This window comes from Chroicocephalus ridibundus, chromosome 4 (assembly GCF_963924245.1).
Source record: "Chroicocephalus ridibundus chromosome 4, bChrRid1.1, whole genome shotgun sequence".
NCBI classification, from domain to species: domain Eukaryota; kingdom Metazoa; phylum Chordata; class Aves; order Charadriiformes; family Laridae; genus Chroicocephalus; species Chroicocephalus ridibundus.
This window is the reverse complement of record NC_086287.1, coordinates 38,230,862-38,452,936: the sequence shown is the minus strand read 5'-3', so window position 1 is coordinate 38,452,936 and position 222,075 is coordinate 38,230,862. Positions and strand designations below refer to the sequence as shown.

Here is a 222,075-nt window from a genome sequence, read left to right as displayed (position 1 = left end):
TGCCTCCAGCCCACCGACACCCTTCCGGAGAGGCCGGCAGCAGAAGGACATCACCCCGCCCGCACGTAACCTCGGCGGCGCCGCGGCTGCCGGGGGCTCCGCCGCCCCCGTGCCGTGCCGGGCGGCCGCGCTCCGCCGCCGCGGGGCAGCTGCGCAGCCCGAGGATTGGTCACTTGCCCCGTCAGTCCTTTCGTGTCGCCTCCCCCGCCGGCAGGGACCGGCGAGGCGGGCGCACGGTGAGGGGCTCCCGCGCCGGGCATAAGCCGAGCGGCGGCGGCTGGGGGCGGGCTCGGCCGTCACTCGGGGGAGGAGGCGGAGGCGGCCGGGAATAGCACCGGGCAGCTGCAGCCGTGCAGCCGCTCAGCATCCTGTGTCCTCCCCTGCACCTGAAACAGCGGTAGGAGCATCTGAAGCCCGGGCTCCGCTTCCCGCAAGGTAATAGCCTTTCCTTTGCTTGTCTGCCGCGCTGCCCATCTGCTCGGTTCCCTGCAGTGGCTTCTGTCGCAATCGAATGGATTAAAAAATAAAACCACTAACTCAAGACTGCGGAGAAGGGATCTGTTTAGTCCTCATTAGTATCTCGCCTGCTCGCTTGCTGTTTGTTTATAAATAGCTTCTGCGGGATCGCAAAAGCTGGGATGTCTTAGTTTCTCTTGCAGTCCTAAGAAAGTCCGTAGCTTTCCTCCCTCCCCCTTTCCTGTCGGCGCTATTAATGTAAATTGTTACTGGATTACTTCCCCCTGCCCCAAAATGACTCTTAAAACTGTATGCTCTTTTTCTTCTAGTCTAATATATGGGATAGGTATAGTGAAGTGGGGGATGCAGATTGTTATAATTCTGTAGCATTTGATGGATGCAAATATCTTCATGCACTCAGGAGGGCAGATGAGTGGAAGACACGTGATTAATATTTACAGCGTTCAGACAATCTGTTACTCTATATTTTAAAGCTTATGGGACTCACCATTGCAGCTGAGGCACTGAACTGTTACCCTGAGTTAGAATGCATTTATATAATGACATTTGCAAATATCTTTTACACATAGGAAAAAGATATATACTGACATTCTGGAGAAACTCTTCTTTTGCCGTCTTGCACAATGTCCTTTCTTCAGCTGCAGTATTAAATCACATTATGATTTAACTGACAGAGAGTTGGTCTGGGAACTGTATATACTTAGTCCTTCCAGCTGTCCCACTGTCTTGTCTTGTGATATTTGTTTTCGCAAGAGTGTAGCTGGAATCATAATGGGTCCTTACTTTCTTTGAGCTTCACAGAAAATTAATCGATATTTAAAAATTGCTGAGAAATTATAGACAAGTTTTGATTACGTTCCTAATTGTAGTTATTTATTTCCATCCATTCTTTGAATTGTTCATGATGGTTTAATGATCGTTTTACTTGCAGAAATGTCTTGTGCAAGTGTTATCATTAAACAATATGTACACATTTAAAGATATTTCTACAAGTATATCAGTAGTATCACTATGAAGTTCAGGTAAATCACTTACACATAATGTTCTGAAACTTTCACCTTTCAGGTAGCTTGGCCTGTGCTTGCAGGTGAATTGTCTTGTTTTGGTAAGTTTCAGCAGAAGCAGTTCAGCCACTTTGGATTAAATGGAGAGTGGAAGAGAGAGAGAAGAAATGCTTTTTGTATTACTTAAAAAAGAAACTGTCAACCCATAACATCATTAACTTAATTTGAAGGACTGTAGACAGAATGTCTAGGGATAGAGGGTTGCAGTTTGGTACGAAATCAAACCATCTTGTGAAGTATCTTTTTAACAATGGAAATTAGTTTTGACTTGAGTGCAACCTATCTCATTAAAAGTCAAGTGCCATGAACATGCATGTTCCCTTGTGGTTTTTTTATAGATGTATGTGTAAGGGATACAGTGACATGAACGTAGGTGACTTAATCATGTAGTAAGTAGTGAACGACAGATGAAAGTTTCCCTAATATTTTGCAACTTGTTAGGATAAGAGTGAAGTAGAGGAATGGGTAAAAATTTATTATCTCTGTAGGGGTTTTCTTACATAGACAGGTATTTCCAGAAAATTTGAAATTTTCCTTTCAATTTCTGTTTTCAGTTTTTTGTATCTGTAGAGTGTACAGATCCATCCATTGATCTTGTGCACTTAATTTAAAATAAACTGTTAATACTTTTCAAAGAAGAAAATAATGTGTTACTAGAAGATGATGACAAAGTGGAGAAAATCTCACTCTGAGAAAGCTTAGCGACTAGAAACCAGAGACCTTTTCCTTTTGTGGAAGCTACAAATACCAAATAGAAAATTCAGAAATGCATGCTTTTCAAAATAAATGCCAAGGTAATGAATGTCACCTTTATACTGACATTTGTCAGGACATAAAAATATGGTGAAGAGCCAGTTCTGTCTGGGATATAAAGAACTACTGGGGTCTTTTTTGGAGGGAGAGGGGAGTTATTTCTGTTTTGTTTATTTTTTTTTTAACTAGGAAAAGACTAATATCTCACTTTTTCCCTGGAAGAAAAAAACCCCATTTTTTCCACTTTAAGAACAACTCTTGATGATTTGTCTATGTAAAGAAGCATGTAATCTTGAGCCTTTACAATATAATTTAACAAGGTGATCCTTTCTGAAGCTTTGATCCTGCTTTAACTTGCACGCATAAAATTTTTGGAAGTGGAACCAACAGTCAAAAGCAGTCTTTGTAAATGTCCCCACATGATACTCTCCAGACAGCGGTCAAGAGTAGGGAAAAGGAAAGCAAGAACAATCATAGATGTCTTTGTTAAGGGTCTACAGCGGGATGGCTTTCTGCTCTTTACTATAGTATTTAAGAACTGAATGAGAAAAAATTTCCATGTGCCTCTGTGTTGCTGTTTTAAAAAATTAGTTTGCATCCCTTTCTCCACCCAGTCGTCCTGGCGAGAACTTTTGTCAGCTTTTAATTTTGCTTTAGCTATTTTGGCAAGAAATAATTCTTCTTCTAGCTTTGATCTCATATGACTTTTAAAATATATAATCTGGACGTATATTCCATTAGCTTTCAGGTATCATGAAGAGCACCAAAAAGGCAGGAAACTGTCCATCATGGAGTGGTCAAATAGATATAGCTCAATGGAATCTGAACCTTAACTGAGTATAAATTGTTTCTACCATTTCATCATGTTTTATGTGTTAATATGTTATTCCTTTATGCCCAACCTCTTTTTTTATTATTAATTATCGTTATCTCACTGCTATCATTGCTAGTTGTGAGCATCCATGTTTATTTGCACATACTTGGAGATGGTAGGAGAAAAGGCTGCATAAACATGTTAATGACCAAGCACAACAAGTCAGTTCTTGTGATTTTTGTTGATTTTTTTATCTGATTGTATGCTTCATGATCTATTTAGTTCAACCTTCCTCTGTGACAATGGAGCCTGTAGAGCCTAGAGCTGCCTGCAACGAGGAATCTGAGGGAGGTGGTTTTTTTCCTTTTTGCCATGATCATTTGAATACTTATGCAATTTCATAACATCTTTCCAGATTAATGTTTGTGATTTTGCTTCCCTATAAGTGTTGCCAGAGTAGAGATATAGTATGTATAGCAAGTCTCAGCACTTCTGCCCAAGAACAGGGAAAGAAAGTGCACCAAATGTGCTGCATGAGTTCTTATCCAAGTAACTGTCTCCTTGTCATGCAGATACTGCCAGTTCTTCTCTTTCCATGGAAGGTTGAACCTCTAATCACTAGTTTAGACATTTCAGCTGGATTGTAAACCCAGTTCTATGTGGTGATAATGGAGGGCTTAGTATCTCCACAAGACATACATATTTTCTTGAGTTGGGCCCTCAGAAAATTACATAAGACCTGTGAATTCTTAATATTTAATTGCTTCTGTCCTCCATTTATAGAGTAATTAAATCTTATAAATAATTTTAAATGGTATTACTGCAATCTTGAAGGAAAATCGGTATTTATTTTGTCAAGATTTAAGTTGACGTTTTTCTCAAAGCCATTCTTTTTATCCTGCTGTATTGTAAGCTTATTATACTGAAATACTGTGTCTGCATGTTTTAATTTTCTTGCTTTTTTTCCTATGATGGTTGTCTGGTTGCTAAAGTTAGAACCCCCTTGGGAGATCTATGTAACCTGTTTAATCTTTAAAAAAATTTGAGTTTTATACATATTTTTAAACATAATTATTGGTAGAATTGCATTTTCCTGTTGACAGACTTGTTGAATTTAACAAAAATTCCATGTACGGTCTTCCATGATAGGGCACAGACCAAGAAAATCACAATGACATATAAACAATTAACCCTTTTCAAGACTTTTTTTCATGTTAATTGATTTGCACTTAGGACAGATAAAACAGACTAAATGTTGTCTATATAAAACCCAATACTTAATATACTTATTTGTTTAACAGGCCTTTAGAAAACCTATAATCTCTCCTCTCAGATGGATAGCAATTGGGTTTATAATTTTTTGTTAATTGTAGTCATACGCCAAAACCATTTGGCTATGTATGAAATGCTGCTTGCAAAAAGTTCCACTGAAGAAAACAAATGCAACCATAGTTCTCTGCTTTAACACTTCCTTCTTTGAAGTGTTAATATGATTGTCAGAACTTATTACCTCCCATTTCATCCAATACAGCCAAGGTTTTAAAAACTTGACTGATAAATGTAGTTTTTGAAGCAACCCAAAATTCCTTAAGGCTAAAGTAATTCCAAGATCACTAAAGTTTGGGAAGGGGGAAAAGTTAAAAAGCTTTCTGAGCTTATTCTCAAAGTTTGCATAATTTTACAAAATATTTTAGAATATAAAAAGGTTTGTTAACTTGTCAAATACATTAATTCAGAAAATTGTTCTTGATTCCTAAGAACTTAATGTGGGACAGCATATTTGACCTTTCGTTGCAGAAAGATATATTCAAAGCTTGCCGGATTTTATGGAAGGGATTCTTCTAAAGGTATAAAATGTTGTTATGAGAGGTTTTTTTAATTGCTGTTCTTATTCTTTTAAATTCCATTTCTCTTTTGTCTTCATTATTGAAGCTTCCTTAGCACTTACACCTCCTTTTGCTGTTGGTCCAGACTTTTTGCAGATGGAATTACTTTCCTTGCTCATAAAATAGCTCAAAGATTTGCTATAACATAGCCTTTTAGTTTTCTTCTCCTTTGCTTTCCTGAAATTGTGTATTGGGTTTAAAGTTCAGAATGTATGGGTATGCCAGATGTGTCTCTGAAAGTGATGTTTGGTGAAAAACCTTTGATCTGAAAGGCTGTGTACTAAATGCTTCATTTAAATATCATCATGACACTAACAAGCACGGACATGCAATAATCAAATAAATAAAAATCTCATGTCTTGGTTTAGAGGAACTAAACATGCTAAACAATGCACAACAGAACAAGATGCAGCTCTTGCCTGAAGAGTTTGCTGTCCAGACAAGCAAAATTAAAGCTTTTGGACAAAGATTAACAGGAAGATGATTCTTTTATTTTAAAAAAATATTTATTTCATTCATGCTGTTTTTATCCTGTACTTGCTGCCAGAAGTGGGAACAAGTCACTGTGTATCCAGTTAAACTTATCCATTGATGAAGTATTAAATAAAATTATTTTTGTTTTATGGGGGATTATTTATCTAGGTTAAAACTGGGAAAAAAGTCATGTGTGCAGTTTATGACCCAAGACTAAAATGTACAAATATGATCTTGAAAGTTTGTATTATTTTGTTCAATATCAATGCAAATTTATTTGTTTTACTTTTCCTGAAAATATAGTATGTTTCTGTTGAAATAGATAAAGATTACGGTTTAGACATGTGAATAGAGGTCTGTACAAGCTGTTTTGGTCTAGCATGACTTTTTTTGTTGTTTATTACTTGAAAATCAGCTGACTATTAACTAGTACTGCTTTTCATTAAGACCTCTGTGTCCTCAGGGAAAAGATCTTTCTTCTTGCCTGTAATTAATTTTTACATCATTATATGAGTTCAGATGAATACTAGCCACATGCCCCTGTGCACATATTCAGGAATTGTTTTCAATTTTAAATTATAAGAGTTTATTGTAAGTATTCATCTTAGGTACAGAAAGTTGTAGGGAAGGGTTATTTTCTGGAATAAGGTATATATATTACATTAATGCAGAATTCATAAAACACAGAATACCATCTAATGCTGTTGTTGAGGAATAAACCCTGTCTTTATTTTAAGATAGATGAAGTAATTCTAACATTCATTTCAATTTCCAGATTTGTCAAAACAGTCTTTTCTTACCAGCAAGGAGAGTTTGGGGTATTATTTGGTTTTTATTTGGTTTTTTGCTTCTTTATAAGTGTCTTTTGAATCCCTTTGAATCATCAGAGTTTGTGCATGTATCCACTAAATATGGTAAGAGCATAAGTCAAGTTGCTGTGATAATAGTGTACCTGCTACCTTAGCCCTTCAGATTTTTGGATAGATAAACTCAATGGATTTTCATTTTCCTTATGCGGTAAGAAGTGGAGAAAACATCATCTGGAGTATGGTGAAGATGTCTTTGGTCTTTGTTGAAGAAGGCAGAAATTAACTGTTGTTGCTGGGTTGGACTGGCAGACGTAGGCCAGGAGGACAGCTTCATTCTCTGAAGTACTGTAATACCTGCTAGCTCCAAGAATTTCCTTTAGAAGAGAAGATCTGAGGGTCAGTATTGAAAACAAAGTCTTGGAACAAAGTCTGGCTGGTGTTTCATATATCATGCAAAATGGAGCTTCTTCCTGTTTCATTTGCCATGTGAAACAAACTTGTTTTTCTGATATTTAATTTAAAAAATCATCAAGACTGATTACTACCATCTATATTGAAGTTGTTCAGATATTTTTCATTATAAGACTCTCTTTTCAGTTATAACTTCATGACACTTCAGTTATTTCAGCTGCAATTCTCCATGCCAAATGTTGCCTCCTGAAATGTTTTTCCTTAGTAAAATCTGAATAAAAAAACTAAGGCAGTTGTTTTTGCAAGTAAAACTGGAGGAGTGGGGTGAGAGATGACAAATATAGTTTTGATCATATTATAATCTATTAAACCCGTTTAATGTCTTTAGAATCATAGAATGGTTTAGATTGGAAGGGACCTTAAAGATCATCTAGTCCAACCCCGCTGCGATGGGCAGGGACGCCTCCCCCTTGACCAGGTTGCTCAAAGCCCCATCCAGCCTGGCCTTGAACGCTTCCAGGGATGGGGCATCTACAGCTTCCCTGAGCAACCTGTTCCAGTGTCTCACCACTCGCACAGTGAAAAATTTCTTCCCTAATATCTAACCTAAATCTCCCCTCTTCCAGTTTGAAGCAATTACCCCTCATCCTGTCACTACATGCCCTTGAAAAAAGTCCCTCTCCAGCTTTCTTATAGGTGCCCTTCAGATGCTGGAAAGCTGCTAAAAGGTCTCCCCGGAGTCTTCTCTTCTCCAGGTTGGACAACCCCAACTCTCTCAGCCTGTCTTCATAGGAGAGGTGCTCCAGCCCTCTGATCATCTTTGTAGCTCTCCTCTGGACTTGCTCCAACAGGTCCATGTCCTTTTTATGTTGGGGGCTCCAGAGCTGGATGCTATACTGCAGGTGGTGTCTGAATCACCTCCCTCGACCTGCTGGCCACGCTTCTTTTGATGCAGCCCAGGATGTGGTTGGCTTTCTGGGCTGCAGGCACGCACTGCTGGCTCATGTTGAGATTCTTATCCACCAACATCCCCAAGTCCTTCTTGGCAGGGCTGCTCTCAATCCATTTTCTGCCCAGTCTGTATTTGTGCATGTCTTTAAATTCTGTAAGAGTTGCTGTTGCCATTGCTTAGAAAAAACACCCTTATTTATAAGACTATGAATTTTGGGAATGACATTTTTTTTCAAATCCTATATGCTGAAAGTATCTTTATCTGGAATGCAGTGTTTTTATTGGTACTTTCCTTGCAGTTTGCCTCTTCAGCAGTCAGAAAACTCAGTTCCAGTCAAAAAAAAAAAAATCTGGAAGCAAGATGATTGACTCATCTGTTCTTTTGGTTCTTTCCCTGCTAAGTGCCCAAGAGCAAGATGGAGAATGTAAAAACCTGACAGAAGTGCAGAGGGATTTTGTTTGTTTGTTTAAATGCTGTACTTCTTGAAATACTCTGTTTCAAACAGGCTGTTACTCTGTTAAGAGGGATTTCTTTGGGATATGTGTAGAGATCGCCTTTGCTCTTTCTCTCCTTTAATGTCTGCTGGCTTACTACTTATTACATTAAAGACTTTTCATAGTTATAATATCATTGCAGAATTTTTTATTAGCAACCTCTTAAACAGTCAAGTGCGAGAGTTTGTGATGGAAATCTTATTTGGTAACTTGTTGCAGATTAGTCACCTTTCCCAAACAGATTTTGGACACATACATCCTGTGGTGTGGTTGAACTCTGCCAGTATAGTTTCAGTAGTAATGAGAACATGTTGTGTGTCATCTTTTTTCTTTTTTTAACTTGCTGACGCAGTTGTGTCAGAAAAAGCAACATATTGGCTTTGCTAAATTGAAGTGGGCTACAGAAGGATGACAACTTTCATGTCAGTCTCTCTTGGGGGGAAGAAAGCTTGTTTCTTTCTGTAACTAAAATCGCAAAAGGTGTATTAGCACAGATAAAATAACAGAAAAAAAATCCCCTTGTCCAATTTTTTTTTGTGTATTTCCAAGTTACAGCAGGTTATATTCAGAAGTTACTGCAGATAGAAGAAATAAGCATATTACTTGCTATCAGAGTTTCCATTAGCATCTGCCTGTGTTCCCAGTGCACTTTCTTTTCAGTCTGCTTAGTCATAATACTATTTTCTTCTCCAAAAATCAACTCATACCCTAACTAAGCTCTTTAAAAGCAGAATTATTTGTCTTCCTTGAATCATTAGTAGCTCCATGCAGTTATTTCCTTCTTTGTACTTGAAGTTCAAAACTAGACCTGACAGGAAATTATTTTCCTTTTTGAAGTTATTTGTGAAAGAAATGAGACATTAGACTTCTTGCTCAATCTGCAGTATAATAATAAAACTCTTATCTGTATTTTTAAAAAATAGAAATTTTAAGTATTGCATGCTCCTTTCTTTCCCCTTTTTACTGTAAAAGACAGGAGAGTCATCCAGGATTTTTATTTATTCACTCTTTATTTATTTTCCATCTGTATAATTTTTTCATACTGGGTTTCTAGATATGGCCCATGCTTCTCTTTTTGTTCTTTTTCCGTATTCCTGTGCTCTCTTCTGTAATAACGCATTAACAAGTAAAATTTAGTTCAAGTCTTTGAATGTCAATATTTCTGTGAAATTGTAATGTTCTTTTTCCACTGTAACCATCAGCAGAGAACAGTGGTTTAAGAGAGATTTCTGTTCTGTGATCTTCATTCCAGCATCATTGTTAAAATGTACATCACCTTTTAGAATCATAGAATCATTTAGGTTGGAAAAGACCCTTGGGATCATTGAGTCCAACCATCCACTCCACTCTACAAAGTTCTCCCTTACGCCATATCCCTTAACACCACATCTAAACGAGTCTTAAACACATTCAGGGATGGTGACTCCACCACCTCCCTGGGCAGCCTATTCCAGTGTCTGACCACTCTTTCTGTGAAGAACTTTTTCCTAATGTCCAGCCTAAACCTACCCTGCTGCAGCTTGAAGCCATTCCCTCTTGTTCTATCACTAATTACCTGTGAGAAGAGACCAGCACCAACCTCTCTACAATGTCCTTTCAAGTAGTTGTAGAGAGTGATGAGGTCTCCCCTCAGCCTCCTCTTCCTCAAACTAAACAGTCCCAGCTCCTTCAATCGCTCCTCATAAGATTTATTCTCCAGGCCCTTCAACCAGCTTCGTTGCCCTCCTCTGCACTCGCTCCAGCACCTCAATATCTCTCTCGTATTGAGGTGCCCAGAACTGGACACAATACTCAAGGTGTGGCCTCACCAGTGCTGAGTACAGGGGGACAATCACCTCCCTCCTTCTGTTGGTCACACTATTTCTAATACAAGCCAGGATGCCATTGGCCCTCTTGGCCACCTGGGCACACTGCTGGATCATGTTCAGCTGCGTGTCAGTTAGAACCCCCAGGTTCTTTTCTGCCAGGCAGCTCTCCAGCCACACTTCCCCAAGCCTGTAGCGATGCATGGGGTTGTTGTGGCCCAAGTGCAGGACCCGGCGCTTCGCCTTGTTGAAGCTCATACCATTAGCGTTGGCCCATTGGTCCAATCTATCCAAGTCTCTCTGTAGAGCCTCCCTATCCTCCTGTAGATCAACACTCCCGCTTAGTTTCGTGTCATCTGCAAACTTGCTGATGATACACTCTATGGCCTTATCAAGGTCATCAATAAAGATGTTGAACACAAATGGTCCCAACACCGAGCCCTGAGGGACACCACTTGTGACTAGCCGCCAGCTGGATTTAACTCCATTGACCACCACTCTATGGGACCGTCCATCCAGCCAGTGCTTGATCATATGCTCATCCAGGCCATGAGCCGCCAGTTTTCCCATAAGAATTCTATGGGGGACAGTGTGAAATGCTTTTCGAAAGTCTAGGTAGACAATGTCCACAGCCTTTCCCTCATCCAATAATTGGGTCATCTTGTCATAGAAGGAGATCAGGTTCATCAGGCAGGATCTGCCTTTCATACAGCCATGCTGACTAGGCCTGATCCCCTGCTTGTCCATTATATGACTTGTAATGGCACTCAAGATGATCTGCTCCATGACTTTCCCTACTACCGAGGTCAGACTGACAAATATTTTAGATAAAATATAGATAAATTTTAGATAAAATGTAGATAATATAAAGCCTATAATTATCACACATTTCAAGATAATGGTTCTCCATAATCTTTTGTATATTTTCTTCTTTTGTTAATAAACAGCGATGAGTTGTTGGTTGTAGAATGTGAAGAGAGTCATAAAAATCATTGTATTAACAAAATTGGGAAAACTCCAATACATTTTCATGGTGTAGAGGTCATGGGCAAAGAGTTGGGCTCTTATTTGTGTGTTACTGTAGGGGATTTCAATGAGATACTTAGTTTAACTGTAGGACAGGTAAAATATTCTGTGAACTCTGAGATGGATTAAGTGACAAAATTTAATAGAAAATCTAAAAGTGCATGTTATCTGGAGATTATATTTCCTTTTCATATGTGTTTCATCTATTCTCATCCATGTTATGGTGTTTGTAATATAGAAAAGGTTCTTTTGTCAGATCATTACCCTATGTCCATTTCTTTGATTCCTGTTGTGTAGACCATTTCTGCTGCCACCAAGTGATTTACCAAAGCTGTGGCCTCAGACAAATCAAAAGATTCTGCCTACTATAATTTCCTACAGATCTGAAATGAAGTCTTATATTTGCATACCTTTTAATTGTAAGCAACAGGAAAGTTTCTTACAGAACATTAAAATCTGTCCTTCCTGCCTACAGTCAAGGCTGATCTAGCAGAAAGAAGTTCTTCATGCTGGTCCTGCCTAAACTAACACCTGTTGCTGCAGAAGTGGTACTCTCTTAAAGCTATATTGGCTCATTTCTGTGACTGTTGAAAGAAAGATGGAGGATTATTTGGCACAATATTTTGCTGGAAGTAGGGCCAAAGATTGATATGGTAACAGATATATTCTTTTGAGTTAGTTTTGGGTATCTGGAATTTTTTTTCAATTTGCAGAAAGACGGGCATGCTAGAGGAGCACTTACAGGAGCATCTTACATTGTTTAGATGGAATATTGGTTTGTCACTAGGCTTAGAAAACAGGGGTAGTGATTTGACTGCTCAAAGTTTTGTATTTGAGAAGTTTCAAGCAATATCACCATCTCCAGAAATCTTTGATTGACTTCTGGCATTTGAAGACTGAAAGAGTGTTTTCCTCACTTTGATGCCCATTTTAACATCTCCTTCCCTCTTCATTTTTCTGTCTTCTCCTTTGAGTTTCTGTTTTCTGTCATTCCGTCTTTCAAATACAAAAGCATATCAGAAAGGAGTCAGCATTAAAACATGGATTTTAAAGAGTATATATATATATTTTTATTTACTTATTTTAGTTTATAGCTGATAGTTGATTTTAAATAGGGATTGCGACACAAAATATCAAGAGAAACATTTTTACAACGAGCATGGTTCTGGAAACCTTTTTTTCCTTTTTTAGGATCATGTATCTACTGTAAAATGTAAGCTATTAACACAAGGACATATCAGAATTTTTATTGCAGGAATACTGCGGAGAGCTAAGCTGTTGTATAAGCAACCGATATTAAGAAATGCACTGAACAAGAAACAGCAGTTTCAAGGATATCATTGACATTATATACGTCTCATTCTAAGTCTTTGGAAATACAGGTTTCTAAAGATACCCTTATGATATTTATTACCCTTTAAGGTACCTTTTTAAATTTTTCTGCTTTTACAATAGAAATTTGTTTTAAATTCCCTGTTCCTTAGTTGAAAGCCTTATAAAGCTTCTCCCCCGCCCCGCCATGTGGCTTTTGCAAACGGTTTACTAACATGTTAGTGGAAATGAGTGGAACTAGTTGGAAGTAGAGCTACATGGTTCTAACAGGGAAAAATATCATTTATGTCTGGCATTTAACTTAGATAAATTGTATTGGAGGTCACTAGACTGAAATCATAGGAGCAAAAATCTGAATAAAGGGACTTTTTTGGTAATAGTACAACTGAAAATATTTATCAGGAATTGTGACATTTTGTAGTGAAGAAGGTCACTGTTTTAAAAATACTTTTGTCACTTTGGAAACTAAACTATTAGTGAAGTCAGTACTTTACATATAATTCTAGTTTTGCAGTCTAGGGTTTTTTAAAACAATTTTTGAGACCAAGTGGTATGATTAATATATGTATTTTATGCTTGTTTTCCAACCTGACTAGTAAATATAATATAAAATTTAAGTATAAATGGTGAGCATTAGTTCTAAACCCCAAAGTGACATCATTGCTTTTTTCTGTCTTCTCTGCATTAAAAAGGTAATATGCTTATTTACAGCTATTTCAAATGAGACAGTGGTCTATAAAGTACCAGAAACAAGTATAGGGCAGTTTGGCTTCTGAGAATGTATTTGTTTCTCATGAGGCATCCTCATATTATTCAGTCCATCCAAAAACTTTTAAAAACAATTTTAATTAACTTTACATGCCATGTGTAGACTATCTTTTTGTTAAGTTATGGTTTTAGATTTCAAGACATTTAGATTTCCTTATCTTCAGACCACAGAGATAGTGTATTCAGGGAGCTGGGTTTCAGATTACTTTCTTTCATGGACTTGGTCCTGCGTTGGATTAATTTGAACAGAATGACATAGTCAAAGATTGTAAAAGATCCAAGGCATTTTAACATGCTTTTCTGGTTATTTCCATTTTATTTATCTATTTGTTTGTATAGTTACTACATTTTGCATTTATGCTTAAAAAATTGCTTTTGGTGTACAAAGCTCTGCATTGTGGATTAACTTAATGACTTTCAACCTTATGTTCTGTGTTATTTCTTTATGTTTCATCTGAATTTGTTGGCAAGACTCTTAGTATGCTTTAATACTTCCCTTGTGCCATTGCATGAGATCTGAAATTTAATGAAGTAGTTCTCTGTCTGGCATAGAGTCTGTTTCATATTCCTTAATAACTCTTTGCTAGTGTAGTTCAGTAATTGTGAAGCTGAGAAGAGCAGTATTTTGAACTACCATTGCTAACAGTATGCAGTATTGTCCAAACTGTTACACAAATAATTAAAAAATAAATACCCTAATTTTGATTATTTTTTTTGTCACAAGTAAATATAACGTAGACTTAAGTTCAAAAGTTCTTTTTGTTATGAATTCTTTTATTTATGTCTAAGCTGCTGCAAGGAGCTGTAACATTTTGACTTCACAAAGACATCATCACTTCTTATCTCTCTAATGATAACATTTGTAGGTCAAATGATAATTTGAAAGAACCTCAGAGAAACATGGGAGTTTAAGCAAGAGAAGAAAATGATGGAGTTTGTCACTAAACAAATATTATTGCAGTTTCATTTCAATTTCTTCTAGCTTGTGATGTGGATCCTTCTGCCCACATTTTTACGACCTTTCCTCTACCATGCTTTTTCTGTTTTGATCTGTTAATTAGCTAGATAACACAGCACAGAAAGTTAGCCATAGCATACTCGGGAAGAGATTGCCACCTAATAACAGATATTGGGAGAGCTGGAAAAGTAAGGAGTTCCAATTGTTGCTTACTTAAAGATCAGGGAAAGGAAGAAGACCGTCTGTCATGGTAAGCAGCAAATAATGTGTCCTGATGGAAAGAAGTAACTGCAGGAATGGACACCTGGCTTTCTAAGAGCACGTTTTGACCAGCAAAATGTGTTGGCCCTAGACTTTGTCATAAGTCTGTGACATTTTTTGTTGTTGTTAAACTTAAAAAACAAAAAACAATCAAAAAACCCACAAAAAACCCACCAAAACCCAAAAACCAAACCAAACCAAAAAACCCCAAAACCACAACAATCCAGCAGCAGAGCTTGATTCAGAGCTCAGATTAGATTAGGGAAGCTGCATGCGTTTTGGGAGGGGCACAGCCTAGCAAATTTGTGGGGCAGAGGCAAGGGCTAGCTAGTTCTCTCCTTTACACATATATTCTTTTGTCCAAAAAAATAACGTATGCATGCTAACAAGAGGACTCTTCAGAATTGAGCGGTGTTGCACCTGATGATATCATAGATGTAATTTGAGGATATTAAATTTGATCATAATGTTTGGGTCTGTAGTTTCCATGATGCTATTTCCTTGTAGTCACTTAATCATATTTCAGTGGGAAAATGCCATGCCAGTTGAGGTGAAACAGAGAACACATAAAATAATTCAGACTAATTTAACACTAAGTTTTTTTCCTAGATAAGACTATGAAATACACATAATACAGACTGTCTCATTTCATGTATTAAAAAACAATTCCCTTTCTTTTTATCGCTCCTTTCCTTTTATTATTTTCTAAATCAAATGCATTGACAAATACTTTGATCTGATGCATTGTCTTCCTTAAGTCAATACCAAGCATAGATTGGGAGTCCTTGAGATATCCATCCTCACTTTAGCTAGGTTTTTCCCAGTTACCTGTTCTTTCTTCTTCCTAGTTTAACAGCTGTATGTTGCCAGTAGACCAAAATATGGACTGTGCCATGCATTTCCCTGCCTAGTAACTCCCTGGAAATTCTGGTTCTCAGTAAAGTTCTCCTCTAAGTAAAAACAGACTCAGCATGCATTAGCTGGGACTGCTGAGCATTCATTTATGGAAATGTCCACAAGTTAACTGGCTCATATTTGATGGAGCTCACCACAGTAGGTTACTTGAGGGGCAATTTGGTGCTACGGCTAAGGTGATGTACAGGCAAACTGCTACCATAAAGGGCTGGGTGAAGAGTGAGTAGGTTCAAGACTGCTCCTGTGATGAAAAAATGTTCTTTGATGGTTGTTATTTCTGTATGCAGAACCACTCTTGGTTGCATATGCCAGTGACACACCCTGTGGCTGCACAATCACTCAGTTCTACTCTAGGAAAGCAGCAGGCACGCACAGCTGGAGACAAGGAAGACTGGAAGTGAGGCTGTTCTTTTTGGCCGTGCTCAGCCTTGTCCATATTTCAAACTCCAAACTCAGACAATAAGTTAAAACAAGAATACAAGGAGAAACACTATGGCATAATTTTCTCAGAAACACTTATAGGTCTATGAAACGACAAGCCAGTCTTCAACAGAAGTACTGACTAAAGGTTTTGCACCTTTCCTACCCCTTCCTATACTTGCATGGGATTCTGATTTATGACACTTAACTGTTGACTGCTGGTGAACAGAATTAAAAAGCTGACCTGTCTGTCTCTGATGGAAGATTGTTCTTACCCTTAGTCTCTCTCCTTAGGATCTATCTTCTGTCTTCAAGGATTATGTGTGCACATTAAGAGTTCTGCTGGCATAAAGAGGGATACTGCTTGAAGTAAAGAGAAAGTTTGAAACTATTTAAATAATATTATAAACAGATGCAATGCTTTAACAAAATTTAGGTCAAAATCACCACAATAAATGATATTTTGGGTAAATGCTGCTTGCTTCTTACAGTTAGAATTTGCTAATTACTTATGATAAGTTATTAGCATCGTTTTATACCTGACTATCTGCATAATAGAAACCGATACAATACTTGTATGTTGAAAAATTATGTAAAACTGAAATGTGTGACATGGTAATATGACAGCTTCCTTTTAGTTATTGTTGCCTGAGGGTAAGTTTGACTGTTTTGAAATGATGGAAAGTTCTGCTGTATTTATGCACTGAAAGTTGAAAATGGAAATTTGTGCATTTTTCAACAATGATAAACCTTGGAGCAGGTGCTCTCCAGCTTTGTGTGCTGCTGGATTTGCTGCTGAGCTTTAGGTCTTTCCCTGATCTTTATGCATTTCCTACTGACTGCAGACTTCTCCACTGTAGTTGTGGTAGCAGAGTTCCTCCTGGATTAAAAGCCAATTTAGTGCTCAAAAGGAGTAAACTAACTTCTATCATGATGTGTCAAAAGAATGTAAATATAACCAATCTGTAGCAAGAAAATACAATGCGATGCAAAGAAAAAGAAATAACAACGCTCAATAAATCTGCCTGTAGTAGTACAATTACAGTATTGCATGTTGAATCAAAATAGATTTGTACAGTACCTATATGCTAACCAAGTAAACAGAAGCTTTTTTTTTCTTCTTGCAAGTTTTCTTGATGTCATGGCAGTTTCACAGATAAATACGAGAAGAAAATGTTCAGCCTTTTTTATTTTTTAAATGTTTTCTGGTGAATAAAGCAGCGACAGCTAATTACATTGTGATGGTGTTACATTGCTCGTTGTGCTGAACTGAGTAAAAAAGAAACACACATGCTTGAGTGGTTCTTTTGACTAAATGTTCAACAGCAAGTTAACTTTTAACAGAGAAAGGGCAATAGGTTCCAGGATTAAAAAGTAAATTCTGTTTGAAATGGGTGTTTTAGTGAACATCTTGTGACCTTATGGAACATTGACTGAGAACCCTGGAGACAGAGGAATGATGTATGAGAGAAGGATTATGACTCCAACTATGAGTGTTAGCAATGTCATCCTTTTTGGGTCGGATTTTTCAAGGTAAAAGATTTACATCAGAAAATATTGAGAGAAGATTGTGCTTCTGCAGGCTTGTTATTTGTCAGTAAATTTGCCATAATCAAGTTTGACAGGCTTCTCTCTATTTTTTCCAGGAGACAATACTGTTGCTGAAGATTAGTCAGATGCCTTCCGTCCATTCCCTGCCTCACATGCTGTCATGCAAGCTTTGAAACACTTAGGACATAATTTAAAAGAATGACTAATTTGGCAAGCATAATGGAAGGCACGCATACTGTCCTTCAATTGCACAAACCCATTATGGAGCTTTGTTACGTCAGCTTTTACCTTCCAGGGGGAAAAGTCAGAGGATTTACTTACAAGGGCTGTGTAACTCTGGATAGAAGCAGTAAACGTTTTTGTAGCTGCTATCAAGTAAGGGAGAGGTTAGAGATGGAGCTGAGAGAACAGCCATATGAAAACTTTGGAGGTATTACTTTCAAGCAAACTACCACAAAAGACATTCTGATTGAACTGTACAAACTAACTGCTGAAAAGGAAAAACTGTTATCCAGTCTTCTGAGATCACATCATATTCTGGGCCTTAACACAGGACATCAGGAGGGAAAGCGACAGGATGTTTCTGGAGTCCCGAAACTTAAAGGTGATGATTACTCCAGTTTTACACATCAGCAGGAGTTCTTTCTGGATTCCACAAAAAGAAACAATTTGAATCACAAAAAAATGAGGAAATACAAATGGAAAGAGAGCTTTGAGGAGTTCAGACACCGGAAAGGGGGAAAAAAAATATATGAACAACATCTTTCTTTACTAAGTGCACAAGACATGCAACTGGAAAATAAGAAGATGCTCCCCACAAGATTTCCTACCAGGAGTTTTCCCAGTTCCTTTTCTGCCTCCAGTTGGCTAACAGTGAGAGGTAAGGATGATTTACCCGTAGACAATAGTACACAACCAGAAAGGTGGATAGAAAAGCGGCATTCTCTTGAGACCAACCAAGCTGTGAAACTAGATGCTGACTTACCAAGTTCTAGCTCAAAAGACAACAATGACATGGTTGCAGTTGAACTAGTGGATAATGGAGAATGCATTCCTGAAGTTGTGAAGGTACAACGAAGTATCAGTTTGGCAAAGTCATCTCAGGACAAACTTGAGACGTTAAGTAAATCTGCAGTTGCTGAAAGCTTGAAAAGTGGCAAGTATACTGAGCCGGTATGCAAGGAGAAGCCAGGAATCACAGTCGTTGCAGAAGAACAGGATTCAGAAGCTTGTATTAAAACAGTTGCCAACTCCCCTGCAGAGTCTTTACCTGATATTCACAGGGCTAAAGAAACCATTTCTCCTGTTCCCACAACAGTACATAACGAGTTCATATCAAGAACTGATGTATACTCCGTAGATGAAGCTGCTGGAAACTCTAAAAACACCGTGCTGCAAGAAAAGGAGCAAGACTGCTCTGGTTTGCAGTACAAAGCAGAGAGAGTGCACATTAGCGATGAGTCATGCAACCTTGTGGGAGCAGTCAATAAAGCTCTTCTGAAAGTTAAACGGAGCGACAGTTTAGATGAAGCTGCAGAATGGAAGAGACTACAACAAATTACAAGAGTAGACAGAAACCTGCCAGGCTCAATATATGAGAAAAGAACCACGGTATCCCGGGGAAGCAGCAAGCATTTATTTTTGAACCTGCCTGTAAGTGAAAGTCCTGATATTTCTCAGGCAAGCAATAATTTTAAACTGGAAGAGAAAAGGCTGCATTCACCCTCGTTAGTAGCAGTGAGTAATGTTTTTAGTAACTCATATCCGCTATCTAATACACACAAACAAATGTCACCTATTCCTTCTCCGTTATCTTCGAGACTGCCTAGCCCGCAGCTGCATCATCGGATTCTCCCGTTACCAACACAGAACACTGAGGATGAATCTATGTTCAGTGACTATGGCAGCGGGAGACACGGTGCTATAAACCTCTCTTTCAGTGATTTGGAGCCACAGTTTTATCTGAAGTTTTCTGAACCTGGAGAATTGGGATTTGCTGCCAGACAACCAGGCCTACATCAGAATGCAACTGCAGGGCATTTTGAAAAGCGCGCTGTACAGGAAAAATTAACTACTCGGACACAGCAGAATTTCTGTCCAGGTCAGTCCTATTTCATACATTTTTACACTAACAGAATTGACCAACCATGAAAGTATTCTAGAGGTTTTTTAATACTAGCCTTGGCAATGAAAGTATTTCTCCCTACTTAAGGACTGAGTGAAAAGTTATTGAATTTTTTAACCAAAAGTTATAGATATATAAGATTTTCTTTCACATGCATTTTTTTATGTCAGCTTATATTCAGTCCAGTTGTTACTGAATGACCTCTTAACCAAAGTTAATTAAATATTTTTCTATATGAAATAAAAAAAAAGTTACATGCTTATTTTCCTGCTTTTCCTGTGCTGTGTTCTAGTCTGCCAAAATGTTATAATGATATTTATTATCCAAATATTCTTTTTAGTTTGTTTGGCTTAACTGATAGAATATTGTCTGGGCAAGCTAATTTACATTGCCTTAAGTATAGTACTGGTGCTTTGACCATTTAGCTACAAGAAGTTGATGTAAATTCTGTAACAACAAAAGGATTCTTTGTGAAAGCATTGCATGCAGGAGTCATGTTACAGTGTGCTTGAGTACAGCGTATGGGTTTATAAAGATACAATGCGAATATAAAAATGCATAAATATATGGCATACTGAATAACCATCTTTGTTAGGTAGATCATCAGCATCTATACCCTTCATTTTTTCTCTAAGAAACGGGAAGGCTGGAGGACCTAATTCTATAGTGGTCTAAGTGTGGCTTAGAGTGGTCCCTATGTGTTATAGGGACGTCTGACAGTGCAAAGTGACATGATTTCCCTTTAAAAGGGAAAGAGGTGCTAATTTGCAGCCTTATCACTATTAATTTATCACTATAATTTTCTATAGTCTCAAATGAAAATGGAAACTAGAAAAAAGTATGGAAAAAACATGTTTATATCTGTATTTTTTAGTACTTACCTAGACTTGAGCCTCTTGTGTGACACATATTCCCACTCTCACCCCTGCTTCCCTTTGAAGTGCATTTGGGTCTCTTGCCATACCTTTGGCTGATTCAGCTCACTGAAACGGCACAAAAATATTCTCTCTTTTTTTTTCTTTTTTTTTTTTTTTTATGTGGGGGGTCGGGGCAGGGGGTAGTCTGCCATTGTAGTTACCTAAACTGCCTCGCAGGGTGGCCCAATGAGTGACTACCAGAGCTGGTACAAGATGAGTTACAAGATTCTGCTGTTTAAACCAGGGAGAAAGACATGGGTGTAAGGAAAGGGGGTTTCCACAAGGGGAGGCGTGTAGGGATGTCAAGCCATTACCTCAGCCAAAGGGTGCTGAATACTGCCTATGAGGGCATTTATGTCTGCTGCTTCTAGAAGTTGCTTTAGTTCCACTCAAAACTAAAACAAATTTGTAGTGTTGTTTGATGAGGTGACAGAGCTGATGCAGACACTCATTAGTAGCAAAAAAGATGGGTGCTATTCTCTTATTCTTTCATTCCTTTCCTGGTTCCTGTTGTGCTGTATTATCCTACCTCTCATCCCTTCTTGTACTCATTGTACCTTTTGGTGAGCTGGTTTAGCTCACAAAACCAGTAGAAAATTTCACCCCTTTGTAAGACTAATGTGGCACAGCCAATCTTTTTCTCCCCAGTTTGCATTATTTTTTTTTTTAATTAGTTTATCATTTAGGATCATTGGATGTGGAACTGTACCTATTCTGATGAGTTCTCGTACTGGTTTTGCCTGGGACAGAGTTAATTTTCTTCATAGTAGCTTGTATGGTGCTATGTTTTGGATTTGTGGTGAAAATGGTGTTGATAACACACTAATGTTCTAGCTTGTGTTGAGCAGTGTTGGCACAGCATCAACTCCTTCTCTTTCTCACTCTGCCCCCCCGGTGAATAGACTGGGGAGTGCGCAATAGGCTGGGAGGGGACACAACTGGGCAGATGACCCAAACTAACTAAAGAGATATTCCCAGCCATATAACATCTTGGTCAGCAATATAAGCATGAAGAGAAGGCTTTAGGGGGTTACCCATCTTTTGCTCAGGAACTGTCAGGGCATTGGTCTACCCATGGGAGGCAGCGAGTGATTGCTTTTGCAGCACTTGTTTTGTTTTGTTTTCTTCCCTCTTCTCCCACTTATCCTCCACTTATTATATAATTTTTGTTTGTTTGTTTATTCATTTGTTCCTTTTATCTTGACCCCCACGCTTTCTCATTTTTATTTTTCCTTTCTTCTTCCCCCGTCCCACTTGAGGGGGAGAGAGGAGCGCAGTGAGTGAGCGACTGTGTGGTGCTTATCTGCCCACTGGCCTAAACCCACAACAGCTCTATAAGAAACAAAACAAAACATATCCACACAAATAGCATCTGTTGGCTGACAATCCTGGCTATTAAGCAGAAACATCTTTGTGGAGAGAACAAAGTGCAGACGAAACAAGACCCTAGTTCTTGTTTACAGTTATCTTGCAACATTACTACAGATAGAAAACATCACTGCAACTTTCTGAAAGATGTAATACTATTCTGGTTTTGGGGGTGGGTTTTTTTCATTTTCATTTTCATGTATGATTGCATGCCATCATTATTACTGTTGTGTTAGAAAATCTGTAACTTTAAGGAAAAGTTTCCTGCTTTGCTGGCATATGTAACACTGTAGGTATGTCTCTGGATCTGGGATAATATGACTTTCCATTTTGTTCTGAACCGGGGTGGAATCATTCTTCTTGATGGAACTCTGGGCATACCACTCTTCTGTAAACTGACATAAGTAATAACTAACTGACTATAGTGCAGTGGGGCAAATGATGTATCTCTAAATGTAGGCAATGTAAGCAATGCTAAGATTTACAGTTTTAAATTTGCAGTCCTGGTTTGAGCCTTATCAGATTCCTTCCATGTGTGAAGAGCAAAATTAAGACTATTGTTCAGATTCACCCTTAATGGGGTGCTATTGTGAAATTATTGCTTTCAAATCTAGTCTGTTATTAAATTGTGTAGGTATCTATAATGAATCTAATAATTATGGAGAATTTTGGTCGACTCTTTACCAGTCAGGTTGGTTGAAGGATTCATTTTATGTCAAAAATGCTGGTATTATGAATGGCTTTTCAGTTATATTACTGTCACAGATTGCACTACTTCATACTGCAAAACATTTGGAGCCTTTTATTACCTGTGTAACTTTGTATTTGGAAAATTTCATGAATGGGTTAAAATATTTTAATTTATTAGTTTAAATGATGAATTGGACTCACCATACAGCTCTACACATACTTTTCATTCTCTTTTCTGATTGTTTTAAATCATGATTCTTCACTCTGTTTCTGGATAATTGGAGGATATTCCTGTAGTCAAAACTGAAACATTTAGCTAAGGGAGAATGCCTTTATTTCTGTACTTGCACTTTTTCTGCAAGTTCAGTTTCTTTACAGCAAATATTTATGGCACAAATCTCATAGCTTTAGTACACAAAGGTCTATCAGTAATTCACAGTTTTCTGGATCTTCCTGTTGAAGTGCAACTGCTGGGCATGGGAACAGGCCACGGCTTTTATCTTAGCAAGTTAATAGTTAACTCGGAAGAATTTATAGTTCAACAATAATTATTTAGTAATTTTCTCTGTAAGTGGAACTGGGAATTAACATTCCTATATTTGCGTGTAATAGTTCCATTTGAATTATCAAAATTCTATAGAATTATTTAGAATAAAATATGGCTTTCAAGAAATAAGCTGTTCAGCTTCAAGCAGCAAAACCAAAAGTCAAACACTAAACTTCCTCATAAAAAGGCATTTATTAAATCCTCAGAAACATACCTCCTGCGTTTCTGTAGGAAGTTCTTTCTGCTCTAACATAAAATACATTACGCTTTTGTAGCCCTGAAGAAGCCAAGCTTGCTTTGGAAATATCCTCAATATATCTGAATGCCTGTCTCAGCAAAGGATTTTCTGAGACCTTTTAGTTCCTGACTGTGCTTCTCTCTCAAGTTGTTCACAGTGGTAGAAAAAACTAGGGAGGAAATTTTCAGAGCCGTTTTATTTAATTAGTATAGATTGACAGCAATATGCTGTTTTACTAAGCATTACCTGAAAGAGGAGGAAGATTAGTGATATTTTTAGCAGTTATTGAAGTGAATTTGATTCAGAGCAGGAAACTTAAAAATAAAAATCTCTGTTTATGACAAAGCCTCTATGACTTACGGCAAGTCAGCCAAGACATCCCATTATTCCAGGGCAGTGACCGGTGACTGTGCTTTGAGTCAGGATGAGACTAGGATGGGTCATTCACCACACTTTCGGTTTTATATATTAGTGATGCTGTGGAAAACGAAAAAAATAAAAACCTGGTGAGGGGGAATGGTGAAAGCCAGAAGGAGAATAAATGAGAAGAATGGTGTTACCCTACCTGCCAAGCCAATGAAGATTGCTCCTTTTTTGATATCTAGTAGTTGTGAAAGAAGAATATATCCAACAAACACACAAATCCAAAGTTAGTAGGACTGTACACAAACTGAAACTAATGTGGGATAGAACTGAAATGATTAAGGCTTCTGCCAGGTAAAATGGCTGACTGTATGGCCTGAAAGGGGCAGGTCTATTCTCTTATTATCTTCCCTTCTCCCAGCAAATATCTCTTCCCTCACTATCCCTCCCCTTCTTTGGAACAACTTTGTTATTTTTCTTGCTTTTTGGTAATTCGAGTCAGATCACTAAGCAAGTTGTAATCTGAGCCAGCAAGGAGAGAGTTGAGTAGCCTTTGCTGGTTCAGTGAGCTGAACGGTTCACTAGTGGTCTGATGAAAACCAAAGCTAGGGAGAGGGAGCTCATGAAAGTGTCTTGCCAGGAGGCAGAAAGGACAAGTGAGCAAGACCACCCCTGCTGGCAGCATGGAATCATTAGATCTTCAAAACCTCAGTCGTATCCCAAAACTGGAAGCCAGGAGACTGGCTGGGACTGGCTAAAACAGACGTTGGGAGTGGGAGACAAGAGGTGAATGAAGTTGGATGACGATGCAGAGAGACTGTGATCTTTTAAGTGGGTGGTATTAACAGTGAAGCAGGAAGAACAAGAGAGGGTGGACGATCAAGAAGGGTGAACACGGGTGGATGACTGCATAGGGAGTGGGGACTTGGCCAGGATGGAGAATAGGAATGGAGTATAAGAAAACAAGTGCAGCATGGCAGATCAGAGTTGAGAGAATTGATTTGGGGGAGGGGGGAAATGTGGAAAGGTGCAAAAGGATCTGTAACAATTAGACTGTACGTCGTGGTTGTAAACCTAACAGTTTTACAGTTTTGCTGATGATCCATGAAATCAGTGTGTAATACCATATGGAATTTTGGAGATGCAGGGAAGGGAAGGGAGGAAGAAAAAGAAACACGAGGTAAAGGGGTTTGGTTTTAAAGTCTGAGAAGTTATAATGCTTATTTTGATGAAGGGAAGGCATCTTAACTGCTGGAAGACGTTACTGAATACGATCCTTCATATTATTTCTCAAATCATTTTGTTTAATGGGCTAGTAAGATATATACCCAAGAGTTCCTCGTAGTGTATGCTGGACCTAATTGTAGCTGTGCCTATCCCTGCTGATTAGTAGGTGGAGAATGTTGTGTTTTCTTGTTACTGCCAATGCGAATTTCATGGCAGCAGTTCACTTTCCATTAGGAAGAATTGAAAATGAGCATTCTGGCAATTTTTTGTGGTTCTCAAAAATTATGCACTGCCATTTGAAAACATGCCAACTGCTAATGGCTATCTCTGGGAGATCCATTTTACAGTCTTAAAATATGATAAAGGTACTTCAACCCATAAAGAACTGTTTACTATAATATGGATAAATACTTGAATAAGTATTATTCTTAAATTGGTCTAAGATTGTGAATCCTCATGTTTTAGTCCTCAAAGGTTTTTAATGGAATGAAAAGCACAAAATTATATTTTTATTTCAGTACTTCACTTGCTGGTGGCTGGAGGAACAGTTTTTATAACTGTATTATCATCAATCACAAAAAATTAATTTATCACAGTGCCAGTGCTAGAAGACTTGTAATTGAAACATAGGATACGGGCAACATTTTAGCCTAGATATTTAAGGAAGGTAGCAAAAATAATGAATATGGAGTTACTATTTGAATTTTATTTTGTCTATTCCTAACTTACTAATTCTTTAAGCTGAAAAGAGACAAATAAAGTCAGTTAAGAGAAATCCAATAATAATACTTTATGATGTGTTCCTGAACCATGGTTTTGGAAAACGAAGTTTCATATAAACAAAACTCTGTTTGAAGGCTCTTAAAACAGGAGACAGATGATATTATATTGTTTTTGATGTTCCTTTTATAAGGAAGGGAAGGGTTTATAAATACCTTCTGTAATTGAAGTGGTTCAGAGAATTGCTAATTAGCATTTTAAAAGCACTATAGCGTTCTGTCCATAACAAGTATGCATTTCATGAGGTAAGTTTGCATATAGATCACATGGAAACATGATGCATAGTTTCTCACAGGTAATTCACATGAAAGTAGTATACATGAGTGTGTTGCGTCACTAAAAACAGCTTATTCAGAGTGCATGTTCTTTGAAGATGCTATAAAAGAGTTAAGAATTAAGAGCCTGGGGTAAGAACAGAATTACATTAAAAAAGCAAAAAGAAGTAATCACAGAATCTCAGAATCATTTAGGTTGGAAGGGACTTCTTTAGATCATCTTGTCGAACCCTCTGCTCAAGCAGGGGCACCTAGAGCAGGTTGCCCAGGCCTGTGTCCAGTAGGGTTTTGAATTTCTCCAAGGATGGTAACTGAACAACCTCTCTAGGCAACCCATGTCCGTGCTTGGGCACTCTGACAATAAAAGAGTGTTTTCTTACGTTCAGGTGAAATTACATACATTTTAATTTATGCCCATGACACTGTTAGCCTTTCTTTTTGCTGCACGGGGTCCCTTGCTGGCTCATGTTCAACTTGCTGGCCACCAGGACACCAAGGTCCTTTTCTGCAAAGGTACTTTCCAGCCGATTGGCCCCCAGTATGTACTGGTGCATGGGGTTATTCCTCCTCAGGTGCAGAAGTTTGCACTTCCCCTTGTTGAACTTCATGAGGTTCTTGTCAGCTCGTTTCTCCAGCCTGCAGAGGTCCCTCTGGATGGCAGCAAAGACCCTCTGGTGTGTCAGCTGCTCCTTCCAGTTTTTTCCGATCAGCAGACTTGCTAAGGGTGCACTCTGTCCCTTTGTCTGAGTCAATAATGAAGACATTGAACAGTATGGGCTCCAGTATTGAGTGCTGGGATACACCACTAGTTTGTTGCCTAGTTTCAACCACTAGTTTCAACAGGAATTAGTGCCACTGATTACAACCCTATGGGCCTGATTGTTCAGCCAGTTTTTAATCCATTTCAGTGTCCACTTACCTAATGCATACTTTGTCAGCTTGTCTACAATGATGGTATGGGAGACAACGTCAAAGGCTTTACTAAAGTAAAGGTAAACAACATACACTGTTCTCACCTTGTCCACCAAGCTAATCATCTCATTGTAGAAGGCAATGAGGTTGATCAGGCATGATTTCCCTTTTGTAAACGCATGCTGACTATTCCTGATCACCTTCATGTGTTTGAAGATGCTTCTCAGGAGCATTTTCTCCATCACCTTCCCAGGGACTGAGGTGACAATGACTGGCCTGTAGTTCCTTGGATCTTTGTTCTTGAAGATAAGGGTGATATTTGCTATCTTTCAGTCTTCAGGAACCTCTGCCAATTGCCATGACAATTGAAGGACAATAAAGAGTGGCCTCATAATGACAATAGCCAGCTCCCATGGCACTTGTGGGTGCAACCTGTTTGGCCCTGTGGATTTATGCACATCCAGTTTGTTCAAATGCTCCCTAACTTAATCCTCCTCCATTGAGGGTAAGTTTTCATTGTTGCAGAGTTTCCCTCTGATCTCAGGAGCCCGCAGTTTCTCAAGGCAGATTTTACTGGTAAAGACTGAGGTGAAGGCGGCATTGAGTACTTTGGTCTTCTTTATGTCATTTGTCACCAGTTCCCCTCCTCTGTTCATCAGTTATTTAACTGACAATTTTTCGTGGTTTTCCAAACTTGAGTAGTCTTATCACAGTTTTTCTAAACAAAGAGCATACTCATAAGCACACCAAGTTTATAAGATTAATTATGATAGTGATGTTCAAAAGTTTGGAATCCAAACTTGGGTCATATAAATCCTGTCAGTCTATTTTTAATATTTAAAGTTATTGCCTTCCTTTTCTGACTATGAAATGAATCTGTAGATTACAACTGGATGAATAATGAAATTGTCTGTTACATCTATTAGTGTCTTAATAGAACCAATATAATTCAGTACTATACACACTTGTGGGGTAGCAGTCATGAGTTCTATATTCCCTCAGTCTTTTTCCTGTGGATTATCATCTCAGCAAAATTCAGTTACCATTTCAGTGTTGTCAATACCATTAACTTCTGTTCCAAACTTGTTTCTTTTTGTCCAGTCTAAAACCTTCATGTGTCTCTAATATCTTATGGGAATTATGTTACCTAAAGACTCAGTATGGCTAAAATGGAGAGTTAGGTCTGCAGTAGGTTCAGGACTGCAGTATCTTTCCAGATATTTGCTTTCTGAATCCTAGTAACACAACTATTCTGACTGCGACTTAGGTCTGTAAAATAGATATCCTCTTTGATATGGATTTCTGTTGCTCCTTCTGTAGACAGTTGTAGGCTGTATCTAAATTTTCCAGTTAGGTCTGCATGTCCTTTCTAGATACGTAATCTTGCAAAGTTTGCTAATAATATGTTCAACTAAAAGCATAGTCAGTATATAGCTCTTTAATGGATCTTTGTTTTCCTGTTATATTCAATGCAGTTACTTATCATACAGTCTGTTATGATTTCCTTCAAGGACATCATCGTACATTCCATTCTCTATTGAGTCTTATGACACATGGTAACGGTAAATCATAATTAATACTTCTTCCCAGTGAACCCACTATTTATTTTTTTTTCATAGTAGTATAAGCAACATAAGGCAATGCTGCATTGAAACTGTAGTTTTATAGCAGTTTGAAATGAATGTGGACAGGACTGGAAGTTCAAAACAAAGTCTCTGAGTTAAAAAGACCCTCTGAAGACTGACCTTGATAGATGCTGTGAACAAATAGCTCCTGTTTTAGTTGAATGACTTCCCAGCATGACACACTTTAGCAACAGTTATATTTTCATCTCTCTCTAACATGTGACTCTTCAGTCAAAGGCAATCAGTGAGGGGAAACCAAGTGAATTAAATTGGAATGAAAAACCAGAGACAGCTTAATGTTTTATCCTGGTCATAGATTAACAATTTTCTGTTTCATGGGAGGGAGAAAAGGCCAAAAATATTCACACTGGTTTACAGTTTGTGCACTCAGTTTAAGAGACTTACTGTAATGAAATGGACTTCTCTTTTCATCAGTATAAAAAGAATTTCTCGAAGTAAAATACTGGCATAATGTGGAAGTTGTCATTTATTAAATCTGTATGGATTCTGTTGCCCATTTAAAACAAGACGATAGGAATGGTTCAGCTGACACTTTTCTTGATGGATCAGGATGATATATAAGCTGAGATCAAATTCAAATATTTACCTCTGTAAGTATAAATTAATAATGTATATAGCAATTTTAAAAAACTATCATAGCTATTCTTTGGTATTTTGTCTCTGAAAAAGTGACATTGCACCAAATCCAACTTGTAAAAGTGGTGAAAAATTTCTGCATGTTCCCTGCTAAAAATGTACTTTAAAATATATGCAATGAAAATGGAAAAAAGATGCGATTTATGTGTTTGTGATACACAATATATGATTTGTGGTACACGATTTAATGATTTTGGTTTGGATAATTTAAAACTACAAAGATTAAGAGTATAACTGATGAACGGTTTAGCTAATGTGACCATGTTTACTCTCATTTCTGTTGGAACATTAAGCTGGGAAAACTGTGTGTACTAAAAAAGACTGACTTTATGGAAAAAGGATTCTGGGTTTCTATTGTGGTTTCTGTATTTGTATTTCTACCTTATGAGTAGGAAACATTTCCTGACTCTTATCCCCTGTAAATTGGAACCTCTTACCTCACCAAAACCACTAAATATTTATGAATAGAAAACAATTCTTATTATGTGTACAAACTGAAGTAGATTGGTTCTTGTTCTTTAAGCCTCAGTGTTTCTGTTACAGAAACATCAGTAAAAATAACAAAAATATAGTACAGAGGAGTCTGGCCAATAACAAATTATTACTTTTTGCTTCTATGAATACATGAACTTACTAATTATTTTTGAGGGAGAAGTTACAGAAAGGCTAAAACTGGTTGTTCCCATTCCTTTTACCTGCTAACACTTGACGTTTTTCAGCAGGTAGAAGCAGCCCTCACCGCCCCAGGAGGCCCTGCCAGCCGGAGGGGCACACCCTCAGTTCCCAGCTTTAGCTGTTATTATCTGCAAAATACCAGGTGCTTCTGTGTGACCTAAGATGTTAATCACGCTTACCCCATATACATAATTTGTATATGGGATCTGGTTCGCATTATCAGTGTATTTATAACAAATAGCTTGATTTCCATGTCCAGAGAAACTGAACGCTGCAGCAACTAAGGCTGGACTTGTCTAAAAGCTGCAGATATTTTCTTGAGCATATTATGGTGAATTAGGAGTATTTGTCAGCAGGTCATTCCAAGTTCTTTGGGGCAATTACTAAAAAAATGGCTTCGCTTATTTTATGCAGCACTGAGGTCAGTGTTTTTGCAGACCCTTGACTAGCATTTTTTTAACGTATACTTGAGTCTGACAGTGTTGTTATAAAAGCGAAATCTAAAGCTTTGTTTAGCCCTTTGGAGAGGGTAAAAGGTTTGGTTTTTTCTTCCCTGTGTTAATTTTATTTAACTTAAGACATATATATAACCTGTAAAGGTGCTGGCATTGAGCCATTTAATCTCACAATAATTAAAATCTAGAGTTTCTTCTAGAGTATATATTCCTGTCAGTAATGTCAGTAATGCAGTTGTCAATATGTTGTAAACTTGAGCAAATGTTTACTAATTTCTGATTCTTCAAAATGAGATTTGTTTTGTCTTAAGAAATAGAAGTAGTTAAGTAAGAAAAATATATTGAAAACCTTATTAAAATAAAAACTATTCAGTTTTGGAGAGTATATATTTTTAAATAAATGTATATTAAAATAAAGTTATAGTTATGCATAACTTTTAAATAGCCATTACAGTTTAAACTTGAGCAAATATTTTATATGCTAATTATACTAATTCATGCCAGTCAGGTTTTTTTCTTCCTTTTGGAAGATGCCAGCTTGCCAGCTTTTATGGAAGTAAAACTAAAAAGAAAAAAAAAAAACAAAAAAACCCCAAACATAAAAAACACCCAAAACAAACAAAAAAAACCTACCCCAATTTTTTTTTGTTTTTTAAATCAGCCACATGGCAACCTTTTGAAAATTGTTTTCTAGGTGAATAATAAAACCCAGCTAATATACCAAGAAAAAAAGACCAGCTTTAACTGGTAATACATCTGCATAGGCAGACTAGTCTTGTCTAAGATCTAGGTATTTCTATATAATGCTTTTGTACCTTAATTTCCTCTCATATACTTCTTTTGTGGGATATGGATCTAATAATTTTTGTACTAGTTTGCTAAAACAGATTATTCTTTAAATCTGAAATATAGTGAAACAATAGTTTTAAACATTATGAGTAAGATAAATACCATCATATAAATTCACAGGAACGATTTGCACCTTAATTTTTTGGGATTAATTCGTATTCCACTTTTATACTTATTTATGCAAATTATACTTAATTATGCAAAAATGAAAGATGTTTGTCATCCAAAGGTGGAAAGAAAAATGTTAGCACATACTTCTTCAGTTTTTCACTCTTACTTTTTAGCTTTCAGTCTTCTATCTTGTCATCTAATTTATAATCTGAAAGGCAGTGTTCCATTTCAATATTTTTATTGTATTTTTCCAAGTCATGAAAAAAAAGATATTCCTAATTTTGTTGTTTAGTTTGACAGTGTTAATCCATCCTGAGGGGTTTTTCTCCAGTCTATGGATTAGAAAAAGAGCCAAGCCTAATTAGCCCAAAGAGCCATATTTTTCATCTCATCAGGCATTGAATGTTTGTCCTGTCCTTTTTATCAAGGTGGTTGGATAACTTTGCAACCTAGTCAAAAGATTTGTTTCCATTCTATTGAGATTTTGATGGCCATTAAGAACTTTGAGTTTAAAGACTTTGTTTAAAGGTTAGGAAAAAATGGGCTACAGTTTAAAACTTTCAGATTTCCAGGATGACATGAATTTAGCGAGAGGTAAGCTCTTTTGTTAAAGAGCTACCTTTGTGATAGTCAAGTCTAGTGAGATTACGTTCTTCTGTAACAGCTCCAAAATTAAATGGTTTTTATCCAGAAGAGGTAGCAGTCTTTTTTTTTTTTTTTTTTTTAAATTAAATTAAATAGGGTTTTTTTTCCTGTCTTCTGTGGTAGTTCTGGCCATACTCATTTACTTTCAAGTCCTACTTTTTTTCCCCTCTGCATAATCGTATTTCGGTTTGAGTAATACAGATGCTTTGTATGAGAGCAGTCATGTAGGTGTGTTTGCATTGCATGTCTGGTCCATGTTAGCAACCCACTGCTTTTCCAGTTTGGTCTATGAAACTTGCTGGATGGATACTCATGCAGTTCAAAAAGTAGCTTGAGCTTGAACAATTCTTGCATAGTTACAGTTGCTAAGATATGTCTGCACAGACTTCATACATCTGTCAAAATCTTCACAGCAGGGCTGGCATTACACAGCTTCTCTCACCCCAATAAGTTACAGTCACTCCACCCTTGTGGCACAGAGCAAGGACCTTAAGCTTTTTTCATGTGGGTTAGGTGTGACTATAGGCTCAAAGGGTATTTCAGGCTACAAACAAAGCTGTGACATAGCCTGGGCTTGAGGCATTAATAATGTGGATGGTCAATGAGACAGAACATAAAAGCAGGTTCAATTAACTTTGTAAAGTAAGTTGCAGCTCTGTCATCACAGGGTTGATTTCTCTTATGTGTAACTCTCATTGAAATTGATGTTAAATGTGCAAATTGGGCTGACAGCTGGGTGTTCCAGCGGAACAAATGAAAGGTTTCTTGGAATTCAGGTCTGCTTTAGCAGCTTTGGCTGCTAAAAACAACATCTAATGATACTAATATTTAAACAGTCATGGCTTTGAATAATCATGGAAATATTTCCACCCATCCTCGTGGTGATGTGTTCATGAACCAGCTGTATAGCATACTGCTCCATTTTCTTGCTCAGCAATGCACTAGCAGCCCAGAAATCCAATCGTATCCTGGGCTGCATCAGGAGAAGCGTGGCCAGCAGGTTGAGGGAGGTGATTCTCGCCTTCTACACCACTCTCATGAGACCCCACCTGGAGTACCACATCCAATTCTGGAGCCCCTACTACAAGAGAGATATGGACGTGCTGGAACGTCTCCAGAGAAGGGCCACGAGGATGATCAGAGGGCTGGAGCACCTCTCCTATAAGGACAGACTGAGGGAATTGGGGTTGTTCAGTCTGGAGAAAAGAAGGCTCTGAGGAGACCTTATAGTGGCCTACCAGTATCTTAAGGGGGCCTACAAGAAAGCTGGTGAGGGACTTTTTAGGATGTCGGGAAATGGTAGGACTAGAGGGAATGGATTAAAACTAGAGATGGGTCGATTCAGATTGGACGTTAGGAAGAAGTTCTTCACCATGAGGATGGTGAGACACTGGAACAGGTTGCCTAGAGAGGTGGTGGAAGCCCCATCCCTGGAAGTTTTTAAGGCCAGGCTGGATGGGGCTCTGAGCAACCTGATCTAGTGGGAGGTGTCCCAGCCCATGGCAGGGGGGTTGGAACTAGATGATCTTTAAGGTCCCTTCCTACCCTGACAATTCTGTGATTCTATGAATTATCCTTAGTACCCTCTCACAGCTCCTTCTTCACTTCTGCTTTATTCCTTTTATTTTTCTCCTTCACGTGACTTAAGCTTTCCTACCTGTACCTTTTGAAAGAAGAAAGCTCATACTTAGCTTGTTCACAAGAAATGATCTCTGCCACCCATTTCAATACCCTGGGCAATTACCTGTAAAATCACTTGACAAATGAAAGGAAGGAATTTTGAATTACTATTACCTCCTTGTTCCACAAGATCTTTGGAATAGATGCAAAATGGTGCAGAATGGAAAAAGCACTAGATGCCCCTAGGGTGTCTGAGGCACAGGCATAGAGCTGGCAAATCTGACCCGGAATGATCCACACCTTTGTGGACTGGGGTAAATTAATTTCAGCATCTAACATTCATTTAGGCAGCTAAATCCCAATAATTGTATTGTAAATAATGTGACAGCTTTTTATTGCAGCAATGTTGTTAACTTTCATCAAGCCAAATTCATCAAAATTGGATTTGTTCCTTCAGAAAGAAAATATTTAAAAAAAAATCATAATCCAAATTCTCTTCTAGAATCTCAGCACACATTTTGGTACTTTGTAGTCTGTCATTGTTCATTGTTCTAAAAATTGAACTCTATTTAATTCTGTGGGCTTTCTTCTGGGAACTACCTGTACTTCCGTATTACATTTCTAGTTAAGTATAATTCTGTCATTGTCTCTGTGTCAGTGTAGTAAGGCACTTCATTTGACTTTTAACCATAAAACTTAACAGACTATGTTGGGATTTTCTGGAAAATGATTTTATGGTCCTCGGTCCACTGAAATAGTATCCCCTTTTTTTTTTCATCCTAGTAGGAAATTTGATGAAGTGAAACTAATTGTAGTTCTTGGTGACACAAGTATGGAGCTCAGGAGGACAAACCTTAGAGGTCTTTGGCCAATGTGCAGGATTTACATAATAGGTTTACTGTTACAACAGAACTGTGAGAAACAGAAGTAAAAGGAAGTTTGGCCTCTCATTTGGTTCCTTTGGCATCTACATGTTGAAGATGAAAGGATTTTAAAATATAAAGTATGCCTTTTGTATGAATCAGAAATATGACCAATAGCATTTTGCTGTCACGTTCATACAGTGGTATGCTTTAGCATGGCTTATGTTATCGCTGTGCCTTGAAAGAGAAAACCACCCTTTTCAAGAGCAGTACTGAATGCATGCTTAACTTGAAGCAAGACTGAGAGCAAGTATGTGCTTATGACCGATTTAAATAGGAATGCTTTCCAAAACAAAATTATATGCTAGATGGCCAACAATTGCTAAGTTGTAATTTTATTTTTAAAGTAAATGTAATACTGGCAGACTTGAGGTTGCTGGATTGCAGGAATGACTGGTATTTATATCTGGTTCATTAGCATGCCAGTGAAAAATTTCATGTGACAAAAATCCATTTGGCTAATGAACCACCTTTTAATTAGACCTTGAATTTTCAAAAGAATACAGCTTGTTCTTTTCCTTAGTAATGTAATATAAGTGCATGGAACAGCTGCAAAAATAAATTGAATGACAGAAATATTTTCAAGTGAGTTAAGCAGACTGCTTGTTAGGTGCTTAGACGTCTAAGGCTTTGTTTTGCTTTGCCAGACCTGACTGAGGCCAATAAAAGGGCCAGGTTACATAATGAAGAGTTTTCTTCTGTTTCATAATAGAACCCTTTGGGTTCCAGAAAGCCTTGATAAAGCCAAGATACTTTTGGCTTCTTCTGGTGGTTTATACAGTTATCTTGATGTGCAAGTGTTATTGAACATGCATGTAGTATCTTGCAGATGTTATACAATCAGCCGTACACTAAGCCTGAAAACAAGCCTTTCCAAAAAAGCACTTAACAAAAAATGAAAAGCTGTCCCCAGACTTGACTGGTATTAATGTGTAGATGAGTCAGCGTTGAGATTGTGAACTGTTGCTTCTCATTTCGGCAGATACTTGTTAAAATATGAATATATGCAGACTGTATTAAAAAGACATTTAGGTTGTGACTACTGATACAAAGTTCTAGCTCTTTTTTGCATTGTTGCTGATCACTAGTTTTAAGATTGATATAATTAGCCAGTTCTTTATTGAATCTTACTGTAAAACAAAGGAAATGAGTGGTGTTGAGAGGTAGCTATTCTAGAGTAGCACGTTCCCTCATGACTTCTGAAACCTCTTCCATTGCACTGTTCTTTCATTCCCCTCTTTTTCACTATTCCAGCAGTTCCTCCACTCCTAGTCAGTCTTCATCACTAACTATAAAATTGATGTCGCTGTGCCTGAGGGTGCATATCCTGATATCCAACCTGACTTCTCTGAGGGGCGGGAATACTGCTCTAGCCAATGCATATCATATCATGCTGTTTGGAGAAAAGTGCCATGAAGAGCTGGAGAAAGCACTAACTGAGCAGTAAAAAGGCAGGTAAAAAATCAAGGAAATAAATTAGAACCTATGCACACAAAAAAAACGATTTCACTTCGTATGAGAAATGAAGCTGACCATTACCTTTCAGGAATGAGATCTTTGAGTCATGACAGATAGTTCCATGTAAATATTTATTGAAAAATCAATAACTTCCAAAAAAGCAAATTGAATGCTAGGAATTTTTAGAAAAGAAATAAAACCCAAAAACATTATGCTGCTTTACAAGATCTGGTGCTCACAAGCTTCAAATATCTTGCAGTTCTCGTTTGTCTTAAAAAGTTATATGTTAAAACGGTCATGTTCAGGGAAGGACAACAAAATGTTTTAAATCACACAAAAGATTTTCATGTGAGGAATAATGAAATTATCTCTTCAGCCTGGAAAAGAATATAACTAACAGGATGTATGATAGAGATTGTAAAACTGACTGGCTGGAGAGGTTGGATAGGGTTGGATTTTTCGCTCTCTCTGGAGTACACCTAGTGAAGTGCACCAAAGCATGTTTGTAGGAACCAGGTTCAGAAGAAACAAAAGGACACAGTCCTTCATGTGGTGTATAGCTGAGCTGTGGAACACTTTGCTGAAGGACACTGTGACCCCAACATTTACATCAGCGCAGGGGACACTAGGAGTAGAAGTCTGCTGAGAACAGCTTGCACAAAAACAGGTGTCTTAGTTGTACATGACAGGAGGACAAGAGAGTATATGGAGGAAGTATCACAGGTGCTTGCATCTTCTTACACACTTCTTAGGCATAGGGCTCTGTTAGATGTAGGATACTGAGCTAGTCAGACATTTGACTCTCATGTTCTTTTTCTTTTTTTTTCTTTTTTATTCTCTGATATTGTAAAAAAAAAAAAGTATTCCCAGTTATTAACACTGTTTACACTAATGTTATCCGCTGTCTTGTTGCAATGATCTAGTACTGTTTAGGAATGTTTTGCAGCATGTCCTTAATCTGAAAAGAATTCTGTTTCTCAGAAAGGCAATCAGTTCCCAGACATGTTGTTAGGGATAAAATAAATATTGCGGGACAAATTATTTTGGGGAAATATTTAATTCCATGTAGTTACTTCATTTCATAGGTTGACAACTGATCCCGGGGAGAAAGGAAAGGGAAAAGCTGGGTCAGTGTAGTTTACTCCGCTGAACATTTTACTCACTTTAAGTTGTTTTATATTGGACTATTCTAATATCAGTCAATATATAGAATTGAAAACTTTCCCTTGCTGAGAAGCAATGCTTATTTTTAAGGAACTATGTATACCTTTCTTATGATATAGATCAGAAGTAGTTTATAACTGTTTTCTAAATTTTTCTTCATACTAATGAACAGATGATCTCTCTTTTTAATGCCTGGCTAGCTGATCATGTTTCAGCTACAATGGACTTGAGACTTGAGTCTAGAAAAGGTCTGATTTTAAAATACAAGCATGTCTTCAGGTAAGAATTTCAGTCTTGTGTCAGGTCCAAGGTCAGGTAGAAATAAAGGGAGGAACCATTGGCTTTCCTACATTGTGTTGTGGTCTGGAATAACCTTATTTTACTTAATTTTGTTAATTTTTTTTTTCTGTTAATAAGCTATGATATGGGATATCATATTACACCCACGTACTTCCTGAGTTCTGTACAAATATTATCTAGCTTGCAGGAGACAAGTATGATTAATAGTATTTTCTGAATATATAATGCAGAACTCCTCCACTGCTCCAGTTATAACAAGAAATTGTGAAGAACGGCACTGCCAAGGCATACTTTGAGCTGGGATTTAAGCTCTTGAAAGGTTGTAATAGATCATGTTTACTTTGGGTGAATATATGCAATTACTGTATCTTGACACTCAGTCAACATTAACCTGATAGGTCACTCAGATGCACCAAAATGTTGAAGGTAGAATTAATATAGTAACTGTACAGCATCTTGTCTGAATGCAGAATCTTCAGTTGTCAACCATGTTTAACAGTTGAAGAGAAGCCACTCATGGATGCCACTATAAATTAATCTTGAGCTCACAGATGTTACTGATATAGAGTACATCTCACTGCATGTTTACAAAAAAAGGACAAAGTCGGGAAAAGCTTAAATGCAAAGGCAATAGTTTGAACCTTAATTTATTCAAAGAAAGCTAAAATATTTTAAGCAATCTGTTATCACTTCCACACCTCCATGTTTTCACAAGGGAAGATATCTAAATAGGTGGCAAAATCTATTTTCAGAAGTACTCTTCACCTCTAGCTTCTTGTGAAATCTATGAAAGCAGGGTATATTCAACAGCTATGAAAATGGGAAAAAATGTTCAGTGGTTGTGTGTAATGATTTAAGTCAGAAATGGTACCAAAGAAAAGGAATAAAGAAATCAATTATTTTTCTGGAAACTAATTGAGCAAGAAGACAGTCTATGGATTATTTTTTTGTTTCAACTGCTTCATTGTCCCATGTTTAATACAGCCAGCTCATGATTAGCTGACGCAAGTGGGGCTTTGTAATGCCTTAGATAAAATAAAAGCATGGATAATAATAAAATAATGTAAAATAGGCCATTCAGTACTACCATTTAAGTTTAGTGGAAAGAAGAATGCAAAGCAATGTCAGTGACACAGCTCAGATTCTCATACAGGTGATAACAGGAACTGAGAAAAACATTTCTTAGTACTCTGTGAATATGGCTGTACTGCTTTCTTGACATTTTGGATGGACGAATTGAAGCCCATTTGTGAACCACGGTGTGCCACAGTAAAGATAATCCACATGTTTAATTGAGACTTGACTTCGAGCATATACAAAACTTGTATCCTATCCAGAATCTTTTTCATTGGTGATGGGACTTGAACATATGTGAAAACTCAATTCAGAGGATTTGCAGGATTGGTGATCAAGTTCCCTTTGCTCGGTCATCCAATTTCCCTAAGACTGCAGAAGTCAGTATAGGGCTGTCTGTGCCAATAAGCTTATCTGATAGTGTTTCAAACATTACACTGTTAAGATTTAGTTGATAAAAGCATAGCATGGCTTTGGGGTTTCCACAGGCTCATGATGCACTAAAAAGCCATTCAGAGATACCTGCGTTAAAAACAAGTCAGCTGAATCTTTTGAAAGTTTGTGTGATGCAGACCAACTTAAGTTCCTCATGACTCAGTCAGTAGTGACACTGAGCGTACTGATGCCAGACTTACAAGAGCGTGAATCAAAGTAATCCCTTTCTATTAGCTACGGCCCTTGGGCTGAGATGTCACTACTGAGTATCTGACCGTTGCAGAGAGGTGTTCAATGCTTGCCTTCTGTTCCTGCCTTGGTTAAGCAGAAAAAGCAGGTATCAGCTGTCACAGAATATGTGAAATAGCATAGCTGTAGATCTTTGGGAGGTGAATTATCAAATAATTTTAGGTGTCAGACTGGCTTGTTTGCTTCTTTTGTAATTAGGTGTAAATATTAATGTGGCTGCTTTTGCAGAAGAGGATGGAGACTCCTTAATGACTCTGAACTGTGTGATCTTGCAGTTACAGTCTTGGACACAATTTTTCACATATTAATTTATTACATTTCAACTTATATTGAGTTATAAGTGGCACTCTTGTTGTCTTTCCACTTGCACGCATTCAGTACTCACATGGTTAAATGTGTTGATAGGCAAATTCTTAATATCAGGCTTACTTTTTATTACTTATATTCTAAGGAGCCTGCCATCCCAGATGGGTACAGCTGTTTAAGCTGTTTAATTATATACTTTGCCAAGGAAGTCTTTGAGTGGTACTGGTGGTAGTTACAGTACACGAAAATCTTCTTAATTGGAATCCTTTCACAGTCTGTTTCTTCTCCTAAATCTCCATCACCTTTCTCTCTCACTGTCTTTTGTCTCGTAGCTCTCCCTCTTCCTCTCATTTTAATCCTTGACCCTGGATGACTTTCAGCCAGCTCCTACATTTATGACTTCCCCTGCTTTGTCTCTCTGTTTGGAATCTTGACTGACTCAAACACTGTCACTGCCCCATTTGTTTCTGCCTTCTGTTCACTCACATCTCACACTCCTTGTACCTCAGATATTTTGAGAAGTTTCAATGCTTGTTTGGAGACAAATAATATAGGCCCTTCCCCATTAAAAACAGATTATTCTTCTCTGATTCTTTCTGTCAGTAGCTGAGCCTGACCTGCGTTACGTTGTTTGAAATATGTTACCTCTTTCTTTTTTAAAACTACCAATTCTTGTGTACTGTGTTATTTTGTTTGTTTAGCATTAAGCACACTGCTAAGTACAAGATTTTAGTTGATTCTATACGTTAAATTCTTCAACCTATAAGAGTCTGGCACAGCTGCATGTGCTAAATTACAAGATTAGGACATATAAAGATAGATCTTAAAAAAAAAAGGGAAAAACAAGAAAGAAAAACAACAATGCTTAAATCCTGCAAAATTTTTTCACCAACCTTTCTCTTTGATTTGGCAGTTTTTATGTCAATATTTATTTTGTTTTTAAATATTTAATACTGAACAGAAGCACTTCATTATTATAATTAATTCTATATCTTTCTTCATTGGACAATATATTATCACTTTCCAGGAAAACATCTAGCTAAAATGCACTACACTTAGTACCTTTTAATTTCTTCCAGATTATTGTGTAATTAATCATTGTTTATGGGAGTGTTCAAGTGCAACTCATAACAACTCCCGCTGATGGCCACGGCTTGAGCAGGAGCCGGGGGGGTAAAAAGGGGAGAGCACACCGCCACAATCCTGAGGACCATATCTGTAACTTAATAGATAGCATTCCTGCAGATGTGAATTTGGGATTGTCTGCAGTAGGGATAGGACAGGTTACACATTGGGATGAAGACATGTTAAGATGGTATTTTCTTACTTAATAACTATTAAGTATTGTTACAGACTGCAGTTGGAGCTGTTATGCTGTCTGTCACTTACGCTTTCAATTCTTACGAAACTTTAGTAATTTCTGATAAAATTATACATCTTGTGTGCTTATCTTAAACTGAGGTTTTTAAAATGTCAGCTGCAATTGTTTACCTACTTGTGAGAAACAGGTTGGAGAAAAATGTTTTACAAAAAAAAAGTTATATTAAAAAAAAATTTGAAGGAAGATAATTTTTCTGGAAGATAATTTTTGTCGGGAATGTATTTTTACCTTTCCGTCAAATATGGCTAAATATCAGGACTTCAAAAATAAAGATCATTTGCATATGTCATTGAGTCTTACTCTTAGCATTTTTTGCAAAATACTACATCTGCAGGGGCCATGCTCCATCCAGCCTGCACTGTTTCTTCCCACTGCGACAGCCCTAGGTGAAAGATTTACACTGTGTAAGAGTGCAGAAATATCCAACTGATGTGTAGTTCAGGTCATATGCCTGGATGACATAGGTCAGAATCAGGAGGAGATACTAATTTATGTCAGAAACTGGTATAGCTGTATACTATAGCTGTGCACTATAGTACAGCTGTGGAGGGCTTGTTAAACAGAATGCAGGGCTGCACTGAATATCTGTACTAATAGTACTATTTATTAGTACTTGTAATGCTATTAGCTATTAGATTAATAGTTTTGATGCCACTGTCTCAGTCATCCTTCCAGGTGGATTTAGAATATTAGTGTAATGTGACTTTTTGTCATGTTAGAGAAGAAAATTATCTTGCACATCTCTACGTAAGTAAGTGGATTCTCTAAGTTGATTCTGCCCGTTCACAGCATGTTGTCACTCTCACTCAAGATCATGTGTATATTAAAGCAGTCTGGCCAGCATTGCTAATAAGGTTATAGAGAACAAGAGACACCAGCTGTCAAATCCTCACTACATCTCTTGGGTTCTTCTAGAGTGGTGACAAAACAGGTTTTTTATCCCCTAAGGATAAAAAAGATTATTTTTTTTTTACCCCTAAGAATCAACAGTTAGTATGGCATGATCCTTTTGCCACAAAATGTGTATTTTGTCTGTGGTGGATGTTAAGCAATGTTGCTGCCCGTTGTCTTTGTTTCCTGGTTTTCTGTATCTTTTGGACTATCATGTGTCTTCCTCTTGGATAACAGGCAAAAGAATGTCACGTGCAGTGCGCTGTTATTCCATGAGGAGGAGGAGGAACAGCACAGGCCATGTGGTTAACACTCTTGCCATCCTCCTCCTATTATCAGAGTGCAGTTTTCCACTGATGAATCATATGTGCCATGGTCTAGATGTAAATAACACACTCAGTGTTAATTAGTTTTGTTGCTGTCAGTAGTGTCTCTCATTATCTATACAGGCTATTCTTTTAATTGTTGCCTCTGGTGCTTTTGCACATTTCTATTCATACTTCATTAATTCCAGTCTTAATACTTGTACTAAAAATTTTTATATAATAACATCTGTGCAATGTAGAAGTGACCTAAGTGACCTCTGCAAATAGATTCATCAATCTTAGAGCTTAATTTAGCAGTTTTCAACATTTTTAAGTGTACTGTAAAAGATGCAGATTATATAAAATTGATCTTATTACATATGTCACGCTTTTTCACTTAACTAAAGCCCAAACCAAATCTTGTCTGTGGTGACTTTGTCTTTCTGATAGTCAACAGAAGAGTGAGAGCCAGTGGTTAAGGGGAAATATTCTAAAAAGTACATGAGAAAAGTAATGTAAACACTTTAAGTCATTAAATAGCTTATTAAATTTACTTAACCTGTTGACATTGTGGTCAAGGAGTCTTGTAGCCTCTGTTCCTAGTTTGCTGCCTAAAAGATGTTACCTTTCAGCTGGGTAGCTGGTTTTTCTATATACTTCTTTATTCTCCTTATTGCACTAGCCACAGGTTTCTAATCTTTTCAAAGACTATTGCTTACGAGGTCAAATTTTGCTAAACAAAATAAGGCATAAAGAATTTAAACATAAGTCTCCTCCTCCACATTTTTTAGCTCACTGGCTAAGGCCACAGATTAGAAAAACAGTTGTAAAAAGACATAGTGAAACACTCCCCAATTAGTAGACAGCAATTATAGTATTAGGAATTCTTATGTTTTCGGTAGTTGCTTTGAGTGTCAACTATATGGTATGTACTATGATTGTACAGAAATTACTTAGGGTAAGGAAAGAAACAGTTGTAACCTGGTTTTGGAAAATTATCATTACCTATTTTAGAACCCCACAAAACATTTAGCATATGCGTAATACCAAAAGTGTATGTGATTTTTCAGATATTTCAAACCTTGTGTAGTATGTAATTTTTGTATGTCCACAAATTGCTAAATTGGGAAAGTTGTATAATTAATATATGCTGATTGGATATTTAACTAGATTACTTCGGGTATTATCCCCATCCGGAAGTTCCTGTGAGCACGGAAATTCTTTGTCATTAAAAATGAGCCTTTCGCTAAAAGTTCCTGGCATTGCAGCTCAGCACCTTGACCTGAGCGTTGATTTTGGGGTTTGGCTGTGGACACATGAAACTCCTTCGGGAATAGTGAGAGATTCAGAATTTGCACCAAAGTGCCAACTGGCTTCCTGTGTCGTGTCCTCTTGGGGTTCTTTGTATCTTTGGTTTTTTGCTTATAATGCCAATTGTGAACACTTGGAGAGCATCCCGCTTGAATCGGAAAGCATGATTTGGCTGGAAAGTGACAAGGCAGGTCCTGCTTGTTATTTGCTCAGTGTAACTAAACTTGTTAAATTTGAGTACGTGCTAAAGCAGTATGCTGAATGGGGTCGAACTGCTCAGTAGTTTGCAGGACTGTATCCTAATTCAGTAAATACACGCTGTACTTGTTACTAGAGTTCCTGTCCCTCGGGTTTCTTGAGCACTTGTTGGATGATTGCACAGCATTGAAAATTAAATACGGTTCTCTCATCTTTCTGCTCATGATCCTGTGCTTTTTTTTTTTTAACTAATCCAAATTGTACTAGTTCTTTTACACTGTTAGTGATGAGTATCCTCATTTTTGCTGTTAGGGTTTGCTCTATTAGAGGTTGGGTTTTTTTGGTCTAGGATAAATAGATTGAGGAGGAAAAAGGCATATAAAAAATATAAATTACTGTAAATGTAAACCCTTAATAAAAAAATATAAATCAAATTCAATGTCAACAGTCTAAATGGAAAGTTATTTTAATGTAAAAACATGACATTTATACAGGTAATTTATAGGATTTGATAGATTTTGCTAATCTTTCCTAGGTTTCTGACCATTTTGAATTATTTTTTGAAAAGCTTTGAGTTATATCACATGCTCTTGAATTGATACACTCCGTATTCAGTTTTTCACAAGAAAATAAATATTTTGGATTTCCTCCACGTTTCTCACTCAAATTTTCTGGGCCAGAGAGCTTTATCTTCACTGTTTTTTGCTGATGTTCTTTTTTCAATGTTAGAGGTTCAAGGCTATGTACAATTTATCTCCTCCTGTGGGAAGATACTCTGAGTTCACGCTTCACAATAACACACTAATCTTTATTTGCTAGCTAGAAAGGGAGGTCTTAATTTTACTTGGTAATAGATTTCTCTGATAATAATTGGATGGATTTGAAGCCACTTAAACATTTTTCTCCATTATTAGCAGTACTAAATTGTATTTACTCTTTGCTGGGAGAAATAGGACACAGCCAAAAGATAATAAATTGTTGATTGTTTTGGATATTGGTACTCCAGGAGCTTCTAGCTCTCTGAGCACTACAAGGACCCCAGTCTTCCACTGCCAGTTCAGGGTGTTGCTGCTCCTGGGCTTTTTTCCTACACTTACTGCTTTCAGGGATTTGATTTAAAAATTGTACTCAGTACTGTGCCATTCAGGCTTCTCTGTTAGAGCAGTATAGCAAGTAGCAAGCCTCACATTTGCTTTTTAAAATCCACAATTTGTCATCATGCAAAAAAAAATTCCCTAAGTGTACTGTGGAAACTATATCCACTGTAGATAGGCAGTCTACAGCAAGGATTTTGCTAAACTGCTTATAGTACAAATCACCTCATGCTCCAACACAGATTAAATCAAAATATAGGAAATAAGGGGAAAGATGACAAAAAAGTCGCATTGTGTCTTCATTCCCAAAGGCAGAATTTAGCATCTATTGCCAGTTTCTCTAGTCTTGCACTTAACTACAGATTTTATTAATGTTAAGAGGAATTATTAGTCTACTTGGTGCACACTGTTCACTTTTCTATGCAGAAAGCTACATACTACTTTACATTCTATCCAATATAATAGAAAGAACTGTATTGATACTAAGATTTCTCTTCAGTCTTCTCTCAAGTCTCTGGCAGAGCAAACAGGTTCCTTCTCTTTCCCTCCTTCCCATAAAGGAATTCTGAAAAATTAGAAGTGAAGGAAGAGGGCTCCATCTAGATTTTTTAAATTCCCTTTCGGCTTTTCTTATTTTTCTCCCTACTTACTCATATTTCTTCAACTTCAAAACAGAGTTTAACTCCAGACAAGCACATTTTATTGTCCTCTGTGTCAGCTACATACATGGGAATATTGCGTGCAGAATTATATGTTTATACAGAATTACTGTCTTTATGTACTGACAGATCTGAGATACCACAGATGGCATGTGCATGGAACTATGCGATATCATCTGCCTACAGAATCTGAAACTGTTGAGACTACTTCCAGTGCTATTTTTAAATTGAGACTTATTAAATTGGTATCTGTAGCAACAACAAAAAAAAAAAGAAAAAAGGAGACATTTTAAACAAGAAAAACCTGGAAGCATTTGCTGCTCGGTTATTGATTTAGAAAGAAAAAGGTCAGGTAAGAGGGATGAATCATAAAATTTGAGGTGCACATAACAAAAAATAGTCTTGGTAGGATCTGCATATTTTGGATTTCCATGTTTTTAAAAAATATGTTGGCTTTTCAGCTGAGGTTACCCTCACATTCCACCAATGCTTTCAGTAACATTGATCAAGCTTAATTTGGGCAAGGAAGTATACCAAAGATTGTTTAGCATGCTGTGACTTGCTGATGTAAGATCTTGCAACAGCTAAATCCCTACAGTAATATCACTGTCTTCAGTTAGTAATACCGCAAGTGCTCTAAATGTAGTTCTGATGTTCGGAGTGTTCAGCTCTGCTTTCAAAATGGAGCCTTTAAATAAGCAGCTTTGCCACTTAGACTTTTCAGTTTTGTGGTCCACTTGCTGAATAAATCTACTTGGTTATTTAGCTTTTTGTTTGTTTCTAAAATTTAAGACCCTCAGAACCTTAAAGGTCCACAAAATCTGGCATTCTGAGACTTGTTCTCAAATGCTGTGCGATGACTTAAGTTTTATTTTATTTACCTTGTTTTCACTCCTTTCAAGAAGCAAGCAGTGAACACAAATATCTAATTAACATAAGGTTTTCCTTATTCATGCTTCACATATAAAAGTGTATATAACATTTAATGAAATAGGGAATAGAATTGTAGTTTACATAGGAATCACCATACAAAAAGAGTAACCATTGTATTTTTATCATGTGTGATATAATAAAGCCATCTAGAAAGAATGGAGTGTAACTAAAAGATTAATATATAGAATGACCAATGATCAGGAAACCAAAGCTAAAAAAGACACAGTGTAAACGTTGGTCTCAGACTTAAGTGTGCTGTGGTTATGCAAACCATGTTCCCACAGGGAATGGATATTATGACTCATCCTAATTCCTTGGACTAACAAAAAAAAATGTTTAAGAAGCTGATTTTTTTTTCTCCCAAGTTCTTTTTTCAAGACAGCTGAGAAAGTACAAACAGACTTTCTATAGCAAGAGACTGCACAGAGAAAACATACTATGCCCCATAGAAACTATAGAACTGTGGATTCCACGATGGTAACTTAATAGAAATGTATTATGTGTTATCTAATACACCTGTTTACTAATTTAAGAGATTTTGTAAGTAAAAGACTTTGCATGATAACAATGTCTTATTTATACAAAAAAACCCCCCACAAAACCAACAACCAGGTGTAATAACCTTTTATTTATGTAGGTTCAGCACAGGACTAGAGGGTTAAGGAGATCCTGGATGTATTATCACAGTCTGATGATATGTCCGTGTCTGTATCCCTGAGGTTTCAGTTCCTCATTTGTCTTACCTGTAAATTTGACCAGATAAAAAAGTTGTTTACTTACACTCGCAAAGTCTGCGTGGTAAAAATTGCCAAGGAAGCATTCAGTACTCAAGTCTTCCTGCATTTGCTTTGCTCTGTCTTCCATTCCCTCGGGCCAGTAGATGGCAGCAAATCTGTATTTGGGCAGTCGTCTTTCTACGTGCAGTGTTCATAGGAGGCACTACCTAATTGGTATAAACTGTAAAACTCAGAAGACAGTTTTAGAAGCAATTGGACTCTCTTGGAAGACTTTTTTTTTCAGAAGAAAAAAAAAAGGTAATGGCAAATCAGTGAAGCTGGCTAAAGGATAAGCATATGTGTTTAAAACTTGCTAAGTTTAGCCTATGATTGAATGGATATATACATGTGTTTGCATATACATGCATAAAATATATATGACCTTTTTTTTTTGAATGCACACTCAGATATTTTAAAACATTCGTTATAAATTTATGTAGCAAATAAACCTAATTCAGCCATGGTCTCCTCTTGGTGGATTACAGTGGATAAGTGTAAGTAGCAGTAAAGTCCATCTGTTGGAGCTGACAGAATGGTGAACTTAAGGGAAAAATGTGATCAAGTATTTAAGAATTTGCTTAAAATAGAGTAGTTAGAGAGATGGTTAAAGTTCTTTCATATTCCACTGTCTCCTGAGGTGGGTGGGTCCCTTAGTGTAGAAACAGTTGTATGCTAACAGTGTATACAGGTGAGAACTGGTTCAGGGAAGAGTGGGGTTATTGGCTAGCAGGGTAAACACATAGATAACAGAACATTAAGCAACAATTGGAATAGAGGGTGGAGAATAGAGGCATGGTAACAGACTTGGGAGCAGTCTGCCAACAGCAAAAATACCACAAATTAATATGATGGTACATAAAATTAAATTTGGACAAAACCCAAATCTCTGCAGCTGAGGGAGGTACTTATTTTTCTAGTAGCCCAGAACGCATTTGGCAGGGCTGACCGTTCTTAGTTGTGCCACAGTTAATTATGGAAAATACCAGCTGCTGCAAGAAGGAATTCTGAATGTCGCCTCTTGCTGCAGCTCTGTATCACTTATGAATCAATGAAAATTATTAGAGTAACCACATTATCGGTAAAATTCACTGCCACATAGGAATTTTCTCCTTAGCAGTAGCTAACCTAGAATAGAGATCTTGAAACAGAGGGGACGTAGATAAAAATAATTGATTCACTGACTGCAGAATACAACTGTAGGCAAGCTTTGAAGTATTGGAGGTAATGCTGAGCAGGGTGGGCAACTAGTGAAGAGGTAATTACAAAACGAAAATGAATTCCCAAAATGCATTGCATTAAAAATGGTAGTATTTCCTGGTTTTTTACTATGCATATTTGCATTTTAATGCTGTTTTAATGCTATGTTGTTTTATGGAGGCATTTTTGGTTTTTATAGGTTATATGACAAGGTCCCAGGTTTTTTTGCAATGTAAAGTCAGTAGATACCCACAAAAACTGTAGCACTGGTATGTGACAGAAATCAGGAGAGAGGCCAAAAGTTGCCATGATAGTTTTGCTAGCACGATACAAATAATGTTCAATTACCTTAAAAATGGTGATTTTTACTTTTTCTTCTCCAATCACCTGGAACTTTCTTTATATTTCCCACATGTTATAATTATGTGAAGTAGAGAGGCCAGAGGTAACTGGGCTAATTGTATGGAGCAATAAAAGATGAGGTCAAAATTCAACTGCTACATTTTATTCAGCCTATTATACTACAAAGCATGATATTTGTATTTCTGAACTTAAAGTTTTCTAAATATCAGAATGACTTATATAACGGTGTAATGGGCAACAAGAAAAATAGTTTATCAAATGTATAAAAATCTACAGAAAAGCAATGATTCAGAAAGTCAGAAAGTTAAGTCTCTCTTTAGATACCTGATCTTAAAAATGGCACATCTGGACTTGAGTATGTCTTAAAATATGTTGCTTTGTGTTTGAATATCTTGATACAGTTTCATATTATTCACAGTGCATAATTTCAAAAAGTATAAGGTACATCTAATACTTTTTTTGCAGAAACGCTGCCTTTTTCTAGGGTCTCATTTTGAGATTCTGTGTGAATAAGAAAGCTGAGTTTATTCACGCAATAGTGACTGATTTGTACGATTGCTGGCCATTTTACCAAGTATTTTACTTTACTATGCTTATTGATAGAGCGTAGCACCTAAATTATTTAGAGCTATAAGCTTTCAGAAAGTTTGAATATCAGCCTATGTTTAAACAAACAGGCTTACTAGTTCCAATCCTAGAGCATCTTTTCTAATGTGGACTTTTAAAATCAGGGAAAATGAAAAAAAAAAAAATTACAAAATTTTAAGTGCCGTTGCTTGTATAATGCTAAGGTACCATATGTAGCAGCCAGGAATGGTGCTAGTAACTGAATTTTCCACTAGAATGTTCCAAGATGGATGTGTCTGTGTATATAAAAGAGGGTATATATCCTAGGGAATATAAAAAGAGGTGTATATATCCTATACCATGCAGACGTTATGCTTCAGAGAATACAGTGACTTCCTGGAATTTATTGGTTTTCTCATTGCTAAATTAGAGGCTGTCATGCAGAAAAAGACTTGTTACTGTTTTGGGGGACTAATGAAGCAGCAATGCTGTGAGCGGGAGGGTGAGTGCTGGGTGGTTGTTGTGCATGACACAGAGGTGGGTACTCCTGGCTCTCAGGTTTTGCTCTTATCTCCCACTAAATTCATGCCTGTTTGTTTGTAACTAAAACATTCCAAAACTAGGTTGATGCTATGTTCAAGGTTACTGGAGCAAGGTAAAGCGTTAAGTATTGCTTCGGATTGAAAGATGCTGCTTTTATGCGTTTGGTGTAACAGGGACTAATGTGGATTGGCACAGTCCCCACTAAGGCTGTGTTCAGCTAATATCAGAAAGCCTGTCTAATCAGTCTGTTGATCTTCCTGAGCTTAGTTTTATACTTCACAGCCATCTCTGAAATATGTGTGTATAACAAGCACATTCAGGAGGGCAAGTAAGAGTGCCTTGGCAGAGGAGGTGAAAACTCAAGCACCTTACATACTGTGTTTTTGTGTATGGGGGAAAGACAAGCAGCCAACTTTTTTTTGCTAAATCTGTCCCACAAAATTTAAGTACGAAACCATTTTTTTTCTGAGTGAAAACAAAGTCTGCCATTTATGCTATTCCATTTTGTTTTAAACAAACAGGAGAACTGTTAAATGCATGTGTTGATAGTGCGTACCAGAATTTCAAAAAGACACAGAACTTTCTATATGCGGGGATTATCTGCAGATGCATACAATTATTTTATTTCATTTCATTTCCTTTCATTTCATTTCACTTCGTCATTCCAGCAGAGTCTGCTTTAAAAGATGACTTCACTGAACGGCTGGCTAATTTGGATGTGGCAAACAGAGATGAAGATACCTGGGTTTTGGATTGCAGATTGGGGCACTCAAACCCATTTGTTCATTCAAGTGAGAAAGAGAAGATCAACAGAAATATGTTGCATTTGAGCCTGGAACTGAATGTGAGTAGGACTCTATTCATGCTATATTGGGCTTCAACAAGCATTTATTACATACAATTACATTTCTGGTACGCATTTATTTCTGGTGTGTCTAAAACCGTGTTCCAAAATATCTGACAAACTGCAAAGTTTTGGATGGGATACAGTTTTGCAGATGGTTTTTGACTCCATATGCGCAGCTAAGCCTGAGAGCAATACATACAGAACATTTTAAAAATTATATAAATAGATTAAGATACGTGATGTGTCATTTCTAAAATCATGATGGGTGTTTAGTTTAAATTAGTTGTTTTCCTGGAAGTGGATTGCAGGAACTAGCAACTAGGAGATGACAAGAGTAAGAATAGGTGCCATGCAGATTCAAGTCAGCAAGCAATGTATGTGCACGTTTGTGTGAGTGTGCGCACCCGTGCACATGTGCGTGTGTGTGTCTGTGCATGTGTGTGCACAGCCCAGGACTGCTGGCAGCCGTGCTGTAGCTTGTCAGAGTTCTGGAGCAGCTGAACTGGGACTGGAGTCAAACTAGCCATGAAATTTGAGAGGAAAAGTTTCTAAACTTCCTGGGATATAAGACACTGAAGCTTCAGATGGCAATGTGAGTTAATCACAATGTGAGACACATGCTCAACATGGCCCAGCCTAACCTAGATGGAAATACTCATATGCTCCCTGGATGAGCAGTAACAGGCCTTCAGATGGACACGTTTTGGCAGTGGTTTTCAAATTGGAGGGAGGAGGGAACAGAATGTAGTAGAAGAGGAAAGAAACATGGAAAGGATGGAATGGTTGAAAGAAAATGCTTTAAGAACTAGACTACATAGTACAGTTTGTCCAAACACTAACACAGATTTGTGTAACAGTGACATCTATTGGTAGAAACACCGGAATTGACTTAGAAGTAGATCTGAAATGCTTTTAATGATGTTTGCTCTCACCATGACTATTCTCTTGAGCTTGTTATAAAATTGATTTCTTGGCCTAACCTCCTTTTCCTAAAAAAATTCATTAGAATGTCGTTGTAGTACTGTGAAGGTACAGGTTTATCCCTGTAATAAAATGTTGAGATGAAAACAAGTAACGGGACTGAAAAGATCTGTGACATAGTCGTTATCACTACTACAAATAGATGCTACAACGGGAAGAATCCAGTGCATGAGGGTACTTTATCTGCATTTACAAAGTCCTTCTGTAAAGCAGGAGGAATTCTAAATTAAAAGCCATTTAAGAAAGATAATTTGAGTAAAGTAAGACCTCTAGGATTAGTAAGTAGTTTGTATGTCTTTTTCTTACTCTTTTTTAAGGAGTATTTTCTGTCTAAAAAGCTAATTAACTGGATTATGAAAAAGGGAATGATTTCAGTTTGTTGTAGCTGACAAGGAAGAATATTTTTTCCACTATTTCTAAGACATTCAGAACAAACCCCTCAATTTCTATAGAAAAGGGGTTCTCAGCTTGGGCTGATGGGCTCTTAGTGACCCACCAGGACACTTTATCCTGCAGCTCACTCCCTGTGACTCTCTTCTTTGAAAGTCTTTCAGAACAGAAATCTGGGCTGAATTACTTGCAGAGCCCTGGCATCTCAAAGACAATTTTTCTGCGTCAAGATGAGTCCATGTCGGGTTGTACGACAAGGGATTGGTGGAGGAGCTGCCAAAAGAACTGCGGTGACAAGGCTGCTGCTGCCATCAGAATCCACTTCGACTGCAGCACTGCTGTAAGCAGCCTCTAGGAAAGCTAATGGCCAAAAATAGGCTGCATGTGTTGCTCTGGTGACAGCAATCCATTCCCAGATATTGTCTTCCCCACACAATTTTCAGACTGGACAGCATGACAACTGTGGTCAAAAAAATGTGCCCATGTCTGAAGAGCAACTCTGAAATGAAAATCATGTTTCCAGGAAATAGTAACTGAAATGGACTAATTTATTTACTCACAGTCTCAGTACATTCGGTCATGTGATCTATGGCCCTTTCCTGCTGTTGCAAGAAAAAGTTTAGCCTGACTGATTAAAAAGTTAGGCACTACTGTTTTAAAATGCAGTTATATTCATAATAGTGACAAAGTGAAAAACAAAGCTTCTTATTGAATAGCTCAGCTTTCTATGGATTAGGAGCATCCTTACATAAATGTATAATATATTTGTATACGTGCATATATAGATATACTAGTGTTTGTTTATGTTATTGAAAAGATGTTTCTATTAGTTGGAAGGAGGCAGATAAAGTAGATGAGGGAGAGAGTGAATGAATTCTGCTCTGACAGGAATTTCAAATACACAGTCTGTAACAAAAGTCTGAAAAAAAATCCTGCATTAGATTTTAAATCTCGGAGCATGGTGCATTCTCATTGACAATACAGCATAGCGAAGATACAGAGATATGGAAGATAATGAAAAAAACCAGAAATGCAGCTCCTCCCATTCCTCATACAGCATTTCATCTCAGTTAAAAAAGCACATAAATGAGATGTGAAAATGCAGCTAAAATAACTATTAATATCTAGTTATTATTTAAGAAATTCTAGTAAGTTATTTGACACGACTGTGTGGATTTTATTTTACAAGGTTTTTTGTTTAATCTTTAAACTATCATATCATATTGTAGCTGCAGAGCAAAAGGCCTGTTGAAATGAAAAGGTGAAAGGAGAGCAACCTAAAAAAGGAAAGCACAAAGGAAAAAGATTAAAAATTCATCTCTATTCTTTGTTACACTAAGTGCCGGCCTTTGTGCCTTAACGCACAAAGATCTTACTCAGTTTACTTACACAGTTTACAGTGATCTTCTGTTCCCTGTCTTTGTTATTTGTATGTCTGCTCATTTTAATCAGATCAGCCGATACAGCTCTTCTACAAGTTCTGCCTCAGAACTACCATGGTTTTTCGTATGGTGGGTTTTACAGGCTAACAGTTGCATACATTTATTGATACAATATGCACGCCTTCAAATTAGTAAGCTGGCTATCTTAACGTGCTTTCTGGTTTTATAACCATATAACTATTATGGTCTTTTTTCAAATTTTCTAAAGTAGTCTGTATCTCAACGTCAAGCAGAATTTTGATGATGTTAAAAACCACATTGCGTCACTACAGCCCCCTCCACCAAATATGTCTGGTGTCCACGCAATCTGTTAACATCATGTAATGCTGCATTTTGATAAGAATTATCATTTCTATGTTTCTGTTGCTAGGTCTAAACTTAATTACTTACATTTAACGCGATTACATTGGCGATAGCCAGATCCTCAAACCTCAAGAAAATCGCTCACATAACTGTTTATAGTGAGGTAACAAGGCTGAGAATAATGATCAAAATCCAGGACTTAGAGGTTTCCTTCCATCTTCTCTGCCTTTTCTATTTTAAAGCATTTAAATAGTTAAAATACTAAGTATAAAAGAGATAAAGAGCAGCAGAGACAGACAGGAGAGCAGGAGAATGTTAAGATCATTATCAGTCAGCACAGTAAGGGTTTGGCTGGGGACAGGGCAGAGGGCAGGACTGTGTCAGCCGAGCTCCAGATCAGTTCAAACTGGCTGAGCCACAACCACAGCCCACTGCTTTATGTGGCTCTTCTGAAGCCCCACATAATTCGTGCTTATTTGATTCTATGATTATTTTCAAGAAATTTTTGTTTTAAGGCTCTTTATGTTGAAAAAAAAAGTAGAAAGATTGTTTTCTGTACAGTTTAGCCACTTGTCTGTTTTGTGGTATGTGTCTTCATGCCCTGTACATGTTTCTCTAGTTTGCAGTTACAGTGATCTGAAAAGGCAATCTGAATAGATATGGGGTAGGAAGCCTTGAGCCCTGCCATATGATAGTGATAGAAATTAGATTACTTTATTCTGGTTTATTGTGTGTTTTCTTCAAAGCTAGTTTTAAAACCTACTTTAGGGGAGCTCTTAAGACACCTTAAGAAGTAGAGTGACTTGTAGGTGTGACTTCTGTCTGTGATGAAATGTAGGTCAGAAAGGGTGTGGATTATTAAATGTGCTTTAAACTGTAAGGAATGTTTGTCCTTTTGTATAATTAGAGTGTTGAATGCCCTGAGAGTTGCTATGACAAGTTTTAGGGGCTTTTCTGAGGCACGAGAGAGTTGTCAGTTTTATTAAGTAGAGAGACTTGTAACATTATCATAACTGATTTTTTCTAGAGATTTTGAAGCTGTGTCTTCCTTCAGATGCAGTATTACAGGCTGTTCAGAGAGACTTTCCTTATGAGATAGATCCACCCAGCATTAAAACACTTCTGCCAACAAACTGCCTCTGTCTTATTTGCACATCACAATATGATGATCTCCTTCTGGTGTAAAAATATTAAGGGCACATATTGATGTATGTATTTTACCCGCAAACACTCTATTGGGTAAGTACCGATATGTATTTCATTATCAGTTATCCAGTCCCTCAACAGGGGACTGTCCACTGGGATGATCATCAGACTGTGAGAAACAAGTCCTTGCAAAAGTGTTATTCGAGGCTGGGGGTTTATGGTCTGCATAGTGAATTTGAGAGACTGGCTGGATTCCAGTTTTGATCATTTCTCCAGGGGTAGCTATAGAGATGAGTTCATTTGTTCACCCTAATGCTCGAAAAGCTTGAAAGTTTCTTCTCACTTCCTGGAGTTCATTATCAAGAGAAGACGTACATATAAAGCAGCATCGTTTTCTCCAGGCTTGTGAGATTACCTCTGGTTTTATAAGGTATATTTCTGCTTCTGGAGTTTTAATTATTCAGTGTTCAACTCTGGGGTTTCTCGCATCTCAATACACCACATAACTTTGGTCTGACACTCAAAGCACCACCCTTTTCGCTACTAATTTAATCATTGTCTTATAAATTTCGTTGGGATGCTGTTTAGACATAAAGTATGGTTTTCCTGCTTTTAAGTCCACTTTTAAACTAAACTTTTCATGTGTGCTATTAAAATCTTAAATAGTTAGGTAGTGGCTTTTTTCAGTAACCTGTCTGTATACTATATTCCTAGGACTGTTGCAGCTTGGTGACCCTAGATTATTACAGAGAAATTTTATTCTAGTGTGGGTTGTCATTAATATAATGAATAATAAAAATTTTGGCATAACCTGAAGAAGTATGTTTAGTTTAAAAGGTACCATTAAGTTGTTCATGTAGGTATATTTTTGTTAGTGACCAACAAACCTGTTCTTGAAAAATTCGATTTCATGTTTATCCATCATAAGTCAACCAAACCCCAAAGAAATAGGTACATAAATAAATAAGCAAGGTATAACCATAGAAATTATCAGGACAATTAACAATTAGTCCTGTGGTTGAACATGAAAATCAATTTAAATGTAGAAAACTACATTCAGTAGGGTCACTTTGACCAGGTTATTTTGTCATAAAATGAAATTTAGAATTGCTGTAGATTTGCCTTCAAGAAAACTTGTCTAAGGGGAAATCACCAGTGCCCAGGTAGCTGCCTTCCGCTTGTCTTATTAACTCTGGGATTATCAAAGTAGGTTGGCATAGGGAGTGATAAAGACTCTGTGTCTCTTTCCTTATGTAGAGCTTCCTTTTGTGATATTAATCTATATAAAGCCTAGAAAACCAGGGGAGCCATGACCTGTCAGTCGTTTCTGTCCCTGGCACCCTATGAGTAAGCATAGCGGAGAAGCGAGTTGGGAGCTTACTACAGGAGATGGCAGGCAGTAAGGCAGAAGACATTGTCCTGTGTTAAATCAGATAAAGGGAATGATTCCAGTGCCCTTTGTCTATAGATATGCGTGCAACCCTGTAATTGAAAAGGTGTCTATAAGCTTCATCTAAGCCCTTAGTATTGTAATTTGATTTTCAGCAAACTTTCTTCCTGCAGTACGTACCAATGACTCTTGCTGTTGACTTTATGATCTTTTATAGTATATTCAAAAGGTAAACACATGTTTTTTGTAGGATCTACATTTTCAAACATTAAACCAAAAGTTAAATGTGTTGGGATACTTTGTTGTTGCTTGCTGTCTGTAACATCCAACTTTTCAGTAAGTGTTTTTCAGTAATTTGACACAGCGGTGTGATCTGTAGGTTATTTCCCTGTGAAGGACAGTTTTCCCCATGTTGCTTGTTTAAGATTACTCATCACGGCTAAATGCCTGACACTAGAATGACCCTCTAACTCGGGTGCAAAAAAAAAAAGAACAGCATCTTTGAATTTCTAAGGTACGAATGTGGAAATTCGACTAAACAAACCTCTTAAAGGCCAGGGAATAAGAAGAATATAAATTCCTGCAGATTTTTAGTCTCTGTTGTTCCAAAAATAAGAAAAGGAATAAAAGTGAAGACTTTTGACTGGAACCTGACCTAAATGTTACTGACTTTCTGAATATCAAAGTTGCTTAAGAGTATTTTGTACTTTCTTTACACGTGTGGCATGCAAAAAGTATTTATTAACCCTGACAGCTTCTGTTGATATTGAGATATACAGTCTTGAAGATTTCCTTTGAGTGTTTTTGCCAGCATTAATTAAAACAAATCACACACATATAGCATTACCGTGGCAATATGTATAGATGAAAGTGATCAAAAAATACGTCAGCAGAGATTGTTCTGGCCTGAAATAATCCAGGCTTGGGTGCAGTGCAGATGGCCAGCCTGCCTGATTTCTAAACAGTTAATTCGGCATTCCTGAGCGCTGGCAGTTTACCCTGCCCACCCAAACAGCTCCCAGTCTCTGGGTGTGGCGAAAGCCTTTGATAAGTACCTGAGTACAGTTCACAGGAATAGCTGTGCAGAGTTAGGACAGTAGTAATATGAAACCAGTCTTGTTGGTTTTTCTTCATGGCCCTGGAGGCTGAAATCTGCATTCCAGATGAAACCTGCAGCAAATCGGAAGAGAGCCTCTTTTTTTCCTGCTTTCTTCAGCTTCAAGGGCGCTCGCCCGCGTTCGCTCTGGCCGGACGGGAACTGGGGACTCTGCACAGGCTCCGGGAGGTAGCACTGGAAGCTTCAGATTCCTTACTTCGGCTTTCCATTTGACGTGTTTTGGTGATTATGGATTTACAAAAGATCTTTATCAAAGTGGAAAGACTATGCAAAAGAATCCGTCAGGAGTTTTCTGCTGAAAAGGACTCACAGCTCGTGTACTGGGACAAGGAAGTAGTAAACTACAAATGCGCCCAGTTCTGTTCGGGAGGCTTGTTTATATAGCTGCTCGGCGCTTTTCAGCACGTAGGAAGTTGTGTGCAGCCAGTAGGATTGCAGGAGTCCCAGCAGTAACCATTGGTCGAATTTTATACCGAGATTAGTGCGCTGGCATATTTGCTGTGACAAAAAGCCCTTTGTGTAAAGGAACAAGTTACCGACGCTGCCGAGAACTTTTTTTACGGTGGGTCTTTTTGCTGCTCCTGAAGTAGAGTTTGGAGACCTGAGGGACACTTTGGCTACCGGCTGCAGCGCTGGACCCGGAAGGAGGGCAGAGTGACCTGGGGGAGGCTGGCTGCCCTCGCAGGGCAGGGGAGCGCTGCCTGTTGCAGTGCCTGGAGTGACTTCAGTCTGCTGTCTGAATGCATGTGGTAAATATTTCTTTAGCGGTTAGTAGCACTGCTGGAAGCAAACCTGTTCTGTACTTCACGCAACATGGAAGAAGAAAATGCAGTGCCTGATTGTAGTGAGCTTTCAGACCTGGAGAATACAGCAGAACGTGAACCTGATCTTTTGACTACCTTTTCTGTGAAAACACTTTTTGGATTTACAACTAAATTTGAATCTACAGCTTCCAAAGAAGAAACAGTGCTTAAAGCATTTCAACCTTTGCACACCAATATAAATACTCATGTGAACACCTGGCATGAGAGGAATGATAATGGTTGTAATGACGACTCAGAAAATCATCATGGCATGAATGGTACCAGTGGCCAAGCTGACCCAATGTCTGGCAGACAAACTGACCTGGAACTGGAATTAGCTGAACAAAATGAATTACTTCTTCACCATTTAAGGATTGTACAGACTTCTTTGTCTGAATCTGACAATGATGACAAGGATGCTATTCTCGTACAAGGTACTTTGGTTCATACAACAAGTGATACAGAATCAGACACAGAGAGTAAGGACCTAGACACCGATGAAAACAATACAGGCGAATCTGGGCTAAATAATGCTTCTTTGTCTGCCGAGGCTTTGGACGATAACAATCAAAATAAGGAAGAGTCAGAATCAGAAGGGCACAGCAACAGTGATGACACTGTGGATACAGATGACATTGAGTTACACCCACCACTTTCTAAGCGGCTCCCAAAAGAGCTGGATGATACTCTGGAGCATGACTCCAATGGAAAAGACAGAGTGTTAATGGATGAGCAGTTCGGTCGCTTGCTTGCTGCAGGGGAATGCCCTCAAGAACTTCCAGATGAAGAACAAAGACCTTTGGCTGATAATACATTGCTCCAAAAAACAGCACTGGCTGAAAAGACTTTCCAGCTGCCAGCTTTCTTTAGTGGACTACGTGTGAGGAAAAAGGGACTAACCACAGAGGATGGGGAAACTGTTACAGAAATTAAACCAAGGGAGAATGATTTAGCTCTGCTAAAATTACGACAGCCTGTTAAGAAATCCAGTATTACATCAGGTTTGACCACTAAAAAAAAATCAGCTGAACCTAAAGCAAGTCCTACTTTCCTGGAGCAACTCTCACACTTGTTAAACATAGACGTCTCCAAGAATGAAGACAGAACTGAGGACTCTGGTGAAGGATCTGGGGACACCGAGGACAGTGATGAAGCTCAAGAGAACAAAGGCTCTGGCAAAACAGAACCACGATTTTCCTCTGAGGAAATAAAATCAAGCCCTGCTGAATCTGCACTGGACGTCTTTAAAGCTTTATTCACACGGCCTCCCAAAAAAGAAACAACTGCAGATACTTCAGAGCTGGAAGCCATAAAACGCAAAATGAGAAATGAAAAAGAGTCCTTGAAAGCTGTATTTGAAAGGTCAAAATCAAAACCTGGGGATGGACCGTCAGACAAATCTGTAGGTTGAATTACTTTTTCTTCCTAAAATCTGGAAGTAGATGATTAAAAAATAATTTCTTGTTTAAAAATTACTTGTGGGGACTTAAGGTCAAAAGGTCAGAATTGTCCTCTTCTTTTGGCAGTCTCAAATTTTGGGTTGCCAACTGAAGAAATCTTGGGGTTAGTGTGTCAAAATTCTTGATCATCTGCAGTTGTAGCAGAATTCAGTGAGAACTGGTGATAGCCACAGCCTTTCAATTAGAAGTGAGAACTTAAAAATCAGAAACTGATTTTAAAAGATCACTACAAAACAGTAGCCCATATGTTAAGTATGGCTTTAAATCAATTTGGTGTTGCAAATATTTGCTGTAGTATTATTTAATAGTTTCTCAATCTCACTCTGTTTCATTCATTGAGTTTTTTATTTTTAAAATAATATTCATTTTACTTTTAGGAATAATTCAATGATAAGAGCTGATACAAGACATTATGGATGATTTTGAACTCAGTTTGTCCAAGACATAGAATTTAAAGTATTTTTTTTTCTTATTTACATGCATATATCTGGCTTTGCAAATATTGATAAGCATTTAACCTTATCTGAGTATGATGTAGTGATTCCAGGTAGGTGATGCAAGTTATGGATAAGAAACGTTGATATTCTTAGGCATATGGAGATTTAGTTACTATATTTTTAAGAAATGAAAAAAAGAATCTGTGTTAAGTTTTCATAGAACCATAATGATAAAAGAATTTGAGTGTGATTTGAACTCTTTAATGAGTAATCCTTGGGTTGGGGTTCCCCCAAACCAAAATTCTTACAGCTACATCTTTGGCAGATACAATCAGTTCAGAAGATTGTCCTCGTTGTCTGAATGATTAAATTTGCAGGATTGGACCCTAAACCTAAAGCTACTGAAGTTAATTTGCTGTGTTGGTTGTACTCTCTTTCAAATTTTTATTCTTACATACAAGTCAAAACTTTTTGAAAACCTTGACTGACACCTGGGTAGACCGATAATACCAGTTTGTAGTAAATTACCTATGGGGAGGAGAAAAGAGGTACTTGTTGGCCATGGCATGTACAGCAATTGCAGTCTGCATGTGCCCTTCCCATTCCTGGCTTGCCTCTTCCTGCTTACACCATTCCCTGGGCTGTGCTGGCGTAAGCGTTTGTGTGGCTCACAGCAAACCTATTTGGGAAGCTGTCATCACACACAGCGAGGGAGGAAGCACAGGAGTCAGCAGGAGTGGCTTTTAGAAATGTCTGCTTAATGTCTGGTCTAGTACAAATGTCCATTTTCTCAGGGCAAAGCCAGAGTAAAAGGGTCTTTCCTTTTCTTTTTCCTTGCTCATGCGGGCCGTTTACAGGGCCGCTTTTATCTAGGGCTTTGCTGTTGCTGCAGTTGTGTCTATGCAATTACCCGTAGTAGCATGTTGTAAATCAGATTACAGAAATGTTAGAGATGTAAAAAAAAACAAAACCAAAACATAAACCTCTACAAGAATGCTTGTTTAGTTGTTTGTTTTCCACCCATTTAAGGGGTTATTTTAGCACTCCAGTTGACAGTGCAGTCCCATTAACAGCTGCAGCAGTACTTTGATGTGACAGTATTACGTGGTATGTGGACTGAGCGAGCTGCTGGGGGTGGGGCAAGAATTTCATAAACTAGCTCTGCTTCCAGAAAATTATAGTATCAAATGATGTCTTAGGTGAATTCCACTAATGTTTACTTGTAAGAGGAGCACAGATAGGTCTTTCCACTCTGAAAAAAAAGATGCTGGAAAAAAACCTAGTATTCTTGACTATCTCTATGGTTCACCAAAGGATAGACAGATTTCCACGCTGTTGTGAACAGTTTCAACAAATCATTGTATGTCACATGCATTTTGTTATTTTCCTTCTCAAAATTATTTTTCTACACCGATTTCTTTGTATCCTTTCCAACCAACTGAGCACTGTTTCAATCAGTAGAGTGAAGCAGACAACCATTCTGAAGTACACGTGTAGAGCTAAGCATGGCGCTTGCTGTTTGGAATCAATTGATACTGAAGACTTTAATTTTTTCTTGTGTAATTTTAACAGCCTGACCTGAGTCCCTCAGAGCAAGATGACAAGACTCCAGGGAGACTCCAGACTGTCTGGCCACCGCCAAAAGCAAAGCACGAAGAAGTAAAAGTAGGATTAAAGTACACAGAAGCAGGTAAAACAAAGAGGTGAAGCATTTGCAGAAATTAGTTTCTGACATCTTTAGTCTTGTTTAATGCAGAGATGGTGATAAGTCACAGTATTTCTTATCTGGAAAAAGAGACCTTATGTTTTGGATGTGTTATTTACTGCTACTTGTTAAGCATCTGACTTTTAGATGTTAATGGCTGCACCCGTGATGAAATCTAAATGCTTGCCTGTACAAATTAATGAGGAAATAAATGGGTATTTTGATAAATTAGGTTATCCATTTCTAATGGGACTCTGTTCAAATGAGTGACAGAATAGTGAAGGAATAGAAACCTGCCTTCCTTTTCCATTGCCTTAGAATGCAGGGGGCAGTGACCTGCCGGACTCTAGTCTGGCTGCAGATTTTCTTCAGGTAGTGTCCAGAATAAAAGTAATGAGTACCATTATTGCAGCTTCTGTATAAACAGAGGAATACTCATATCCACTCAGATCGCTTTTATAGCTAGCCATTTATATTGTCCTATACAAATGCATGAGGGGGTGTGTCTGAAGTATGATACTAACTAGTTATCAGAGAAGCTTTCCACAGAAAAATATTTCTTAACTTTTTGTTATTTAGATAAATATTTACATAACATATTTACAAGGGAAAAAGTGATTATTGTAGCCACCACAACTCTGTTTCAAATTTGTATTCTTAAATATAAACCAGGAAGTCCTCATTACTCAGAAATTAGTTATAAGCTGTGGAATGGTCTGAAATATCAAAAGGAAAGGCAAAAGACCATCTGCTCTTCATGTACCTGGAGATTTTAGAAAATACCACCTATACAGGATTAAGCGGAATTAAAAAAGAAGCTTTTATACTAACTTGCTGTGAGAAATTGTACAGGGTAATGCTGTATGATTCTTTCCAATTCCAATGAATATCCATGTGGCCTTGTATATGAGAAAGAATAAATAGGAGTAGTGGGATTTACTGCTTTGTATTGTTTGGTGTATTACTTCTTTCTCCCCCTCTCCTCAGCCTTCTGTGCCTTAATCTTCCTTTTTGGTAAAGTGGGCATGATACTGGAAGTGTAAAAGTTGCTGGAAGATTCAGAAAACTTGGTTTTGACAGGAGCAACACGGTTCTAATATAGACAGAGTTGAATTTACAGTGCATCCGACTGGTCTGAGGTGTGGGAGTCTATCACTAGATGACCAGGACAGGTATTCAGCTGTTGACAAGGAGTGCTGCAGGCTCTTTCTGTTACTTGTAGATTCTTATTATAGGCTATATGCTTCCGTGTTTAATTCTGCCCAAATAAATATTTTTTTCTCCTAATGACTGTAATCATCTGTGGAAACAATATATGCTGAAATAAAGAAAGGAAAGGAAACTGAATTCACAAAAGCTCCAAATTCTACTACTTGTAGAGAAATTAGGTCATGTTTTCCTGAAATTTGAATAGGAAGGACAGACTGGCTTAGAGCCCATGTAAATTGTTACTCTTTTGTTACTGTGATATTTTGGGTGGCAGTGTCATCAACACGCTGATGGTTAGTTTGCTAAGTCAAATTTTTATACAGACCAGATTCTGCAGTTCATTAGTCACTCCAGTGTCTGGCAGAGAGAGGAATTTGAATGAAAACAAACTGCTGGTGATTCAGCTAGGACGAGACAGAAGCAGTGCTTTTAAAGCAAATAAGCAAAGACTGTCTTTGCAACGTATGTTAAAAGTGCAGAAGAGTTATAGGTGTACCTCAGTGGTTAGCAGGTTTGCGTTTCTTTCAGCTGTTCATAGATGCCCAGAAAGCAGTTATGGCAGCACGGACACTCCAAGCAGTTGTAAGTTGCATACGATGGATAAGTTACATCTGCTTTTCTGAGGACTAGGGTGACTGTTCTAAAGCACTGTGTGCAGGAATGGGTTTATGCCGCCTCCTGCAATTGAAGGAAGGTACTGTTCATGAGTAGTGCTGATATAATTATAAAACTGGAGTTTGTATTCAATGTTGGTCTTATTGCTAGGGGGCAGGGTTTATGTTTTTTTTAATGAATATGAAAGTGGCAATACAGCATTACTCCTAAACTCGGTATCTTCTCTCTGACAGTGGTGGGTACCTTCAAAGTGCATGTGTATGCTGGCATTTCCCCTCATGTCCCTTCCCCATCCAAAATTCCCTCCCAGCCACCAGTACCTTAGGAACTTCTTGTCCACAAAGTGGACTTCTTAAAAATATGGTATAAAGCAGGTTAATGATCACCACTAAACTGACTGGTCTCAACCATGCTCAACCTGAAACCCTGTTTCTTACCCCAGTGTCTTGTCCTGACAACTGAGATCACGTGAAGAATTCTTGATTTCAGAATAGAGTTCAAAAACTGTGTGTGGCAGGGATGTTTGTGATTCCAGTCTTCCTCCACTGATGTTCCTGAATAGATGATTATCTGTAACAAAAAGTGCTGAAGTGACTTGTTTTAACTTTCAGTTGATTTATGTTAGTGTGTTAATTTCTGTGATTAAGAGTTTCATCTACCAAAACAATAGGAATCTATATACAAACAATAATAATAGGATGAATTATTAGGTAAGTAATCATTTCGCACAGCTTTATTTTAGTTTTAAACAAAATACATCTGTCACAAGTGTGATCACATTCAAGGATAATTCTGTGGACATAAATCTTTGTACTTCTAACAGGGTACAAGAATATGTACTTATTTTATGAGGGAGCATAGATTTTTTTTGATTTGTCATGAGAAATTAGTATTTAAAGTAACACTGAAAATTTCGAAGTTGGGATACTGTAATCTTTCTCACAATTCTGCACTACGCAATTTTTTTACTTCCTTCATCACCATATGCTACGGCAGCTATGACAGGAAGACAGGGATATTGAGGGAGAGGATTCCTGGCCTTTTGATCTTTTCTCACCTCCTTGCCACATTTTTCCTCATTGTTCTTCCTGCCTAGTGGAAGCAAGAAATTCAGGCTTAATTTGGCCTACGCAGCAGACATCGCAGTGACTCATAGCAGCTTGGAGGAGCAGCTAACTCCCTCCTGAGGCTCGTAGTCTGGCTTGATGTGTGGGAAACCAACTGAAAAGCAAACGGACAAAACAAGGAACACGTGTGTGTGGCTGACTAGGCCTTTTAGGAATGTTAGAAGTGAAAGAAGTTAGTGAGCAAATACAACTCTGCAACAGGTTTTTTTCATGCCTTTGATAACATCTTGCATAATCATAGTATTGTCACCCCCAACACCTGGATCTTGAGTTGTAAATTTTGAATTAAAAGGATGGTGTTACAATATCTTGGAATATCTTAAGTTTTCTTAATCCTTTAATTCTTATGTTTCCATAGAGCAAGTGACTGTGTTGTCAACTGGCTCTCTGTAATTAGCACAAGCTGCTTACATGGTTCTCCAGAGAAACTGGAACTTCTTTGAAGTGTGTCAGTCTGAAATAGTTGAAGTTCAGAAAGTCTGTAGTACATTACACCATTTACATCCTGGAAGACTAGAAAAAGAGTATTTTAATTTATAGTTACATGTTTATGCCATGGAAATCTTTCCCATGTAATCGAAGACATTTCTGTGCGTATTTCTTTGGTTGTTAAGTTCTGTTCTTCTATTTTCATTAAAAGTTTCTATTTCTTTTTCCCCCATAATTCTCAGAGAGATTTCTCCCATTTTTTTAAGCATTACAGCTGATAGAATGGAAGGCGTGTCCGGTATTGTTTGTGGTGAAAATATCTTGCCAGGTAGAGGAGACAAATTCATGTATCTACCGAGCAAACTCATCTGTGATACTAGATCACATAGAATCCACATATAATGAATGTCTCAGCTGCTGCGTGTGACTAGATCAGTACTTGCAGCCTCTCATGTCCAAGAAGAGGAGTTTAGACATGAGTTCTGCTGCTTATAAAACTACTTATGTTTGAAGAACAGTCTCCACATTAAAATGGTATAGATATAGAAATCCCGCGATTCCTATTAAAAATCCATTTTTAGCCGTTAGGATCAAAATAGTTCTCTTACATAAAACAGAGATAATTTAGTCTTTTGCTTAAGCAAAACAGAAATTTAAAAAGTGGTAAGAGAGAAGTATTTGACATTCCTGCTGGAGAAAATGTTAAAAAGCCTCAATAAGTTGAAACATTAATCCATGCTTTTTTTCTTTACATGTTTTCATGTTAATTCAAATGGCTGTATTTAACATTAAAAAACCCTGCTCTCTCACAGCCTGCCTATTCATCATCCTTAAATCGGCAGTGAGGTAATGCTGTCTCTATGTGCCACAATTTCTATAAGAGTCAGTGATGCTGCAAGCACAATTTTCAGAGTGAAAAAGAAAATCAGGAGGTGACTGAGAAAGCTCTTATTGAACAAAAGTGTCTAAGTAAGTGGTGAATGAAATACAAAATAATGGTAGAGGTTTATTACCAAGTCTCAAATATATTAAAGCCTTGGTCCCCTAAGCTCTGGGTTCCCAGCAAGAAAAACAGTTTTTGGTCATGATGTAAATGCAGAGAATAACCAACTTATGTGAGAGAAAGAGAGGCATAATGGCCTGAACAAAGAGATGAGACATAATAACATGATTTCTTATCTTTCTTTAACATAAACTTCCTTTGTGGCCTTGAACAATTTGTGTTTGTCTCTAAAACAGACATAATGCTTGATGATGTTAGTGTTCTGAAGGAAGTTGTTGTAACAGTGGCTGCTAACAGTTGGTTTCATCTTAAAATTTAAAAAAAATGACATTTTTTTAGTAATTTCAGTTTATTTGAATTTGCAGTATTTGGGGTTTAGTTCTGGGATTATATTATAAATTTTATTGTAATGAATTAGATAAAGTTGTAGATAAATGCACTAGTTGAAGATAGTGTTTTTATGATTTAATAGTCACTGATCAATTTGATGTGACCTCAGAGTGTAGGTAGGCTGCATGAAAGTTTTGTAAATTATTTTGCTACATTCTGTTGTGTTTATTGTGCAGCATGACAGGCGCATTTGGCCATGTTATGTCAGTGTTTCGTATTCTGACAAATACACTGTCTTGTTATTGAGAAGCTGAATTTTTTATTACAAGACAGATTATTGTAGCCATATTATATTCCTCTAGAGTAACAATGATATTTTCTCCCCTTACTTATGGCAATTAAAGCTATAATTTTATGGATTTGGAAAGTATGGGGCATAGTGCTGCTTGGAAGTCTCTACAGTCTCAGACAAATTGGTTGTGCACGTGGTGATAAATGCTGCAGCCACTTTTCCAAATATCTTGCAGCCCTGTCTGTCTGCTAAGATTTACTTTGAAAATATTAGAAAAATAACCTCAAAAACAAGCAAGCAACAGAAACTTCCTTTGCTTTTCTCTCCCCACATCAGCTGATACTGTCATTTTTACTGTGCCTCTTAAGACAGGAGCAAAAAGATAGGCACCTGTTAATGCTGAAGATTTGTTGTTAAGATGCTTGTGTTCCATTTCCAGCCCTTTTGCTACCTTCTGGAGTGACTTCAGGAAAGTTGAGAGACCTTTCCAAGCTTTAGTTTTTCCGTCTGTAAAATTGTGACAAGAATCCTGACCTGTTTTTCAAGACAAATTAAATTCTTTTTCTGTTTATAGGCTATTAGCATTAGATAGAGATGCAGAATGGAAAAGAATACTGACTTCCTAAACTTAAGTCTGCAAAAAAACCCCACAGTATGGTAACTGCATAAGGTCATATGATAAAATGTTCATGCCTTCCTATACACCGAGGTTTATATTATTACAAGGTGAGGGGGAAGAGGACTTAAGCTCCACTTTTTCAATAAAAATTCCTGCTTTATTTCCATTATGCATACCGTCTATAGAAATGTAGTAATTTTAGGAGACCTATTGTTTTTGAGTCTGGATGCTTTTATTGCAGCAGATGCCTGACAAGAACATGTTTTACAGTATACAAAGCCATATCTGGATGCATACATCTGTGTAGCCACAGATACCGGCGTGCTTAAGAATTCACATACAGAACAGCTTTATTAGTCCACTCAAAGTAGAAACTTGAATTTTAAACTATATTTTGCCTAGCAAGAAGATTAATCTATTACCTGAATATAATGGAGGCAAGTTCTGTGAATTTTTTTTTTATTGTGATTTTTATTTTGAAATGTAGGCACCGCTATGGGTCCTACCAATGTGATGTTGCAAAGGCCCAAAACGGTCACAGGGTTTTATGAGATGATTCTTGTTATAGAATTGAAACGCAGTGAAAGAGCAATTGTGTACAGCACAAGAAGAATGACTTTGTATTTTATTTCCATGGTTCTGTTTCAAAATATATGAGGCCCTTTGTATAACAGAAACGCCTCTGAGTTTTATTGAATTCACTTTCCCGTTCTCCAGCCTCACAGTTCGCGTGATCTGAAGTTCTGGTTGGGCCAGCATTTGAACATGAGAGGTTTAGATACTAGTCTAGATGAAACCCTGAGTCTGAACACCGTGATGCTTTCTGAAAATTTGCACTTGGATTTAGAACTTCTTTTCAGTTAAATTCAATATCATCCTTGCCAAGTTTGTCCCCTCTGCTACGACACAGACACGTACTCTTACCTGTAAAAACCCCAACCCTATTTATTGTACGTATCTTAGTCTTGTGTCTATCCGTGTTTTAAGTTTGTCAACAGTTTTAAATTCAAGAATTGCTGAGAATATACTGCGGAAGTGGTGTGCCTGTCTGTGTGGATATGTAGTGTACCTAGACTCACCCACATTTGAATAAACATACACTTACACTGCATGTATAGTATACATGCAGTACAAGTGTATGCTTCCTATAGATAGTATACAGTGATTGCAAAGGTGTTGTAGATCTAGAATAAGTGTTCTGTATTTTAAATTTGTGCTGGATGAAGTAGATGGAGTCTGTAACTCATCAAAGAAATCCTGCAATAGATTTGTTCCTCGTGTTTACTGATAAGGTGTCGTTTGTTTATCATATTGCATTGGTGAATGTGATCCTGTAATAAATTGGTTTTGTAAATAAGAAATAGGACATTTATTGAGAAAGAAATCATGTTGCATGTCCCCAGCAGCAGTACCTCTAATGTTGCCTTGGTGGGAGGGTGAAAATGACAAGCGAAACTATTCATTTCTGCTGTCAGGTAAATGAACTGTAGCTGTAACCTCACCTGTGACAGGATAGGAACGATCAAGTAGATAAGTCACTCAGGAGACTGCTTGTGAATAGCGCTTTTTACTGCTTTGCAGCCAGAAAGAGTAAGAACTCTTTTCTTAATTTCCGTAACAGAGAATCAAGGGGTTGCTGGGTTTTCCTTCAGGAGGCTGCTTTTCTCTGGGTATTGTTCTGTTGGAATTCAATAAGTGTTGTGAAGTTAGTTCATTTTCTGTAGGAAGATAACTCTTAAATCTTCTGTATTATCTCAATATCCAGACAGTATTCAGATACTGTGCTATTGGCTTGTTTAGGACTGTTTATTCTCCACATGTCTCTCACCATCTGTCTCCCTTCTTCCCGTCTTCTATATTTTCATTGTACCAGAAACTTTAAGGTGCTGAAAATCATTGAAATTTGAGGCTTGGAGGGTTCTTCCTTCCCTTAAAAGTCTAAAAAACATTAAAAAATTAAGTTGAAGTGAAGGATGTCTGCTCGTTTCTGTCTGGGGAATTGCTGTCCTTGTATGTATTGAATTACGGTAAAGAGTTCAGCTTCAATGGGAAGTAAACAAAGGAGGACAGATAGGAGTAGATGGAAGGGGCAAGGGAAGAAGGATTAGAATAATGTGTCAAAGCTGCCGTCAGAATAGGCTTAGCCAATGCCTTATCCCTAAAAATAGGTAATTCTAAGAATTTCTTTAAGCACAATCAATTTTAATTTCCTAGTTCTAAAAGGGTGCTTAAATGCAGAACTTGTTCAAACTGGTGTTCAGAAAGTTCGAGGAAGTCTGTCAACTTTCTATAAACCTAAGCTTTGGGATTTCACTGGCCAATCACCTTGTAAAAAATGTGTAAGCCTCAATTTTTCTACTTGAAATGTTGCATTCATGTAGCATTTCAAATAAATGTATTTCTCCCAGTGTTACTTCTGTGTGAAAATTACGCTTTATAAACACCATGCCAAGACTGAACAAATAGCATGTTTTGAAAGTCGCTCATGACTACGTTTCTTGGAAGAAACGCCTGAACATTTGCTAATTTTTAGGACTGTAGCCTGAGAAAGCCTGGAAGGTTGCATCAATGCCCCTGTAAAAATAAATATATAAATAATAAAAAAGGTGCAGCTGTGGTGAGTAGATTCCCTTCTGACACCTGGTGGATAAAGGGGAAAGCTACATGGGGAAATAATGAAGGAGGAAACAAAGACTATAGTAAACAGGGAATATTGAAAATGATGGGACCAAGGGTTACCAAGGAGGGAAAAAAGGTTAAGGAACATTTACTGTTCTGAAAAATAATGTATCGGTTCAATTAAACATAAAGTAAATGATTTCCTTTATGCTACAGGGTGTGCTGCATCTCAAGAGAGGTAGATTGCACTCAAATTTTCCAAGTTTTGTTCTCTAATTACTTTTAAATGGTATTAACATTATTTTACATGTTGCCATATACTGAGTTTAATAGATAAGATTTTTTACAAAAATTAATGTTCTGACCAAAAGGTTATTGACTTCAAAGAAGGTAATTTATTTTCAAGCTTCTGCTTTCTACTTGAAGATTTGAGATCATGGCAGAGAAGGTTCCTAAATTGGTTATGTAAAGTTTGAGGAGTAACTAATTTATTTGAAATGTGAGTTATGGAAGTTTCTGTGCAAAAGGTTTTCATATAAGATTTTATTTAAAATTTTTCAAGTAGATAAGTTGTTTTATTATTAAAGAAGAAAAAGTATTTTTTGCACAGCACAGTTTTGAACACAAATAGAATAGTACTGAATAATATTTGGGTGTGTCTACTTGCTTTTTGCAACAGTTTTGGAGAATGAAAATTGCCATTCAAAACATTGTGACCCACAGTATCCAGTATTGCCAAAATTGTATGTTAAATGTTCAGGTCACTAGATTTACCAGTGAATGCTTGTACCTTTTCTTTTACAAATGGTGATGAACAGTGCAGCTTGCTCAGTATCATGACAAAGATTTACATGAGCGTGTATTGTGCATATTTATAAACATTATTGCTGCTCTGAATTCAGATAATTTCTCTGTGATTATACAACTGAACATATATTAAACATTTGCATAAATGACATAGGTTGTCCAAAACATCCAGGTTTTATTTCATGTTTGGTTTTCTATGCATTAAGGAAAAACATGCATGCTAGCATGTGTATTTTCTTTGTAAACCAGTGAAGAACGCCTTGTACTTCACTAACCATTAGTAATATCTTATATGCTTTATTTCTACTACCCAGTGGTATATGTCATACATTGGCCATTGTTATTGCACAGTCTATCATTTTTTTGAAAAGTCCGTGTTTTAGAAACAAAAAGCAAACAGACAAATTCTTGAAAAGAGTTCCCACCCCAAACTTGTGTCTTCTAATCAGATTGTATGGAATGAATCTGTCAGAAGAGGCTAAGCTTTCTGATCTGAATTGCTCTCCTTGCCTTAACAAGCAACGTGAAAAGACAATAATGCGTGAGCACCGTTGTTATTTCCAATTGAAAATGTTGAGGAATTAATAAGATAAATTATTTAATTATTATACAGTGTTCGATATGCAATTCTGTGTATATATTGAGCTGAGAACTTCATAGAGATATTTGCAAGTTTGTTTTCATAGTGTTACTACGTGTGGCCTGTGGTTCACTAAGGAATGTCCGTGGGATTTTTTACATGGTAGAAATTTATTTAAATACTTGCTATTTCATTTTGATTTGATTTGGTTTGAGGGACAGTGGTAATATCTAGGAACACTTAAGAAATTAAGCAATTAATAAACAGTTGATAATTTTTTGCAAGACAAAATAATACAAATGGGAGCTGAAAATGCTGACTGAGGTATATGTTTGTAGTAATGAGTAGAAAGCAGGGAGTCGGCTAGACTCCCTGCTAAGATATGTATTTAATGACTGTAAAAATATAAATTCCCTGTGTGAAGCTTAAATACAATCTTACTTATGCTTTTGTCTCTAGCTCACCTAAAGCTTTACAAGGAGGGACCACCAGGTGGGTGGAACAGTGTAATGTTGTCCGTCTGTGTCTAGTCTTTGGTCTCTTTTGTTACTGTAAAGGCAGTATTTACCTTTCCTTGATGGAATAAAAATGGTAAAGGCAGAGTCTGCAGTACCTACCACTGTTTAGGACTAAAAATTTAATAAAGACTACGGAAGTTCCGTAGTTATAGATGAGGAATTTTTTTCAGATTTGAGCTTACATCAATTTTAGTGGCCGCCATCCCACTAAAGTGAGTGGAACTTAGATTGATTTCTTTGACTTTCAGATCCATCCCACAATGCTGAGTGTGAAATTTTGCAAAGCTAGGATTTGAAGTCTGGTTGGAAGGACATCACAACTGAGAACTGATGTATTACTTTCTCTTCTTCTACTTCTTTTTTTTTTCCTCCTTTCTCTTGTCTGTGAGCAGACTCTAGGTAAATGTAGCCCATTTTAGAGATAATCTAATAACTGGCCTAATAGAGACAATTCCTAATAGCTGGCCTACTTATAATCTGGCCATGATTATTCTAAAAGTCTTTGAAGCAAAGACTGTAGGTGTAGTGAAAACTGAGCTGGAAAAGTTCTTTCCAAGTTGGTGGGCTATGGTCCTCCATTGTGAGGTGTATCTTATATAAACCTGAGATAACAGCTGAAGTTCAGCAAAAAGACAAGATGAAGTGAATTAATAAATGATGAAAAATATTGTACCAGCATACTTTTACTGATTTGAATAAATACTGCATATAAAAAATGGGAACTGAAGCTTTTTGTACAAGAACTAAATTTTCCCCGTTTACTAGTTTAGTACCAGTCAGTTTGGAAGGATTAAAGGGATGATAGCTTTTTACTTTTCCATAACCTTGATGTATTTGAACGCACACTGGTCATTATTCAAAACAAGAGCACATTTAACACTGACAAAGAAACACAATAAAATCCCATTGAAAAGTGTGAGGGCTAATTAGATACTGACTGATAATGGCATTAGCAATGAATCAGTAGGGATATCTTTTGAAGGAAAAGGAGATTTAATTATGCTTTAAGAAAGGGGATGAATGACACTAACCTGATTCATGGAAGTTTATTTCAGATATAGTCTGCTGTGTCTTTTCTTGCTCAGTTTTGTGTCCCACCAAGAGCAGGACACGCAGAGCCCTGGCCATTGTTGGATTTCAAATAAGCTTAAGGAACTTATTTTGTACAAACTCTCGTGACTTGGAAACTCCTTTTGAATAGCTCCTTTGAATTACTGAATTATTATCGAATGTGTGCTAACTAGCTGAAGCTGAGTTGGAATTCAGTTTATCTTAAAAAAGGATTTTCTGATGCTATTCCTCTTTTTTTCTACAATGACTTGTCACTGCTTGCTGAAGTAACTGACATAACTGAATAAGGCATGTTTCAAAGCATTTATATTTTTCTGTGTATGTGGAAATGAGAGAAGGCAACATCTTCTGAGGGTCCTTCTGTGGCAGCTGAGATAGCAGGGGATTTTTGTGGTATTTTAGATGAAGACTGACTAGTTTCATTCTGGTGTCGTGAAGGTGGTGAACATGTGTACTTTTTATAAATGTGCTGCTTTTTATGGTATTGAGTATATATAATCCATAATGCACATAAAGTACTCTGAAATTTTGATCTACCTTTTTCCTGAAATAAATACTTGAATAAAAGCTTCCTAAAGACATTCTCAAATGATGAAATGCCAACTCCCTAGTGATGAAAAAATCCTGTCTGAAGAACAAGAAATTCTTTCTAAGTCCTCCTTTTAGTGTAATGTATTGCTTCAGTATCTCTAGCCTGTCTTCTCCTTTATTTCTGTAAGTTAAGAAACTGTCATTATACTGTTTGTGGATGATAATTATTTGCTTATTCATTAAGCAGTTTCCTGTTCTCACGCTTTTCAAACAATTATGGTATAGCAATCTGCTGAGTTAAAACTTTCCAAGGATTAAGATTTGTTTTCTTTTTTTGATCCTTTTTTGTAGTCGAGTTAGGAATACTAGCTGTTGTCGGTGAATATTTAATGTGATTATTTTACAAGACTTATAAACAAACCTTATGACCAGGATAAACTCTTGATGTATTATATCACTGAAGAACAAGTTAGTCCTTAATTCTACCATGAACCACCTTTTAGATGATGATGCAAGTGGACATCATATTAGAAGAAATAAATCCAAAGCACTTTGAAGCCCTGTTCTGTTCCCTTTGAAGTTTCATAATGAGAGTCCACTCATGGTGGTAACAGCTGCATGAATACTTCTTAGGAAATAAAACAGTGTTCAGACATTTTTGCATTAATTAAAGCAACTTATATTGGAATTTGTTAGAATTTCCCTGCATATACCATCAATGATCTTAGGGTAGGAAAGTTACATTGTCTATATAAGCTGTCGTTAAGTGGACTTCTGAAGAGTCTGGTCTGACAGACTCGTCTCTCCCTGGCAATTCAGTTGCTGGCATTTCCCATTTCCCTCACTCGAGGTAGGTGCTACCTTACAGGACTCTGGTGGTGGTGCAGAGGTCCTAGAAACACTTATGTATTTAGAGTTTCAAGCCAGTCATGATTTACTGCCTGCTTGGAGACTGGACAACTGAGCAAGCTATTATATTTGTCCATCCCATGAAAATCTAATCTTTTTTTCCCGCCTTTCCAATGGAACAAATAAGTAAACAACATCTTAGAATTGTTTGTGGAACAGAAAAAGAAAATCCTACCACTCATCTGTACCCTAAAAAGCTGGGGTTCTGAGGTGAAGGAATTCTGTCCCACGCGACTTCTTGAAGACAGTAAACAATATTACTGATCATACAGATATGTAGTTCAGATTTTGAAGGTCTTCTGCATTTGTAACTAAATAGATCAGATGTGTAATTATTTGGGTATTCCGTGAGTGTTAAAGAAGACAGCACAAACCAAACTCTCCGTTCAGCATCCTTAACACCTCGATAGCGTAGTCAGCTTTCTCTGTAGAAACCACAGGCCCAAACAGGCCCACAGAAATTAAGGGTGTATTGCCTGGAGACCATGTTTATCCTAGAAGGTCAGGATAAATGCTAAAGCTCAACAGTTGGGTCAGATACTGATGGACTGTCATTCGTATTCAGATATCAAAAGACTAATAATACTAGAATGTGCTGCTATTTTAGATACTTGGGTTTTATGATTGCTAAGGGTAGATTTGAGCAGTCCTGTGTTACACATTTTATTTGCTAGATTAGCTTTCAGGGCCAAAATTTTAGAAAACACCTTGTTCTAAAAATTAGTCCAATATATTGAATACATCTTCCTTTGTTTCAGATTATTCTGTGTTAAAGTTTAAAACTCATAGTTATGAAATACAATGGTATTTATTTATTTATTTATTTAATATTTAAAAGTACGTGCTTTTTGTGTAACTTACATCAGAATAAACAATCTCTATTGCCTTACCTTTTTCTCCATATGTAAGTTTTGGTATTTGTCAACTTTTTAGGTTCCAGGTACTTTTGTTTTTAAATTGCTGTTCGTAAGAATGTGAATAAAACCTTCTGCTGTTGTACCTGTACACCCCTAATGTTCTTTAGTGTATCTATACACTCTTTGCTCCAGCAGATGTGATCTATAAATGGTTGTAGGCATTTGTCCACTTTTTCACACTAGGTGATACTCTGTTGTTTTCACACAGTCGATGTCTGTGATTCTACAATGAATTCCATTTCTGCCTTCTTAGAGCATTTTAAAATGAGCATTCTAAAATGCCCTTTGTTCACCTCTTGTCCATTTTAATTATTCAGGCATTTTTAATTGTTTTGTTTTGCTTCTTCAGCTTTTCCATTGTGCTTCCACAATAATTTTCTTATCTCTTTACATACTGTGTTTGACGCAACTACAGGACACAGAGTTGCTTTCTCTTTGTAGCGGGTATTTAATTAAAACACAATAATAATTTCCTTCTTGCAGTCCATTACTTTGTTGTAGATGTTAATTCCATGCTTTAACTGGAGCATTTCAAATGTTGTAGTACCTTATGATAAAGAAAATATTTTAAAAAAATCCTTGCTTTTAGATCCAAATTTCATTTCCTGATATACTGATATCTTTCTAGTCAACATTGTCTTTATATGATCCATATTGCCAGCATACTTGAAAATCATGAAGCAGACTTATACCAAATCTCGAAGTTAGCTAAGGAAGAATGTTATCAGACTTGCAGTGGTTCCATCTTTGCAGTGTTCAATGCTAAAATATTTAAAATCAGATAAAATACTATTTCTAATTAATTTTGCTGTGTAGGCAGCAAATTTCTGTGTAGGCAGAACCAAATATAGTATGACTGGAAGTAAAGTTATGGTGCTTTTTAATATTGACTATATCTGTGGGTGTCAGAACAGCATCGTGACATTAGTCTAGTTGATCACTCCAGAAATTGTGGGGCTTTTTTCCCAAGCACCTTCTAAAAACATAGAGTTGAACAGGGAAATTTCAAATGCATGTGTTACTATCAAATAAAATTTAACAAGCTAATCTTTAGGAAAAAGATAAGATAAAAAAGTGTATTAAAATAAAAATCTAGATTAAAACCTAATGAGATACCAAGTTCACATCCAGAATAAAAGAACAGTATATCTATATCCGTGAATTGATGAATTATAATTTGACTTCAGAAAAAAAAATGTTATTAATGCAGTACAAAACTGCCACCCAGTGGAAGTGGCTAATTTCACATTTTCTCAATCTCCTTCAGATTTTCAAGAAATCAGAAATCTATTCTCTTGTCACTGGAATGTGTAATATATTTACTCACTATGGAAATTATTCCAAATTTTCTTGTTTTCATCATAATTATATTTATCTATAGTAGAGAATATTGTTTCAAACAAGCAATACAAAAAAAAGGACTATTATGATTTTCCAATTTACAATTTTACACTGTACATTTAATGTACAGTGAATATTGGAATGCTTTTATGGAGCTAGTTTTAAAAAAGCTCCATATCTCTCCTGTACTGGGGAGCCCAGCACTGGACACAGCACTCCAGGTTTAGCCTCACCACTGCTGAGTAGAGGGGAAGGATCATGTCCCTTGACCTGCTGGCAAGACATCTCCTAACACAACCCAGGACGCAGTTAGCCTTTGCTGCAGGTGCACGTTGCTGGCTCATGTTCAGTTTGGTGTCTCACGGGTCCTTTTCTGCAAAGCTGCTTTCCAGACGATTGGCCCCCAGCATGTACTGGTGCCTGGTTCCTACCCAGGTGGTTCCCACCCAGCTGCAGGACTTTGCGCTTCCCCTTGTTGAACTTCATGAGGTTCCTGTCAGCCCATTTCTCCAGCCTGTTGGGGTCCCTCAGAGTGGCAGCAAGACCCTCCAGCTTGTCAGGCACTCCTCCCAGTTTTGTGTTGTCATCAAACTTGCTGAGAGTGTAAACAATCTGCACATATTCATAAATGAACTGGAAAAGTGAGACTTGAGAAGGGGAAGCTTGCAGCTGATAGGAAGTTAGTGAGAGTAGTGAAGATACAACCTGAATGCAAATTTAGCATTCTTTCATCAGAATGCAAATTCTTTTCATGCGGATTAAAAAAAAAAAAAAAGGTACTATACAATAAAATGGCAAAGGAAATCCAAAATGTAGAGCTATTAAGATGTGCACTTGAGGAAAAAATCCTAAATACGTATAGAGAATAATGAACTCTGATGTGATCATTACTATTTAAAAACAAGACCTTGATGTTAAAATAGATCTTGGGAAATGTCAGCTCAGTGCTCGGTAGTGATCGAAAAGAAACTAAAGTGGTAGGAAGTAGTAGGAAAGAAACAGAAGATAAAATCTAGATCATCATAATGCTGTTGTATAAATGTCCACATTTTGGATTTCGTGGGAAATTGTAGTTTTATCAACTCAGAGAAGGTACAGTAGAACTCGTAAAGGTTGAGGGAAGGATGGCAACTTTGATCAACAATATGGAACATGTTCTTTATGAGGAAAGCCTATGTAGACTAATATTCTTTCAACTGGAGAAGAATCAGTCAAGGGAGCATATGATGGAGATCTCTAAAATCACAAGAAACAGCAAATGGGGAAATGGTGAGCAGTTGTTCACTGTTTTTTCCAGCACAGGAACTAGAGACATCAAATGAATGAACCTAACAGGTGCAGATTCAAAATAAACAAAAGGGTCTTTACCTAAAGTGCAATTAATTCTTTGCTTGCAGGAGTTTTAAAATCAGCAATGCACATTCATGGATGAGGAATCCACTTGCAATCTATTAAATATGCAAACAGCTTCATTCGTTTAGAAAGTTCCTGAATTGCAGATCAGGTTGCTGGAAAAGTGTGCTGGAAAAGTACTACCACCTTTTTGCTGGTTTTTAATTTTTTACACCTCCTTTTTGGCTACTGAGACAGGATACTAGGCAAAACAGGCTTTTGGCTTCTCTCAACAGAGATATAATTTTGTTCACTATGAAACACAATGATTTCTATTTCACACTTGCACCGCTCTGCATTGTGGCACTTCTCAGTTTACCTCTTCAGGGGCCTGTAGAAATAAGAACAAAAATAGGCTTTGCATTGTGTCCCCAAACCTCTGTAAATTAGAAATATGTGACATGGATAATCCCAAAGAAAGAAGTTTTTGCTTAATTCACTGCACTTTGGAGTGTCTTCTGGAAATTGAATCAGTTTCAGGTAAGAGCTTCGTCTCCTTTTTCCAGCATCCTGCTGCTTTAATGGTCTACAGTGAGCTTATCTTCCCAAACTAGATATTTTATTTTACTTATGTAGCTATTTTTCCCCCTATTATGCTTAGTACAGCTTTTCTGTAAAATCTGATTGACTGGAGAGCCCCCAGGTACCTTCATAGAGTAATAACTATTCCCCTGAAAGTGATCTGGATAGAACTCAGAACTTGGAAAAGTGATTTGATCTAGACCACAGTCATCTCTCTGTCCTACTTCTATGTGAAGGGAGGATCTTTGTGGTTTAATGTTGGTGTAAGTTGCGCATCGGATGCACAATACACATGGCATGGAAAAACATGGGAGTAAATGGAAATTTAAGTTTCACAGTAAGGAGGGTTGGTTGTTGTTTTTTCTTACAATTAGTAACTGATTAATTTTTCCAACAACAACATAGAGAAGGAAAGTCTTGTACTGTCATGTCACTATATCTTTCATTTTCGATACCTCTATTCAGCTTCCTGTGTCCTTTGCCAACTTTCATGTTACTTAAAAAAAAAAAGTAGTGAAACATTTTTTGCTAAGCTGGTATTTTAAAATACATTGCTAACTACTAGCAGACGTAACAAATATTTGTATTTGTTTAAGACTTTATAATGTATATCTGCTTTATCTCACTATCTTAGAAAAAAACATCCAGTTTTATAAACGTTTGCTTTAGCTGCAGTGGATTATAATTATTGACTGAAGTTGCGTAAGTAAAGAGTATGCCCAAATGGGCAACAGATTCCATCATTTACTAAAGTTTTCTTGGGTTGGAGTCATCTCAAAACAAAGGGAAAAGTAGTGAATTAGAAGTAGTAAATGAAAATGTAGAGTTAGAGCTGGTTGGAGATGAATCTGTGCAGTGAGATTGTTTACTTGCGTGCCTGTTTGCCTTATGTAAAGGACTAACATTTTTAATTGTTTTCTCAGTAATGAAATCCTAATTTGCTTGTGGTCATTTTTCAGGATAGGAGCACTTGCCATCTGATTTGTATCGAATTTGTTTGTTTCAAAAGCCCTTCAGAGTAATATCTGTGTTAGAGGTAGCTAACTTATTTATGCCCTATAGCCACTGTCTTCCCAACAGGCTCTTTGGAGACCAGGCAAGTACAACAGGATGTTTGTATAATCAGCCTTCTGTTAACCAGCGTAATGAAAGACTTTAAAACCTCAGAAAATACAACCCCCCTGACATTACACAAACTAGGGGATGTGCTGTCATGGAATACAGTAAAGAGTCACATTGTGACACAAGATCAGCTTGGATCTATAAAGTAGGGTGTAAAGAAGAGGGAGCCAGGCTCTTTTCAGTGGTGCCCAGTGACAGTGCCCAGTGAGCACACATTGAAGCACAGAAAGGTCCAGCTAAACATCAGGAAACACTTCCTCACTGTGGGATGACTGAGCACTGGCACAGGTTGCCCAGAGGGTGAGGAGGATGGAGGTTTGTGGAAGCATTCAAAAGCTGGTCCTGGGCAACCAGTTCTAGGAGGGTGAGGGAGTAGGGGTGGGGTTGGACCAGATGACCTCCAGAGGTCCCTTCCAACCTCAGGCATTCTGTGGTTCTGTGGTTAGAAGCTATATTTCCATGTCAGTCTTGAAGGTCCTTGAGGTATTGCAGTACCAGTAAGTGGGAGACCATACAGTCCAGTTGCAACGTTATATCTTATCTGGCTCTGAGAACTATCCACATATGTTTATGTCTCTTAACTAATCAGGCTGGATGAGTTAAAATCATTATGCAAGAATAAGGCAGGCTACACGCAGAGCCCTATCATACTTCTTAAACTCTGGCATAGTTAATTTGTAACCTAGACAAATCACTCATTGATAATTTAGAGTTTACGGTATTTCTGGATTGTTTCTGTACCAGATGAATCTGTTTTGTGAGTTAAATGGAATTTAAGAACTCAGTAATTTATGAAGCCTGACCTATACTTTGTTCACAGTGCAGTTTTTTCCATTAACATGTCATTATTGTTTACTTTGCTGTTGTGATTTTACAGCACCATCCAAAGCAGCATGCGAACACCATTGCATAATTAAACTTTATTATTCTGTTGCCAGTATGTTTGGAAACTGATTTTTGGAATTACATGGGTGCAATTAACTTTTCTAGTCAAATTCTTTAGTGTTTTAAAGATTCAGATTGCCATGTCTATGTGCAGGATATTTTCTCGGCATGTTAACTATCTGTGTAGATTTATACCAAATTAAGGTGATTTCACCAAAAATATGAAAGGAATGGACATGAATCACTTTGTACTATACAAAACTATAATTGTGATGTGATTTCTTTTTCACTGTATCTTACACACAAAAATAGATGTTTGCTTTGAGTTGAACTTTGCCGGATATCAGCTTCTATCCAATAGATAGTTTCTTCTAGTTAAAAAAGAAATACAATGGTATAAAGAAACAAAAGCTTATGCTGTAGAATGTCAGTTTATTGCATAGTAGACAATCTATTAAATATGTTACAGTGAATCTATTTATGATACATTTTCTTTTATGCAGTATCAGTGGTTTAGGTAATGAATTAGGTCTATTAATTCTTATAATCTAGTGCTTTCTAAGTATATTTTTAAGGAATGAACAAACCATAAAATAATTGCTATTCTCTATCTTACCTCTGCTTTGGAACAAAGATTAAACAAAGCAATCTCTAGAATTTATTTTGGAGCTTTCAGCTAGGAGAAGTAATGAAAAACACATACCAACTTAAAATGATGGTGTCTCGCAAAATATCTGTCACAAAAATGACATATGCTTAATTTTAAAAATTTTTTTTAACTTTTTATGCTGTGTTAGGTTTCATCCATAGGGGTTCTTCCATCATTCTCTGACTGCACAAACATTTGTGCCAAGATAATAAAAAAAGCAACAGAGGGTTGGGAAATGGGTGGACATGGTCAAAAATCTGCTTTTGGTGCCAGTGCAGGTCTATGTCAGCATATGTGAACTATGACTCTCTTACCCAAATCCCAAAGAATGTCACACATTGTGCAGTCCCACACAGAAAGTAGATCTGTTGTTAAGACAGATCTGTATCCTTCTGTTAGCCAAACTAAGAACTGATTGTTAGCAGCATTTTCAAAGCCTGTTGTTTGCTTCAGTTATCATGTGATCTTAAAGAGCTAAACTTCAAGTCAGGATGTTCATAAGGTTCATGCCTTGCAAACTGAGTAAGCGCTTAACCAGCTGAGGTGCCAGAAGGGTCACAACTCTTTCTGGGGACCTGAGACAACTGTTTTGTTAAGTCCTGTTTAGGTGAATGGATAAGCTGAGCCTGTATCCGGAGGGAATATCAACCAGTCAAAGGAATTAACAACAGAAAATCTAAAAGTCCATAAACCTATCCGGTTGTGATTCCAGCAGAGCAGTCAGGCAATTTTCCCATGCTGGAAAGCTCTAAGTAGAGGCCCATTAGAGAGGAAGGAATAGTTTAGATAGATATTATTACTAGTTGGAATCACCCAAGCTTTTACTTTGTGTCTTGAAAAATATAAATCCCTTTTCCTTTTGATTTTGTATATCAAAACAACTGCTTGCATATAGCTTCACCTGTGTTTGAAAAAAAATAGCTTTGCATTAATTACAAGCTTCCGTATCGTACAGATTTCAGGGTGATGACCAGGTTATCTTTTGTCTTTCCTCCATGTGCTCTCAAGAGAAAAAAGATAAAAAGAAGAAAAAGAAAAAAGCACCTAACCAGTGGAATATTGTCCTGTTCTGGTGCTTTGGTCCATGCTTTGATGTTCTAATGCCGTATTATTGGTTCTATTATTCTAGGGACCATACAAACCCCATAGAGTTAAAGAACATTGACAGTAAAATTTCAAGTCTTTGGACTATTTTCAGTCCTTGTTTAAATTAGGTTTTAATTCCTTTTCTAGTCAAGGAAGCAGAAGCCAAGCCAGGGAACTGGAAATACACTTTCGGATGAATTTTGATTTGGAAGCAGATAGAAGTGGGGCTTCGATGGTCTAAGAATGAACTCCAGTTGCTTGTTTAGGAGGGCTGTAGCTTCTGGGGCAATGTCTTACAGAAGACAGGCTTCTCTTAAGTCATTACGCAGCTGTAATGGAAGGTCTTGTCTTTCTTTGTCTGGCCAAATGCAGCCATGGTATGGATTGAGGGAAACTGTAGCATGAGACCCAGGTTCTAGAGATTCATTTGGTAACTCTACACCTTAACATTACAGCCATCACTAAACCTGTGTAAACAATGCCCAGCCTCCTGATTTTTTCATTGCTGATTTAAATTTCTCTGGCTTTAAGTTTCATGCTTTAAATTTTATTATACTTTGGATTTTGTTATATTCTCTCTAAATGGAAGAGCTATTTAGTACCCTGTGAAGGTACTTAATCTCTGTAATTAATCTTCATCTGATAGAATATAGACAAGGAATTCTTTGTACCTCTTGCTGTTGGGTACTTTTCCAGGTCTTTATTTGTATTTGTGATTGCTCTGTTATCCAATTTGCCTGTGTATAGTGATTGTATGTTTACAGTTCAGTTTAAATCATTGTATTTAATGCATGGTTTTTTAGAATTCAGGGGTGTGCGTGTGCATGCATGTGTATGTCATAATATCAGCTCTACATTTATCTGCAAAGTTAAGCAAAACTAGCTTCCTCCTGTTATTTCAGTCTGACGCATCTTCCCCCCATTTTCGCCTCTCGGCATGGAAGACCTCTTCGCTTTATCCTCTCCTCTCAGAAACACCATGGAAAGTGTGGTCATGTGGTCTTAAAAAATAATGCTAATTACTGTGTTCGGGTTTTCTTTTCCATCACCATTCTAAACAGTCTTTTATTTGGGAGCCGACATCTGCATTCTGGGCCCAGTGGTGTTGTGTGAAATATACTGTGCTGAAGATGGCACGTTGTTTTCTGACTCTAATGGAATGTACATTTTTATTTTTACAGAGTACCAAGCTGCCATTTTGCATTTAAAGAGGGAACACAAAGAAGAAATTGAAACATTAAAGGTATACTTTTGTAATGATTTTTCTTCTTTCTCTGGCTTGAGTGCATTTTACAGATTTAAGTAGTGCAAACATAGACTTTCCCTCAAATGTTAAGAATTTAGTTGTTTCTTTCTAAAAGATGTTTTAAGTTGACTGCCAACTCAGTTAAAATTAATCTAGTTAAAATCCATACTCTCTCTAAATTTCATGCACTCGTATATGATGCCAAAAAACAGTTTTACATGTTTCACCTTCGTAGTTTTGCTTCTTGCTTAACTCTTAAGTTCTTTGCTCTAACTCAGCAATTTTACGTTTGTTTATTATATTAAGGCACTGGCATTTAACTACTCCTTCTCAGTGGAACATGCTTCTGTAGAAGCAGTTTTCTGTAATTTTAGACTGAAAAATAAGCATAGTAATTCCATTTGTGAGACTCTCTGAAATTTTATATTGAACAGTCTTTATTGCTTTCTGGTTTTGTAAGTGTAAACTTGACCAACAGTCTAATTGTCAAAATCAAAAATAATAAAATTTAATATTAGAATTCACTTCCCCTTGGCATGAGAGACTCTTCTAAGCAAAGTGAAATATTACAGGAAGTTTTTTATCATAAAATCAGTAGCTTAAAGGGCAGTATAACTTAAAGTGAATTTGTTAAGCAGCCCTAGTTTAAAGAAAAATTAACAGCATCTCCTTTTCTTGCCAATTGTGATATACTTTTAAGCATAGCTGCACTGTGTTCTAATATAGAATCGTAGAATCATAGAATCTTCATGGTTGGAAAGGACTTTGAGATCATCGAGTCCAACCATATACACACAAAAAAACCCCCTACAATCTCGGCCACTAGAGCATGCCCTGAAGTGCCAAATCTACACATTTCTTAAATACCTCTAGGGATGGTGACTCAACCACCTCCCTGGGCAGGCTGTTCCAGTTCCTGACCACTCTTTCAGTAAAGTGATTCTTCCTAATATCTAATCTAAACCTCCCCTGCCTCAACTTCAGACCATTTCCTCTGGTCCTGTCATTATTCACTTGGGAGAAGAGGCCAACACCCACCTCTCTCCAGCCTCCTTTCAGGTAGTTGTAGAGGGCAATGAGGTCTCCCCTCAGCCTCCTCTTCTCCAAGCTAAACTTGCCCAGCTCCCTCAGCCTCTCCTCATATGACCTGGTCTCCAGACCCCTCACCAGCCTGGTAGCTCTCCTCTGGACACGTTCCAGCACTTCAACGTCCCTCTTGTACAGAGGGGCCCAGAACTGAACACAGGACTCGCGGTGAGGCCTCACCAGTGCCAAGTACAGAGGCACGATCACTTCCCTGCTCCTGCTGGCCATGCTATTCCTGATACAGGCCAGGATGCTGTTGGCCTTCTTGGCCACCTGGGCACACTGCTGGCTCATGTTAAGCTGGCCGTCTACCAGCACCCCCAGGTCCTTTTCTGCCGGGCAGCTTTCCAGCCACTCTTCTCCAAGCCTGTAGCGTTGCTTGGGGTTGTTGTGACCAAAATGCAGGACCTGGCACTTGGCCTTATTAAACCTCATACAATTGACCTTGGCCCATTGATCCAGCCTGTCCATGTTCCTCTGTAGAGCCTTCCTACCCTCAAGCAGATCAACACTCCCACCTAGTTTGGTGTCATCTGCAAACTTACTGAGGGTGCACTCAATCCCCTCATCCAGATCATTGATAAAGATATTAAACAAAACTGGCCCCAAAACTGAGCCCTGAGGGACACCACTGGTGACAGGCCACCAAGAGGATTTCACCCCATTAATCACAACTCTCTGGGCACGACCATCCAGCCAGTTTTTAACCCAGTGAAGAGTACACTTGTCTATGCCATGATTCGCCAGCTTCTCCAGGAGAATGCTGTGGGGGACGCTGTCAAAGGCCTTACCAAAATCCAGATAGACAACGTCCACAGCCTTCCCTGCACCCAGAAGGCGGGTCACATGGTCATAGAAAGAGATCAGGTTGGTTAAGCAGGACCTCCCTTTCCTAAACCCATGCAGGCTGGCCCTGATCCCTCGGCTGCCCTGCACTTGGCCGTGAGAGCTCATTCAAGATGATCCTCTCCATGACCTTTCCTGCTACCGAGGTCAAGCTGACAGGCCTGTAGTTCCCCGGATCCTCCTTCCGACCCTTCTTGTAGATGGGCGTCACATTAGCCACCCTCCAGTCATCTGGTACCTGCCCTGTTGACCAGGATTGTTGACAAATGATGGAGAGAGGCTTGGTGAGTTCTACCGCCAGCTCCCTGAGTACATAGGTCCATATGCTAAATCCCTAGTATACAAGTCATCAAGTACTAAACATTCCGTATTTTCTTTGTCGTCATTAAAGCAAATAGAATGGAAAAACCCAAATTTACTAACACAGGAAGTCTGATAATACAGTATAGTGATACATCAACCACGTCATTAGGCAGATCACATATAGCAATCATGAGACTAGAAAAAGTACAGTATTTGTATTACACAGAGTATTTATATCTTTGTGTCTGCCCAAAGGCCAGGACAGAACGGTCGTAAAACCTATGAAGTTGAGAAAGCTCAGTGAGGTCTTTGAGTGGACAGGGGTGGAATGATGGTAGCAGCTTGAAGAGTGGACAGGACAGGACAGGCAAAGAGTCTCTGGTGTGTGCAGCATCTCTTAAAATTCAGCACAGAGAAATGCAAGCTAGCACACATATAATACAGAGTGTGAGGCTAATGCCTGCTTCCTGTATGGTGCTTTTTGTTTTGATTTCGGTTTTTTTGCAAGTCTGAGTGTCTTCATTGTCTCTTCCTTGTTGCTTCTACTACCACTGCTCCATGCCCCTTCAACAGTGTGCTGCTTGATTTTTGGACCTCAGCCCAGCGTGGTGTAAGTCATCAGGTTCATAAAAGATGAATAGTGACTAAATTACTGAGAAATGTTTCCCTAGTATGCCATTTCCAGCAATTAGGGTTTTAAGGGTTTCCTGAAATGGAATCTGCATGCAGGTTATGGTATATAGTACTGATGAATAAATTATAGCATCACATGCTTCCGGGACTTCTGAATGCTGTGCCGTCTGAGTAGTGTTCCTGTTCTTTTTCTGTGTGTCCTTGACAATGAATTGCTTGTACTAGAGTGTGACCCATCACAGATGCATCCTTTTTGTTAGTACAGTTGTTTTGGAGCTGTTTATTTCTCTGGAATGTGTAGAATGCCATGTGAAAATTCCTATGTAGTGCCAGAATAATAGTCTAAGAAACATTTAGGCTGAAAATATTGAATTCCTATATTCTTAATATGTCCTGTGTCCAAAGAAGGTCAACACTGAGTTATTGATTTTGTGAAAAGGATGTCAAATCTTACTGCAGCATGTTATTTTTTATAGTGGATGAAATCTGGGGGTCAAATGCTGCTACATGGTCCTGCTGCTTTGGTAAATTATAAATTGTTAGTTCTGCTTCTAAATGAAAGGGTGTCCTTTCAAACATATTCTTACCCTTTTTTTATAGCCTGTCTGCTTTAAGAGGTTCTTTCTTCTGTGTCCCTGATGTTCAAACATTTTTAAAAACAAATTTTTTTCTCTGCATCTCTGTTGTTAGACTTTATTATTTTGTCTTTAATTTCAAAGGAGTTGTTTTTTTTGATGTTATGATTAATTTAAAAATTATTGCTTTTCCCTGAAATCGCTTCGTCTGAATATTTAAATATAACAGCAAAGGGACATGATTTTTGTTCATTCTTTATGTTACCAGCTTTTGCACTGCTGAAATGCAATGCATTAGAGAAGGCCAGGCATTGTCTGTATACTCTCTTTCTTGTGGCTTTTCATTACTTGGAGGAAGGGAAAAGATATATTTTAAGATTTAAAAAAAAGAATTGCTACATACTGCTGTACATATGGAACTTTACATTATAAAATTTCGTATGGGAATGTATAAGGAAGTAAAATTGTGTTGTCATTTAATGTAATAACTTGTTGCATTTTATTCTTTAAGGGTATAACAGAAAAATGTGGTGGTAGGTATCCCAACTATTGGAAGTGCTTGGGTTAAATGTGATTTTGTACTATGCGCTGAAGGAAAGGAAATTTCTCTGAACCAGCTCTTTTGCAAACTGATCCAAATCCCATGTCATATATTTATGAAGGTTGATCATCATATCTTCTCTGTAAAAGATTAGTAGTGAGACCCTTATTGTTTGTTATTCCTAAAATGCCTAGAAAAATCTTAAGGAGCCCTGGAAAGCAGATGTAGGGGATGGTTCTCAAAAAATTATTAAACTGTGCTTTGAAGGTAAAAGCAAGTAAAGTTACCCAGAATCTGTCCCTTGAAACCTACATATAGTGGCTTTTAAGTGAGAGATCTCTTTACTCATTAGCAATAGAAAGTGTCCTATACTTCTGTACTGTTTCTTTTGGCAGTTATTTTTCTCCTTGACTATGTGAATGAAATTCCTAATGGATTTTAATTCTTTAAGATTTGTTATTGCTATATTAATTTCCTATAAACTTCAAATGGAATACCCAGACTACAACCAGGGTTTTACCCATACTGTCAAACTGAAAGGGCTGGTGCTGATTCTGTAGAGGGTTGGTGCTGATTCTGTAGTTGCAGCGAATATAACAGTCTTGAAGGATGTAAAACAATCACTGGTTAGGGAGCATGAATGGCAGTATTGTGTTTACTTTATGTTGCCATCTTTGTGTTATCAGAGTAACTTAAAGTTTTGTTCCTTTTTCTGATGTCACTTGAAATCAATTCTAGTCATGTAGCTTGCATATTAGTTAACAAAATTTATTACACCAAGTCAATTATTGATGAATCCATACCATATCATATTGCATAACAATCAGAATAACTAAGAAAATCTCTTAGTGGGTTTATTAATGTACATAATTCAAATGAATCATACACTTGAAGGTAATCTTTAGAAAGGGTATGTATAGTAGACATAAATACTTAGTTTTTACCCATTTACTTTAGCTGCATTTACTAGGTGCTGTTTTCAAAGCATTTCTTGAATTTTTCAACTATTATTTACAAAAAATTGAATAAGATATTTTTAAGACAAACTATTTCTGTTCTTCACTGTTGAATTTTTAACTTTTCCTGTTCCTCCCACTAGATGTCATCTAAGTCTTTCAGAAGTTCCCAGAGCATGTCACAGCTTCTCTATATGTGTGCAAGTTTCATACTTCCTTCTAAACTGTGAGAGTGTGTGTGGTGGTAACATCCTGCCCATTATTTGTGGATCTAGGGCGGTCTGAGTTTTAGATCAGAAATTAAATTACACTTTATGGATCCAGAATCTAAGTTGCTCAATAGATATGTAGTAGCTGTCATCGTCTTAATAGTATTTTTCCCTACAATACCAAGTCTACAGTATCTAATAACCAACTAAGTAGATGACAATGACTTAGCATTAAATCAAAATATTGTAATAGACTACTGATGCACATTATATGATATACTCTATAAGACAATAATAGATATTTGGTAGAAATATAAACTATAGCTTGCTTGTAAATTATACAATAAATATTATATATAATAAAACAATAGTTCTAGGTCTCTCAAAGTATCTCATTGCAAATTTTAGAAATACCTGTAGTTACATCTAACACAGTTATGAACATATTCTTGAAACTTAAGAAATAATGAATGGTAATGCAGTTGATGTATAACTGCCGGTGACACTATGGAAGAACAGGCTGGCCTCATTTAGAGAAGAATGTATCATGGGGTGTTCATAGTGACCTTTGTGGTCTCCTTAGTAATGTTTGCATTTTTGTGAAAGTTTCAAGAGCTGAAATGTAGAAGTAGGTAAGAAAGTCGTTTCCTTTTCACAGAAGAACTGGCTTAACTTTGAAGACAATTTCGTATCATAAATTGAGATTAAAGATCAGTGCCTCGAAGTGCCACAGAAAAAGGTTGAAAAATGTGAAAGAAAAAGGAACGTGAAAGGGAAAGTCATAGCACCAGTCAAAATTGTCTTATAATTTCAAAAAGATGTATTTTTATTTTGTACCGGGACAACAAAGCCATAAAAGCGTTTTCTCAGTTACTGAAGTAATAAAGCCTTACTGTGTGACGACCTTTTTATTCTTTTACAAATCTGTTTTTACATCTCTCATGGCTCACAAGTTCTTCCCTGGCACTTTGTCTTTTCACTTTCCCATTGGTTTTCCCTCATCGTCAGTGTGCTTCCCTTTGTGAATGCTTCCATTGCTCTTGAATTATAACATGAGTATAACCAAAGGTGCTGCTTCTCCCTGCTACTTTTTGAAATTTGTAATTTGACTGTGGGAGGAAATGATCAATAGTGCTGAAAGCTGTTGTATGCCAGAATGCTTGTCAAAAAACCCTCTTTTATAGAAGTGGGTGATTTAATTTTTACTTTGACAATTTAAAATGTCTTTTACTTATATGTAAAAGTGAAATTTCATTTCAGCTTCAGAAAGAACATCAGAAATTAGATGCTTTACCACCAAATCAAAACATTTTAAAATATCTGAATTTGTCTAAATCTTATCTTTTGTATATAGTCTATTAAAACAAAGTGTAAAATTTCTGACTGGATGCTCTTAGGTAGGGATCTTTAACATTCCTTTCTGGAAAAAATAAATTTTAAAATTCCCCCTCGCCCCCAGTTTTCTGTGCACGTATATGAATTCTTGCGTAGGCTAGAGATTTCACAGTTTCTTAGAAATCACTGTTTTGAAATCTATGTCCAACGGACAAATAGTACAATGACGAATAGTGTTGAAAGCTTTGATACTTTTCAGTACTTAACAAAACAACATTTAAGCAGATTATGTGCTGACTTTCGATAATAAAATTTTGCTTCAGGATGCTGAGATTGTTGTTTTTAACCTTTACAAGATGAAATGCATCTGTAAAGCGGCTAGCTGCTTTTTGCGTTCTTTGATGGATTTTCATGTCCCAGCAAGCACAAATAGAAGAAAATCTGTATCATGTATGCTTCTGTATGGTGAAGTGGAGTTGCAGCTCAAAGGAGCAGCCAAGGTCAGCAAGGGTTTATTAGTCAGTCTTTCCTAATGAGCTGTTCAGGCTTTTCAGGGTTTCCATGTGGTGTTACTGATGAAGGTCTCCCAGCTTGTGGTTAATTATTGATACTACTCTCGCCTAACTTGAAATGTTTCAGTCTTTTGTGCTTAGCTGCAAATGTAGGGTTTCACCACTGTGTGTGTACTGTGTGTCTTTATGGATCTTCTTGGCTACTTTGTCCTAATGAAGGAATTCTTATTCCATGCGGAGCCTCTCTGCAGTGCAAGACAGTGAAAATAAATAGATTGAGAAAAGCATAAAAAATGTGGGAAAGAAGAGACTGAAATCCTATGAAATTGTATTAAAATATAAATTTCAGTACTCCTAAAGCTCCCAGACAGTGGGAGCAAGATTATCGTTAAAGCATGTGTTTCCTGAAATAGAAAAATCCCAGCAGGGGAAAAATCACCCCGTAACGAAAAATTTGCATGGACAGTGCTAGAGAAGGTGCAGTAGCAGACTAGGGATAGGTAACAAAGGACAAGAGCAATAAAACAATAACTTTCTACAGGGTGCCTACAAGCACACAAAGAGCGAGCTAGCAAGATGCACTTTAATCTCTTTGGAACCACTTGTTAACAATTGCATCTTCATTCAGAAAGGAAGCTTGGAACAATTCTTCATGGTTTATGAAGATATTGCCCAGCTCAGTGCTTATTAATGTTTTAAAAACTTGCACATTATAATGCCTGTATTCATGTCATACTGTATAATCAAATTCTTGATGAAGTTTTAAGTATCTCTGCTGTGCTCTCATACTTACATTAAGCAAAATTCTCCCCCTCCTTCTCCTCCACTGACTTCCTATTTTCCATATTTTTGATACAATAGGTGCTTTTCATCCTTATTTTCTTTTAATCATATGATTAAATTGTGATTGTTTTCTTATCAGATACCTTGATTATCTAGGAAGACTCTTTTCTTTCTTTGTGTTGGTTTCTTTTCACTGCTACTTGCAGTGTCTTATATTGCCGCTCTTGTTTTCATCAATACAGTTTCACTGTAAGAACTTGGGATTGTTTAGACTTCATGTCAGCTGCAGAATGCTGTTAATTCCACATGTTGATCCAAGGATTCTCCTGTTTATTTAAGAAGTTACAACAGACTATATTCCGTATATTGAATACAGTAAAAATCTCTTCAACTCTGTTTCAGCACATGGACACAGACATGGTATTATATAGTTAAAATGTATGTAGAGATTGACAAGATAATTTATAGCCATAAAACTTCAGCAAGACCGAGCTCCTACTCAAATTTAGATACATTACAAAACACTGCTTAATTAGGGCTACAATGAAACTCTTCTAAAAAGTTTCATTATAAAACCCTGCATTTATCATAGTTTGTGCAAGTTAATTTATCCCGTCACCTTGAGCAAATATGTTATGTACTCAGGCGAATAAAGTAGAACGCATACTGTGAACATGACGACATTTTATTTTGACAGACTTAGAAGACCTCTGTAAAATAGGAAATAATTCTCTACAAGAGAAATGAAGTGAAATGAGTATAAAAGCCACTAAAAATTAAGTAGTATCAATTTTATCTTACCATTTTGATTTTGAAAACATGTACCCCATGCCTCCTTTTCAAAATTACCTGCTTTTTGAAATTTACTACACCGGATATTTATTTGAATCTAATAACTGTAAGCCATTTCTCTGAATGAAATACATAATTTTCTGTATTTTAAAACTGTTGGCTCTAATATTCCTGTTTTTAGAACAGGGACAAATTTGTCAAGGATGGACATTTTGCTGATAGAGGTAAAATGCATCTGAAATTAGAAGTTGAACTTTTGAAACAAAACTATTTTTTCTCATATTCAGTAAAGACTTCAGATTTCAGCAGCTTCTGATTTTGCAAATCTACTGCTCGTTGTACTGCATTTTCTGGTGCTGACCAAATTTTTAATGTGCCATTTCCACAAAGCCACTAAAGATACCAAAGCCACCCAAGTTGTTACAAAATAACACAAACTAGGTGATCTTTCAAGTCCCTTCCAACATGAGCCATTCTATGATTCTATGATTAATGGGTGCCACAAGTTACTCTTGGATAGGCGGAGATCACTCTTCAAAGGATGCTTTGAAACTGAAAGCTAGGACCCTGTCTCCTGACTCCCTTTTTGATGAGGCAATGTGAAAGAAAAGCCACTGGAATTTGAAGCAGACTACAAGAGCTGGAAAGATGTATGGAGATGTGAGACGTGGAGCTTTAGGTAGAAAGTGGTGAGTAGAGTTACTAGGACAAGACTAGCAAGCTGGAGGGGGAAAGAAGTAGTCCAGAAGTTAAGACAGAAGACTGTAAGAGATAGATTGCAGAATCTTGCATCTGTCCATGAGAATACAGGCTCTACTTATAAGTGGACAATTTTCCCCACAATATGTATCATGGAATGAATGCAGTCTATTCAGTATTTGATTTTTTTTTGTTGGTCAGTGAGTAACACTCTCCCTTGTTTATTAATCAAAATGTGATCTGAGTATACATAGTTTCATTATGGATTTTCCAGTGTCACAAGTTTTAATTTGTCAGGAAATATAAACTCAATTTTTCAATTTGTATTCAGATGGGCATATATTATTATTATTATTAATAATAATAATAATAATATTTTATGGAGAGAAACCTAAGGTATAACATACTTGTTAGGATGCTTACATTTGCATATATGTTCACATCACAGTTCATTTTTAACTTAACCTTACAACTCTGGATCCCAGAATCTCAAGACAGTTGCTTAGAAAATAAGGTGTATCATTGGTTACCACTTGAGAAACAGACTACAATGACTTGTGACTCATCTTGCAGGAGCTCTGCAGTATAGAATCTCCTTTTCCAGGTCAGCATTATCGTGCCTTTACTATAATGCTGTTGTGTCTGTTCCTGAGGTTCCATGCTTTGTTAATTACATACCTTTCAACTTCAGCACACATAATGCATAAGTCTTAAAAGCTCACAGCTTTTTCATAATACAGTTTTTAATTATTGTCTGGAATACCTCCCATCATGTTCACTGAATGATCTGTCAAAGAGAAAGTTTCTGCATAGCTGCACTACATGGATACGTTGATGGAGAGGGAGAAAATTAAGGTTGATCTGACAGTGACACTTGTAGTTTTCCATTTTGAGTAATTGAACAAGGTTGGTTTTTTTAAAAATATTTTTGCATGCCACATTTTCTTCAAATTCCATAATGGGAACATCTAGAAGAATGTGATGATGCATAATAAGTGTGTAGTATACATTAGTTTAAAGTAGGTATGTCTTTTACACTATTACAGAGTCATTTCCATAATTGGTGTTATAATTCTGTTATCCAGGCAGAATCTCTGGAGTTCATAAGCTGTATCTTAGATAAGTGTACTGGTATCTTTATCTGCCAAGTGTAGCATAAACATCTCTACAATGTTAAAAAGAAGACTAGTTAAAAAAGTTCTTAAAAAAGTTCTTAAAAAAGAAGAACCCACAGTGTTGGGTTTTCTTCTAAATGTTGCCTGATTGATAAGTATTTAAAGACTGTCTTCTGCTTTTACCACTAAAGTTTATGATAATATCTGCAAAATTGGAAGCTTCCTGGTTAAAGATAGAAGTCATGAAAGATAACCTTGTGTGCGTAGTTTCTCCTCATATACTTTGCTTTGACAAGGATATCTGCAGTTTGAATTTTCTATTTAATCAGTGTAATTGAGGTAAGTATTGTATCTTTTCTATTTATATCTATTTCAGAAAATCTTTTCTATAATGAGGTTGTGAGGAAAGGAATAGATTTTTTTTGTCCTTCCTTAGAAAGTGTGTTACTTAATGAAAACTGTTGTTTTCTGAATGTGAAGCTGAATGTGAAATTAACCTCTGACTTCATTTCCTTTGCTATAGAGAAAGTATTTTTTGTAGTATAATATATTTTATGTTGAAGGTAGAACTGTTTCATCAAGCAATCCATTTGTTTTGATATGTTGAGGTCCTTTTCTATATCACGTGAGGAATGTGGGAATTGTAAGCATCAGGGATTTCTCTCTTAGGTGACTATGTTCCTTAAAGTAAAATCAAGCCTCTGTTGTTATTTCGCTATCTGGTGTCACAAAGGCCCCAGAAAATTAATTTCCCTCCATAGATAGGAAGTGAACGGCTTCCTACATCTCAGAATCTTTTAATTGTTTTCATTGCACATGTGAACTCTGTAATATTGGTGGAGAGGGTAGTCATCTCCTCAGTGTAGGTATGAGACAAAAAATTATGTTCATAAAGAAGGAAAATCTTCAATTCCTACGTGTAGACTTCCTTTATTTTATTCTCATAGTAAATTTATAGCACTATTTGGCTGAATATTTCCTATTGAAAAGTAGTATTCATTGTTGCCCATTATCCTTCTCTAGATATAAAACTTTATCTTTGCTTAGTGTTTTCCGTGTGCTGTGCTTACACTGCTTTTTGCTTCGACTTTTGCTTCAACCAAATCATTGGTTGCAACTTAGCAGAACGTGATATATATCATTACTTTCCTGTGTAGTTGCAAAGCTTTGTTATAATGGCTTAATCTTGGAGTCTGGTTGCCAAAGAAATTAGTTCTTTATACTGTGAAGCAATGTTGACAGTAAACTCTCCTTTCCCCTCCACCCCCTCCCCAAAAGAAAAGGAAGAAAAGAGAAGAAAAACAAGGTTGTATTACAATTCTGGCAACGTCAACCACACTAATAAAATCAAATTCAATGTTGTTTTACGACTTTGAATTTATGTGACTGCACAGGATCAAAGGATTTGTATCCCACTGGACTGCAAGGTCTATAGTTCATGGCAAAAAAACTCATCAAAAAGAACATTTTAGTAGTAAGGCTTTTCATTTTAATCAGCCGCAGTAATAAAAAAGCTGTTAGGTGTCCAAAAACATTCTCCCAAGATCAGAGACAACTTGCTCTCTACTACAATCAGTTTTCTTATTGGATCCATGCTGCCTCTGCAGTTTTTGTCACTGAAACTTCATCTTCAATGTGTTTTCAGCCATTTTTTGCATTGCTTTCACATTTTACATGCCAAATAGTTATACGTATCAGTAAAAGTAATGATTCATATGATTTCCCTGGCAAATGAGAAATAGTGTGACTTCTTTAAAGTAAATTGTCATCAAAACAAGTGATTGATTAAAATAGAATTTTAAGTACTGGTCTATATTTTTATATATTGTATTTTAAAATATTTGAATAGCAACATTTATTTTTTTTCTCCTTGGATATAGCCTTTTGAACACCACCACAAAGCATAGGTGTTATTGTTTTTGTATCTATAGAGACATAGTAACCTAGGCTGTCCCAAGACTAAGGTGGCAGCTGCATGTGAGAAATGGAATAGGGAAGTAATTACAATGTTTGTGACAGGAAAGGTTGTTGTTATCGTGTTTGGTTTCTGCATGTTAATTGTTCATGGTCCTAGTTCCACAAAAGTTTGAAATGAATTTTTAACATATGGTGTGGTTTCATTCTTTAATTAGCTTGGCCTCAGAGAAGTTGTATGCAATATATGATTTACATTTATTGATGTGTTGTTGCATGCTGAATTGCCTCGTTCCATTCTGCAAAATTTAAATCTTTAACAGAGTTTAACAATATGTAGAGATTTTACCAATGAAATTGTCCGTGAAAATCTCAGTTTTCCTTGAAATTTACGGGTAGGTCTCAATTTAGCTGGCTACCTCTTTCTTACAAACTGCGTAGGGGGATTTTTTTCCAGCATAAGATAGCTTACCTTAAGGAATAATCAACACGTCGTCACTTTCTGCAAGGATCGCTCCCTTTCTGCATGGTGTGACATGTATTGAATGTTACATGGCTTCTTGTAGCTGCTATACACTACTTACTTACAAAATTCTAGTAGGTGTGGTATTCCCTTCTCACTGCTACCTGACATACATGCAGGCTTATATTGGTTTTTGTCAGTTGAATATTTTCATAGTTTTATTCTTTTTAAAAACATCCATTCAAATGAACAGAAACTTTAGTATTAATCGGAATGTTATGTTACCTACCAAATATATAAAATCTACATAAAATGCTAAATGATCTGCTGTTAATATTTATTTATTAATAACCTGAAATAACCCCTTTAAGCACGTGTTGTTAACAGTTGGCTTTATTCAGTAATATTCAGTAAAATTTTTTAGAAGTGCTATCATTTATCTCAAGGGATGACATTGCTTAGCGAATGTGCCTGTGGCAAGAAGTTAGTGACAATAACTTTCTGCTTGATGTATCTATCAGATTCAAGAAGGATTTAGATTCCAGGGAGATTTCTCTGTGGGTACAGAGATGACACAGTGGAGTACAGCACTTAGCAGGTGCTAAAGTTGACATAATAGTTGACATAAATGTGGAGTATGCTGTGGAGTACGATGAACATTATTAGAGATATTTTTCCATATATTGGAATTCATAATATTTAAAGGATTTTGAGAGATTACCAAGAAACTTCAAGGACACATCAAGAGTTCTATCTGGGTGTTTGATTAGAAGTTACAGAGAGGGGGAGGAATTTACTCTTAATAAGAGGGTTCATCTGAGGATAGCTACATGTAAATAGGACAGCTGTAGAAAAGCAAGGACTAGAGATGAGCTGTTGTCATCTATGTATTGTATAACAAAATTCTCCAAGTGAGTTAATTTGTGTAATCTGAAATGGTTGGATGGTAGTTATTAGCAAGGAAAAGACTGAGGGAAGGATATGTGTATGTTCAGGAAACACAGCCTGGATGAATGTAATTTTACAGAAACATTTGCAGAGCAGACACAAGGCAATCAGGATGAGGAACGCAAACTTTAAGGCAACCTGGAAATCACTCTGTGAGGAGCATGGAAAAGACAACAGAGCATTAAGAAAGAATCGAAGGTCCACAAACAGCTGGAAGAGGAAATGCTGAAGCTTAGAAAATCATAGAACTGTGTGCAGTCTATAATGCAAGGGGTGGTTTCTGTCTTGTATGGAATAGTCCCTTGCAGTACATGGTCCTGGTCAGAAAACAGCTACCGAGTCCTTGCATCATAGAGCTGCTTTGCATGGCTGTTCATGCTCTTCCTATAGTGGTGAAATGGAGGTGTGTTTGTCACCTTTATACTTAGATGGTCGCTGAAAGCGTAGCACTAGTGTGAAAGAATAGAATGAGCTGATTCAGTTCCGGCTCCCACTGTATTCCTTTGTCAACAGACGTACTTAATAAGTTCCATTTGTGTGTTGTTTTATTTTAACTTATGGTACATATATTTATTTTTTTTAAAAAAAACCCAGCTATTTCTTAATGTCTTTATAGAGCTGCTAGACTCAATATATACAAATGCACTTGCCAAAAGCTTGCAAATCTTTTGACAGGCACTTCTTGTTAGAGATAATCACACAGGCTTTGCAACTGGAAGGATGGTAGTCTGGCTATTATTGATTCAGGATTCTGGAAAATAGCGAAGAGGAGGAAGAGAAGGCAGAAAGCATATATAAAGAATCAAATTGCTATAGAATGGGATTTAATTTAGGAGAAGAATAATTTTATATTAACATAATAAAAGTGAGGGATGACAACAAGCCTATAATGAATATAGTCATTTCAGTCACACATTTCCCATGTAGTATGCAGTTGAATATGCACAGAAGATGAAATAGAAAAGACAAAGAGAAAACCGGCACTGGGAATTGCTAGGAAATGAGTTCAGGGAGCAAAGCAAAGGGGTAATACAACTGACATACTATACAGAGAGACGAGAGCGAAGGGTAGCTGAAGATGTTAATGAATGTTTCTTAACTTTGTATGCAGAACTGAGTCTATAGAACAGTAGTATTCAAAGTGTGTTATAAATGCAAACTAATTCTGAAGTGCCATGAAGAACATGTTCCTGGCTACATCCAAAATAGTTTTGACTGAAACTGGAACAATGAATTGGAAGAATATTAGAAACATATAAACATACAAGAAAATGTAAGAATATGTTAATTTAAATACTCACTATAAAAAAGCTGTGCTTGATGTAGATGTTTTTGCAGTAGGGAGAGTACATATTATTATGTTAATACCTTCATTTTCTCATTGATTTTCTGTATTCTGAGACGTGCAGTTTGCTGGTTTTGAAGATTTTCTAACAAAGAATAAGAAAATACCAGAAATAAGATTAGACAGAGTACAAAACATAGTGCATTTCTCAAAAATAATTTTTCCTAAGGTCACCTTTAAATACCTACTTGTATTGAGCATATTGCTTTCTCATACATTTGTTCAGTTGTTCATTTACCTGTTTGTTTTTTTGAAGTTGATCTTGGTTAGATAGTGTTTCTTCCAGACATGACAAGGAAAAAGATGAAGTGAAGTGTATCATACCAATTATTTCAGTACAATGAAAAAGGTGAGAGAGGGAAGAAATAGCAAAACTTCTTTACCATCTCATTCCCTGTATACCAGTCTAGAAATACAAGGTTTGATTTTATTTTGTATCCATCTGGACTGGTGGCATAGGAAGGAGAAATTCATGAATGAATTAGAAATTCCGGGTTGATGGCATTACTTTGTTCTTTCTGCTAGATAGCTCACATGACTTGTGCACTTATACTGACAATCCTTTTTTTCATTAGTCAGACCTTCAGATAGTATAAGTACAAGTCTTATAAAGGCTGGAAATGTTAACTGCATCAAGCTTTCTGTTTTCTCTTACACGTTCTGTAACAACTTCCTTAAGCTTGCAGTAATGTTATAATCTAATATTTATTATAATCTAACATTTATTATAATCTATCATTTATTATAATCAGCATTTTATAATCTAACAGAGTTTTTAACAACTTCATTCGTTATATGAATATACATGGTTTATATATAGCAATCCAACTGTTAAGTATGGCTATAAAATATTAAGTAAGGAAGGAAATTCTTATGGAAGGTGCATTCTGAGACATTGTAAATGTGCAACTGATAGACTCAAATACTTAATTATTAAAATTCTTAATACAAGATATACAACTTGATCATCTATGTTTCCCTTTTATGAATAGAGATTTTTACTATGCTATTTTAAATAGTTAAACTATTAAAGATCTGCTTTGGGGTTTGGATGTTTGATGATATTTGGCATGTCAAAATGCAATTTAATTACAACGTTGAATAATTGTGCAATTTAGTTGTTGGAAGAATAATATCTTATTTTTTTTTAATGTGTACTCAAATGGCTACATGCTTGGTGTCTATTTATAGGTTTTACTTAAGTGTAGTAACCTGAGATTGAGGATCTCTTCATAATATATCCTTGTAGAAATAGGGTAGTTGTTCAAAGAATCACAAATCAGTCTTTACAAGTAGTTGCAGGTGTTCTTAAATCAGAAGTTGTATTTCCTAACATATCAAACTCAATATATATTTTCACAGTAAATATTTAAATTATCAAACTTAAAGTGAATTAGTGCTTAAAATGCTATGTGAATTTTAAGCCATCTATATTCCTATATATAAGTAATCATGCACATGGTATTTTTTAAAAAAATATCTGCATGTTACAGGTAACTGGGCATATTTTAATGATGTGCTATACCAATAATTTTGTACTCCAAAATTACTGGCTATAAGGCTGTATTTCTTTCTCAACTACCCAAATGCCAATAATTGTTAAATAACTAAATACTCAAAAATACATAGAAAAACAATGTTCTGTATACCCGCTATGGCCAAATATCCTCCCAACTACTTTTGCTATTTTCCTCTATAAAACTATGTATTTAATATTTTTAAATTCGAAAGAGAATTGGGCTCTGTATACATAGCCTATACAAATATTTAGAGCTCTGGGAATGTTTGAGAATGGTCAATCATTTAGCTTACTTTTTCACTAAGAGGTGTAAGAATAATGCTTACTGCATACCCTTGAAAATGGTGATTTACCAGATGTAACTGATTATATTTGTTAGAGAGGAATTTTGATTTTTATGTAATTTGGCACAAGTTTAATTTTTTTTCACTGAGAAATCCTTTTCTAAATCTCTGATTGTTGTTAAAATTTAAAACAAATGTATGTTTTTTCAAGGACAGAGATTTAACAAAAAAAGACTTTTTTTTCTTTGTCAACACAATACAAGAATAAAAAGTGTGAGCTCTTCCAAAAACTGAAGATGAAATTAGTTGGAATGAACAAAACCAAAATGTCAGAGGCTGTCTGTGAAAAATGTGGTTTTCCTCTCTTTTCTATGCACAGTACTTTGATGGACAAAATACTATTAAGAAAAAAAAGCTGTAAAGTCTATAAAAATATTTTTCATTGGCAACTCAATAATTCTTACCTTTTTTCTTTTTTCTTTTATTTCTCTCTCTCTCTCTTTTTTTTTTTTAAATCTCCCTCCCTTCCCCCTGGGCATTTCCACTTCTAGAAACCATATCCTTAGATACTTTGTGTCTTCTTTGTTCCTTTTTTTTTTTTAATTTGGCGTAAGTAACTAATTAGATGTAACAATCAGTGTATAAAGTCAGAGAATGGAATAAAATTGAGCTCACTTTCCCTCTACTATGTTGTTTTTCCAGGCTAATTAGAGTAAAAAGTAGTAAAAGTGTGTGTTTCTCAGTTAAAGAAGAGGTCTGTCTCTGATATACATAGAACAGCTTTGTTCATTAAAGACGTGCCATTTTTACACAGTCGCTTTTCAGAGTAGAATTGCACTGTAAACACTAGTGAAAAAATATTAACAGTGAAGCATTAACTTGCTCGTTTCAAAGCAAAAGTTCTGCATATTGCTTCCTCTAAACTGTGTTTTAAAGAACTTTGTTTTATGTCTTACTGTTACACTTCTCAGGATATTTTGAAGCGTTTATGGTGCAAATAAGTCTTGACTAATAAGACAGCAACTGATTTTTGGATGTGGATTGCTGTCGAGATTTATGGTTTTCTTATATTCATACATACAAATTGTTCTAAAACTTTTCATGTCAGAGCAATTCTATGTCATGATTAGAAAGTCTTAGTCCATATAAAATCACATTATAGAAAGCAGTAACACAGCAAATCTACTTGAGTTGGTTGCAATTAATTGACTATATAGACTATAATTGAGTATATTGACTGTATTAAAATGAGACTGTAATCCTTCTATCACCTATCAGAACACAGAGAAAAGCTCTCACGTTGGTATCGAGATTTGTCTGTGTCAATCCACATTATCATTTCAAAGACATTTAGACAACCTGTAGGTTACATTCTGAATGACAGGATTTAGTCTTTTTCTTTTGTGATTAATTACATGCTCTATCATCTGAGACTGTAATGGTTAATGGAAGTATGGTACACCGATTCAATTTTTGTGCTTTTTCTTCCTTTGAACATAAGTGTCATATGTTCCTGAGTCTCACGGGACCAATGCTGAACTTGTTGGCGTTATTTCAGAAAATACGTCTTGCCTTTTTTCTTTGTGCTGTGTCAAGTCACTTAGCAGGTGCCAAAAGGAAGTCACTGGAGTCACACAGCAGAGGGCTGGGTGTAAGGGGAAAAGATAGGAACATATCAGAAAGCCATTCCAAAACCTCCTATTATTTTCCAGGTTAGAGTGTATCAATATTTTAGATATTTGCATAATCATCTTTGTATCATGGCAATATCATGTATTTTAGTAAGAGGGTTGCTTTTAATTTATTTTTTTTTAGGGGTGGCTTTTATTTTACCCATTAACAGTAGTATAATTTTAGGAAGAGGGTAATCCAGGTCTTCTGTGCTTATATATGAATGTGTTTAAGGGAACTGAGAGTCAGCTGGGATCATTTGCTGTGGTGAGGTGATTGTACTCAAGGAAAATGGATCGTGCCCACTCCAATGGCAGATACCAGACAAACCCTGAGAAATTACAGTCAGTCATTTGTGAGTGTAGCTGTACTGGCAAGGCTTGAATAGCAAATACCCACGGACCTTATTTAGTCAGAATTGGAGGTGCAAAAACTCTGAAACCTGCATTCCAAGCAAACGCAGGTTTGGAAGGAAAGTAAGACTTATCAGGGAGAGGGATAGATGGAACTGCATATTTATTCAACCTCTTCAAAATGGATATTGGGTGGAAGCAGAGAGCCTATGGAAGAATGGAAAAAGAGGTGCATCAGCCAGGAAGCTTAGTTTTAGAGGTCAGAAAAGCATAGGATCAAAAGGACAGTTGACAACAGTCAAGCTGAATTACACTTTGCAAAGCAAATTTAAGGGTACAAGGGAAGTATGCTTCAGCAATAGAAAAACCAAGAAACTGAGGAAACAACGGAAGTGTTATCATCCAGTAAGGGTGAGGCGGAGACAAAGTGCTATGTAGGTTGAACCTAGAAAATCAATACGGAATGAGCTGCCCCAGATTTCAATAGCAGTGATCATGACCACAGGGGCAGCATTTTTCTTTAACTGAACGTACACAGCTTTTAGTAGCTGAACAGAGCACAAGGATTACTTTTTTTGCATATGACATTTCTATTTACATATTCTAATATGGAGCTGTTGACTCGTGATCAATTAGCGATATGCTGTCCTTTGCAGACCCTTTTCCCCTAGATTTGCCATACTACTGATCAGTCCCCTCAGTGGCTACGTGCAATGCAGGTCTCATTCTCGAATTGTAGCAGGTATTTTCAGACCGCTTCCTTGTCTGATAAAATTACAGTGTTCTTTGACATATTAGCATAGCATTGTTTGCATGTTTAATATTGACAATGAATGCAAGAAAGATTGTACCAAGGCAAGGCAATTTTTTTCAGTAGCATATTGCTGTGGGGATTAGCTTTAATATACTCAGGAGGTACTTTCAAATTTCTGATTGAAATCATATTTCGGCACATTAAGGCTTTTACAATACACTTCTTTATATACTTATATTTTCTTTTGAGCTGGAATAGGAAGAGGAAATAGTAATAATAAGGCTTTATTGAAATGTACCTGCCTCTAATCCGGTATTTGTAACAGTAATCTGGAGAAGATATATCTCTACTCTCACGGAAATTTAGGCAGCTGTAAGTATCAATTTTGTGTGTGTGTACAGGAGAGGGAGAAATATATAACAAAAACTAGATAATGTCACTGACTGACTGTCAACAGTCATTGACACAATGAGAGGCCAGAGATCCTCTGCATGCCAAAGCCTGAGGGCTTAATTTGATAAACTCTGAAAGAGGGGAGTAATGCTGCAAGAAAGTGAAATGGTCAGGGGAGTAGAAAAATGTGTTCCTTGCACTAGTTTCTTGGGTGTTGAATTTACATATACAATCACAATTTTTCATATATGGATGTTGTTGTCAAGCGGGCTACCAGGTTTCTAAACAAGTCAGCAGAGTGGCAAATCCTTTTTTCAAATGAAAAAATTGTTATCCTGTACATCTAAAGCATGCCAATTAACATCTCCGGAATTGTTCTTCATAATGTCTTGCTTTCATTTTATATAGAAATTTACGCAGACATTTTACTCTGATAATTTTCCAAATCATCTACTCTTCTTCAGGATTAACTCATGTTCATTCATGCTGCATAGGGTGGCTTTCTAAGCTTCAGTTTCCATCTTTCTTCCCATATCTTCTGTCTCTCCAGCCTTCTTCCCGCACCTTCCCTCCCTCAGGCATCTTGTTTCCTGCTGAAATTTTTTCCATTTCATTCTGCTTAAAATATCTGCGACCAAACTATTATATTCTGATGTTAGTGTTTGGTGATTGTTCGTCTTAACAGCAGTTCCCAGAGTGTCTAGGAGTGCATGGCATGCCGTGGAAACAGACTAGGTATATTGCCAACACAATAGTAATAATTGCTGACGTGATTCACTAACAAGATGCTGAATAATTTGAACTGTATCTATTCAAATCCCAGTAGATTTGAATTCAGCTAAAAATTGGTTCTTCCCAGCAGCCACAGGTATTGGTATGTAGCCATCATAGACATTTTAAAGGACTGTTGACAGACACCTGGAAATAAAACAGTAAGCTTTGGTAGACATATGCATACTATAGTAAAAAAACCTTTGGTTCCCATTTAGATGAAAACAGTGTTTTAACTGGAAAGGTTGTGCACAAGTGCTTTTAACACTGATTTCTATTCAATAAATAATGTCTCTGTTCACATTGTATTTTTAATATTTCAGGATTCTGGTGACAGCATATAGTATAAAAGTAAATTTTGATTGATTTATTTCCCACTTGAAATTGTGAGATGGAAATAGTTCTATTATATTCCATTTCGGTATGTTAGATTTGTTTATAATAAAGTATAAAAAGATTCCCTTGTTCCTATCTTTTGTTTTATGAATTGTAAGAAAGAAAAGATTTGCTTGGATATGTACTGTATCACCAATTGCTATATCAAAATTTAGGGACTTATCTTTATAATAAAAATACTATGAATTCGATGTATAATGCATCGTTAGAATGTAAAAATGTAAAAAAGTTTTAAGCCATAGATAAGTGAAAATTGTAATTGTTTTAAAAAATATTTTTAGTTATTAACTTAATTTCAGGAGTCAAAGGTGCCTAAGTTTAGTAGACACCGGTTTGCTTTAGTATTTAATACTATGTATTGATAAGGTATGTAACTAGTCCTTTGTGGTATAACAAAGAACATGTAATAGACTTTATACATACTTCTCATAGTACGTAACAGAAAGGGAATTTTTAAATCCTACCTGCGTGGAATGACTGGATGCTGTTTGATCTCCATTTGATTCATTATAAGATTTTAAAGCATTTCATCTCTTTGGGAGAAATATTTTCCAGTAAGCATACCTTTATTTAGGAATATGTATGTATTATTTATGTGTATACATATAGAGTTAGTACATATTAATATACATATTCTTGAAAATTTTGTTGAAAATACTATCGTAATTATGTAAACTGAAAAGGTTTCAATATTACTTAATGTTATTTTGATAAACAAGATTTGTTTTGACATGTAAGGTAATTAAAATAAAAACTGTAAGTGAAAAGGTATATAATACTACCACAGTTGCTTTCATGCCCAGTTAAATGTAATAAGTAGTTTTGTTAAATACTGTGCTTGTTTTACAGTGTGTTTTTAAGGTGACATCAGATTTACTGCTGGGAAAATCTTTAATGTTCAAAGTAAATTGTTCTATCAGGGAGTTTTTGATGTCCAATAGGGGCAAAATACTATGATAAACAAAATAGCTGAATTACCTAAGGCAAACTGACTTCATCACTTCATTTATTGATCGGTGTGCCGAGCTTAAAAAGAAAAGTGACTGCTTTGGAGCAATTCAAATGGCAGAAAATCTTGCGGTAGTTGAACTGAACTAATAATTAAGCTGAGCAACAACAAACTTTGACAGAGTAAGAGTAGGAAAGGAAAAAAAGCCATATTAGTACATATTGGTCCTAGTTCTTGTATAAAACTAAAAGAAATTGTTTTTTTTCCAATACAGATCTCTGTTTGATTATCTTTGCAAGACTTTAATCTTGATTTCCCACCTTTACACTTTCCAATTAAGAAAAGGAGCATTTTGTATCCAGAATTTTTAGATTGTTTACTTTGGACTTTATCTTAACAAATTTATTGGAATGCAAGCTGATCATACTGCTGTAAGAAGTAACATATATTGTTTGAATGTCTACTCAAGCTTCTTTGTATGATATAAAATTACATTATGTTACACTACTGTATTTGCCATAATGAGCTACCCATGCATGACTTGGACGCATATTAATTAATGCTGTAAACAATTAACTCTGGCCTGATACTCAGGTTGGATCAATAAGTAGAGAGTGCTATGTCGCCACTTCTGACCAGCACTATTTGGGAATTTTTTAAGTATAAATTGATGTGCCTGCAGGAATTTGGGAAAATCACAGCTCATAAGCTGCTTCTGTTGAAACATTGGCTTTCCTTTGTACAGAGATCCTGAAAGAACCATGGAAAATGTTCTTTCAGGAGTCATTGCCTTGCAAAGAAATAAGATAACACCAATCAGCTGCCTGATAGTATCATGGCATAACAGAAAATAGCTTGTAGAGACTTAATCATCTGGAATAGCAGTATTGTATTGGATTATTTAAAGGAGATGTTTCTGTGTCAAATATTTTGTATTTTTCTGATATATGGTAAGGAAAGTGGTTTTTTTTTTCCATCTTCACCTACATATATTCTTTAAAGATTGTTATTTCCTTCTACCTTAGTGAAATCCTCTTTATCCTCTTGGTTCTAAGATTTATTTTACTGATTTATTTTATTTAAAATAAATTTTTTAAAAAAATATTGATTTTATTTAAAATGTATCTGGTAGAAATGAAATTTTACTCTAATAGTGAGGATAAATTTGAAGAAGAATTTATGCGTACCTCTGAATTTCATTGATGAAAACACTTAATAGATTGAAAAAGTGTTTTAATTTGTTTATTTAATGTTTTCTTTGGGAGGAATTTCAACTTCTGTTGTGTTTAATCTATTTTTCACTTTCTAACATGTTAAGTATATATGGGATATTTATGAAATGAAATAGTCAATAAAATCATGTCATTAAGTACAATACCATTTGAAAAAGGTACCCTTTTTCCATAATGAACTGTTAATTATTGCATTCAGCAATTAAAAAACAGTAAGTCTGCTTAAAAACAAGGTACAAGTTAGAATTTGTTAAATTGATGTTCTGAATACTTATAAAAAGTTTTGTTAGAACACACTGCTCACCTTTCTTTAAAGATTAATAGTTGTCCAGTTATGTAATAGCTTGCAATAAAGTCATTTAGAACTGGGAAATTTCTGTCAATATGGTTTGCTTAATGTAAGAACATAGTCTAAATTTGAAGATTTTTAATTACTACAAAATAAATGCTTTAAAAAAATAATTGCACTGTTTTCTTCTTGTTCTGCAGTCTCAGTTTGAACTCAGGGTATTCCATATTCGTGGAGAACACGCTGTATCAACTGCTCAGCTTGAGGAAACCATTGCACATCTGAAGAATGAACTCGACAATAAATTAAACAGAAGAAACGAAAAAGCAAAGGATATCGGTGTTTCTACTGAAGATGATAACCCACCAAAGACATACCGAAATGTATGTATACAGACTGACAGAGAAACTTTCATAAAGCCTAGTGAAGAAGAAAACAGAGCTGTGAAAAATAACCAAATAGTACCCAAAAAGCTTAATATTTCTTCTTTGTCACATAGTATTTCTGCCCAAAGTGAAAATAAGGACAATTACAATGTACAGTCTTCAGAAAGTGTCTTATCTTGTCAACCAAAACAAATGCTGCCGCCTCCTCCACCACCACCACCACCACCTCCACCACCTCCTCCTCCTCTTCCTGATTCTTTACTACCAGGTTTAGTTCCTCAACCACCACCTTTGCCAATGGATACAACTTCACTGACATCTCAGTTTGGATTTGGTCCACCACTGCCACCTCCACTTTCTGAAGGCTGTAGGAATTTTCAAGCACCACCACCACCACCACCGCTTCCAGGGTTGGGACCTCCTGTTCCTCCTCCACTGCCTGGATCTGGGTTACCTCCACCCCCTCCACCTCCTGGGCCTGGGTTCTTTTTTAATAGCACTTTATCTTCAAACCAAGGCCCTCGAAAACCTGCCATTGAACCTAGCCGTCCCATGAAGCCTTTGTATTGGACACGGATACAATTACAAGGCAGCAGGTAAAATACATTTATTTGGACTTAGAGTTGCTATTTATAGGCCATGATACAAGGGTATGTATACTATTTAAGACTTAATAATAAAAAGTTAACAATCTAGGAATGTATAACAAAATCAGTCTACAAAATCAGTCTAGAGGCATGGAATTTACACGTTTTAAGAAAAAATTGAATCTGTTACAGAAGTCAAAAAATAGATCATAAGAAATTATTTTAAAATATCAAATACAAATTAAAATTATATGCATTATGAATGAAAATTATGTGCATTATAACAAAAAGAAGTTTTGTTATAAGAACAAAAGGAAAAAGGTAGTGAAGAAGTTAGAAAGATTTTTTTTTTTAAATAATCTTAATTAGAATTAGAATTGAAATGTTAAAGTTTGGTCAGGTGAAACTTAGAGTTTCATTTTTGCTTTCCAGTCACTTCAGGTGATACCATATTCAGAGCACTATGTTGTGTCATCCTCTGATTCCAATTCTAGAAAGAGTTAGACTGGAACTTAACCTCTGTGTATAATTCTGTCAGAGCAGGAAAAGTAAAGCATATATATAAATATATGCAGCTCAGGAACCTGTAGCATAAAGCATCCATTATGGAGCAGCCTCAGTACTGATGGAGACCACTATAGTTTCAAAAAATAAAAATAAAAATAAATTAAAAAATTGTCGATCTTACTGTGATTTAGTGCTGAGATAAAAGCACTAGATATGCTTGAGGGAAGGGATGCCATCCAGAGGGACCTTGGCAGGCTTGAGGAGAGGGCCCATGCAAAATTCATGAAGTTCAACAAGACCAAGTGCAAGGTCCTGCACCTGAGTTGGGGCAGTCCTTAATATCAAGACTAGGGGATGAATAGATTGAGATTAGACATGAGTTGGCAAAGTGAGCTTGAACTCCAGAAAGCCAACCATATCCTGGACCGCACTAAAAGAAGCATGGGCAGCAGGTCAAGGGAGGTGATTCTCTTCCTCTGCTCTGCTGTCGTGAGACCCTACCTGTCTCACCTCACCTGGAGAGCATCCAGCTCTGGGGCTCCCAGTACAAGAAAGACATGGACCTGTTGGAGTGGGTCCAGAGGAGGGTCATGAAAATGATCAGAGCGCTGGAGCACCTCTTCTGTGAGGACAGGCTGAGAGAGCTGAGGTTGTTCAGCCTGCAGAAGAGAAAGTTCGGGGGAGACCTTATTGCGGCCTTCCAATATATGAAGAAGGCTTATGAGAAAGATGGAGGAAGACTTTTTACGAAGGCCAGCAGTGATGGAACAAGGGGCAATAGTTTTAAACTGAAAGGAGGTGGATTTAGATTTCATATAAGGAAGAAATGTTTTACAACGAGGTTGGTGAGACATTGGAACAGGTTGCCCAGAGAAGCTGTGGATGCCTCATCTTCAAGATCAGGTTGGATGGGATTTTGAGCAACCTAGTCTAGTGAAAAATGCCCCTGTCTGTGGCAGGGGAGCAGGACTAGATGGTTTTCAAAGGTCCCTTCTGAGCCAACCGTTCTATGAAAGTGGTCTAATAGTATATACTATTGTAGCAAATCTAAAGTTACTATGAAACGTATCATTTTATTAATTTGTTTATAAGGGATCATTTGGTGAACAGGCATAAATAAACCATTTTTGGACAGTCTTTTGGAAATGTTCCCATGAGTTTTTTTTTATGCTATCCATTTATTCAGCTGGCAGGAGAAAAGAAGTACTCCCATTTACACTTTCTGGGACAGCACGCATACCTTACTGCCACAGTGGTATGAGGTTTCAGTGCTACTCAGCTGCTCTTCTGGATTTTGGCTAATTCTAACTTTGCTTCAAGTGTTTGCTAATGGAATGTAGAGCTCCATTAAGAGGGTTGGCTTGAAAAGTATTTTTTGGGGATGCTTAAGCAACACAGACCATTTCTAGTTTAACAGGGAGTTGCTAGAATCATGGAATAAAATTCAGGTCCTGTCTTATGCAACTAAAGAAATTACATGATTGCTTGGATCTTAAAATTCAAATCATTATGATCTGTGTTCAAAATTATTTTAGGATAGGTGCATTTACAAAGGTTCTAAGTTTATTTTAAAAAAATAAATAAATTACATTATATTATTATATATGACTTATAGTCATTACATAGTACAATAATATATATGCTATACTGTATATACACACTATTATATACTGTGATATATACTCTGCCTATACTATATGTTATGAACTATTGTATTACATATCATTTATTATAGATTATTATTATATTATAGTACATAACTATAAATTACTAATTTAAGTATTACAAATTATTTACGTTTATTCTTAATCTTTTATTTTAAGTTATTTTAAGGATTATATTTAAACACTTAAATATCTGCATTTAAATATATTTAAATATGAGCTTTATTTTTGTTTACAGCTTTTTATGCAAATTTATTTTGATGAGGTAGAATCATTCTGGTATAAAAAAGTGTTGGAAAGTGTTAATATTTTATATAAAATATTTGACAGGAAAAAACAGTTAATGACACGTCAGCTGTATTCTTTCAATGATTCAGAATTAAATGCATTGTAATATTTTGGAGCAGGAATTTTGAGCATTTAGCATTTTCGTTTTACTTTCACAAAATTCCTAGTGAAAAATTGTTTCATAGTGAATTAGTAGTTGGTCCATAAATAAACCTTATTGTAATTCTTCCTGTCGATTCACTGAAATCGAAATGTTTGTTCTGAAATATTGCTAGTTCATCAGACTTCCACTGAATGCAAGGTAAGATCTAAGTCATAGCTTTCTGGTGACTGCTGGTCACCAGGTGTAATGGTCCAGCATTTTCATCATCTGCGCTAGAACTGGAAGCTTTTTCAAGGGTCTGCTGCTCGGAGCAGCAGCTATCTAGGACTTCAAAGTTCTTGTTACAGAGCCAGAATGAATCCTTCATTCTTCAGTGGGGCTGATACTATGGCTGATCTCAGGGACAGCGAAGCTGTGGAGCTGTGAGCGTGTCCTGTGATACAGAATATGCTGCATCAGCAGATGCTAATGGAAAAATTAGAGTTACTTAAACATTTACGATAATAAGTGTACAGTTGTGTATTAAGTAGAAAAAAATACTAAATGTGAAAAAAAAAAATAATTAATTTTGGTTCTCCTTAAATTGGTAGGTATTGCATTTTGTTGCATATTACATCTAATAAGTTTAGTGGCATCAACCATTTATATTTTATAGGGGTTTTCATCACTTTTTTAAAAATGCAAATAATTTCACTGCCTTTTAGTGACATCTGCTGGAAGAAGTGGGCCCACCTTCTACTGATAAACAGACAAGAAGAGCGCTCGGAAGTTTTGTCCCACACATTTTCCTGAAGTATTGAAATTTTGAAACAAAACTAATTCAGAATTGAAGTGCATCCTGTTTGCAACACTGCATAGTATTTTCCCCAAATCCAGGTAGAACTAGAGGATTACATAAACAAGCTCCAAAGTGTTCCAAGTCTAAATCTGGTTTTGGAAGGCAAAAAAAGAAGGAAATATAATCCACATTTGAAATTTGCAGTCGGTTGAATGGAGCAGAATACTGGTTAGTCTCCCAAAACATAGGCCGCGTAATTACTCCAGTTTCTCAGAACTGCAACAAAAATAAATATGAGCCTACAACATCTGCAACTAGCATCAAATAAACCAAATCCTATAGAAATGACCCCAAAGGCTCTTAAAACATGCTGGAATAAAGATTGTTCACTATTTGTTGATACTGTTTATTTTTATAGGTCTAAATAGATTACTGGGAATTTCTCAAAAAAGCTGCTGTTGAGATACTCCTAATCCTAGCTGAAGTGGTAGAAATCTCTGGAGATGTAGTTGCACAAGCTGCAGTTGTAATGGTTGTTGTACGAAATACTGTACAATACAAATAATGCATTTTGGTAGTCTAGCAGGCACGGATACTAAATAGCTAAACTTTTTCGTACAGTCTTTTGCAAAACATTTTGACTCCTTACAAGAGCAAGGTATAGGGAAGGAATGCTGTTTGTATAGCAGCAGTGCACGTTACTTTGAGTTTTAAGTCTATTATGGATTTTCATCTGTTATGGCTAGATGTATCATGTTTTTTCATAAATATTTATTGGAAATTTTATTATTACCTTTCCCTTTATAGGAAAACTGCTATGCCAACATTATGGGAATCATTAGAAGAACCTGATATACTTGATACTACTGAGTTTGAATATTTATTCTCCAAAGACACCACTCAGGAAAAACGAAAACCATTATCAGAGACTTACGAAAAAAAAAACAAGGCCAAAAAGGTATTTATTGTTTCTTTGTGTGTGCTTTTTTGTGTGTCACTGCTTAGTTTTACATTTTAAGGAAACTCTCTTTTAATTTGCTGTTGAACAAACAGATAATAAATGGGTTTGTAAATCTCATTTTGAAGCAAAATAGGTGGACTGATGATTCAACTGTTGCTTGAGAATGCAAGGTTATTGTTTACCTTGGAAGATTTCTTGCCTTTGAAAATGAAAGTTCCACATCCTGGTGAGGTAGAAAAAACATTGTCTAGGAGAACTGAATGAAAGTTCTAATACAAATATAAAAGTGCCAGTATTACAGGTCATGTCTGCCCAAGAACTGATTTATAATTAAAGGCTGTCATTAAGTTATGCTAGCAAACCTCTCTTCCATTGAGATTAATTTTATTGGAGAAATAAAGTATAAAGCAAAATAGGATGGTTAGATGTTTTGAGTAAGGAATGCCAAAAAGCTTTTTTTCCAGTAAAAAGAACTGTGTTAGGAAGAGGCAGGACAATCATGTCTTTAATGGCCAAAAGTTCATGCAGCAGCTGTGTCATTATTGTAGTGCAGATATTGTTAGTCTCAGACATGGTCCATTACAGAGGGAGCTTGTACTTGTCAATTCCTATGTGCAAATAGGACAAGGAAATGGCATTAGTTGTATTTGCTGCAGGAGAAGTTCTAGGCTGAATAATAATCGATACTCTTTTCCTAAAACAATGTGGTTATATATTAGAAACCCATTTAAATATAGACCGTATCAGAAATCTGGTTGAGTTTACCTGCTTGGAACCACAAGAGGGCACTTTGTATGTAAACTATGCAATCTACCTTTTTCAATTTTGTAATACATATAACGAGAAATGTACATCCATAGATATATATCAGTGTAATCAGATCTTTCAAAGTATCTTTGATAATAAACTTCCTGTATTGTGTCTTAGTGCAATAGTTAATGAGAATTGTAAATAAGGCTATAAAATTTATAAAATTCAAATTTATGTGATGCAAAAAGTGAAAAATGAAAAATAGGGACAGGATGGGGGCATGCACCCCAAAGAAATGGATAGTTGTTGAAATCCTTCAAATGTTAGATTGAAGTTGGACATAAACATCTCTGTGAAAGATATTTTCACACGTTTTACTTGAAAAATGCTTCAAGTGCATATGTCATGTAGTACTCAGCTGTATCTGTGAATCCCATTAGTTCATATTTCTAATGCTCTCTTTCTAAAATTTATTTTTACGTTTCATTAATTTACCTCTTTTGGACAGAATTATTTAATATGAAATACAAGTTTGTAAAGAAATTTGAAGAAGAATGTAACCAGTGTAACTTTAATGAAGAAATAATATGCACAAGTAGTTACCTTGGTATTTCAAAATCTCAGCAATTAAGAGACTATACCTAGTTCTCCAGGTGTATGACAGCAAACCAGGTGGAGAATTAGGCTTGTATTCTGAAAGATGAAATTTCATTATTCTTTTTCCTTGCTGCTTTGTAAACTAACTTATTTGCTACAGCAGCACAGTTTTTAATGATCTCTCTTAACTTTATCCAAAATCAAATTGGATAATAGTTACTCTATACACTATAGGAACTAACAGTATAATAAGTACTATTTCTTGTGAGAAACCAATGTGTTTTCTTACAAAGATATCTTTACAAAGATATCAGGTTTTTGAATTATTCTGTTTTGTTATTAGACCTAAACTTATTATTTTTAGACTAGGGATACATTTACTGAAATTAATGAAATAAAGAAAGTTTCTTTAAAGGACTGGGTGAAAATACAAAACTAAATCCCCTAAGAGATAAATAAGAGTTATATCTGTTACTGTCTCTTTAGTTTGGTCAAACTCGTGGGATTATGATCATGGTATTAGAAACCATAGGAATTCTAGGGCTTTCTGGGAAAATTTCAAAAACTCATGGTCAATAATATTAAACTTTCCATCATTTGGTCAATTAAAAATTTTTTTAAAAATCAGCTTTTAGAATTCAAACTAAATTTGAATTTAATTGGATATAGAAGCATTTTCTTATTTTTTATTCTGTCTTTCCACCTTTCTCTGTTAAATGACTCATAGTAGCAGCTGAATGTTTTTACAGACAGTTGGTCCTCTTACATGGTCCTGTGTTTGTCTCTCTGAAAGCCCAGATGTCTGCAGGCTGGCTCCAATGGATCAATCTTGGTGGGCTGCAAGCAATACAGTAGTAGGGAGGCATTTTATTTAGTTACAGGAGGGTTTATTAGTAGATAGTAGCAGAAAACTACCATAGGTTAATGTAGAACTATCAGTTCTGCTGGCTTCATTTGCTCTTTCTCATGCTTTTTTCTCAGCTCACAACTTGCCTTTTTTTCTAACAATTATATCTATCTTCTAGCGTTTTAAAAACAATCTTGTTCTTTGCTTCAGTACAGGAATTTGTGCTTGTTTGGTCTTAAGAATGCTACCGGTGTCACAGTGTATGGAATTTTGTAGTCTGGTTAAAGATGCTTTCTTTAGACCTTAAGGAAGACGTATGAATCTTCCGAGTTTCATCATATATTATAATTTTTAGCTGTGTCATTTTGTATATCTTTGTAAATTCCTTTTTCATGTTCTATAAAAAAAGCCTTCCAGAGCAAAATATAGGAACAGCGATAGAATCTGGAGTAGTAGTTTATGTTTGGAATCGGTAAGCTTTTTTATTTAATAATGCATGTTAGTGCTGACTATTTCGCTGCATTAAATTTCTTCTCTGAACAAACTTCGTCCTATTTCATACGATCTTATACAAACTAAGTTCGGCCTGCTTGGTATTTAGAGAAATAACAGACCAATAGGTAGTGCAGGATTGCTTGTTAAAACATGATTAATACCTTTGTCCTTGAATGAGAATTACATCAGTACCTTACAATCAGGTTCCTTATGCAATTAGAAGTTCTATCTTCCAAATTAGAGGGCAATTTTTTCTCATGTAGCTGGATCTTCTTTATAAAACTAAGGAGACTTTAACAATTAGTGGTCTGTCGAATTATGACTTCTTTACCATCTATTTACATTTCTCTTACAGTTCCAAATAATATTATCTGATTTATTCTGAGAATTATTATTTTTGTGAGATCAGTCAGAATAACCTGTATGCTTAGTGTGTGAAATGAATGCTTCTGTGAAAATCATGACATTAAGACTCTGGAAATTTCACTTTGTCTATTATTACCCATTTGTCCACATAGTAGACATCTTATGGCAACACAGATTAAAATATTCACTGTATGCTGTGCGTTTGTTACTTACAGCTGATAGACTTCTACCATTTTCAGCCAGAAGTACCTAAGTCTTGTCCTACATAAATGGAATGGATGGTCTGTTTTCCAGAGCCATTTGGAAAGTTATGCTCAGAAAGGAAAATTCTGAGTATATATTTATATTCAAATATATATATATTTATACTTATACATATAATGTACTTACAATATAATATATACTTTATAAAATGTATATTTATAATATAAAATATATTTATACTTATACATATACTCAGTGTCAAAATAGGAGACGACATTGAGGATTCTGTGGGCATCTATGCTGGGTCTGGTTACCTCAGTATTTTCGCTTGTGACCTGGATAATGGAATATTAACTCTGCAGCCACCACCTAGTTGCAAGAGGCTTCAAATATCCTGGAGTGAACCCTTTAGAAATCTTTCAAGTATCAGAGATATGGTCTGAAAGATAGGGATGAGCACAAAGGAAATACAGTTAAACACAAAGGTAATACAGTTAAGGATATCCAGGTACCTAAAATTAAGATGGGGTACAACTGACTAACTGACTAGGTAGCAGTTTAGCAGAAAGGATCTTGGGTTTATAATGGCTCACGAGGAACAGGGCTTGTCAAATGGTGGTGGTACTAAAAAGGGAAAACAACTCTGATATAGCAATAGAAGCATTGCTTGCCAGACAATCTACTCAGCCATGTCTCAGTTAAGAACTGCATCTAGAGTTAGGCCCTTCATTAAAAATGTTTACCAACTGTAAAGAATCAAGAAGAATGAGAATGATGAAAGGTGTAAAAGTAGTCTCTGAGAAAAGAATTGAATTATTATGATCATTTAGATTAGGAAAGAAAAGGTTGACATTGTCATCTAGTGCATGCAGCTGCTGCAGAGAGAAACAAAAAAAGCTTTCTAAGAGTAAGAATACCAAAAGAATGCAGAAGAACGTTGGCTAGGGAAATTGTGTTTCTACATATAGAGTTGTTACTATCTTGAAATGTACAAATGCTTTGGATGACATTTGAGTGCCTTTCCGGCATCATGATTCTGTCACTCCATTAAAAGGCATAAAGTCCAGTTTCTGTCAATCGTCCTATGGAGGGAAACAGCTGACTATCCTTTTTTCCACTGTGGAAGCACTTTCATGATTCCCAAATTCATTGCTTTCATGCCTGCCAGAAAAAGGCTTATTAATTGAATTACACTAGTTTCTAGAGGCTGTCATCCTGTCATGAGGATGTAACTACTAGAATCTGAAATGCAGTTATTAAAAAATAAGGTACTCGAACAAGTATGTGGGAAAAAAAGCAAGGGAAGTTAAGAACCTTCCAGCAGCAATGGTAATATGACTTCTTAAATGACTGCATAACGGATGATGTTATTTATTTTTAGGCATATATTGACTTATTTTGGAAAAATATAGTACATCCACTTGCTAGTGATACAATGTGAAAATAACATAGTTTACATGAAGGTCAGATGTACCTCTCTGGTACACTTATATATTCCTGAAATTTGTTATGGTAATGCTGGGTTTAGAAGCTCTGCGAAGTGTCTTGCTGCTCATGCTTCTTCGATCATGTGCTCCTTTGGAAAATTCAGCAGCTTTGAAAGAACCTCTTATTTTTTTCCAACTCTACATCCTCTGAAATATTTCAGGAAATTGTTGTGCATTGATCTGCTCTGCATATATGCAGTTTTCTAAATAAAAGTTCTACAGTTGTATGTAGATAATGATCAAAAATAAATATTCTAGATTTTTAGGTATTATGCCTTGAGAGTGGAATTTGTCTTTTCTGGTTGGAGAGAATTTAGACAAATATATTAGTTATATTCCAATATTAGAACAAAATAGTATGCAATATATTTAAGAATTAATAAATGTAGTTCTTTTCTCATAAGTATGCTTTTGAAGTGTAAGACTAAAAGCATTCTAATCTTCTACGAGTTAATACAATGCAGTGATTTTTTGGGTATGATATCTGTGAAATGGAAAAAAAGCTATTGCTTGCATCCTGACTTTCCCAGAGACTCTAGACAGATAAATAATGTATAGAAGGAATGGGATTTATTTCCTAGGATAGTTCTGAAGTCGTTGAATTTTCAGCAGGCAAAGTTGAAGTTAATAGACAAAAATAAAGAAGCTCATTAGCATCTGAATATGAATCAAATAAATTTCTCTCTGGTTTTTGCTAATTCAGTCAGCTTAATATAAATACATATGTTACTGGTATGATGCAGCTTGGCAATGTACATTGAATCTGAAAGTATTTATGCCGTGTGACGTGTTGTGGTCTTTAGTTAAGCTTTCTCAAAGGTGCGTAATTGGTCTCACTTTTAAAATTACTTGGAAGTTACAGCTTCTTGGAAATCAAGAAAGAAAATGGCTAGATCCACCGGATAATTTTAGTACATAACTTCAATTTAGGTATTGATTCTACTGGATATTTTGACTTTAAATGTTTTTTGAATATAACTCCTATTTTTAACTCCTGTTTGTAAGGTGTCACTGACATGTGTGAAAGTGCAACTGTTAAACAAGGCTATTTTCATCATCATTTCTATATTTCTCATGCTTAGATTTCAGTTGCACCTTTCTGGACATATGATTTCTGCACCTATTGTATTACCAACTAACACTCACATTAAAGTGTTTGTCTAGGAATGTATGGTTTATTTAAAAAAACATATTGTAAATTATATTTATGAAATTGTAAATGGACTTAAACTATAAAGTTTTATCTACCAAAAATCTTCAAATGCAGGTAGATACAGTATCATTAAGGTCCATAGCTGTCAATGAAAACCATGAAAATGGAAAGCAATTAGCATGTTAAAACTCTAAGCTATTTTTCTGAAGAAAAAAGTATCAGTTGTTTTTGAAAGAACTCAGCTTTCAATAGATTTTAATATAATTTGAAGGATCTAACATCTTTCCCAGACTCTGGAAGTCTTCTGTGGAAGACTTCATCATGTCAGATGAAGGACTGAAGTTTTACACACAAACAATTTTGCTTTCATTCATTCTAAACTGTTAACATTTCTTGTCTGTACATATCCATGCAAATTTTTAAGCTGATTAATAGGCACATGTAATTGTTCTCAAGCCATAGGTTCTCCCTTTCCTGTTAAATTTGTGGAATCAAAGTCTGTTCTTATGGTACCAAATAGAAGAAAGGCAGAATTAAGACGTATTTTGAAATGAAATAAAAACCATGATTCATTATGTATTAAATTATGATACCCAGTAAGCCTGAAAAAGAGGTAATTTAGAAAAAAAACCATTCCTTTCCTGTGATTTATTCCATATGCATTCTGTAGCTCCATCGCTGGACTTACACATATTTTAAAGTTGCATTAGTTTTTCCAACATACATGAGAACTTGTTTGTAACTTATCCTCAGAAACTCAAGTATTTTCTATACTTTCTCAAGAAACGGAGTAGTTGGACGTTTGTGATGCCACTCTGTCTTCATCTTACCAAAAAAACGAGTAAATGTCAAGTAATTTGTGTCAGGTGTATGCTCCAAATGAAAGTCCATCAATCATTTTTGGCCCTTTAGTGCAATGATTATCATTTCAAAGACGCAGGAGGACATTAAAGATAATGGCTTTTCTGTTGTCTATTATCTCTAACAGACTTCACATAATTATTAACATGTGTTCTCATTTAAGAAGAGTGTCAATATTTTGAGTGAATTACATTTTTTTAACTGAAAGGGATATGTCTGTCAGCAAGTTTTTTGTTCATCTAACTAAATAAGGAATTACAATTAATGAATTTTATATTTCCGCAAGAAGGGCAGATATTGCAGAAAATGTTGGAAGCTTTGCAGGATTGAAACACAATGACTGTCTTCAGCTGTCTGCATAAGATAATAAACAGTGTTCAAACTTGAGTAGAAGTAGTAAAATGCTAGTGCGTGCTCTTCCGAGGCACTCTCACTTTTTTTTTATTTTTTGTGCTATACTGAGAAGAATGAATACGGCATTTCCGTGTTTACCACAAGGCTCTGCAGTCATATAGGATATGGAAAGTATCCATAAAGGGCAAATATCTATTTTGTGGCTTTGTTTTGTTTTCACAGTTTTGATAGGAATAAAGATTTTAAAGTAAGTTTCTTACTAGCTCATTTCTTACCTCCTGTTTTATTCTGAGAAACTGCTGTTGGCTTGTGCTTCAGCAAAAGGCTAAAAATAGTGAGGGTCTTTTTCATCCAATAGAATTGCAAATAGAATTACACGTCTCCTAAAATATTTTTAAAATATTTAAGAAACATAAAGCTGTGGTTCATCCATGTTAAATAAAAAATAGTTAAACTTGGCTCTCTGCCTTTGAGTAGGAATGAAAGAGATAATGTCTAGTCTTAAGCTTCTGAAATTTCATTGGTAACTCTTGGGGTGTTTACGTAGAATGGCTTGAGGGGCATATCCCACTTCTTGTGCAGGATATTCTTCCTCTGTTTGAACAAGGTTTCAGCAGACTACTTACGGGTCCAGGCTGTTGACTTCACCATAAAAGTTAATGAGTGGGAATGGAGGGAAACACTGTGATATGCAGGACAGCTTTTTAGCTTATGGTTTCCCTCAATAAATTTAAATATTATGGAGAGAATCCATGCAGCAGCAGGAGGAAGGACTTAGCTTTTAATCACTAAAGTAAACTGAATCTGTTCAGATTTCAGCACCAGTAAGTGTCCTGGACAGAATGTAGACGTTACAGTTAGACAAAACAGTGAAAATACATTTCTGGCTACATTAGAGAAACACCTTTTAATGGGAATGACAGAATAATTTATGAAAGTATTCAAGCTTCAGTATGTCTCCACTTTTAATTAGATGATAAATATTTGAAAGATACAGAAGGGGCACTTGTGTACAGCAAATGAACTAACTTAATAACATTTAAAAAGAGTCGGGGAACACCACATAGAGCAAATAATGTTATGGATCAATGAATTTAATGAATTAGCACCAGCAGTCACAATCCTGTAGCTGAGCCAGAAGATGCTGCATCCATTACAATGATACATTCATAGTCTGGAGGAGCGGCAGGCAGCTGGCAAACCCTGCCAGCTGGCACAGCAGCATCAACTGGCGTCAGCTGGATTTTAGCTGCTTACCTGTCACTGCCAGCTACAAGCAAGTCCCAATATGCTCAGAGGTGATCAGTGATTTGTCTTTTAAAAGCATAGACTAAATAGTTCAATGCAGTCTTTACAAACTTTCATTTTATTTGGCTTATGGTTTTTATGACCTGTAAAAGTGCTGATTTTTTTGTGTCTACTTTCCATTTGGAATTCACGCACATATTTAATTCCCTGTCAGTGGCTTCCCCAGAATAACCATAATATGGGGCAAAATTAATATCTCTGAAAATGTGTTCTCTGTTTTACCACTGATTATATATTTTTGTTGCAAAATCTTTCAAGTTGCACATTGGCTCTAAAAACCTATGACAAAAGTCCTGTGTAACACATAGCATTACAACTTTGTTTTTAGAGTGATTTTATGCCCAATTTCAGCTATTCTGTTGTCTTGTTACTCCATTTTTGCTCTCTAATGAATAAAATATTAGCCCTCAGTTACAGATTTCAGTTGGCTGAAGCTATTTCAGGTAGTCTGAGTCTAGTTTGATGCCTGGTAATTGTGACCATGTGTACATTTGTCTAAAATGCATGTGAACATACAGTTAGTTGGCCATTTTAAAACATGAATCTCTGTTTTAGCTTTTAAAAATTATACTGGCTCTTCTTTAATTTTTTTTTTTTCACTAGTCTTCTAGGAAGGACGTCTTACTTAGCAATGTGAGCTAGTGTTGATCATATCTGGAGAATATATTAGCACTTTAAATGCTTTAATAGAATGATTTCAAATGTCATATTGTCTACGACACCTATAGTCTGGAAAGGTTTTGCCTCAAACTAGGCATGTCTAATGGGGTTTATGACAACCTATGAATTTGCCCCTGAACAAGGTCAGCTTGGAGGTCAGTGAATGCTATACAAATTGCATACTACTCAAGCCTGTAATTATCCCTGTAAGAAGTTAATGTGCTGCGGAGTTCAGCAAATTCATGTAAACCTTCAGAAAGGACCATGATAAACCGAGCAGTTACTTACATTTGCTCTAAAATACCGCAGTCAACCGGATGTGATGCTTACAGAACATTCATTTATGGTAACTTGTAGCCAAATCATCTTGTCTGCTTGTGTATTCATGAGACAGGGAGCCTGAATTCTTTCTTATTTGAAGAAAACACTTTAAATAGTATTATTTTCTTAATATCCAGCATACGTGCTGTACATATAGCCTGAAAAATTCCAATTTTGGCAAAAAATATGCAGCATCTAGTTTAACATAAGTTCATTAATTGTTGAGGCCTTACAACAGGGACGTAAAATATCTGTCAGATCTTTGTTGAAGACAGCATGTATTCCAACTTGTTCATGTGTTGTCCAATTTCAGTACTCTATAAATAATCATGGAATCATAGAATTGTTAGGGTTGGAAGGGACTTTAAAGATCATCTAGTTCCAACCCCCCTGCCGTGGGCAGGGACATCTAACTAACTTTGCATTTTCAGGTGAAAATGACAGTATCGTTTCTCCTTTTCCTGTTTTTTTTTTTAACTACAAATCTACTTTTATATAGGTGAATGACTAATTAGTTGCACAGTGAAGTATTTCTAAATCCCATAAAGCATAGGTAAGAAACATTTCTATGAGTTAGTATAAATTTTGTCAGTTAACTGTCTGTAATGTGAGCGTCTATAAGAATATTACAAGGATAAGGGATAACAATTACTTGAAGTTTTTAATATTATTAAATATCCAAATAGTAGTATTACCCATATATTAAAATTAAATTTTGATAAATATAGATTAAATATTGTTCCAACTGGGAATACAAATTTAGGGAAAACTTAGCTATTAGTTTTAATCTTACATAAGAGTATTTTTAATAATATTTGTTCATCAACACTATGAAGTAAGCCAACTGCTTGGATCTGAACATTTCTTATTTTGAATAAGTTATGTACGTATTGCATTTTGTGATGTGCTGCTGTCATATCTTCCTTATGACATAAATCAAAATCACAAATGCTAAAATTCAGACATTGTGGGAAGTTTGGTTTTGACATTTCTAACATCTGAACTACACTTTTAAAGTTATGATCGTTTGCTTTTCATTACTTTATTTATGGACTGATACACATCAGTATCACTAATTTCAACCAGCCAAAATAACTTCCTCAGGATTTCCCCCCCTCCCTCTTCTTCTCCTGCCCCCACCCACCATCTGAAAAGGTTACAATCTGAATGTCAATATATTATACTAACAAGTGTCTGTTACCCAAAATGTGAACAAAATCCTCAAATCCTTGTGAAGTGTCAAGGGTGTGGAAGAAACAATTCAAACAAGAGTGAAAGAAATCCTTTCAGTAGCCCCTAGTGTTCCAGAAATAGTGTTGAGAGAGCATAAGAAGACATGTCTCTAATTCTCCTTGGTCAGGAATTGATCCTTTGTCAAAAAGATATACTTAAATGTCTTCACACTGAAATATAAACTAGCAGACAAACTAAGGAACTTGTGATGTACTCAAGAGTATCTTAAATAGTTCAGCCCTGATCACCTTAAGCAGAAGGGGGAAAAAATATATTCCAGAATAAACGGTTGGTGTGCCTTTTTTTTCCTTCTTAATAGCATCCTACGAATAAGAGGTGATGTTTTTTACTAGACCTGGTGAGAATTCAAGCTTACATTTGTCAGCCATTTGTTAAAATGCAGAACACAGAGATAAGATGAAGGTCTTACTACTACATTTAGTTAATAAAAAGGTTTGATGTTTGGAGAGAGATTGAATTCAGTTCACAAATTACCTTCTGTCATTAATGTGAATGAATCCTTTGTTGACTGTTCATTTGATCTCAGATCATTTTGCATCATCTTCCTAGATTATCAAATTGTTGGATGGAAAACGGTCTCAAACTGTAGGAATTTTAATATCCAGTTTGCACCTGGAGATGAAGGATATTCAACAAGGTAAGTGTTTCTTACACTTAATGTATCACATTTGGGTGGATATTTTCTCATAGACCCCTTCAGAGAATTCCTTACATTACAGAATGGGCTTTGAATATAGTCCTCTTTAAGGTATCAGAAGAATCATTCTTCCTCTATATTTCAGTATATGTTAAAGTTTCACCTAAATAATCAGAATTGAATTTAGGTAAAACTCCTTCTGTACCATTTCATTTTGCATATCACTTTCAATACAGTGTTTTCTCAAAACTGTTTCATATTCCTCCCCTACAGTTCCCTCCTTTTTTTTAACCAAGTCCTCCACTGACAAAAATTAAATGGAGGGCTCATATATAAATCTTTTGGGCTTCAAACATGCAGTTGGCATTTGTTGAGTGTTTAAATTTTGCTTCATTAGCAGTATAAAAAGCACATTACAAACTGATGCAGCTACCACGTAGCACTCAGAAAGACGATCACCGCACGGCATTTTTCAAAGCACAGGGGCTGTGCAGTGTATAAATTCCATTACTGGTAGAAGTTATCTGAGCTTGCCAATACAACTGTAGAGAAGTACAGATTTTTTCAGAACACTGGGGTAATTCAGATTCTGCTTATGTTCTGGATTTAAAAAGATATTGTTTAAGGATATTGTTTATTTCTTTTTCACATTAAAAAAAGGAAAATATTCACCATTTAAAACAACTGCTGGAAGAATTCAAGTTGATGTCTCCTTTTTTGCTATTGTTTTCCCTCCATCACATGCAAACACTGGGTAGGGTGTTGAGATGCTGCTGGCATTGATTATTATTAATTTCAGAAGAGCCTTTGAGCATCTAGCACTTTAAAAACACAAGGGCTTACAGATGTCTCTTGGGGTAGAGGGAAACAACGAAAAGAGGGAATAACTTTGTGCTTGCCAGTATTGTGTGAAAGGTATCAGAATGAGATGGAAAAAACCTGCTATTACTAAAGGTCTGAATAATTTGCTGGCAAAAATTACAACAGCATAGGATAGGAAAACAGCTGTATTATAAAAAGTGGGTAGTATTCTTAAGTGTCTTCAGAGGTGTTTTCATGAGGGTTTTTTTTCCATGCCATGTTGTTCTACTAAAATAGAACACATCTCTCTCTCTTTCTCTCTCTCTCTCTCTCTATCTGTTATTTGCTGTACTTGTATAGCTTTTGAAACCCTCTGACCAACTTATACGAAATTTAAGAGAGAAGAATGTCAAATGTTTGGGTAATTATACACTAGCATTTTAGCTTGAATCAGCAGTGCACTTTTGAATCAAATCTACCACTTGTCCCCTTTGTAGTGTTAGTGTTGAAGAGCCATTTCAGAGCAGAAAAATATCCTTCAGAATTAAATTAAATGAGAAGGTGTGTTCTAGGAGCATGCCAGCAGTCTCTACCTATAGCAGGCTTTAAATTCTACTGGATCAGATGAGAGATAGTTAAAACACGCCGAAATGTGTATGGTGTGAACACTGGATCCTCAGTACCAGCTGTTGCTGTCTACAAATCCATTTCTACAGACTACACTACTTGCAGTTGTAGACATAGCTAATGTAGTCCTACAAACTTAATGAAAATTAGAGTGTTGGTAGAAGAGAGACACCAAAACAAGTGCTGTCACTGAAGGAAAGCTTATAACTCATCACCCTCTCTATTTGAGGTAGCAAATGACTGGCCTGTCACCACATGTGTTGCTCAAGGCAGCAATAGGATATGCTGCCTCTTGCTTATGGAAACAGCTAGGAGATACAAACGGGATTTGGGAATACTGTTAGTGGAACTTTTCGAAATATATTACAAAGCAGGGTGAGTGACTCTAATCAAGATCTGCGTGCAGAGACTAGTCCCCAGACTCAGGGAAAACATCTGTTCTGTAGAGAGGATCTTTAGAAATGCCTACTACAACGAACACAACAGTAGAAGTATGCTTATGTATCCTTTAGTGTGTGTTCATCCCATAGTATTTTGTTTAATTTAAATCTGTGTGCAGTCCTGCCCATCAGGAGACAAATTCTTTGAAGACTGCTATGGTCAACAAACTGGATCAAAAAAGATCATAATAATCTAAATAGTTCGTGACAACAGCTAACCAAAAGAGTGTATGGTCATTGGGTGATGAATGTCAAAGTTCTTTTTTTTACCAAGTGAATTTACAAAGAGAAACATGAAAATTAAGCACTCAGCCCTTTTTTCAAGCCAATTTCCATTGCGTAACTCAGTATGTGAAAGACAAGGTAGAGAAAAGTTAATGGTCTTCGGCAGCTTGCAACAGAGAATGAAGAAACTTGAAGCAAAAGAAAGTCGAAATTAAAAAAGGGAATATTTATTTCAAGTTTTTCTGACCATGTTTGTTGAAAAGCCATATACAAATAAATTTACTGTCTGTGTATAGGCTACTGGTTGCTCTATCTTAACTAGCAGTTACAGAAATACAGATACAGAAAAACTGTCCTCAAATGAACTGCCTTATGCATACGGATGCATGCAAAATAGTAGAGGAGACAAAACAAGAGTAATCACAAGAAAAATTGCATCCTCCCTTAAAATAGTGTGAGATTTCTGCATCTATAGGATTGCCCTCTCAAATTAAAGTAAATAGCTTCACAGCCTATTCTGTAGATAGCTCAGCAGTGCAAAACAAGCAAGTGACCATATCTGGCACCCAGATGTTTCAATTTGCATTTGATAATGATCCAGCTGCCACACTTCAGGAAGGGAATCTCCCACACATGTTTGTTTGAGAGAGTGAAGTTCATCCTTTGCAGATAAGTTTAAATTCTTGATGTATCTGAGTACAGTCTACGGAAAAGACAGTGTAAAACTGAATAATTACTTTGGCTAGAGTTGCTATTCTATGATGCAGAGGGAAAGTTAACATTGTCATGCTGCACCTGTCCTAAGCTTTTTGGTAGGTGGGAGAGGAGGAGATATCCTAGGTGCTGTAACGTTCTAACACTAACAAATTTTATTGGTGAATCTGGTGCTGAAGAGCGTAATGTAGTTTCTGATTAGACCACTGTTAATAATATCCATTTCCTGAGCAGAAGAAGCAGACAGAAGCTGTCTGCTTCAGTATGCTATATAGGATTTGTATGTATATTTAAAAATAAAAAAACAATAACCAAATTGTCTATAGATTATTTTCAAGGCTCCTTCTCTGCGTTTTTTTAAAACCTTTATAAAGAAGAGTTGAGGCATAGTGGAGATCAGTTATTAGGTAAGGAACGTGCTTTAACACTACACATTTAGATAAGTAATCTACATTTCATATCAACGCACTTCTGTCTTAATTTTCATATCATTGTTCAGCTGAAATATTACAGCTTGAGAGACAAACTTGTGGTTCAAGGCTACTTATGTGGCTTTGCTCTTGAAATGTTACAACTCACTCCCCAGTGAGGTGTTTCAGTTCTGTTTCTAATGGGAAATGCCGATTGTATCTATATGTGAAGACCCTCTGTGGGCACTGGTCCCAAGTTTTTACAGGGCAACATTCCAGTCACTCAGGCAGTTCCCAATATAGTAGCTAGCAACGGCAGTATATACCAGAAAACACATAATATTACTCTTCTCTGCAGCGTGCATCATCCGTGCTGGCTTCCCATGAGCTACTGAGATCTTTGTTCAAGAGTAAACTGGCAAAATTGTGGTGCAGCTCAGATGAAAAAAGTTTTAGTGACAGAAAATGGGATGTAGATAAAATGTAGATGCCAATGTCCGAAAGAGTGATTCTCCCAAATCCCTCCCTATGTCCATAGTGCCTGCATTGGGCCACTAAAATTCTGGGGTATCAGAATCACACAGAGTCACAATTGTGCTTCTGTACATTGCTGGAAGTAACTCACTGTCTAATACTCATCATTTCCATGAGGACGGATTAACTAGATGGTCTCACGTGCTGGTATATTTTCCTCGGGACCAAATCTGAGATGCGGTAGATCACAGCAGATGCACACTTTATACCTTGTTGCACTCTTTGTGGCAATCAAGTGCCATATTATTCCACGCAGAACAGCTGCAGGCTTTGCCTGTGCTTTTACCAAGGCAAGAGTTTGACACTGTAGTGCTACAACACTGACAGAACTTAGCATGTATGGCAAAGGGAAGAATTTAATGCTAATCCTTGGCATTGAGACTATTTCTAATGCTAATTCAGTATTTTTTTTTCTTTCCTAGATTTTAAGCAATTAAATATAATGTCTGAGACTCCATTTATTAAATCAGAGTAGCACTGGCCAACCTGTAATAGCACATATGGGGACCTGGTAGGTTTATTGTGCGTTTGAAACATTCTTGAGTTCACCAACAATGTAAATTATCTATGCAGAGGCACATTAAGCTTTGGCAATATCAGAGAAATGTATTTTATCACACTTAGATGGGATGGATTAGAATGGATTTTGTTAAAAAGCCTAGGCCATGCCATCTGCTTTCATAGATTCACCTTCATTACTGGTTTTTTTTTGCTTGCTCCTCAAATGTGGAGTATATTTTTATTATACTGTCACAGTAATGATATTCTGATGGTGAGCAATGCAAATAACTGTTATGCCACTCTGCACCAAAATTTTTTGCGTGGGCTTGTAGGAGGGGACCAACTTTCTAGAAAAAAACAGTTATGATACTCTTGTACAATGCCAGTCAACCAGTTGGAAAGTGTTTGATTGGTCATCTTCAACTTTGTGATTTACCCTCCATTGCCAACATATTGGCGTAAATAATTGGAAGAATGTGAACGGCAGATTAACTCACCCAGACTGATGATCAGTCTAATAATCATTCTAATTCTATATTACATTTCTAATCATTCTGGTATTTCTGTGTGGTCTTCCACTGATGAGAGGCCATAGAAGTTATATAAAAAGGTTGCATTGTCTTAGTGCAATTTGTGGTTTATGGCACATCTAAACTTTGGAGAACAGTATCAGTGTTAGCCAGGCACTTTTCTTAGCATCTGAGAGACTGTTTTATATGTATAAGGGAAACTATTCCAAAGCAACTCTAATCTGCAGACTTAGGGTACTCAGAATTTCTGAATCCCAGTTTGTGTTTTAACCATATCATGCAGCACAAATAGTTTAACAGTTCCTTTCTCTATTATATTTTGGAAATACTTCTGTATAAAGATAGGTGCTTTGGAATATTTCTTGCATATGTGAAAAGAGTTTTATTGGGGTTTCAACTAAAATGTTTTGCAAGATGGAAGTATAGATAATAAAGGCTTAAAAAGTCGTGTTCCAAAGCTGTGTGACTTTTCCACCTACACAGATTATTACATGTATGCATTCTATATATACTGTATACTATGCATGAAGTATAGAGATAGCTGCATACCCATCTCAGAAGCTGGGCAACAGTTTTTTTTAAAAGTTATTTTCTTTGTTCTGGAAAATTCATAACATATGTTTATGTGAATCTGCCTTGGGCATCCAGCCCGATGTGGGTAGGTTAACATTAGTGCCAGAGTCTTTTGCTCATGGCTTCTTGTAGGAACTGACCTTTTTTTTTAGTTTTCTCAATGTACATTGTGCACGTAGTCCTTCTTTGTAATATATATTTGAATGGTTTTTTGTATAGTACAAAATACTTAAATACTGGAGATAGTTAAATACTGGAGAAAAACAGTATTTAAATACTGGTAGTTAAATAGTTAAATACTGGAGATAGTTAAATACTGGAGAAAACCTTTAAATAAGTTTAGAACATATCAATTTGTCAGAAGTAAACCAGAGCCGTTTGGATATTTTAGGAAGCTTTGCCAAGTAGGGATTCGTATTTGACAATTATTGTCATTTTCTAATTGACTAGATCAGTCACAATTTAATTTGAATTTCTTGGGCTTCATGTTCCCATGAAATCAAGCCTTACTCAGCAGAATGTAATACATAAAACAATGAAGTACTTCCAGGTCAAATAATAGTACCTTTGGCAAGCTCTATTTATTTAAGTAACATATTTCTGTTTTATCATTAGGGAGCAGTTAAGGTGATTTCTTCATATTTCATAGTTTAATTGTCACATTAAGTGGTTTGATACTGCTGAGTATATGTAAGCTCTGTCAGCAGGACTTAAATCCTGATTTAACCAAAATGCGTTTAGTAGGAGTGAGGCTGTATATTGGAGTCAGCCTTAAGATTGTTGGTATTTAAGCTGGTTAAGAGGAGAAGAAATATCTTTTTCATATTTAACCTCTAAGTTCTACAGTTTAATGTAGACTGCACACAGTATGCTTTAAATTCTTGGCTTTCCTTTGGTTACATTTTTGAAGTGATAAAACAGAGCATGTGAAAAATCTGTGCAGTAGGGAGTCTGGTTTTTACAGTTAGATTCATTTTAAAAAAGTGAGTCTGTTAAAAACCTTTGGTAAAAGGTTATATTCGAAGCAATACTCTTAGTACGTGAAATGTGGTTGGCAAGTATTTTTATGTGTTAGTTTGAATGCATGATGCTGATCTGTTTTTTGTCCTAGCTGACGGTTATTATATCCTAATGGGTGCAACCCTGCACTAATGATCCTTGTGTATATAAATTCTTCTTGTTGTGAGCAGACACCATAGGCCACATAAAAATGTTTGCCTCAATTTCCCTGCAAAAAAGGATCTCAGAAACCAGACTTGGCCAAGTAACAGATTTTTTAAAGGTAGAGGAACCCAATAAAATTACCAGCTTTTCACAGCATGAGTCTACTTCCTTTCGACATATTGTGAGGTGTAGGTGAAATATTCTAACTGAACTGACAGTGTAAGGAAGACAGCTAACTAGAAAGCAAGATAAAAGTAAAAACCACCGATGATGATTGATATTGTAATACCTATTAATTGTTTTGGAGCCTCTTTTGTAGATTTATGTTACTTCACCTATATTACTTACACTTACGTGAGTCTTGATATAATGAGATTTAATGCAGTAGAGTATCACGGTTAAATTCACTGTATCAGGAAGAACATTTTGAAAAACTTATCAATGTTTTTATTCATTTTAATGATGTTAATATACATATGATTAAATCTGGGTTTTGTTTTTCACAGAAAAATTAAGAAGCTTTTGTTCCTTGTAGCTCTAAGTAAAAAGTAAAATAATTAGTTTCTTTGATCTAGTGTAATGGGGTTTTTTCAACTGCCCCAGTTCAAGTTAATTTACACGACATACTGTGAATGTATTGCACATGCCGTATTTTAAGAATATGAAGAGTACTAAGACACCTATGAATTTGGGGATTTCTTCCAGCTTTTTAAAATCAATGCTTCTATTTTAAAAAATTGACCAGTCTTCATGATTTTACAAGGTTTTGGTTTTGTCTTCTGCTCCAAATGTGTATGGCATTAAGTTCAGTCCCTTTGAATGAAAAAGGATGTAAGGACAAAGATAAAGATATTAAAATACATAAAGATGAAATAAAGGATCCTGTGTGGATTTGGCAGTGCTTGTGACTTTTTGACGTGGGTCGTTACATACCTTAACATCCCAAGATGTCCAGCTGTCATTGAATTGAGTAATATGGCTAGATTTTTAATTGCAGCCTGTCTGCATGGACATTGCCAAGAATAGCAGAACAGGTTGTATAGCAAGTATATCAGAAAATATGTTATATTAAATATATAAAATATTAAATATATGAAATATCAAATGTTTTATATTAAATATTTATATTAAAAATTAATATTATACAATAACATACATATCCAAAAGAAAAAATAATTCATATCAATGTCCCTTAACCCCGATTATTATTCTGTTAAAAAAGTGTTAATTTATCAGATTGTATTTTATTAGTTTAATCTCAAACACTTTTTGCTTTATGACACCACTTCAAAACAATGCTGATTTGTTAGTACTGGTGTTGAGTACAGAAACACGGATGAGAAAATATAGCATTAAAAACCACTTTGTGATTTTGGGGGCCATTTTGTGACAAATCTCTGACTGAAAATTCCAGTTAATGTACAAATCTTGGTATTCTTACTATTTTTTTTTCAAACTACTTCCCCTCATTGTAATAGTTCTGTACCTAAAAGTCTACTATTAGTTACATGTTTTGCATTTCTAATACGAGTTCAAATTACCTCCATTAAGTTGCTTTTCTAGATAACTCTGGACAAATAAATTTCTCCTTGTAAGCAGATTTTGGAATATTCCAAAAAAAGGGATGAAAGGGAAACTGTAAGGAGATGTTTTGAACTAAATATGCGTATTTTAAAATCTTAGCAATTAATTACATTGGACTGTGAGACCAGTTTTCCAATGGATTTTCCAATCTCTTATGTTCTTTTGAAATTTCATTGGATAATACAGAAGATAATGCAGCTCATGGAACTGTCTTGCAAGAGCAAACAGATGATCTCATAGATTCAATCCCTAATGATTTTTCTTTAAACAAAGATTTTTGCCAAGCTTGGTTGTTGGGGCTTTATATTTGGTTACACTCTTGAGGTTTTTTCAAAGCTTTCCAATAGGACAAAAAATAGTTGGAGATACTGCTTTTTTTCACTGATACTGTCGTCTTCTGTATAATTCTTTATTTCTAACCAAGGTGTAATGTCAGCAGATGGAATCATAATTGACAGGCAAAATTTTAAAGCATTCTAAATGTCATTGGACCTTTTAATAAAATTAATTAGCCTGCCACAGAGAAAATTTACTAGCCTGCTGGTTAATTTCACAATGTAAAATCATGGGGTAGGTGGAAGAGCAGGCGAAAGCTTATTACTTTTAAATAATTATTTAAAGATGTGTGCCTTGCCCCTTTCAAACATGGATTGCAAATGCAGCAAGAGCTTTTAAAATCTTCTAAATTCACAAGCAGTCAAGTTTCCTTTGAAGAAATATAATAATGTTGAAATTAAAAGTTATCAGATACTAGCTAGTGATGAGTCACTGGTTATGTGGCAAATTGGTAGAGGCCTTAAGCTTGATTCTTTTGGGATTGATGTTCCCTGTAACATTTAAACATAAGTCAGGAGTTCAGAAATTGTGCCCAGTCCCATAATGAATCTTGATAATGCTGGTTTCCGAAAAATTAAACATCCAAAGTTATTTCTATTCCATTGCGCGTTACTTAGCTTACTGGAATTTAACATTAGAGAGCATTAGAAAGCACTGTGAACCAATCCTATTTAGTTTTCAGAAGAGTCCCAATACATTGCCTAAATTGTAATGGGATTTGCAAATGTTGGAAGTACCTAATGCTATATATTCCAAATGTAGTAACATTTGGAACTAAGATAGGAAACATTTTGAGTATACTTTAGATGTCTCTGTTTAGGTGTGATGTTTAAAAGTATTTATCTGGAAATTGTCACGTGGGTAGTTTTCTAGTGGGTAAAGCTAACTCATATGTGAGCTAGTCTGTGAAGATACCTTAAAAATCTGTAGTACGGTCTTTTGTGCTCACAAATTTGCAACTTGCAAATCTTGCAAGTTTGTCTACTTGTCTACTTCCCAAGATTACCAGCACCAAGACAAGCAGATCTTCCTGTTTTCATATCTCCCATGAACACAGGGAGACCTAAATACCCTAATTCACAATTCCTTCCTATCCAACCTTCTAAGCTACTGTGGAACCTCTGCTGTTCACTGTCTGGTATCAATTGTTCTCATGTTCTCCTGCTTGGCCAGCTATGCAATCAGCTGAGTACCCGGCAGGTCATATCTTTGACTGCTGACTATACGGGAGAGGAAACTTAGAACTCCATTCTCCTGAGACAGAGTTTACGTTAAGTTCTTGTGTGAGTCCTGTGACTTGAAGTCAGAACAAAAATAAAATGCTGAAAATAATAAATTATTAACTGGATACAAACATGTCCTTTAGCTAGGTCAGATATCTAGTATTTTTCTCAGGAAAACAGAATTGAACTCAAGTATGTTTTCTAGCATCTAATTTGTGATTGTATTCTATGCAGCTATACTGTGTGTTGATGACTCCATAGTAGATCTGGAAACACTGGAAGCACTATATGAGAATGTAAGTAAGCTAGGGTAAAGCTGTGGTTAGTCACCATAGTATTTCAGACACAGAATAAGTAAAGTTTTGTTTTATGTTGTCGTTCTAGACTAGAGGCATTATATAGAAAAAAATATTTGGGGTATTTAACAGTAATACACTAAGTAACATAAAAAAATACCCATTGAGATGGTTATTTCTCTTACTGGCTTAGTTCTTAAATGTCAGAAAATTAAAACAGTGGAGAGCCTTTGGAATCAGATTGAAGTGTTAACAAAAGGCATAACATCTAGCCGTGTTCTCTGCTGAACTGCCTGAAAAATGCTGCCCTTACCTAAGGCCTATTTTGGCCTAACACGCTGAATTTTTTTCATTCAAGATGTAACTGGCTAAAACAGTTAACTCGGGCTAGTGCATTGCTGTCCTTACCCAAGTTGCTCAGTAGACTAAGTCTATAGCATTCAGGAACTGTGTGACTTTGAAGTTGCATGAAAGAATACATTTACACTTGGCTGTGGAGATATCAGAGCTACCTCTCCGACCTAAACTGGGCGAAGCATCCTATCGCAGTATTTGCAGTGCTGTGCCCTACAAGGATGCTCTGCTTTGTGGCCATTGGTAGTAAATGGCACTGCATGGTACTGAAGGAATTTATCGTGGATCTTTATGCCTCATTCTTTTGCGTAGTCTAAATGTTTCCCAATAAAAACTATAATTGTTACTTGGCAGACAAACAGGCCAATTATTAATTTATTAATTTGTTATTCATTATTTATTAATTGCTTAATATTAATTCACTCAGAGAGCACAAAAGGATGAACTGGAGAAAATCAAGCAATATTATCAGACTTCAAAAGAGGAGGAACTGAAGCTTCTGGATAAACCGGAACAGTAAGATTATTTTTTGTAATATTTTATCATTATATAGTATAGTCCTTTGCTGATATGTTAAAAGGGATCTTGATACATAATTTTTGGTAGCTAGTTTTTAAACTTTTTTGTGTATTTCAAGGCATGATGTAACCTTTCCCTTTGTCACATAACTTTTTTCAGACATGGCAGATTTTACTATGTCAACTTGGACCACCAGAACTGATAAAATATGTAACCTTGAATTAATAAAAATTTCTGTTCCCATTCTGACATTTGTAAAAGACTTATCCTTCCCTTAGAGCTTTCAGGTCTAAATTAATGTGTCATAAAGCAGGGCCAGACTGATTTTTGGTTATTGATTATTTGAAAGAACTACACAAAGAGAGGGTTTTGGTGAGTCCTGTGACAAAGACACAATGTACGCTCTGGTCATGTTGACTGAAGATTTATAAGGCTGATTTCGCTGTTCATCTCCTGTGACTGTGGTGGGCTGTGACAACTGTTAGGATGAAAAACTGAAGTGTTGCTCCTTCTGTTGTAATAAACCTTAGACCAATGTGAAAATCACAAGAATCCATAAGCAGAATGGTATTTCTGAATTTTATTTTAGTGTGTACATTCAATTTCAGATTTTGGCCTACCAGTGGTGTTTGTCGTCTGCTACTTTTCCCTTTGTACTTCATCCTCCTCTTCTAATCACTGTGCAATTTCCTTCCCTGAGGCCTCTTTGCCATCTTGCTTCCTTTTCACTCTTGTCTGTTTTTGTGTTTTCTGCTGTCTTTGGTGTAAGAAGGGGTAGGGGGAGGAAGAACTGAAACAGCAGATATAGCATATGATTGGTTGACGTCAGAAGTATTACATTTTCATACCATTTTTTCCCAATAAAATGTTAGGGGTGAAGAGCAGATTTTTTTTTCTTTTTCCTAACACAAGGCAGCTAAATGTTCATTTGTGACTGTTCACTAGGGAATAGGTTAACGTTGGGAGATGAGGCTATCACACTCTTGATGAAGAGTGACTATCATTCTTGAGTAAGACTTAAGACAAATATCTGTAAAGTGTATATACAAGCTTGTTCTTGCATCCCATATCCATGGCTTTCATTGCATTGACTTGGAGCATAAGAATACATTGTGTGACTAGTTGATGTTTTCCAGAACTTGAATTTTGGCAATCTGTTTGCTGTATGTCTGAGTGAAATAAATATTAATGCATTTTGTGTTCTGTAGAATACGAATCTTGTAGAGCTTGAGAGTTATAAAAGGTTGTCTGTTTTTGTAAATTATAGTGGAGAGAGGTTGATTTTAATTAAACACAAAGTTGGATTTATGCTATCATTGTTCCATAATTAAAAGTAAAGAATTGTAAATAAAGGAGTTATGCATGATCATTCAGAGTGAAATAGTAGTGTGAAAGACAAAAGCTAGATTTTATCAATTATTACTCTTTGTGTTCTCTCTGCAAGTCTTAATTATCCCATTTTTACCCTATTACTAACCTACATAGGTTAAGAAAAATAATGCTTTTTAAAATATTGCCTCAAGGGGGGAACAATTTGCTGATGATGCACTTATGTAAAATTTATTAGACCTTCAAAATAATGTCCTTTCTGGAAACTCAGTAGGTCAGGTGCTGCTGGTTTTCTTGTCTAAGTCAAGCTCCAAGTCACCCTAAATGCAGAACTGGAGATTTATTGGAACTGTACTATGCATATTAACTCCATAAAAGGCTAAAGACAGAAAAGTGCCAAATTTGTATCTGTGATTAAAAATTGCTCCAGGGCATAAGACTCATGTATTTTATTTAATGAGGATCAGAACAGAAGTGCAAACTAAACCATTTACCAAGCGGTACCAAATACTAGCAATAGGCATTCATACAATGAAATATTGATGTGAATTCGCTGAAGTTTAAAGGAAATCTTTGCTGTTTTAAAATGCTTGGATTACCAGGCAAATAGAAAGTTTTAGTGGTATCACTGATGCTCTCCTGCACATGTGATTTTGATTTGTTTTGCTGGCATGTTACATTTGCTATTGTTGGCACAAACTGTAAGTATGACAGCAACATGACAATACCCCCATAAATTATGCTTCATGATAATAGTTGTTAAAATGCTAATATTCATTAACATGATAAAGATTTATATGCACAATTGGCCACAGGATACAGATGGTTTAGCTAGTTTTCAAGAAGACCCTTTTAGTTGTAATATAATCTCTGTGAAGTCCTCTCTACTGTGAAAGAAATACTAATGAAGGAAATAGTAGCAAAATGTGTTGCTGAGCTTTCCTGTTTTGTATGTAGTTTGAATTCAGGAAGTAGTGAGCTATTGATAATTCCTGTCCAAATAATACCATTTGCTTCTCTTTCAAAACCACTTTCCTTTGACTTCAGTTTAAATCCTGCTGGCTTACTTAGAAGCCTGCCAGATTCGATACCCCTTTCCCCCAAAAAATTATTTTAAAATTTTGTATTCTTCAAATGTGGATAAATGTAAACTGATAAATAGTTTACCTCCATAGAATCAGCCTTCTTTGTCTTCTGGAGGAATTTTCTGTTACAGTAACAACATGGCAATACACCTGGCTTGAAAGTACTCTCAAATACTTTACTACAAGATTCTGGTAGGATAAAAGAGTTCTCAAGTAAATTTTTTATTTACAGTTTCTGCAGCGGAGGAGTAAAATGGACCTCACAGAGATGAGCAGTAAATTCTCTATGTTTACTTTAGACCATAAGAAGTGTACCAATGAGAAACCCATCAAAAAGCTATGTCATAGTCATGTCATCGTTACTTTACGTCAAAATCATGCTTTTCATAGACTAAAATTGCAAAAATGACTGAACTAAGAATATTCTTTTCTCTCCAACAGTTTTGTCCACCTGAATTGGTAGTTTATCTTTGATAACCACAGATTCATGCTGTTGTGTATAGTAACTACATTTGTAGTCACTAAGATTCATTTTTGTGACAGATTTCAATTTTAAGTGTTCTGTCTGGATATTTACATTGAATACTTTGAATTCCAAAATCTGGAGACATTTTCTTTTTATGCTGACGGTCTTTTTAACTCAGCACAATTATGTTGTATTCTGATGACCAGCAGTGTAAGATATAGCTCCCTTTTCAAGGGAAGGCAAGAATATATGTCATTTGACTTTTTAAATTTAAACTTTTAAAATGTATGTATGTTAGAACTTAAGTGAAGCAGTTTGGGTTTTTCCTTCTTTTGTTTCTCTCACACAAAGTGCAAAGTATCCTCTTTTTTCCTGGCAATACCATTCATTCCCAATAGGAAGCATTTTTATTAATACCAGCTTGGCATTTCTTTTTTTCCCACTGCTTAAGTGTAAGAGCCAAGTCGGGCCTCCCCAATCCTTCTCTCACAATAGATTTTTTTTCTTCAGGCAAGAAAGAAAAAGAAGGAAAAAAATGATATTCCAATTAAAGCATAGTATTTCACACCAGCCACAGGTGGATTTTGCTGATTTTTTAGACAGTCGCTATGTATTCAGCAAAGCATTGCATCCATGAGAAATTTATAAAGTGGATTTGAAGATACTTACATTATTTATTATGAAAAAGAAATAAATTGGGGAAATCAGATGTATTGGTTTATATAACTAAAATAAATGTAATAAGAATTCAAGCTAATAATGGTTCACAGAATTTCCCATCATTCAGTGAGGTAGAAAAATCTTCATGGCATTGTGTTAAGGGGGACCTGAGGATATCTGTGGAAAGGAGATGAGAGGAATTTTTCTAAAGTGACATTGGAGCAAAAGACAGCTTGTTTCTGGATTTCAAGAAAGCACACGTATCACTGAAATCCTGGTCTCAAAACCCATGAAGCAAATCATGCAAACCCTGTTATTATAAGAAATGCTAAAGCTTCTTGTATTATTTAGCCAAGCTCTTACATTTTAAATTGAAGAAGAGAAAAGGGAGGAATTACTCATGCCTTTGGGATGCTTTCATTTTGTGATATCCGAATGGGAGTTGTTGAATATTCTTCTATTTATTTTTATTTACCAAAGAGTTAAAGGAAGAAAGCTGGGATAAAGTCATGAGGAAAGTGTATATGTGAGGACAGATAAAGAGCAGATAAAGAGTTAGTAACTTTGCTGAACAGTAACTGAAGAGAGATATAATCTGCAAGTATTTAAGAGCTAAATACAGGCTAGGTGCATTACCATAAAACGTGCTGCTGTATAATTGGAAGTGTGGTGCAAATTAGTGAAAGAAAATTGCGGCTGAGCATCAGAAGAAATTTCTTGGCAGACGTTTTATATTATGAAATAACCTTGTAAGAATATATTGAGTTCCGTATTGCTGGGCACATTTTTAAGGGAAGCAAAAACACATGAGAGAAAACAGTAAATAGATAGTGCTTCTCTAGCTCTTTTCTTTTCTTTTCTTTTTTTTTTCTTTTTTTCTTTTTTGCCCTATGATCTAGGTTTATGATTTTCTATTTATTACTAAGCAGCTGTGATAGTTGCTTAATGGATTAATGTGAAAACAATTAACGTCTTGCCTTTTTCTTGATATTAATAGGATTTCTTAACACATTGAGCATAAAGAATATAAAAATTATAAATTCTGTCAGATATGATTCGAAGTAAGAAAGACTGCTTGTATATTTCATGATACTATAGCTTTGATCCATTATGCACCCAACAGGTAAGAAATATAAAGATTCATTAATACTCTTTTTTCCCCACAGATTTTTATATGAGTTATCTCAGATCCCCAACTTCACAGAACGAGCTCAGTGTATTATCTTCCAGTCAGTTTTCTCCGAAGGGATAACATCAGTGCACCGGAAAGTTGATATCATAACTCGTGTTTCCAAGGTAAGTCCTAATGAAAGCTAAATAAAAACATAAATATATTTTAGACTATTCATGCTTCTTTTTTTTATGGTAACTGATGAAACTTAAGCCTGGTTATTGGCTTTTCAGGAAAATAAAAATACATCAATTTTCTTAGCTGCTTATAAGAACAAAAGGAGGAGGAAAGAGGGAAGGTGTGTTTTATGTGATGCCCTATGCTCTACATAGGAAAATGTATTTTTATTTGAATGACAGATTTTTATTACTTTGCACATTGAGTAATAGATAATCTCCATAAAAATATAAATTAAATATCCGACTAGCTTAGTATAGGGCCTTGCAAACTTACTTTTTTTTGCATATCACTCTTGATGCTCTCAGCAATAGATGCCTATCACTTTCATTAGCTTATTACTTTCCCCTGGTATCTATACATATCTGCTAACACCGATACAGCAGATTTTTAGTACTTGACAAAGCTTTACCTAAGATTTCTATACTATGAATGACTAAAGACAAGATTTTGAAATTATAACAAATAAAACATGAAAAGTAGAATAAGATAAGAATTAAAAGAGGAATTAAATAGTGACATAAAGGTATAACATTCTGGCCAGGACAGTATTCAATGAATTTTTTTTTTTTTTTAATTTGAACATTAGCTTTTGATTAGCTTTGCTACCACAAAGTACCCATGCTCTACACTTTAGGATTTCTTTGCATATTCTAACAATAAAAATAGTTACTTAGTATTTCCTTTCCAAAGGAGGCGTAAATAAGGATTTCGTTTTGTATGAGACAGGGGAAGTGGTATTGCCCTCAGGTTACTTAAGAGGAGCTCACACTACAATTGATTTATCCAATGTTTAGTGTAAGGCTACATAGTTAAGAATTAGGCCCGTGGCCTCAGATTCTCGACTGACAAGATAGATGTCTTTAACGTAAATTAAAATAATTTATTCGTTCTCTGCTGTGTTTCTAGATTTCTTTTCTGTTTTGAGGTGTAGTAATTTAGTCCTTAGCCCTGGTATATCTGCATTAAATATGCATCTAGAAATGTGAATTTCCAGAGCACGAGGACCAATGAGAAGCAGACTGAATATGACAATCTGAGTCTAACCTAGTGGCAGCAAAAGTATCACATCTCCATTTAACTGTACATTATGCAAACACATGATAAACCACCTTGTCTGTAAGATTTTTAAAGACTAGTAAGAATGTTTAGTAATCTTCCATTAATCTGTTTGTCATCTACATAGTATATGATGCCATATAATTTGCTCTATTCGGATTAAGTTAAACATAGTACCTTCGGCAGATACAAGCTAATGAATGCTTCTCTTAAATGTTTGACTCTTGTACCAGTTTTAGCTTCCTTTCCCTACAGGGGTAAAAACACACAAGAAACAAAACCTGTAGCAGAAATAAAATAAAATATTTTTTTTTATATGAGCTATTAGAATTTTTGTGCCAATGGAAGTTACAGACCAGTATCCATTTTCCAGGCTTTGCTGAACATGACCAGTGTAAAGGAAATTTTAGGTTTGATTCTGGCTTTTGGAAATTATATGAACGGTGGGAATAGGACCCGAGGTCAAGCAGATGGTTTTGGTTTGGAAATACTCCCCAAACTAAAGGATGTCAAAAGCAGAGTAAGTATTCATTTTTAATTAAAGATAATTTTTCTCAAATGATCTTTCTTTGTTTCATCATCTGTCAAAAGTTAATCTTTTCTTATTTCTTAGCATTCTTGCTTGAAAGAGCAAGACACTTTGTACCGTTTTTCTCCCAACTTTTCACCTCCCACTCCCACACATGTGCATATTTCCATAATCTCGAGTTTCTTCTGTTCAGTACTACTAGGATATTTACCTTGTGTGAGAACCTCTGTGTGTCTCTTTTACTAGTAGGGACTTAATTGCAGTAGGTTAGAGACAAGTGAGAGCGTACAGACTGATGAAGTCTTCTCCAGTAAATGTCACCATTCTTTTTTCTTGCCCTTGAATTAAGGTAGCTCTATGTGAGTAAAAATGTTTTAAAAATCAGGTTTAAAAAGCAAAATATCAGTAAAGGTTCAGTGTAGCATATTCACTAAGGAATTCTATGTAAAGGATATAAATATATAACATACAGAATTTTAATCCTCTTCAAAGAGGTGTGTCAGACCCAATAAGATGTTTTCAGACTTTTTTTTGAATCAGCTGTTAAGTGGATGTAGGTCATGACTTCTGAATGGCATGCACGAGAAAATGCTCATAGATGGCAGTAAATTATTTTGTCAAAAATTGAGAATCACTAGGACGTTTTTGATTAGTCACGCTAGGATCAAAGTCAGGCTCGAACAAACTCTGGGCACCTTTTGAGGTGAGGTTACTTTGTTCCTTATTTAAGTAGGGCAGAGGAGGAGGTGCTAGATAATGTAGGCAATGCAAACACTGCTCAAAGTCATTCTTTGCCAAGCCTACTTAGACACCACATGGATATGTGAAACAGCGAAGAATAGGAGGTATTTTCTGCTGTTACTGGTACAGATTTGGAGGGTGAGAATAAAACCCCGTTCTTTCATGTTCTTCCTCTTTTCCTTCGCGAAGTGCTGTCTTGAACTATAAGAAAGGTAGATTTTAACCTTTTGTTCCCAGTTATGTTTCATGTACATAGGAATGCGTTTTTGAGACAGGCAATGTCAGGAGAGCAGTATTTCTAGGGAGCTTTTTGTTTTACTTGTGAATATAATCATTAACAAAGTGTAAGAAAATGTTTAATGAATTGTTCGGTGAGCAACTTTATTAACAAAAGTTTTTCCAATGGGTTTGAGTTCTTTGTCTCCTAAAGACATTGAGGTGCTGGAGTGTTTCTAAAGAAGAGCAACGAAGCTGGGGAAGGCTCTAGAGCACAAGTCTCATGAGGAGCAGCTGAGGGAACTGGGTTGTTCAGCCTGGAGAAAAGGAGGCTGAGGGGAGACCTTATCGCTCTCTACATTAAGGAGGTTGTAGCAAGGTGGGGGTCAGTCTCTGCTCCCAAGTAACAAGTGATAGGACAACAGGAAACTGCCTCAAGTTGTTCCAGGGGAGGTTTAGGATGGATCTTAGGAAAAATTTCTTCACCGAAAGGGTTGTCAAGCATTGGAACAGGCCCAGGGAAATGGTTGGGTCACCATCCCTAGAGGTATTTAAAAGATGTGTAGACGTGGTGCTTAGCAACATGGTTTAGTGGTGGAATTGGCAGTGTTAGGTTAACAGTTGGACTCGGTTGATCTTAAGGGTCTTTTCCAACCTAAATGATTCTATGATTCTAATTCTTACTTTCCTCTTCACTGCAATAGTTCAGCTATTCCCTATGACTACTTTTCTTCCCGTCCTGCTCCATGGATAAGACACACCACAAGCAGCAGCTAAACTAGAACTAGGCCAAGTTTCCCAGTACTCAGGTGTTCATTGGTTGGCCAGATGCCATGAAGAAAAATGTAAAAAACCTGACCTTTCCCTGACTTTTCTCAGTAGAAGTACTAATTTTAGTCTCGCCTTTCTATCTAACCATAAACTTGTAAGAATTTAATTATCCCTGGGACTTTCCAATTTGACTGAATTTGCACGTTCCAAAATTATGTTATGAAAAGGAGTGACAGATGTACAGTATAATTGCATAAGACTTGTTCCTTAGCAAAGCAAGCTAAAAAATTGTAGTATTTACTGTTTCCTGGTAGCCAAAATAAATATATTATTAGTTTAGACTAGTCTCCAAAATGCATAAGAACTCAAAAGGGCCAGCTGCTACAGGCAGACATGAAACCTCAGGGATAATTAGTAGATGGTATTTGCAAGGAAGAAGAATGCAGGATCTTGTATACTTGAACACTGAGTTATCTTTCCTGTGTCCCGTTATTCCCTTTTGGGGAATTGCCAGGAAGCAATATTACTTCTAAGTAAGCGTAATTCCAGGAGCTACGGTAGAGTCAATGTTAAATATCTCTTATTTCACATAAAAGTAATTTGTTGTCACATGAGCCTAGAAAGTTACTTGATATAGAGACTTTTTTTAAAATGTAGCTCACCACTTCAAAATCCCTTCTTTGTCTTCTGCAAATACTTCTTAAACCAAAGTAGTAGGTTTGATAGGTTAGCATACATAAAATAGAATAACAGGTGTCTTTTACTCTAAAAGGGCAATCACATGTTCATGAGTCACCTCATTCCTTTTTGTCACATGACCTGCCACCAATGTCTTCTAAAACTGTTATGCAAGCAGAGTGGCTTTGTCTGCATGACAGCAGTGACTTGCTCAGTTAAGAATTTTGCTGGTGTATGACATTAATAAAATATAATGTGCTGCAGGCTCTAATATAGGCCAGGCAGCTCTGTACAGGAAGTCAGACATTGTTCACATACAAATGTTTGTTCTGATGCCTGTCAATATACAATATGAAAACACATCCAAAAAAACTTCAAAGACATTCCAAATATAATTCCCTGTATCATGATTCTTTTATGTTGTTAAACGGTACCCTGTAATGTATAAGTGGCAGTTTTACACTTTTCCTTTAGTTCATCTGGCCTATGCTGACCCACTGACATGTAACAAAATAAAACCATGTTATGTACAGTTGTTTTATGCAGGACCATGGTAATGGTGATTCCACAAAATTAGTATTAAAATTCTTATTTATAAGACAACAAGGGAAGAAATATACTTGCTGGGTACATGCTGTCTGGTTTTATATCTGGAGTAAAATATGAGAAATATCTATGCGTCTTTCAGATCTTCATTATAGATGAAATGAGATTAGAGGAATCAAGAAATTCAGTTCACCTTAATGCATCTGAGGTGACTGTAATATTTAGTTAATATTATATTCAAGAATAATATTAATTAATACTCTTATTCATTAATGCCTTGTATTATTAAAAAAAGATACGGGGACAGCTTCTCCCAATGCATATTTTCTTCCCTGATATTTAGAACCAAAAGAAGCTCTAGGTACTGTGGTGGTATGATCAAGCCTATGTTATAAAAGATTGATTTTTTTGGTCAGTAATGCTAGTGCCAAAGACACTGTGAATCCTATTTCTCACAGCGATATAAAATAATAATAATAATATATTTATTTTGAAGTAGAGTAAATTTTCACTCCCTTGAAACACTGGTAATGAATCACACACATTTTTAATAATATATTTATTTTTTCCTAGGATAATGGTATTAATCTTGTGGATTATGTCGTCATATATTACCTACGCCATTGTGACAAGGTAAAAGATTCATTTGCTGTATCAGCCTCTCCAAAAGTAGGTTTCTTTAAGAGATTCTAAAAGGGTTTGTATTAGCTTTCAAAAAATCTGAGCACGGTAGCTCTCATGGAAAAACAAAATCCATTTCTTTTGCTTTCTTAGAATAGTTATGGACCTCAATAGGTCTGAAATTTACTATAGGTTTTATGATAAGGCTTTGGAAAATTTTACATTAACGGTTGAACTAACCACTGCAGGCAGTTGCCTGTGACTGGACAGGTGATCACTCCAGTCCTATCTTCTTAAATCCTGGTTACTGTAACGTTGTAAATCTGGTTCTGATGTGGTAATAACGGAAGACAGAAGTGTGATTTCTCTCTCACGACAGAACACAAGGACAGGTTGGTATTTTAAGAGAGGCGAGTCAGGTGATGGGGATGAAGTTAGAAGTTGAGAATGTGGGAAGAGGTGTGGCTGCTGCTTTGAGTGAGTTACATTTATGAGGCTTTTTGATAGATATCATAAGTGCCTAAAGTTTTTGAGAGGAAAATTTGAACTACTGTCTTTTAAACGACAATATCGCTATTCATTTATTTTAAGTATGTGATTGATATTTTAGAGATTAAGCAGATACCCTTACCAAATCTTTGAATCTAATACTAGTGTAATTTTTCACAGCCCTATGCCTAGTCAAATACAGTTAATTTTACTATTTTTTTTAATTCTTACGTAAGGATGTTGAATTGATGACTAGTCATGAGTGTTTTTTCCAGGAGTAAGACTAAAGTAAGTGAAGGCATTTCTCTGCCCATGGCAGGGGAGTTGGACTAGATGATATTTAAAGGGCCCCCTTCCAACCCAAACCATTCTGTGATTCTGTGATCTCTAACACTGGAGGTTCTGTATGTCAGGAGCCTCTGAAACATCTCCTGGGGATGACCTGTAGAGGAGATAAAAAAACTAGCAGATATGTAGATCTGTATTGACTTTCTTTCTTCTTTTTTTTTTCTTTTTAACTTTTGTTTTTTCTTTTTTTTTCTTTTTTTTCATTGTTGATCAGGGAAATAAAGTGTCATTACTTTAACCTAAGTATACATCTTGTAAAAAGCCTCATAACAAAAACAACTTTTTCTAGCCTGTAATGTTTCTCAGTTCTCAGGGTATTGACATATGTAGTCTTTTCTCCTTTTTTAATAATTTATTTGAATATTTAATATTCCTGCAAACCTTCTACTATGCTGTAATTTTGTTTTAGAGAATTCTGTAAAACAAAATAATTTCTCTTCCTTAGGCAAAAATGGACACAGTAGAAATGTTGTCCACTGTACTTTTTTCCCCCTGAATGTTCCTATGTTTATAATAATAAAATTATTTTTCCACTGTTCACAAAACAGTTAGTTCTCCAATCTATGAGTTTTCCTTTATTACAGACTGAAATCTGTGCACAGATAGTATTTTAAACTCACTAGTATATGCTTATACACAGCAATTTATATTATATTTATATTAAAATATTAATACCATTTATATACTTGTTAAATTTCCACTGGAGATATTGCTTTGAACCGTGTAAATTTTTTTCATTTTGTTTTGGTTTACTTCTGATAATTTTTTCTTACTGTGCTAAAAATAAGGTATATACTTAGGAGTTCCGTACAGACATTAACCCATGTGATTTGTTTAGCCGCCTAGACCTTCAACTGTATGTTTTTATCTGTATAAAATACTTCAGGCAATATATAAATATTGTTTTAAATTTATGCTTATAAAGTGTATGTATATTTAATGAATTGGGAGAGAGTGAAACCACAAACTTTTGGCATAAGATCACTTGTTGCATTAAAATAGGCATTCACAGTTTCTGTTTTTAAGAAACTTCTAATCCCTTATCTAAACCTTTATTGATATAAAATGAACTGAAATGTTGTGAGCTCAATGTTGTTTCATAGTTTAAATTGAACACAGTTTGCTTTGTAACATCTAAAAGGAAGTTTCAACACTCAGAATGGTCAGGATTTCATCTTGAATGATATATATGTTGTTTTAGCAAGAATGATTTAAAATAGATTATCTCTGCCATTTTTTAATAGCGTTTCATAGATGACATTTCAAAAAAAGTAATTTATTTCACTGCAAATGCATTCAGTTTTCATAGTGGCCTGTTTGTTTGTTTGTTTGTTTAGGAAGCAGGAACAGACAAGAGTATTTTTCCTTTACCAGAACCACAGGATTTTTTCCAGGCCTCCCAAGTTAAGTTTGAAGACCTAATAAAAGACTTAAGGAAACTGAAGAGAGATCTAGAAGGTAACTGGGAACTTTCACATTTGTTCTGCTAACAACAAAGTGCCATTTAAAATGTGACCTTTATGAGGTTTTCTTATTGCTAATTAGGTTTATAGTGTTGATTCATTTAGAGTTTTTACGCTGTGGCACAAATTACTCACATAAATTAGGAAGAAAAAAAAAATTCAAACTCTTAATAAAAATGAAAGTAAAGATGCTGAAAAGTAATTCTCCCTTTTACATTTGAAAGGCCCCTAAAGAAATCTTTCTGAAAATTTCTTTAGTTACGTCTGAATTTGCCACTGGCTTCTCCAGAACTGTGTGTTTAACTGTAGATATCTGTTAGTTCCATAACATAAATACTTTTTCAGTACTTGTATAACAACAATTTAACAGCTACAAGAAAGAGTTGAATACTATTAATGTAGAAATAAAACACAGCTTGCCAAGGCACAGCAAAGGGAAATGGAAAGCTCCAGTTCAAAATATTTTCACCCTGGGACATAAAATAAACATTTAAAAATGTTTATTATAAAGAGGGGCTCAGAAACCCAACTCATCTATCAATCAAGGTACTGAGTGGAAATAAAGTAGGAAGGGTTGCTCTCTGTGTTCCAAGTAGTTTCATTTTTATTTTGTGTTTCATATGACTTTCTAAAATAAATCCAGCAAATGATGACTGAATATTTTAAGCCTGTCTTTTTTGTTAAGGAAAAGTTGCTACTTTTACTGAAGCAGTTTTGTGTAGAAAATTGAGTTTAGGAAGAGAATCTGCATAAAAGCCTATAAAAGTTTCTCCGTTTACATTTACATCTCTGCGTCAAAATGGAAGAGTCCTTTTAGAATCAGATTTGAAGAAGATGATTGGTTTTAATTTTTTTTCAAAGTAAGGCAATGAAAACCATTACAAAATAATTTATCCTTACAGTTAGAAATTGCTGGATTAGGTCACTGCCATCTTTAGGATAGTTTCAAAGGTTAACAGTGGTAGGAAAGTATCAGTTGTTGTTTGTTCGACCCGGGCATAAGTGAGTGCTCTATCTCCTCTCATCGCTTGGCCCTGTAAACCCCTTGGCCTGCCCTCTTTTGGGCTAGTTTGTGCAGAAACATGATCTGTGTTTGATCTTGTACTTTTTCAACATGTAGTCCCGCTGTCATGCATCTTAGTCTTGCAGGATCTGCATTGAGGCTGGGACATTCACATCTTATTTGTTCTCCATTGCAAAGACACAGACAGCGCGTAGGAAAAGCTAACACTTTAACCTTAAAATAATAACTGCAGCTTTCTTGTAGTCACCAATTTCTATTTTCTAAAACAAATTTTCTTAGGTATTTGTAGAAAATCTAGAAAAAGTGTTATGTTGAGGGTTTTTTCATAATTCTTCTTTGTAAAGGTGTATTTGAAACCCAGCCAAACCAATTAACATATAAAGTTAATGACAGCAAAGATTTGAAACAAAAAAGGTTGTGGAAATGTTTTCAGATGTTGGTATTTTATCACTTTGAAATATGTAGCAGAATTCTAACAAGCATTCCTGCGATTAGTTTCTCTTATATTTAAACAAAGAAACAATTACTCATATAAAAATGCTGTATCTCTTTCAAACATTCCCTTTCAAATTTTTTTCTTCAGATAATGCTGTAGTTTATTTTTAAATCAAAATTTTAATTGAAGAGGTTATAATTTTAACACGTACAACAAAGATTTGATGAGTCTCTGTAGTTTATTGTAGCCATTAAAAAGTTGTGGCTGCTGGCAGAATACCAGTGAAAGTCTAAAGCTGAAACAGATGTGAGTAGCAGAAACCAAGTCCAGAGAAGCGTCAGGCCCAGCTATCCAGACAGGCGCGGCCCTTCAGATGTAAATAATTTGAACAATATTAACTGGGGCTGCCTGTGTTATAGGGTACATTGGATTTGTTTCACAGTTTGGTTGGCTAAGGTAGTCTTAAGCAGATTACCTTGGAAGTGGGATGAGACAAAGGTGGTAAATGAAAGAGGGGTTTTCTTGTGTGCCGTTAGGAAATGAACTAATGTTCCTGTTAGTGAATTACTTTTTTTCTGAGACTTGTACAGGATTATTAAAAAAAAAGATAAATATCAACTCTTGTGCCTGAAATGGCAATTTTGATAGACGCTTTACGTAATAGTTGTCTTTAGTATTTAAAAATATTTTCTACTAGTTTATCAAGGCATTCATTTATCTTTCTATCACGGGTATTAACATAGGAAAGACTGAGTTATCATGAGTGGCATGTCTTAATGGTGTAAACCTCTGGTTTGAAATACTTAGACACTGTGGAACCAAAAGTTCAAATCTAGATGGAGCACAAACCCTTTCATCCTTTTCAGATAAACAGATTGAGTTCCATACAATTTGCTATTTTGAAGTCTTTCAGATTAGACTTTAAAGGGACAGACTAACTTTAGTCTAAAAGGATTAGACTAAAGTTTGGCTCAAAAATTCAAACAAATTTTTGGACAGCATTAATCCAACAGGTTTTTAACACATATTCCAGAACAAACTTTGTAATCACAAGTGTTTTCAGGTTAAAAAGAATGACAAAAAAAAGTATGCATTTAATATAGGCTTTTAAGGGGAAAGAAGTGCAAAAGAATGCAATATTAAATAGTGAGATGAAAAATTTTAGGCTGAAATCTGGTTCCACTTTAAAGTCACAGGAAAAAGAAATGTTTTCTGTAAGCTCAGGTTTTCACTCGAGGTTAGTACGGTCAGTGTATTTCCAAGGTTTTCTAATATTACACAGTAGCATAAGCAGATACATTTATTCGTTTAACAGGTATTAGCTTTCCAGTTTATATTTATGGAAAAAAAACTTTTTGCTTTGCATCAATATTTTCAGATTGTAAAATATCTTATTCCTTGTCTGGGGCAATGATTTACGCTTTTTCCTTTCCCTATGACAAAACATGATTTCCCTTCTAGTCTAGACAATGGCACTTGATTGGTATTCTTCTGGAATGAGCACAAAATGTTTGAAATATGTAATCATAAGGAGATTTTTAGAAAGAAAGCCACTTTAACAAAGCATGGTAGACTTGCATAGGTTTTACCATGAACCTTTTATTTCTTTCTCTCCAAAGTTGAACAATCTTAATAATTCAAAATTAGTTGCACTGTAGATTGTTTCCATCTGTCATACTCATTGGTCTTCTTTGCAATACAGTTTGTAAAATTTTAAAATGCTGCTCCATTAGTCATAAGGAAGCAATATTAGATTCCTTGTATCATTTACTGATATGTTCATTGTAACTTCTTAGTATTCTTGACCTTAACAACTGATAGAGCAAAGATACTTATTGAATGCTTAAAAGTGGGAACCAAGGTAGGTCCACTCTTGAAAGTATTCAGTCACACCTTTATTTCTCATAATCAAATTTCCTATGAGATTGTAACAGTCTGATCCCATTGAAAATCCACATACCTTTTGCAATATCTCTTCTGTCATCATCACCAGTAGAGATATTGGTTGCCATTTTCATACTAATATTTTTCAGTACTGTATATACGTTTTAAATTTTTACTAACTTAAATGAGTGTATATGAGTATATATGTAGGTGTTTACACACACATCTACATGACTGAAAAGAAGTAATTTAATCTGGAATAGAAACAAGACTTCATGGATCAGCTACCTATAATAATCAGTTGGTTTTCACTACTCCAGGAGACGAGGTTTCAAACTGGGGGCCCCTTAACCTAATTGTTGACAGGTTTGTATCTTGCATAAGTATGTTACCTCCAACTTTTCCACATTTAAGTAGTGGAACTTCATGAAAACTTCAGCTTATGTCAAACCCATCTTGTAAAATTGTATAACCCTTATAAAAAGATAAAAGGGAAGCAAGTAAAACTATGCATGAAAAGTTGAGAAATGATGATGTTATATTGGCTGTTTTCGTGTTATTTTTCAAACAGAAGCATTACAAGCATCTTCAAATCATAGAGAAATGCGGGTTGTTTGGTTGGAAGGTGCCTCTGGAAGTCCTGTGGTCCAAAGCCTTTGGGCAGGACTATATTCACATTTAGATCAGGTTGAACAGGGCCTTAGCCAGCTCAGTTTTGAATGTAAGAACGGAAATTCCAACACCTCTCTGGGCACCTGTTCTAGTGCTGAATCACTGTCTTGAATATTTTTCCTTATCCCTTGTGAGAATTTCCTCTCCTGCAACTTGTGACTATTGCTGCTTTTTCTTTAGAGATTCATTTCTGAGAAAAGTCTGTCTCCATCTTCTCTATAGCTATTTGTTAGATAGTTGAAACGAAAAACATTCCCAAATGGCAGCATGACAAGATTTGTATTCTTTTTCAGATATGAATGTGTGTGTATATATATTCATACATATATATAATCTTTTTCATAGAAACAGATCCAGTGCACGGGGTGCAACTAGCATGGCGTTGCCTTACTGATACCAGTATCATAGCTAATTAACCCTGTCTCTTAGCATGGCTGACTAGACTGTTGCAACTAAACTGTTGCTCTACATTGCTCTCATTCAGTGCCTCTTCAGGGACCTTTGTGCCACATTATGTTGCAAAGCGGATGTGTGTTACAAAATTAAGACAAGAATGGAAGCGAATTTAGAAATGAGAAATTGAAAAGGGTCACTTATTCTCGATTCTTGTAGCCACTGTCACTACAAATAGAGACGAGGAAGCTGCAGAAAGAAAAAATCATCAGTTGATGCTTACTTAAGACTAAAACTCTGTGATTTTCCTGTTTTAAAATTCTGAACATCTGTTTTTATCAATGTTTATAAGGGAATATGTTTACCGATAGGAAAATATACAAAAGCAGAAAAGTTTAATCATTATTATTCACAAGAAGTTAATTTCGAATTCTTAAATGTGTGTGTTCCCATCAGAGTCTTCAAACTGAGTTGAATTTTTTTGCAACGAAATGTCACTAATTAATTAAATGTCAGTAATAAACCGCTTTTTTTTTCTAGAGATTGATGTTTTCAATTAGTGAATTGGGACATTTTCAGCTTTTGTTGGATTTCTACGTAAGCAGGAGTGGACAAATTAATTTAACGTGTTATTATTTATTCAGATAGTTAAATATTTAGTTCATACATAATATGGCCTTAGATAATGGAGTCAAGTTTTAATATAATCACGATACAATAGTTATCAATACAGTAATGATTTCAATGTTGACAGGTTTTGTCTCTTGTTTGATTTGCTTTATAGACAGTAAGGTTACTGGATCACATCATGAAAATTCTAAAATTCTATTGTATCAGTTTGAGTGTTAACTTTCTAAATAATTCATTGGATCAATAGATATTTCTCAATAAGAGGTGATTGTTTATTCGTTACAAGGGGTCAGTATTCAAAATGTATCAAAGGCTTTTTTCTAAAATATTTGCAGCCAAATGAAGCCTTAGTCTAATTAAAACGAAATGTTTTAGGTCAATTTAAAACTGGGATTTAGGCATCTGAGTCACATATATGTTCTAGAAAAATTTTCCCAGCAGAAGCAGAGAAGTTGTATGATACTTTCCAGGAACTAGTCACATTGATTTTCTTCATGTTAGTTATACTTCTAAATTTTAAAATTCACCTTAAAATTTTGGAAGTGCGGGCAAATAGAAATTTGAACTGGGTGGTGGAACATGAGGAGCCAAATAGGTGCATGTGTTATTTCTTTCGGCATTAGATGAAATGGAGCACATTGTTTTGTAGCTAGTGAGCAGCGCTATATTTTTGCACTGTCCAACGTTTAAAAGATGTATTCTGAGGCAATACCGAGTGGTGTAAGGAAAAGAGCAAAGGGCAGCTTCGTACAGGAACAGTCAACAAAACTCTTTTCCTTCTCAGAGTTTTCTGACCCCTTTTTGAATAGCCTCTTGCCTCAGCAGGATGAGATATATTTCAGTTTGTTTTGATTTGGCGAAGATACAACACAGGCATTAAAAAACACATTTTGTATATGTGCACTGGATTCTATTTTACAATAAAACTAACATTTTGACAGTGTTGCATTGGTAATGTTCATATGTGAATACATTAAGTGGAAATTTTCCTAAGTGGATCATTTCTTCAAATTCCATTAGATTTTCTAGTTTGTGATAATAGAGAATAGTATGGAATGGTTTTAATAAGATTCAGAAATATAATAGAGGAGCAAAGCAATGACGCTTTAGAAGAGTTTATTCCGTGGAAGCAGATGTCTGCATGTGTGCACAAAGGCGAGGGAGAAAGCTTTCTGTTGGTTAAACAATGGCATGCTGTTAATTTTTTCTTTTATATTTTTTTTCTTTGGCTAAAGAATCCTCGGAAAATTCTTGTTAAAAATCATGCTGCAAACGCTAAGATTCTAAAATGAATCTTGGAAATACCACAGTTATGATTTTCTGTGCACTTTTCCGTGTGCCCTTTTAGATAAATAAATAAATATATGTATGCGTGTGTGTGTTAAGCATTAGTTATATAACTATGTAGTATACATCTGGGAGCAGGTAGTGTACATCTGGGAACAGGAGAAATATTGTCCCTATCAATGTGTATGATGGATAATGAATGATGTAATTTGGAGGGTGTGTAATACTAGCATTGGGAGGAACAGTGACTTCATATTTATGGATCTCATCGGCTTTACCTCTTTGAGGGAGTAAAAGAAAAGGCAGATTTGTGCTAGAATTGAGGTGGTCACTTACGTATTTACTGCCAAAGATCAAAGATTGAAAGTACATTAATTCAGACAGAGGGATACAAATTAGGAGTTGTGAGGCTAATTAGCACTTTAAGAAGTCTTCTTGCTAATATTGTAGGTAGTTTATGAATTTACATGATTTTAAATCTAAGCAGGATGCTCTAGCTGAACTAAAGCCATAAACATGGTAGAAGAATTAATTAGGTGGAACTTTATGATCTGTCTTGCACAGAAAATCAGAGATCCAGCAGTACACAGGGAAACAGGAGATCACTTCTCCAGCTTCTACAATTTCAGCTCATAAACGTACTGTTTCAGCCATTGCCCAGCAATTCTCTTCTACAGTACACTAAGTAATAATGTGTTTGTGTGTTTGAAAGGTCTTTTTTTTTTCCCTAGCACTCTGAAAATCTTAGCTCATCTGATTAAAAATATTATTATTGCTCCCTAAAAATTTTGTCTTCCTCTAAATTAGCCAGACAAGGCTCTTCAATTTCAAAATATTAATTTTTTTTACTGTTCAGACAGAAGGGAAATGTTCCCATTTCTCAGCGGGTTCTACTAGCGCACATTTCTACACTCCTGACAGATCTTAATGATGTGTGGAGGTCTGCATGTTCGGATCTTGACACTAAACCAAAACTTATAATGTGTGCTGGAATCACTTAAAGAATCTTACAAAGACTTGACTGGAAAATTATGAGGGTTCAGTCATTATATTCATTTATATGTGCTGTGCAGTCTGTTGCAGTATGCTTCTCTGCTGAAGGGTGCGCTGAATGTAAACTAGCATTTCAGAGAGAATACATTAACCAGAGTCTCAGATACGTTGCTATGGTGTGAAAAATATTTAGTTTTACTAGCAATCTTTGTTCATTTTGTTAAATGTATTCTTAGAAAACAATCTTAACAGAAAGGTTTTTAAATGATTTATATAAAATGTTGACACGCTTTGACAAAACGAGGAGCAGAAAAATTTTTTTCTTTTTGGGTTACTTGGAACTCATATAGGCCTGAGAGTTCCTCTGCATGCCATCACCTACTGTAGAAATTTGAAATGTTGTTAAACTTAAAAGAAATAAACAAAAAACCCTCACAAGTCTTAAATCTGAAAGACAAAGCCAGAATATCTGATCAAATTTGTGAGAATTGTTGAGATGTCTGACTCTCGGCTTCCATTAGATCTCCGTTAGAGCAGGTGAACTTTAGAGGCTGTTTTGTATGCCGCTAATTCAATTATTTCACTTTCCTCAGTTTAGGACTTACCACTGAAATGGTTTTGTCTCTCATTTATATGTGAGAGCTTAAGCACCTAAAGAGATACTTGTTTCTGTGTGTCACAAGGAAAATGTATTTCAAACAAAGATTGGACTGTTTACAGTTTTACTTATTAGCTTCTATCCTTGGAAATGTTTTTTTTAAGAAAAATGAATTATTAATGAGTGACGAAAATAATTGTGCATAGAAGCACATTTCTTCTTCTAAATTAACTGAAAGTAACTTCGCAGAACAGTAACTATGCAAACGATTAATAGGTTAGAATGGTGTATTTAGTTTTATGTGTGCTAAAACTTTTTTGCATTAAATTCTTGATCCTTACTTAAAGCAATAAAAATAAAGCTTGAGAATAGAGTACCACCACAATTTGATCCCCTTCTGTATTTTTCTCAGATACTTTTGTCTCAGAAAACCTCACACCCCACTTCATGGCATTTCCCTGTTTTGTTCAAAGGCTTTTGTGTTAGTCAACCCATCTCTGGCTGGGGTGCTAATGCTTTGAACCTTTGTGTGTTGCCATCATTGAGATGTGTACTGATTATCAATGTGTGTCAAAAAATGCAAATAAAATACTGTCCTGAAACTTTTCTGGGTCAGTTGCAGCATAACCGCTTGCAGTTAGAAGCGGTCACATTTCTTACACTCTACTCCAAAGGAATCAAGATAAATCTCTTCCCTTCTTCTCCACATTTATTTAAAATTTGTCTGAAAAGAAACATTTACTTGCAAGGTTATACATAAGCACAAGAGCTGTAGGTGGCACGGATATAATGGATTGTAATAAGGATAACATTCTTAGGTGCATGCCTGCAGTAAATACGTATCAAAGTTGTGTGGAATAACAAAAGCATATAACCAAATCCCACAACAGTGTCTAACGGGTAATCGTGCATCTCCTGTAACTTTTTGTTTAACTTGGAAAGTTGTTTGCAAGTAAAAAAATGTGATAAAGCAAAACCAAGCTAAATCATGAGGAAGTTATATAGCACTTGCTGAATAATTTAAATGTATGTGTTTTATCTGAAGTTTATTAGATTCCTATTTGAGTATGTAGGCCCAAGTAGTGTAACAGGCTTCTGCACTGTAAAAAATCATGGATCCTCTCGTACAGAAATTTGGGGTTATTTAGTGCTCCATTGAATTTTTTTGCAGTACGGTTTCAAATCCCCTTTGAAACAGAAAAGGTAAGGGTTCTAAAAAAGAATTATCAAATAGTAATCCTCCTTTCAAAGATAAGGCTGCATTATAACAAGAAAATAAAATAGCAAGCTTAGCAGTATAACCTGCCAGGCGCTGAACGGACCTGGTGGGGCGGGAGGGAGGGGGGGGATGTTTAACAGCTTTCACAGCATAACTCATGGGGGATAGTGTCAGTGACAGGTTTATAGGAATTCATGGTGTCGATACTTGGTTTCACTGTCAGGATGATTCCTGTAAATGCTACTGGTAGGTTCTGGTGAGTAAGTAGTTAGTAATTTACTGTTATCAACATTAAACTATTTCTGGTTTTGCGTTTACTTTAAAAATGGTGCTTAAAAAATTCCAAATCCTGTCTGATTGACACTGAAATGCTCTTTACGTGAAAGTTTGTTTATGGGCAGTGATTCTTTTGACAGATTTACAAGTGTCTGTGGAGTTTTAAAGGACGATTGCCCAATAGGCATTAAGTGAGAGACATTCTATTTTGTAAATATTTTCACTTATATTGGGGATTTTTAAAGAACTTTTTGAGCCAAGTACTACATTAAATCTGAAGACAGTGGCAAACTGATAATCAGCAGTTTCCAGCTTTGTTTTAATATTTTGCTAATGGTTTCCATTTCTGTGGCCAAGATTTGCAGTGGGTGAAGTATGATGTACATCCAACAATCTGTAAGGGCTTTCAAATACTTTCGCACACTCATATTTTCTTTTTTTGCAATAGCTCATTTAGAAATAAACAATTTTCAAAGTAGCATATTACATTTAATTTCACTAACATACAGTGCATACCAAGAAATAGACCAAAAGCTTATTACAGTAATGGAGAATTTGCATCTGTTTGAACTCAGTAATGCTGAAACAGGTTGTTTATTTTCTCAAAGGATTATTTTGGAGTGAGATGGTGAGAGAAGTGTACATGTGGGGTGTTAGCTATCAGATTCCCCAGATTTCCTTCAGATTCCTCAGAATTTCAGAAAGAAATTTTTTTCAGAAAGCTTTTCAGAATCTATTTCAAAGAAGGGATCAATAATAGGATCCTCTACCTCAGAATAATTCTAATAAAAACCTTGCCAAAATATTTTTATTTTTAAAAAGAAGGGGTTCCTATTAAATATGGGAAAAAATATATTAAAAATATTTTAAAAATCATGTAATGTTCCCTCACACATTATAGCATTTTTAGCAAAGAAAATCAGGGCAGCTGATGGAACAGGACCTTTCAGTTTTCATTTTTTAATTTTAATGTAATGTTTGGCATGACTTCGTAATTTTATTATTTTTAAACAATATATTTCCAGCAAATTTTTGACTAAACAAAAAAAAGAAACCTTATATAACAGGAAATTCAATGAATGTTAATTAACAGAAACCTTTATATTTTTATATTTTATATTTATATTTTATATTTTGGAGGTTGGTCTAGATGATCTCCAAAGGTCACTTCCAACCCATGCAGTTCTGTGATTCTCTGATATTATGTTGTGTAGAACTGAGGCAGATCATAGAGTTATATGGTAGCCATATATTTCACCAATATTACAAACCTATATTGACAAAGACCAGCTGACTTTAATATGTAGAATTACAACTGCCATTTTGATCAAAACCTTTGATTTAACCCTGTCATGAAAATCTTTTTCCTCTTCCAAGTGCGTCTTTATTTGTATCTGACTTGTGAGTCCTTTGAACACACTTCCACCATTCTTTGCCATATCCATCCCCAGGCAAATTTGATGATGTTCCAGAGTTCTTCAGCCTAAAAGATACATCTGGTTGGTGGTCCTAGCCATCATTTTCTTACAGGTATTGGGCAAGGAATCATTATTCTGCATAGGACATTTCAGTATTGAAGGGAAGACTGAGACTGGAGAGATTTCAGCAGGAATACAAAATTTTTGAGACTGCAGTTCAGCTGAAGTTCATGACCACCTTCAGCCAGTCACTCCGTACCTATGTGATGTTTCTAATTTTTAATGTTATCAAGTAAATAAATTCAAGTTTTATTTCAGTGCAATTGACTTTAAACAGAACTAGTTAACCTTCAGTTGCCCACAGGTACTTACTTGTTTGTAGACCAAAAGTATAGGTTATTGAGTGAAGTATAACCTAAATTCAGAGTCAGATAAAGGAGAATTAAGCAGTATAGGGCAAATAAATTGCATTTGTGATTAACAGATTTTCACTTCATCACCTTTGTCCTTAATTCCTTTAGCTCAAAGCTAAAACTTTCTCAGACCCCTTCAGTCTGTTTTGGCAGTTATCTGAAAGAACTTCAGGAAGTAAACTGATAAATTTTAGTTTTAGGTTTAGATAGATATCATCTAGATAAATATCGTCAGCAGAGAGAATCATCCAAAGGTCTCTTTTTAAGGCTTTCCAATAATGTAAATTCTTAGAGTCTGACAGCATTTACTCAACTTCTTTTGTCTCTTTCAGTTTCATTGTTTCAAGATGACTTAAGCAATGCAAACTGGTATCTCATCACATTTCATCTCATATCAAACTTTCAGAGTTTTATTCAGCACCCCGATTCATTTATTTTATGTTATCTGGCTCATTTGCTCTTCTTTTCTGTGCCTTTCTTCTTACTCTTCCTTTCCCCTCATGCCAAATGTTGACCACCTTGTTAAGGACTTTAGTGTTCTTCTTAAGAATTCACTACCAAAATCAGCTTTTTCTCTATACATTGGTACTTCTTCTTGTCCATATTTTTTTCCGGTAGCTTTTGTCATATGATTAAGGTTAATGTTAGTTGTCTTTATTTTAAAAAAAATATTGAAGTGGTTTTATATGTGCTTTATTTTTAATATAGAAACAATTAATCCTAGTCTTGGTCATTTAAATATTTACATGGGACATATCTGAGTAACTTTTCTAAATCTTGTGTTATTAAAGCTCATAGGAAGCATCTAGGAAGCTTTTAATACTCTAGACAATGCAATAGCCACACCATATGATTGGGAAAACACCTTTCTAGAGTATGTTTAGATATTACTGTAGCTACAAGCTTACTATTATAATACATGTTCATAGAAATCTACTTCTGTATAGATGTATACAAATTTATTTATATAAGATTATTATAAAATAATTATTGGCTTGCAATCATTGCAACCTTACATGTTTGTAGTAATCATGTGCATTCTATAGTCACTGTATTAAACTTTTGTAATTTTATATTTATCTAAAATAATTTCCAAATATTGCCTTATATAATTTTCTGTAGATTTTTTTTTAAACACAAAGAAAAAATGCAAACCTGTAGCTGATACTTTGTTCAAACTTCCAGTCAGAAATGTAACAATATTGGCTCAGTTTTTTTGCTAGATTTTTTCCCCTATACAATTTTAATGTGTCCATCTTTTTCCAAATGAAGTGTTACAATTTGCTTGAATAGCTATAGAAATCTCCTTCTGCTTCTACAAACATAAATGTTAATTATACATACATTTCATTCAGTGTATGATAACAGTCATGGAAAGTTCAGATTTTGCATGGTAAGAGGCATGTATCATAAGAAAATGATCTTTAGAAGTCACATAAACTTCCCTAATTTCTGATTTGTTTTGCTTAATTTAATTAAAGACACATAACTGAGCAGCTAATAAAAGAGTTTCTTTCCCAATCTGTTGTGTTTAAATTAACACTTCATTCTGCCTGCTGTCTGGCGTACAAAAAAATATCCATTAACTTTTCTCTGAACAGTTTCAAAGGCCTGTCTTATGATAAAGGTTGCAAGACTAGAGATTAAAGATAAACTTAGACTCTAGCACAGGCCATTTTACATAAGCTCTGGAGCTCCCCAGTAATGTCATAGTCCACAACCTACTTGAGTCGTGGAGGGATGCTAGATTAAAAGATACACTTTGGTGGGAACAATTATCTTTTCAACAGTTTTCCATAACAACTGTCCGAATGTTTTTCTGATCCCAATTAATTGAAAAGCTGTCTTTTTGTAAATCCTGATGGTCCAAGAGTGTTACAGGCACACTACTAGTTGTCCAATAAAATGTATGCATCTGTTTTCGAACTTCCAGTGACTTTTTTCACTGCACTGCAAACTTACATTAACAGGACATTTTAGTTACAAATTCTCAACTTGTTTCCACAGTTTTATACTAATTTTTGCTGCAGTAAGTTGAATTATATAATGGTGGTAGCAATATGGTGTGAATATGTTTCATGCAGCCAAACTGTAACTCTTGTGTTTAACTCCAAAATAAATTTCCACCTAAATTTAACTTCTTGGGAATGAAGAGTTGTGGGGGGAAAAAAATCTTATAGTAGTTCATAAATTCAGTTGCTAAATGGAAGGTAATTGCATTTTGATTTCTAACAGTCTCATTTCATCTTTAATGTGGAACGCTGGGATCTACAAAGTTTACTAGAAGTTATAGGAATGTTAAAATTCATTGGCAAATAACCTGGAGTTTTTAGAAACTGGCGTGGCATCAGGTCTTAAAATAACAGACAGATTAAACAGTAAAAAAAAATGCAGTTATGTGTAATTTACCTTTCTCACAGGCTGCTATTTCATATCATGGCCTGGAATTTGAATGCTTAAGTAAAGCTGAATTCCTGTATTTGTGTTAGGAAAAATGGTTGAGTATAGGATGCTTGGCATTGATTGACTAAAATCAGTCCAGATACAAGGCATGCTCCACTCACCACAGAAAGAAAGTGTAGAGTTTTAAATACCATCTAGAATTTGTGTGTGAGGCAAGCTGTGTCAGTGGCAAGTCTCAGCAAACGGCTGGAGTTTTAGGACAAAGTCATTACTAAAGACAAATTCCACTCTTTAAACACATATAGAATTTTCTATTTGATGTGCTAGACTGGTATTAGTATTTTTTATTTTAATGTAATTGCTGGATTCCTTAGTGCTTATTTATTTCCATTTCATCTGAAGTAAGTCTGGGTGACTAATTTAGATGTAGTCTTCTACAGTGTTGACATCTACTTCTGGTAAACAAATTCCGCCACAAATGTCTCTCAACTTCTTTTTGTAGCCTCTGAAAAACAGATGAAGTTAGTTTGCAGAGAGTCTTCTGAAGAGCATCTCCAGCCCTTCAAGGAGAAATTAGAGGAATTCTTCCAGAAAGGTAACCACATTTGAAAAAGAAAATATTATTGGTAAATAGTGTAGTGGTTTACAAAGTTATACATAATGTAAGCTGCATTAACTATCTGTTGCCTCCGAAAATTCCTACTAACTGTTATGGGTTATATTCCTAATATGCCTAATATATGTTAAGAATAATGGTTATGCAGATCTCGGACATCAGTTGTCAAAGATAATTGTTCCCTTCATCTCACCCATTTCCTATTGATTATTTTCTGCTTTGTTCTTTAATCATCATAGAGCAAATCAGAGGGAATATAAAGCTTCACATTTATAAAAGACTAGAATGAAAAATACCCTTCTAGAAAAAGTTCACATATGTACATGAAGTAATGGCATCTTTTATCAATAGTGTGGGCTTATGAACTGACTAATTCAGATTTAAAGATTTTTGTCTTTTGTGAGACAGAAATAGGTGTAAGGAAGTGTTTTACCAGTCTAGAGTCCGAAGACAGCAGGGGTGGGATCCAAGGTACAATTTGATCATCAGTTCAAGGCAATGTAAACACCAGTTGCTGTTTTTGAAAAGAACAGTCCTGCTTTCTCGTTTTTCCCAGCCTATGTGTTCCCAGTCACCTGCTTCTGCCAGCAGCATTGTCTCTAGAGCTGTGCAAAATAGATAAGGGAATAGATGCCCTTATCCCCTGCCCCCAGGTGTAGGAGTACAGAGTATTTGGGTAAACAGAGTAAGTGCTGCATTTCTGATTTCTATATTAAGAATTGTTCAGAATAAAGCATTACCAAAGGGCTACTATTTCTCACAGAAATCGTGAACAGTTTAACAATTTAGTGTTTGAGAAGTCAAGTGAACTACCTGAATCCACTAATCTAGGCAAAATGTTTACTTACTCTTAGTGATCATTCAGATTGTTCTAATAATTTATGAATTAGCTAGTCCTTTTTATAAAGATTGTCCTGATGTCTTTTTAATAACTTTATTTCATGAGGCTACCTTATTAAATACTTCGATAAGTGAAAACAGGATGTTTTAAAAGTATCAGTCTCTGTTAAATTGTACTGTTAAATAAACTAATATTCTTCCTCACCCTTTTCCCAGGCTATGGAGCTCAATTGATATATTTATTTGATATATTTTTTCTTTTAGTTGCAAGTGTACTTGGACAGTATTAAAGCTGCAAATTTCTTGCCACAGAACTTGTAAAACAAAAAAAAGTATAATGGAAATCTTTATGTCATTGCAGGACAGCTGTATTGTCTTTCCAACTTATTTAATTGGAAATTTTCACTTACAGTTTAACAATAACATCAAGATAGAGATAGTACTATTTATGTTTCTACAGAACCATTATGATCTCCAGTATGCTTCTTGATCTTGCTTGCCAAAGTATTGTAGCAGACCAGTGTAATTGTATCTTGTAGAGATTAATTGATTCATTCTACCGTATGAATTACCCTGTTAGAGCATTCTTTCCTCACTACTGGCCAGAAATGCATCAGAGCGGAGCAGTCAAAATGACAGACTCAGATGTAGATCTGGGCCATAATTCAATTTTGCCCAGGTCTTGCCAAGACCCTGACCAAATGGTGTCTTTCACGATCATATCACAGATGCTGTAATTCTTATTACACCCTGGATCTCTTAGGACTGTTGTGGGTAATCCGGTGGGCAGCTAAGCACCACGCAGCTGCTCGCCCACTCCCACTCAGTGGGGTAGGAAAGAGGGTCGGAAGGGTAAAAGAGAGAAAACTCATGGGTTGAGATAAAGACAATTTAATAAGGGAAGCAAAAGCTGCGTGCACAAGCAAAGCGAAATAAGGAATTCACTATTTCCCATCAGTTAGGCAGGTGGTCAGCCATTTCCAGGAAAGCAGGACTTGATTATGCGTAACCACTACTTGGGAAGGCAAATACCATAACTCTGAACTGCCCCCGCTTCCTCCTTCTTTCCCCAGATTTATTGCTGAGCATAATGTCATATGGTATGGGTTATCCCTTTGGTCGATTCGGCCAGCTGTCCCAGTTGTGGCTCCTCCCAACTTCTTGTGCACCCCCAGTCTACTTTCTGGGGATCAGCGTTAGAAATAGAGAAGGCCTTGGTTCTGTGCAAGCACTGTTCAGCAATAACTGAAACGTCAGTGTGTTATCAGCGCTGCTTAGTCACAAACCCAATGCACAGCATGATACGAGCTGCTATGAAGGAAGTTAACTCCACCCCAGCTAAAACCAGCAGAAGGAATAGCAAATGCTTATCACCACAGTCCCCAAAAATAAAGGCAACACAGTACCTGGTTTCTCCTGCAAAGCTGAGGGTACTGTTTTCTGATGAGTGGAATATGATGAAAATTCCTAGTTGATCTTGGAAGAAGATTAGTTCTGCTTCAGAGAAATTCACAATTTAATTGTCCATTACAATTTCAAATAGAAAAACATATTCCTCCAAACATTTGCCCTGTTTATGCCTATCAATGTGGAAATTGAGATATATTTACCATTGTCAGTGTAACAGAAAATTTTATCCCTATGTTTGTGAATAATGCATTTAAATGTATATATTTTTTTAAAAAGAGAGGATACATTCCTGCACGGTGTCCTGGGACAATGACTTCTTGATATAAATTATTAAATTTATTGGATTTTTTGTATTCTAGAAAGAGCAAACCTACAAGAATTACTTACTTGTCCACTTTTTTCCTATATTCCCTTGTTCTCCTTTTGCTTTATAATATTGCAGTTTATGGTATCTAATCATACACATTTAATTTTGTCTAATTTAACTTCTCATCTTTTGACATTTCTGTTTCCTCTACCTTTTTTCTGAGATGAGTTGTCGGTAGGTTGTCAGATCCTGTAATTATTGACCCAATTTCTCCTTCAGTCACCTGATCGATTCAAATCTTTATAATTGGTGGATGGTACTTTCTGAGTTATTAGAATGGAAATCCTATAAAATTCTACACTGGAGATAGGTAAAAATAACACAGAAACCCATCTTGATTTATGGTACTAAAATAGGCATTGGACAAATGTCAAGCTCAGAGGTTCAGCTGCTTTTCTGACATTAGGAGTTAACTGATAATACTGCGCATCCGTTAAGCATCTGCTTTCAGTTTTGTTTGTTTAAAAAACAGTTGTGGCTGGTTTAAGCAAATGCAAGAAAAAACTGTTATCTTTCTGCCAGCTCACAGCAAGTATCCAAAGCTCAGATGCTTTTCTGAAACTTCTGGCTTGAAAATAGGGCTGGAACTCATAGATATTCAGGTTTTTCTTGAATGCACAATTTCCCATCATTTCTAGTCAATGCTAAGTTGGAAATACTGTAAGAAAAAAAACATATTGATTTCCTTAAACTGAACTGTTTACATTTCCTAATTACAATTAATACCAATTAAATTGCTGTGTTGTAACAAAAAACACTGAGAGTGTTATGGAGACTGACATTCTAAAATTCTAGAGGGGATAAACTGTACTTCTGCTGATGTCAGTGCTGGTTTGTGTAACTGGATGTAATGTAGTCTGGTGCCTTCAAAAGGGAGTTAGGTGCCAGAACCTTTAGGTTCTGTTCCCAGTTTAGCTACTTGACATGGGATGCTAGAATAGTTGGTTAATCTTTTTCAGAGAGTGTTTCAACTTTTCTGGTACACAGAATGTTAAATAATGATCTTGCCATTTTGTGTAGTGAAAGATAATCTTTGTCAAGTACTTTGTGATTCCCACATGAAAGACATAATGTGTAAACTGTATTAATACTCCATTAGCTGTATTTGATATGCCCATGCTTCTTGAAAAGGGTTTAGATTATTCTCAAAGTGGAAATAATCTTCAGTAGAGTTAATTATATTATATGCAACAAATTAGAATAGTTTTACCTTAATATGGAGACCTAAGAATTGCTATAAATTAATATACACTTACAGTGGAATTACTGTATGTTTTTTTCCAAATTATGTTCATAATGTTTTCCATTTAATGTGCAATGATATGCAACAAGAACTTTGAAATACTGAAATTAATGGTTGGTTTAATTAAGGAATTAATGTAATTAATTAAGGAATGCTCCTTAATTTATGACATTCTTCCTCAGAATTGCTTAGAAGAAAATTCTTCTTTTGATATGAAGCTACCTCATACAAAAAATCAGAATAGCTAGATGAATATGAGAAAGATGCAAAATACTCTATTTTGAAAAGGAGAAAAGAAAGAGTTTGGTTACTGCAGCTACGAAGCTCACAAGAAGGGATTCTGGCCAGTAGCCATTGGTGTTAGTTTTTCATGACGTTTCTTATTCTCCTTATGCATTCTCTCAGGAATAATATAAACCAGAAAGTAAATGACATACAGGAGTAGGCGAATAGCCTTAAAAAATTAATTTCTTATTTTGCTGCTTGACTATTTCACATTGTTTGTCCATTTTAATAGATGTGGAAATGCGTAACACAGATTCATGCAGGATCTTGCAAAATCGGGTCCCAAATTCCCCTTCATTGGTTCCAGGTCAGAAAGTATGTAAAAACTTTAATCTGGGCTCGATTTCCTCCCTCATATACTGGAATGTGCAAATCAAAAAGTCTTTATGCTTCATAGCAGTTAGCATAGGAAAAGCATAGCTGCCTCTCTGCATTTCTCTAAGAAGAAAGCATCTTGGTGATGGAGACTTAGCTATTAAAGGAATGCATTTAGTTTACAACAGAGCCTGGGAAGCAAGTAGCCTGATGTCAAGACAGAACAGTTTTTGAAAATCATTAATAGTGGAAAGCAAAGCTATTTGGGAAAGGCACGTGATACACTGAAGTGTCCAAGGTGGCAGGCAAAATGGAGAGGGAGGGATTTGTCAAATAAAGTAGATCAGTTGAGATTAATCCTATAGGAAAAGCAATTGTCCCGTGTTTAGAATTCTAGCCTAGCACTTCGGAAACATTAAGTTCATTGCTTTGCTACAACTTCTGTAGGTCTTATACTATGTAAAAGAACACTGTGCAGTCATGGGACTGTACAATAGAAAAACAGACTCATGGGCCAAGCTACTGACCACAGCATTAGGTCAGGAGGTAGTGCATTTTTCAGACAAGGTTAGCAACCACATGGAAAATGTCGGTAAATATGTTTTTTACTGCTGAGTGATTTTTTCTTAATAATTTTAGCCAGGCTGCAGTAGCTACCTGGGCAAGCATCCAGTCTATTGCGCTTTTTAATGTATTTCTGGTGCAGGAACTTTGATCCACATTTCCTCATTTGCCTGTTGGAATGCCCTGTAGAGGATTGTTGAGGCAGTCCAGTGGGGAAGAAAACGAGAAATAAATTCTATTAAGGCTAGCCCCCTTCGCTTGTATGTTAACTACTTTCTGTTTTGTATTATTCTTTGGGGGATTATACCAAGAAATTAAGAAATGTTATGGAAAAACAACATCCACGTGTACTGGCCAGAAACTCTGATCAAAACCGCTACACTCTCTGACATGAGACTAGGGAGGATAAACAGGGAGATTTGTGCGATTCCATAACATACCTGGCTGCCTAAAAAGGCAGAGAGCTAGGTTCCTGGCCTTTTCAAATGTGTGAAGCAATTTCACGTGAACTGTTTGATTTAGGTCACTGCCATTACATAAAGAATTGTTAATTCCTTTCTCATGCATGTCTCCATGCCTTCATGCCTCGCTCAGTTACACCTTCATAACTTTATTTCCAGATAAATAATTTATTCAATTTAAGTAACAAATTCTCATTGGATACTGTGATTCTGTATTTTCTTACAAACTTGTTCAGCAGTAAGAACATGAAATACTGATTCTTTATTTGGAATCACTGGTTTTTAGATCACAGAGTTCTAAGTGAAACCTTGTTGAAGTATATTTGACTTCTTTTAACCAAGTAATTGAAACCATAAATCATTTAGATCTTGATTTCAAGCTAGCATCCAGGGGGATATTTTTATTACTGCTGGTTTTCATTCCTAATATCCCTACTCAAATAATTTTATCATCATATTACTCGTTACCATCTTATTTTCTTCCAACTTTAGTTGTTTCCGTTTTCTTCCTCAACAGTACATAAAATACCATCTTATAATTGCTTATAATTTATGCCACCAACTTTTCTTTAACTCTACTGTGTATATTTCAGCTGGTAGACTTTTGATTTCTCGTTGATTATTTCCTACTTGTTCCTCCGTGTATAAATATTCCATCTTAAATGTTGTTCTTGCGCTCTAGGTGTTCATGCATGGTGATTTATTCTCTTCATCTAGCAGCACGTCTTGTATTAGCCCAGGGAAAGCAACTTCCTGTCTTAGTTTATAGCTCTGTAAGTATTTTGAGTGTAGGAGCATGATAGTATAATTTCTTTTATTACAGCAAAAAAAAATCTTTCCATTCAAAACTCTACTGCTTCTCAACCCAAAGCACTCTATGAAGTATAAAGCAGGATGCTAATGTCATTTAGTAGTAGTGAATCAGAAGTCAAGAATGCTCCAAGACGCTATTATCAGTACCATTTTCACAGTACAATAATTTTTTATATTTCTCTCTTACTGTCAACAGGACATACCTTTATAAATTTTAATACAGTCAGAGATTAGGAAGAAATTTACATTGGCACTTGTTTCCTTTAAGAGTCTGACAACATTACATTGTTGTTTTTAAAACAGATATAGAGATTATGTTTTAATTCCTTATTCATAGCAGTTTGGTAGAGCTTGCCTGTAATGACTTCCCAAAACATCAGAAACCCCTAAGGAGTATTTATAATTCTTACTTCTCTGCAATAAAAATATAGCTTTTCTCCCCAAGAAGAATATTAACAGAAAGAAAGAAAAATAATATTCTAGAACTGCATGTGAAACTAAGTCACTTACTTGTCTTCCCAATAGTGTTGTACTCCTCTACCTTAATCTACATATCGGATTATGGTACTTGTGTTCCATTGTATTTGTCAAGCTCTTGAACTTTTTGATGTTGAATAAGTGAAGCAAGAAAATCAAGAATAATTTTTAAGAGCACCAAATTTCAGTAACAGCTGCTTTTTAAAATATGGTGCGTAAAAACAAGAGCAGAAGAGCAATAGCATTTACAAGGATTTTACCGTTGCCCTGATTTTCTGTTACCTGCAATTATGAAGCTGCTTCTGTCAACCAAAGAACCTCTTTCTATAAAGATAACCAGTTCTACAGGACATCAGACTCTCTTGCAGATTCTGTGACTATCCAGTCTGCTTATCAACTACTGAGTCTTCCTTTTGTGAATAAACTGTACAAATATGAAGACTTTTAACTTCAAAGCTTTATTTTCTGTTCTACTTATCATAACTCTTTTTTCCCCTTCATTTGTTTTCACTGAGATGTTTTATTATCTCTGCCACACATGTGCAGTTCTCACATTAAACAGTGTGGGAGGATATTTATGTCCAGTGTCAAACATGAAAAATATGTCATACTTCCTTGCAGTGATAATGTTTGCTTTAAACTTTTTATCCTTCCCAGCAATGACATTACAGACCAGGCAAAGTTTGTGTTTAGATGTGGAACGCTGTTTTATATGCCAGCAGCAGAATTTCTTTAATCTTTCAAACTGTTTGTGACAGTCATAACTGTTTTCATCACTCAAAGATCGTTGTATTTAAACAGATGAAAGAGTGATTTACATAAATTGGCATGAATCTGCAAAGCACAGAATCTTATTGCTGTGGTACTCTTGAGATTGTGTAGTTAGACAATAGTCTTGGTCCATAGGACACCAAATAAGGTGTCCTGGAATGTGATTGCATCCATATGCCTCTAACTAATGCAATATTGACAGTGAGCTGATTCAAAGAACAAGAATTTGCTCTGAAATGAATGTTTCCTCCTACACTACCAGAAGAATTACCAGCATCAAAGTCCTGAAAATTTATGTTAATTGAAACTATAACTTTTCAGGAAACTTTCAATTGATTATTTGTGAGACACATATACATCAAATTGCTATAATAAGTTCCTCTATATCATGACTTAGGATAAAAATTGGAGGGTTGCACTCCCTTAGAATGTGTAATATCGATGTAATTTAGAAGGACTTGTAATTAAAAATGCAATGGTATCTTCTTTTAGAAGCCAAGGAAAGAATCTGTTAGAGACAACAGTTTCTTGCTTCTTTTCAATGCTGTTGCGTTATACCGAATTACCGTGGCTGCTGCAAAGTCACTGGCACTTCATGATACAGAAGCATTTCCTATTAGTAGCGACTGAGTGACATAACGAATGTTAGTGTTGATACCCTTGATTTAATACAAAAACATTATGATGTATGTGATAGTTATAAAATCTATACATAGTATTACTGGTACCTTTAGTATAACCACAATCAGCTGTCTAGTGTCTATCAGTCTCTTAAATTATCATTGAAACCCTTATTTTCTGCTCAATTCCACGAGATTTCTTCCAGAGCCTATATCAGAGGCTTATAGGTAAACAGAACCATAGGTTATATACGTTGGTTTTTCACAGGGATCCTATTAGGCTAGTCTTTCCGTCCAGCTGCTTTTTTCTTCTTTACTGTATTCTTATGAATTTTACCCATGATTTCCTATTTATCTACTTATCTTCTTCTGTTGCTGTACTGCAGTCAACACCGCTAGCATGCAGTTTATCTGAATTTCCTCTCTGTTTACATCCTTGTCTTATATTGTCTGATATTTAAAGTCAATGAACTAATATAATTTAAATACCTGTCAAAACTTTTCTTGGCAGGAAATCAGGATGCTCACTGATTAATTACTTTAGATTATTTATCCTATGAGCAAGTGCTTACATATATAGAAGATATTACTGCAAGGAAAGAGCAGACTCAAGAAGTGGAAAGGATTGGATAGAAGATATTAATGCACTTAATAAATAATGAAAGTCCCAAACACACTTGCTCTAAAAAGACTTTAATGCCTACCATCACATTGGTCACTCTCACCTTATGTTTGTCCCACATACTCTGTAATTTCACACCATAGTCTTTGGATTAAGCTTGGAAATACCCTTCTCTGCTACCATAATGCAAACTGATTATGGCAATAACATACTTAATCTGGTACGCATTTATGTAGAATTTCTTTCATACTTTGGGTATGTTGATCATTTTTCTCAGTGATGTTTTGGACCTGTGCAAACACATGAATATCCTGTTTTAATGCTTTGGAGCATGATTGATAAAAATACTAGGTGCTGAAAATTTTATCAGGAAATTGGAGCTCTCTGGATTAGGTTCTGTTATGGTGTAAACTGTGTTTTCCTTTTTTAAGCAATGATAACAGGTAAAATCTGTAGGCCAGACAGGAAATAGCAATCAGAAGGAAGCTTCTTTCGAAGAAAAAAGATAAATAAATTTGACGCCCAAACCTGTTGAACAGGATGTAGCAGGACCATTTGTTTTGAGAACAAAAATAACAATCACAATGTTCACAGGGCAATTCTCAGAAATTTGAAGCCAGTTAAAACACAAAGCACCAGGTTGGTGCTAAACTCTCAAAATTGTTTAATTGTAAACTCAAAAATTTACTCAAAACAGAGTAAAAACATACGGATGATACAGTGTTGTACAACTACAGCTGTGATAAGACTGACTTCTAAATGTAGGAAAAGTCTGATTTCAGGTCATCATTCAACTTTTCCTGCAACAACTTCTGTAATATCTTTGTGCCTAAATACTTCAGATGCCAAGGCAAGATATTTTGAAATGTACCTTTGTTCTGCAAAGACCCCCTGCAGTCCTGCTTTGTGAACACCTTGACAGAGTTGGAGAAATCAGTAGTTTTATTTCTCTTAAGAGATGTATGTATGTAATTGATTGGAACAGTACTTCTTTCATGGCGTGTAAATCAATCCAAGCTTTTTAGCATCATGATTTTTCTTCTATCTAAACTTTGTCCCAAATTATCTACTTTGAAAGTGTCTAAAAATATTTCTCAAAGGACCTCTTTTCAGCTACTGTAAAGCTTATTTTAGGATATAACTATTTGTACAAAGCATGTGCATGAAGAATTCCATCTTGAGAATGCCTTACAACCTGAAAACTCCCTTCGCAAACTGTTGCCATCTCTGAAATGGAACATGGTATCAGAGAGGGTCCTAGTGCCCCAGGCAGCGATACCTGACTAGACACAACAGTGTAGCTTCTGTGGCCAAGCAGAAAAATGTTAAAGAATACAATGCTAAAAGGAAAAACTGTTCTATAAAATGTGGTTTGATTATCTATAGAGTTATCAGTACAGTTAATCAGTAAATGTTTATAATGTGTTTCCTTACCTTGAGTTTGCACAAAGAGCCTGACCCAGCATTGACTTAAGAGTTGAATGGCAGTTGGATAAGGCGTATTTATGATTAAGATTATTTAAGCTTTCCACATCAGGGATTCTTTGCTTACATGTAATTGGGCAGTTCCTAGGACAGAGAATCCCCAAGCTTAATTAGGAGAGCTGACTCTCATTTCTGTTTGAAATAATGGTAGGGGAACTTTGACTTTCCTGCCTTTTAAATGCCAGTCATTTTTCATTTCAATGTAGTTTGATATTGCTTTGGTTTTGATATGAAGTAAGTAAATTGTCTCAAGATTTAAAATTGCTTTTCAAATTTAAAAAATCACTTCCAAACATTTTATATCACTTCCAAAAATGTTGTAAAATAAATTGCCCTATTAAATATTTGATGTAAAGATTATTCTGCCATTGTAGATGCAGATGCATCAAATTCCATAGTATATTGTTACTTTTACTCTGCATATCATTTTTTAAGTCCATTCAAGACTTTGTTGTTCTAATGGAGAAAAAAATGAAGAGGAATTATGCTCACTATGACTGGGTTAGTATGGCAGAATTAATTTAGATACAAAAGGTATTGGTATGGTTTGTGTTAATTATGATTCTCAGAAATAGTTTTTGTGTTTTTAATAGATAAGATGATAGAATCAAAATGGTAGTCAAGTAAAGCCAACTATGACTACAATTATATTTAACTCTTCTACTAGGTCAGTTAGAATTGCCTCCATTTTTTTAGGATTTCAGTTAAATGATCATTTGCATATATTTCTATTCTACTGTCTGCCTTTTGCATGGTCCTACTATTATTATTGAGTAAAAGCTACTTCCAAGAGATAGGAGGTACCTCATAAACAATAAGATAGTCATGGGCTCAGCTGCTGCACTCACGTTCCCTGGTCCTGTTACGTAATACTCATATTCTCTGCTTTCCTTTCACATGAGGATAAACATGAACAATATAAAAATGTTTACCTCCACCACGGGGGGAAAAAAATAAAGATATTCCCAGCATACAGTTCAAGAGACAATAAGCAAGCTGTAAAAAGCCAAAATAGATCAGGTAGATGCAATAATAACCCTTGTTTTGTTACTTTCCCATTCTTAAATTAAGCTAACTTGAGATTGTTTTTCTTTTGTATACACTCTCATTTCTCTCACTATGATAGTATCTGAGTGCTTTCTAGGAATTAATTAAATGGCCTGACTGATGTGTCACACATACTTTACTTTTCCCATCATCCTTTCCCTGTCAAGAGGATAGTAGATTTTTTATTTAGACATTTAGAGAGCCTTTTTTTAAAATATATTCTTTATGTGTTTATCACACAGAAGGCAAGCTCAGAAAAAATGTATGCCTAGTACTTGAATGCAGTTTGGTGTTTCTTGTAAAAGCATTGATTAAAAGAATCCTAACAAAATATTTTTTAAAGTTAGTATCCTGTATTGTATTTGTGGCAAGGAGAAATGTTGCAGGTCCAAGTTTGCTTCTTTTTTACATTTTATTTCAAATTGCAGGCCTTTCAAACTCGTAGCTAGATAAGTTTTCTTGTCTAAATCTAAATTGTAGAAGAACTTTGAGTTAAAACCAAGAATTAAATACATTGGTAGTATGAAATAATTTGAAAAATATTTGTGATTTTGTAGAGGAAATTACTACATTTTTGTTTGGGAAATAATTGAGCCTATGTTTTTAACAAACTTTCATAACTATTTGTGTAGAATGTATGTAGTCCAACAGAGTTGGTTTTTCTATTGATGCGTTCTTTAAGTAAAAGTTAAATAAGACACGTGTGCTTTTTCATAAAGACATATGTGATATGTGAGCAATATAATTTCTTTATTTTGTACTTATGCTTTCTTGTTTAATTCTACTTATTTACATTTCATATTTCTGAAGCTGAATCTTAGGGTTTCATAGTAAATACGGATCTCTATAAACAGGAAGGTTGTTGGTTAAAAATTCAGAGTTTTATTGAAAGATTTTTTTTTCTCTCTTGTATACGGCATACTTTTATTTCTTGAACAGGATCCTGCTAGGTGTTCTCCAAATTCAGTTTTGATTCAGGTATGATGAAGACTAAAACACTGAACTTTAGAAACCAAAATATATCAGGTTCAGTGATGTTAACAGATAAATGTAGAAAAGTTTGCTGCATACCTTGTATACCTGATCTGCAGTTTTATAAGAGATTTTCAAAACAAGGAGTGTTCATTTGGCACATTTAACATCACTGAAGTGCAGCTATGGATGTTAAAAAAAAAATACGCAAAATCTACCTTAATATTTCACCTTACTTTAAAACGTGAATATCTGATATCAATACCTAGATTTAATTTGATTTTCATTTTGATTTGATTTACCCTTAAATATGGGTAGCTGGGTATTTGAGAATCGGTTTGGGCTTAACTCTCCTCCCCCATCCTGTCTATACGCCTGAACAAAAAGAGGAAGGTGACTGTCATACTTCCAAGCAGCACATTTTTAGAAGGTCAGAATGATTAAATTCGTTCTCAATAATGTAGTTTTTCTGTTCATGCTTTTTATTGATAGTCTTTGTTTCTTAAAGAACCTTCATTGCTTTTTTTATTTAAACAAAAAAGTAGCAAAGAAACAGATGTGTCCCATATAAAATATGCAATAAATCTTGTCTCACAAATTCTTTGCTCTGAACTTTCTGACAGAAACTGTCAAATATCCACTTTAATTCTAGTATAAAATGTTCACTTTGTGTCATGGCGCCAACCACCATATGCTGGAATAAAGTCAGTAACCAGCAATAAAAAAAGGCAACATACGCACCTTTGAAACAGTACAAGCAATCAACAGTGAGAAAGGTCTATATAAATCTATGGAGAATTAATCTCAGCTTTGCCACTATCCTGCTGTGCATTTACAATGAGACTTTGCTCCCGACCACCAGAAGTGGCTTACTTTGCAGGAGAAGTGTATCCTAATGAGGGGAAAATGTACAGAAAACAAAGCAGCAGCTTTTAACCCCCCACCCCCATCCTTTGGATCACCTAGAAGAGCATGTCCTAGTGTGTTCAAACATGTGGGGCCACTACACATCACGCATTGCTGTACTTTAGCTGATCATGTGAAACCAATCTTGACTGAGCTCAATCAGCAGAAATGACTTTAGCTTCATAAATCATTGTTACCATTCCACAGGAGGAGGCAATGCTATGGCTTTTCTCTCCTGAAAGTTTTCAGGCCACAAATTTCACAAGCTTTTCTGAAATTAGCTTAATTATATCTGTATAATTATTCATTCTTTACCCATCAGATTAGCGGCTGGTTCACCATCAAATTAACTTTTTTTTTTATATCCTCCTTCTGTTTTTGAGAAGACCTCTTGCTTCTTATTGGTTTTAATAATTATTCAACTATTTAAAAGTATTGTCCTTGGTCTAAAAATGTGCTGATACTTAAAGTTTTTACTTCTGCTTACAACAGGAGATTGTAGTTACAGATAATCCGGATAGTTAGTTTTTCCAAACACAGAACAGATTGGATTTAACCTTGTTCTGTTTGAAAGGATTAGAAATAATTTTTCAGTTCCATAAACTGTTTAGATACATTTAGTCATCTCAAAGATTAATCTTGGAATTTGACCACAACATTATAAGAGTTTATTAAAAAGAAATTAGAATTAGAATATATTTCTATAGTGTTTAACTACTAATAGGCTTTAAAAAAATATTTATTCTCTGGAATCACAAGTGTGGGAGAATGAGAGATTAATGGCTTGATTGCATTTTAACAGAATGCAGTTTCAAATAATTTAATTTGAAGAAATTGAAGAATATAATGCTTATTCTTGCCTTGTAATTAATAACCCCAGAACACAGGAAAGTAAGACTAATGTTAGTCCTAATTTTAATGAAACAATTACCTTTTTGTGTAGAAGCTAACTGAAAAAACCAGCTTTAATTTAAAAATCTACTCTCATAGAATTCAATAGCTTCGTACTAAGAAACATACAGTTTAAGACACATAAGACTAAAAATAAATATATTTTTTTTTTTCTTCATAGTTAGTTCTAATGTTCTGGTAAAACGACCTTCAACACTTTTTCTGGCACATTTATAGACAGCATTATCACTTTTAAAAGAAAACATAATTTCCTAGGTTTTTTATTACCTATGATAATAAACACTTTCTTGACTGTGTTGCTTGAGTGTGTTCTGCTGGTGCTGTGTGCCTCTGTGTGTATACAAATGTTTAAAATTTGTTGTGGTTTGGTAACACTAAAAGTGCTGAATTTTTTATAATGTTTAACAGTTTCTTTACGATAAATGTTAATTAATTAGTACTTGCTCAGTACCTAAGATGCAGGTTGGTAACTAATATTCCTGGTTACTTGTGGGGAAACTTGTTTGTTAAGCAGCTTTCCAAGACTGCACAGAGACTCTTTGTACGATAGAAACATTTGTACGTTTTCATCATTGGATGTGGGTTTCTTAGTTAAAAACAATTTTTGTACCACTGCAAAGGAAAATAAACTTATAAGGACTGTTTCAGGGAAGGATGATTAAGACCTCATGGCAGCAAGTGTTCTGAAAATTGTTTTGAAAGGATTTAAGATGTCTATACCAGTATTTAAACCATCTAAAAAAAACCTGCATAGCCAAATCCCATGTTAAATACGTGACATTTTCTAATTTAGAGAAGAGGTAAAGGAAACAAGGCTTAAGTGATCGCACTGCCCGTTGATTGTTCCCCTGCCAATAATTTTTAATGCATTGGCCGATTTTGACCAAATGTGACAGAGTTAGAGATCCTAAGATATTAAGTGCCTAAAATCTCAATAAAAAAAATGTGGCTAAATAGACAAGAGTGACCCTATTAGCCTTCCAGGGAGAGAAAGGCTGTATCATGAACTCAACCCTTAATTAAACATTAATGAATCTGTCTGGGAACTAACCCTAAAATATAGCTCCACAATAGGCCAGGCTTCATTGATTCCATTGCTCCCAGACCTTCTTGCCTAACTGGTACAATAGAAGAAAGATCTCTTGATGGGCGTGGGATCTTTTGTTTTGAGGATTTTTTGCTTTCTCATATACTGGAATAGAAATCTATACATGTATATCAATCTAATACAATAACAATCTAATACAGTCTATACAATCTAATACAATGAAATATTTACATGTTATTTACAGGCTCTCTGTTGAATTCCATGACTTCCTAAAGCCTACCAATTGGAAGTTAGTAACTAGTTAAAGAAAGTTAATCAAGTAATACATATGAGAAAAATTAGTTGCTAGGAATCTGTACATAGAACACTTAAGGTTTTTTTATTATTTCTGAAATATAAAATTTTAAAATTTTTAAATTTTTAAAATTTTTACACTGTATTTATTCTCTCCTGTTTGCTATGTTTATAGATGAAGTAAATTCTTAAGTAATAAGAACTTTTTTGTATAGAAATATCTTAAAAGTAATATTATTTCTCAGGAGGCAGAGTTATATTAAAAGTAACTCAATAAAATAATGGAGAAATAGCAGAAAATTCAGGTTTTATGTATAGCTCTAGACAGATGGATTTTTCTTGATTATATCTCTTTCTAGAACAGGATACGCACCTACTCTAGAATTTCTGAAACTTCATAATTTGATAATGTCATGCTCAGCAATAAAAAAGGAGGGGAAAGGATTTTGGGAGAGGTAGTCATTGCTCCAAAAATGGCTGGGCATCAATCTACTTGTGGGAGGTAGTGAGTGATTACCTTGCATCACTTGCTTTTTTCTTCCACTTTCCTCCACTTATTGGACTGACTTTATCTTGACCTGTAAGGTTTTTCTTGCTTTTGCTGTTCCTGTTCTCTCCCCCATCCCACTGCAGGGGAAGGGGGGACAAGTGAGCAAGCGGCTGTGTGGTGCATAGCTACTGGCTGGGGTCAACCCACCAGGTCTCTAAAATAACAACCCTTAGGAAAGCTCACTTTCATGAGATTGGTCATGATAGTTCTTTGCAGCTCAAAGAACTGACGTGTGCTAGCTAGCAAGTGCCCTGTGAAAATTTTATCTTCCATATTATTACTTGTAGGCCAGTAACTCTTGAGTAAAGGATTTCTTAAAAATTAAGTCAATTCAAAAAGTTTCACTGGCAACAGATCTATTGAAACCAAGACCAAAAGAGGCTAAGTTCATCCCGCTGTTGATCCTGCTGTTCTTTGTATTGCTATAGTGTCTAGGAGTTTTTTTCTGGAGCATGTCCGGAATTTTGTACAAAAATAGATATTGCTTTTGATGATCCTCTCTAGTCTTTCTACCCATCTAGTAGGCCACCTTTGAGCTTTTTCTCCCGCTCTGCATAGTCACTGATTAAACAGGGCTATTAAAAACAGTTTCCCTCATACAACAATTGTACTTGATACTGGAGATATATATGGAGATTTTAGTCATAGAGTCTTCTGCGTTCAGCTTCTGATACCCAATTATATCAGCAATGGATAATTTCTAAGATACTTGAGTCTCTGTTATCAAATGGTGGTATGTCTTCATGCTTTAGAAAGACCAAGAAAATAAGGTCTCTTGTTGCTTGTTCTCCTTACTCAGTAATGTCATAGAATGTGATATTTGACTTTTTGGAAAATGATAACCCAACTGAACCTCTCCGCGGATATACTTTTCCTCAATCTTTAATTAAAGGGATAGTAAAGTTCCAGGGCGGGTTTCATCTTTTGACTACCTTTCAGCATGACTACTTAAGCAGTTTTAGTCTTGACTAGTAAGGAAGGTGAGTTCTTGTGAGCCTAGAAAATTTCACAATAACCTTTTGTCGCTGTTTGAACAACCTCTATCTAGGCTCTATAAAGTTTAGAGAGTAATGTCAGTAGGGGTTTTGTTGTTTGAGTTTTGGGATTGTTTTTTTTTCTGTCTATGTCTTATCCTAGATTCTGTATTAATCTTAACTGTGGTTCATTGGAAGACGAGTCAGAAATTATCTATTTCCTTCCTTGGGGAAAAAAATCAAATACCTGGTTTTAGGGTGGGGTTTTTCTTTTACCAATTTATAATTTACCAATCTCTAAAAGTTCAAGAAGCATACATTTTTGAACCACATGAACTCAGCCTTGGAATATAAAAGTAAGAGTTCTAATGTCTCCATTCTAACTGCTACTTCTCTGAGTGTTCTCATAATTTTGAAGAGTGTCATTGCTCCAGAATGCTTAGAAAAGTTATAAAAAGTTACACATTAGATCTTTCAATTCTGAAAATAGTAGGATACTGAAAAATAAGACAGCTGTAATGGGTACAACTAGATCAGTAGACTTGTGTGAATTACCCTTCTTACTTGCATTCATATATTTAAGGTCTGAAAGAAACACCAGAGAGAATTTATCCAGTATTTATAATACTGGATAAATTTATCCAGTCAGACTCATTAAGCGTTAAAAATTTTGACTGGAGTGGCAGAATAGCTGTGAGATTTTTGTGCAGTTGTGTCCATCCATTTATACTTCTTTGTCCTTCATCATTCTGTGCTTGTCTCTTGTAGTTACTGACCTCCAACTTCTAGTTTGTGCCAGTATCCAATATTTTCTTTCCTTTGTTGTTTGGGGACCTATTTCGTAGTAGCCTGATGCATGAAGAGGTCTTGGTTCTGTTGTAACCGGAAGCTGCTATGCATATATTAGACCCATTAAAAATAAATATTTTCTGGTAGTTTCTCATTCTCAAAATAGTATTTGGCATGCTGTTCCATCCTCAGCAAGAACTGTAGGATGTAGAAGAATGCAGAAATATGTAGAAGAACTAAGTTGGGGGTTTTTTTACCATTTCATTCTAGTAAGTTTCACTCTTAGAACTGTTACAGGATTATGACTCTTCAAATGCTTACTTCTGCGTTTTCATAAAAGGAAGTCACCAGAAATATCTCAGGTTCATAAGGCAAATTCATAAGATCATAGTCCATTTATTCTCTTATTCTTTGAGCTAGATACAGAAAGCAAGATGACTAAGACTAGTGGCTGGTCTTCAGAGTCTATAGCTGTCTGTATTACAAAAGAATATTCTTACAGAAAATTAGAACTGCATGCTTTGTAAATACCTGTTTTCCTTTCAAAGCCCTTGTCTGTAGAAAGACACAGAAATTCTTAATTGATCCTGGCTTTCGTATTTATATTCAAAGAACATATATTGATTAAGATTGTCTGCTTGTCATATGACAGGATCTGATGCTTTATTCAGGATATGGACTTAGCCAAATCCTAACAGCAGAGCATATTAAGAACTTGCATTTAGATGTGAGACAGATGAGCAAACTTTACTTTTGACAGTTCCCTGTCATTTTCAAAGCTGGTCAAGCCTAATGACTCCAAGGCCAGACAGAAGGGAGTCTCCTTACCAAATGCAGCTTATGCGAACTCATTTTGAAGGACCTCTATGTAATAATCTGTATATGTGTAATGTAGAACATCTACAGCTGCATTATGGAATAATTTGGTGCAGTAGGATTGGATCAGCAGATTGAAGCAGCTGAGGCCATTGTGTTTACAGTAGAGGTTTAGGCTTTGAGTTATATTTAGTCTGAGGTGAACGTTTCTAATTTATGTTTCAAAGCTGTGTGAAGGGTCAAGCATTATTTTGGTCCTTTTGTCCCTATTAATTATTGGAGTGCATTTGCTGTGGAGCTTCCTGTTTAGTTTCCTCCTAATGGAAATTAGTTTGCAAGCACTAAAACTTATCTGCAAACCAAATCAATGCTCAATAAATGGGGACAGTGAGGAAATGTGCTTCAAAAGTATCCTAATCAAAAAGCTGATGACAATAGTCACTGTATTTCAATGATCACTGCGGTCATGCTTTTCTCTAATACAAGAGAGTAATATCAGGAGTCCATTTCAAAACAAGCAAAATGTGCTACGTGCAGTAAGGCTATAGAACACTTGCCACAGCAGTTTGTAGAAGCTAAAAAGCTTAAGCAGAGAATGAGCAAGTTCTTGGGAGAGAATCCATTGAGAGTTACGTTGAAATGACATCCACTGCAGGAGACATTTGTATGAACTACAGAATCTCCAGAGAACACTCAGGGAAGGGATCACGTGTTTGTCCTGGTCCTTAACTCTAACTGAGCACCCGCTTCAGTGCCTGCCAGAGGCAGGATATTGGGCTAGATGAATCCCTGTGCCAATCTGATATAGCTGTTATTATATTCTTAACTTAAGGAAACTGAGGAAACTGAAATAAAGCATACTTGCCCAATGTAGGTAAACATATAAGTTGAAATTAATTTGTTTTGTTAACAGCAAATGTTTTGAAGTCTTAGTACAAACCTCTCTGTTGGCAGCCTTGTAATGAAATGGAACCATTCAGGATCAATTTCTCAGTGGCCTTGTCTGTAAACTCAAGTTTGCAACTGTATTTCAACCAGACAATGCACTCCTATAGCCTGAGCAGCAAAAGGATAGAGTTCTTTATCTTTATATAAAGTGTCTGAATTCTGTTTATGTTAATATTGGCTCTTACAGGATTATTCTAATGCATAATAGGAATAACTTTTGCATATTAATATTGTTTCACACATGTGGTATTCTGCCCCAGCTAAAGTTGCTCCACTGTATTAAGAAGAATTGATCAACATTTTTTGAAAAAACTAGTGCTTTGCTTGAGTATCCAGCTCAGGAAACAATTTCAGAAGTGGAGAATGCCCATCCTTTGAAAATCAATTCCTTTTAAGTAGTTCGTGTGAGCATTCTGTAACAGAGGGGCTTAGATTCACTAACCATATTTCAAACTCTTGGCTGCTTTTTCAAAAAAATCATGTACATACCATACTTTTAAAGCTTAGTACATGTGTTTTCATTTTCCAGCTTCCTGAACAAAATGTGATAGCTATATGGAACAGTTGGTGTTAACTATGTTTGGTACCTGTTCAGTTCCAATTGAACTCCCAATTATTTGCACTGCAAAAACAGGTTTAAATTTTTAAGTTCTGGTCTGCAACAATAAAGAAACATACATAACTTAAGACACACACACACACACACATATATATAACAAATAACTAATTATTTGCTTTTCATTCAGATTAATATCTACCACTATATATTATAGTATGGATTTTAAATTACTTTTCCAATCGAATACACTTTATTGGTACACTAGAAGCATTCATTTAGGTACAAAAAATAAATAAAAATTTAAAATTAGCAAATGTTTATAACTTTTATTAAATTTAGTATACAACCTATCCAATTTTGAATGTAAGAGATGTTTAATCTGTGGGATCTCTAAAACAATAAGGCAGTAATCTATATCTTTGAAATGTTTTTCATTGGCAGCTAAAGAAGAACGTAAAAAAGAAGAGAGCAGTTTGGAAAATGCACAAAAATGGTAAGGTTTTTGCTAGTGTTTTCTAACAGTTTATTTTGGTCAAAGATGTTATTGATCTTATGAATTAAATTAAATAGGGAAAAGGATCTGTACTTCAAAGAAGTAATATGCTTTCTGAAAAATTCATATGTAGTCTTCCAGGAAAAAGTTCAGTTGAGTTTTTAGCCAGACAGCGTACTGTGTTTGAGGTTTTGATTACTGTCAACATTGAACTGAGTCAGAGTTTTACAGAATAGCATAATAACTGATTAACTACTTAATGTAGTAAAAAATGTATTTCATCACTTAGGCTACTGAATGCAGTACACTATGAAACCAGTGAAATCCTAATGTTTTTTTTGCTTGAGTATCTATGCCTTACTTAGGCCAAAGGAGACAAAATAGGGGGAGAAGTGAGATGAATTCATTTTTAGATAGATAGTAAAATATTTAATAAGTTAGTATTTCTAATAAATATTGTTTTCCAAATTGAAGTTTTGTGAGAGTGAAGGATCTACCTTTAATCTTGTTTGTGTTAGTTATGTGGAACTGCTATAAATCAACATGGGTAAATTAATTTTCAACTTCTTATCAATATTTTTTCTTTGTGATCATTAAAGGCAGATCTATGGTAGTTTGGATTTTTATGTTACTTTTCTGAGCCCAGAGTCACTCCACCTAACTGACACACCTAGATTAGTCTTCCTAGAGAGTCAGGAAAAAGGAGATAGGCACCTCCCAAATGCAGTTCAAGTCTTAGGTGAACTGTTTCCATTTGCTTGCAGAAGGTGCCTAAATTGGCTGAACTGTTGGCTGGCGTCAACTGGGGCTTTACTTCTTAATTTCATTTGGCAAGGGTGGCTGGCTGGCTTGTTTCCTTTTTACTGAGCTCCAAACCTACCTTTTGTGGTACAGGCTCTTTTGTATTCTACCTACTTTGTAGCCTTTCTGGAGCAGAGTAGATTCTCCAGGGCACGGAGAATTAATTTGCAGTTGACTTAAGGAATTTGTCGTCTGATACAGAGTTTGGCTTTTTCAGTTGCTAACTAAACATTCAGTATTTTAAATTACTGCTAAAAAGATGTGTTACATTTGAAAGTCAGAAAACAGTCCAGGAAGCTAGATTAAGCTGGGTGAAAACAAAACGGTGCTATTGAGGGGGAAGGGCTGAAGATGAAAGATGAAGAGGGGAGAAGGAGTAAGCATCAGGATGAAGGCAGAGTGAGAGAGTGTGCAGAAATTTAGAATCCTGGAGCATGCAGGGACAGCTGTATCAGCCACAGCTGGGGTGGAGAAGGGTTCCCTTAGGAAGAAGAGGGTGTGATGGCACCAGGGCTGCTGTTACATGAAGCAAACCTGAGAAGACAATTTCTGGTCTTGCTGTTCCTGGATCAGCTAACCTAGTCAAGGGTAGGAACAGCTGAGAAATATTTGGCCAAAGTGAATGTAATGGAAATTACATTGCCCAGTAGACGTGTTTTAACCATATGACTATGACTGAAGTATTATTTTAGTATTTTTAGGGTTTGAAATCCCAGAATGGTTTACATGGGTATTTAAAGCTGCATTAGCTTTATCTTTATTTATTTATTTTCTCCTTGTAGTGTCACTACAGGACTCTTCAACTCTGAATATTATAGGCTTGTTCTTACCTATTTCATTGTGATTCCTTTACCGTGGATCACCAGTTGACTCAAAATATAGTTACGTGTTTCATACAAAACCTATGTAAGAAATTCAAAAGGCTAAAGTTGATCACATATGAGCATTTAAAAAAATATTAATAGCTCACCTTGAACAATATGTGATATTCTTCAGCATGTCCTAGAAGCTGTATCCATCTTTAAAGTATCAAAAAAGCCAGAGTATATTGGCTTTTGTGGCTGAAATCCAAGCTTCTTCACTTTGTGAAGCAGCTGGAGTATATATTCCTTTATTTTGGGGGGGTAACTTCTCTACTCTATGTTCTTCAAGCCTGGCTGAAACCTTGAATCTCAACCTAAGGCAGAAAAAGCTTGACCTAACCTTGGCAATTCTGTATGAAAGCATGCAATGTGGATTATACAAATGCAAGTATAAGTTAAGAAAGAAGTATTTGCTGAAGCTGCATCTGTTCCTCAAGTGACATCTGTTGAATAGTTGGGGACTCCTTACAAGTCTTTAATACACCTCTTAATTTTATTTTATTTTCCAGTTTTACACTTACTGTGTTCTAGTTTTAGGATGTATTGGCAACTGTAAAGAAGAATATAACTTTCTTTTTCTTAAATAAAATCAGTATTTGAAGAAAAAACAAATTATTTTGAAATATGTTGTTACCTTTCTTTTTAAATTGTAGCATTATTTTAATAAGTATCACCATATCATTCAGCATTATTACATCTACCTTGCAGAGAAAAGTAATTCAACCTTTATGAAAATGAACATACTTTTGTTTTGTTTAGATGAGTCTCCATGTACCTAATAATGTGAGCTATTCCATTTTATCTATGCAAAGCAATATTATAAAGGTTAAAAATGCACAGTCATTTAAAATGCTATCGGAAGTATCATCTATTATAAAAGACTACTTTGAAAATACCCAGCTGTATAGCAATTCAGTAGCCACATTTTAAACTTACAAAAGCATTAAAATATTGGCAATGTATTTTCATAAAATTTATTATGTGCTTATTGACACATGCGGAAGGAGATGATTTATTTTCAGTAAAAACTTTGCAAACTGACTATTGGCGCTGTCTGTGGCATTTTGTTGCTACTCCCAATTCTCCCTAAGTACTTGAAGATTATTTTTAACCAAGCCTGGAGATTTTTTCCTGATTGGCATGTGACCTTTCCATAGTCCTTCAACAAAGATAAATGGGAGAATAAGGTCTTCATGGAGTGTTGCAGAATAAAATTGAAGAAATAGATATAATATAGAATTTCCTGAAATGCAAGAAGTTAAGTTTTTCTCATTAAAATTGGATGCCCATGATTTGCCTGTGTTGACATCTCTCTATGATGGCTCCTGCATCTCTAAGTTATCCCCCTGGGACTGAGGTAGGTGTTGGAAGGTTAGTTATACTTGGCGTGAATTGCTGCTATGATTTCCAAGGCTTAGGGCAAGTTATGGTAATTACCAGCCTTGACTACTGCATCAGGAACAAGCCTTCAGAGAAACTCTGTCCCCAGTGGGCTTATGTGTTGACAGTTTTTTTTCCTCCTCCCTCATAGCTTTGAAGAAACAGTGGGATACTTCGGGATAAAGCCAAAGCCTGGCGAGAAGGAGATCACACCAAACTACGTTTTCACGGTGTGGTACGAATTCTGCAGTGACTTCAAGACCATTTGGAAACGAGAGAGCAAAAGCATTTCCAAGGAACGGTAAGGTTCTAATAAAGTCATTAATACCATTTTAGATGTCTGGGAAACTGTTCCTTCTCAAACCCAACAAATTATACTCCTGTATTTCACAGGCGTCATTGTTTTCTTTCAGATCTAATGGACATCAAGGAAAGATTATTCCCTCAGGGTGCGTAGGAAAATTCACCAAAGGCATGCTGTCCCCACAAAAAGATAAACACATATAATCTGATAAATTACACTTTTGTAACCCCTTCCAATTACTAGCTAGTAAAATGAAAGGGGAGCTGTGCTAATTTGTAACAGATTGCTTCTCTGTGCATTTTCATGTTGAACTAGCCTAAATGAGGCGATATTGCTGTCGCAGACAGTACAGACAAATAAAAGTGAATGCTTTTCCAGTTAATATACTGCACTTGCATCAAAGGGAAGCCCCAGAGATTCAGGCCACACTTAGCACAGTGTCGAAGCCCCACACTGAATTTACAGCACTACTTCTGACTTTTGGTGTCCTGCTGAGGACATCAAACTACTTGCCGCTAGATCTCACCACAGTCTCCTGATTTTATTAGTTAGAGTGAAAAAAAAAAACCACCAAACCCTTCAATTATTTGCTTGATTTTCTTAAAGAAGCTTAAAATCTTTTACAAAGAAAAACCAATTTCACTATAAGCGCACCATGCTTACTGTGTCTCAATTCATTTGAAAAGTCCTAAAGAGTGGTAATGTGTTCATGCTTTGGAAAGAATGGATTAATCACTTCATTCCAAATTGACACAGATTTAGAGAAAAGTATCAGCAAAAGTAGAAAACTCATTTACACTTGCATTTTCCATTTTGCTACAAATCAGTGTGGCTTTTAGGTTCATGTAGAATAGATTTTTAAAGGGCAAGATGTAGAAATTAGAAATTCCTAATTATCAGCCTTATCAACATTGTTTTACAGACATCACAGGTTTTAAAGACTTGAAAATTGTAGCTTTTTGTGTCATCTATGTTATGATTAGATTGGTTTAGAACCTGACAACTGCAAACATATTTAAAGAATCTTTTATTTCCTTGTGTCTAGATCAATATGCAAATTTGTTTTACATCAAAAAACTGTGTAAAATAAACAGTCACTGGCAGATTGCTATAATAATGATAAGGATCATCTCAGGGATATATTTTCTGCTGAATCATCACTTATTGTTATTCCAAAAGCAGTTAGGAGGAATGCAAATTAACTATCCAAGAAAAAAAAAATCCAGACCATATATCCATTACTTTTTATGTAATTAGCACCTTGCTGATGGCATACAATGATCCCTTCAAAGAAATTGATTTAAAATGCCTTGTAAATGTTTTAACACTGCATAACTTCTTAAACCTTCTTAATACTACATTCAAGAAATCTTTGTTTGTAAGTAAACTGTTATATTCTGTGCTTTCCTACTGGGGTGAGATGAGAATTTCTTGTGGTTCAATAATTATATAAATAAAATGTACAAACAAAAATACAGCACAAATATTTCACCAGCTCCTTTGATGGATACCTTTATTCCTATTCATAAATGTAAAGCAATACCAGTAGAACGCAGAGCACCAGCTATTGTAATACTTCAAAGAGCTGACACTTTCTGGATTATAGAGACTGTTTTTCAGAGTTCACTTCAAACTATTTTTACGAAGTTTCATTAATCTCAAAAGGACAATTCATTGTCCTTTACATTCAAAATTTGGGTGATTCATCAAGACAATGAGCTGCTGAAATGAGGAGCATTGTGTAATAAGTAAATTAGAATGACAACAGAACTGTTTTCATCATCCTGAATTGTATTGTAATGTCCTACTGAAAAGAGGAAACTCATGAAATCAGTAGATTAAAATGATGGAAAAACTATTTTCGTTACCTGAAAATGTCCTGTAAAGTCATGACCGCTTAGGGGTTCTGTTTTACAAAGTATAAGACTAACACTTGATGAGCTGCTGTCCAAGAAATTTTGAAAACAAGCTGAGAGTCATTGTACACATTGGTAACTAAAAACCTTAGTATGACAGGAATGGACAGCTGTCTTCCTTAACGGGCTAATTAATTGGATGCACTGTTTGTTTTGAATTTAATAAAAAAAAAAAAATCTGTTTATCATGATCAAATTCTCTTGTTTTAAAGGAAATTTTAAAGAGGAAGAATTGGCAATGTAAGTCAATATTTTCAAACTTGGGTTCTGAAACTGAGGCATTGATATCCTTCTGTAAACCTGTTTACAATTGGATTACCCTTCAAATTTCAGTAGGAGTTGCAGAAACTCAGAGTAGAATGTGTCTGAATTAGCTAGTCACATAGATACCTAAAAATGGATTTCATTGTTTACATTTATATAGGAATTTTAATCACAGAATCACAGGATGGCAGGGGTTGGAAGAGACCTTCGGAGATCATCTAGTCCAACCCCTCTGCCAAAGCAGGTTCACCTAGAGCAGGTTGGACAGAATCGTGTCCAGGCAGGTTTTGAATAACACCAGAGAAGGTGACTCCACCACCTCTCTGGGCAGCCTGTTCCAGTGCTTTGGCACCCTCAAAGTAAAGAAGTTATTTCTCATGTTGAGATGGAATTTCATGTGTTCCAGTTTGTGCCCATTGCCCTCTGTCCTGTCGCTGTGCACCACTGAAGAGAGTCTGACCCCATCCTCTTGATGTCGGCCCATTAGCTATTTATAAGCGTTGATAAGATCCCCTCTCAGTCTTCTCTTCTCCAGGCTAAACAGACATGGTCACTCAGCCTTTCCTCATAAGAGTGGTGCTCCATTACCTCGATTGTCTTTGTAGCCCTCTGCTGGACTCTCTCCTGTAGTTCCCTGTCTTTCTTGAACTGGGGAGCCCAGAACTGGACACAGTACTGCGGATGTGGCCTCACTAGGGGAGAGTAGAGGGGGAAGATGACCTCCCTCAACCTGCTGGCCACAGTCTTTTTAATGCGCCCCAGGAGACAATTGGCCTTCTGGTCCACAAGGGCACATTGCTGCCTCATGGTCAACTTGTTGTCCACCAGGACTCCAAGGTCTCTCTCTGCAGAGCTGCTTTCCAGCAGGTCAACCCCTAACCTATACTAGTGCATGGGATCATTCCTCCCTAGGTGCAGGACCCTACACTTGCCTTTGTTGAACTTCATTAGATTCCTCTCTGCTCAACTCTCTATCCTGTCCAGGTCTTGCTGAATGGGGGCACAGCCTTATGGTGTGTCAGCCACTCCTCCCAGTTTTGTATCTTCAGCAAATTTGATGAGGGTACACTCTGCCCGCTCATCCAGATCATTGATGACTTATGTTGAACAAGACTGGACGCAGTACTGACTCCTGGGGAACACCGCTAGTTACAGGCCTGCAAATGATCAGAGCCCTCTGAGCTCTGCCATTCAGCCAGTTCTCGATCCACTTCACTGTCCACTCATCCAACCTGCACTTCCTAAGCTTTCCTATGAGGATGTTATGGGAGACAGTGTCAAAAGCCTTGCTAAAGTCGAGGTAAACAGCATCCACTGCTCTTGCCTCATCCACCCAGCCAGTTGTGACATCATAGGAGGCCATCAGATTGGTCAAGCATGATTTCCCTTTGGTGAATCCACATTGACCACTCCCAATAACCTTTTCCTCCACATGCTTAGAGATGACATCCAGAATAAGCTGTTCATCACCTTTCCAGGGACACAGGTGAGGCTGACTGGCCTGTAGTTTCCCAGGTCCTCCTTCTTGCCCTTTTTGAAGGCTGGACTGATATTGGCTTTCCTCCAGTCCTCAGGGCACCTCTCCTGTTCTGCATGACTTTTCAAAGATGATGGAGAGTGGCTTAGCAGTAACATCTGCCAGCTCCCTCAGCACTCGTGGGTGCATCCCATCAGGGCCCATGGATTTGTGGGTGTTGAGTTTGCCTAAATGATCTTTAACCTGATCCTCCTCGATCAAGGGAGAGTCTTCCTTACTCCACGCTCTCTCTCATACCTCCAGCGTCTGGGGTTCCTGAGGGCAGACCTTAGCAGTAAAAACTGAAGCAAAGCAGGATAATCATAGAATCATTTAGGTTGCAAGGGACCTTCAAGATCATCGAGTCCAACCATTAACCTAACATGGCCAATACTGGATTATAATTTGTCTCTCAAGAAACATGTCTCAGAAAATTCAAAATTGAATTACAATATGCGGAATTATCATTATGCAAAGGTATAATTAAAAATGTATTAGCTTAAAATTAATAGTAGTAAAAATAGGCCAAAAGATCTAAGATTCCAGAATTAAAATTTTATACTTAAAAGTAACTACTTTGCATTGTGTAACAGACACCATTAAAATCTCTGAATTTCAGGAGAAGAGAGTACCGCCTTGAAACTAAATGACAGCCTCAGCTGCAAGAGCCGGTTTTGTCTAAAAACTACTTGGCTCCCAAATGTAACACAACTGTAGAAATCTAATTAGATTTCTATGAGACTTTTTCTTAAAGTAGAGGAAACACTTTAACTGAGCTGCCCTGCATTTAACCTACCGTGAAAAAAAACTAGCCGCCTGCAAAATATAGTTGAATCATTGTCTCTTTCCTGGGCAAAATTTGCACACCATTTAGGAATGCAAGACAGAGTTACAGATAGATAACAAACCTAAATTGATATGATATAATAAATAGATGACTATAGAGATGAAACATTCCCTTCAATACTAGAATGCAACTACAATAAAATAAAATTCATTTTGACGATCACCTCTTCATCCCTGACAAACAGCTTAATGTAAATGCACCATAATCCTCACCAAATGTTGGAGACTTTTTTTTTTTTTTGCTGTGTTTTGGGTAAAAAACAATTTTGTTGTTCACAGCTTTATAATTTAGCATGTCTCTGCATCTGGGTACATGAACTGCTTTTTTTGCTTTCTTCTGTTTATAAAATTTTGAGATGATAACTGAATTAAAGACTACAACAAACGTATATTGTTCTGACAACAAGGCACTTACACCACGGTAGATTACATATAATTCCACTCTCACTTCCTTTTTTTATACTACTAATTTTATTTGCAGTGGGCATGTCTATGAATTCAGAATCAAAACAAATACGCATTTATAAGAACTTAAATACATGAGACATATATATGAACGCCTATCTATAAGTTTATTAAAGCATTCAAGATCTGTTAAAGTATATTTTAAGAGGATATCCTAGCCCAGTCGGAATATAGGGAAAATGTATAAATACAGGAAAAGTACTAGTAGTTTGCAGTGAGCAGTTTCATCACAAACTGTGGTTGTATGTTTGGCAAAGTAAATGTGACAAGGATTATCATTATGTATTTATGGGTGTTACCCTTTAAATACGAAATAATGAGATATAAAAGGAATTATTGCTGTTAATTTGACCCACTGCTTAGACTGCAAAGATAAAATTGCTACAATAGTTACCATACTGGATTAAGCGGTCTCTTTCAGATTGAACATACATACAAATTTTATAGGTCAGAATTCAGAAAAGAAAAAGAAAACTGAAGCTTGTCTCAATAGCTGGAGAAGACATAATCATTATTTAATGAACAGAATTATATACTTCATCTTAAAAGTAGGAAAAAATCCTATTTTTAATGCTACTTTTTATAAAAGGTCCTTTTTTAAAAATGCTTTCTTAGTTATTTAATTTCATCTCTAGCACAAAACATGTTGATGGTCTCATCTTAATCTTGTGAAAAAAGACCTAGTGATTTATATTTTTTTTTCCACAAAGGCAATAACAGGTTTGAAAAGCAGAAATTCTGACTGTAGCAGTGTTGGTAGCTAATGGTAAAGATATGTTCCTAGGTATCTACTAGTGGCCAGCTCAGATGGACTGAAGCATATTTGGTTAACCTGGGCTTTTGCTTACCTGGACTTTAGTAAAGTCTTTGACACCATTTCCCACAGCATTCTCCTGGAGAAACTGGCTGCCTATGGCTTGGATGGGAGTACTCTTTGCTGGGTAAAAAACTGGCTGGATGGCTGGGCCCAGAGAGGGATGGTGAATGGAGTTAAATCCAGTTGGCGGCCAGTCACGAGTGGTGTTCCCCAGGGCTCAGAATTGGGGCCGGTTCTGTTTAATATCTTTATCAATGACCTGGACAAGGGGATCGAGTGCACCCTCAGTAAGTCTGCAGACAACACCAAGTTGGGCGGGAGTGCCAACCTGCGTGAGGATAGAAAGGCTCTACAGAGGGATCTGGACAGGCTGGATTGATGGGCTGAGGCCAATAGTATGAGATTCAACAAGGCCAAGTGCACTTGGGTCACAACAACCCCATGCAGCGCTACAGGCTTGGGGCAGAGTGGCTGGAGAGCTGCCCAGCGGAAAAGGACCTGGGAGTATTGGTCAACAGCCAGCTGAATATGAGCCAGCAGCGTGCCCAGGTGGACAAGAAGGCCAACAGCATCCTGGCCTGTATCAGTAACAGTGTTCAGCAGGACTAGGGAGGGGGCCCCACCTCAATACTGTGTTCAGTTTGGGGCCCCTCACTACAGGAAAGACATTAAGATTCTGGAGCGGGTCCAGAGAAGGGCAATGCAGCTGGTGAGGGGTCTGGAGAGCAAGTCTTATGAGGAGCGGCTGAGGGAGCTGGGGTTGTTCAGCCTGGAGAAAAGGAGGCTGAGGGGAGACCTTATCGCTCTCCACAACTACCTGAAAGGAGGTTGTAGTGAGGTGTGGGTTGGTCTCTTCTCCCAAGCAACAGGCAATAGGACAAGACGAAATGGTCTCAAGTTGTGCCAGGGGATGTTTAGATTAGGTATTGGGAAAAATTTCTACACCAAAAGGGTTATCAAACATTGGAACAGGCTGCTCAGAGAAGTGGTGGAATTGCCATCCCTGGAGGTATTTAAAAGATATGTAGACATGGTGCTTATCAACATGGTTTAGTGATGGTTTTATCAGTGTTAGGTTGATGGTTGATCTGAAAGGTCTCTTACAACCTAGACAATTCTATGATTCTATACTTTTGATCTGAACTGTAGCCTTTTTCTTCCTATTGTTTTTTCTTATGCACTAGCTTTCCTAAAGGCATAGAAATAGATTTTTTTTTCTTGTGACTACAGAGCTAAAATTTCTCACCCATTTCATACAGATAATCAAAACACTGTCAGTAGATCCAGAAGAAATAGAAACATATCAAGCGTATTAGCAATTTGAGGTTTGGAGAAAAATGCCACTGACAACATACGTACATTTCACTACATTTATACTGATTTAGTTAGTGGACATTTATTCTAAATGCAATTTAAAGATTTGATCAATAATGACCAAGTTCTTTACAGGAGATGTAAGCCTGAAGGCTTGATTAGGCAATTGTCTTGCACAACATGGTAACAGAAGTGGACTATGTCCAAACTTCATAGTCTGTTGATAAGGCTCCTAATTGTGAAGCTGACCAAGGACTTCATAAAATCATCCGCCAGACCAGGTAATACACAGGCATCTGTCTTCTAAAATTTTGAGACTGCAGTGTAGCCTGCTATGTTGCATGGGCTAGCAGTGTTTCAGGAAACAGTGCTGTTACTTAAGGATTAGTTTATGGGCTGCATACAGAGATTATGATATGACTGAGTGCAGTAAGGCATGTAACAAATGAAAGAAATTTGATCTATGGGGATATTTCTTAGTGTCTCAAGGGGAATCGCTGTTCAGTTGTGTTAAGGATCTGGGCTGGGTATGTAGCTTGACTCTGGGTTGAACAGTGGATGTTGACTGTAGCTACCCCTGCTTGTGTGTCTCCACCCATATCTGAAGATACGGTTTGCACAATTCCTGTGCCACCACAGTCTTATGGGAGAAGTTTGAACTTCAAGTCATGGAAAGCTCAGGTGGCACAGAACTGTTGTTCCAAGCTATTTCATAACCGACAGCTATCCTCATAACCCACCAGCTGCATGGAAGGAGCTGTAGAAGCGAAGAGAATGGATTATTCCAGAATATCAAGAGGTTGAGCAAGAACCAGATAATTTGGTCTCTGTTCATACACCAACAGAGCCTGAACATACACAAGTAGCAACTGGCTTGTTTAGAAGAGATTCTGGTTTTCCTAACTTGGGGCTTTAGAGCATGGAGCATGCCAGCTTACACCTACTTCTGTCTGACTTGAATGACAGGGGTGAAAATGACAAGTTTATCTGGTTAGTCCGTGGTTTGATAATATCTTTTCCTGTAAGGAAGATAATGTCGTTTCCTTCATGAGCTTATGAGGGAAACTTTTAATAAATACAGCGTTATGTTTAGTTTTGGCTTCTGTGTCCCTAATTAAGATTTAGCTTCTGTGTCCCTAGTTAGAAAACAGTAATTTTTAATAAAAATAATTTCTTTATTTTTCACTTGTATCTTCTAATTTAAGAGGCCTGACTTGCATCCCGTTTACAGGGGAAGACAACATCTGCCACACAGAGGGGGGGAAAAGCCAATTATATTCCATTACTTATAGTAAAGATCCATATGCAGTATTGGAGTCTTGGTTCCCCTATTTAAATACACTGTTTTAATAATTTCATTCCATTTTGTTTCCTATATTGTATGGTAATGTACAATACATCACATCTTCTTTATTCATTAAGGTATATTGACCTCTTTTGCTCACTGTTGAAGGAGAGTAACTTTTCTTTTGAACACATCCATACTGCATCTGGTCAGATTTCAAGGCTTAACCAGCCTGCATTCCTTAATGTTTTGGACTCATGTTATTGCTTGCTAAATTAACACCTGCACACCTTTTCTTTCTGTGTTGTGATTCAGCTGTTCTACCATCCTTTCTGGTCTCTGTGCTCTGCAGTGCTCTCTGTTCAAAAGTGCCCTTGTCACTATTTTTCTAGCGTGTTTTACTGCACACTTCTATCCTTTCTTGGATTTCTGTTTTAGATATACTTCTCTTGACTTTTCTGTTCTCTTTTCTTCCTCCTTGATTTCACTTCTGTTAGATTCAATGCCAATTTCTCTTCCATGAAATCTCTAAAACATGGCTAAACTAGTGTATCCATCCATGCTATTTTATACTGGTATAGGAAGGAAAAAAATAGCTTTTCATTGAGTCCGTTCTTTTGCACATCTCCAAACTCCCCCTCATGGTCATGCCTCTCTAAATGTCCAGTTCATGTGAGCTGCCCCGCTGAACATTAATTCATATGACAAAAACTCAGAAGAAAGGGGTACAGAGTGGTTGGTGGGATGCTCAGTTCATGTTTGTTCAGCCTACGCCAGTGAGATGTACATTGTGGAGCTCTATCTCGGGGCTTGATTCTGCTACTGTTTCTCCAGAATACATATTAATTGAAGTTACCTGAGTGGAAGAATTTACTAGTCCCTATTATCATTCCAGCTGGTTATTGCACCATCTTAATGACTTCCCTGCCTCTCTAAGGAGCCCTTTTACTACGTAAGATTTGGCATTCTCTCCCATCTTCTATTTGGTGTCTCATGTTACACTTAAATAACAAATGAGTTTAAGTGACAAGATGAAGTGAGTAAACATTTTAAGCCCATACTTTGTAAATCTCACCCCCTAAGCAGTGTCACTGAGACACTGCTTAGTCTAGTAAATCTTCAGTAAATGTTTTTCAAAGTCCTCTTTAGATGTTTTGTTGGCCCTTAAACTGAACACAAGACTTAAGTGGATTTCCCGTATTCCCTCAAATTCTTTTCTGTTCCACCTAATTTCTATAAACTATAAATGTTAAAATTGGCCACCTTCATTATCATCTAATATAACTGCAGTTACTCACAAGGAAGAAGGGATACTTGACAGAATATTTATTTACCTTACATTTTGTCATTCTGTCACTTAGCTTTTGTTTCACTTCAAACAGACTTTGAACAAGTAATTGCTGAACAATTAAGAGTAGTTGAGGAAGTTTATACTTTTATAAGAAGAAGTTAAACAATTTACATCTATATAAATTCTCATAAACTACAATCAATGCCGTAACTTTATAATACATTTAATAGTTTATTTTAAGTTAACTAAAAATAATAGAATGTTGCATGGTATATCTGCAGATTGGTTAATAAAATACGGGTCTAAGAAAAGATAAGAAAATAATTAGTAGTTTAGTTCCATCCTTTTGAATGTACTTTATTTGTAGTTTTGTTCTTTCTGTTCCTTATTCATCTCTACTTTTACTTCTAATTTCAATATACTTGCACATCTCCAAACTCCCCCTCATTAATATACTAATTTTTAGTATTTTAATGGAAAGCTATTCAAACAAAGTTATGCTACATTTATAAAAATGGGAAATTATTTATATTTGTGCTAAGGAAAGGTGGTAGCAAAAAAATAGAGTGAACAGAGAAGAGGCCTGCCTGAATTGAATCAACAGGGCTTGTCTATTTGCTACTTAATAATTATTTAAGTGTGTGATGTGGGTTTTTTGTACTTATCTGAGTAACAGACTCAGTCAAATGTTGTGCATACATTCAACTTTAGATGCAGTTAAAGAATATTGTGTATGTTTGTAAATTTTGATGGAAGGCTGTCATAGCTTTTAATGGACAATTAAAATCATGTATTCCTATCTAGGGTTTTTTTTTAATGAAAGTAAAAAAATGGAAAAAATGTGAAGAATCAACTACTGCTGTTAGCTAATTTTATTATTTTGAATTTGATAGTTTTCATACTATTTCATTTTTCTCATTTCAAGCATAGTGCTTCCGAAACAATAACTAGTTCTGGTATCCTACCCATGTTTAACAAAGAATTATTTCCATTTATAAGGCAGCTTTACAGCATGGGTGCTTCACTAATGTAGTTATTGACCTAACTACTATCTTGAAGTTGAACCATCTGATTTTAAAAAATCACAAAGAATTAAATTTCTTTTAAATTATGCGCTTATATTTCTGGTAATGCCTGCTAATCTTATCATTTATATGTTAGTAAAGGGATGGCTCTTTCCCTAGGAGACCAAATTTATTTATTTATTTATTTATTTATTTATTTATTTATTAAAAATATATGTAATATATAATTAGTCTGTCATTGTTATGAGCCAAATATCGCATGATTCAAATCATATTAGTGAGATCGTTTATTTTTATTTTGTATTCCAAACTATGCATTCTACTTTAAAAAATCCACGTTTCCTGGAAATTGTGCAAATATGGAATAAAATACACAGAGCTACGCCTAAATCAGTGGCAGGCATAAGTCTAAAAGTTTATAATCCCTAGAATTCTCCCTTCAGGTGAAAATATATGCTCTAAACATTTAAAAACTTTTCGGAAAACAATCCTAGGACCAAAGAGAATGTGATCGAAAAGAAAATGTGCTCAAAATAGGGAAGAGTTTAGAAGTTGATCCCTTGGTGTGATTCTGCTGAACCTGAATACTGTCACTTGAAATACATGATCATCTTTGCATAAACTTTGTAGCCGTGAGGAATAGCACGCTGTCCAGTGGCTGCTGTCATCCGTCATTAAGAAGCAAACTGTGCTGATTAACAAAATATTTTAAAAAGATGGAATGGTGTGTTACCACTTAGTTGTTTGCCTGTAGAAGAAGCAAACGCTAATTAAGTTTTAAAAAGACTTCAGATATATTTTTAAACTTACAGAATAATAATTTCATATTTGTGTACTTTAGGGTATACTTACAGCTTCAATCAATGTTGTAGCTAAACAGTGTTGAAAATAAGTTTACTTGAAAGTAGTGTAAGTGTTTCCTTCTGTTCTTAAGCACTGGAAAGTGAGACAACAATAACTAGAAGTAGATTCTTCTAAAATACATAGCTCAGAGAAGGAATTTTAGTTTCCAATTCTGAGCATTGATAAACACGATAATGAATTTATGAATGTGTTCTATGTTTTTAAAAGAATCTAGTTCGCTGCTAGTGTTACAGCAAGGAAGTACACATCAGTAATTGCAGTTATAATCCACTTTCCTTTCTGCTTTTCTTCCAAAATTCCTCAAAAATTGAGTGTGTCGAAAGTGGTTTGAACTGGACATGGTATTTTAAATGCTTTTTGACTGGCCATAGCAATTATTTCTGCCAGTGGAAAAAATTAAATAGGAGAAGAAAGTAGAATTTTTCAGCTCAAGAGTGCCAAGAAATATGTTGTTTATAGTAAAAGACTGATTTGGTGTGCATAAGTGAAAATTGGTTTGCGGAGTTCTCCTTGCTTGCAAAGACTCACTCGCAACTTCACTCTCTCTGCCTTTTGCATGTAGAATTGTGAAGTGGGTGTTTATGGCATCAGCATTTTAAAGGCACTGATAGCTGGCCAGATCCTGTATTAGGAGTGCCAAGAATTTTTTTTCCTTTTTGTCACTGCTTAGCACATAATTTTCCCCACCCTTTCCCCTGTCTGTAAGAGGACAGTTCAATCCCTTTTTGTTAAATTCTCTATTTCTCCTTTTCCTCTTGATTAAACTTCTGATTGGGTTCTTCTTGTTAAATCCCCACAGAAACAAGGGTTCTGTACACAAGACCCTAAGAGCAAAAGGCAAAAACTGAAGAATCAGATCTGTGTTCTTGTTTCCCCTTATCTCAATAGTGCTTTCAGTAGAGTGGTCTGTAGCTGCACGCGCTACAGCTTTAGCTAGCCGTAGACAAGAATCTTTTGCCTCTCCTCCCTATCACCACAACACAAGGTCAGTCAATTCCATGTAAAGCAATGGGGTAAACATTAAGGAAAAACTGGCAGATGCTTTCATTTCAAGATTTTCAGAGGAAATATAATGTGTAGCCTGGCAAATGGCCTACCAAAATAGTATATTCTATATATACAACAGATTGAGCCAGGTAGCTTTTGATTTTTTTCAGGGAGGTATCTTCTTGCCTTGACACTGCAGCTTGTTTGGTGGGAAAGATACTCCATAAAATCCAGATCCTGCAAGAACAGAGAAATTGTTTGCCTGGTGACATTTTCAGTGAGCAATACAGACAGACTGTCCTTTTGCTTTTCTCTAAAAATGTACTGTGATCTACTTTTGGTACTTTATTACGAGCCTTTGAATAGTAATAACCGTTTGTTGGACTATTGTGCCTAAAAAAATTCAGTGGTGATGGTTCGTACGGATAGAGTATACATCAAGCAGAGACAGAGCAGCTTTAATTTCCTTGAATCTAATGATGTCTTTTCTATGTGTTTTGTTTCAGAATTAAAGTGGCTCAGCAATCAGTAAGCAAGTTAACTGCAGAGAAGAAAGTTGAAACGAAGAAAATCAATCCTACAGCTAGCCTGGTATGATTTGTTTCTCAGTATGACAATCAGAAGGGGTTTTGTGACACTATTCTTGTCATTCTGAATGATGGCGGGTTTCTGCTGTTGTTGAAGGGTGACGCAGTATGCTTAGTTTGAATGTAGCAAAGTGATGTTCTTCCCAAGGAGAACTCTTTAAGCTTATGCCCTATGCTAGTCCAGCAGTTAAGTTTAAAACTTAGTTTAGTTGTGCCTAGGCATGACTCTGCTATTTGAGATAACAAATATGCTCAGCGCTGTTTTTCTGGTTTCTTCCCCTCTTCCACTGAAGTCTCTTGTATTTTCTTCCATGCTCTGCAGTGCATTGAGGTTCACTGCGTACATTTGTCCAATGGCTGAGTTTGTGGGTTTTTTTCAAAAGCTTACAAAATCCTGTTTGCTCTGTTGAATAATGGTGGAAGGGATTAAATCCTTATCTTATTCCTTTCTGTTTCCCAGGTTTTTTAATACGACACAAAAGAGGACTAATAACTTACACTGTAGATAAAACCTTTTTTGTCTGCGTGCAAGGCGCACAGGTTAGATGAGCATTTCTGAAGCAAGAGACTAAGGGAAGGAAATGTGCATGAAGGAATCAGAGTATTATTTCCACTCCCAGCAGAGTGTATCAGTTGCAGGACAGGCGGCAGAGACATGAATGGGTACTTGCTTGGAAAGAAGTTATTAAATAACATAATCTAGCTAATGCTAAATTAGAGCCTTTATGTCAGCAGAAACCATTCCAGACAAGAGAATGTATTAGATTCATATGAATTTGAAATGTGTCTGGTTTTCTCTTGCTGCAGTGGTCTTCACAGAGCTGCATATTTTTAAAGGTATACAGTATTTGACCAGTGTGTAGCTGAAGCAAGCTCAGTTTCTCTACAGTAAGTAATGAACTGGTTCTGAGCCTTCCTTGAGTGCTCCAGGCATTTTTTTTTTTAATTAAAGAAAACTAGTGTGACTCGTTTAGTACTTCTCAGACTTCTAGACCAAATGTTCACGACAGCTTGAGAGGAGATGGAAAACTATAGACAAGAATGACAATACAACTCTCTCTTTTTCTTTACAGAAAGAAAGACTACGTCAAAAGGAAGCCAGTGTGACTGCCAACTGAAAGAAGAAAGATGAAAATGATAGCGTGACTTCAGCCCTTGCACGATGCTTTACTACAGCCATGGCCCAGGGAGCACCTTATATTAGATACCAAATTGTGCTTTGCTGATCTGTTCCAAGACAATCCACTAAAGATTTTTCAGTTCCTTCAGAGGGGTTTGTACATTCAGTGGAGGGAATTCTAAGAAGGTTTTCACATGAGAAGTCAAAATTATTTTCTGTAACTCTTCCTTACATTGCTTGAAATGCATCTGGTTATTTAATGGTTATTTAAAGTACTCTGTGCATAATGCACTAATATGGAAGAGCTAAAATGAGCATTGTGGATGCAGAGTTAAGTAATGACTAACAACCTGTAGGTTATTTACAGGGCTTTGTGTACATGAGAGCAAATAAGCCATCCAGCTCGCAAAAGACGATTATATCATACTTTTCGTTACTTCAACAGTAACTGAGGTAAAATTGACTGATTCTAAATAATTTTACAGTGTCTAAGTATTGGATGCATCTTTCTAAAACTGATTACATGTAATTATAGATTTATGCTGTATTTTACTATAAATATTTTTATAGAAGCTTCAGCTTATGCCATACATTGAAATGGAAACAATATTTTGCACATGAAAAGGAATAGCTTCAAATTCTTTAGTTTTATGATTGATGGCATAACTGATTCATTATTTTTATGGTTTTAACCTAACATTTCCTAAATTTTGAGCTTCAAAAGAAAAATTATAAAAATGTATATTTTTATTTCAGTATATATTGAAAATATCAATTCCATAAAATGATGGTTTTATTAGTCATTATTCATTGAAATAAAATACAACAATATGTCTCCATGAAGTTACACATTTGCCATTAAATCTCTGGCTTTCAATTTGTTTGAGAGCTTTCTTTTAAACAGTGAATATCTCACTCTAGAATATATTATGCAGCCTGCTCTTGTCCCCCTATATTTATATGAAGAATAGATCCAGCATACATACATATATATACATATATATATATAATTTAATAAGTAAAACTTGAGGAATAAATAAAAACCTTGCTCTCCTCCTGTAATATTATAACCATTGCCCATAAAGTAGCAGAGCCTGAAAAAAAACCCCTACAGAATATCCACTGTTATTTGAAGATTCTTGCTGCATTTTTAGGATTTGGACTTTTAGAAGGAGACATCTTGAAGCAGAAGTTAATTTCAGGTAAAACATAAAAGTCATTTTTAAATACAAGTAGGTAACAACCTATAAATAGGAATGACAAAGTGGAGAAAATGTGCTTCTGCTTGCTGTCCTTAAGAGAGAAATCCCCTTCTTTATGATAATGGTGTCTGAAGTTGGTTACGAAGAAAAATTTGGTGAAGCAAAAAAAATACAAAAAGGTAATGGGGTAATGGGGAGAAGGTATTAGTCCTTTGCTTAGAAGCTGGAAAGAATTTGCATGAGACAGACATGCAGCAAATTAGATAGAGAAACTGATGAAACCTAAGGCAAAGTCATCCTAAAAGTGTACACTTATTAAAGAAAACAGCAGGTCTGAAGACACCCATTCATGAAGTGACGTGAACATTTCATATATTGCAGGTTTCTTAAATTTCCACATAAATAAAAATAAGGCAATCAAGATTCCCTTGTATGTTTTGGAGTTTCTGGCTGCTGCAGATATACTCAGGATGTGTAAGCATAACTCTTATGAAAACGGTCAATAATATACCAGCAAAAAGGATCTGATTTGTTGTTTGGCTCTCCCCATTGCAGAGAAATAAATTGCAAACATTTAAGTTTTCTGTCTTCCAGCAAATAGGAAAGTACATTTGTTTCCAGTATTATTAGTGGTAAACAGCAGCGGCAATAATGCATGTAAAAGCCAAAGAACAACAGCAAACAAGACAATTCTGATGAGTATTTAAGCAAACAACCATTGGGTTTTGATATGGTTTTCTATCTATCATGAAGATAGTGTATATTGCCATTTGACTTGATTGGAAATTTTTCAATGAAATGTTTTACTTGAAATATTAATCAACAAGAGTAGCACTGTTTGTGAAAAAGGATTGGTTTTGAAAATTCTCATTAGAAATATATTATGGAAAAAAGTTTTTAAATCGCTGAAATATCCTTTTCAAATTTTCTAAATGTGAAGTTTCATTTTTCAGTTCAAATTGACTTTTCATTTTGAAATGTTGAAAAATGTATATAAAAAGGGATTAAAATTAAAATTATTGATGTAAAGCATTTCTTGATCAGATTTATAATTCTTTTTCCAGATTACCAATGTGCCAAAGTTTTGAGAATTTAGGCTATGTTTCAGAAGATTCAAAAACTTATATAGCACAGAGACATTTTTCTTCCCCATCTTCAGTTGTACTGATTTTCTTCTCAAGACAGAGATTCTGATTCAAGCTTCACCCATGACTTAAATCCTCTACTACTAGTTAAACTATTTTTAAGTGAAAAAAAGAATTCACCCAAACTATCTGATTCATTCTCTTAATCAAGACTTTAAGACTCTTGGATGGAATTCATCAGCTAAGTATCACGCTCACACTCAGTGATACCCAGAAGTGTCTTCAGGCAGCGACTGAAGTGATAAAGATATACCTGCAGACCTTAACTAAAATGTTCTATTAGAGAAGAGGTATTAACAGATATTATATATCTATGTAAGCTGTTTAATTATGAAATATTTAGACACTACAGACATTGCAATTGGGCATCAACTAGCATTTGTCTTGGGGTCACCAAGTGTCACCAAAAGTTATGTCTTAAGCTTACATTAAGTTTGGTGCCTAACTTTACCCTGAGCTTTCTAGTTTGGGGGGAATAAAAGGAGAGAAGGAGAAAAGAAAGAAAATAAAAAGATGGAATGGAACAGAAGTCTCTGGTACATGTCTACATTGCTGTCAAGGAAGTAAAAGTAAAGAGTGGACTAAATTAAGCCAAACACCAATAGCTAGACAGCTAACATTTTCCAGGCTATATAATTTAAAAATACCTCTACACTACATAGAAGTCACTTCTGTGACCACAAAGTAGATGCGGCTTAAGAGATTTTTTTCTGGTTTTTTGTTTTGTTTTGTTTTCAACTCTTCTATTATTGCCAAGCTTCTCAAAGTCTGTAAAGGAAAGCACTATTAAACCCATATGACTCAGTAGGTGCTTATTACCCAGGAAAATTATATACATTACTGATTTATAAATCGAATTATTAGGAAGAATTCAGTTTAGATGAGTAAGTATCAATAATTTATTAAGTGCTCTTTACTTTATTTACAACATTACCACTTACTGATTCTAAAATGAAAGACCTTTTAGCGTCTTTGAGATATTTTGACAATATAAATTATATTTTCATTATGTTTTTATTAATCTACGAAAACTACCCAGGTGTTTTGCCATGACTAACCCATGTAAGTGTTTTATCATGTGCTTTATTATAGGGCTGTAAATGTATAGATTGAATAATATTATACTTTTGTATTTAACTTAGAATTTTTCTGCAGCAAAATAGAAACTGTATTATGTTCAGTTTCTGTACATATAGAAAATTAGAGTAGAATGGATGGAATATTCAGAAAGCAGAGAGCAAAATAATTGAATATTTTAAGCAGTTCTAGGAAGGATAAAGTTTATATAGGATTTAAACCTTTCTGAATCGCGGAGGATATTTCCTCCAACCAGATACAGAGAGCCAGGGTATCTCTGACCAGTCTAATTTTTTTCTACATGAAACATGAATAAAATATTTTGTTTTCCATGTGACATACAGGGTTCTTATTGCCCTGATTTTCCAGTAAATTATTAGCAATTTCTTTCTTAAATCTAAGTATCTTTCCTAGCTGATGAATACGGAGCAGTGGAAGGCTGTGTATTTTCTTATTTAGTAATACCATTTCTTCATTGCTTCAGGTCTATATTTTAAAAATGGATGCCTTAATCTTGTGTGGGTGTGGAATTTCAGAAACACTCAAACAAGTTAGAAATATTCATCTTATTAGAGCGTCGTTGTTTTTCTGAAAATCCACCTCCTTAATCTGTGTTTAGGAACCAGTCTAAGCTTCTAGTTTCAGAAAACCATATCCACCTAGTTTTTGCTTGTTCTCGGCCTTGTCTTGATCTTGTTCAATATTGTTATGGATCTTGCTCTTCCTTTTCTGTTTTTTTTGTTTTTTTTTCTTTTTTTAAGGGTTTTTTTAATGCCTTTAGAATTTATTAATGCCAGTTAGTGAATTTCAGGGTTTGTAGTCTGGAGAGTTCTCTTTGGCATTCTTCTTTTTAAGATAAGCCTGTGTATTTGCATATAAATGTAAAGAGAATAAAAAAGTTAAAAGGTAACTTGATTATAGTCAAGAAGTTGCTTCAAAGAGAGAAAATACTAGGAACTAAATGGTTCCTTGTGCCAGCAAGGAAAAATATAACAAAACCAATATAAAAATTAAAACCAGAAAAATTAAAATTAGAAATAAATTCCAAACTATTAGTAACGAGGCTAGTTAACCACGGGAAGAAGTTAGCAAAGATAGTTGTAGTTTCTCCATTTTCTGATGCTTTCAAATCAGGATGGAACATCTTTCTGAAAGGTTTGTGTAGTCTAATACAGCTTATTGGACTCAGTTCAGATGTACCCAAGTGGCATGCCGTATCCATTGACTCACCAGTTCAAACAGTTCCTCTAGACAGAAAAATGTAAGAATAAGTATGTCAAAAGACCTAATAAAATATTTTTTTCTCGGCTGTAATGAAATATTCTTATCCAAGCTAGAAGAGTTCTGTGTCGTGATTTTAAATTTAAAATATCCCAAATAGCATGTTGTAGAGCAACAGAATGCAGGAAACCATTGTCAAATTATGAACATTTGTATTTCAAATGATTAATTAATTAGTATCTGTCTGATACATCTTGTGCTATTTACAATATGGCAAATGTATGTACTTATGAATTCAACACTGTTTTAGAGATTTCCAATCTAGGTCTGAGAAAACTGGCATTTTGGATTGCACAATGTGAAATCCCAGAATCACAGAAACCCTGGTTCCTTAGTATTTGTCAAAGGTTTGAGCATATGCAAGGGAGTCTACTTTGGGTACAGCTAATGTGATGCAAAATTTAAATAACGGTCTCTCTTTTAGTGAATTATTAGATATGACCTGTTCATATCATTAGCAAATATTTCCACTGCTCAATAGGGTTTGAACCATAACAATTTTATGCAATTGTTTGAGAGATGAAAAGTTCAAAAGTTGTGCAAGCAAAATTGGTAGAACTCTTAAAAAATACTAGGGTTTGCAAGTCTTTTTTCTCAAAATGCCTGCAAGAACTTTTCTTTCGTTCTTTCTTTGTTCATTTTTTTTTAATTTTTTCATTTAAAAAAATCTTCTTAGAAGCATTACTAAAATGGATGTTGGGTTTTTTTCCACTTGTTGAAAATGTGGTACACCTAAACTCTGTAATATTTTCAGTAAATTTGGCAAGCTTCAACTGGCTTTAAATGATTTTGATTTGATACCTCATAGAATTCAAGCTTTTAAATTAGGGCTTCTTTGTAAAATGTAAGCACGGGGTATAAGAGAACATTTGTTTTAAGAAGCAATGAAGTAAAAATGCTGAACTGATAGACCCAGAATGCACCACCTTCCTGAGAAGACATTATCAAGTAGCATAAGCTTTCCCATAAGGTAGAAGAGCATTGTGTTTCCTGTGCTTTGTTTCTGATGGATGTCGTCTTAGAGTAAACTAAAGGTAGCGATTTAATTTTTTTCATTAGATATTTCTGGTTAATTTCATTTTGTACTTTGTCACTTCACTTTCATCTTCAATAATCTAATATTGAGGTAATACGAAGCCTTTTTACAGAGGCTGATAGTGTAAGTGCTTATATATGCAAGTAGTTTTATTTATGTAAGTATTCCTGTGGCCGACACAGTAAAAAATATCCATAGAGAACATTTGGGAGTCATGGGACTGAATAAAATCTCTTTTAGAATCCTGTTGTAAAAATTATCCTGAACTATCCCAGTATGAGACATGGATTTCTTTTCTGCGGTAGAATCTGCCTCAAAAGGTTTTGAAGCTCTGGGAGCTTTTGGAGGATGGGGCTGTTGGCATGGCATCTTTGCTCTAGCCATCAGTTCCTGAATGTATGGCTTCTCTGGAGTTACACTGCAGTTGAATTCCCTGATCAAGATTGCCCCGGAACTCCTGGAAGGGAGACTGGAAAATGCCATCAATGGCCATACATTTTCAAAAGGGAAAGAGTTCATAATTATATTTCCAGATTAAAGTAAAAACTAGCAGACGCTTCCAAAATAGCAGAATATTTTATAGTTGTATGTATCCTTTAATTAGTTTCTATAGGTTTCAGAAATTTTGCATTCATTTGTTAACTTCATTCTGTGCCTATGTTCTTGTATTTATTGCTCATATTGTTATTTAATATTAGTAGAATCACTTACATATTCTTACCCCTTTATTGTGCTGAGACCACTAAAATGTTGACTACAAAAGCTGTTGAAAGAGAGATCCTTTAACAGAGTCCTGACAGGCAGTTGTGTTTCAGGTTTCCCAATGTTGTCCTGCCAGGATCCTTCATATTTTCCTAGAGGTAAGAAGAGTTTAGCTGCCATCTGAGTTCTCAGCCTTTCCAAATCATAAACTAGTACTTGTAGCCGAGGGCCAAATGATGGGGCCAAATTCTATTATCACTGATAACTATTGGCTTCACTGCAATTAGAAGTTAAATGGGGCACAAAATAATTCTAAAGATGGCAAGTGAGGTGTTTTCATGATACCCATTAAACTGTAATGCATTTGATAAGCTCAAAGTCCTAAAAAGTACTGACACAGCCTGAGATTCATGTACTATATTGACTCTGACACACAGCATCCTTATAGGTTAAGCTCAAGTGACTTTAGAAAGAGGAGCTGTAATATCCATTCAGTGGTCAATAGTGTTTTTTTGAATCTGCAACAAGATTATTTTTGTCAATCTGTGAATTACATATTAGAAAAAATTAACTGGTACATTTTCTCTCTGACTTCTCCCAGAGGGACCAAGCTTGTACTTCGGTATTTTTATTTTCTCATTTGGCATGCTGTAAATACATTCCATTGTAGTTGGATGAATGCTCATCCTGAGTAACTATGCACAGATAATATGTTATAGAAACTGCAGAAACAGTGTAGAGAACAAAGAATATAGCACTATTTCTTACTGCTTGAAGCATCTATAGTCAGCAAATGAACATATATATTGTATAGCACCTGATTCTTATTTCTTATTTGTAAAGTAGTTTAAGGAATGTATTGCCATTAGCAGCTAACCACTATAAACCGGATGAAAGCCATGTTGTTCTTCTTATACTCCTTATATTTTTCTCTGTATTAGAATGAGTTTTTGTGGTGTGGGCATCTTCTAGATTTTAAGGGGAAATACACCATTTTGTAATGAATCAAAATGGAACAAGATCACAGTTCTATTCTATACTTTCGTATCTGACAGGAAGGTGAAGGAATAAAACTGCTTTCATTCCACATAAAACCAATACATTTTTCTGATTCCTTTTCATTCTGTTATTCATTTTGTGTTACACTCCAGTGTGTTTTAGGAGGGCTGTAAAGAAATTAGAAGGTCCAGCTATGAATCTCATTCCTTGAAGATTCCCTGTAATGTTCAAATCCAGCAAACTGGCATGGGGAACTCCTCCCCCATCACTGTTTTTCCTCAGCAATTCACAGAATTCCCCACTCTCCTCCTTTTGTTAAAAATAAAGTCACGTGGTTACCAAACTGATTGCTAGAAGTCCAAGAAAAGCTCAGCTATTGGGTGAGGAGAGGTCAATTAACTTCCAAACCACAGTAAAGTGTGGCGTTACTGAGCACAAATTGGACCTCAGTAATTCACCTCAGTCGAACACAGCTCAGTTTCAAAGAGTTAGACAATCAATACAGTGTTTTTGTGCATCTCTGTTACTTCTCATTTTACATCAAGAAAGCCAGTCTCTCTGAGTAGGAGGCAGAACTTGTGCATTTAGTGCCGTAATCGACTTCTGCTTAATTCCAGACCAGAAGTATGTGTGATATGGGAGATGTATCTGTGTGTTTTGGTATTACATGTTACACATATTTTCCATCACTTATCCAGGGGCCAAGTAAAGAGGCTCAGTAATCTACCTAAAATTAAAATGTTGGTAAAAAATGCCATTGCAACAATATAAAGCTCACTGTTTCATTCTTGTGGATTTTCATTTGAAGAAGTCCATCGTCATGTAACTGCCTATTTAAGTGTTTTGGTTTGTTTGTTTTAATTAAAAGATGATATTCTGTCAGATAATCAAGCCAGCTTGTCTTGGACAAACTTCTATGGGGGCTTGAGTGCTGGTCAAGTGAAATAATCTGTGCGCGTGTTCAACCAGTCAACTTGTAGCTACGGTAGCCTGAACAACACCGTTTCATCTCCATATAGCTCAGAAAAAGGAGAGACTTGAGAAGGAAACGTAATGGTTTTTCAGGTGTCAAGTTCAGAAAAGCTATGTCAAATGAAACGCATTCTTGTCCTATTGTATTGGTTTTGAAACGTCAGTGATGCCTCTTGCAAAGGAAGAGAAGGCTCATGCTCCGTGTCAGATGGGATTGGATAAGGACTTCTCAAAAAGAGTTGGTAAAGGCACTGTTTCTTGTAGGAACTCTCAGCAAAGCTGTGAATGCCCAGCTGATGGATGGCAATATGTTGCTCAGGAGAAACAGAATTATTTTTATAGTGTTTTGAAAGTACATATTTATTATAATGACACTTTGTTTCTCCGGTATATCACCCTCAGGGAAAAAAGCTGCCCCTGTCATTGTACTCAGCTCTTACTCTCTGAAGTACAAAGCTAAAAGCTTCACCGTATTCAGGAATTATAGGAAGCAAAAATGGAGAAATATTATTTTGGGAAGAATCAGAGTTGGCCTCTGGAAAGTGTTTTTGGTAGGATTATAGCATGATTTTCAACTTTCATTTAGTTATTTTGAAATTTATGTTTTCCTTTCCAATCATTTTGAGTTGAATAGTTGCACTGTTGAACATTATTGTTGTTGGTACTCTTCCCTCTCTTCTCTCCATGTGACTCAAAACCATCAAAATACGGGCCTCTCTGGCTGGTTAACTTCTCTTTGAAGATGTAGCAAAATGGCAAATTCTCTCGCAATGCTATTAATATTCTCTGTGTACCTAGCACGTTTCACAGACATAACAGGGTTTAAGTCTCTCATGTCCATATGGGATTTGCTTTAATAAAATCATAGTTTTGCTTGAATGTTAACACATACACTCAGCAGTTATATATTTTCTGTCATTTGAATTGAGCTTAACTTTGCATTTTTCATTCCGCAAAATATACAGCAAAAATAATGGAATATTAATTTGGGTTAGTGTTTTTTTGTTTCTCAGGAATCAAAGTCCTTTGGGTAGTTCTTGACTAAATATGTTATAAATGTCTTAAAAGAATATGCTAAATAAATTCAGGTGCTTTTTTCTCCCCTTCATATTGCAACTGTGTGTGTGTGTATGTGTGTGTGTTTCTACTACGTACCTGAAACTTTAATTTTCTCGAAAACAAGGTGTGCACATGATTAGCTTTGTAAAAGTTATTGTAGTGGAATGGAGTATTTATTTTTAAACTAAATTCTTAAGGAACCATTGACTGTAAATAAAAGACTATATTTTCCTCCTCAGTATTCTTGTTCATTTTAACAATTGTATTTTTTATGCAAAATACGTTGTTGAGATACTGTAGGTTTCTCTGTTTGAATAATTCTGTCTAAATAACATTTTTTATTTACACTGCTTTACTGATCCACTTAATATTTCAGGTTCAGTGCGCTTGTTAAAAAGATACACAATCTTTTGGGTATCTGCAAAGAATTCAAGCATGTAGCTCACTGATGTAAATTTGTTGCAGGCATTTTAATAAACGTTGGGGAGGGGTGTGCATCTGAAACAATTTGCACACGTCTGGGGATATGGATTTCCTTTAGTTCTCATGCCACTTCTGGCAACACGTCACATTTCCAAACAAATAATATTGACAAGCTCTTCAATACTTTTCAGTAGCTCAGAGCATACCGCCCACAAAGTGATATTAAAATAGTATCTCAAACATATGTATCATTCATGGCTCCAGACACTAATATTTGAGCTCCAGTGGAGCCCTCTTTTTTCCTCTAAGTGGAAAAAAAAAATCTATAAATTATATTATAAATTTATCTGTATTTTACTGTTACTTGTATTGCTCGACTTGTTAGCCTAGAGAACCTCATTAGAGATGTTTTTTTTCCAGTTTCTCTACAGTCAGAACAGAAAACAATTACAATTTAAGTATAAAATTAGGCAGTAATGTCATTAAGCAACTGACCAGTGGGGGAGTACAGAAACTGGAAGCATCTTCACCAGGATGCTCAGCAAGTCTCCAAAGATTGGGATATTTTACCCAGTTTTGAGGGGGATTTTGGCATCATACATTGCGTAAATTTGAACTAGAAAGACTGTGATTTGGTTTTAGATGTTTCTGAGAACAGCATTAGTGTGTTTGTTTGAAAGTCATTATCCTTAGCCAATCAGAGGTGGGAGTGATCATGTCAACAGAGAGTAAAAGCAAAGATGTGCTGTGAAGGACCTTGAAAATTAAAAGAAACTACTTAGGTTAAAAGAGGGCGTCAGTGGAGATACTCAACAAATCTACAGCAGTGTGATCAAACCAGTGGGTTTTGGTTTGAAAAGTTGCATTTCTCATCACAGAAGAGACTACTGCATTGAAAATGGAGAAGACAAGAACCTGAGCAAGGATTTCAGCTACGTAAATGAATTTCAGCTGCATAAATGAATTCTATCTCGAGATGCCAGATAGAAATAATTACCAAGATGTAGACATTAACCAAATATGAAGACCTGTTTGCAAACAATTTTCTGTAGAAGAGGAGGAGACACATAGGTATTGAGAAAACATGCTAGATGCTTAAACACCACAATGATGAGCATCTAGAAATATCTAGATAGGCACTGAACAGTTAAGAAAGTATGTAATGAGTTACATCATCCGAATTAAAATTAGCTAAGCTGAAGCGATCCAATTTAGAGACAGTCACTCTCTTTTCCTTCTCTTAGTATTTATTGTCTAGTTTCTTGATCCTTTAAGACAATAAAATGGTGTACTGCTGAAGAGATGGATGTTATAAGCTTGGAATCCTATTGATATCCTGTCATGGTTTAACCATATCCAGCAGGTAGGACCACGCAGCCGCTCACTGGATGGGACAGGGGAGAGAATCGGAAAAGTAAAAGCAAGAAAACTCATGGGTTGAGATAAAGACCATCTAATAGATAGAGCAAAAGCCATGCACGCAAGCAAAGCAAAACAAGGAATTCTTTCACTGCTTCCCATGGGCAGGCAGGTGTTCAGCCATCTCCAGGAAAGCAGGGCTCCATCACACATAATGGTTACTTGGGAAGACAAACACCGTAACTCCGAACATCCCCCCCTTCCTGTTTCTTCCCCAGCTTTATATCACTCAGCATGAAGTCATATGGTATGGAATATCCCTTCGATTAGTTGGGGTCAGCTGTCCCAGCTGTGTCTCCTCACAACTTCTTGTGCACCCCCAGCCTGCTTGCTGGTGGGGTGATGTGAGGAGCAGAAAAGGCCTTGCCTGCCTTGCAACGACCATATCAACAGTATTTCTCATCCCAAATCCTAAACATAGCACTACACCAGAAAGTTAACTCCATCCCAGCTGAAACCATGACAAGACGTTGGATGACAGATTGTTTTTCTTTATCCACATGAACAATTGATTTAGTGTTCATTGAGAACCTAAATTTGACTCTCGGGTCGGAAAGAAGCATTGGAGTCCTGAAGTTCTTGAACTGTCTTTATGCCTCTCGGAATACAGGTTTTCGGCAACTCACAAGATCTAGCCAAAGAAGGGTATTTGCCATAGTGCTGTGCCAGTTATTCCGAGGAAGAAATACCACATGCAAGGACGCATCAGATAAAGTGAATTTCTTTTCAAGAATAAGCCCACGTAATAGCCCCAAGGTTGAATAGAAATCCAAAATCGTGAGACCAATCCTGAAGTTCTAAAATAAATGCTACTCTTCTGAACATACAAAGCTCTCATCAGATGTAAACCTTCTTTGCTATGCTGTAGAATTCTTCACTATTTAAATGTCAGTGTATTTCAGCTCTAGGGTTATTGAAAAGTGTTATTTCATAAATACAGAATGAATTTGTGATAGATTGCTGTTATGTACTATAATACAAATTGTCTGCTTCTAATTAATAGGCAGGTTAGACTCATACAATTAAATAATTTCAAAGAGGCATTGTTTCATATCTGTAAATATTACAGCTATTTATCCATGGGTTATTTTATCCTAAGTTATTTTACTTCTAAATATGCAGATGAATAGATATAAATATGTATATTAATTTTTAAATATATATGCACACACATGTCTAATACAAGCTATGTTATTTATATGGCAAAATAAATTGATCCAGTCAGAGATCTAATATCTGTATTTCAGTAACATATAATGACATTTTCATACATCCATTAGATCAGGAAAGGATAGTTAGCACAAAATCAATATTAAAATCTGGAGTACTGTAGTTACTGAAATAATTCAAAAGCAAACGAGCTGATGACAGCAGCGTTTGAGATGTGCTTATCAGAAAACTTCAATCAAAGCAGGCTGGGGTTTTCTATGTGTAACCGCTTTCATGCGACACATCCCAAAGCACTTTGCAAAATAATGAAATTAACAATGCAAATATTGATGAATACACTAGGTCAAGCAAAGCGGTCCTTGGTCTTGAGAGTGCCACCACCACAAGTCAACAAACCAAGGGATTCCAGATGCAAAAAAAGAAGTACGAGCCACAAAGGCAGACAAATAGGATATCTGCCTCTCACTCTCTGCTGGGTTTTTGGGAAGGATGAAAAAAAACGTTCAAAACAGTTTGCAAGTCTTGCTTTTGCTTTCTAGGTAATCGCTGCGTTTCATTGTGTCTATTCACTCGAGTTTTTTAGTGTCTTACAAACAATCTTTGACACCTTCATAAAAGTGCCAAATCTTTTCTGTGAGATGGTGGATGAACAGGTGCGTGGTCTTCAGAAGTTTCTAGTTTCTATACAGGCTATCTACTGTATGGGCTACGGCTGGAAGAAATCCTGTTCCTGTATAGGCAATTCACACACACTTAAGAAAAGTTAGGATTTTTCAAGTTTGGTCTTACAGTACTGTTTTATCTGTCCTTGACAAGAGAAACTAAAACTCCACAGATCACAGCTGAAGACAGGCTCAAAAGAAATGAGTGGTGATTTAACTTTTACAACTTATTCTTTCTGAGTGAAACTTGTTTAGGCATGCTGGGCCTTCATGAAAACCCTCTGCAGCTTCTTAAAAAGAATGTGAGGGGTGAGTGAGGAATAATTTTTTCAGTCGCAGTGTGTTACAAGACTTCTTTCTTTTTTTTTCTTTTGCATTGTTTCCTCTTTGTAAATTTTTCTGTCTTCCTCTTTCTCCCTCCCGGTTTAAGAAACCATTACTAGTTTCATATGCCTTTATCCAGCTCCAACATTTGTTCATTGCTAATAATGAAATTTATTCAAACTGTAAATTCCAGGACTGCAATGATTAAGCCATTTGAAACGGCTCCATTAATTGATCTCCAAATTTCTCAGCCAGATTATTGGTCATACTTGTAAGTATTTGTACTAATACTTACAAATTTGTATTTCAGACTCTGTTGGTCACAGAGTCAGGCACAAAAACCTACCACACGATTCATAACTGATTAAAATAGCGCCAATCAGCCACTGAGAATTCTACAATTAGGTAATTAGCTGAGCAGTAAAATTTAAAATTAACTTGTTAGGAAAAGCTTGACCCACAAATGGCCGTATAAAGTGAGCTCCAAAGGACCACGCGTGTGAGTTAAGGGAAACATTTTTAAATTTTGATGTTTATATTTTTTATCTTTCGCTTCTCTTATTAACTTCAAGAAATGGCAACGTGATGATGTTTGGAAGTGCTCTTTGCCAATCTCACTTGCAGCGTCTATAGCAGTATTTTGCGCTGTTGACTTGTTATCAAACAGAGAGAAGTGTGCTGGTTTTTTACTTTGAGCATCTTTGGTTTCCACTGAAGTACTGATGAAGAACCGGTAGTGCTAGTTTCAGATGTGATTCAGAGCAGTCATAACGACCCCGTCTTTGAGAGATGCAATGGGATGACGCAAATGTTCTGAGGAGGCTGTGCATTCGTGATGTGGGATAAGAGGGTTTTAATTATAGATCGCAAAATGCTTTCAGATGTTTAAGGTGTATGCATCCCCAAAACATTGCTCCCCTTAGAGTCTGAAGTTCAACGATTTTAAGGATTTGAAAGATTTTTAAAGCTCTCAGAAAGCACATATGGTTTTAAAGGAAAGCACTAGGCGAGATGTATTCTCTGACTACAGAAATTGGTTCCTAGAGGATGAGTAAGAGACAAGAGTTAAGAGAGAGAAAGAGAAGGTGTTTCAGCGAGTGAATTTTGCCCCCTTTTTTTTTCTGATTTAAAGTCATCATCAGAAACTCATATAATGATCTTCCTCCCACAGCCCTTGGATGATGCATTCCAAAACTCCAAAATGATGACGGAGACCCAAGATGGGTTTCTGAGACTGCTTCATGCACACACTTCTGAAGTTGTCATCTTTATTGCTTACGTACAATAGAACATTTTTGGAAGTTTTCACAATATCACAAGAATACTTCTTTCTACTCATTGCTCTCTGTTTGGTGATACTGACACAGAAAGCAAGTTATGGGTCCATTTGCCATGTCCTGACAACAAAAAGAACACTTTGAGATTTTAAAAGAAGTTTCCTATCTCTTCTGGTCTTAAGTGTCTTCTAAAATATCAAACCAAATCCATCTGCAAGCCTATTGTGAAACTACTACATTAATAAAAAATGTGAAGGGAAATCAGAGTTTCCAGAAGCTGAAAAAAGAGTTAAGATTCTTAAAAAGAGAACAACTTGCACATGAATCTAAAGACCCTATTCCAAGCCAGGCAGAAAATCTGGATATTTTCCAAAAGCGAGGTTCAATATAAACTTGCATCACACTGTGATGTTAGCGTGTCCCTTCCTTTAAGCAGCGTTGAACAGCTGAGAATCATTCACCTTACTTTAGCGGACTTTTTCTTGAGAGAAAAGGGGCAAAAACAATATTAATTTTTAAGTAATGTGAGCAGAAGAAATCTGATGCCAAACTGCCCTTTTTGCCCCTGGGATTGTGTTGAGCTAATTCCCAAGGCATCCTGCTGAAAATGTATCCTTCAGACTTTAAAAAAAAAAAAAAAGGCAAAAACCACCCTCTTGGACCCTACTGTTTGAGTTCCCTGTGTGAATCTTCTGGTTTGATTTAGGAATGTGCTGCTTGGTTCCCATGTGCATTGTTGTTGTAGTATTTACTTTGGAAGGAAAAGCGAGTATACGGTTCACGCCTTAACCTTGTCAAGCTTCCCCCTTACCAACTTGAACTGACACCATACAAATTCTGAAAGGAAAGGCCACAGCCAAAATTAATCATAAACATTAACCATAAAATATTACTCTTGACCCTACCAAGGGGCAGACCTCTAGGAATAACATCCTGCTCCTTAAGAAAATAACATCCCTCTCCGACCGAGAGGAGCAGACGGTCTCGTCTATGCATGACGGACATGCTGACCTGCGCCTCAGGGAGTAACATCCGTTTTCAACTCAGAGGGTAATAAGCACTCCAGGCCTTACATTATGGAAGGCCTTCCCCAATCACAGCCCTACATATCAGCTTCGGCAGCTTGCGCCGTCTGCAGAAAACAAGTCCTGTCCGAGGTTGTGCTCTAAGGTTAGGGTTTTTTTGCAAAGCCAAACAGACTGAGGCTGAAGCTGGAAAAATTAGAGCTGCCATCCCAGCTTCCAGGCCGTTTTGACCTGAATGAAAACGCTGTGTATACTTCACATCCTTGTACCAACAGCGAGCCCTGGGGCTGCGAGGCTGCGGTCTGTAGCTCCTTTGTAACATTTCACTTGAGTAGACTCTCTGCTTAGTTTATTCTTAAAGGTACAACCCACAGATTGGGGAATTTATTTATTTCCATAGCTATCAGGCAGTACCTTGTTCAGCAGCAAATTGAATTAACACGAACCTCAGGAATCTGAAAAACCCAGAACGAAAACTTGTTGCCTAATACTAATTTTATTTGGAAAAGAAATAATAGATCAAAGAACAACTTACTTTATTGCAAGCCGCTGGAGACAAGACTTATGTGCCTATATCAAGCAAGGCCTGCAACACTGAATGAAGCTTTTCCTAAATATCACAAAAAATCTGGGCGTGGAGCAATAAACCAGATTGCTTCCCAGGAGATGTTGGTTGTACTGGCACTGACAGTGAGAGATTTCAGCAGCAAGCTGTTGAACTCGTGTCAAGGATGCCCTGCAGATATATTTCTGATACTGCATTCCTCCCTGAATTCATTCCCTTGCCAGCAAGGACAAGATGGAAATAGCACCAAAGCCCACGTCACAGGGATTCCCCTCAGCATAAACCCCCTCCTCAGTGTCACCTCATCAAGTGACGTTCCTTTTCCCTGTGTGTCAGCCCCAGGTGGAAGCCGAGCTGCTGTTGGGACAGGCAGGTTATGTGGGAAGAGAACTGGGGAGAGAACAGGTTGTTATTCCTAAATGTTGGTGCGCTCAGTGAGGATGTGATGTAATCGTTACAGACGATTAAAGGAAAATTTCCCTGATAACCCTTGTTTTTCCCTCTCCTGGGACAGAAAGCAGGGTTTATCTTACCCCCTGAAAGATGCTAATTAAAGAATAAACTTCAAGCTTTTGCAATTAAATTATTGCTGGTAACCATGTTTGTGAGGCTAAAACTTACCTGGGATCTCTGTGCTACACTGAAGCGCAGCTATGGCCCCAGTAAGTGAACGTGGCAGGTTTGATAGAGATGGCAGAGGTTTCGGCGGTGTCATCTGCTGGATAAATGCCTTGAGGTAAGTGAATATTTTCACAGGAATTGATCTGTACTTGATTTGTACTTGCGTAGTCTATTCATATCTAACAAATCTAAACTGTGCTCTACCCAGATGGTTTATTTCTGAGAACACAATACAAACTGAATACGCTCCTCCTTTCACACTAATGCCAATACATCTCTCCTGTTATTAATAAGCTATTTATACACATTCTGACAGCAGACTAGACCTCATCTTTGAGATCAGTACCTGACGCTCATATTTCTTCCCTCTTGCCCTCTGTTTCTTTCCACCATCCATCACGCTGACTCTTACTTCCTATCCTCTCCTGTGAAATAGACACTACCTTCTTTTTTCACCAACAGTAAAACAGATCAAGGTGGTTCCATGTGTTGGGAAAGATAAATGTCGAGGCTAAAATCTTTCCTTGTGTGGCTTCCATTAAATTTCATTGGGTAGCACTTGCACACCTTTCAACTATGATGCACAAAGGCTAGTGTTGCAAAAGATTTTTGGAGTCTCATAACACCGTGCCTTTTTAGGAAACCAGTGCTTCTGCATTCCTCTTAATTGAAATCAAATGACATTTAAAACTCCCTGCGTTTTGTGACTTAGTTGTCCAGTCTTTCCAAATAGCCCCATCTCTAATGGTTCAGGTGGTACTTTATGTCTAAGAGAAGATGGACAAAACATGCCTTGGAATTATGCAAACGCTATTTCAATGTAATTGTGATAAATAAAGATAGTAGACTACATTAAAGATGTTTTAGCTCTGGAGATGTAGCAAAGATAAGGAAGAAAAGATGTGAAGATGCATTTGAACATAAGGCAATTCTCACTGGGAGAGATTTTTGCTTTACCCAGCTTCTCTCTTGGGGTAACGGGAAGTCTTCTCCCTTGTCACGTTAAGATGCTAGGAAGAGATTAATATTTATTACCGTGCATCTGTGTATAATGTTTTGTTCTTGGTAATGAGCTAAAATATTTGGTTCTGAAGGAAGGAACTTTTCTTTTCGTTTATGAAGGACATCGGTGCGAGAACTAAACTTGGTGGCAGAGGCGAAGGGAGGCTGCCAACTGCTGATGGCCCATGCATGCTGCCAGTCCCCAGAAACCTGCCGGGGTAGCTGCTCTCTCAGCTGGCTGAGCGACGGCGGTCTCAGCAGCAGGCAAACTTCAGAATTTTCTTCAGAGGAAAATTGAGTCTGACTTTTTGAACTTTCAAACTACTGGGCTAAGCAGAGTGAAAACAATTGTTTAGAGACATCATGCATGGATCTAAGGGACAGATGGCTCTGAACTATGCCAGAGAATTATGATAAGACATTCAGGCTGCATACCAGGGTTTTTTTTCTATTTGTTTCTTTTTAATCATTGCTCTTGCTCTACCATTTGTCCTCAGCCTCACTTGCTTCTTATTATTTCTCAGTAATAGCGAATATATGAGATATCCTGCTAGAAAACCTGAGGCAGCTGTAACCTGAGTTCAGCTCGTGTTCAGAGAGCAATAGCCTCCTTGAACATGAAGATCCAAACTGAAGGCAAGTTGGATGCCTCTTGGATGTTGTGGTTTCTCAGAGGCTTCCGCTGGTGTCCGTTCACAGGCAGCTCTCCTTTTAAAGCATATTCTGGAAAAAAAGAATCCTAAAAGCAACTTAATGGTGAAATTAAAGATCTGCATATATTACTCTCCCAATGCAAGGGAATGGATTAACTTTTCTTTCAACTCCTGCTGCTTAATGTTGATTTAATATATTGTCTTGACTTTTAATAAGGTTATTGAAAGATAAAAGCATATAAGGAGCTGTGCCACAGATGCGACAGTCAACTTCATATGCAAAATAAAAAGAGACATTATAATAAAAAGAAAATTGAACATTGCTTGTGTAAAATCTGGCTTTGTTTTGATGCATAAAACAGCAAACACTGTTCCACACTGAGGTTTTCAAGAATGTCTTAAGTATACAACGCTTCTGATGCCACCCCAGTTGCCTATATATAGATCTGTCTTGTGTAAAGAATTTAAAAAGCATTAGAATGGAGAAATCAAAGAGACAATAAATTTTAAACCAATCTTATTGTCTGCAGCCTAAAGTGTTATTAAGATCAAAGTGGAGCAAACATCTGGCATTTGCCTTTCTGCAAAAATTAGATCAAATTACCTACCATAGGATTTAGATCCATTCGGTAAGTTCTTTCCATTGTACACATAGTTTTCTTTCTCCTTTATATTTGCTAGATCTAACTTAATCCCCAAAATCTAGCCTCTTCATTCATTTGGAACTGAAACAAATTAACAACAAAAATGGATATATATGTTCCTCACGAACATCTGTTTCCTAAGGAACATTCAAGGTCCTTCAGATCCCGAGGAGGGAGGTTCAGCTAGCCTTCATCTTTGCCATTAAGTGTAATTGTTTAGAAATAAACTTTACCAAGTACTTGCAACCCTGTCCCTCTCCTTGAAAAATAAATTCTTCATGCCTACTGTTGTATTTGTTGTCATTGTTGACTTTATTCTGTACTAATCACTCATAAAGCACATTGTTAAAAAGCTTGGCACGCTGGCCCATACTTTTATGCAGCAACTCATGAAATGTACTTTTAAAGTATTTAAAGTATCAGACTTTTAAAGGTATCTATCTAATGCATTCCTAGGCGTTTCATACCTTTGTTTAGAGACATAAATACATGTATGTTATATCTATATAACAAAATTTTTTAATTCTCTGAATAGAATACACTAATACAAAGCTAAGATTGCAACTGTCTCTTTTCTTAAATACAATAAAGAGATTGTGCCTTTATACCTCAACAAACTAATTAAAAACCATAGAAATTCAGTAAAATTTAATTGAAAGGAAAAACAACATTAAGGTCTTCAAATTCATCATTAAATAAATCAAAAAAACTTAACAGTGCTCTGTAGTGATGCCATGCAATAACTATAAAATTATGATTAATGAATTTGACTGTTGGTGTCCCAGATGAGCTGTAACTGACACATTAATTCTTTCCAATTGCTTTCTTGCTGGAATCCATATTGATATTACTAGACAGAAGGATAAGATATAGCTCTCAATTATTCCAGAGAGAGATGGAGATATTATTTTAACCTTTGTTCTTTTGATCTCTTGTAATATGAATTGGAATATGGCTGTTTCCATAAGGCATTCTTTAAAAAAGAAATGCAAACATGGCAATTTCAAATTTTATTTGCAGAAGTTTTATTGGGAGTCAGTGTAACTTCTCCATTTGGTTCATCCCCAAGTTATGTGACTTACATCTGTATCACAGCAAGGAGGAGTTATTGCTTATGGCAACTTAGAAGTTTATTTTTTTTAATGCGATCCCAAACATTCTTCTTTCATGTCAGTATATAATTTGATCTTCATATCTTGCTCCTTGATCATTTACAAGAGGTAAATTATGAGTTTTATTTTCAATATTTTTAGAAAGTAATAGGAAAGGGAGCAAGTGACAGTTAAAATTTCTGTACTCCTCCTCTCAGACCCATAAAAGCTAGGGGGGGAATTCAGGCAGCCAGAAGCCACACGTTGTCAAAGGGCACCTTAAAGTCATCAGCTGCGTTCCCAGGCAGGCAGTGCAGACAGGCTTCAGACGTTTTTATGAACCTGCATTACCAGGTAGCATCAAAAATCTGCACTACTGGGGTTCGCTACAATACCTGTGCGTTGCTGTGTATTTCTGGCTTCAGTCTCAGCTGATTTAAAAAAAAAAAAAAAAAGGCAAGGTATCTGAATCTTACTATGGTTAATCTTCTTGATACCTTAAGGACAAGATCTGATGATTATTAAAAATATGTAGCAGTGGTATCTCCAGTGTTTTGACTAAATCCAAATATACATTCTTTTTTTTCACTCCCTTAAATTTTAAATGATGCAGCTCTCCCCTTCAGAAGTCCTTGGTTAGTACCACCGTCCAGGTATGCAGAACAACTGAGAAAAACCTTAGGACCTTCTTCTGACGATACTGACTGCTGTACTTCAGTAATTAATGAAGTGGTTTCTACGGCAGGTTTGAGTTATTTGGAGTGAATAAGACATATGTTTTTAAAAAAGCAAAGGAAGAGTGCGTGAGGGGAACACTGAGACTCTTCTCGGTCTCCTAGAGGTCACTTGGTGCTTCTCCTTTAGGAAACCTTTTGGAACTAACAACTCTCGGTTCACTCCTGCGCACTGCATAGCCCAAAGGAACACTAGCCCCCAAGGGTACACTTCTCCAGTGCTCCTTGGTGGTTTTTTTCACTCAGGAGAAGGTAAATTACAAGGTTAAATTACTGCATCATTTTTGCAAATGCCATGTCCCTCTTCCCAGCCCGGCAGGGCCGCTGACAGGCAGCTGGCAGGGATCCAGCCCGCTGTCTGCTCCACTGACCCATCCGGGACCCTCCAAGACCCGCTGTGCGCCTGTGCTGCTCAGATGTCTCGCACATGCTCGGCAAATCCCACACGCTCGGGATGCCTCAGTCCTCTAACGCGTGTGCGAGTCAACTGCGCGGCACATGGATGGCAGAGCACACGCAGGAATCTCGCCCACCCCGCCGGGGAGAGAGAAAGTAACAGCCGTATTTTCATCTGTGTCCCTGGAAGCCGATTAAGGTGTGCGAATTCTCTCTCTCGTATCTTCTTTCGATCGATGCAACTATCTATAAGGCACACGGGACCTCAGGGTGGACGTGTCCTTAATTCAAAGCTGGTATGCAGGGCAAATGTAAATTACAATGCATGTCTGCTCTTATTAGCATATAAATAGTAAGACCATAGTACTACAAAGTACTAGAAAGGTAAGTCAAGTCCAGGAGGCTTTTCAAGGAAAACTTATTCTCTCCAACCGTGCCTATATCTCACACCAGAAAAAGTAAACTGCCTTTTAGAAATAGCAATTTTAATGTTATTAGCCTTTCGGTAAGTTTCAGAAGCACAAAAAAAAAAAAAAAAAGCTAAAGAGAAGGAACACTAAAAAGTCTTTAAAAACGCCAGACAACCAAAACTAGTAGGCCGCTCAGCTCCGCTATTTCACAAGGGCTTTGCATGAAGGAAGACCACATTGATCTTGCCAGCACCCAGCTTTCCGGAGCTGGAAATGGGACATCTGACCCTTTTCTCTGGTTACCTGTGTGCGCTACAGGAAAACACTACACGTTTTTCACTCAAGACTGTATATCTGACTGTGTCATTGTCAGTCATAGAATCATAGAATTGTACGACCGAAACAGGCGTGTATTACTGCTCAGAAATTATTACTGTGAAACAAGAGACCATTCCAGTCCGGTTCAATGAGATGGTGACCCCAGCCAGAGCCACTTTCTCCACAAGGGCAGACGCTGCCACCACTACAGCAGACAGCAGGATTGCACGGGGGGCTGCAATGGTTGACCGAGTCCCTCACACATCTGACAGGGTTGGAAAGGTAAAATTTATACCTCTGCTGCCCATCTCCCACTGGCAGGGTGGAAAGTTGGAAGAAACCTGTTCTCTGCGGTTGCAGTCCTTCCTCGACACCAGCCTTGCTCAAGTGCTGTCAGCAGGGACAGAGAAGGCAAAAGGAAATGACAAATCTTCCTGTTCTCTTTAATAAATATTTTTCATCTCCTCTGTCCCTCTTTACAGCCTGTAACACGCTGTACGGTAAAGGTGTTCCTTACCCTTTTTTTCTAAAAGTGCAAGTGACCTGCTCGCTAGAGGTGAAAGGGAGTGGAGGTGTAAGGCAGGCACACCGACTCCAACTTTAACTCTGCAACAATTCCAGGCTCGTTTATATTTTGAACTGTCACTATACGGTTTACAAGGGGAAAAGTGTGAGTAAAGATTGAGATTTTTCCTTCTATAAATTGTGGAAGGGTGAGGGGGAAGTGACAGATCTCATTTAAAAACCTTA

At 36.1% G+C, this 222,075-nt stretch overlaps 1 protein-coding gene across 5 annotated transcripts; it reads left to right on the top strand.

Annotated features, from left to right (window-relative positions):
* Positions 1-394: 394 nt before the first annotated feature.
* On the top strand, positions 395-208,817 carry FMN1 (formin 1). 5 transcript variants are annotated; one of them, XM_063332259.1, is made up of 20 exons: positions 395-435; positions 17,266-19,271; positions 50,048-50,220; positions 61,265-61,382; positions 71,487-71,519; positions 83,152-83,213; positions 107,083-107,864; positions 112,003-112,153; positions 123,363-123,450; positions 133,347-133,408; positions 134,190-134,278; positions 138,988-139,117; positions 140,602-140,748; positions 144,283-144,342; positions 146,505-146,625; positions 160,779-160,871; positions 181,422-181,473; positions 184,669-184,818; positions 197,918-198,002; positions 199,072-208,817. In XM_063332259.1, the coding sequence occupies exons 2-20, from the start codon at positions 17,369-17,371 to the stop codon at positions 199,114-199,116; spliced, it is 4,344 nt and encodes a 1,447-aa protein (XP_063188329.1). In that variant the 5' UTR covers positions 395-435; positions 17,266-17,368; the 3' UTR covers positions 199,117-208,817. The 5 variants fall into 5 exon arrangements, with proteins under 5 accessions (XP_063188329.1, XP_063188328.1, XP_063188330.1 ...); XM_063332258.1 differs by having other exon boundaries at positions 50,045-50,220; XM_063332260.1 differs by lacking the exon at positions 71,487-71,519 and having other exon boundaries at positions 50,045-50,220.
* The last annotated feature ends 13,258 nt before the right edge of the window (positions 208,818-222,075 follow it).

Excerpts from the sequence above, each read along its gene's own strand:
- FMN1 (XM_063332258.1), top strand. The coding sequence starts at position 17,369 with ATGACTAATTTGGCAAGCATAATGGAAGGCACGCATACTGTCCTTCAA. Across the intron at positions 19,272-50,044 it reads ACAGCAGAATTTCTGTCCAG|CAGAGTCTGCTTTAAAAGAT; the intron begins GTCAGTCCTATT and ends TCGTCATTCCAG. Across the intron at positions 134,279-138,987 it reads CTTCTGGATAAACCGGAACA|ATTTTTATATGAGTTATCTC; the intron begins GTAAGATTATTT and ends TTTTCCCCACAG.